General features: G+C 39.2%; 3 protein-coding genes and 1 long non-coding RNA gene across 10 annotated transcripts in view; 2 read left to right on the top strand and 2 right to left on the bottom strand.

Moving 5' to 3' along the window:
* ldb2a (LIM domain binding 2a) overlaps window positions 1-24614 on the bottom strand; it is a 79961-nt gene extending 55347 nt beyond the window's left edge. For all 4 annotated transcript variants that reach the window (XM_046407215.1, XM_046407216.1, XM_046407217.1 and 1 more), the window contains exons 1-2: window positions 24303-24614; window positions 4153-4255 (exon numbers count right to left, since the gene is read on the bottom strand). In XM_046407215.1, the coding sequence (XP_046263171.1) occupies window positions 4153-4255; window positions 24303-24434 (235 nt within the window). In that variant the 5' untranslated portion in view covers window positions 24435-24614. The remainder of the gene's footprint in view (window positions 1-4152; window positions 4256-24302) is intronic.
* Window positions 15264-18835, top strand: LOC124068752. Its single transcript, XR_006844968.1, has 3 exons — window positions 15264-15454; window positions 18455-18613; window positions 18724-18835. It is a non-coding gene; the product is annotated as an uncharacterized LOC124068752 (long non-coding RNA).
* A 26227-nt stretch (window positions 24615-50841) lies between the features above and the next one.
* qdpra (quinoid dihydropteridine reductase a) lies at window positions 50842-60981 on the bottom strand. Its single transcript, XM_046406769.1, has 7 exons — window positions 60814-60981; window positions 60622-60714; window positions 59887-59983; window positions 59393-59533; window positions 56657-56765; window positions 53959-54042; window positions 50842-51901 (listed from the first exon to the last, which is right to left on the bottom strand). Exons 1-7 carry the CDS (start codon window positions 60901-60903, stop codon window positions 51799-51801), a joined length of 717 nt encoding a protein of 238 aa, XP_046262725.1. The 5' UTR covers window positions 60904-60981; the 3' UTR covers window positions 50842-51798.
* A 20090-nt stretch (window positions 60982-81071) lies between these two features.
* On the top strand, window positions 81072-229660 carry fstl5 (follistatin-like 5). 4 transcript variants are annotated; one of them, XM_046406169.1, is made up of 17 exons: window positions 81072-81637; window positions 103558-103699; window positions 112065-112095; window positions 130710-130958; window positions 154625-154821; window positions 159149-159269; window positions 177291-177457; window positions 180911-180922; window positions 184843-184963; window positions 196781-196942; window positions 197518-197652; window positions 209558-209584; window positions 209810-209928; window positions 214139-214288; window positions 217183-217290; window positions 219427-219551; window positions 226834-229660. In XM_046406169.1, the coding sequence occupies exons 1-17, from the start codon at window positions 81615-81617 to the stop codon at window positions 227534-227536; spliced, it is 2592 nt and encodes an 863-aa protein (XP_046262125.1). In that variant the 5' UTR covers window positions 81072-81614; the 3' UTR covers window positions 227537-229660. The 4 variants fall into 4 exon arrangements, with proteins under 4 accessions (XP_046262125.1, XP_046262124.1, XP_046262127.1 ...); XM_046406168.1 differs by having other exon boundaries at window positions 112062-112095; XM_046406171.1 differs by lacking the exon at window positions 180911-180922 and having other exon boundaries at window positions 81073-81637; window positions 226834-229659.
* The last annotated feature ends 10523 nt before the right edge of the window (window positions 229661-240183 follow it).

Raw genomic sequence — 240183 nt, 5'->3', positions numbered from 1 at the left:
GATGTAGAACAGATACAGCTTGTTAAGATTTTAGTACACAAACTACTTGTTCAAGGCAAGGCAACTAACATTTGGCTACACACAGGACTCAAACCCTGGTCTCCTGCGGGAAACAGTGTTTGATCCATCCAATCGCATGCCAACCACCTCCCAAGGTGACCTTTTCTAACTCTCTACACTATAATAAAATAACTATATGAATTTTACACAAAATATAAAGACTTTTCAAATTTGCAAATATTTTTTCTTGAGTTTAAAAAAACAGTAGGCTCTGTAATAACAAGCACATATACTGCTGCACACCGAAAACATCTTTTAAAACATATTGTGCACCTCAGTCCAATTGTCTTGCTGCACTGAAAAATGTTACAACCTTTTGCTGTAACTCTTCCAACATGTATGGTTGGCCCTTTTAACCACTGGTAACCACTCTGTACCTCCTACACCCTCACATCTCCACTGGTCAGCGCTGCTCTGACCTGCTTGTCAATAACTACATATATCTGCACTGTTCACAGGGCTGCAAGCAAAGATTATTTCAGAGTGAGGCCACTGGTGGTCACATTTGCATTTTATATGTTAGGCAGTTATCTGATGCTCTTGTACAGAGTGACTAACAATCAGGGCAACAGCAGAGTGACTTTAAATTTCAGGACTGCCAAGAGTAAAATCAGAAAACAAAGGATGCAGGAGTCCAAAGCCCTGTGATAACACACAGGACAGAAATTTTTGTGCCACAAGAATAATTCTGTATAATAGAAAAGGTTAAGAAAAAAAAAGCTTTTCTGTGTTGCTGTTTTCCTGCTGAAAAACACATCCAAATGCTGCAAATGTCTAACGCTCTGTTGCAAAGTGAGTGAAGACAGTATGTTTATAGTTACATAAATTATTGAAGATTTATATGCATTTTGGTACCATTATGGTCAAAGTGGCCATAGTCATGCTACAAAAAAGCCTTTTAGTAATTTTTTTTTTACATCCCATTTGGTGCACAGAATTCACTTTAAATGTATTTACAAGTTCTAGTTTTCTCCACTTTTTCAAAATCCTGATACACGAATTTAGATATGAGTACACAGAGATATTCAGAACATTTCAATCCATTCCCCCTAATGAAGTGAAAAGTCACACTACATGTGGTTGTATTTCAGCAATCAATATCTCAAACCTAAACCAAACACTGTCAGAAATACTGAAAATTTAAACATGTATAAAGTTAAAGTGTACGGTTCTGGTGATATGAAAGTTTTCAGTATAGGCTGAGAAAGACTGGAAAATAACTATCAGACTAATCTATGAATTTGAAAAAAAATGCAGAGCCAGTTGGTAAACTGTGTCTAAAATGTGTAAGCAGGGATCACAAGAGCCTAAGAATTTCAGTGAGTGAATCTGTGGCTGTTATCATCGTTTATGGAATGTTAACGGGTTAACAGGACAAAACAGTTCATACAACCTTGAGCAACACACTGAAGTTCTCCTACCAGACAAATCACACTCAGTTGTTCAGTCACTATAGGCAGCAGTAGGCAAATAGCTAAATGGAACCTACATGACCATCACTCATTCACTCATTGCCGTTTTCTACATGTGATGATGCTAACGCAGTGGCTTGACAGACAACACCACTGCTTTCAGCGGGTGTCATTCTTAGTTTTTCTTGAGTCAGATCTGTAGCTGGGTATATGATGGTAGTGAATTTTTCCTGGATGATGTATTTGTGCAACTTAATGCACCTGAATGTGAATCAAGTAACGCTTGCGACTGGTGGTGAGTCATCATCGCCATGGTGTTAAGCCTCCCATTCCTGGGGGAACAGGGTTACCGGCTCTACACCACTGGGGATTTTTATTTTTACATCTGAAAAGCAAAGCAGGGCCTGTCTCACAACAATCCCGCACTCCCTCTCTCTCTCTCTCTCCCTCTCTCTCTCTCTCTCTCTCCTCTCTTCCTCCTCAATGACTGAGCTGAATCAGACACACACATATACACAATAAGACACACAAAAACCAGCAGATGCTACACACATCTGCTCATTTCAGAGCACCACGTCCTTATCTATGTCTGTGTGATATTCAATATGTTTCAGATATCAAAACATGAACCTATGCAGATGAGATGAAGGGGACAATATCACAAACTCAATAACAGCCTCACTGCTCTGTCATTTGCTGCTGAAGACCACATACTGTAGCTGCAGTCTTGGTGTAGCTAACTTGAGTTCTTGGTACATAGACTCAAGCGTTGAGAACATTTCCTGAAATTCTTCCTACCTGGAAATTTGACCAAAGGCAATATGTTAACAGCAACTATTTGTCTTATTTCTGAGAGTTAGGCAGTATGATCGATACCACTCGTGTCTCTGTGTTAAGAAGCTAGAGTTAGGATGCTCAGACTTTTAAGAGAAATTATTGGCTGTTCTTCTGTTCAGTGTTACTACTGATTGCCTAACTGATAACTGACCGCCTGGCTGCATCTTAGACTTCATACTAAAATGCAAATGAGTACTCTCAAACGAAATGTAAGATTTTTTTAAACGTCTGAAACCTTAGAATGAAACCAATATGATGTGAGATGAATACTATCTCTGGATATGATATTACAGTATGTAAGTTGAAGATACTACAAGTTTGTGTTCCCGCCATAGGTTTTAATTATTTAAATATTGTTTTTAAGAAAGCATGTTTCATCTGTTTGGTTTGTTTGGTAGTAACTGGATCTAAATACTACAGTACCAATGAGCCTCAGTCCCTGTTGCTATGGAGAGGAAGTCAGGTAGAGGTGCAAATCCGAGCTATAGAAAACCCTTTGTTGTTGCACTTGAGAACATTCGCCAAATTCATCCAAAATGACCCAAAATATGAAAATGAACAGATTACCTGCAAATGTTTTATCACATTATTATGAAATGCAAATCTTGATCTTCAGCTGACTATCAGTGCCGCAATGACAAAAGCTATTTGACTTAACTCTAAAACCCTAAAACCTCTCAATGGTATGTACAGTGTTTAGATTTAGTTTGTAGATTTGACATTTTTACCAAAGAGACGGATATACTGTAACACACCCACTCTTCCTAATGAGCCTAATAATTCAACAATTAGGGATTCATGTTTGTACAATCTTTGAAGTGCTCATCCTGCAGAAAATAAACAATATTTTTACATTTGGAACCCTGGAAGCCCAACTCCAACTTCTCAACACTATTGGAAATAAAATATTTACAGCATGATATCAGTTGGTCCTCTGCAGACTTTCAGATAAAAAGTGACAAGATAACAACACGCTGTCATGAAGTACTTCCATTATGAAACTGTACAAAAGGAAATGTTTTGTTAAGTGTCTTACTACACATATACCCAGTAATTTGCCTATTTTCAAGACTGTGGTTTACATTTGCATTTTTATTTAAAAAGCACAGACCACAATAGAGACTTGTGATGAAATTTTCATAGAGAGGTTACCAGAAGTTACATGTGGTGTTGCTGCAATGTTCAGCAATCACACACAGAGAGAAAACTATTGTTAGAAGATGGAGAGATACCAATTTTCTCAGTGACAGAGACTCAGTAGAGCACAATGCAGAAATGTTTGACTCAGTGTAGAGATCTTTTCTTTTCTTTTCAGGTTAGCTCTTCTTTCTTTCTTAGAGGCATTTTGAGAAATGTAGGAAATCAATAACTTAACTGGAAGTAAACAAAGTGAGTTGAAGTAAAGCGGAAATACATTATTTTTTTTTTTTACACCTATTTCTTCAAAAAATCAGTTTGAATGGACTGATTGAGCACCACAAACTGAGCTATGTGAGTATGAGTGATTTTTTTTCTTGATGGTTGCTCTGTAATACTCCATTCAAAGGTGAAGCAAGTGAGAAAGATAGCTGCTGAGTCTCAATGTCAGATCGTCAAATATTGAAGCTTTGAGCTGGCAAGCCATCAACCAAAAGCTGCAGTATTTAGTGACGTGTGAATGAAATACAACCAATGTTTCTCCGCATTCCCTATAGGTTTAAACTGAACTGATGGACTTTTCTTTCCAAAGAATAAAATTTTTTAGAATACATTCAGAATACATATGATTGTTGTAATATTACTAGTGGCTTCCTGAAATACAATAGGTAGGACTCTTACTGCAACAATACAATAGGACTCTTACTGTATCTCTTTGGTCCATCTTCGAGGCAGAAAGAGAGTGTGAGAGTGGCGTCCTCCTCAAAAAATTCTGTAGCGAAGGCGTCCCACCACAAACTGTCACTTTCCTGTTGAAAGGTAAAAAGAATACAACACTTAGACAGACGCAGGGTTCCCTCGGCATCAATCAACACTATGTTTTTCTTAAGAATCATTCTCTTTAGCTCACCTAAATCTTTAAAACACAGAATATGTAAAAGCATGTCTCTTTGCTACCCCTCTGTTCTTTAAAACAACCGCGGCTTGTTTCAGTATGAAACTCTTCATTTTGTTCTTTTCATTTAATAACCAACAAGTGAATTTCCCTTATCCAGGTTGTTGCTCTTGTGCTATTGCTTTTTTGTTGTTGTTTTTACATAAATTCAATATATTCATTCTGATAAGACAAAGATATTGTCACTATGCAGACTTTTCCATGAGACCAGATTAAAAAAAAAGAACATTGCTTTTTGACATACAAAGTCAGCAGTGTGGAGCAAGTTTTCCCCTTCACTGTCAATTGGCTTGTTGAGCTTTATTTGAATCACCAAGTTCACAAAGGGCGATCGAGTATGAAAGATAAAACAGTCAAATACATTATGTGCATAAAACAAATTACGACAAGGACATCACAGTGTGAAAGGATAGGAACAAATAGCTGATAGTTACAAAAAGAAACTGAAAGCATATAAAAATGAGTCTACGACTCATGTTTAAAGAAGTGATCTCAAAGAGGATGCTGGCTGCTGGCTGCTGGCATAAGCCTCCCCTGCAGGTCGATGTAAACCCAAAGCCTGGTAATATCCTTTACTTTTCTTAAGCCAGGACTATGGGAGAGCCCTGCCTGTGGCACCTACTAGTCTGAAATACTGACCAACAGCTTTATACCACCAGTAGATGTGGTTGTAATAACTGTAGATGTAGTGGAAGTTGTAGTAGTAGCAGAATTCTAATAGTTGCATTGGAAGAAGTGATAGTCAATAGTAAGATAGCAGTAGTAGTATGAACTGTGGTAAAAATACTTTTCTAATTTTCAGTAGTAGGTAACAGAAGTACTGAGGAGACTGTCAGTAGTTTTAGTAACAGTAACAGTAACACTAGTTGTAGTAGTAATTTTAGAGGTGGAAGGTGTAAGAAGTGGTATTATTTTAGTAGTAGTAGTAGTAGTGCTTGTAGTTGTAGTACAAAAGAAGTCATGTTCTCGCGGTAGGGTTAGCGACTTTGTGAGGAAACACTTTCCCGTAAATCTCTTTACCCTGAAATTACTCCCTTACAGCCTTTCACCCTCCCCCCCCCTCCTCATGAAAACCTCAGATAATGTTGGCGGTACAGCCCCCACTCCCCCCGCTCTCGCCCTTCCACCCACTGATGTTTGACTGATGCTAATTTCCTCTGACACATTATGACAGATCACTGCGTTTCATTCTGCACAGCGCTGAGGGATGGCAAGCACTTCCCAGATGTTGACAATTAGCATTGTCACCATCGAGCAGTGTCAAGCCCAATAAGCAGCGCCCGGAGCACCGGCAGGTCAACGTGTCTCACAATGAGTCTCATGCAAAGAGGAAGTGAGTGATGTGGCTAGGAAGACCTAGAACTGGACCTTCACCCAGCCTGTTCAATCAATAGGTCATCATGAGTTAGTGGGGAGGCCTGGCAGACCAATCGGATGAAGTGTGGACTGAAGAACAGTCCACAGTGGAGTTTTAACAAATACACTTTGGAAGGGTTAGATTTGTCCTTTGTGGCAAGATCAAGTACAGATAAATTAAACAAGTTTTCAAATCTAGTGGTGTGCAATTTGACAATTTTATATTCTAATGGATCTTGGAGGCGACCAGAATTGACTTTTCAGGCAAATCATAGAGATTGTGGTATTAATGTCCTTTTTGCCAGATTGCCCAATCACATCCAAATCTTATACTTCTAAAAACTCTAACAGGAAGAATTCTAACAGGAATCAGATTTTATGCTAGAAAATGCTGCAGTGCGTGCTCAGTTGGGAAAAAAAAAATCCATTTTGTTTAAATAAACATCATCTTCCCAAGACAAGGTTGGAAACTAAAAAGACCTCAGTATCATTTTAACATGGTTAAAAATGTCAGTTACAGTTTCCAAAAAATGCTTGTTTTCTGTATTACTGTCAATTAACAATGATGTGCTCAGAAAAACAGCAAATCCTCACATTTGACAAGCTGATGTTGGCTCTTTCGCTTCAGGTTTCAAAACAAGTTTCATCAAAACTGGACCAGCTGTGTCTAAAATATAAAATGTAATGTATGGCAAAATACAAATACTTACAGTGCTCCCATTAGGCAATTCAGTGTAACTGTTTAAATCAGCCACCTTCACAGTTCAACAAATGGATATGTGGATGCATGCCAGGATAGTCTGTGTGCATGTGGATGCACTACTGACTGGCTGTCCACTGGGAACCAAATGCATGAGCTGCCGTGTGTGTTTGTCTGAGTGTGTGTTTGACTGACTGTGTCATACTGCTAGACTCAGCAGGTGTGAACAACAAGCATGTGTGTGGTGTCTGTTTCATGCGCATACATCTATTTTAAAGAGACGGCTGGAGAAGAGTGACAGGACAGGACAAAACAGGCCGAACATGAGACAGACTGGTGTTACTCTGCATTCAGATTGAGTTCAGGCCATAATCCAGTACCATGAGGGTGGGAGCTCCTGGGATTGACCGTCAAAGCAAAGGGTCAACAAGACACACATACACACACACACACACCCTAAGTGTATGTGAATTAAGATGATCCTTCTCAGTGCAGTGAATTTCTACCCTTCTACTTGAACTAGTTTTAATGACACAAGAGGTTTAACATAACAGAAATCAATATCACTCCTGTGCCAAATACTGTCTGTACACAGGACAAGGCTGGCATTGTCCTATATTTTTCAGCAAATCTCATCAAAAGGCCTTTAAAATTTTAAAAACATCTAAACATGAACAGCTGCATATTTGGTATGCTAGTGACAGCAACAGGAGGGAGTATGTGGGATCGGCTCATAACAACCCATAGTGACCATGTTCATTTTAATGAAGTAACACACCACCCAGTGTAATGGTGTGGTTGATTTATGCTACAGCACCCCTAGCTGAATGATGCTCTAACTCTAACTGAAGGTTTTCAAAAGCATTAATGTGGAAAAAGTGCGGAAGCCAAATTCTGTCATTTCACGAGACACCACTAAGTGGCGCTACAGTGAGCATGTGCAGTGGCTTTGAATTTAGGCTTAGTCGCTATAGTATGTATTAAAATTACACAAAATTTGCTATGAAATGTAAAGTCTTCCTCGTCAAACGCTGGTTTATAGAAAAACAACAGCATCTATCACTAATGCTAACAACACCAGTTAACTGCTGCATCTATGCTGTTCAAATGGTTCAAATATACACAATGTTTTATGTCATCCTTATTGTTTACGTTATGTTCAATTTTGACTGTTATCTAAGTTTTTTCTTTGACTAGTCGGCTAGTGCGCGTTTAAACTTCAGCTCAAACGTATGGGAAATCAGTAGTTAGGAACGTCCCTGGTCTCTACGTCACACTGTCACCTCTCATTTGTCATTTGTCAATTGCTCGTCATTGAAAATACGCATCACAAAATTGTTAATGATAAGTTTATGGTTGGCTATGCTAGCTGAATGCTAACACAATGTCGGCTAAACCCACAAGATTAATGATGAGTGTTTTTATAGAGTGGTATTAGATTTACTAAAGGTAAAGGTTGTTCTTCCACCACTAAGCTGTATCATGCTTTGTTCCACAGGAAATACTTGTTAATGGGATACATTCATTGTGGGGAAAAAAAAATAAAAAATTTCTCTTTAACGTTCATCAGTCAATCACATTGCTGGTACCAAGCACAAAACAGTGTTTCACCTGATTGACTCTGTTGAACTTCCCCTGCTGCTAAAACAGGTTAGATTTCATAGAAAAGTATGACCCCCATTTTGACATAAACTGCCTGGATTTAGTGTTGGAGATAAATTTTTGAAGTGCTGTCATCCCGAGGGCTCCCATCTCTCTGTTTTATAGACTCTGGTATTCATTAAGCTTCCTCTTAGAGTTTTAATGAAAAGTGTTTTACTTCCCACTTCTCTGTTTTACAGAATATTGTCTTCCTTAAAATGCCTCTTATTCAGTTTTACAGAAGAGGTTTTGTCACCTTCCCCCTCATTCTGATTTAAAGTGAGTTTCAATCACAGTCCTCTGCTTTGCAATATATCTTAATTAGGCTCATTTTTACTATCATTTTCAATTTTTTTCCTCTCAGTGCCCTTCCCGCCCTGTTTTTGGGCATTTCCTGGAACTGAGCCTTTTTGCAGCATAATATTTTCTGTAGTTCATTTTGGCAGTCTACTGATATTTGCTCAGACCTACAACCACCTAAAAAGACCATGTATTTCACGGAGAGCAGAGTTGACAGCAGTGTCAGCAGGGTCCAAGCATAGATGTTATGGTTTAGTTTGAAAAAGCCTCCCACCCAGACAACAGAGAAATCTGAAAATAACAAGCACATTTCATGTGACACGAACAGCATTTATTTTCAACATTCGTGACAATAAAACAAACAGCAGTTTCAATGCTCTTCTCCAAATCACTCATTTCATAAGTTAAAAATGCACTGCTAACAAAGCTAAATGTTTTGTTCAAAAACCTGCCATTATATGCAGGAAACAGTATTTAGAATCAGTAACCATTAATCCTGCAAACTGGAGCTTTTGGGCAGCATCTCACCAAGTTGTACAACGTGGCTGGCTGAGCTATGGACTGGCCAGATATGAAGAAGGAGAAGCTGGACCTGGGCCAGATGGGTCTGGAGAACAGCTAAAGCCTGGCCAGTGGACAGAAGCCATATGAATTCTCTGGCTGAAGCCAAACAAGCCCCACCGGAGGCTCATGGTGCTGTAGATGTTGTCTTCAATTTCAGTCTCTGCAGAAAATGTTAGGAACTTTCCTTTTATTCTGTCTGTGGTAGAAGGTTATAAACTTGTAAGTGACATGAAAAAACTATGAAAATCTAAGGGTGCACTGTTCCATCCACCATCCATCCACCTTCCTCTCTGTGTCTGGGTAACCTCCTCTCTGCAATTGTTCGCTGACAGACAACGTCCTGCCTTCATTTACGCCTGCGGACTCTCTGACGAACCACGTGGCGTGACGATGTTTGTTGTCAGACGCTACAAATCAGGCCGACTCCAAGGGACCCGAGGTGAACCGACATGGTCGCAGCCGTGACGGCCGTCATCCGATAAGGCTCTATTGATTCAAACGGATCGCACCTCATCTGGGGGGGATTTATCAATGTGTCAATTGCCCACTAGCGACCCACAAATCACCAGCGCTGGCCAGGCCCTGGGAATTTACAGGAAATCCAGTGGATTGGAGGGACAACATAGGGAGGATCCTCAGTAAATAGCACCAGAGCTGAGGGTTAAGTCTATGTATACAGATGTCCATACAGGATGGACAGGCAGATGACACTATGTGGTACCAGAAAACACAAAGTTTTGCTGAACATAAAAGCACAAAAAGTATCCCTTTGTGCTGGAAATATGTATCTATCCTCAAATACACCCAAACATTTGGAATCATGCTCTGTGCACAAAATATATGTCTTTATTTACTGCATAGATATTCTGTGCATCCAAACAACCACATAAAAGAAAACCACAACTTTCTTCCCACACAATATCTTTCTAACAGTCCATAAACCACTAATGTCTCTATGTTTAACACAAACCATTTTGTTAGTCTGTGTTTTATTTTTTCATTTATTTATTTATTTTTTTTTTTTTTTCAGTTTTTCCAGCCTCTTGTGGCAGAAAAGCCTCCAAGAGTGTAGGCGTGTCTGGAGCCTGACCTTGGAGAAATACCAATGTCTGAAACCCCATTCAGCTCTTGAATAGCACGTAGCCTGGCTGGCTGGTGAACTAAAAAAAGTTTTACTGTTGTCAAAGATTCAAACAGCCTCAGGTTATTAGGGAGCATAACAACCTAACAGAAGGAAAGAGTCTCTACATGCTTTTGAAATCATCTTTAGCGAGGTAGATTTTCTTTGATCATATGGTAAGGGCCCATGACAGAGGAAACATCTTAAACAGAAAACCATATTTCTGTATTTCTGCCTGCACAAATGTGATCATATTGATTTTTGTGGCAGCAGGAGGACACATTCACCTACAGCAGATTTTTTTTAATGTCCGTGATGTAGGTGTTCGCATTTTTAAAGTAAATCTAAGCTAATTCAAATTTTAATACCAGTTAAAGACAAAAAGTGCATTGGTACTCATTTAAATTGTTGAAACAATTCAAATGAGTACCAATAATAAAAGTCATAATGACTAAATAAAGAACAATAAGGTAAAATGAAAATAGCTGTTAAAGCCCCACACCTAAATTTGGTCTGATAAAAGAACAGTCTGGGAAATTTCATGGTTTTCTTGCAGTGCAAATTCTGTGCATAACAAATCCCTGGAACAAAACATAACCACACAGGTACTGTTTCTGTTAAGGGGTCCTCGGGATGACAAAGTACACAAATCACCCCTTTGGACTACACAGACAACACCCCCTTCGTCTCATTTCTGAGAGCACACTAATGTTTGATATCAGCACTGTTTATCCTCTCGAGTCTTAGGTGTTTTATATGATGCAAATTTAACATGTTGCTGCGTTTGGCCACCTTACAGTCACCAGCAAACATTATGCAGATGAAGAGCAAATGAATACAGCAGAGGGGGGAAAAAAGTCATTGCCCTTGAACAGCCACTGCAAGTTCACCAGGAAGGAACTTTATCTTAATAAATGAAGTCCGTGAAGAAGTTTGCGTGTTTAATTGCATATCTGCCAGTTTACTTCGGTATCGTTCCCACTCTGTCTTTCATTATGCTGTCAGAAGTTACGAGTCACAGTCAAGGACCACTGATTGTTTCAACAGTATAGATTTAGGGTTGAGGTTAATACACAGAAGCTGTTTTAATCCAGAAACACTTCACTATACATCCAGAACTGGCTCTCACCCAGGAGGTTGCAGGACTGGTCAACATCACTAATAACATTGTCCAGTTACTGGACTAGTGACTGACTAACATGTGGGACATCAGCTAAATTCCTTAAAAAAGAAAAATTTGGCACAAAGCTTAATATTCAAAAGAGCAAATAATTAGAGCTGAAATGATTAATCATTGGTCAACAGAAAATATAATTTTTATAATTCGATTATTTATAATTAATATTTCAAAATGGCAAACGTTTACTCAGAAAGTGGTTCCAAACATGTTTGGTTGGTGACTATATCTTTGAGGTGTGAGCACTTGAAGCAATGAAGCAAAACTATGCAACGTTTTCCAAGCAAGAAGAAAAAAATACTCAATTCTATGGATCAAAAAAAATAAATAAATAAATAAAAAAATGCTGTGTTCTTCTTTCTTAGCTTCGTAATCATTTGGCGACCCCTCAGATTTATCTCATGACCCTGACCTCCAGCTTGGGTAACACTGGATTAGAGGATTTGCGGATTTTCTCTGTTTATACAATTGTAAATTCAATATCTTTGAGCTTTGGACTGTTGAACAGACAAAACTTTCTCCATTGAAGAGAAACCAAAATAAGCCAGTGTCAGCAGCAGAAACACCTGATTAGGGCATCAGGTTAAGTGACAACAAACACCATTAAAGATGAAAACAACAAAACAACAACAAAATGCATTAATGACAAAGCAAGGAAGTTAAATTATTTACTCACTACATGAGAGATTACGATCAAAAGGAAGAATCAGGTTCTAACTCGAACATGCTAACACTATGCCACCCGTCCAGCCTGTACTCACCACTGTTGCACTAATTAGACCAATAAACAATCAGCACATAACACACTTCCACCCACAGCCTAACAAGAAACTTGATCAATGCTGGATTTCATCACATCCTCAGATGTTGCTCACTGGAGGATGCAGTCATGACAGTAAAGTGCAGCAGCCAACACACCCTCACCTGTTGCTCATTAGGCTGATCTGCTGTCAGCTACCAGAAGCCAGGCAATCTGCAAATGCTACACATTTATAGGGGTATGTTTTTTTAAACGTTAACTAATTCATTTTAATCTTTTCAAATGAGCAAGATTAAGATAAATACAAGTTTAAATTGATTTTATCACCAGATTGCAGCATGGAGTCTTATATCCCCCATGGAAAGAAAATAATAAATATGAACATATATATTTTTTATCTATGCCACATATATTTTCCAACATATGTGCACATATTCGAAATCGGCTCCCTACATATGTCTTTCAACTATATGTACATATATATCCATATATGCACACATATATTGTAACGTATGTGTGCATATATGGATATATATGTAGTTACGAAGGCTACAGTATAAACTGTACATTCCACCACTGCTTAGGAAGCTGAAACTTTTAGCACAAATGTCGCAAATCTCACCTAATTTGAGGCTTTATTAGCCTCGCATCGCCATCTTCACCATAAAGAGGAGCATCTTGTGAATCCTGAAATCATAAAATACATGAGCAGTTTAACGCTAATTCCGAGGTCCTTGGCTTTGCTTCCACGTTGGAAATGAGAAAAAGCCCATCGTTTGCTTTTACCGAAGCGATCATGTGAACGACTGTGGCAGTTAACGACACAGCACGTTTGCATCATGTTTTAACTTGTTTAAACAAAACAACAGAACACAAGAGCAGCGTCACGCATGCTGCCGGCTTAAACACACTTTTCAGCTGCCCGCAAAGCCCACAATGCATTGCGGTTTTCCCACTCCACTACGTCACACTTTCGAGCCCTATAGCCTTCTCAGCCAGTCGGTAGTTCGCCCGTCGCCGTGATATGGATCGAGTTGATGATAGATGATAGAGAGTGAGGTCACTTTAAAAACTGCTGCATGCAATAAAGCAATCAAAAGCTATTGTCTTATACATTGACTTCTGCAAAGCTCAATCTGCATTGAATTAAAGTGAAAAAGTGAGATATAGGGATTATGTATGGCATATATGCAAAAAGTCTATCTGTGTGTGGATATATACAGGTCATATATGACACACATATCTCCTATATATCCACATACATGCACATATATGACCCTAAATATGGCATACATGCAACATGTATTCTGCATATATTCTGGGATATATTGAGATATATGTTCATATATTTCCTTTCCGTATGGGATTTCTTTTAACACTCAATGTTATTTTCTCAGCCAGCTGTATTAAGTTTATTTTTGGCTCATCTGACAAACTTTTGACAGAATTCTGTAGGCCCCATTATTTTTAATTATTACAATAAAAGCAACTTGATTAATAAAGTGTCATTTTAACTCTGGCAAAAAAACAAACAAACAAAAGAAAAACATTTAATTGTGTTAGCAGCTGTGGTTCCTTAAGCATAGGCACTGCAAAGCTACGAACTATCTACTGACTGAAGAACAAGATGTATGTATCAGGCTGAGCATGTTATATATAACCGTGAATGTGAAGCCACTGTAATAAAGATTTGTCTGCTGTTCTATGAATGGCAGCATTGCCTGTGATGTTCTATATACATGCTGTAACTTTTTTATTTTATTTGGAAGCAAGGATAAAAATTGTGATGAAGAATTTTTTTTATATGAAAATCTGGTTCTGTCTTGGGAGATCATAGGTCAAGGTCATTGAAATCCTCTCAGAGTTGTTGGACATTCAGCATATTGCTTGATGCCACTTCAGTAGAGCAGAAACTTGGCTAAGTGCAGGATGTTTTGGCAAAGGGCTTGCAACTGCCTGAAGGACTGTTAGTTCATATTCACGCCTGGAAGATATGGTTGCTTGTCCAGGCCAGTCATATTTATAGTCAGTTCATTATTTATTCAGAATAGTTCAGTTCATCTCACAGAAAAAACAGTAAACTACACCAAGAAGTCAAACAGCTGATCAGCAAAATGATGAAACACCCAGAAAGCAGCACAGAGCAGAGGCTGGCTCCTGGTGTAACTAATCTGAAGTACAGTGTGTCTCCCCTGTGTTCACTGTATCTCTCTCTGCTCAATGATGAAATATTCCAAGCTTTAACATAGTATACAGCACTAGTTACATGACTCTCTACAAGCTGTGTGTGTGTGGCATCAAAGTAAATCAATTTTAAAGGACTAAAATAAATGTCCTTCGGCCAGTAAAGCCTGTGAAGAAATGAAGTCCACCTCCTTCCGGTTTAAAGGGAGCAGAAGAGGGCAAAGGAAAAGTATGGGATGATGGACAATTAGGACAATGAATGAAAAGCATGAAACTCACCTAAAAATTATTGTTGAGATGAGAATGACAGGCATACAATCTTTCAACAATTATTTTAAATGCAACAGTAAAAAACAGTTAAGTGCTTTAAAATGAGGCTGTACTCCCAAAATCCATGACTCAAAATCAGCATGCATACACTTTCAAGTGATGTGGAACATGGATGGCTCATCATCATGCCCGGGAGTCAGAGGATTGGCAACAGCATTTACTGATGTCAGACCTCTGTCAGTCTTGGGGGCTGTGTTCAGTCCCAATCCGGACACGATCACGGGGAGGCTGATGAGTCCACTTCCACTGCCTGCTCACCTGTGCTAGCAGTGTAACCTAAACACTCTCCCATTGCTCTGAGCTCCTGCTCTAGACAGAGCCTGTTAATTTAGCTGCACGGCTAGCTGGGCTAACGAGCTAATGGCAGCAACAGCTAGCAGCAGTTAACAGTTACTCTGATGAAGGTCTTGGACAAAGCAGCAATATAACCCAAACCCCAGTGTTTCCCTAACATAGTTTTTGTGCGCAGCCTAACCAAACCACAACTTTGTCAGATCATAAAACAACTTTATTTTAACAAAGGAACATTGTATTAGTTTGTAGAGGGCAAGATAACTTGTCCTTTGTTCTAGGGCATGAACAAATGATTCATTCTGTCGTTTAATTTTCTCTGTGCCACAAGGAGCTTCAGTAAAATGTGAGAGTCTGTTTTAACCTGCAGTTTCTTGCATTGTGTATTACACCCGAGGATACATAGTTTTAAAAGCAATCATCAAGGCGGGTTTCAACATCTCACTCGAACACCCTTCAGCTGCAGGAGAGGATAGAACCTGTGACCTCTTCACTTTGGGACAAACTATCTAACCACATCGAAGAAAGAGAACAACAGGACATAGATGGACCCGCAGGCCTGGCTGTCTCCTCTGTTATCTGAGCGACAGTACAGCCTGGAAGGAACCATGGGAAAGGGCCAGGAAAAAGGTGGGTCTATTGTCCGAGCATCCTGCTGGATGTCACTGACGCTCATTGTTTGACTGGAAGCTTGTTTTTCTTGTTGTTTTTTGTTTTTTTTTTGATTTTCTGGGAACATCCTTCCAGAGCATCCCATTTACAGTGTGATTTTACTGGACCGGCACAACAGGTTCAACAGCTATGAAATCTCTGAATGACATGTAATATATGCTTGTTCCCTTAAATATGAGTTGTGTTTTTGACATAGTTTGCAAGGGTTACTTCACAAGTTCTTTCCACATTTAATGCCCGTTTATTGGGCCAGTATTGAGGTCTATCCCTAATGGTTGATTATTCACTTTTTTTTCTTTTTTGTATCACCTGGTGATGATATTGTATCATATCACCTGGTGAACAGTTGCTTATTTACACATTCAGCAGGTACAGGTCAGTATTATTTATTCATTTAGAGTTTTTGGTCTCCACCATCTACTGAGAGAAATATCTGACTCTTAAGATTCAGATGCTAATGCTCTGCAGGGTCATCACAATGAGTCACCATTTTCATGTTGTCACACTGTGCATGTGATTTGTTAAGCTACCAATTAATTCATTTATTTATCAATTTATCAAATATAGCCACTTTATAGATATTGTTTTTTTAATCTAGTGGCTAGACAGGCTCTGGAGCTACACCGTTACTCCGGAGCTATGTCCTCTCTGAATATGTGTTAGTGTCAGTGTTACTATTACTGTGACAGCATGTCATCCACATGTTGTGACATATCAGACTTGTGTTTCTTTCACTGTTTGCCATGAGTGGCAGGACTTGCTTCCCCTTTGGCGATTAATAAAGTTATCTAAATGTCTACCACTGTAATGACATTAGACATTACTTACTGTCACCCATGACTTGGAATGAGACTGGGTAGTGTTGAACTGTGCAGAATGTGCAGTTTTCTTAGACTGAATTTACCTCATAACTGCATTTAATGCATAATTTCGTCTTTTCTATTCTCTATTCAATGATTATACAGCAAAGAGTAACTTCATAAGCAATGAAATGGTAAACAGACAAAAGGTTTTCAGCTAAATTAACAGTAGCAACTGCAGTTTTTTAGGGATAAGGTTCCCTTTTCCCTTCTTTTCAAAACTATCAGCCTGTCTGCTTACCTTTTAGCAGTATTTTTATTCTAGTAATAATTCTAATTTGGCGAGGGGTTGCAGCTAATGCGGCTCAGTCCTTTCAGTGACTGGCAGCATTAGGAAAATATAAAATGTTTTTGTTTTTAAATGTAAAGGGTAACATTTTACGGTTCCACAAAAGCAGATGTCTGCTCATTTTCAGTAAGTCTGTGAATAATAATAACACATATTTGAGAAAGAGAAAGAAATAATCATTCTGTTTAGTCAGTTCTGGCCAAGAAAATAACAAATGCTATAGACTTATTCAGGCCCCATTTTTCAGTGTTTTATTTGTTTTCTTGTTTAGTGAGTGGGAGGGAGCAGAACTGATAATCATTCATTTAAATGTATTTAATAGTTTAATGGACTTTTTAAGGTCAACACGGTCCATTCAATGCTTGTATCTTGTTAACTAATTAATAATCAGCTGTAAAGATTTCCTGTGTCACTGAGGCTGGTTTTAAACATCTACTGTACAATACACGAAGAACCCTTTGACCACACCTACAATATACTTTACATTTATTTTTTTAATAGCAGAAAAGATTAAAACTCAGTTGCAACACATACGAAGCCTTTTCAGTGACACTGGCAGTGGCTTGTTTTCCCTGATGGTAGATAAATCCAACAGTAATGGTTCAGATAAGGCCACTGTGATGCTCAACACCTTTCTGGTAATTACTTTCAGCCAGTTTCACACACATGCACTGCAAAAAAATATCTGTGTGGCCAGGTATTGTCACATCTTAGTAAGTCCAATTGTTCTTGAAAAATGTGGAAATGTTTCTTATTTGGGTGGATGCTTTGTTTTATGCATGAAAGTTTTGAACAAATCACACAATGCTATAATGAGATAAATAAACTGCAGGCAGCACATTCCCATTCACTGTCCCAGCTGGACTTTGATGCTTTATACTGAAGATACGAGAAATTAAAAATATAGCCACATTTACTTAGTTTTGATTATTCGTTTGGTCTGTAAAATGTCAGAAAATACTAGAAAGTTATCTGAAGCCAAAGATGATGCCACTGAACTGGTTTTTGTCTGGACTCTTAAACCCAAAGATATTCAATTCACTATCACATAAAGCAAAGAAACTCATCTAATAACGTATAGTAATGTTGTCCTAATGATAACAATCTGTAATGAAATATCAAAATAGCTGCTTTTTATTTTTTAGTAATCGACTAACCGATTAAGTTTAAGTTTGAATAGTTTTCATAAACTTTATGGAAGGTTGTGTTTTTCACGATGGCATTAATGTTTTATTTAGACACCTTTTAATGTAGGGACTGTTTATGAAAGATTAGAAACTGCTGCGGCAGAAACAAGTATTAAAACATGCATTCAACACAATAGTCTTCTTTGTATCTGTTTGAGACTTGAGCTGAACAAATAAAATCTTTGTGTGTGTGTGTGTGCATTTTAAACATTGAATATGACTTGGGAATACTTATTAAGATGACTGACATGATAAATTAAAACAGTTATTGATTAATGGATTACTGAATCATCAATTAATCAGCAAAAATTTTGAACATTCATTCTTTAAATCACTTTTTTTCGCCCCAAAATGTGCTAGTTCCAGGATTCCAGATTGCTTGCCTTTTTTGGGATATCTGTTGACTATTGGTCACACAAAACAAACAACTGATAAACTGTGATTTTTTGTTTTGTTTTATTGGGAAAAGAATCTTCAGACTAATTGAATCAGTTATTATTTGAAGATCTAATGTCTGGTAAAGTGAAAACTTTTGAATGTAGACTGTCACAGAAATACATTTTATGCTGTGTTCTTGGTGTCTTGGTGGCTCATCTTTAATCCCTCTCTGTGAACCTTACAGCTCAGTGCAAACTTGACCTCTACATCATAAGCCTATTCATGTCAATATGACACGTAGTGCTGATGGGAACAGATCCACTTTGCCATTGACAGGAACAAGGGATTTTGCCATAATGAACACTCCAGTCCTTCCAGCTCTGCAGTCAAGCCAATGAGTCAGGTCTGTGGGCCCATTTGAATAATGAGAATGAGACTAACTATGTGCAATAGACACAAGAATCCAATGAATGGCCTGCCAATCACTGTTACTGATTGCATGTCTGTCCACAGAGGAAGAGTGTGACCATTAGACCCACCATCGGCAGCAGCAGTGGCAGAGAGGGTTTCTGAACGCAGCCCCTTGCCTATTATTATGGACCTCCATTAAAATGCTTTTGTTTTCCTTCTGTTTCACCCTCTGTGTTGTAGTTTTACTTACAGTGTTATTCTGTGTCCCCGCTCTCTTCTGCTGAATATTAATGTCCTCTATGCTAATGGCCTTACACCGGCTGAGGTCGACCAAGCTCCTCCTCTGAATGTTAATCCACTGCCCCATTTGCATACGCTTAAGTGTCAAATTCCCCCACAAATCATCGCAGCTGCCTCCGTACGCCGAGGCCAGTGCCCCCCGAGCGACAGCAGAGAAACAATGTGGTCACACCGTATGCATAGCATCAAATCCACATCAAAGCCTGTTTAGATTGCCAGGTCACAGCGGGTTCACATTGTGTAAAATGAAGGTAATGGGATAGCAGTCAGTCTGGTGCGGAAATACAGCCAGGTAGGTAATAAGTATGAATGGAGCAGGTAATAAGGTTGGGATAGAAACAGAACCAGTGTCATCAGAGGAGCAGGACGGTTAAAGCCGCAGCACAGTTATCAGTTCAAAGGTGAGCGCTGATCCCAGACAAACTCACAGGACTTATTGTGTCATTAGGTTTTATTCTTCCCTATTTCCATGTGCGCTTTGAGTGCAAGGCAGGTGAAAAGTAGTTACTGAGAAAGAACAAGACATAGTCCTTCAGCACGTTTGGAAGGAACAGTTTCACCTGTTTGTTCACCTGTATGAAATCCTATTACATATTTCTATCTACTATGGACTTTGAAAGCAGAAACCATATAAACTGAATATCTTGAGCTTATTAAAAACTGACCTTTCACACCAAAATATTTCATGGAAAAAATAATCTGCAGGTTAATTATTATTAACATTATTAAAATAAAAATTAGTTGCAGCGGTAATTTCATCATCACTATAGTAAAACTGATTTTCTGATGATTCAATCTTCAGAAAACTATACTACTACTACTAATCAACTAATCAAACATACTATTTTTCTTTTTAAGCAAAGCTTTTTTCTGTTTTATATGCTTTGAAATTATATTTGAGTTGGGCAAGAACATCGTGAATACAAAGAAACTGTGATGATTTTTAATTACTTTCTGAGATTTTACTGACCAACTGATTAATTGAAAAAGTAAGCAAAAGATTAATAGATAATGAAAACGATCATTAGTTGCAACCAAATACTTCACTGTAGCTTATTCCACGTGCAACTGTCCCTTATCCCTCGCCAAATGTAAAACCACGTAACACCTTAAACCACTCTCTCTGACACACCGAACATCACTAAACGTGTGAGAACGGAATAACGTGTCTCTGTCTAATTCTAACAACGAGTTATTTCACTCATGGCGGATTAACTGCATAAAGCTTTTGCTATAGATGTCACTTCCACTCATACAGAGTCAGACTTCCTCTGGGGGTAAGTCTCCTCTAAGTGTCAAGTCGTTGAGTCCTGTGCCTGCCAGCGTGAGCGGCAGTTGCACCACCAGCCAAGCAAATTCAAAGCACACATGAATAAGACAAATGGGAGACTTGCGAAGAGAGGAGCGACTTCATTCGACTCCTTCAACACTTTTGTAAAAGGTGGTGTCGTACTGGGGCTCAGTCGCTTCCCGTGTTAAGAAACTACTCAGAACAATCAGAATGCAAACCGTAGTGAGTCATTTTGCCATGATGGCCTGCCAGCAAGTGTGATGTTAAGTAAGCTCGGAGCTATTCCTGCCCTCAACAATGGCTGTCCTTTCACGATGTTAAGCATCTTTATTTGGGTGATAGTTCTGACAGCACTGCTATTTGCAAGCTTGAAATCGTTTTGACTTGATCAACAAAATACAGCAACAGATCCAGTCAGAGACTCGCTTTAATATGTCTCTTCACACTCAACTCCAACAAAAGAACGCCATCTTATTATGTTCTTTAGATCAGTTTGATATACTTATTGTCTTCTACAACAACAGTTGTGCTGTTTAACAGCACAAAAAACTCACTTAAGATTGTTTTATCATCTTTCAGATTTTTCCTGATGTCATGGGATTGACTTATTAGCATGAGTTTTGTTTTTGAAGGTGTCTAACAAGAAGTCGAACTGGCCAAAAACTTAATAAAACATAATGTCTCTGTGTAGGAAAACATGCAGCATATTTTTTGTATGAAAGGGTTTTAGGCAAACAAACTAATATATTTCTTCATACATAGCCCATATAAAATGGAAAACTTGAAATATGTTCTTATTTGTTGTAATAACATTTCATGCTCTTTTATGCTCAAATGTACAAACCAGGACATGCAGCAGTAGATTCTGATCCCAATCAAAGAGGAAGCAACGCCAATGTCAACAACTAAGGGTCAGCATTGTGCTATATATTCAAACCTGAGTTAGTCAAACTGATATTTCAAGCATCAGTTCAGTTTCAGCACTTTCCGTCAAACACAGATATGGATCTGCAACCGCTGCTAGCAGCAAAACCTTGATGAAATATTCAAGAAAATATCCAGCAGGACAATTCAGCTTTTTTCCTCTAATGGAATCCAGATTTGTTTTTTTTTTTCTTTTTCTATCCAAGAAACATCTCCAACTTCCTGTTTTGTAACAACATCATCCTGACCCTGCACTCGTACTGACATGGCCTCATTTCTAAATTATAAATTCATCTAACAGGAGATAGGCTTAGCAGCAGCTCGGTGATAAAAGAAGCAGCAGAATGACCCTTTAGGCACGCATGCTCATTAAGGGACTAGAAGCTAACCTCGCTTTCCAGGAAGTAAACTCCCTCAGTAAGACTGTTTCATGAAGCCTACACATTATTTTGTACACTTAGGACAATGGACTGGTTGCACAGCAGACATTTTGACATGTCATAGCAGGAAACCCACAGGTGTTTTAATGATTGCTGTATAACATTTAAAAAAAAGGCTGCTATTGTGTAAGCTGGTTCACTGTCACTCTTACTGGGGCGTTTAATGGAAGTGAGCCGCTGTTACTGTTATTAAGTCCACCTGTGTTTTTCCTGTTGTGACAAGCCTAACTGTCTGCAGCGCAACAAGTCCGCTGGACATTATAGACGAAGCTTGGTAAAGAGAGATTTGTATCACAATCTTTTTTCACTGCTTAACATATTTTCCCCACGCAATAGGTTTGTGTAAACTGATGGCTACACTTTGCATTCATGAAGATAATTGCTATATAATTTTGTTAAAAGGCTGAAATGAGCTGTATGGCACATCTGGATGCAAACAAATTGCAAAACTCGAGGCATTTATTTCCCGCTCTAAGACACTACTTCTCATTATATTCACCACCTGCATTTTAATCAAACAATAACTGCATTGGTAAAGAGAAGACATAATATACAGTCCAGCCAGTGAGGAGAGAAAGAAAAAGATGGAGGAGAAAAAGATGTTATGAACACCAAAGAGAACAAAAACCTAATTATATTATTATGCAATTATATAATTTAGTCTGAGGAGATGAAAGTAATGGATTAAACTGGTGTGTGTCTGCACACATCACGAGACTTGAGTATGTATATTACCAACTGCATTTTGTTTGTGCTGTGGACACTCCTGGTGGCACATTAACACACACGCAGGATGTGTTAGGTCTATGTGTGTGTATGTGCACGTGTGAGTGTGCACTGTGATTGCACTTGCTGTCTGGGTATGTGTGGTACGGGAGTTGAGGTCTACTGGGGCTTGGGCCACTCCATATGAATAATGCATCAGACTGGGCCGTTGCATCTCAGCAACATTGCCTTGGTCTGCTTAAAGTTGCAAGTTCCTCTTTGGGAAAGTCAGCATCATTCTGCAAGCTGCTGCAGTGACTCGGCTGGACTCTGGCTTCAACACATGATTTCCAAAATGACTAAGAAATTTCACATCAAATCATTTAATTATGACATATTTATGCAAAACACCTCAGTTTTTAACATCTCGCTGCAAATTCCAGCCTTAAATCCTCCAGCAGCAGTCACATCACTCAAAACAATTTGACATTGGAACACTTAGTTGATTAACTGATTGTTTGATAGGATTAGGGTAACAATCATCACCTATTTTGAAAAAAAAAACAACAAATTTAAATTAAATCAAAATTGCAAATTTCACTGTTTCCAACTGTTTTCCAGTTTTGAGCGTTTTCTGACTTTCTTCTTCATCTTCTATGATAGCAAATTCATTATCTTTTGGTCACACTGGACAAAACAAAACCATTTTTAGAGGTCACCATGGCCACTGGAAACTTATAATGAGCATTTTTTTGCTATTTGCTGGCATTCATGGTGAATTAATCAACTGAGAAACAATTGGTGGATGAATAGTTAATAATCCTAAATTGAAGCCTTAACAATTGTAAGTCAAAAAGTGAACAGTTAGATTTCCAAAAGATGCTTTTTACTGCATTTTGTTACTATCCATTCCCCCAAAGAAGCCTTGCACGGAGAAGCTGACATGTTCGATGAACTTTTTATCTGCAGATTTACACACTGGTGCTCGCATAGCAGATGCTGAAGACAGATGCTTGCTATATAATTCACAGTGGGATCATCAAAGGTTTAGTCTGAATGACACTGTATGCAACACTCGCTGCGCATCCAACTAGTTGAAGCATCAGGAAACTGACGTGGAATTAATTCACCCTGAAGCAGTTATATTACGATCATCTTTTTTGCAATTGGGGTCACTTTCATTGAGAATCTTCATTGACACAGCGATGAATTGTGAATCAAGGGACACATTATTTTACAGTTTTAATTCTACTCTGCTCTGCACTTTTGTTTAGCTTTGGCTTTTGCAGTTTGGAAACAACCAGGTATGCAAATATGCAAAATAACAGGCAGTTGGTAAATGTGTGCTAATTAATTAAATGCACGAGAAAAGGCAAAGGCTACTTTGCCTCAGTCCATGCAGCCTGGTTGGACCTGAGTGGTCTTTCAGACCACCCCCTGAGGCATGCTTTTCAGTTTCTTATTGAGTTTTGTTGATACTATATGTAACTTTCTGTACAGATATATCACAGTGCGAAAAAGTGCTAATTGAAATCTTTAATTTCATATGTGTTGCAGTGCAGTTTAACCTGATTTTGAAATTTTATCAAGACTGTAACAAGTAACGCCTACTTTATGTGGATCGTGAATCACTCAGCTCCTATCAAACTATGTGACAATTAAGCCTTGAATTTTAAACATACTAATTGGCCACGTGAAAGCATCACCTCCACCTATCGTCTTTCTTTCCCACTTACATTTAGCATTTTTAGACTCGTCACTAAAACAGATCACTTCAGGGGATGATAATTCTTGCAGCGTAGTCTACACACCGGAGCCTGCTTACTTTCACCTCAGGAATGTTTGGTACTTTGGCATCACATCCACACCTCCTTATTGACAGAGCTTTATGCCGTACCGAGCCCCTCTCTTGCGCTCTCTTTACGTCCCCTCCATCCTGCCCGCGCCGGACTTCCACAGCGCGCTACCCTCCCACCGGTACCGCAACCTAAACGGGACGTGGCTGTCTCCGCTCGGCTCACCTCTGTGCGCGCCTGCAGCCGCTTGTTCATCTCGTAGATCCGATACTCAGGCTGGACCATGTACGGCGAGTGTCTCCTGTAGAAGGGTCCGAACGGAGACGAGTAGAACGGGTCGTGGGCTGGGTTGGACATGGTGGCTCCTGGCGAGGCGCACTGCGCGATTTCAACATCCAACGAGCACGGCAGCGCACATGGGGAGTGCGATGCTCTCCGAAGACCCCCAGTGGGAAGCAGCCGCTGTCGAGGCTGAGCTGCACTCTGCAAGTTGGCCTGCCTAGTTCGCTGCTATAGCGTGGAGCTGGAAGAGGAGGCGGAGGAGGGAGGAGGAGGAGGAGAGCGGAGGAGGGGGGCAGAATTGAAAGGGGGGGGGGTCGTTTCCTGTTCCCTCGAGACCTACACTCGGTTTTGCTCTCGTGCAAAGTTCAAGTAAGAACAGTGTGTGTGTGCGCGCGCGCGAGTGTGTGTTTCTTTGCGCCTTTCATCATATTTTCAGCACATCAGACATTTTAATGATATGAAACACTAACTTGCCAATACTGGTTGAGCCCTATAATAAAGTGCAGGGTTCAGATGCATCAAACAGTTCATCAGTTACAATGCCTGATCTGAACATATCGGCTTAATATACACGCTGGAACAACAACACTTTTGTGCCAAATCAGCTGTGTTTTATATTCATCTAAACTAAACACTGAATATTCTTGCTTTTGGTCATGTTTCGACTCTTATTCCAAAGACAGTTAAATCCTGATTTAAAGGCTGAGAGCCTATTGCAGCTCGGGGTCAAAAATCTTCAGTGTTAATAACAAGACATCTCTTACAGCAAGCTGACTCTTGTACTGGAAACAAGAGGAAGTCACCAGGTCAGCAATTGCAAAAGAAATAACTTTATAGTCGTTTTCATGGTTTTGAATACTAAAAAATACATAAAACTTTAAAAAATAAACATTTCAGGAAATTTGTCTGGCAAAGGACAGAGGTTAAATCTGTGTATATTTAATGTCTGAAATTAAGAATAAAATGTCGCCTGACCTTGGCTGAATTTGAATGAAGACATGGTCTTAAAATAAGTTCAGTATTTTCCCTAGTGAGTGATGCTGCATTTAAAGGTGTAAATATTCACATTAAGAGATGATAGCACGCCGTCCAGCACACCTGATGAGGCTTCACTCGTAAACAGTTTATGTGTAGCATGACTTAATGATACTGTATCGATTGCGTTACCTGTGGTCAGTGCTGCTAATGACAGGATCTTAGTACCTGACTAGTTATGCACCAAGCGGCTTCATTTGGGATTAAGGGAACGCATAGGGTGAGTACTCATTGCCTTGTCTGCTACACACATCAGTTGTTTTTTTTCATCTGACCAATAATAAATGCACAGTCACTGATAGATCCACTAAACCTATTTCATAGACGCTATTTGTAACATTTGCAAAAACTGGCTCCAGAAAAGACTGGCACAGCAACAGTCTGTCAACTAAAATATGAGTATTTAAAAACAACTTTTGCATACGAACATACAGCAATTTAAAAAGTTAATTGTCGATTGTTTCAATAATCTATCTGTTACAGGACCAGGTCAACCTGTTAAGGGGCACAGGGGCAAAAGCTTGGTGCTGGGCCCCTATAACTCCCCTGTATAACCACCACCACCAAGTTCCAAATAAATCCAGTGTTCATATGTACCAGATGAGTGCAGTTTATACTGAAACATAAAATTAGCTTCTGACATAGGTATGATGCAGGACCAGCCTTAATTGGTATTTGACCCACAACCTACCTAACAAATTTGCAGTTAATTAAATTACCAAAAGCAGACACACAGCAGATCAGGGACCTGAGGCAGATGCCCACTTTGCCAATCCAGACCTACTCATCACCCACTCTTTAAAAGCTCTTTCTAGAATAAAAAGTGCTTTTTTCACAGTCAGTGAAGCATGTTCCACCAGCAGGGCAGTTTCAGAATACAGACTGGGCGGTTAGCAAGATCAGTTAGCCGCTATGGCTGATCACACAAAGTAAAGAGCGCCACCTACTGAAACTTCAACAGACAACCAAAGATGTCCCAGTTCTTTCCACACAGTTTGATTGACAGGTGATCTATGGGACGTGAAGAGAAATACACATTTCCAGAGAGATATAATCCCTTGCTATCATTGGACCAATCATCAAACGTTTCCCCCGACACCAGGTCTACTTTCTTCAGTTTGCATACATCATTGCCTGTAACTCACATCCCACAGTTCGCATATTATGACACATGAACATGCCTTCATGGTCATAACACTGTATGCGAGCCGCATGGCACAGACTGGTTCTAATTTATTTCGGCAATTTTACACCACATACCATGCAACACATGTCAATAACATCATTTACTGTGACAGCATGTGTCACTAACATGTTGAATTTCCAAACCAGACACACCAGAGTGAACTGAAAATCTTTTTTTTGGCACACCGATTAAGATTTCCTCCGTGTGCTCCTCCGTGACAGATTAGGCTTGGACTGCAAAGTAGCCACAAGAATCTAAAAATAAACAGACACTCAGACCAGCCGTAACATTACAACCGAGTCTCACATTAACTGCCTGCACTGGGAATTAATGAACAGCATTTATGAAGTCTGACTTTTAATCCAAAATGGCTGAATGGGGAGAGGCAGTCTGAATCGAGTGAGATAAAAGTTGTAATCCAAATGCCTCAGGCATCCGGTCGGGTAATTAAAAAAAAAAGTTTGAAAAATCTATTAATAAACCTTTAATTAAAAACTACATTTTTAATATCTCAAGACCTTTTCAATTGACATTTCTAACAGGATTTGGTTGCTCGCCTAAAGCGCTTACCACTCAAGTGTGGCTGCAACACAGTACATTGAAGTGAACAGCTCATTTAACAGATTTCAATATAAATTTGGTTGTATTGTACAGAAGACCGTAAACAGGACTTGTATGTGAGCTTAGGTTCCCCGCTCATTTGTGTGATGAACAGCAGAGCATCTCTCGGCGAACACGCTGGCAAAAATATTATCACTCATAGCCTGCAGTGGCTCTTCTCTTCATCAACCATGTTTAGAACTTGTATTTACAATCATACAAATTTAGATGAACTGCTTCACCAGGAAGGTCACAGGTCAAAATCATTGTCATGCGGCATATCATGCTGCATGTCATGCTGGTGATATTGAATGAATAAACCCCCAAAGCCCCCAAATAAATTGATCCTACTCACAGCTATTGTCTGTGTAGCCAAAGCCTAAACTTGGAGCATCCAAAAACTAGTAAAAGCATACGAGTGAGTCTCATTGTTGTACTGGCAAATATGTTCCCTTATTAACACGTACACTGTAGTTTATTTTGACTTAATCCTACATACACCGTCCTGCAGCCTTAAGCGCTCACTAGAGAACCCAATCCACAGCTAAAAATAGCCCTCAACAAATGCACCATTCTCTCTCATTTGAATAACATATTTTGAAACCTACAGAGCCTGTGAAATTATTAAATTACTCTTTAAAAATGAAAATACACATTTATATATAATATAGCATAACAGTAACCTTACATGCATGTTTGAAACTTGTGACAATATCATTTATTAATCAAAACTGTTTTGATTTTTTTTTCCTTTTTAGACAATTGTTTTTGGTTAGCAGAGGCAGACAGGAAATGAGGACGAGAGAGGGGTATGACATGCCACAAAGCAGTGTCGTTACCACGTGGCATCCACCCTAACCATTCGACTACAAAGGCAGTCTCGATGCTTCAAACTTTTAAAGCCCAGCATTCTTATTCCATTCAAGGCATTCTAGGAGAGATGAGGACATTCATCTTTTAGATCATGATAGATTGTGTTATTTAAATAGCGTCAATTACAATTTTATTTACAACAGACATGCATCAGGATGTGTTAATTTAATGTCTTGTGATAGGTAGCGTGCATGTTTTTACACTGTTGCCATGTAACTTAAGTGGACCCCAGGAAGAATAGCTGCTGCTGTGCAAAAGCTGATGGAGATCTGAATAAACAGACCAACTTCTCTGACTTAAGAATGCTGCTAAGCCAATTAAAGCTGTTTTATATGTTATCCACTGATCTTATACTGATCTGACCAGAATGATCACTTTGACTCTGGAGTGGGAGTGTCTCCTGTTCTGACCTTCATTGCCACATTTTTTTTTCTTTCTGCAGGAGGTTTAGTCCACTAAATAGCAAAATTTGTGTGGGAAACCAACCAGAAATTAATTATCTTTATTATGCGCTCTCTTTTTGGAGTAGGGCCTGTTTCAACGCAATTCAATGGATGAAAATGTCCCTGATTTATTTGTTCAGTATTTTCTACTTTGTTTTCCATACTTTGTGTGTTTATGTTTAATTCCCGTTCATGCCGGGCTATTTTGTCCTCAGGGACGACAAAGTTAATTGGATTGAATTTAAGTGAAAAGGAAACCAGATGTACCTTGACAGAATGCAGTGTTGTATCCTGCACGTGTTCTCTGAATGTTTCAAGCCTCGACCATTTGTTAAACGCAGAAAATGCATCAAGGATGAAGGAGAGGTGCTTTCAGCTGTTAACCAGCAAGGTGAGGGAGACAAAACACTTGTGGATGAGAATGGAAATGGGTCAGGACACATATAGACACTCTGCTTCTGCTGGGTTCCCTCTCGGTGTTACTATGGTAACATACCCTATCTCCCTACCTACCTACCTGCCTGCCTGCCTTTAGAGCACAAACTACACACCCTAGCAGCCGTGCTACAGGTTTTGCACCTGAACGCACCGGTGCGGCTCCTGTTCAGAAGAACCCAGAACATGTCTTATCCTGTTTCACAGAAGAGCATGAAAATACAAAGTTGTAGCTATGTTTGATGTTGCTGCTGCTGATGTAAACAATCACACTCATTTTTTTTTCTCTTTTTTTAAAACATGTGCCAACATGCAGATTGTTTGTGATATTTCATAAGCCAGAAGGAAGAGTTTGATTGTGATATTAACAAAAGGATTTTTGTTGTTGATTGACAAGCAGTGATGAAAGACACGAAGCGCTAAAAATAGCAGAATATCACAGTGCAACACCATGGTAAGACTGCAAATAAACCACTGTAGTCTGCTGTTTCACTGGCAGCTCAGTAAAACTAAGGAAAGCCTCCTCCTGTCTAACTCTGACCAGATTCCAGCTTATTGTGGACCCTGATAAAAGTAAAATCTAACTCGACTGTGAACACTGGGAAGTGTGTCCCCTTATTTTGAGCCCACAATTGTTTTCCAAATATGGATGAAATATACCCGGGATGCCGGAGCAGCAACTTCTATGGTGGAATCTCATTAGCATCGTAATAGCTTCCAGGCTCATTTGCATTTTGCCGTGAGTGATTTTTTTTTCTCTCTTTTTCCTCTTCACTGCTGGATGGAATAATAATAATAAAAAAAGAAGTAAAACTTTGAAGCACCATATTTTATTTCATTATTTAAGTTAAACAAATTGTAATTGAAAAGCACTTTTCAATTATACTATTTCCTCATACTAGTGACAAATGAGGCTCACAGTTGTGTCAATCAATTATACAAAGACACAAACTAATATTTGAACACGGGAATGACGAATTAGAGTAAATAGATTAATGCAGGAACTCGAGGCTTTTAGTTCTATTTCAGAAATAGTCTTTGTCTGCAAAGGTAGAGTTTTTAAAATCATATTTGCACATTCATGTGTGCATATCCTGAACTTTGGTGGTGAAGTGATGTGACATGAAGTCATTATGGTGCATATGGCCACCAAATACAGACAAAGAGGATGAGGAAAATGTTGTGGATAGCATATATAACTGTATTTTCAAGTTCAGTAAAAGGAAATCTACACATTTAATATGATAAAACAGGCTTTTGTGAAACCTGCAGTCCTTTTAAAAAGGGGATAACTTGCCCTTATGTTGAAAACAAGAATCAAAACAATGAAGAACACACATTGCAGCCTGTTAGACATCCACACTATTCTTTCCTTATGCTGAATTTTGCAGCTAAGCAGCACAGCGAGCAAAGAGTTAATATTTTCAACCAGTTCTGCCTGCAACACACACACAGGCACGCAAGCGCACGCGCGCACACACACACACACACACACACACACACACATGCTTATATCCCCACAACCCATCACCCCTGATCACACTCAGACTCGCGCACACTCCCACGCACATACACATGCACACACAAACCCATAATTCCCAACACCACCACCCCCCTCTCCCTCCTCACCCACCGCCTCCTCCTGCCTCCTTGGGCTCACCCTACCCCCCCTCCTCCTCCTCCTTTCTCTATCTCTGCCCCCCTCCCCTGCCTCCTTCCTCCTCCACCACCACCACCCCCCCTCAGGTCAGTTAATAAGCGAGCCTGAGCCTGTGCCTCAGCTTGGCTGTCTGGAGGACATGCAGAGCAGTGTCTCCTGGGAATTGGCTCATGCAGAATGCCGCTCCGCCGAGAGAATGGAATTTTACCCTCGCTAGGGCTCCCAGCCGCACCACGCAGCAGGAAACCTGACAGACACACACACACAACGCACACAAGTGCACAAGCATGCACGCCAACACGTGCTGCAAATCAGCTCCCAAACATCCTCTCGCACACACATATAAACACAGTGGTCCCAAGAGTGTGTTTGCTGAGACGTCTCCCCATCCCTTTAAGTAGAGTGACCACTACCTAAGAAAAACACTTATTTTCCCCCTGAATCATCAAGAAGCCATCATTAACTTAATGGTGACAGAGTCTTCGGGGACACATGGTGATAGTCTGTGCAACACAAAAGCTTCCATTTCACTCTGGCAAATGTAAACACACACGGTTGCGAACACAGGGACATCAGCGGGTACAGTGCTGCTAATGAGTTGCCTCGTAGATTTAGAGACAGTGGCTTTTCCACACTTCTGTCTCAACTTCAAGTGTTGAGAAAGTCACCCCCCACTTTCCCTACCTCCTCCTCCTCTTTTATTCCTCCTCAAACCCACAGCTCCATCTATCGGTGTCCCTGTGCCACAAGTCTTTAGGCGATGGAGAATAAACACCGAACCACTGGAAAGGATTCAGTTGGCTGCTGTAATCACCATTCCAGCGAGCAGGAAACTATTACATGTTTTATGTAAATTCAAGAGAGTGGCTGCAAACAAGTTCCGCTGCAAATGAAGAGAGTGGGTGAAAACATGTTCGTAATATTAGAAGAATAAACAGATATAATGGCAAGGAGTGAAAAGAAATAAATGTCTTCTTACGACCTTTAACCCTTAATTTGGTTTTGTAAATGTTCTTTTTGCTGTTCAAAATGTGAGCTATTTGGTTTTATAGACTGCAGTTTCAGGACAAAATGACAAAGGTCTGATGAATCACGTTGCCGAGCGATGCTGAGCATGATTCATGCCTCCAACAAGGTTGTATTTACCCAGGAAAAACAATACTCACTGCACTGAGTCTGCACATGTACACAGCATGAGAGGAAGCAGGGAAATATGTTTTTGCTGATGTGTTTTACAGATATTATCACAGTTGTGGAAGATCAATGGTAGTGATTATGGCATGCTTTTTCATGCTGTTTTTAGCTGACTAAAGAAAGGGATAGATTCCAATCCCATTTTTCTATGGTCTTGGCATGTGCACATGTGCATGAGTTCGGATGGAACTCCAGTCAGAGAGATCCCACCACCCACATATGTAGATTACCACCACTGTTCCAAAGGGATTAGCAGTCACACAGATTGTAAACCAGTGTCGCTTGGAGATTGAATTGTTCACAGACAAAACCTCGTCCTGTTTCCACAAAATGTAGGAGAGTTTGCAGCACCTTTCAGTAACAGTTAATTATAGGCTGTGTTCAGTGTAGTTTGGACCTAATCATAAACATGACAGCTCTTAATTTTTCTATCCCCCCATCTTGCCTCAACAGGAACTGTAATGCATAAAAATAATAATCATAAAGGAGGTGATATGGGTTGCAGTGTAAAAAGACACACCCTAATTGTAAATTAGATTGTTTTCAAACTAAATGTTATTCTCTACTCCCAAATACACCATGACAGTGGAAAAAATTGTGGAAATGGTGGAGGAAAAAAAAACAAAAAAAACCCACAGATACACACACAAACACACCCACACGCATGCACGCACACACACACACACACACACATACTTACACAAACACTCACGCACTGCAACCTTCAATGAGCCCTCTCCATGAAATGCTGAAGCCAAGGCAGCATTTACACCATGAAAACATCCCAAATAATAACACTGACGCTTTACATATGAAATATTCCTGCACTTTTTTTTTATTGTAAATATTTTCCATCTGCTACATTTGTCAGGTGTAACATACAGAGGTTATCATTGTAATTATTTGTTCTTGTCTCTCGTGGAGCACCTCCAGTGAAAAAGACCTGCCTGTCTCAGCTCTGGCTGTTTGTAGTGTAGCAAGCCGAGGCAGCAGCTCTCTCTTTGGGATTTAGCCTTTCAAAAGTCCTCGTCAGATTTGCAGCGCAGACGTACTTCTGCTGGCTGCCGCCCCCACATCTCTGCCCCCCCTACCCTCACCACATCTCCCCATCCCTCTAACCAGTCCCCTCTTCCTCCCCCATCCACCTCCCTCCCCTCTCCTCTCTCTGCTCACTCTGCTGCAGATGTTTTGGATATGTTTTCTTAGTGAAGAAGCTGCGCCAAGTGCCGACAAAATGCCCCTCGGTCGTCTCCAGCAGTCGCTGGTGCTGTGGCGGTGGTGCTGGCCAACGGTTGTTGAGCGAGATGTTAGCGTGAATGGCGGCCAACATTCCACAGACAGAGAGAGGTCGTGCAGAGGTTAGCCCCAGTGGCTGCCAATGTGCACATAGCAGGAGCCTAATTACCCAACATGCAAGAATTAGTGCACTAAAGTCAGGAGAATCTTTATTTATATATTTTTTTAATAAAGTGATTAGAAAGAGAAGCACACTAAATATAAATGAGCCTATCTCTGTGTCGATTTGCTGTGTTTGGACACACAGGACTCCAGTGTTTGTAGGATTTGCACCGTAATGTGGCAAACATTTGCCGAAGGGATTTCAGGTTCAGTCTGGGTTTTGGATGGACCAGCCAGCTCATTAGCTTGCCTGCTCTGTGGCATGGCATTGCAACAATTCAGGTGCAAAACTTTCCCCAGAAAAAAAAAACAGCAACATTGTGAGAAAGAAAACTGTTGTGCACAAATAAGGGATACACTTTCCGGTGTTCTGCTTACACACAACAAATTTCAAATCTCCCAGTTGTCAGAAGTGTTGATTGTGAGGTGACAATTATTCTGAGTGTTGATTATGCACTCAAAGTGCAGACATGGCTTGGGGACTGCTTAACATTAGTGTTAAATTAACTCTGATGGGCATGGAATAGCACAAAAGGTTGCTAATACTCACAATTCTGCTGTTTTCATTTAATTCAGTAATTCATGTCACAATAGAAGTTATTTACTTTCTTTTGCTTGGCATCATAATAGTGTCATAATAGGTTTGCTGCACTATTTTATCCATGCTCATTTATCCAAAACAAAGTTCTGATGTCGAAACCAATCACCATCTTGCATCAGTTTAACTGTCAATAAAGAAGAAGAAGAAGAAGAAGAAGAAGAAGAAGAAGAAGAAGAAGACGAAAATTAAAAATCAAACCTGAAAAGTTGAACCTAAGAGGTGCGTTCACCAGTTTAGCTTTATGTTACAAGCAGGTAGTTGAAGAAACTCACTGTGTAGCATTCCAGCAGACTAAGAACACACAAGAACTGCAAGAAGAACCAGAACGGTTTACAATGGGAAAGGGGCGAACAGGCAATTAGTGTCAGTCATTTCGTCCAATAAAAACCTGAAAGTCCAATAATTTACTTCGTCATGAAGCATCTGCATTTTTCTTTTTAAGAATTTCAACATTTGTTTTTTTCATATATGAACATATCAGCATATTCAGCAATTAAAAAGCAAGCATATTTTAGTCAAGACACCCTTCATCTGCAACTGGCATATCTTAGTCAGCTACATTCACATTAGTTGATAAGTAAACATCGGTATCTACCTCGTTGTAAGTAACAAATCGTTTTATCCACTACATTTCTTTTAATCGACGTGTGTTACGTTTTCATGGATCATTACACATCTGTACCATACTGAGTTAATCAGTAATCATCTTTCTAATATATTGATTTCTCAATAGATGTTCACACCACATCTTTAAGCAACAACCATTTTCTGTAGAGGACAAGGCTGATGGGAGACCAAACTTGATGTTCAGGAGAGAAAGAAAGAAAAATAGCTGGCTGTGCTGCTACCATCCCCCATCTCGTAGGCATGGCAGCAGCATCGCACACATGCGCCTGCACGCACGCACACACACACACACACACACACACACACACACACACACACACAAGCGGTTGGTCATGGACACACATACACACAAATACACGTGCATACAAAGCACACATACATCAACACACTCACAAACACACACGAACAGCCCATCTCTCTCTCTCTCTCTCTCTCTCTCTGCTACCTGATGTGAGGCAGACAGAATATTCCAGAAAACTAACACAATGAATATTCCTCTACTATTCATACAAAACAGAAAAACACCCAGAGATGATTCTAATTCAAATTAAATCTACACATGTATTCAAAGCTGTTCTATTTAGTCACACGTTAGTCTCAAGATGTCAATTTTAAACCACTGGAGACAAAAAGAGAGTGGGTTGGGAGAAAAAGTTTATGGCGTAGCTTCAGTGCTGAATAAATAAAGTGTTTTAAGAGCCAGACTTGAGTGTTTGAAGGTGGAGAGCAGCTGTGGTGGCCTGTGGTGATCTTGCTGCCCTCCCTTAATCTTAATAATACTCACAAAGCAGCTCAGATCTGATTCATTTTGGTTGATTCATTTTGGTTGCATACAGTTAGATCTTGATAATTTGAGAATTTTACACATATTTTAAGAATTTCAGTGTTCATTCATATGGATGTGGTTCTTTTCAGTGGCATAGTAGTGCTGTGAGGCAGATTCAGTCAATGCTTTGTTGTGCCAGTGTGTTTAGATGGGGCAAGGTCTGGTTCTGGAGTACTGAACTGCCTTTCAAGGGAAAATTATGCTGCATTCTTTGAACTTTTAATTTAAATTTGATTATGTTTTGCATTTAAATACTGATGTACCTTGTTGCCCATAAGTTTTGTTTGGGTGGTTTACCTCAAACAAGACAGTAGGCATTCAGGATGTTAAATGTTAATGAAAGGACGGTACCTTAATATTGCCATTACATGCTAATTAACATTATCTTTCAAGGGAAATATTGTAGTTTCTACTCCAGTGTATTTATTTGGCAGATATAGAGTCTTAGGAGAGTAAGGTTTTCTTTCATGTTTCCAGGTAGCAAAATATGATTCACTGGAAACCACCCAATGCTAAAATTGGTGTCACATTTACTGAATGTTATTAAAATGCTGTTTGGGTCACCAAACTGGGTTTACAAAGTGATGTAGGAGGTCTATGAAAAAAAACATCCATTTTTAAAGTCAAACAGTCTAATTACATTTTCAAACCAACCATAGATGCACAATCTTAAATCATAGAGTTAAAGAGTTAAAAAGCCATTTACAGAGAAATCAACTGCTACCACCAGCAGAAGGCCAACTAAAGAGGACACATCTGCTGGGGACAGTTACCCAGTTTGCTCTTCCAAGTTTACAGCAAATCAGGATGCTAGCAGCAGCACAGGCGTTGCCAACCAAGGTAACAGCATGGCCACTGAACATCATGAGTCAGATCTTAGGCCCCTTGATATGGGAATGCATGCTCCAAAGACAAAACTCCACCATCAAAACATCATCAAAAAGAAACAGATATGATGAGTACTACATTGCTTTGGGATTCACTTGTATTGGTACTGGTGCATTTCCTTGGCCACAGTGTGCTATGTGTGCAAAAATACTATCTCAAAAGTCAGTGAAAACCAAAGCTGTGGTAAAGGTTTGAAAGTCTGGTTAGATGACAACAGAAAGGTCTTCCTGTTCTTTCATAATTGTGTGCAAATCAGCTTGCTTTGACAGACACTGTCAAATGCGACATGACAATGAATTTTAGTGATCTGGCTGAACAACTGCATAGGTAGCTTTCTCTTCCAGTTACATGCATTCTCACAACTACACCCATTTCATTAACGTGTTTATAACATACAACACAACAGGAAGGCCTATTTCTACTTTGGATACTTTGGAGAAAATTCTTTATTACCTTTTAAATACAAGATTTTACTCAGAATTTCACAGATCACTGCTCAATTTACTCGTGACGTTCACCTTGCCATATTCAGCTACTGTCATATCATCTGCAATCCCTCACAATGTTTTTTTTTGCTTGTTTCTGTTTTGTTTTTTGTTTTTCATGTGTTTAGGCTTTGTGTGTTCGACATGCCAAAGACAATCAATAGTGCTGCAAAATTGCAGAGCTGGACCAGATGCTATCCCCAGACCTGATGATTATTGGACTTTGCATAGTGTTGAGTCGGTTTGCTGGGCTCTGGTCTTACCAGCAGCCAGGTGTAGCATGGGAATAGATACAGTATCTGTCTGAATAGAAGCCCAGTGCTTCTGGCAACTTCAATCCAAATCAATGCTCAGGCCAGGGTACCAAATAAATAGTTTCCCTCCAAATAAAGAGACAGTCTTTCTTATTTTTAAGTTTTACTGACTTCGATCACCTCAGTTTTTCTTCCCAAAAACAAAAGTCACAAAATGTGGAAACCTTGGAATTTCGTCTTTTCTGAAAGAGTGCATGAGGCTTTACCTCCCTCTTTACCACACTCTTTGTAGCTTTGTGGGGAAGGGGTGAGGAGGGTGAAGAGGAATGTTCCCTAATGAGCTTTATAGAACGGGTACAGCCACGTTAAAGTGAGAGGAAACAGACCTCCCTCCAAATATGAATATCAGAAAGATGCAAATGTACTCAACAGTGAATTTATTATTCTGAATATGTTCAGAAACAAAAGGCTCTGGAAGGCAGAGGGAGTGAAAGTGAACTGCTCCCCTCCAAATCTTACCACCTTAAAAAAAAAAAAAAAAAAAAAAAAAGACAGGGAGAAGAAGATCGGAGCAAGAGAGGAGGGAGAGAAAGGGATATGAAAAAAAATGTCAGAGATGGAGAGAGAGAGAGGAAAAATCCTGGGCCCTGTTTCTTCTATTTTTTTTAAAGCAATGGCATCCTGTGTTCTTGGATGTGTCGTTGCCATGGCAACTGTAACTTGGTGACCTCGTTATTTCTGCCTAATCCCGCACTGAAATTATGGTTGCTCCACCCTTTTGCCTGGCTGCCCTGATAACACAATCATTGCAAATGAGGCAAGGGAATGGAGAAGAAGAAGAAGAAGGAGTAGAAGAAGAAGAAGAAGGAGAAGAAGAAGAAGAAGAAGAAGGAGAAAAAGAAGAAGAAGAAGAAGAAGCAGAAGAAGCATTTGGCACACCTTTTTACCAGATCACCACAGGCAATAATTTATCATGCACAGTATATTCACCAATATCCATTTACTGCTTCTACTATCTGCTTTTAGTGTTTTGCCGTATTCTTTCAACAGCTGATTATGGGACTGAGTAATTAAAATAAGCACTTAGCAATAATCAGCCATTAGTGGTTGAGAAACTGTATTGATTTCAGATCAGTCATGAGTTTATTACAGTACAGTCTGTGCCAAGTCAACATATAGGCAGGCCTTGCACAAAGTTTGGAGACTGTATCTTGTAGAAAATCCACTGTACTTACACACAGACACAGATGCAGGCACACAGCAACACACAAACACTTGAATTATTGATTTCAGTGTGTGATTAGATTTACCTGTTGGATGGGGCACGAGAAGCACTCTGAAAAATTGATGGATCTTTTGAGATAAACATGCAAACTAATAAGAAAGGTTCATTCATGCCTTTTCAATAATTCACCAAATTTACATATTATTATTGGCATATCTCATTACTCCAGACCAAGACACACTTATATATTCAAAAATTTTATTAGCCGGGTATTCTGTTGCATAAATTAACATGAATAATGAAAGATAAGAGATCCTTTAATGTTATTCAAAGAAATCCTTCATTTGGGGACATAAGAGAAAAATGGTCAGTTGAGTTCTCAACAACTGAACTGTTAACACATAGTTACTGTAGTGGAAGTATACTCATTATATACAAAGCAGGCTAACATGTTTTATGTCTAGATAGGTAATGTGCTTATGCTCTCAAACTTTTTCCAGTGATTGTTGCTTTTGATTGTGGTTTATTATGTCTAATTTGAACATACAGAGAAATTAAGTCCAGTTGTAATATTTTCTTATATAAATTTACTCAGAATTAGAATTATTATTATAGTATTACTTTACACCTGTCCTTTGTTGTATATATTTGTAGAAATACAGTGTTGTGTTATGTGGTGTTGGAAAACAAACCTTCGAGCAGTAGGCTATAATGTAGACATGTAACGCAAGCTTAAAATTTTTCATGTTATGAGCAAAAATACATTTTTTAAGACAGATATTACCAACCAGGAACAAATCACAGATTGATCTTGATTTATGGATAAGTCTTGTACAATTTGTAAGATATGGCTAGAATTGATTAACTTGTATTATCGACAGAATGTGAAGAGCCAACCGTGTTTCCAGCAAGGTCAAAGACATCTATGTATTGTGTTGCAGAGATATCTATCAAAGTTAGCATGTTGAGCAGCTAGCCCTGGCCTGTACTGTCAAGTAATGCAACTGTGTACCTCTGGATACGACAGTCCAATAGTCCACCAGGGTTTCACCTGGGAGGCATATATGTCGGCATATTTTTCACAAGCTCTCAAGCTATTCCAGAGGCTGACTCAGCCTCAGTAGGCTATAGCTGAGCTAATGGTAGCTACAGCCACAATGAAAAATAACTACAGCATGAAACTAGTGAGTAGCAGTTGGTGGTTATTCTGGTGACATGCTGCCCTTGATATTTCTGGAGCTACCTTTGAATTCTGGACATATTTTATCAATTCATTATTTTTATCATGCTCCTTTAAGAGTAAGTCTGGTGATATTCTGTTTTTATTCTGAAAAATATTCTCCAAAATATGCAAATATGTAAATATGCTATTTACTCATGTTTAAGCACTGTTTGCTAAAAACTACAGTTCTTTGTTTTGTGATTACTGAGTTGTTGTTGTTGTTATGATTGCTTTTGAGTTACCTTTACAATGTAAAAAAAAAAAAAATGAGTAAATATAAATGGGACTGTCAAAGAGACTTGTCTGTCTTGATCATGTCAGGGATTGTCTCCTACTGTCTTCCTCTATTACAGATGGACTGTATTTGCGCTGTAACATTAGAATTGTGACTAACCAAAGTGCATTTGAAGATATCAGCCACATGTACCTAATAATGACATTACACAGAGACTTGCAGCTGTTCCCACCCTTTTCAGACCAGCCTGAACCTGACATGGTGGTCCTTATTATAGTTAACAAAGGCAGTAAAACTCATGCAGTCTGTGGCCGACAGCGACAGCAACGTCAGTTCAACCTGAACCTGAAAAGTTCTGCATCTGGAGATAATAAATGTCTTGAATGATTATTTATGATGTGGAGCTCTCATTCACCAAAAATATCAATGATTATGAATCACATTTCCCCAATGTTAGCTTTGCAGTCATTACCATATTTCCACTCAGAACCAACAACAAATGAAATCAAAGTCAAATGAAAAAAATCTAACATCCATGTAAATAGAGATCAAGAGCGTTTTTAAGACTCCTTCACCAATGGAATTTTTAATATGCCAACCAACAAGTCAACCTGCCATATTAAAAATGAAACCTTGGCATATTGTCGAGCTAATGTTAGCTTCGTCTGGTGGTACATGGTACCTAGCAACAGCTTACAATTTCGCCAGTATAGTGAACAGTTGCATGTTGAGATCAAACAACCATAGTTTAAAAAAATAGATATATTCAAAATACTAAGAATTTTGTGTGATGCATCATTATTATAGTAAAATAAACAAGGATAGCACACAGGGTTGGATTAAGTGAATGGTGAACTGAATTCTGCCAACTAAAATCTTAAAAAATATTTGTGTATCTTTGATTGAAATCATGAGCATTTACAGTGGAGGTACAAAGTGTAGGTATCTTAAATCTGCGTTATCAAATGATAATAACCAAAACTGTCAAGGTTCCAGCTTTGTCAACAAAGGTCTCACATTAGCTTTCACCTTTTAAAAGCCACACTCATTTGTTGTAAATCTATACTTTTCGTCATTTATAGCAGACGTCCATGTTTTTAAAATGTTGGACCTCACATATTGGAAACAAAATCTTTATTTATAGTGAAAGAAAAACATGTGGAAGACGTAAGATGTTTCTGACACCCCCCAACTTCCCCCTCTGTCTACTGAACTTAGACCCAGGATGTAAATGAGAAACAGATGTGCAGGAGGGTGGGGGGCACTAAGTAGACTATGTTTCCACAAAGACCTTAGGCTTAGAAGAAACAGAAAATCCCCAAACTTAGATCTTTTGGAGCTCTTTCTCTGTAAGAGGCGCCATCCTGGGAAGTCAACATAGGGAAAGAGAGGCAGAAACAGAGGCAGAGAGACCAACAGAGGGGCATATGGACAGATGTGTGTACAGTAGACAGATAAAGAAGTGTGTGTGTCTGCTTAATCCGCCCTGCAGAGAGGACTGCATGACTCCCAAGAGGCTTATCTTGGTCAGATCCTGTTGCTTGTATAGAAACTCTCAATTCGGTCACATCGTTTGTCCAGCGTATAGTCGAGCAGTGCCCCCCCCCCCCCCCCCCCCCAACACACACACGCACACACGCACACACAGACACACACACACACACTCCTACCCCCACCATCACCACTGACCTGGATTTGACTGACTGCTGCCTGTAGTATCCACCCACATAAACTTCAACAGGCCTACTGGCTGCTGGATGTTTTAGCTTAGAGGGAAATAACAATTTTTATAATATACTTTAAGAAACTCTGAATGAATGTCATCCATATCAAATGGAGGACAAGCCACTAAAAATATAAGGAGTGAAAAGTAGTGTGTGAAAGGAGTGTGAAAATAGCAGTCAAAATAGTCTGAACAGTAATGTGATGGTGGCATGAGAAATTACATAAGAAGTAACAGCAGTGACAGTGGAAGTTGTTATAGTACTAGTAGCAGTGCTAATACTAACAGTGATGATAACAGCTGCAGTAGTATCACTCACAGGAAAAGTGAGGCCCAGTAAAAACTGATTTGGTGAGTTGCAAAAAAGACATCATCTTGGTTAAATTTTGACAAAGCAATCTCATTTCAAGGTCCATTTAGTAGCTGTTTTGGAGCTTTCAATTGTATCACAAAATCCTCATCAGTAGACCAAGTACACCTAATCGACCAAGGAACTGTAGATGTTCAAAGCTTTTCATGTTACTGGGCACCAAAAGGACCTTTCATCTATGTCGAGTTAAGAAAATAACAACAAACAAGAAAATAAATTATATTTGGTTAAAGTTTTGTTATGCAATGTTGCAATTAAATGTTGTTGCACATCAGGATGGACCTAATTTTAACTACTTCATATATTGTTAGGTAGTTTAATCTGGGCAGACATACAATGCATTCTACAGCATTTTCAAATAAGATTATTTTCCAGTTGCTATGTATGTTTCTTTTTTTTCGATTAATTTGCACAACATGATAAAAAGTAAATACTCTCTCATGGTACATAAATGTTGTTCAAAGGTCCACCAAAAACAACTACAACCAAGTGTTTTTTCACTGTGTAGTAACAATATGTGCATGTGCATGTTTATTTCAGGATGTGTGTGTGTGTGTGTGCATGTGTTTGCTGACATCAACATTTTAGAGGAAATGGTGTAGACATCAAAAAAACTTTTTTCCTCTCTGACATACATTGAGGATGTCATGAAAGCTTACCATACGACACATATCATGTGCCACCATATTATCTACTGTAGGATTTTTTAGTTTCTTTCTTCTAGTGATTGCCTCTGGTCATCACATCACTGGTTCAAAAAAAAAAAAAAAAATCACATGGATCACACCCTCCACACCCTCACCCCCCGCTCCCACCGCAGGCCTAATAATGAGGCTGTTACCTTTAATGGCAGCCTGCTTTCATCCCGTCTGATGTTGCAGGTTGTCATCACCGAGTGCCCAGAGGCATTTATAGTGTATTTACATCTTGGGTGTATATCCACAGACATTCAAACTAAGAGCGACAGTACAAGAATTTTTCATTTCTATATCACCAGTGTTAGGAGCAGCCAACAACAGAACATGGGGGATCAGAGCAGTTGCATCAAACACACCACAGTTGTTAAAGCATGTGACAGAGAAGTACTCATTTGGAAAAATGAGCTGGTGAAAAAATATCCAGACAAGCAGAGTCAGTGTTGGCTCCTAAACCCTGAGGCCTTGGGTCCCAGACTCCAGGTCTGCTCCTCCTCCGTCTCCACCTCCCCTGATGACACAGTGGGGTGAGGGTGAGGAAGGAGAGACGAGGACAACAGATTTCTCTGATGACCATCTAGAGTTGCAAGTTGTTCTTTGTCTGTCCAGGTTTTTCCCCCATAATTGATTTGGTCAATTTGGCCAATGATTCCAAACTGTATATATTTGTACTCCTGCCAGTGTTTACACATGTGATAGAGGCTATATGTGGAAAAACTGAATAGATTTTTTTTTTCAAATTTCGAATGAAAATATAATTTCTGTTTTAAAAGAAACTATGAATAACATTATGAATATGATAACATTACTGTAATGTATCCATTCTTAAATCATCTACAGTATTAAATAACAGGTTATACAGGTTTTACAAATAACTGAATATGAACACATTTGGAATACGATGGGTGGTGTTGATGATGGAGAACGAACAGGATTTGTTCAGACAGTAAAGGTCAGAAAGTACATGTAAAAATGAGACGAGAAAAATCAAGACACGAAATCAACAACATCCAAGAAAAATGCGGGCTTTGCTTTTATATTTATTGTATATATATGTATGTATATATATATATATATATATATATATATGTATATACACACACATACACTAAACCTTTGACAACTTGTGCACATGACAGTACTAAATTCAGTCTGCACACAGCAGCAGGTTTTGGTTCTCGTGATCTCTCTTTTCTTCATCACATCACAGTCTTGATCACACAAGATCCATTAGAATGGACAATAAATTAGGTAAAAAATGTGCCAATGTGACTCACTGAGTACCTTCCTGTATATACCATGGAGCAGCACAGATGGAAAACAGTAATATATATAGTTTGGCAGAAACTACAGGCAAACTGAGCCATTGCTGCTTGTCGTTAGTGTCACGGTGATGTTCCTGTTATGTCACCCTGATGCCTTTTCCTACCACTAATTACAGAATAAATCAGCTGTGTTTGGACTGCACTCACAGGGGCACTGGTCATCCCTTTGGAGTTGGGAAAGATGGGAGTCATTTTATGCTATGCTCTGGTTTTCCCTAGGCCAGACATGACAGTTTCCCCATAACGTCAGAGTAATCACAAATCAAAACACTCTTAAGGCACTGAAGCTTCTGTTGTTCTTGCCCATGTGAGAGAGAGTGATTCAATTTCATGTGATGAGCAACAGACTCCTTTTCTTGCAGTTTTTTCATAAAGTTGAGAAATTTCAGAGATTTCATTATTGTGCACATTGAAAGAATATGTGGAGCAGGTCTTCATCAGCCCATCATTTATTCATTGACATGGATTTTTCAAACAGTGGCTCACCTCTCACTGAGCAGATGTTGAGTACCATCTCGAGCTGCCTTGATCTTATGAGACGCTGGGCCTAATGTTGCCTGTTTTTAAAAGAATTTCTCAATCCATGTCGACCTTGTGCTGTGAGTTACTGGCTTCAGGGGTATTTAATTAAATCAAAAACGTATCACTCTAATTTTAATTATGCTCCAATATACCTCACTTAGGTTCACTTATGACTTAGTGCCATCTAGAGACCAAGGTGGGTACAACCAAAAAGAAAACCACATAGGTCTTCATTACCACTATGTAGAGCATAACTTATTGTGGCTTGTGGTTTGAATGATCCTAATTTTCTTGACGCCTTAAGAGAAAGAGACTGATGCTTTGAAGGGCAAATGCAGTTTAGTAATGAAAATGTTAACTTAAATTTTTACTTGATTGATACAATTGTTGCCCTCTGTGGTATTCACTGAAGGAACAGTTCAGTATGTGTTTTGGCATCTTAACATATAATGAAAAATTTTACAATTGCAGCTACTGTAGGAATCAGCAATTCTTTTAATTGCATGTAAAATGTACATGTATCTAATGTTAGTATATAAGTTCAGTATAAAGGTCACAAATCGGCTGAAGGAGAGAAAGTTAGAATTTTGGGTTCAACGTGTGACCGTACAAGTATGATTTTGTGACATCAGATCTGGTTTCAAAGCCAATAATGGTCCAGTTTGAAACGTAAAACCCCCAGTTCTCGTACACTGAGAACGGCCAGCAGTTAAACTCCTATAATATTTAGATATTCATCATTTTAATTTTTCCATGAATTAGAAGGAGTGAATTTTTTGTTTTTTACACAGTTTCCCAACTTTATTTGGAATCAGGGCTGTATATCATTATTACAAGCAATATATTTTTATACATCCTCCATGTCTAGCAGGGCTCTTTAAGTAAAACTATTATTAGACAAATTATGCATTTATTTAAAAACAAAAATAATAACATATAAAAATATTACAATAATACAACTATATTTTTTTAATATTTTTATTTTGTTCAACTTCTTGAAACTTTTGATGCTACCACAGAGCCCTTGGAGCATCACTCACTGTAAATGAAGCTGAACACTAATTTTTCCTCAGACATCTGAAAGTAACAGCAATGAAGACTTAAGAGCACCAATCCAAGCAAAGCAGAGGTCAGTCAGTGTCCTTGTCTGGAGGAACACCAGATCTAAAATCAAATATTAACAATAGAAAATGTTATATAATTTAAACTGCTGCTCTCCTCTGCTCTCACCTGAAATGAAACACTCATTTGTCCTCGCACATCTCCAGTTGACCGACCGAGCTGGTTGCCTCTGCTTGCACAAACTTGTGAAAAGCTAACCCATGTCTGTCTGGAGAGAGAAATATATAGTATAAGAATGGTCCACTGATTCCATCAGCAAACATTTTGTACACATTTCATGAAACATTAACGCTAACAGATGTGGTTTTAAAGGCTATTTGAATGGTAACTTATGTTTACATTTGCGTCAACTAGCTCAATTTGCCTATTGGCAGATTGCCTGGATAACAGATTATAATCCACTCATAATTTTTCAGTACAAATTATGATCACTCTCTAGTTTCCAGCTTTTCACATTTGAAGATTTTGTGTTTATTTTATAACAACGTAAACTGTTTTTTTTTTACTGTATATTGTTGGCACGATTGGTCCACATTTTAAGCATAATAAATTGTGAAATCATGAATATAATTGCTGTCACAAGTGACCCATTTTCAGATAAGTTTTTAAAAAAATTAAAGTACACTACCATCGCGGCTTCTGAAGAGTCAAAAGATTTGTTCTATGTGGTTCCTATTCCTGGTGATGTTTGAGAGTTGTAAATTAGAGAATAAATTGGACTCACCGTGGAGTGAGTCCTGTGCCCCTCTTCCTAAACATTGTCAAAAGTTGTATAATTTGAACTGCTGCTCTTCTCTGCTGTCACCTGTAATGAAACACTCATTTGACCTCACACGTCTCCAACGGAAATGTGACTGACTGAGTTGGTTGCCTCTACTTGTAAAAACGTGTCACACAGAAGAAACAAAGCTACCCCATGTACTTTTGGAGAGAGAAATTGAATGCAAGGCTGATCCATGACCTCCAACATCATGAAACATTAATGCTAACAGATATGGTTTTAAATGCTATTTGATGGTTAATGCTGCCATGCCAGGCATGAACCTCAGCTAGCTCAAGTATCTCACAAACAAATAATTTGGTAAGAAAAATAGTTAAGAAACCACCCCTAACTTCACCTGATTTGATAAGTTTTAATTACTTTCACTGTGTAGAGAGCTCTGGGGGGGTCGGGGTCCATGACAAATCCTCTGACTTGGGAGACAAAATGATGCAGTTTTTAACAGTCCTCGGCTGTCGTGTCCCCAGGAGGCAGAACTTTCCATTTTAAACAACCAAGAACTCTTTTGAGTCATCTCAACATGACCAAGATTAGGGGACTTTACATCCCTAAAGATAAAAAAAAAAAAAAAAAAAAAAAATTCTGTGGGATTGAAACATACCTGTATATTTGTAAACTGAACAATCAGCCATCTCCCTTTGGGACTGTTTAGGAGAAATTTGTGTGTTTTAGTGTCCTCGCTCTGGCAGGATTTCACTTTTAATTCACTTGTATGCTAATACACAGGGTCTGTATAAATACATGTGAATGTGATCATGTACATATCATGTATTTTTTGTCAAAAATGTATTTGATTGACAAACAGATAAAAAAAAGTATCAAAAGTAAAATTAGGCACATAAACAGTCTCTGCTCTGACTGCAATGTTGCATTATATGGTATTATAGTTAGTGCTGCATTAATATGGAAGTAACATTTGACATTCATTAGTTGATCCACCTGGAGACAGAACTGCTCAGTAGTTTAATCTCTTACAATTTATATTGTTTTGTATAATGTTATATGTAAGTATTCTTTCAATTGTGTATATGGTCAATAAGAAATCATTTGAATTATTGTCCAAGCTGAACATATGCTTTGGATACAACATCTTAAACTGTAAAATAACTATAGATGTCAGATAAATGTAGTGGAGTGGAGTGGAGTAAAAGCACAGAAATGTAGAAGCATAAAGCAGCATAAAATGGAAATACTGAAGAGAAGTACAAGGATCTCAAAGTTATTCTGTATAAGAAGCTAATTCAGGATAACCACATGAATCTGACATTTAATAACACTTTTATCCGACCTGAGGATCCTCCATGATTCTGTCTCTGAACTGTTTCTGTCTGATCTCATTTCTGCTTTGTTGTTGTAGATCCTCGGTTAGAAAAACAGCCTCAGCTATGAGAACAGGCCGCCAGGAAGCCGGGAGGCGGTTCCTGGGTTTTGGGTGGCTTACTCTCACGCAACACATGTGGTGGCTGGTCCTCGGGAGGCAGAGGGGTTCTCCCCTGCAGGTCAGGTTACCCAGAGCAGCCAAGGGCTAACCACTACCATCTGGCCTCACCTTCCATGTTCACTGCTGCTCCAGGTCTCAATGGCTTCCACATGGCGCCCCGCTATCTCAGACATGACCTCTACAACACACAAACACACAGAAATACACTTCCATAATACTGATGCACACACACACACAAGTACATACACACATACACCCAATGATTCAGGCATGTACATGTGCATATATCTATATGCCCATATGGCAAAGTTTATTTAACACTTTTTAAGACTAAAAGTGTGTAAAACATACACTCATTTGTTTCTTTGAGTACATAAGATGCATGTGTAAATGCATATTGCACACATGCGAGCATGCACCCACAATCTGTCCACACATACATCGACCCAATGCCTATATACACTCCCATACACATAAACATAGCTGTTAATTCACAAATGCACACACAACCCATGTGCTCATACAAAGACACATGCATACCAGTTTATGCACACACACACACACACACACACACACACACACACACACACACACACACCCGCTCACACAACTGTAGGAGTTTCTGCCAGGTGGGGTGGAATGGGGGACTTTAATCAGGAAATTCACCTCCAGGGGTTTCATGTAAGCAGGACTGGACGCTGCTCCTCTCCCTGCTTCGCACAATGAATCACTGAGACAGCCTGTGCTCGAAAGCCTCAATCCACTGTCAATAAAACTAATGCCATCACAGGTTCTCTGTGTGCAATGTAATCTGTTCTATGGCTTTATATGCAGCATTTGGAAAAGCCATCAATATTTGAGATGAAAACTACCATCAGTAATTAGACAGAATCAACATAAAGAGCACAAATAGTGACTTGGAGTTAGCAGAAACCTTTTAATGTATTTATTTGGAAATAGCTTTAATTCAGTATATGGAAAAAAAACATATTCAGCACAGAGCAATGAAAAGCGCTGAGGAGAGGATGATGTGCAAGAGGTCATGAACTGATATGATCTCAAATCAAATTAGCACCAGTTTCACCTTGAATTTGCTGGTTTATTGATGTCAAAACCCTGTTTAGGCAATCAGTAAAGAGTTGGACACCACTGTGGGCCATGCTGCCTTCAGGTTTTACAGTTTTGATTTTGGAGACAAACTACAAAGCCAATTGCTTACTTTTGTTTTTGGATTTTCTGTCGATAAGTTAGGACCTATGAGGTCTAGAAGTTTTAGTCAGAGAAACTGCAAAGCCATTGTGACATTAGAGTCAAATTCACAACTCCCTCTGTTTTCAAGCGGTTGACCAGAAACACTCCTTCTTTAATGCTAATTATGGGTCGAAGAGAGAAATTCAAAGATTAGAGACATTTGTGACATCCTTAATTAAAGAAGGAGAAAAGGGCAGATTAGTCTACCTCATTATAGTACAATATATAGTGCAGTGTGGTGTGACAGTAAATATCAGCACTAAAGGGAGGGTTGAAATCAAACATGCCTGCTTTGGTTCATGAATTTATTCTTTTCATTTTTCATTGATCTGGCCTTTATTTAACCAGGATGATTAAATAAACAGATTGATTCCTTTTCAAGAGAGTCACAGTCACAGATAACTTAAATGTACTATAAGTTATATGTAAAGACAGTCATGGCTGCTGCCTGAAACGCTGCAGCCACCAGTGAAGGCTTTCTTTAATCCATTTGTTTGTTGTTTCGATGCAGCCAATGTGGAAGGAAAAGACAGCAAAACGGAAACATCTTTATAAGAAAACATTATAGATTGTTATCCTAATGTATTGGAAACTTGTGTAGAAACAAATTTATACACAATATCAGTGTGTGTTTATGTTTTTGTGTCTGTATTTCCAATACTTAGCAGCATTGTGCTAAATATCGACACTAAATGGCTTAGCTGACCTTATGTGACTTATGTTCTTTGCTCACCAGTGTGAATGAGACAACAGATTTGTAAATCACATCAGTCATCCTGCATTTACATACTCACTCAAAAAACATACTGCTGCAGCTGGAAAACAGAACATTCACTTTAGCGCACAGCTGCACCTGTGACATACAAATAATTTGCTACTCACAGATTTACACTGCAAAAAAAACCAAAAGCATCTGCGGCGTTGGGTGACAACTTATCGGCCCCAGCTGAAGCAGGAACAACATGCTCTGTCTCAGCGGTAATCTTTGATCAGCTGAAACGCTTTGTGTGATAAACATTGACTCGATCCTCACGGGCAATCACTGTATAGTGCTGGCATCGTGGGAGGTAATGTATGCATAGACGTGTTGAATTTGCCTCAGGGCCTCACACACACACACACGCACATTCACACACAGTGAGATGAATGGCTACGCCACCTAGAATAAATACATATCAGCTACAGTGAGCTGGGGCGCTTTGCTCTTTCCTATTAATCCTCAGCATGGTGATTTATTGCAGTGTGCTTGTCAACAGCCATATAGTCCCCAGGAACTGTGGCCAGCCGAGAGAAATAGTGGAGTTTAAGACTATAAGGCCCAGCAGCTGCCCTGCAGTCTATTTATGTGCATTTTGGTTCGCACTGAAGGTGAATATATGGGTTCACTGAACAACAACAACATTTTGTGCAGAGAGGAACAGGCCTGTAAAATAATCTATTCATCATAATCGAACTTTTAAATTGATGTCTTCCCGGATGGTGCCGCTGTAGAGATTTGCATTTGCCAAGGTGAGAGGCCTGGATGCTCAGCAGTCAGTTCAGTGCAGGAGAGGGGATGCTGAAGGGCCCCTCTATAAGTTGTTTCTATAAAGTGCTTGCACAGCAGTGCACATTCAGGTGAATATGCTGAAAGGTGGCTGAAAAACACTGGCAGCAGAGCAGTGGGACTCTTGTTAGAGAGCACCATCTAGTGTTTGTATACTGATAATGTTCATTTATTGTTTTTATTTTCAACATTGCATTTGTTGACTGTATATATCCAAAATTCAATATCCATGCACTTTATTTTTGTTTTTTACCTTACTTCTCAATCCCTTTACATTTTCTTGAACGTCAGTCACTGGCTGAATGGCCTTAAGCACAATCTGCATTTGTATTTTGTATTTTCATCTTCAATAAAAAATCGTTTTTTATTATTTTTCCTGTTTATGTTCTTTTTTTTGTAGGAATAAACTGTATGTATTTTATGTGAATTCTCCAGAATAGCTACTACATGAACTGAAAGGGAGGTCATTTTGTCAACTGCTGCTGTTTCCAAGGTCAAGAACAAACTTCGATTCTTTGGTTTGACTCATTTTATTGTGAATATGACACAGTTGCAGTACAGGACTTACAAAACCCACAACAGGAATGAAGCACCTTTTTCATAGCGCAGACACCAAGGACACTTTGACGTGATAGCTACAAACATAAAATAAGGCCACTCCACTTTAAAATCTATTGTCCGTTTGAAAGAAGACAGCGGCTTTCTTCGACTTTGAGGTCCTTCAGTGGCAGAGGACCTTCAGGGAAACTGAAAGGTCTGTAGCTCTCACATGTAACACTGGACCGACACAGTCGTGCGTTGAATTTCACAGATGTTTAATACGTATGTGCTGACATATATTTTGGACATCCTTCTAAGAGAGAAATAAAACTAAGACAGCTCAATCATTTTCAGCATATTTCTACAATATGATTATTGTAATAACACTTCTATGACACAGAATTACAGTGGTATGGTATGACATATATGCATCTTTTGTCCCCACAGTTCAGACTAAAAGTGAACCACACGCACACTTTAAAGTGAAACATTTCTCATCTGACATACTTCACCGATCTTTTTCGTCAGAAGTCCTTAAAAATTGTTGTGCAGGACTGGAGTGTGCACTTCTGAGTGTGTCACTAGTGTTTTACTGTTACTGGAGATTTAACTCAACCCGATTGACTCTTACAGTGGGATGATTGTATGAATTTACAGCTAGATGGCGCTGTGAGGCTGCATTTGCAATGAAAGCTCCCCTCCTCCCTCTGCTCCTTTTCCTCACCACCCCCAAAACAAACCCATCCACCCTTCTCCTCACCACCCCCCTCTGTCACCATCTCTCTTCTTCACCTCTACAGCCTCCATCTCTCCTCCTCCTCCTCTCTACCGGTCTGCATCTCTGTCCTTCTCCATCTCTTCATCTCTCCCTTCCTCTGTTTCTCCTGCTTTCCTCCCAACCCCCACCGCCGTCTCCACACAGCTCTACTCAGTCCTCTACTGCACAGTCACAGCCTGGGTTTCGCCTGCCGAGGTCAGGAGCTGTACCAGGCTTCCCGAAGCCGGCCGGTTCACCCCTGTGGCCCAGCTGAAGAACATTCTGGAGGAAAACAAAGAAATGAAAGCAATATTTATACATGTGTCTATTCTAGTCTGCACTGTCATATCTTATAGCCCTAAGCTGCCATTAGCTAGCAGCTTCTCACCACAAATGACACATTCTGGCCAGCATCTGTCCTGTCCTTCAATAAAACCAAAATTAAGATAACGCTCGACTTTGTTTCTTTGATACTGATGAAGCACCAGCAGTTCAGTGTGCTGTTTCTGGTGTTTCACGTTTCATTCATAAAATACTGACAAAGGAGGATCACAGAAGCTGAGAGGTCAGATTGTGGCTAAGAACACCAGACCAGACAGCCTTGCTTTGCCCTGTCGTCTTCGTCCCAGGTTGATAACTGATCTAATAATTTCAATGCGCACTGTACAGCACAGTACACAGACAGATCATATTTTCATGGATTTTATTTGTTTAGGTAAAGGTGTTGTACAGCTGCTCCTTCAACACTGGGTTAGGCTTCCTTTGGAAAAAAAACAAAGGGTAGGGGGTTGTGTGTCTGTCTTTTCAAAATAATGATGTGTATGAAGAGCTTCACTTAACAATCATGCACAGGTTTTATGAATGAAGTTTGTCATTCGAAGCCAAATGGTAAGTACAGACAAGAGTATGCAAAGGCAGCACAACGAAGCACTGCGTGCCATCTATCTTCATTTCCAGCCACGCAGATTATTTCTATTTCTGTCCTCAGACCCTCATCTGTTTCCCCAGGGATTATCAATCTGGATCAAATCCCATCTAATCTCCTCAGGCCTACAGAGAGGGCACACACACACACACACACAGAGTTTAGGACTCTGAAAACACACTGTTTCCAGTGTACTTCAAGAAATAAATTAATTACGTTGAATTAATTGAAATTTTACTTAAATCAAGTAATGTAGTCTAGCTACTGATGACTTCTTTACTTTTGCTGGAAAGCGTTTATAATGTGAATAAGGCATGAAATGAAAATTTTGTGGATTTTTATCAAATTTGCAATGACACTGTTAAAAAAATTCTTGAAACTTGTATAAATGCGAAATATTAATAATTTGTTCCGCCCTTTTTGTAAGCTGTATTAGATCTGTAAAAGATAATGGCATCGCTAAGCTAATCACTGCAGCGCAAACAATTGCTTCAAAAACAGACAAATGAATGAGCTACAGTGATGGGCAAATAAGAGAAACTCACACACACCTGTGCCAGATCAATGAAAATCTATTTTGCCAACTTGTGGCAAAATGTCACATGTACATTCTATGATACCATTTCCAAAAAAAAAAAGTTGAGTTAAAAAGTTGTTGAGGGCTGAAATTCCAGGGCTTTTTGGAATAACAAATTCAAAAAACAGGGTGAAATGTATCTGGCCACAGTAGCCTGAACAGGACAGCATGTACGTCAGATGCGTGAGGACATGTTTACCTGTCAGCAGGGGGCCTGACCTGATTAGAGGCACTTAGAAGACTAAGCCCTAGACCACCTCAACAATGCCTGTACTTGTATGGCACTAGCATAGAGAACAGACACATGCTATTAGTCATCAGACTCACTTCAGTGTAACTCAATTGATCTTAATTAACAGTTTCTGGGAAGACACAACAGAGTCGTGTTGCATCATAAAATTGCTGCAACATTTCAAATATCTTTTAAACCTAATTTGTGTATTTTATGTTTATGACTCTCTTCAACTATTGCATTTTCAAACCATGTACTGTACATTTCTTCATACTCACAGAGTTCACTGTTCTGAACTCTGTGTTATGCAATTACATTGGAAGGTGGAATTTTCCATAATGTAAAACTTTTAATGGTAACATCTTAATGTAGAGCCACAGCTCTCACATAGAGAGAGAATGATGCTAATATAAACAGCAAATGCAGCAGTATAAAATATGACTTGAGAGCCGAAGAAATACTGTAAGTCAGTCATTTGGGATAGTCATTTTGATGCAAACAGAGATGAGCATCCCATTCTAAAACAGTGCTTTTTTCAGAGCTCTCTACAGACTGTATATAAGAAAGAAAAATCACAATGACTCATTATTGGCCTCAGAACTCACTCAGCGATGTACTCCAGCGGCGTCCAGGAACTGAAATCTGCTTTAGGCATGAACTTCCTGTTCATTGGCGTATCCAAGGTAACCCTGTCAAATTAAGCCAGATGACAATCAGGATGAGCAGCAGTGTCTGCGTGGCAGAGAGAGAAAAGAGATGGCAGGCTGCAGCACCTCCACACATACAGACAGACAGACAGACAGATCACAAACAGAGCACAGGGTGAGCAAGTCATGTTGCTGCTTCATTATCATATCAATGAGTTCAAACCGCTGTGTTCAACAGGAAGGATCCTAAAGACTGGTTTCCCTGATGTTTAAACCTAGACTAGATGACTAGTAAAATAAGAAAACACTTCAAAATTGAGCACAATTTAATCTTTAAAGTTAAGTGTTGTCCAAAAAATATATAATGTCAAATATTTCCCCTGAGGGACCGCACAGACAGGCTAATAAAATGCTCACCCACTGCTTGTCTTTGATGAAATATTTATTGCTCACTGTGAATGTTCTTCAACATGCTGCATGCAAGAATCTATAACCAATGTCATTAGCTCTAGAAATGACTCCTACATGGACATTAATAGAACAATAATAATTAGTTTAATAATCAACTAGCATTCCTAGTGCCAGCCAGCTAACAAATGTAGCACTGTTTAAATACTAATCAACATTGCGCATCCTTGAATATTACCTTTAGTACAATCGTGCTAATATGCACACAAGCACAAGATGATATTTTTTGCTAAGTGCTGTTGAGCATTTCTATAATGACTTATTGTTCATGCTTTTAAAAAAAGTGTTATGTAGTGTTGGTATATGATCACAGAGCAGCACAAGCAGGCTGGGGGATGCAGGCTGGAACAGAAATCCAAGCCATTGGGCTAATGCTAAACACATGTGACAGCATGGTTAGAGAGGCAGACTCAGCCCGGCCTCATGCTGGTGGAACACACAATCAAAGAGAGAGTGGAAGCAAGATACACCGCCCACCCCTCCCCACCCCACCCCCTCACAACCTCCCACAAACCCCCCAACCCACCCCCCACCGCCAGAAGCCCCGTCTCGCTTCTCATGATGACAGTGCAAAAAGACCGGTTTTAAATTCAATAAGGGAACAGAGAAGGGGCTCACGCGCTGACTACAGTGTGCGTCATTCATCTAAAACAGATCATGTGCACAAACAGATCTGCCGGGTGAAATTGGCAGCCTTCTCCATCTTTTTTTTTTTTTTTTTTTTTCCATGCAGCTTACCTTCACCTAGCACTTATCCATCAAACATCACAAATGAGTACGAGGCCCGGCTAATTTTACAGCACAATGGCTTTCATCTTCTCTCATTTTACTGCCGTCTCGCATTATCGGTGTATTTAAAGCTGCACTGTGCAAGATAGCGGTGTTGAATATATATGTCTTCTTTCAACCGAGGTTGTTACAGGAAGGAGAGTCCCATCCATGCTAGCTGAGACCTGCATATTAGTCCTGTTTCCTTAATAAAAATGTGTCACCAACAATAACTAATAAAATGTAAGAGAAAAATAATAATAATAACATCCAAAGAGCAGTGAGTGAGCACTCCAACCAGGGGGAGAACATCTCTAGTCCCTTTGTCATAAAGCATCAAAATCCATCCATCCATTGGTAAATATGAAAGTGCTCTGTGCCGTTTACTAGCATCAGGTTACAACATCTCAGGATATTGAAGTTCAAGGAACTTTAATAGCATCGCTTTGTTGCTTTTACCAACAGCATAGAAGGTTGTCTGGTGGCTGGCTGGCTGGCTGGCTGGCATTACACTCTCCTCCTTACATTTTTTCCACATTTTACTGTCACCCTCGAGGCCTAAAACTTTTAACTGCACTTGCACTAAACACTAGGGCAGCAACTATTTAATCCGCCCATTATTTTCTCAATAAATCAAAGGCTTGTTTTGTTTATAAAAGGTCAGAAAAATGTGAAAATTCGGTCTTGTTTTATTCTTTTTTAGGCCATGCAAGCATGTGAATGCAAACGACAACACCTGACCTGGCTGAAACGAACCCGCATCCCCGGTGGACAGCAAACTCAATGTGAGCACCAGTGAATGTAAAAAACGTCACTTCTCAAGTGGACAAACGCAGTCCGAATCAGAGCGTTTCTGACCACAGTAGTAAACAAATATAGCGTTTGTGGAGAAATGTGTACTGCTGTACCTACAGCATAGAGGAAAGAAACTGAAGAAAAAAAGAAAGAGGTGAAGAGAGGAGAGCAGACATGACGATGTTTCATAAATCTTCCGACGAAGGCAGAGTTGGACACGTTTAAGTGGTCTCTTCATCTTGTATAAGATTTGTCCACTGAAAACGCCTTTTGAGTTTCAAATCCCCGGACCACCAGCAAGCATTGTGTATATTTATATTTATATTTATTATTGTTAGGCAATTGGGCTTATACTGGGACCGGGGAAACTAATTTCGTTCCACTCATGTTCTACGTGTGTGAAATGACAATAAAGCTCCTTGAATCCTTGAATCCTTGAAGCAAGTAAATTACGGCGCATTTTTATCAATGTTTCGAGACACTTTGGCATAATTTTTCCAGCGTCGTCAGTGAGCCACAGACTTTAGAGTGACCTCTCAGGCCTGCACGCAGAGTGTATTCACAGCAGAGCAATGGGTTTAAGGAAGAATGAACGTGCATTGTGACACTTCTCAGCAGTACTTACGGTAGTATAGCCAAAGCAGCAGCTTCTGAAGGCATCCCGCTGTTTTTTGCTGCAAGACTCTGACACAGCTGGTGGACGGCAGCTTTGGCCATGCCATAGCCTACCATTCCTGGGGAAATCACAGAAAGAACAGGTTGTTTAGTGTCCTGGAGGAAATGCAATATGCAAAATTCCAAGAAACACTAGTGGAGGACATTGATTTAGTAAAAAGAGAGGTCAAATGAAAAAAAAAAAAAAAAATTCTATCCAAAATCTACAGCAGCAACATTTTGGGTCTTTTAGAACAAAATCAGTAATGAGGTAAAATGCCACACAGTTCTTCACTGTGATGTACGTTTGTATTGTATTAAGGCTTAAACTGGAGGATGCAGACACACTCAGTGTGACTGACTACATATAAAACATTTCCAACTGCTTGTTCATTCTCTGTTTTTTGTTTTTTTTACACCCTGTTTCTACATGAACACAGCCTCCAATATTGTGAAGCTTCAGCATCTGGAAACATTATGTGTGGCCCCCATTACCACAGAAATTGTGTAGTAAAGAATGCAAAGCATCTGCACACCCCACTAAACCATCTCATGACAGGCTTACAAAAATCTGACCAATAGGAACAAGGGGTGGTGACATGGCTTTTATCACAAGCTGTTGTTTTACTTTTTTTCCCTCCAAGAATGAAATAAAAAGAAAGCACGAGTTAGGGACGCCAGTGAGGCAATAAACCCGTGAACTCAGCACTGCTTTGATTTGCCACATGACCACTGGGTTAGCCTGCTTCTTTTCACATCCTGTACCAAACACGTTACATGTTCACTCCCTGCTACGGCCATCAATTATATCTGCTCATTATCAAATTTGCCCTTGAAACCCAATCTGTACTCGCTGGGAGAAACAGTGTTTCAAGAGAAACAGCAGCAGCAAGACCAGCAGAAGTTCACACTCAGTAAGGTTATTAATTAATGTTATTCTCACTTGTCTGTGGATGCTGTGAAACAATTCAATGCTAAAAATTTGTTCCGATTTCCAAAGGATCTGCAACAGCCAGCCTGTGTCGGTTTGGTGCGTCTGAGGCTTTAGACTATAAATGAGCCTGATGTTAGCTCGTTATCAGAGGTTTTGTCGTGTGGGTCAGTTAGTGATGTAAAAATTATACCTTAAGTTGAGGGGGAAATATTTAGCAAGAACTGATCTCTGTGTCCCAAACAATTTGTGTGCTGTCATCTGTTTTAATTCAGTAAATCTCTACTCAGTAAATACTTAAGGTGAAAGCTAAGTTTGAATCAACAGCTGGTGCAACGCGTTCTCACTTTGGATCATTAAGAGTCCATTCTGAGAGACTAAATGAAGGATTTGCTTTAGCCAAAATGTTACAAATGATACCGCAGAGCTGCCAGATGCTCTCATCCACTCTGATCATTAAACCCCAGCCTGAGTTACTGGCTGATCTTTATCTACTGGATGTAAGAGTGAAAACTGGACTGGGATTCAGTATAGAGCTTAACAAGGCAACAAGCTGCTTCAATAGAGTGATTGTTTATGGTGCATCCAAACAGTGAAAGCTCTCTTTTACCCATTTGAAGAGGAGAATCAGATTGGGGATTATGGAAAACACAGAAAACACAAATCAAATGAGAACACTTGGACACTAATTCCCTCTGGGTTCATTAAATCCTAAATAGAAGATTCCTACAAGTCCTTCATGTGGTTTGACAACTGTCTCTTGGTCTGTCTCCTTTTTAGTTTGCTTTTTTCGTTGCTTTATTCTGATTGCTACTATTGAACATAATGCTCTTATCTCACATTTATACTACTCAAAGGAGAGCAACAGACCCTGTGGATAAAGTGTCAATGTGGATCCACAACTGCTGAGTCATTCTCTTCCTCAGGCAGCAGCAGCCAATGGGTTTGCAGGCTTTGAGCTGACTGCTGAGACAGGGCTTTATATTGTATTGTATAGCTGGATCTCAGCCCATCACATGGTTGGCTCAGACACAGTGAGGTGGTTGAAGATCACATGGCACCACACCAAAGCCTGTCTGACACGAGGCCAGCCCTTGTCATGTTAACAATGGTTAAATAGTGGAGTGGAAAGTCAATGGCAAAACACCCAAAATATAAGATACTTCACTATGTACTTTTTATATTTCTGCAATGAGGTTTTATGTATATATGGTGAGTAACACCAAACCAAGTCACAGGTGTTGGTCTGTCTGTGTCACTGTTATTCTGTGTCTTTGCTTGAGTATAATTCCTGCTTTATGGTGATGCACAATGCACAAGATTATTGTTTGATAAGGGAGTTAATGCTTATTTTTGTTACTGATTAACCTGCAGTTTATTTCAGCAGTCTGTAGATAAATGGACTGCTGATGGACAAACAGACTGATTTGTTGTTTATGAAACATTCACCCCCACTGCATCCACAGGGCTCATCAGCTATTCTATCTTTTTTTTCGTCTCATTTTGTATCTTGGATCCATTTTATTGACATGTTTTCCCCTTGCACTATTGTGAGCTATGCGAGATCCTGCACGCCTCTGATCGGTGGGTCAATTTCCTCTTCTACGCCCTGCAGCTTTTTCCATTACCTACATTACTTGCATTGGCAGGTTGGACAACAAAGACATCAGCACAATAAAGTCTCCATTATATCACAGTCTGCCTGCAAGCCTGACATGACACACGGCCAAACCAGGTCATCATGATGAGAGTGGTAAACACAAATGTGTGTCTTACCTCCAGTGCCTGACAGGGCTGCTTTGGCGCCGGCCAAAGTCAGCAGCCCGCCCTGCTTTAAATGCAGAGCGGCGAGGTGGCTGGAGATAGTAGAGGTCCATACACTCTGTTTCCACATCAGATCTGCATTCTTGTACAAATCTAAGAGAGATGTGGAAAATTATTAATAAACAAAAACCTTATGTCAATTCTCTGACACCTTACAGTTTATCCAATATCCATCACCTTATTAAATACTGGCCTTTAAAAAAGTAGTTCAATAATTTGCTTTCTGACAGAGAGCAACATGAGAGGAAGTTGTCCTTTGTGTTGAGATTAATTCCTCACATGCACTGTTCTCAACACAAGAATGAATTCACATCATCAAGTTACATTAATGCAAATGTTATTACCACAGTTTATTTAGGACAGTTTTTAAAATTGGACCATGAACTGCAGCGGGTAAATTGATGGCTGATGATTAATGTTACAGCAAACAAAGGTTCAGCTCTGACCTTTGGAACTACAGCTTCCTCCTGCCCATCCACCTGCCACACACAAAATGGCATCCACTTTCTGATCCCCGAGTAACTGCGCGACATCTGTCGTCACCTGCGCAAAAATGGGAGATAATGACTAACACTTTGTCATAAAGCCACAGGGTGGACAGCATTTAAATGGTTCTGCTCACACACCAGCTAGAAATACATGCCCTATGTTGCGTTCAAGATGACAAACAAAATCAGGATATTTGGAGAATCCATTCACAGCGGCCTGTAAGTGAACAGTTCTTTCTTAATAACCTTCACTGCAAAAAGTATAACCAACGACAGCAATATAACAGCACAGACAATTAATGAATCAGACAGACTGCAAAGACAATGCATAAATTTCAAAATGGAGAACCAAAATCCTTTTTGATTCATAAAAGGGCCAAAATATTCCTTTAGCATGTGTGAGTGAGTACTTGTTTCATTTACACAGCAACTTATCAGCACTTTTGATTCTTTCCATTTTTTTTCAAGTAACTTTCCAATGTTACTTGAACGCAGCATTAGCATTCAAATTTTCGAGCAAAGTAATATAGTACAATGCAAAAAAAAGACAATAAACAAATCATATTTATTTGCTACTGTATTCATACCACATATTTAATCGTTAGCTGCTGCTCGTGACATTTCCACTGGTCTGATACTAACGATATAGCAACATCAAACACGTAGCAGCTCATATTGTCAGCTGTTGCTCACCTGTGCTGCCTGCTCGGCGAAAGATTCACTCTGTTTCACGAGAACATTTTCGTTTGCCTCCTCGTTTGCAGCCATGTCGATGCTAGCAACCCACTGTTAATTTCACAAAGAGAGAAATGGAAAGACAGTTAGCTTGTCGTTTAGCAAAGCAGAGCGTTAGCATCCATAGTTTAAGGTTTGACTATCGCTCACCCATCCTTTAGATTTGAAATGCTGGACACACTTTGAGCCCAGGGCGCCTCTTCCTCCATAGACGATCACCCGGTTAGCGGCCATGTTCATGCTCTGGTAAACAGCAAGCAGTGAATGGACTCTGGCCGAGCTTCTGCTAAAATACACAGATAGTGACAGAGAAGGAGGAGGGGGCGTGTCCCTGGTGGTGCAACAAGTTGGCGGAACCAATGCTGCTTTCACAGACTGTCGGAAACACCACTTTATAATGTGAAACGTGCAGCTTTGGTCTGAATTAGTCACTAATACTGTATATTCTTAAATTATTACACTTACTACTATTACTATTTATTTATTAATATTATTACATTATTGTTGTTTCTGTCATTATTATTATTATTAAGGCAATTTTAATTTAATTTATTTTTTTTAATTTAAGTTACTTTATTAATCCCAAGCTGGGAAATTACTTCTCTGCATTTAACCCATCACTGATTGAAACACACGCACATGCAACATGCAACATGCAGTGAAACACACAGGAGCAGTGGGCTGCATCAAGCGCTCAGAGAGCATATATTGCTGTATTGGGGGTTAAGTGCTTTGCTCAAGGGCACATCAGCCGGCTAAGGAGGGTAGGTACATTATCACTCCACCACACTCAAATCTTTCCTGCCCATCTGGTGGGGGAATCGAACCAGCAACCTTCCGATCACAAGCCGCTTCTCCAACCTCTAGGCCACGGCTGCCCCAAAAGCAGGATTTCATTGTTGTAGCTCGTTAAAGTGGAGCTTGAAGACGTCTTCAAGCCAATCCTCACAAGTCCAGACGCCTTGCTTTAACTCTTTGAGTGAATATGACCTGGATGATTGAGAATCTCCACAGATAAGTGGAGCTAATGTTTAACTGCAACTTAGAACTGCAACTACTGATGGTTTGCATTATTGATTAATCTGCTGATCATCCCTCCATGAATCGATTGATCGAGCAAAGTTCAAATGTGTACTACATCAAGGTATATTTATTCTGAACAAATGAGATTATATGGATATGGGTAAAATGCAAATCTCAATTGGTAATCTTTTTATATTAATAGACTATACACTGATCAGCCACATCATTAGCACCACTGACAGGTGAAGTGAGTAACATTAATCATCTGTTTCCACTGCAGTGTTCTGCAGGGAAACCTTGGGTTCCTGCAATCATGTGAATGTTCTTTGACGCAGACCACCAACCTAAAACATTGCTGACTAAATACACCCCCACCTGGATTCACCATCCTCAATGCACAAGACCCAAATACCCCCAGACGTCCTGTGTTCCTTCCCCTGACAGGTCAGAGCTGTTTCAGCAGCACGAAGGGGACAAGCAGGTGGTTTTTTTTTAGCTGTGGCTGATGGGTGTACATTGTGAATTGTCTGATAAATAGATTGGGAAAGTATTTATAGCTAAAATAACCATATAGGAGTGTTTGTTTTTGACTAATCCAGCTAATTAAACCTGCTTATTTGTCCTGTTAGACAACACAGGCACTGAAGCCATACAGACAGAGACATACCCTACAGGCGGAATATGTACGGAGTACAGGGATAGACACTGTAGTTTTACTGGCTCGTGCTTTTTGACAGTGTTAACTAGAAGGTTTAGCTAATTTGTGAATCACTTGCTGGAGAGGTGAAATAAGTAATAAAACCTCAAGTCTATGTGTCAAATTTCTTTTGGTTGCAGAATTCAGAATTGTGGGACTATTGAAATGAAAACAATAATGACCAAGGACACATATTCTTTTTCAGCAATATATATATATATTATTTAAAGTACAGAAAGGGCACTTCTTCAAGTGGAGGACACCATTAATTACAGATTTGTATTTGAGAAGAAGGGCACAGTTCAGAAGAGGGGGAAAAACTAGCATAAACATGTGGTTGTGTTTCAAAATTCACTTGGTTTTCATACAGTGAGCACTAGGTGCTGCTGTAATGCTGTGATGCTGATGACACCACAGCAAGCTACAACATCCCATTATTTTGCTGCTGTGCTATCTGTGTGGTGCCAAAGCAGCGTGCCAACGAGACATCCCCGGCTCACATGAATAATACAAGCAAGATGGCCTTGGCTCCCCCTGTCACTGTAGTGAAGCACCAGGTGTGTCACACTCAGCTGAATATGACATGCACTTCTGCTACGGGGAATAAATGCTTGGTTTGTCTAGTCTGACATCCACACACTCATGCATATCCACACACGCACACACACACACACACACACACAAAAAGAGAGTGTGAGATAGAAAAATACACACCTTACAGTGTTGTAAACAAAAGTATTATGCCATTCCTTCCTGCCTGCTTTTTCTGTTTCCTAGATAAAACGCATGCACATGCACACACGCACACACACACACAAATGTGCACGCGCACGCACACACACATACACAGTGTGTGTGTTTCCTTCACTAGTGGGGACATTTCATAGACTTCCATTCATTTCCTCTAACCACAACAATAAACATTACCTGTCTAATCCTAACTTTATTGTAACCAAACCCTAACCTCAACCTAACCTTAAAGCAAGTCTTCACCCTAATATTTAATGATTTACACTGTGAGGACTTGCATTTTGTCCCCATAAGTAAGGCAGGTCCTCACAATGTGACTGTGTAAACAGATTTTTGATTTACAAGAATATACGTATACACACACACACACACACACACACACACACACAGATTTCTTTTAAAGTGTGAGATGAGTGGGAGCTGTATTGGCTGACGGAAGTCAGTGAAGCTGACTGAGCTCAGTTCTCCTCGAGAACTGGGTGACGTCGCAGGGAACACAATAATTATGTCCTGCTGTCTGGTTCAGACCTGGGAGAGACATCCTGCAGGGTTCTGACAGCTGACAAACACAAAATTATAAGTACTCCGTAGCAATCTGTGCCAGGTTGAGTATCTGTCAGCAGCTCAGCCTCTTCTAGCAGTGAAGTGGACACAATAATGACTTCAGCAGCAGCAGTTGTTGTAGGAGCTGAGAGAGAATGGGATGAGAAAGGTTTCTGATTTGAATGCAAGACCAGTAAGTGGGGAAATGAAATTAGGGAATGGTGCTCATAAATTGTTTACAATAGTAACTTAATAAATTCTTTTCAGTAGCTTAAGAGGCAGATTTCTGCCTTGAATGTTGCATTAAAGCTGTAACTGTTGTCAACTTTTAAAGCAAGTTTGAATGAAAACATAGTAGCTTGTGTTCCTAAGCAAAGTACTTAAGCTTTTTAGCTATGCTTGGCATTGCTCCAGGAACTGGATCACTCTAAATCTGAATTTCTTAAAAACTGTCTCCACCCCTTCAACAGATGCTGCAGAGAAGTTCTTAATCAAGATGAGTGATGCAAAGTTTTGGCTATGTAACTTTTGCAAAGTACCTAGGCAGTGAGGAAGGGAGTATTTTCTTTGTAATGTAAATATCTTTGGTCGCTGGCACCTTTTCCACATCTTCATCACATGCATTTCTGGTGCTTTTGAAGAGGGTAGGATTTAAATGTGGGATTTTCACTTTGACGGTACGTCTGAGTGACACTGGATTCCACATCCATGTTTGAATGATTGAGAAGAGGATATGAAAGTCCAGGTACTGAGAAAGTCAGACGTTTTTCTCTTGTGAGAATGTAAATGCAGTAAGTTTCGCTCCCACCTTCTTTTATCCTCAAGCTTCTCAGCTTGAGTAAGTTGGATTTAGATGTGAGGTGTGATATCTACACTTCTGATAACTGTCGGTATCATCACCCAGATTGACAATACCGCTACCGCTAGGTTACATATGAGTGTTGTTTCATCTTTAATGAGTATGGTGTAATTGCTCAGTGAAATGAAGTCATTGAAATCTTGAAGTTTTTCTCTTGTTAAGTTTGGAACTATATGCAAATGACTTCTCTGAGCTTCCATTTTTTTGACTTTTAGGGCAGCTGAGACATCACATTTTAACTTGATAAGGCAACACTGACATAACAAACAGTCGGCAATACACACAGCTGGCAGACTTAGATCAACAATAACATTAATTTGGAGGTGTGTTTGTTTCCACCTGGCCAATTTAATTCCAACATTCATTCTCCTTTAACTCGGTCTCTTCCAGCTCCTGAGGGAAATGCCTGGCTCTTCCACTGCAAAATGCTCCACTGTGTGAATCTAGCTGGCTGGCGGTCTGCCATTTCATGCTGGACAGATACCATGCAGCTGGTTCATCTGAGCGTTTTCAACAACAGCTGCCTGCTGCAGCCAAAATAACACTATGAGACTGGTAAGTGAACCAAAACAGTTAAATTGAAAGCCTTACAAAAACAATGAGCTAGAGTATTTCATAAGGCTAACAGTTGGGTGATAATTCCCTGTGGCTTCTTCACTATGAACAACACCTTTTGCGAACACGTGATCCATTTGAATGCCACATCTAGAACTGAACTTGCTATGCTGGACAAGGTCATCCTGTTTCTCTAATGTTGATACAAGAAGAAAAATCATTACTGCAGACTGAAACATCTATTTCACATCTACATTCTTAAGTCCATAACTCGTGTTTTCCTGATGTTCCTGAAGGTCATTTCAGATTGTGCTGCCTTGCAAACGTAAGCGTCCAAGTGACATTATTGTCATCTGACCAGGCAAAGAAAAATAGAGTCACCAAGTCCATCAGCACTTAACTGTTCCTAACATTTCTTATCTTTATGTCTGACCCCACAAAAGCATTTCAGTGCAAACCTGGGATCCCACAACAGGAGCCTCGAGTGAGGTAAATCCTCCAGAACCCTGCACTTAAGACCAGAAATTGAGCTTAACCTTTGAAGGCTCATTTTTAAAAAATACTATTCCAGCAGAGTGGAATATTTGTATCTAATTTATTTTAACCTTCTTCACCTCACCCATAGCCATAAATAGCACTCTTTTACCCACAACACTTTAAATGTTCTTGTCATTACTCTGCTGTCCTCTTGTTTTGTTGAATAATGTTGATTATGTGCATTTATCTTAGCTATGCAGCACATTATTTGTGTTCAAAATGACCCAGGAAAATACATAATCACACTCTGGCCCTGTTATCTTTTATAATGGTATTCTCTGCATGTTTGAACACACTGCTGTCTTCAGAGGGGATTTATGCTGTATATAAATTTTGTAGCTTTGTATAAAATCATCACTCATACATTTTAATGCATGCATTGCTGACTCCATCCACTTCAAGTGTTGTGGTGTTTCTAAAAATCAAATTGCTCTCCTTCAAAATGTTTTGTAAGCTCAAAGAAAATGTCAGGATATCATTTGTTTCAGGGATACTATTGCTTTTTTTTCATAAAATAAAAAAAATATTTACTTGATATCAGACTGAATTGTTGACTTGTTATTTCTTTTCCTTTTGCTGTCAGTAAAAGTGTAATCTAACTCAGCTGTAGAATGCGTGTACTTCCTGTTCATGGTGTATGAAGGTTTAGTAGATACAACAGAATACAATAGAATCGTGCAGGCACAAGCTGAATTCTGTGCTGACGACATTCTAGGAGCTTTGTTTCAAAATGTAAAAAAAGAAGGGGTTGCATACCCAAACAACCTACAGGATGCTCTTTTAGTTAAATGTATTACTTCCTATGTTCAGCACAGATGAGTAAAATGTTCCATCAGAATGTGGAGGTTGTTCAGTTTCAAGACTGATTCAACAAGTGTTAATCTGTTCATCACCCATGACTGTCTCAAGTGGCTACCTCTGCGTGGTTAAAAAGCTCTGAAAAAATCTTCTGAAATGTGAATTTCTGTCACAATGCCTCACTGATGCAAACGGCTGAACCCTGAAGCAGAGTCAAAAAACTCAAAATCACACTTAATGTGGCAATGGAATCAAGGAAAAACTGTGGCGACAAAAAACATGGCATGACAAGAAAAAAAAACAAATCCTGGCATGAAGCAAACCAGCACAAGTACAAAAGCAAATGCAACAAACCAACAAATGTGACTGGGAAGACAAGGACTAAATAGACAAGACAATAAGACACAGGTGCAACACATTAGGAGGGAGAAAGCAATCAGGATAAACTAAAGCACATGAAACAAGACATGAGGACTAGAAACCAAAAGACAAAACATAACCAAAACACAAGGCGTGGCACTTTCCAGCTTTGAAACAGGGGTATGCACGCTCATTACAGCTGTGATGGCAGCCAGTTGAAAATGGCCTTGTGGTTTTAAATAAAAATCAGATATATTTTGGTGGACAGAGCTTCAGGAAATAAATTATTCCTGGAAGATTTAGATTACTAATTGATAATAAAATGTCTTAAGTCTGACCACCAGAGCACCCTCAGTGCTCTTTGGTAAGCTGCCTTATACTCCCCTAAACTTTTAATCCTGTTCAGCAGCATCACGTTTTGATTTCTCTTAATTTTATGTGTTGTGGATTTTATCGTTGGACAACAGACTTTTGGCTGACATATTTATGGTGATGCTGTGAGCGCTGTCCTTGAAAATAAAGAAAGAAAGAAACAAAAATAAATACTCATCAGACAGTGAGCCACTGTAAGTAGATGAGTGAGTCAGTAAAACTTGCTGATGCAGCACCTCTTTACAACAAACAATACAAAACAACCACAAGACACAATGTAAAGGTGACAGAGTTTAAACAGGTGGGGTTTTAGTTTCTTTTTATAGGTCTCTGCAGTGTCCACATATTTTAAGTGAAAAACAGGGAAACAGGCACCTTGAGTGAGTGAAGGACCGTCAACAAGCCGTAGCTGTAGCAAAGCTGTATCTTTCTGCTGCCATTCGGAGATCTGAAGGTGATCTGAAAAACCCTACAGCAGATCCTGAAACAGAACACTCCAGTCAGGGTAAATGATTGGACAAAGGTGATCTCTCAATATAACTTTGTATTAATTTGCCACTTATCTTTCAGCTAGTGAACGGACCTAAAGTAGTGCATGTTTTTGGTATTGTGGGAGTACCTGGAGAAAACCCACGCAGGCACAGGGAGAACATGCAAACTCCACATTGAAGGGCCCAGACTGGGATTCGAACCTGGAACCCTCTTGCTATGAGGCCACAGTGCTAACCACTGCGCCACCATGCCGCCCAATTCTTCTTTCTCTTCACAGCATATTCCACATGCTGTATATACTTTCCTTTTGCTGAGAAGCCTTTTCTCATTTGACACACTGAGATCACCATGCCATTGTCTGGTACTGTTATCAGACAATAGCAGTTCCAAAGTGAATACAATTTATTGCATTTTCTTCCTGTCATTCCCTGCAGTTGTGGATAAAACCCTTGGAAATCAGTTAGCTGCAGTCCCCTCCTTTACCACTGACAAATGTTGCTGGTTGTTTTGGTCTCTGGCTGTAGCAGCCAGCATCACCCAGCCAAACTGTTTGGATCGCAATTTTGACAGAGGACATAGCTCCATTCCCTCCCCAGGGCCTCTCTATCATGGACTTTGATGCTTTAAATCCTCTGTAGCTTCTTCCATTCACCCCCCGAGCTGTGTCAAGCACCACTTTGTTGCCATTTGAATTCTCTGTGTCATTGTGGCAGTCTCCAAATGGGCACTTGGAGAGTTTTGGCCCTGTGCAAGTTTGTTGATTGCAATGCTTTATGACTTATAAATGTGCTGGGTAGCTGTGCAGCTTGGAGTGGATTCTTAATGGGAGCTAATCAAGGCAGAAGGGAAGCGGGGAGCTGTACGGGAGGAGGCAGGGAGATAACAGGAGCGAGATAGAGGGGGAGAATGAATGGACCCACTACTGAGATATACATGCATTCAGTTGCTAGTTTATTTGGCACACCTAGGTAAATCTAATGCAGTCTAATACAACAGTCCTGTAAAGAATCCTCCCTTTGTGCTGGATATAATACAATATATCTTTAAACTGTTTTATAGAGGTCTTGATTCAACTGCATGGCCATTTTTGAGGCTCCAGTTTGTGGTGCTGTTGAACTGGCAAGTTTTTCTATTATTTTGTCCATTCACTTTAGATCATTGAGTTAAGACTAAATAGTAGAAAGAAAAGTAGGAATCATAATATGATATACTGATATACCATAGGGCAGCACAGTGGTGCAGTGGTTAGCACTGTCGCCTCATAGCAAGAGGGTCCCAAGTTCGAATCCCGGTCTGGGCCCTTCTATGTGGAGTTTGCATGTTCTCCCTGTGCCTGCGTGGGTTTTCTCCGGGTACTCCGGCTTCCTCCCACAATAAACATGCACATTAGGTTAATGGCTACTTAAAGGCTACTCTAAATTGCCCCAAGGTGTGAGTGTGAGAGTGTGTGGTTGTCTGTCTTTGTGTGTTGGCCCTGCGATTGACTGGCGACCAGTCCAGGGTGAACCCCGCCTCTCGCCCGTAGTCAGCTGGGATAGGCTCCAGCCCCCCGCGACCCTGATGGATAAGCAGTATAGAAAATGGATGGATGGATGGATGGATGATATACCATAAAGGACAGCAGAGAATAAAATCAATTGAGATTTATACCTCATCCATCTTCAACACTGTACACAGCACCTGTATTTCTGTATTTCCCACTTTCAATATATAGAAGCAACAAACCATACTGTCTGTGTCTCTGGTTGCATACTTTTAGGAAAATTATCATTTTTTTCACCTTTTTTAAAATAAACTAAAATTACTGAATTTTGCTGTCCAGACTTTTCACCTCAGCTTGCCCAGAAAAATTTGTGCCCTGTTTCTTCTAGGTGAGGGTGTAGTACATCCACACTGGCATTAACTGGTTTAAAAGGTGAGTGTCGACTCATCAAGCATGGAAAATGATAAAAACATATCTTTTTCCTTTCCTTAGTGAACACTAGATGTCCCCATGAGCCTTTGATAAAACTGAAACATCTCAAGCTCCTGGCGTTTCACTCAGCCTGTGCAAAAGCACAGTTCAGATAATCAGAAACATGCATTTTCATTATGCATGAGGATATACTATAGATGCAAATGAAGAGATTACCCAGAGATTATGCAGAGAAGCATGTGTGCAGACATAACTAATGGGAGGTAAAATGCTAAACCTCCAGCTAAATGCAGGTCTGTAGACAGTGTGAGAGAAGCGTGAGCTCTGAAAACAAAACCTTGCGTATTGTGAGCCAGGTGATCTAAACAGAGAGGATTAGATGGAAAAGCTTGAGGGGTGTAATGTCTCAGATCTCAGAGCAGCTCGCCCTAAAGTGGATTATGAAACCAATATTGATGTCAGATGTTTACTGAGGGGCAGGAGATGGAAGGAAAAGAGAGGTCGGAGTAATCTGTCCGTAGACAGAGGCAGAGACGTCTGTGGCTGATGTAGGATAAAAGTGTAGCTTGCCTTGAGTAAGACTTAAGATCAGCATGGAGAAGGAGTGAAGTGATAGTGGGATACTGTAGCATATGGTGGGAGGGAGAGCTGGAAGAGAAGTTTCCCAGGAGGGTGAAGCTGTGATTAGAGAGAGATTGGAGGTAAAATCTCAGAGAATCACCACTGTGGGTGGAGGTGCTTATTGAAGCCTCACTTTCATGGGCACGAGGAAACAATCAAGATGGAGTATGGAAGAATCAAGAGCGGGACTGATACATCTGTTCCAGGGACTCTGGGCTTAAAGATGGAAAAGAACAGCAGAGAGTGGACTGTAAAAGTGCCAGCAGCTGTTACCTCTTGTCTACACTGTAGTTATGATTAATTGAGCCAAAAACAAAAATAAGAAAAATCACATCACTGCCAATTATTCTGCTCACCTGATTCTTCTGATTAACTTGTTACAGGAAGTAAAGCACAACCTCACAACATTTCAAGCCTTCTTTCCTAATGATGAGGTGATGAAAAAAATCCGCTTTTACTGAAGTTTACTCCTGGATAAACTTGTCTGAAATGTGTTAGTGGGTTGATTTTATACATCGGCAGTTAAGTAGGCACTGGAAAGTAAAACAGATAAATGTTTATTTTCTGTGTTGATATAGAGATATAATTAAAAAAAAGAAAACTATCAAGAAAAGCATAGGTTTCTGAGGCATAGCTCAGTAGACATTTCTTCAATATCACTATTTTTAATACTTCCAAACATCTCTGGAAAGTTAAAGTGCGGCATTCTTTTGTGCCATATTTTCAAAACCAAGGAGGCATTCATGACTGTTTCAAGGACAAAGAAGAAAAGACTTAAATACAGTGAAGACCTTGCTGGAGAAGCCACACACACAGCAACAAGAAAATAAACAGTGGTATGAATTTTACCAAGAAAAAAAAACTTATCTTGGAAAGGTTTACCAACTGATAGAACAAGATTTAATATGTGTTTTAGATGTTCTGTTCAGAGTCAGAAACAGGAAAAAAAGAAAGCTAATACTCTGGATTCTGGCCAAGGTTTGACATTTAGAGCCAAATATCACCAGAAATCAGCTTTGATGATTCAGGTGGGCTGGATACTGCACTTTCAAACTTATTTTAATTTGGATTTATAAAAAAAACAACAAACCAAAGAAAAAAACCTGAACAGATGCTGCGTTGATTAGAAATCCAACAGCAACAAATGCAGAGCAAATTGTGTCATCTTCATGACAGAAAACTAAGCTCTTTGTTTAAAACTGAACTGTTTTGTTTTTGTTTTTTTTTATCTTAACATGGACCAAAAGTACTGGTTAGATTTAGCATGCCTGGATTCATGGTGGACATCTTAATGAAAAGGATCAAAATTTACAGAGATAATATGTAATAGAGACAAAAATTATATAGATACAAATTTAAGTGAATTATATTCGTACAACTTATACAATTTGGTATCCTAATTGTGATGGAAATGCTGCATGCAACAGCACATGTTAAAAGCCACACATATGTAATGTGAATACAGTCTCTCTTAAATAATGAGCCAGTAGCTTTGTGGATCATTTCAGCATCTTTCAGCTCATTGTTTTGGTTTTATGGGCCCAACACTTCCTCACACAAAAATGACTGAACAGGTTGATTGCTGGTGATTCCCAAAACAACCCATAGGTGTACCAGCAGCAGTCATACCAGACCTTTATTGTTAGGCACCAAAATCTAAGCATTTAGCCAAAGATCCAGATATTTCCCTCAAAGGTTGGTGGGGACTGAAAACAGAGCAAAAGAAACAGTGAATATTGGACTTACATTCACCAGGTGGCCAGAAACATGATGCCAAATGAACACGAATGTTTTCCATGACTGCTGATTGTGGATCAGGCAACTGTCTACACTGGAACACATAACAAGACCACAAAAAACTCTTTAATAATGGGTCAATTTTAGCTTCATGGCGTGACTATTTGATTTAATCTTTATTTTAAAGTGATGTTTAATTTATGGGGTAAGGGACAAAGATAATCACTGCAAATTTGATTTAGAAGATGTTTAGTCAGCAGTTTTCTACTTTGTGTAAAAGGAGTGAATTATTCATTAGAGAAACTCCAGCAGGAAAACCATCAATTTATTAATCTCATTAACGCACGATCATACTAATCATCTCTATCAGATATCTCGGTTTACCTGTGAACATCTGTTTCAATCAACCAAATAATATTGATAAAAATTCCAGATGGATGTAACCATAATAAGATTAACGGCTTATTTTAAAAGCAAGCATTAATTAACAATGTTTTGCTGTACTTGTGAAAAGTCATGATGAAACAGATGGGCAGGACCAGTCATTTTTTGAGACAAGTGTACAGTTAGTGATTAGAGATGTTATATTTTGCAATATACTCCTTCAGTGTCAAATAAACTAAGAACAGAAATTATAGCTGCGATTTTAAGCTATTTATTCATAGCTGAAACTCAGCCAGAGCCAAATACCAGAAGCCGTATGTGGCAAATGAGAAAGTGTGCACGTTCTTCCACAGCTCTCACTCCCTTAAAAGACATGTTTGTGGTTCCTCATTACGAGGTTCTTTTCTGTGGATGTACTGAATTTATGTGTCTCCTGTTAATTAACTTAAGACGTTTTTCTTCTCGTGTCACACTTCCCCAGGTCGTGTTTGTCAAATTAATTATATAGTAGTTACTCCAGGTTGCTTAACTGCTCATGCTCGTTATTCAATCAGATTTTTCTGCGTGAAGATGACCCAGCGTGGAGGAATCAAAATTAACCACATATAACAAGACAGGGAGGAAACTGGTGACTTATTTGATGAGCTTTGAGGAGAAGAAAAGTGTTTTTTGAATACATGTTTAGGACTTTTAAACTATATTGTTGCCTGACAGTGTCAACGTGGACCTGAATGTAACACTGTGAGTCTTTGTGAGTTCATTTACTGACTTAATCACTTGTAGAGCACGAAGGCATTTTAATGTGGATATTTTTGTTATCATTTCTCTTTTTACTTTTTGAATTCAACAGTGGAGATTTGGCACAACTTTCCCTCCATGCAATTTATATGGTAATAAGCTTGGATATGTCAATATAGATATATTGGCTCCTGAACAATATTATAATTATATAATAGTGGATATTGTACATGGTAATATTACCAAACCATTATTAAACAACTCTTTAAGAAAGGGAAAGTAGGAAAGGTACAATATTTCCCTCTGAAAGACCCTCGTGTTTGCTTGCATTAGTTTTGATCGCAATACAGACAGAATGCAGACATGTATATTTATCATAGAATTGTGCACGTAGGATTTGATTGTTCATTAGTCACATTGTGAATCCAGACATATTGCACTTTGTGATGATATTCAGGCTTTCAGGTCATGATGCCATGTCAAATATGGTGATAAATTAGCTCCAGAAATTTGGATGAAAAAAATCTAAAAGGCTCAAATGTAGCTCAAAAAATGCTGTTGATAATTTAGCCACTGCCCTTGTTATAAAAAACCTCTTAAACTGTGCTGTACAAAACAAACTATTTTAAACACATCTCAAATGTATCTCTGCTGGCTGATTTTGGCACCAATTCACAATTTCTCACTCTCACTTTATGTGTGTGTTGTGTTGCTGTGTGTGTAGGTCCACTCTGTTACTAGTGCAGTATGATTATGTTATCTCGTGTTGAGGGGGTGTAGATGTTATTGCATTTTACATTGGCACAACTATAAAAGCATTGCAATCAAAGTCTGTTTTCCCATCCATATTATCACATATGTCCATGTGTGGGATTTCTGTCTTTGTGCAGAGGTACTGTGTTTCGGAAAAACCTGACTTGTCTGTTTCATCCTTTCTTCTGTTACCTTGGTTCTGATACAAATCTGCTACATCATTTCTTTAAACCTTTCTCTCTCTCTTTCCAGCTTTACAGTACAGTTATGCTCATGTACAGAAAAAGTTCTGTTAGTAATACTAACACTGAGTGCTTCCATTTGATTCTACCTTGTACTTCTACTTCTGAAGTTTTCAGATTAGTTTGTAGAGTTTAAAGTTTATGAAATACATCACATTGTTAACCACTGTTTTCCCCCTGAGAAGAAACACCATCTTACTGGTGCCTCTAGTTACACTACACAGATACTTGGATAGTGTCATGTAAATAACCCTGCAAATTAACCAATATCATCCAATATTCAAGATGTGAATATAAATTTGCTTAACAGAACTTTTGTTTTTTCTCATTTCCTCGCCCATTAATCACCTCATGACCTCATGACCACTTGACCTCATCATGGTCTGATCCCGAGTTTGGAGTCAGTGGTCTAAATTGAGTGCAGAACATACACTACATAGATTAAAGTATCCAGACACACCTCTTCCTGTTTTTCAAGGGTTTGGCTTGGCTTACCAGTGAAGGGAAATCTTAATGCTTCAGCATACCAAGACATTTTGCACAATGCTATGCTTCCAACTTTGTTGCAACAGTTTGTTGAAGGTCCTTTTCTATTCCAGTACGACTGTGTCCCAGTGCACAAAGCAAAGTCCATAAAGACATGGCTGGATGAGTTTGGTGTGGAAGAACTTGACTGGCCCACACAGAGCCCTGACCTCAACCCCATCCAACACCTTTGGGATGAACTGAAATGGAGATTGTGATCCTTGCCTTTTCATCCAACATCAGTATCTGACCTCACAAATGCTGTACTGCATAAATGGGCAAAACTTCCCACAGAAACACAAAAAATCTCGTAGAAAGCCTTCCCAGAGGAGTGGAAGCTCTTACAGCTGCAAAGCTGTCTAAGTATTTAGAATGCAATGTCATTAAAGTCCCTGTTGGTGTAATGATGAGGCATCCCAATACTTTTGTCTATATACTTTCTTTTACTTTGTTCACACTTTTATTAAAGGTTAGGTAAACTTCCACTATTGCTTTTTGGTATGCCATTATTCAACAACCTTGACAACCTGTCACCTGTTTGTTTTGCATGGTTTTGGATCTATATTTATTTTCATTTTTTTCTGCTGTCTATGTTGATTTTAGAGAATGTCATCGTGGCATTTGGCCACATTAAGAGCAAAGTGCAAATGCAGCATGTCTATAAAATCAACATAGACAGCAGAAAAAAATGAAAATAAGTATGGATGCAAAATGATGCAAAACAAACAGATGACAGGCTGTCAAGATTGTTGCATAATCCAAGGTTGTTTGAATGGCATCTTGTGTGCATCTATTTGTGTATTTCATGGGTTTAGTCTACGCTGTAGCTAAACACTCACTGGGGACACATGATTATGCTAAATCTTAAAAGGATCTACGAGGTTCCATTATGTCCTAAAGGCTGAAAATATCTTTTACAGAGTGTGTGTTTCCTGCAGTTGTATACATATTTATTGAAATCAGTGACTGCGCACTGCATTTATAGACTGTGCCTGTCCAGTTGCAATACAAGTGTTTTATCACTTCCACAAATGATTCTCTGGATCTTATTCCGTGTGATCATGTTGCTGAAACAGCACTGAGATGAAGCTAAGCATAAGTTGAATCAGGAAAGCCGTCTTATATGCTCATTCAGTCGCAATTCTCTCTCTCTCTCTCTTTCTGCTTCTTCTTAATCATCTGACTATTCGCCTTATACTATTTCAGTTAAACTAAGCACATTTTGGCCTGAGCTAACCCTGGTGTTGCTGTCAAACCTCCCGTCCCATTCACCTCCAGTTCATTGTATCCAGTGCCCAGGTTGAGCTCATCAGTCCACTACTCCTCACCACCACCACTCCCACCTGACTCCATCAGGGGTTTCATCTACTACTCACAGCCTCAACTGCCATTTTAAAATATGGCATCACAATGGGACTCCTAATTATGCACGTGATATTAAAAAAAAAACAATAAGTGTACACTGAGAATGCAGTCTCTCCTGATTAAAACATCAAAATTTGTCCACACTTTCTGAAATCCTGAGTTTTAAGTCCTGCCAATGATCTCCTTTTCAATCTGGCCTGTGTCTCTTTATGTCGAAGATGTGTTTCGTGTTTTTCTTCCAGCTGAGTCAGATTTTATTCCACATCCTCTGGGAAACACTGCTTAGCTTAGAAGCACCTCAAAAGGCTACAGCACTCAGTTATGGCAAGTACAAAAAGTTCTGATCAGCAGTGATCCACTTTTTTGGTGTGTCCTCTGGGAGAAATGTTTGGCTTCAGTAGTAGCTGATGTTCAGGAAACACTTTCAAATGTTTCATTGGGATCTCCAAAAATCTTAATTGCACGATGGCATTCAAACTCACAGCTTTTTTCCCATATATAGTACTTGCCTCTTAATTAAAATAAATGCTCAGTTTGTTGAGCACAGATTCATCTTTCCATGTAATTCTTGGCTTAAGCCTTTGGCATGATGCGATAATGTGAGTATAGCAAAAACTGGCTGCCAATAAAAGTCGAGGTGGTCTTGAAGCGGCGTGGTGGCTTCCTGTTATCCCGCTTTAGGGACTGTGGGACTGTTTGGGTTTTTATCTGATGATATTAGAACAATGTTGGACACTGACCTCTGAAAGCTTTCACTCAAGCTGCCGTGACTACTGATTTATGAATGTACTAGCAGAGTATTTCATCAGGACCGACTCGGCAAAGTATTCCACTCATTTTCGATGTATCACTTCAATGACTACAGAGAAACCGCTGTGCGTGAGGCCTGCTGAAAGCATTCTGATGCACTGAAACACATCACATGCCAGACACACAAAGAAGAAAGAAGAATGTATATTTTGAAAACAATCTGTCATTTTTCACAGTTAGCGTGTGAGTCTCCTACGAGGTACTCGTTGCAGTATTTTTATTCATCCAATATAGATAGTAGAATCTATCTGTAGAAATGCATCTAAAGCTCTTTGTAAAAAAAAAAAAAAAATTACATAGATTTAATGTAAGAAATGAAGTAATTTCTGACTCATCAATTAATCATTTATAGGGCATTTTTTTCTTGGTGTTCAGACAGAAAGAACATTTTTGTTTGAGTTGGTGTGAACACGTTGCAATGAGAAGATTAAATGAAGAATGCACAGTGATTTAGCATTTATAAATCTTGAAAGTTACCACAGCACGGTCATTTCATTCTCCTTTTTGACAATGGCAGGGTAAATTGTCGAATCATGACATGAATTTTTTTTCAAGCATTCTACAGGGAATGCGCTCTTGATTGATAATTCATTGATCTATGCAGACGATTAGCCAGATTCAACTTTGTCTGGTCAATCCTGCGTTTTGGGCGAATAACACATCAAGAAGCAAAGTCAGGGTCCTCGTTGGGTTGATGCAATGTCACAGGCAGGAATGAGATTGCTGCTTTAATTTGACAAAGTACTGATGTAGGTCCAAACACGACCTCAGTTATATATCAGAAAGTAGTGAACAACACACACACAATTTGCCAGAGCAAGAAAATTCCACCTTGAACTTTCTTTTTCAGTCTGACCAGACACCCAGCACTTGAAGGTATGTGCTGCAATGACAAAAAATAAGTTGAAATCTAAACCTGAACCTAATCTAAGTTTTGGCATTTTTGCTAGATAAATTATGAAAAAGATTATTAATTGATCAAATTTGCTGTTGATTAATGTTCTGTCTTTGTACCAATCTGTTAATTAATCAACAATTTCTGCATAAATTTAATCAGTATTTCCTTCAGCATCGTCACATACTGCTGCTTTCCAGAAGTGAAATCCTCTCTCCATTACTTGTTATAATTGGATTGGAACAATAGCCATCACTTTTTTTCAAACATCACCATCTCAATTTCAAACAGAGCTCTTGAAATTTCCTTTTCGCTCTCAGAAAGTGCGTGCAGGGGCGATTCTTCAGCTCAACTGCCGCATTAATTCACTGAGGTCAAATGGAAAGCCTCAGCTCGGGATCATAGATCCAAACTAATGTCACTCAGTTTGAGCAGGGAGCACGATGAGGAGAGTGGGAGCCATATGCTCAGCCCTGCACAGCAGTCATGGCGAGTGTACATTGAGGTGACATCGCAATCTGCAGCCGTGCACAACTCTGCGCAGTTTACTGGATAATAGGATGCGAGGCTGGTCACATATCACATCTGTGTGAGAGCGTTCCTGCTGACGCTCCCCATTCAGCGTGTCACAATCTATTACAGTCTCCACCACATACCGACACACACACACGAGCACACACACTGATTGTTCTCACTGTCATTCTTTTTGTGTTAATGCACACACACGCAGAGAACAGTCAACTCACACAATACATACAAACTGAATTCACACATACATGCCCATGTACACTTTCTACTGCCCCACTGTGCATGCACTCAAAACCAGTGCACACAACAAACACCCACAAACTATTGTTCTCTTCAACACAACAGCCTGCAAACACACACACACACACGCACACGCACAGACTTTAAATAACAACAATACAAAGCTGAAACTTGCCACGGAGACAATACCTTCCCCTTCTTCCTTATTTAAAATGCAGGTCATTAATCGTCCTCATGATGAATTACAGCACATCTTGGCAGGACCCATGTGACGTATTCACACGGGTTGTTTAGAAGCACAGATGTGGCAGCTTAATCTCTGGATTCACTGGGAGAATGTCAAGGGAGAGCATCTTCTTGCTTGGCTTAATGAATCATGCTATAACTTCATTTTGCAGGAGCAACAGCACATTTGGCACATGTGCTGAATGAGCGTCAGCACGTACATCATGTTTGATTATGGTGATGTGGCTCTGGCAGTGTATTTGCACATTAAACATGAACCTGACTTGTTTTCAATTTTTTTCATGAAAACATGTTAGATATTTAAGTAGTTTTTATTTCTTTTCAGCAATGTCCTTTGCACTAATTTGTTGATAGTTTCCTGTGCAGGGTAAAAATCCTTACTGTAATGATATAAAGGTCTTATAAAAAGTCAAAGACTGAGGCTGGACAGGGATGGATGGGGTCAGGAAGAAAGCGACCCGGGGGGGATTCACCTCAGGTCAGGGTCAGAGTGTACCACCTCAGACGGCTGTCCTCTGCAGAAAGCAATGTCAGTTGTTTGTTGAAAAGCTTAAAATGTCCTGTGTTTACATTTTCCTGACAAGTGACCTCTTGTGGTAAACAGTCCCCTCCTGCAAGGAAGAGGGGAAGGACAATGACACCACAAAACATCTGAAGAAGGGGGGTATCGGGACCTAAACAGTGAAGATTATGGTTTGCATCCAGTCTGCCGACAGTCAGCACTGTCCCTAACTAAGCATTTTTTTTACCTTGAAAATATCCCACAGGAGTTCAATTTAATCCCTTACTCTTCCGGAGGAGGATAAAAGGATAAAATCCTTAGTCAAAGGTCTCCTGGCAATGTTCCTGTGGTTGAAACACCTTAGTGCTGCTTTCTTTTAACCATTATTTGGTTTTCCAACCTTAACCAAGTAGGTTTAGTTTGTACTGAAAAAAGTAGGCTTTAATACACACAAGAACATAAATGGATATTTAAGTAGTGTAGTGGCAACATTCGGTACAGAAATGAGATATAATAAGAGCAGCCCACAGTACAGAACATAATTTAGTATATCTAGTAAATAATAAGAGTCTCAAAGCTTAAATAGAGAAAAAGGAATTGATATTCGCGAAAAAATAGAATAGAATAAAAAGTAAAATAAATAAATGAATAAATAATGCTAACAAACAGAAATAACTGCATTTGCACATAGGAAAAACAAAACTTTTGCTGTGCTGTAAATATAGCATACACGTATGCATCTTAAATAGAACTGAACTGATGCAAGTTATTTACAGACAGTCTTAAGGGGCTATAAATACATGTCAGAGATCTCTGTGGGCACAGTTACACACGGGGCTGTGAAAGCCCAGGAAGAGTCTGTGCAGTTTTCAAGTACTTGTGCTGTTTTATTCTTCTACTGCATTCCACAATATATTGTAAATAAATACAATAAATATTGTACTCCATTACATTTATTTAATAACTTTGATGACTTTTTCATTTTTTAAATTTATGTTTTATGTACAAAATATAATGTAATATACAAAACACAAGATGCATTTTCACAGATTGTTAGCGGAAATTAGCTCAAATATAACACTGTGATACTCTGATACTTTTACTAGAGTAAACTTTTCATTGTAGGACTTGTGGAGTGGAGTACATTTACACATTCATGTAGGCTATGTGACACAGTAAGCAACGGCTTCTACTGCATTTGTGGAAAAAGTACACAGATCTGAAAATAAAAGCAGTTGCAACACAATTACACTGTAACAAGTAACATTTAGAGATTTAAAATCCTTCATCAGCAAAATCAACTTAGTATCAAATGGATGTATTCACAAAACTTCATATAGTCTTTAAGCATTATTGAAGAATTAATAGTAAGTGCCATTTTAAGTTGAGCTGATTTTAACTGAATATATTGTCTTAGCTTATAACAGTGCATAATATTTTATGAACTGACTATTGCTGTAAGTAAAATACGAAAATGTAAACAGTTTCCTCTGAAATGTAGTGCAGCATAAATATAAAGTAACATAAAGTGGAAATACTCAAGTACAGTGTCTCAGAATTGTACTTAGGTATACTACTAGAGTAGATGTACTTATTTACTTCCACAGACTACTACTAACGTTGAAATTGTGAATTAAAAAAATGACCATAAAAACACATTTTGGAGGTCATTCATCCTTCGTGATGGTCAGCTGGACGTCGTACAGTAACAGTACAGTGCGGTGATGTTGTGTGAAATAAAATGGTGGATGCTGCACGTTTTTATTCGCCACTCCATCACTGGAGCACGCACGCATACGTGTGTGTGAGCGCGTGTGTGAGTGTGAGTGAGTGAGGGAGTGAGTGAGTGGGGCAGCCATAAAGAAACCCAACTCTCCCTCTCCCCTCTCTCCCCCCCCCCCTCCTCTTAGTCAAGGACAGTTTCGCTCGGCGCACAGCTTCACATTCCGCCTGTGCGTCTGTCCCCGTTTTGTTGCCCATACTGCCTACTACGGGATATTTGCGATTGGCTCGTCCCTCCTTCTCCTCCCTCCCTCCCGCGTGATTGTATGTAAATCCGGTCGGGACTGAGCCAGTAGGTGAGGTTGGGGCTGGTGGCTCCCGCCTCGGTGGCGCACAAGAGACCCGAGAGCGGCCGAGGTGAGATCGCTGCTGCCGACGGAGCTGTCCACTCTGCTGTGGTGCTGAACTCCACATCTCTCTCCTCTTTGTCCCTCCTCCTCCTTCTGCTCTTTCGGCTCTTCTGTACGTCCGTGATATTTTGGGAAAGGATTAACAACCTGCCCTTTGGCTGCTTATAGGTGCAAAGAACTTCTCCTGAGGACAACCCTCTCTCCGCACATCGGAAATTGCACTACACCGGCCGTGGATTTGACCGGAGCTCGAGATTATTTTTAATAGCACTTTGTTGAGAAGTGTTTCTTCCCTCCGTTCATCTGTAATCTCGCTTGGATTACCCTCCTGGATGATTCACGTCTGGACACAAAGGTAATAAAAATGCGATTCTGATGTGTGTGTAGTTTGCTGTGGACTAACTGTTAAAGCCTATCCGACCAGAGTGAGAAAAGTCTTCGTGACTCGCTATCAGACAGCGACTTCAACCCTCATCATCGCTGAGGCGCCACAACTCTTGTCCAATGATCCACCGGGTCACCGTTCTTGACTCAGTAAATATCTCCCAATCTACTGCCTTAAGGCTCTGCAGTTTCAATTCACTTGTTACCAGGTGCCCGAGGCTCAAAGCAACTGATAGGATGATATCTGAAGTTGAGATTATAGTTGCTGCTATTGTGCCAGGGCGCTCAGTCAAGCACAACACTTCCCCATTGTAACACAGTCAATGTTTCTGAAACGACTGGAGACACGCCACGTTGCCCGGAGCTTTTAATTCATCCACGTAGTACTTAGCGTGTTATTTTTTTCCCCCCCTTGGCACGCTAATCCATGAGTGACACCGTTAGCATCAGAGGGATTATACTTTTGTTTTTCATCCTCAGATTTGCGCCTGACTCATTTGGCACTGTAGTGCGGGCTCTTGCGTCGGGGGGAGGGGGGTTATGTTTGATGGCTTGAGAATGAATTTTCGGGTGTGTTTTTTTTTTTTTTAATCGCCGCTATGGTGCAGCAGATGGGGTTAACATAAAGCCAGATTAAGTTCTGCCATCGATACGACTCAGAATTACAGCCTGAAATCCTTCCAGGAGGGTTCCGCCTGCTGTAGGATGTAGTGATCTCATCGTTAGTTCTGGAAACTTGTAACTTATACAACACAATAAATGCAACAAAATAAGCGCATCTAAACAATTATGATATTGTAAATACTGCAAAAACCCAACAATACAAACCTGAAGCATCACCTGTTAGCTGTGGTGGAATGTAACTAAACACATTTACCTAAAGCACTGTACTTAACAGCTTTAGTTCATTTTAATTCAAAAAAAAAATCCAGAAGTATGTATAGTAGTTGGAATTAGCTTTACTTGAACAACTTCAACTGCTAACAGAACATTAGCGTTGGAATAATGTAATAATGTATCACTCATGAAGTCCATTATTCTGCACTGAGTACTTTTAATGTTCATTCAAATTACTTACTGTTGTTAAAACTTTTATCACATATTCAATGCAGGACTTTTACTTTGTTGAAAAATGTCGAAAACACATCCTTTATGGCTATATTTGTTGGAAAGGTGTGATGCTAAACCTGAATCCTGATTAGTCTGGTGACATTATGAATTCACAGGCAAAAGATACAAAACTTATGCTTTATTTCCTGCAATCATTTGGCATTCTTTGTGATTCAGGCAGACACAAGTGAACCCGACACATTCATCTAATTACAGCGGTAATTTAAATTCTTGTAGAGGAAATGTGAATGCTACAGAAAGCGTGCAGTTTGAATGTTCAGCCATCTGTATGCATTTATAATCCAACTTCAGTCTCTTTATTCCCACAATGCATTCTCTTTATCTGTGAGGGTTCTTTGAAACCACAAGATGTAGTGTATTTCCAGGGGCACATTAGATGAATGAGTGGATCTGGTTTTCAAGGCAGCACTCACTAACTGATTCTCTCTCTGGATATGAGCCAGCGACCAAGCAATGTATCATTTATACTGTATATTCTATATAATTTGTGTATATTATTATTATTATTATTATATTTAAGATACTTAATAAAAACTATAGAAGAATATGAAAAGAGAGATAATACAGTTCTCATTTTCAGATTGACTCCGGGGGTTTTCTACACCAAAATTATACTGACTAACATTTTGCTCCACTACACCAAAACTAGAAAAAGGCTTTCCACCTGTTTTTTTTCCAAGCTGAAATCCAATTAAGCCATTTAACAACAGGTAGGAGATGCTGCCAGCTGAGCAGGTAGTGGTTTTAATGGAGCTCCTCTGCTTTTCATTACAATGATTTTCTTCAAGCACTGCAGGGAGCCAACGACTTTTGAGTCAATAATGCTTTTCACCAGAAAGAAGGAAAAAAAATGCAAGGAAACTGATCAAAGCATTTCAGATTTGAGAGGAAAAGCACTCACTGTGGAGGTGTGGGCGACCAGTAATGGCAGCTAGTAGTAGGGGGCAGATTTATGATGATATGGCAATAAAGCTGTATGTTGAGGGGGAAAATTGTGCTAACACTGAAAATGGCACAGTCTTAGAGTCTTCACAATGTTCTCAGATGTCCTGGTGTTGCAGCAGGTTCAAAAATGTTTACCAATTACCCTCTGAGATGTCTTTACAAAGCAGATTTTAAGGAGCTTATTTTTTTTCTCAGTGTTTCTTTGGTGGCTTTTTACAGATGTCAGCAGATTACTTTTCAGTGTTAAGTGAGGTCTGAACGCCACATTACAACGCTAATGTTATGATCATAAGCTAGTCCTTTTATGGCTACTTTTATATGTTTTCTATTCTCACTGTGGTTTCTACTGGGACATGAAGGAACTCTACTGTGGTTCCCTTGGGATATATGCAGTCTCTTATGTTAAGACAACATGTATAGATGCCACCATCAAATACTGAACTAAAATATAAGCAAAATATAATGTGACAAGGTTTCAATCTTTGCTAGTACAGTATAGTATATCACAGTATTATTGTATTTATTCAGATACATAATAGCTGAATTGCAGATTGTATGCATATGAGCTCATTAGGAGGACAGGATGGTGAAAGCAAAGAACCTTTGAAACAAGACAATGCCAAAACATGATCTTTTTGTGGATTTCGATTCAATTCAGTTTATTTATACAACGCCAATTCACAACAAATGATGACACTTTCTCTCATGACACTTTCCAATTAGAGCAGGTCTAGACCAAACTCTTTAATTAAATTGTAATACAGAGAACCCACCATTCCCCCTTGAGCAAGCACTTGGCAACAGTGGCAAGGAAAAACTGCCTTTTAGAAGGCAGAAACCTCGGAGCAGACCCCGGCTCAAGATGGGCGGTCATCTGCCTTGACTGGTGGGGCGTGAGAGAAGGAGCACACAAGCAGAGATGCATAGCAGCAGTAATAATACCAGAAGTATTGGAACTGTAGATAATGATAATGACAATGAAGTATACAGAAGGTATTATGGTGATTATGAAAGCAATAGTAGTGACAATAATAATGGTATTAACTGTAGAGTAGTAAGAGAATTCAAATAGATTATGACTAAACAGTAGTAATCGCAGTAAGTTTCGAGCACGGCTGCAGCAGGAGGTCCAACCACGATCCATTGGAACCTGTGAGATGAGAAAGCAAAAGGACTCCAGGGAAAAGTTGAGTTAGTAATATGCATTAATGGGACATAGATGTGTGCAGAAGGAGAGGGAGAGGAAGAAAGAGCTCAGTGCATCATGGGAGGACCCCCGACAGTCTAAGTCTATAGCAGCAGAACTAGGGGGCCTAGGCCAGCCCTAACTATAAGCTTTATCACAAAGAAGTTTTAAGTCTGTTCTTAGACAATATAGAGAGGGCGTCTGCCTCCCGGACTGAAACCTGAAGATGAATACACAGTACAAGAGCTTGATAACTAAAGATTCTGGTTCCCAATCTACTTTGGAAGACTCTAGGAACCACAAGTAACCCTTCATCTTGGCAACGTAAAGCTCTGGTGGGATAATAGGACACTATCAACTCTTTAAGATGTGATGGTGTCTGGGCTTTATATGTGAGGAGAAGAATTTTAAACTGCGCTAACACTGTGCCTAAACCTAATCAGACCTAAACCAAATGAAACAAAAACTATCAACATGGCTGAATATCACTGCATCTGAAGGAAAAAAAGATGTTTTTTTAAAGTTTCCTTTAGAGCAGTGGTTCTTAACCTGAGTTCTGTCGAACCCTAGGGTCAAGACACACCCGACTCATCGTGTCAATTCGTGATGACACGCCCCGCTTGGCCATCACTGGCTGCAGATGATCACGTTACATTGCTTGGCCAATCAGTGCTGCGGGGAATTTAGCGCACTCAGTAGAAAAAATCATATGCCTATGTCTTGAATTTGAAAAAAAATCATTATTTTTCACTGAAGAAGGGTTCGGTGAATGCGCATATGAAACTGGTGGGGTTCGGTACCTCCACAAGGTTAAGAACCACTGCTTTAGTGGAATATTTCAGCCTTTGGGGAAATGTGATGATTTGTCTTTTTTTTTGGTTGATGAGATGAGAAGATCAATGTTAATTTCATGTTTGGGACCAGAGTTGGAAGGTGATTTGCCAAAGTTAGCAAGCAATACTTTGTCCATCCATTCACACTGTTTACTCGGCAAGTTTAAAGTGATGACAAGACTCCAAGAGGTCATAAGCATAGATTTTCATTTTTACATGGAGTGAAGTACTAAATTTTTAAGAACAGACAAATTGGTATCAGTTCTTTCATCTAACTCTCAGAAAGAAAGCGAAACAATGTATTTAGAAACATCTAAAACTATTAATATTCTAATATTTAATAATCCAAACAATCTCTAGTTTGAATCCTGTCTGTATGGACTCTCTGAGCAGATTTTCTAGGTGATGCCTGGTGTCACAATCGCAGTTACACACATTAACACCTGGGAGTTGCCCATTACAGCTACACTGACTCCACTGGAGCAATGTGGAGACTAAAGCACTTTTATAATGGGCCTATCAATACTGCCTGTATGGTATTTACGTCTTGAATCCTCCCCAAGCAATTCGAGCAACTCTGTGTATGGATGGTGATTGTCTTCCTTCACTGACCATCGGGCTACCATCCTTTGCAAAGCAGGGGCCACATTTCACAAGTTAACAGATAAAATAAAAACATAGTTAACATTTGTGAATATACAGTTTAGGCCATCAAAATCAGCTTAATTTCTTTTTCTGAGAATATAAATTTCAAAGAGTTTCAACATGTCTATGTCATGTTTCATCCCTCAGTAGCTCAGCCCCAACCCACCTCAACAATAACACTTCTAACATTGCTTTCCCCTTTTCCATCTCCCCTCTTCCCACTCGCAGCAAAGCTGTAACTGCTGCCAACTCCCATCTGTGTCTCTGTGTCTGCCTTTGTTGTTCCCCACTTCAATACGTGGAATCTTTATTGTGCAGTAGACCCACACACACTGAGATATGTTATCCTGCTGCCATATTTAAGAGGCACTACCTCCTGTCATTCTTATGTCTCCTGGCAAGGAGGGGGTTTATTTGATGATGTGAAAACCTGTTTTTTCTTTATTGTGCACAATGCACTTCTCTTTTATGTGAAACCAATGTTGCTGAAAGTATGCAAACAGCCAAAAAAAACATTTTTCATCACATGTAGCAGTTTCAGATGAGAACAGTTATAGCACTAACATTTCACTATGATAGTACTTTATATATACACATGTGACAAACTGGATTGATTTATGCAATTTAGATTATTAGCATGTGCTTAACTTGCTGCAGTGATGTATGAGAATGTCTTCTCTGCGTGCAGTCATTTCCACAGGATCACTTTTCTGTTTTTTTTTCTTTGCTTCGAGGATCAATCTAAGGCAACAGAATGAGGCTCTGTCTCCTGGCTTTTCAAACAGCTCTAGATTTCTAGAGCATGACCTCCTACACTCCATGTCTTGATTGAACTCCAAGTGGATTGTTAAATTGTTATTGTCATAACCCATTTCGTACAACACAGCAGAACAAGGCTTTTGTGGCTACTTGTAAAACTGAGGCTGGGTGAAACACTGAGACACTTCTTTCCCGTTCTCACTGCTCTTTTCGGCAGATGGTCACACCATAATAGAAGTCACACAAACCTTAAGGGCGAGGGTCAACAGGCTGCAGGTTTATGCGCTAATCCTGTCAGTGTGCTACTAGCAGGCGGATGGCAAGTGTGGCTTGAGGCTTTGTAAAATATGTTTCAGTTGACAGGGGTATTGGTGACCAAAGGCCTGATAAGAGACGCCATAGTCTGACTCTGAGATAATAATTCTGTTGTTTGCTGTTTGGTCGAAGCCCATAACACTTGGTAGGAGAGTGTTAGGGTGGTCTAGCCATGCGTTGCATTTTAATGGAATCGCAGGTCACAATTCACTGCTCGCTGCTGCTACGGCCAAGTGTGACGGCATTGTTCCGGGCACAGTACAGTAGATCAGATCTGTGTGATTATGTAATGATTGTTAACAGTAGGAGAGCCAATGAGCCTCTGCCAGGCTTTTTTGCTGCAGAGTTGTTGTACTTCACAACATTTGAAATGGTCTATAAATTAAATGGCTATAAAAGAAAAGTCAAGGTCTTTCTTGCCACAGCCTCGTATGTGTAGACTCCTGCGACTGTAAATGATTGTAATGTGGACCATATAATGCCAAAGACCCCACTGTCAGACCTTTGTCATACAGAACTTATGGGTGTCTGCAACAAAAGGTTGTGAACCGTCTGCTGTGCATAGTAACTGTGGAATATTTTGTGATGCTCTCTGCATAGTAACTGTGGAATATTTTGTGATGCTCACTCATACTCCATCCATCCATCCATCCATTTTCTATACTGTTTATCCCTCAGGGTCGCAGGTGGGCTGGAGCCTATCCCAGCTAACTACAGGCGAGAGGTGGGGTTCACCCTAGATTGGTCGCCGGTCAGTCGCAGGGCTGACAGACAAAGACCAGGGATTCGAACCTGGAACCCTCTTGCTGTGAGGCGACAGTGCTAACCACTGCACCATGCCACCCCACTCATGCTCAAGTGTTAATTATTATAAGTTCTGGATGAATTCATGGGTACAATCAGATTTGATAGTACACAGTAGGCTGTTTAAAGTTCTCAGATGTCATGCCAAGATAGACAGAAATCCTGTGCTAGATATATTAGAATCACTTCATTTTCTCACTTGGCGGTTATTCTGAGCTGTTATAAATAACGAGCTCATTCTCTGAGGAGGAATTAGTTCACATTTTTATTCACTCCTAACTAGCAGCCAGCTACTGGTCACAGTGTGCTAACTGGCACCTCTTAGAGGACTGCTTGGGAAGATCAAGGGTAAATTATATACCATGAGAAAACACGGACAGTTCATTAAAAGCCAGAAATTCACTTCCATGATTTGCATGCAGGTTTAAGTAGATGCTAATGTTTTGTGAGTTACTTTTTATTTACTTTAATCTGTTCATTTGAAAAATAGGAAAATATATGTACAGTTTGAATAAAATTTGTATTTATTTATTTTTATTTCAGAACATGTGGCTTCAATCATGATCATTCATGCTTGACAGTTGTCGCAATGTGAGCAAAGTTCAAAAACTAGTCAGTTCAGTAGAATTCATCATGTCCAGGGATAGCACAGGGAATCTGTCATACACACATCTGGGTATCCAGCTCACAAAGCACACATTCTCCCGTGTTGTATGCTGATGTCTTCAAATACAAAAATTGAGAAGTTAAAAAAGATAATAATGTGAAACTGACACTGTCCAATCTGCAAGTTCAGAGAATAATGTTGAAGTCCCTCACAATTCCTCAGCCAGTCACAGTCATCACTGAAAGCCAACAGTCCATAACACAAAGTATCTACGGTCCTGCTGAGAACAAAGCAGGCTGCTAAGTTAGAAACACATCAGGGGCTCATTAACGTTCCAATGATCGACCAGCTGAACTCTGGTTACCCTCATGACTTTCTTGGTGTTTTCGCTGCTTTAAATCCCTTCTCCTCTTCTCAATGTATGCAGTCTCATCACTAAGATCGAAGTAGAAGTTCTTTCATATCTCATATACAATATAAGAGTGATGCAAGACTTAAGAGATGCTGTGTTCTCAAGAAGGGAGATACCTGACTGGCTTTGTTTCTGTTACTGTTGTTGAATTCTGGTGAAGCGCCTACTTTTTGAGTGCAAGGATCATTGAAATTCTGCATTTGATTTCTAAAAGTTTCTCTGCCTAGATTTAGACTGCCTTGACAGGATTTATTGCAGATTAACTTTGAAAGTGATTTAGCTTTCGGCTTCTGAGGTTGCTACCAGTACAGAAAAATAACTTTATCTCATCCACGATTGTGATGCTTGCCGGCTCACATATTTCCCACATTCACTAAATATTTCAAACATGCAAAATATAATCTGTTTGTGTGAACCTAATAGTGGCAGTGGAGTATAAAAACTGAAAACTTATCTAGAGGTCAGGGTGTTAAAAGAGATGACTGACACTTATATAGGCATAAATATAGAGAAGATATATCACTAATCATACACATATACGACACGATAAGCACACTTCCAGGAAGCATTTGTGACATTCCTACTTCAGTGGTAAAATGTAAATGTGGTGTGTGGGGGATTTAGTGGGTAGTAGTGGCGGGTATAGTGCTGCCACAATATGCCAGCGTAAGTTCAAAGCTCAGTGTAATCACATTTTATGCGTTTGGATAGATATCTGAATGAAACAGATAACAGCCTCATAAAAAGCACGGGGGGTAATGAATTATGTCATCACAACAATGCAGCAAACAAATTTACACAAGGGCCTATCTCCTTCTTTATCTCTTATCTGGTGGCATTGGAATGCACTGCTGTTATCCTCTTGGCATTTGGAGCTGTACGCCCTGCCTAATGAATCGGTGATATCAGAGTGGTAGTATTATAAAGGCTTCCGGGGTTGTTGCTTCTGTGAAATCTGGTCTAAGTGAGGGTTCGCAAATCCCTAAGAAGTCTGAACTAATATGGTAACATGCCTCATAAATGTGAGGACTGAGATGTGATTGATAGGGTTTTGGATGATGAGAGAGCAGTTTTTTTTCTGAAGTTTGCTTCTGATGTTGTTCAGTGATATTAAAAGATCATTCTAATGTTTATGCATGTTTTAGCCAATTAACTATAAATCACCTACTTTGTATTACTGCTGACCATCTCAGTTCCTGTCGAAAATGTGATGAATAACAAGTTTCAGAGAAATTAGGATGTTAAGTTTTATGCTGTTACATTTTGGCTCTGTGTCAGTTTTAGATTTAATTTAAAAAGTTTGAACGTTATTGTGCACTTGTTTAACATCCATTACCAGTTGTCTTTGACAAGGTGATGACACACTTTGTATTACTGTATCAAATAGGTGGTTAAAACTATAGGTGACTATAGGTGGCTCACTACACAAATACTCTTTGCAGTGGGGTGCCAGGCTAACTCAGAAGGACTGCTGCGGTTCATTTTTACCCCTTGAATGTTTTTGAATTTGATCATTTGCTGACTTGCAAGTTTCTGTCATTATGTAAGCTAGGTTCACTGAGCAGAAGTGCAATTTTCAGCACCGCCATGCATCACAACGCACAGTCACACCAGAGAGCTGCCTTAAACAACCACTGTTTTCATCTGCTAGTCACTGAGCAGCCCCGGTGGAGCAGTTGGGGGTTAAGTGTACCTTACAGTGGCTGAAGAGGTAGTGAAAGTAGCGGAAAGTAGGTCACATTCAGATTTATCAGTTTAATTTTAGTAAAGTCTTGATTTCTTGAATTGAACTGACTTGTTATTGACTCATGCATGTTACAGCCTGAATCCAAACACTTGAACACATCAACTTGTAAGAGCTGTAAAAATATTCCCAGTTTTCAGCTGCATGGATGTGTATTTTCATATCCAACAGTAACATTATCAAGCATTTAAATTTGCGTATCTGACTACCTGGTGAGTCCAATATTCACTCTCTCTTTTTGCTTTGTTTTTGGTCTCTACCAACCCACGACTGAAATGTCCGGATCTTCAATAGCTAAATGCTCCAGGTGGTCACTAACTGAGTTTTACCTAACTAAAGTAAATTACTACAATAGACCAAAAAGTTGTAATGGTAGAAGTTTACCACTGTTCCTCATTGCCCCAAAAGACATTGTAGTTGTTTTATCCTACTTTGATATTTGAGTATTCTTCATGAAGACAGGAAGGATTAAATTATTAATTACATTATAACAGTTGTACTTTCAACGTTAAGTGTACATTTCTGCTAAGGACTTGAATATATTAATGTAGTGTGAAATACAATCCTTATGATAAGAGAATCAAAAATGTTCCTATCAGATTAGTAGTTTTAATCCTCTACTAGTCTCATAAGTGTTAAATCTTCATTGTTGGAGTATCTTAATATATTTGCATATCATTTTCTTAACATTAATTTAAGTCTTCTCAGTATCACAGAGCTGATATTAGTACCTACATGTTACATGATGACAAATACATTGCCAGAATATTCACAAATTAATGTGTATTTATTAAGATAATTCATTAATCAGGTTAATGAATTCACTCTTTAGCATAACTGGTCATATTTAATATTGTGGTGATTATGGAAGGACATTAGGCAGCTCAAGTGACTCTTATTTGGATGTGATCCAGAATATTTCTGAGATGATTAAGGCTGTGCCAGCTTTGGGCCTCAGCTTTCTGAGGCCTGTTCAGAATTGGCTCAACTGTTTGGACCCAATTTAATCTCCACAAAAAAAAAAAAAAAAAAAAAAATCTCCATCTGAAAATTGCTCTTCAGATAAAAAGAAAGGAACCACAGCTATACTTCTTTAAAAGAAGAGTCGCTTTCAACTCTTTTCCCATACCCCAGGAACTATTGCTTATTATCTTGCTGTGAATAGTACAAACCAGGATACAGTTAATGAAGTCTTAACATTTCCGTTGGCATTTTAACCATTTGAACAGTAGGCTGCTGTTGAAAAAGGTGTGTTAAAGGTGAGCTTGAGCTTGTCAGGCTATCAGAAAAACACTGATCTCTCTCTCTCTATTTTTGAAGTTAAAAGTAAAACAAATCCAATTAAGTTATTCCTCAGGCGACATTGACATGTTTCTCTCTTTAAGCTACAATGAATCCAAATCATTTCCTTATATATCAGCAGAGAATCTTTATTGTTGGAGCACAACCTCAAGGTCACATAGTGGTCTGTGAAGAAACATGAACCAAATATGTAAAATGTAAATGCGTTTTTCAAATATGGAGATCACAAGAAAATTAGAGGTTGCACACAAAGCAGAATCCACGCTAGCTGTCAGCAGATACAGCTGCCAGCACAGCTGGGCGTCTGCGGAGGAAGTGCTCTCGCAGCAAAATGACACTGTACATCCTCTCACCAAAACATCTGTCACCATGTCATTTTAGATGAATGGCCGGTGATTACACAATGATGGTTTTGTCAGGAGGTGGCTTCGAACCACCTAATTTTGGGTTGACGACAAGACTATTCATGTTGCCACATTCCTCAGAGAAAAAAGAAGTGCTGATGAGACATCTCATGTCAGAAAGCTCAACATTTAGTTCTGGTTCACTGCAAAAACATGTGTTTATTAAGGCTTTTACCAAAAAGTCCTTGGAGCTAAATTGAGGATCTAACTAAGAGGCTACACGTTATTGTGACACAGTGTTTTTGTGCTTCCTCAGCATTTCAAGAACAGTGAAAATTAAATGTGCAGAGGTAGAAAGAGACTTGGTACTCACCCACCATTAGAAAGGCAAGCATTGATTTCTTATTTTACTTTTCAGCTTTTTATGCAATCTGAAAGTTATTTAGTTAGTTAGTTTTTATAATTCTAAGTTAATTTTATAAAGCAAGACTACTTGGAGCTTTAATTTGCACATCTGTTTTAAGAAAAGAAATTCCCTCATATAAAAGCAGTGTGTGGATAAATCCTATACACACAAGTTGTAGTAGTGTCCAGACTTGAATTTCACCAATCAATGACCTTTGACCCTAAAAACTCAACTTTTTAGCGACTGAACCGTGAAGATATTATCTTGGGAGCAAAAACATTGTGGGATGGGAGGGGGGAGGGTAGGAGCTATGACCCAGCAATGGTTCCTGCAGTTGAAATAAAGGAAAAGATCTTGAGGTTTACATTGGATTGCCAAGTGATATCCCAGAATTGTGAATCAAAGAACATCCCGTTCATGTCAGCCTTCATATTTGAGGTTCTAAACACCTGGTTTGGAGAAGAGTTTTTTTTTTCTTTCTAGGAAATATCCTCTGGCACGCAGGAAATAATGAGAAATTAATGTATTTTATGTCTCCAGCTGCTACAACAGCCTGGAATAAACAGAAGGACTGGGGAGTCATCATCTGCAGTAGCACCATGTCTGAACAGACAAAACAGCACCATTTACAGGAACTCTGGGTTCATCAATAGAACCTTAAAGGAGAAAGGTGTGACAGTATTGGTCAGATTTAATACAGAAGTAATCTCTGGCAGTGCAGGCCTAAAACTCTACAATAAAGATTATGCAGATCCCAGTTGTTGCCAAAAAACAAAGAAGGCAGATCAGCACTGTAGTTATCCTTAACTGCACAGTGATAAAACACAGTGATAAAAGACATGGCTTAAAACTGGAAAGAAGATAAATGACTTTAAACCCGCTACCTTGACACTGCAAAAAGTGACCTGAAGACAAGTCTAATCTTCTGCATCAAAGTTTATTCTAGACATTGGAAAAAAGAATTTCACAGAGCAACTCTAACTCAATAAAGTCCACTTTTAGCTCTTTCAACTAATAGCCTACTAGACTTGATCCTTTCAATCCGCAGCCCTACATGTGAAACTAACTCAGATGAGAATTCTTAAACATGCTAAGGAGAAAATCATAACAGCCAACGAGATCGCATGCAGAGAAGTCCGTCTCTGTGACAGCTTTTCAAATTGCACACCTGAGGTGGGAAAAACTACTCAATGGACCTTGAGCTGGGGGTTTCTGGTTCTTTGGACCAGTTCTTGAGAAAATCTTGGACAGATGAGTGAGGTTTTGTTCCTAAAGAAATAAAAATGAGATGAAAAAGACCATTTCAAGCAAGTGACTGATTCACTGTGATAAAATAGTTAAAACTCACAACAAAAACAATGGAAATTACAGTGCCATCTTACAGTTTTGGTATCCATCTTACATACATGCAACAACACTCCCAAAGACTGGATCTTCAGCATGAAGCAGAGGGAAATAAATGAATGTGACTGTGTACTACATCTTTTGGAAATCACTCAACTGTTTTCTTTAGGGGAAGCGGAGACGCATGGGGAAACGAGATGCATTAGGCAGAAAACACTGAACATGTTGGCAGTTGTTCTGGCAATTAACAATAAAAAATCTTACATTTGTCCTGCCTTGTACGTTATCAGTGTTCTAATTAACAACCCATTTGCATGGTCTGGAAAAGGATCAAAGAGTTTTGGGAACATTGCCGCAAGTGAGCTGAAAAATGTTTTAAGCTTTTAATAATGGCTTCATTCTTAAAAGGCTGATAAAATCAGATCCCTTAAATGCCAATATACACTGCAATTTTGATTTAAAGTTTATGGCCTACACACTGTACCTGCACATTTTATAGTGTAAAATTTATGAGGCCTGTCTTTGGTAAGATGTGTGAAGTAAAAAATGTTATTGTGCCAGTACAAATCTCTACTCTCTATATATAATGAATAGATCAAATATCACATATTCTCTTTTCTGAAAATACAGAGAGAATGCTCATTCTCTTGGTTATGCTGTGAGCAGCTTTTAGTTTTATAAGAGATATTTGGGGTTGAGATTTTTTTGCCCTTGAAGAATCTCAGCAGTATCTTCTGAGGTAAAGGATTTTTACTCCTTTACTACTTGCAGTTTCTCTGAGTTTATATTGGCTATGTAAGCTTACACTCTTACATTCACCATCCAACCTCTAGGCAAGTGCTGCCCCTTTTAATGAACCCACTCTACCATTTATTAACTGACTCACTGACTGCAACTCTTGCAGAAAGAAATGTAGCATGGTCTGTTTGAATTGTTGAGTTTTGTTTTTTTTTTTCTTTTAGTTTTTACTGCTTCAGAACAACCAGGAAACTGCAGTGAAATGCTTTTTCTCACCCAATGCAAAACATTCTCAGCATATCCTTTTCAAACACAAAAGTGTTTCATTTTCATGCATATCATAAATGTGTGGAGTACAAAGGTAGCTGACGTTTACTTGATTCTTCACAGTAACTGCAAACCAGTTGGACGGTATAAAGAATTCAGAAAATGATTTATACAGACACCATGCAGGGACATAACATGACTACTGTACAGAATACTCATTAAGCCATGTATGACATTCAAAGTAATCCCTCTGTTGCTTTGTTGTAAGGAACTGCTCCTTCTGAGGGATAGGCACAGCATTTTCTGAGTTTGTAAGGGAGGAACAAGGACCAAATGGAAGTACTACCCTCAGGGGAAAGCGTGTCGCCTGTGGTTTTGGACGTGCTTTGAACTTGAAGGAGGCCTTTATCAGTGTACAGTGCTGCTGGGGATATATGACTATGAGAAGTGCCATGATAACTCTGCCAAATAAGACATGCTGCAGCAGGGTGCTTGGGTAGCAAACACACAGCAGATGCTTCAGTTTTCTCCAGATATCTCAGAGACAAATGAGTACTCCAAAGAAATTGATCTGTACAAAGAAATACCGCTGAGCGTGCTAAAAGAGATCTGCCCACAGGAGGTCAGGAACGTGTCGGGGGGGGGGGGGGGGGGGGGGGGCATTTATCTGCTGACTTAAAGTTCCCCTCCAGTGACCTTGCTCACAATTTGAATAATTTCAGACAAGCTTCTAGCTTCTGTAGGAAATCATTGGTTTACTGAGCAAACTGGGAGCACCAGTGCATCCCCGTAAGCTAAAACAGGCCCATGGGCCCCTACTGAAATCCAGTTTCTCAGCTGCGCAGGAGGACTTAATTTTGACTGGGAATGGGTCCACTGAAGATAGTATTTTTTTTTCCCTGTAGGGTATAACCAGAGGAGCTTGAAAACATGAATAATGTTTTAGTCTGGAGTTGATGTTGTTTATTCTGCAGTACTCAAATTCAGAACTTCTGAAGTCTCATCATGAACATGTTCCACTAAATCAATACAAAAAAAACCCTTTAGCTGTCTACAAACTTTTTATGTATGCAGACAAACAAACACTTAGTGGTTTATGTGTCAATAATCCTTTGCAGAAGAAATTGGGATGCAAAACACATGAACTTGTTGATGACAATGCAGAAAAAAAAACATTCAATTTTTTAGCAAAAAAGAAACAAACAAAGAAAAAAACCCCACAAAAAACACAAATTCCCTGCTCTAAACTTCACTCTTGTTTTAAATATCATTTCAAGTGCTGTCTTGTTTAACCCCACACCCCTAAAATGACACCAACATTGTAGGGAGTTGTGATTACAGGATGCACAATTTAATAGAAAGAATACAGAATGAAATTTAACAGAATGTGATAAAATTCTCAGATACGCAATACAAATATGAGATTATTGCATAAAAACAAGACAGGCGGGCCAACCAGCCTTGTCATATCACTTTAGCTTTTATATTTATTGACAAATATTCCATTTTCATAGCTACTCTAAAGTCAAGGTATGGTTGGTGTCAGTATTTTGGATATAAACCATATCAAATGTACGGCGACAGATCGTCTACAGCCTGGACGTTCACTCATTCTGTAAACCGAAAGTCACCTAACCTGACACCCCTGATGCTTTCTTACACAGTACCACTCAGCAGGAAGATTATCCTTACAATTTCTACTCCACCGGATCTTCATTAATACAAGAGAGAAAACAATTAAGATCAGATTTTCTAAATGGATAACTCAATTATTTTTCACACTTCAGTACATTATTTTTCCAAGTTTTTAATTTTGATACATTAACAATATTGTGAGGCTTATGATTTTTTGCTTTCATTTAAAGTTAATGTAAAAGAAAATTCAAAGATTTGTTTATTTCCGAATATTACTACTTTAAATTTTACTCAATAGATAGAAGTAAGTTCAAATTGAAACTCATCAGCCATACTTATGTAGAAAAGTTAACAACACCTTACTAAGAAAGGCACTAAAACTTTTTTAAACAGGTCAGCTGTGAAACACCTCTAATTGTCCTGGACTGCACCCTAGTGTAAATCTGCAAGACTGGCTGACCTTAAAGCATTGCAGTATAACTGCATGCATGCTCAGCAAAGTGGAGAAATAATCGCAAATTAATAAAAAAGTTATTTTTCCTCCTCTTACACTTTGCATTTTATGTAACAAACAAAAACAAAACAAACAAAACATGACAGATCTACCTGCTAAAGGACTGCCACAGGAAGATGATGATCATATGTCATTTCAACTCTTGACAGGTTCAAACACAGTTTGCAAAAATGGAATTCAAAGAGACTATTCAGAAAAATGCTGGGGCAAAGAAAACTGTCTATCTGGCAGAACAGGATTTGATTTTTAAATTATCTGCTAGGGAAACTCACAGTATTTTCTGCTGTGTTTCTATTCTAATGGTCATCACTTTCTGTTTTGTGGTAGAATAAGAATAAGATAATCTAAAGTAGCAGGAGTGTGACTTTATGTATTTCAGAAATGTGATATTTTCAATGATGTAACACCCAGAGGGAAAAGGGAAAAAAAATATTAAGTGGCCGACCTGTGTTTGACAGACAGTGAATGAAAACATCAGAAAATATATTGTTGTTTGAAATATAGGCTAACTTTTAACATATTGATTATTCCCAGTTTCGTCATTCAGATTGCCATCCTTGGCAAAACTGTTTCATTTTGTGTTGAAAGGAGGTCTGGTTCACTGTTCATGTAGCTAATGTGAATATTTCAAGTGGTACAGAAAGCTAGAAGAGGTCTCAGCCCTCACTTTGAGAGTATTTTAGTGCATGTACAACCATGGTGAGCTGCACTGTTGTGGTTGTACTGCTCGGGAGCTGAGCAGTACAACACCGTCGCAACACAGTTCTTTACTGCCTCTAAACAATTACTTGGGTACTTAAGGGAGATGAAAGGTGTAAAGCATGGCAGCCTTGCCTGTTTTCAATTTTGAATAGCAGTAAGAAATTCTGACCTGATTCAAGAAAAAGTTGAGTTGATGTGCTATGTGATAACATAAATAAATTAATTTGCAAATCCATTCTATTCGGTTGAATACAGTACAACATGGAAGTGACATCCTCAGAAGGCTCAAACAAGGATGGGGTGAGTTTCAACACTGAAAAACTGGGTGGCCAATTAATCAGACAGTTTAAGAACATTTTTCAGTGCACAGTTGCAAGGAATCAGAGTCCGAATCAGAATCAGCTTTATTTGCTAAGTGCTGCTTGGGATTTGAGAAGGAATTTAACAAATAATAATAATAAAAAATGAAGAATAAAAATCTAGAGATTTCACCATCTACAATCCATACTGCCATTACAAGACTCAGAGAATCCACAGAAATCTCTTCCATTAAGAGACGAGGCTAAAAACCAACACTGAGTGCTCGTGACCTTTGATCCCAGCGTCTGTGATGATGTGAGTTGTTGCAGGGTCACAAGCCAAAAAGGGTGGTAACCACTGGCTGAAGAGAGTTTCAGTTTCAGTGTTAATTCTCAGTTTGTCACATCCTGTGTGTACAAAAGTCAAGACACCCCACAGTCATATATGGGAAAAACGAAGTGAATTTAAACAGCCTTTTTTCTCTGTTGCTGCCTCACACTTTGATTTAGAGCTTTACGTGAAATGATTGAGATGATCTGAGTAGATATTGTCAAGAAAAGAATGAGATTGAAATTAACCTCTATCTTTGCAGAAACACCGTTTCATAATACTCTTAAAACTTATAAAATGACACTTCTGGTTTAGGCCTGTTTTTTCACGTTGTTCAGAAATAAGCAAAAATCTTGTGCTGTGAAACACCTTGCAGGGGGCATGGGAGCTATCACTCCAAAACACATGCTTGAGAGAAGAGTTGGCTGTGTGTTGTTGCTAAAAAACTTTGAACTCTCTGATAGAGGGTTTGGTGTCCTTTTGCAAAAGGGTGAAAGATCTAAACTAAGCTATATGTTGTTGTGATTGTTAAAGCCTTGTGAAGATTACACTGTTGCTCACACTGTACTGCCTGCTGGGAAAACACAGCTAAACCAGTGTTTCCAGTGGACCATCGGCCATATTCAAAGTTCCTTATTTCTCAATGGACTTGTTTAATTATGTCTGAGACAAGCTGACTGTAATTAGAAAGCTGTAAATTGTAGAGTTATCAACAATATGTCGGAATTAGTCTAAGCTGACTGGCATGTGGGAGATGAGTTTTTTCTGAATTGAGGCATTTCGGGAGGAAAATGTCAGGAAAATATATGGCATGTTTAGTGATGTATTCCTATTTTTAAGACTTATGACTGGTTTAAACATGCGTGACAGCTGATGACAATGACAGTGTGTGCAGTACATATACTATATATATATATTGTGTGTACAAAGGGCTGTGTGAATATTCCTTTTCTTATGTTTGCCCAGTATACTGAATGGCAAAAATCTGCTGAATGAGACGGGTGGGAGGGGTTAGAGCAGAGCGGCTGTGAGCTTGTCAAGACATGATGCATTGTGTACATAGTCTTCATTTGAAAGTCAATGCCAAAGCTTGGACGTGCTCCGGGGAATTTAAAACCACAAGCCAAAGTTATGATGGCACTTCCCAAGGGGGTCCAGGGAAAACTTCCAGTCTTTTGTGCTTTCAGGGCTCATAAATAAGACTCAGAGCATTTACACAAACATACTCTCACAAACAAACACATGTATATATAGTTGTATATGACATGCTCACACAAGAGTTGATGTCAAATTAAAGATCACATATATTAAAAAGACCTTACCTCTTCCACTACAAATATGCGTTTTTCTTTTCTTTTTAAGTAAGATTTCAGGTTTTATGTCCACAAGTTCTCTGTATATGAGAGGACATTTGCTAACACTAACACTAATGTAATCTGATAGAACAGCATTGCAATAAGTCCTGTTTTATGAATTTTATACTGCATGTTCACTTTATTTTCAGAAAGCTTCATTGTCATTTTTGAAGGTGTAGTTGGTCGTGATGTTGAACTGTTTTTCTTTATACTGGGAGATAAATTAATATAGAATATTAATCTATCTAATATAAATGGGAAGGAGAAAATATAAGAAACACAATTCAGTTAGACAGCACTAGCAAAAATCGAGTCTTTGCTGTTAATGACATTTGCAAAGAAAGTTTTGCTTTTGTCCAAATTTTCCTTGAGTTTGACTTCCTTCCCATTGATATGTATAGCTTGTTACCATTCTAAAGCTCTATTTACAGTAATGGTGCACAAGATGAAAAGAGAAATAGACTCAATGACAAGAAAATCAACTTGATGGCCAGAATAAAAAATAAATGTTTGTGCAGTCTCATGTGGCACAGGAGTAATTTAAATGTGCATTGTTGAATCCAATTATATTCTTTTAATAAAATGCAGGAAAATACTGAGCTCCCAGTGTGATTGCTAATTATTCATTAGTAAGCAAAGTAATACTTGAAAGTTATTTGTATGTGTTACAGTTTTGATTGATCATAATGAGTAAAACGCCTGTGAGAAACTGTGCTGTATGACGCATTTAAACTTCTAAAAAAACTCTGCATTTTTCTCAGTCTCTGACACGGCATCCTACAAAAGTTAGTCCATTAATATCCCATTTAACACTGGGATGCCGCAAAGAAGTTGATTGATTGTGCTTGCAGATATGGTAATCCACCTAGTGTGGCTGAAAGACTGTGTTAGCAGGGAAGTGGAGCAGCAGCTGCTGCAGGCAGGGTTCCTACCTGAATCTGGAGAGTTTAAAAATGCATGGAGAATGAATATACTTACATTAAACAGGCAATAAGTAAGATTTTTAGTGCCCCATAGCACAAAACGACCATAATATGTCTGCAGGGGGGGTGGTGTGGCTGTTGATCATTACCAGCAGTTTAACAATTACTTTGCCAGGTTCAGAAATCTTTTGAGTTTCAAGAGTCCTACTTTGGAATAAAAGCTCCATGCCCACTGGATTATCAAAGCCCTTTCAATGCCCCGTCATGACTACACTGACAGACAAAGGAGTAAGGGACTGGTGTGATGAGACACTTAATCTACAAAGGCTAAATGCTTTGAAAATGGGACCAAGACCAAGGCATAAAGCTTCAGCATCAAGCTAATATGTTGCATATAGCTTGTGCATTAGCTATCTGCTCTAATTAGCTGGTTTGTGAAAGTTTGTGACTTTAAGGTGTCTGTAAATTCTACAGGATGATCTTGATGTGTCGGTAGGTCTGCTGGTGGGGGGGTGTATTTTCTGTAGTGTCTATCAACATTATTTCAGAGTTTGCAGAAAAACTGATTTTTAAATGCCAGTGTCTCCAAAGGTTGGGGAAAGAGTCTGGAATTTGGGTGTTGAATCGTGCAGACAATTATATTGCCACAATCTGGCTCATGATCCATGACAAAAATGGCAGACACACAGATTTAACAGAAAAGATTGATAAACAACAACTAAAATACATAATTCGTAGAAATAAGGTGTGGAAGTCAGTATCATTAGTGTTGGTTGAGTGTTAGATGGTGAGTGAAAAATGTTAAGTACAAAACCTATAAGACTAACCAACCTGAAGCCAACCAAACAAAACCATGGTGCCAGAAGGTTGAGAGAGGGAGCTCGGCTGAGACAACCAGATCTTATACACCCCTGGGATACTGGCCAGGAGCTAACAGTTGCAGTAATTCCACTCCTCCCACAAAACCCTGCATGATAAAAGACAAACAAGACAGACAGAAAACAAAAGGGGGGAAAACACAGCAAGCTCTGCTAGAGCAGGAAAGCCATCACAGCATGCATACATGAAGAGGAACACATAGTTCCTCTTCAAATTAAAAGTTTCTATTTCCATGGGTATGAAGCAGACTGCACAAAGGTCGTCATATCTGTTCAAGAAAAGAAAGTTAAGTGAAACAGAAGAATGGAGTTTCAAAAAAATGCAGGGTGTCTGTAGGTGTCAAGCTGCTCATGAAGGCAATGAAAGTCACATAAAGTCACCAAAACAAAGTTTTAATGTTCCGTCTTCGTCCTGCACATCTCAGTGACATGCCGCTCTGCTGGCATGACCTTCTGACCTCCAGTGAATAGCGTGTAGGCCCACAGAGCTGCCTCAACACTGCTGTTGTTGTCTGACTCAGTGTCACTCCAGAAGAACAAGGAAGCAGGGTCACCATCCTGCTGTCAGTCATCTCCCTCCTCTGAACAGTGATGAGCAGGCACTGGTGGCTTGAGACGGCTTACAAAGCACAGCTCGGTGTTTGCCTGTGAAAATCAGCAAGTCAAGTCGAGTCAAATTTATTTTTAAAGCATTTCTAATAAAGGGGATTTTTGTGACGTGCTGCACAAAGAACTGAGGGCATAAACACAGATAAAGACAAGGGATAAAAATAAGAAGGAGCAAAGACGTTGCAGATTTTAACATAAAGCCTGTGTGCATGTGTGTGTGTGTGTGTGTTAAACCTTGTGTTAGGCATTGTGAGAGCATGGGCTAACACATATCCTCTTTTTTGTGTATTTGCTGTGATTTTCCTCTATTGAACATTACAGTTTCTGGTACGACTGGTATGTTTTCTCCAGCACAAACACTGTTTTGTTTAATTCATATGAAGCAAAGGTCAAACTTGTTTTTATACAGTGCAATGAATTTTTGAAAATGCCGTTATATTGGAGGTGAAAAGTGAATGTTCTCACTCCGTTAAACAAATACGTTTGGGTTGCATTGCTGCAGGGTTGTGAGGAAACTGTTTAAGATGTAATCTCTCTGCTACATCACAGTTGCTTGATTTAGGCACTCAGCCTAATTAATCCAAAGCCCTCACTTTAATTGCCTTAATATATTGGCTCTTTGTCTTCTTTATCTTGATTTTCTCATGACGTCTATTTCCCCTTAATTGATTCAAAAGGAGATCTAATCTCTTTGCCAAGTGTGAGGCACCTATTGATAGCTTTAGTTTAAACCAGCGACAGTTTTGCGGTTCCCATTGTCTGCACTAATTACGGTGGACTTGATGTATTGTCTTGGGCAACCGGTATCAAACCTCCAGCGTATTGGAGAAGAGCACTCACCATTCTTGTTTGCTTTTTGACAGGAAAAGACCAATGAAGACAACCAGATGGTGGTCGGTGGCAATTCTACTGTTGGGGCTCACTGTGCTCGGCGCCAATGGGAGACCCAACAAGGAGGGATTCAGGTCGCCGCCCTATCGACCAGTCGTGAGATTCCGACACAAGGTATTGATCAATGCCTTTTTCATTTGTTGTCCGTAACAAGAGGGACTATCCGCTTTTGCCAAGTATGAAACTAATTACAGTGGCACTTTCTTCCTGCATCAGATGACTCTCATGTGGTTGTTGTTTGTCTGCCTACCGAGAAAATGCCTGATGAATCATTAACCCTCCCTTTGTGCCAGGGGACTGTCTTTTCAAACACAACATCAGAATAATGCGAGGCACAGCTGAGCAAATATAAAGATGAGCTTTGAATGAAGTCAGGATGTTCACATATCATTTTAGCAGAATGTTTAAGTAAAAGATGTAATTTAATGCTCGGTAACTCAGCAGCACAAGACACTACAAGCAAAATCTGCCACTTTCATCAATGTCTTTCATTGTATCTCAAAGAACTGGTTGTATTTTCATCTCTCTAAACCAGTAGCATACTCTGTTTTTTGTCTGATTCTTTTCCAGAGCGGCAGAAGAGCAAAGATGGATCGATTAGAGCCAGACTGAAAAATAAATTGACTGTTTTGGCAGACTGGGACTTGAGGAAAGTGTTTAGTCAAGAGGCATTAGTCGGCTTGTGGTACTTCAGTACACATCTCCCATAAGCCCTCTCTCCAGTTCTGTTCACCAGTAAACACTTCTTTCCATCCAGTCCAAGAATAAAATTAGCAAAGACAATGAAGGCATAATTGATGTTTCCTTTTACTGCTAAATATTGTATTTAAGTTTTGTCTCAGTCAGTTTTGGTCAAGTTTGCCTGGGAACGAAAGTCAGACACACTGAGGTGGTTAGAAAAAGAAGGAGACAACTAGGGAGACAGAGGGAACAGATGGTCAGAGCGTCATTGGACTGTATCAGAGTTGAGTGAGGAGCTGGGAGCGATGCAAAGCTGTTGAATTCACACAATGGTCAAACACATTTTGACCTTCTGAACAAAATTTATTCAGACAGATGCTTTCTAAACACAAGAGCTTCGGATATCATCTATGCAGGAGTTCTCATTTCTAGCTGCAGCTACCTAGGAAACTGTGTTTGTGTTAAAGAAGTAAAGAGATTTAAACTTCAATACCCCAAAATCCTGTAATATGATCTCAGTAAACTGCAGCGATAGCACTTCTGCCAGGCTGGTATGCTTTATACCTAAAGGGAAGAGAGAGGCAAACGATCCAACGTTCACTCCTGCCTGAGAGGATTGTATTTCAGTCTTAAAGGACTAGATCACTGATTTTTTAAAGCCTTGTTTCTATGTACAGTGTGGCATTGCATCATTGTTTTGTCAATACAACAGCTCCAGAGCCTATACTTCAGTTTGATTCAGAGAATACTTTGAAATCTGGGAGATAAAATGTATCTTGCATTATCTACAGCAGGGGTGTCAAACTCAGTTGCACAGGGGGCCAAAACTCAAAGCACACCTTAGATCGCGGGCCGATCTAAAGTTAACACTTTAAACACATTTTTAAACATACAGAATCAAAAAAAGACAGGAATATCATTCCAAAATAAATAAAATAACTTAAAATCTCCTGTCAAAACAAGTAAAAATACGAACATGCTACAAAAAAAAACTTTCTCACAAGAATGTTTGTAATAAGCTGAAAAGACTTGCAAGACATTATTGCTTGAGTAAATGGCATGATCTCACAGAGGACTTATTATGGCTCAATTAAAGTAGTTGGAATATAGTTTTATATATTGCTAGTGAACTACAATATTTATTATCACCATCAGGCATAGTTTCATTAACTTTCTTTGTAAAGCGCAGGCCTGGTGTTTGTCACCATATGAGCAAGTAGCAGATCAGGAGATTTTGTGCCTGACTTATCAATGACATGTTACGGATAAACAGAAATAAGCAGAGGAAGAAAGCCAGCCATTCATTTTGTTTTCAGAAAAACACCACCAACACCAGTGTAAAAATGCCGTGAACACACCAACATGTGTCGGGTGATTGTACTGAAAGTGATGTTTGGTCGTCTCACGGCTGCTCTCCAGGCCATTCGGTGTCTCCTTGTTAGCTCACAGATCCGACGTCCTTGGGTTTGCGTGAACGTAGGAAATGAGAAAAAAAACTCACCCGATCGTTTATTTTACCGAAGCGATCATGTGAACGACTGTGGCAGTTAACGTCGGCACCATGTTTTAACTTGTTGAAACAAAACAACAGAACACAAGAGCAGTATCATGCAAGCAGCAGGCGTAAACACACTTTTCAGTTGCCTGAAAAGCCCACAATGCACTGCGGTTTTCCCACTCCGATACATCACTCTTTCGAGCCCGGGGCGGCACAGATGAGCGTGTCGTGACCGTTTTCCGACAGGAGGGAGCAGTGCGCTAATTGCGCAAGTAGAGACGTTGTTGTTGTGCTGAAAGTAATCGTAAAAGAGCAAGCTAGGCCAACAAAATCAACAGTCTCGCTTGTATAAGGCAACAGAGCTCGACTTGATTGACGCGGGAATGTTCCCAGGTAGCCAATAGTAAGGTAAGGCGGCAGTTGCGCTGCATTATGGGACCTGTAGTTCGTGTGTTATCAGCGCTTCATATTGGCGGGCCATAGGTCACAATAATAATAGATCTATATGAAATGAGCTCGCCGGGCCGGATGTGGCCTGCGGGCCTTGAGTTTGACACATGTGATCTACAGTGTCTAGGTTAGGAGGGATGCGTGCCCAGATAAAACTGGAGTTCTTTTACTTGTGAGGCTTGTTTAAACGCCAGTGTGAAAATCTTAGAACCACTTTGCAAACTGACCATGCTCAAATGGTTTTTTTTAAATGCCACTTTGCCCAAATTATGAAACAAACAGTACAAAAATAGCAATTTTTACTTAACTTTCTTACAATAGGTAGCAGGACTGGTTCATTGGGAGGTGCGTGGGGATGCGGGAGACACAGCTGCTGATCCTAAATCTGCATCTGTTTAGCCTGACACAAGGCATCAGGGGCAATGACAGTTGAAATAGTGTGAAAGTCGTGTTAATGTTCGCCTACCTTGTTTAAATATTGGCTAAAAGAGAAATGAAATGTAAACAGTTTGAATTTTCTGAGCGAATATTAAGTAAGAAATGATCAAGGAGCAAAAGTAGCCTATGAACTAAACTAACAGGTTAATTTCCTCCACTCACTACACCGCACCCACCTTTCTTAGTGAGAACCGGGTGACATGCTGTCTTTTCTCAAGAAAAGAAAAAGGAATGGTTACTTTTATTTGTACATTTAAATGAAACATTCTATTAATGATGAGAGCTCAATGATTTCCTGTTGAAAAAAAAAATGCTCTATTAATTTTTAAGGCCCCTGTCACTCACAGCGCCCCTTCCCCTGAGTGTATTATCTCTTGCTGAAACTAGCTAGTTTCGCTCTCTCTTTTTACTGCCCTGGTTTGGAACCAGAGTGACGTTAATAATTAAAGTAATGTATGTCCACATGTTGCGAGAATTTGACAAGACGCTACAAAAGTGATGTATGTGCTTTTCCACTGCAATGAAATTAATGTGCCAGGCGCTGTGATTACACTGCAGAGAAATGTCATTACAGCATCTGCATACCGTTACAATTCATCCTGTGAGAGGACAGAGGTAAACTCTGCTCATCTATCCGCCTGTCAAAAGAGGCCATGGAAAAGTACAGCCCTTTGGTGAAAAATGACCACATTGCAAGAACTTTTCCAAAATCTGTCAACAGCTTTTTTGTTGCTTAGAGAATTTTCTCTGCTGCAGCTGAATGAGCAGCATTAAAGAACAGTTGTTTCAAAATGAGATATGCACTGATTGTGGAAAAGCAGTAATAAGTTTCCGGATATCATTGACGCCTCACATGTTTAATTCTGTTTGTACTTTTTAAAGGACAGTAGGAAGTCAAAATCTCTAGCGTTTAAAAATGACAGCAATTGAATGTAAAAAAGAAATCTGGTTTGCATAACATTTTAATTAAATGCCTCCCACATTCATCATTAATAGAACGTGAAAGTACGAAAACAATTATAATTTTCCTGAACGACGTAATTGCATTAATTACCGCATTTGCACATTTTGAGAAATGTTCAGAACATCCTTTGAGCTTTCCGCCACACGCTGCGACACTCCAGTGGCCATGTTAATGCCATGCCTCCTTCTTTGCTTTGAAGGACAGTGTTTGACAAGGGTAACAGGATCGGATACGACCTTTATAAGCTTTCCTCACAAAGACTTCAATCACCAGGAGGCACTCGGCCATAAACAGCTGGTCACATGTTCCATAATTCCCTTGGTATTGTTTCAGAAATTCACTGTGAAATCCTCCACATGGGGTCAGGTATAGGACACAGAGCCTGGCCACCAGAATCTATCCTAATTATAATTGAGTATAATGGTAATAATACTCAAAGTCATTGTTAACTGTTGTCAAACTCATATTACAAAGAGAATATATCTTATGCAATTTTATTTGATTCAAGCACTTCCTTTTCACTGTAAGAGTGATTAAGAAATTCACTGTGCAATTTGTGAAATTTTTGGAATCTTGTTTTATTTGCTCTGACATCAAGCTGTTATGTCAGGACAAACAAAATGGAGGCAAGGACAACAGTGTGCAAAGCCACATTCATCCAGCACTGGCTTGGCCACATGGCAAATCTAGATTAACAGGGGATAAGCAGAGAAAGAGAGGGCGGGAGAGAGTGGGAGGGGGATGTGCAAATGAGACTGAGATAAAGATACAGGAAAAGGGAGAAATAGCAGAAATTAAACAAAATTAACAAGAAACAGCCTGATGTACTGTAGCTTCAGTCAGCAATGTTTGGCTCAGTGTTACAACTGTCAATGCTGTTTCCACCCTCCTCCTCCTCCTCAGCTGGTCAGTTTTAGCCCCAACCCCTGTCACTCATCTTGATGAGCTGCCTACTTTCAAATGGCAGCCAGCCTGAGGCTGAGGTAACCAGCTTGTGTGAAGTCTCCACAGGGGCTGAAAAAGCAGAAGCTGTATGGAGCCAATCTGCTATAACAATAACAAGATGTCAGTGTTCATGCCGGTGTTAACCTGGATTAGTCTATTCTGCTGCATGCTTATGTTTGCTGTGCTTTGGCTTGTTACTTATTTTACTACTTGTTACAGATATGGTGACTTTTTACAGTGTTAAAAAATATGTTGTTAAAAATATGAAAGGATCTGGACTGGTGTTGTCTTGTTGCCACGGGTAAAGAAGGTGGACAGTGTGCAATGTGCAACTACAGAATGAAAAACAGCATAGAAAGAAAAATGACTTTATATGAGCTACCAAAATATTTGTTTAGTTCATGCAGCATCCTGACTTCCATTCTGCCTCACGAAGACTTTGATGGGACATATTGCAAATGAATCCAGTTAGGACAAGATGTTCACGTTGTATGTTTTGCCAAACAGTCGATGTGTGTTTCATGTGAATCATATCAACATTTCTGCTTCATTTTACCATATTATGTTCAAACAAAGCCTTGGCAAGACAGCTGCTGAGCAAGAGACTGTTCAGTGCCACTTCAGCTGAGAAAATAGGTAATAATATTAGGTAATAAAACTGTAAAATAACCATTAGGACATTTGCAGCCCTCTTTGTGATAAAAAAGTGTCTTTTTACTTCAATTTAAAAAAAAATATATATATATATAGAGCCAGGTACAATGTTTTTCCAGAGACTTCTGCATCAGCACCTCTGCTTTCCCAAAGCCGCGGTCACTTTGAAGTGAATGAAGGAGCTGTGTTGTTTATCACCCAGCACTATCTGGCTGAACTAGGCCTGAAAGACAGATCCAGCCTTGCTGATAGGATGGTGTGCTGTGTATTCTACTCACTTGTCATACAGATATGTTGCAAATTGCAGTTATATGTTACAAACTGAAGTGTACTTGAAAGTTGACAATGTGGAGGAGTGAGGGATGAGAGATCTGAAGCAGGAAGGAGAGAGGAAAAGGAGGGTGGGGGCGGGGGGTGTTGAGAGATAAAACCAGAGAGGGAGATGTGGGCGGTCAACCAGCTAGCTGTGACTGGGGCAGATGAACCACAGGTTGTACAGCTGGGTGCTTCCTCGTCCCCAGAGTCTCAGAGCAGCAGAGACAGGCCTTCCAGTGGCCCTGGGGAAATCACTCTCTTCAAACAAATGAAGTGTGAACACTGTCTGCCATATGCAAATAAGGCTCATTTGATATCTTCCCTACCTGTAGTGCAATTCGAAATGTCACCTCCTCCAGAGAGTCGGGGGGATACGAAGAATGTCAGTGAGCCACAGGTGTTTTCAGTGATTTGGGCCTACTGGGTTGCTAGTCAACAATGTTTTTTAAAACATCAAGAGAGATGATGTGCAGGGACACCCTGCTACCAGGTCATATTGTTTAACTTAAATTTATTTTATAGTTTCATATCATCTCAAGTTTTAACTCAACACCATAAGCTGAGTAAGTATAACTAGTGCTTTTACACCTGAGGAGATATCACCAGGCATTAAAGTCATCCACTTATTTCGGAGCATATGCAACGACGACTGACCTTTGTACTCCAAAATGTAAAGTGGAAAAAATTACGAGCTGATAAAATAAAAAAACAATTCATGAATCGCTCAATTCATTTATCAATCAAAACTTCTAAGAATTAGCTTTTCGTCTTCTCATTTCTTTCTCTGTGCTGCATCTTTGTGTTTTGGACTGTCGATCAGAAAAATGTGCTTTAGGAAGACGGCACGTGGAGGTGTTTCACTATTTTCTGACATTTTATTGTCTGATCAATCAATTGATCGAAAAGGTTATTGAGAGTGTAATTAATTAAATAATTGTTAGTTGCAACCCATATTCTAAAAATGCTATTTATGATAAGTGTTTTTTGAGGCAGTTGTGTTTCTATGAGTATGAACTTTTGCTTGTGATGACTTAGTCTGAGTAATTATAACTGACATGGTAGTATTTTATTGTAAACATCAACAGTTGTATTAAACAGCAGCAGGAAGTCTCTAAGCCCAACTTAAGACTTGTTAAAAGTATGTTATTGCTTATGTGGGCACTCTGTCTTCTGGGTCTCATTAGCAGTAGCGGGAGTTATTAATGCAAGTGTGCAGACTCAGTGCAATATTACTGAAAGTATTGCAATGGCAATATAGAGAAAATGTCACAGATAATAGTGCACAATGACACAGAATGTAGTAATAAAAAATATAAGTTGAGCTGAAATATTCTTGCATTCAAATTAATTTTTAACTGGGGAGATCCCTTGGATACAATTATCCGTATAGCCTATATGTAAAATACTGTATTCAATAGTCTGCTAATTTAGTTAGATTCAATTGAACATATTCATCAACATAATGTACAACATTTTCACTGCAAGCTCAGGAGTTGGACAGTCTTCTATTTTCAGTTGGCCGTCAGGGACCACTGTTCATTATTGACTGTAGACCTGTTGCATAATGCATCTCCTTCATAACACCACAGAGCCCGAGCTGGTAGAAAGAGACTCTGGATTTTCTGTACAAGAACGAGAAGGATGAGCTATGCAGATTTCACTGTAGAGAAATCAAATATTTATGCCTTTCCTATTCATGGTTTTGTGGGGAGCAGCTGCACGCCGAGAATAGTAGTCCTGATAACAGCGTTTTCTACTGTGCATCCTCTAAATACAGCAGATTTTATAGTGCACCCTCTCAAGGGGTCACGATTATTTGCTCTTCTTTAAATTTATTTGAGCGACTCTCTTTCTTATTTATTTATTTATTTATTTTTGTCAAATACGGGGAAATATGGGGAAAATTTTGAACTGCTACTTTGCTCAAGTGATAAAGGGTTCAGGATATATTAATGAAACTGACCTGACTTAAAAAAAGTCCTGCAAGATTCCTGAAAGGAAAATACAGACATCTGATCTTAGAAAGAGAAGGATACAATTACTAATTTGAAAAGAAGGAGAAAAGTAAAAAATAATGATTATGACAGCATGCAGCTAAAATAACACAATATGAGCAAGAAGAAAAGAGAAGAAAAACTAGAATATTCTTAGAGGATGTGGCTATGGTAACCAGCTGAAAGGTTTATCGTTCTGCTTGAAGAGAGGCAAATGACCACTTCACTTAATGGCACATTAATGTCGGACTTATCAATGCATCATTAATTGCCACTCAAAAATCGTGTCTGGCAAGTTCTCACAGTCCGAGTGAAATCATACAGCTTCATGCGTGCACTGACTTATGATCTCAATTAAACACTCCATTTTCAAAGTGAGTTGATTACGAATCAGGTGTTCTACAGAATACAGTTTTGACAATACAAGGTTCAAGAACTTAACTTGTCCACCTAAATAAAAACAGGTTTCTGTACATGTCGTTGAAACTTTGATCTGGTGGTTTATTATAACTCTTCTCCTTTTTCTCTTTGTTCCAGCAGGATGGGATCCCTGAGAGTTTGAAGATAAAGGGTGAGTTTTCGTTTCTCATTCCTACCTTTTCCGTCCCCTCTCATGAAATGCAATGTACACAACCTGTCCGATGAAGGCCACAGTACGGCTCACGCACATCTGTTGTGGGATCTTTCGGACTGCTCATGGTGTAAAGGATTTATGTATTGTATTTTTTTAATAGAAAGAAACACCAGATTCAGAAGGAACACAGCACTCTATGGTCTGCTTTTTCAAGCAGTTGGTTTGACTCAACATGAAGATGCCGCGAGATAATTGCAACAGCCACGTTGTGGTGGAGACATTTGCTGTGGTGTTCTGCTCTGTTTTTCACTTGACCTGGTTCTTGTTTGGATAGCGGTGAGTTTCTCACTGTGAAAATCACCAGCCACTGATGCATGTGTCCAAAAGGTAGAAATACATATTGTTTCACACCAGAGTAAAGTGTTGTAGTGCTGTAACATCTATGAGTCATGAGCGAGCTTGAACAGACGTTGGGAAACAATGTTGTGGTTCGAGTCACCTAAAGCCTCATCATCAATATGGTATCTTACAGGAAAACGTTTCATCATTGTGTGTGTAAATAGCGGTAGAAGATGTGTCAGCTTCAGTGTGGGCAGTGGTCCACAGGGGTATGCAGTATGCACAGTATGCCCTCTTTTGCTATGTCATATTTTATATTATTTTATATTGGCTGCAGTTTTGGGCAACATCCCTTAGTGTGAAGTCTGAAATATAGATTTGAGTGTAGCCTTTGTGCTTTGGAGCATCCTTGTGAACGTCTCTGCCCCTGCATCAGTAGGTAGTTATTGTTCCGCTGCAATTTCATTTCCTGCAGCCTGGTTTGATGAAGTTTTGTGTAATGGACAAAATAACTGAAGGTGCTCACAAGGTGCTTAATGCATGAAAAGTGAATGAATTATATTTCCCCATACAAGCTATTTGAAAAGTTTAAGGTGGAATTCTGGATGATGGATTTACCTTTTAATACCAAAAAGAGCAGTTCAGCTCTCAGCCCTAACAAACACGTTTTGTACGCTTGTCAATGTTTTAAACATTTATTTGAGTTATGGTCGTGAGACTTTCTCTGGGCTTACATCCTCCTACCCTCCTCCACAGTGAGATACACAGCTTTTAAATAACCACCTTCTTCTATCAAATACAAACAAATGTGCTGAATTCCTTAAGTCCCAATAAATATGACTGGTGGATATAAGAAACCTAATTTTAAAATGACTAATGAAACTGCTGTTCAGTAAATCAGTGTTATGTTTTTTACAGATTCTATTCCTGTACTACTAATAAATTAATCTGCCAATTTGTTATCTTAATTAATTGGGTAGATATATTTAAGTTTAGTGTTATTATTTTGTTCAACTAACAGTCCAGATTTGAAAAGTTTACAATTATAGATGACCAAGATAACACTATCACATAATTTGAGACGAGGTAATCTGTGAACTCTTGCTTGAAAATGCATTTCCAACTTACATCTTCTGTAAATGTCTCTATCAATGCTGGTTCTTGTGGCTTTTCTCGATTTTATATCCTTGCAGTTGAACTTTCAACTTTGGATTGACAAATAATACAATTTCAAAATGCTGGGAAGTTGTGAGGAGTTTCACTATTTATTCAAATTTTATAATCATCACTTTAAAAATAATAACCTGTAGTTACAGCTGTATTAGGCACCATTATACCCAAGCATTTAGTGTGGCACAGGGCGATGTGGTTGCATTAATGCGCTATGGTCCTCTTGCTGTTTGATAGATGCATCTCCTCCGTCAACCTGTCACCTTTCTAATGTCTTCTCTGTCTCCTTTAAACAATGTCAATGTCAGGCAAAAGGTGGTCCTGCTGCCCAACATGTCTGCCACTAAGTGTTTGAAAGGGCCACTAAATGGACGTCTCCCCATTTTTCTTCACCGGGGAAGGTCGAAGCAGTAATTGTAGAGGGTGCATTACCATAAAGGGCGGCCCCAGCTGTCTGCTGTGATTCACTTTAATGCGCCATGTTCTGTAAGCCGAGAGGGGAGATCTCACTTTGGCTAGTTTTCAGCAAACTCATTTCCAGCCCTGATAACAAGAAGGCAAGTGAACTGTAGAGAAAATCATAAATAATTCAAGCATCACCCCGTACATTGGAGGCTTCTCATTATTACACAACTGAGGTCAATTTAGCCTTAAAACTTCAATTTTACAAGCTACGTCACCAGCTACGTTCTGAACGGACATCGAACAAACCGAAATGAGTGGAGACAGCAGCTGAACAGAGGACAGTGATCCAGTTAATATTCACAAAAAGGTGAAGTACTGGTAGAGAGCAGGCTGATTTAAAACTCCTGCAGCACACTCTCATTATTGTTCAGTTCCTAAAATTCGAAATCACCCGATTGTTTGTTTTATTTTAGATGGATGAATTCCCTCTCACTCTTGCTCTGTAGTCATACATATTGTACATACTTGAATGTGTTCAATTGCCTGAAGCTGTAATACGGCTTGCCCTGTGATAGACTGGGAATCTGTCCAGGGAGTACCCTCCCCAATCTGTGTCGCAACGCTGAACAGGATGAGCAGTTTAGAAAATGGATGTGTGCACATTATATTCTTACATTTAGTGTGGATGAGAAAACAAAAAAAATAAAAATGAATGAAATAAAATAAAATAAAAATAATTACAGATCGAGGGAATGCACTGCCCTATAAACTCTAACTGAATGTCAACACAGAAGAGACAAAGACAGAAAAATGCCAGCCATTTTCCAGGATGCTCTATAATTGGACTCCCAGAATGTGTTAGGGCCACACTACCCCAGCTTGTTATGCAGGCTGCAGCAAGTCCTTGGGCTGTCGGTGAAATGCAATTTTATGGAATAAATAGACTGATTTTGCCATATAAAATACCTGATGGAACTTTTATTTACTTATTTATTTGTCTTACATCTAATTTGTTGTGCAAGGTTTGTGTATATGTGTACAAGTATGACTTTTGTGATGTTGTGATGACATGCCTCATGATTGCACTGCACACCAGTTCCCTCACAGGGACAAATAAGTATCTTATCTATCAGTCTTACCTTCCTCATTACATGTAAAAAGCAGCAGTGGTGGCAGTGCTGTTATGAGTAATGACTTGTGGTAGCACAGTGTGCAAACGAGAGACTTTAACATTAATGCTGGTGCTAACAGACCTTGTCCCAAATTCCTGTTATTTCAACAATTGACACAATTTGTTCATGTACCAAGTTAAAGTAATAATCTCAGAGATTTTCATTCCATTTTCATTTTTTTGCAGAATTACAAATCAGGCAGTGACAGTCCCATAAAAAAAGCTCTATTAATTTACTGCTAATGCAAACCTACTGCTGCAGCTTCACACTAAAAGCTTTTACCTCGCATTGCTTAAGCTGTCTTTTATTATGAAATAGTCACAGGAAATGCTATGTGGGCTTGCCACTATATCAAAAGTGCATCTTCTCAATGAGACATCAGTCATTTTCTGCATTTTTTGACAGTGGATCTGTTTGAAATATGGTGGGGTTAATGGAACAAGAAAGGAGCAGCCACAGTGAGCTGTTGGATGAAGAGCTGCAGGCGACAGACTGCACACCTCCAACTCCTTTCATTGTGTCCTGCTGTTGGCAAGCTCATGCCGTGTGCAGCATAAAATCAGATCACGGCTGCTCACAGAACGATGAGAAAAGGACAATTTTAGTGTGACTTTTTATTAGCTTGACAGTAGTAGCAACTCCAGACAAGCTCAGATTCAAATTTTTGCTGTTGTTTTTTTAATAAATTAATGATTTTTACTGCGATCTTTTCAGGCATAGTGGGGGGAGTGGGGAAACACTAGAAACAGCACGATGTCCATATCATGAGACACTCTCCATCATCTTGGACAGATGGACCACACCTAAATACTACTTCACTTCCATAAATCATGTAATTGTGACAGAAAAGTGTAGCTGGGTGGTCAGTGAGATTTTCAGTGCATGGCAACAACAGTTACAAACAACCACACATGACACGTGTGAGTTATTCCTCTTCTTCCTTCTTCGTTTTCTTTTGCTTCACAACGAGAATAACAACATTGTTATGTTTTTAACATCAGTGGAAACTACTTATATGTTTCGTGAGAAAGGCTTGAATGCTTTAGTGCAATTATTTGTATTAACTTGACTTTAACAGCTTATAACAACTGTAGATTAATGATTTTAATTTATTATTTGACTTTAGTGACTCTGCAGGTGGTTTTTCTCGAGACTACCAGATGCACCAAATGCACAACTTGATGAAGTTTACAAAGCGAGAAAAGCCAAAGATTTGTGGAAGTCGTGGTTCATCGTAAAGTTTCTCTTTGCACAAGTTTGTCAACCAGTTTGTCAACCAGAATGTTCTGCTCTGATTTCTCTTTTTCTCATTTATACTTTCATGTTCCCCTGTCCTTTACATGTACAAATGCCCTGGAGGTATGATGAGAAAGTATTTAGCATTTAAATCAATTTTCTTATGACCGGAGGATGTGTGTTGACGTATGTAGGTGCACTGAGTAACTACGTGAAGAACAGACTTCTTCATGCACATGAATATGGCCACTGAAGAAAGATTTCCCCACAGATACAGTGTAATATCAGCCTATTTCCATTAGTATGGTGCAACCTTTCAGGTTTGAACTCTGCACAAGAGCAAACATCTTGTTTTGTTGCCTGGCACCAGTGTTTATGTTCCTCTAATCTGTTGTCTCCCATTCTTTCATATACTGACATAATATGTTAATTTGTATGCATAGCAGCTGCCTTACCCCCCCCCCCCCCCCCCCCCCAGACGCAAGCACATAGCAGAAGTACATCTGAATAATTCAGAAGCTGCAAACACCAAGCTCTAAATTGTATATTAATTCTAAAATTACACACCACCCCCTGGGCCTGGGTTACAGTTTTAATAACTCTTCACAGGCGTGTAGTGAGAAGCAGCAAATGCTGCCTTGCACTGCACTTTTCTCAGACAGAATTATTGGAAGAATCCCTGTTTTTCCATCTAACCTTTCACTGGTTTGCCTCAATTTAATTTGTAATACCTTTCATACAGTAAGTTTTAATCAAGTTAATGTAGTGTCATGGAATGTGTAGTCTTTTCCTGGGAAGGATGAGAAAAGATGGTTTTAGAGACTGTGGGACTACACTGCACCATCTGCTTATGGGCACCACTGACAGGCTTAGATGAGCCGCCATGTTAAAAACCAGAAGAAGAAGGAAAAAAAAAGATTTTTGTTTTGAATTCCCACAGAACTTTCTGGTTAGCTTTCTGGTTAGGATGTTTTGAACTACATGTTCTCATGTTCAGTTTTAATTTAATAGTTTCATATCTTTTTTTGCGAATCAGCTTAAAAAGGCTCACCCACATCATAAAACAAACAAACAAACACATTCAATAATTCAAAAGAAAACCCTGGTGTTTTGGATACTGGTTCAGTGGTTTGGCTTACTGACATATAGTATCTTAAAATTATTGATGATGTTATTAGATACACAGATGCATTTCTCCTGTGACAAAATACACCTGTCAAACTGTCCTAATTTCATGCCACGTAATGCTTTCTTCTGGGTTTTGAGGAAAGTCTCCTCGGAGTTGTCAGCTTGTATCTTAAATTAGCTTGATTTTTTGAATAGTGTGATGTAGTGCACAGTAGTTTTCCACTGTACCTGCTCATTAACTGCACTCACCTGGTGTCCCGCAGGTGTAAGTCAGTCCCTAATTAAATGACTAGAATCTAAACCAGCAGGACTCTGCATCTTGTGAACCATAATTTGAATGGCTCAAATGCTTCCTGCCTGAGCACAGATTTCTAATGAGCTACAATCTGTGAGAAATTATTGTTCAAATAGTGTTTTTTTAAATGCCGATTAAATTGGATGTTTCTGCTGCTCTCACCCCTGGATACACATTTTTAACAGCAAGTTAGTTGCCTTTGCTCTTTGGCTAAAAAAATAGAATAAAATCTTCTTCAGCAACAGAATGGTGCATCTGCTTGAGTAGTTTGGAGCTGCTCCCCTTAAGATTAATGGAAGACTGATTTTATGAACTCATGCAACATCTAAAACACTGCAGTCCCATTCTGTTGTAGGAAATTCACTGTTATCTCCAGTGCCTGCTTCATGAGGTGCCATCATTTCTTTTCATTCTCCTGGTTTTATTCTAGAGATTCAGAATCCCAATTATTCAAAAGCTTGAGATCACAGCAGTCTGGGTCCTAGCTTTGAGAGTGAGTTATCACTGGCTGGCTGATTGACTATCCTAAGCCTTAACAATAATGTTTGTGAGTCATGCAGTAGTAAACTCTTATGGCATGCAATTTATTTTCAGGCCTTTGAAATGCTTAATGAACTTGCAAAGAATGTTAAACTGCTTTTTTGAAAATAATAACACACACAAGGGTAAAAAAAAAGAGAGTGATAGGTGTCATGGTGACCATCAGTACTGCCAAAGGAAGCATAACGTGCTGCGCACTTAGTAAGATCAACAGTATTACCATCAACACTCATCTTCAGTGTATAATGACTCCCAGGATGTTGATACCCATAATTTTTGGCAAACCATCTCGTGAATATGTAGAATTAAATGGAGTGAGACGAATCTAATTGAGATTCATCAATAATTCTAAGTGATCTGCATGATCCCATGGTACTTACAGTGGATAATGATGAAGGCTTGGCAATAGAAGTGCTTTTTTTTTCCATCTGAAGGTCAACACAGTGATCATAGGAAGGAACATTATCTTGAAGAACAGTTTCTGCTCTCTGCCAGGATTAACTTTAATATACTTTTTATCTGAACGGCAGGGGTGCATCAATGTCCTAACATGAAAGAACTCTACACATGTGAGCGATCCACTCATTCCATTCACGTATAACTATTTCATTATTTCCTGCTGTCCAAAATGAAAGTTAAGTTTCATGGCTACAAGTGCAAGGATGAAAAAGATTTCTCAGAAGTCTTCATCCAACTTCCTCACAGAACTTGACATTAATCGCCTGACAGCAATGACAGTAGCTTTAATATCTAAGGCAGCATTTGGGGTAAATTTTGGAAGCATGAATGAGTGAAAACAACTAAGGTCTTAATGTCTCTACCTGAGACAGATTCCAGATTATCTTTCAAAGCTCCCTTTTTTTCCCATTGTTAGTATCACTGTTTGCATGTAGGGGTTCATCTTATCGCTGTAGTTTGAGGGGTGGCCGGTGGGACGGGGGAGACACAGTTGCAATTTTTCCGTTTTTGAGCTGAAATCTTAGATGATCTTTTGTCTGTTTCATGATGGTAAAATATATATATATATATATATATATATATATATATATATATATATATATTTACTGTTGTTTTTTGTCAACATGAGAAGAATGTGCTTTAACCCCTACTGCATTCAGTTTATCTCCTATTTTTTGTGACAATGGATCCCCTTTTTCCCTCTAAAAAATCCCCCTTTTGAGTTTAAACAGTATAACCCTCAGAAGGCTAACAAAAGCCTTGATCTCCCTCTTTAGCTTTTCAATCGGGGGAAAGCACCAGACAAAACACCATGACAGTTTCATTACAGAATCAAATATCTATCACTCTGAGGGAAAAAATGACTGTTACTCTTATTTGATAGCAGGGCAGAACAAAGTTGTGATTATGAAGTAGCTTTGATCTTATATTGTAAATTATTAGTTGTTTAGGAATGCCACTTGCAAAAAGCAAGCACATCAAGAATTAGATGATAGGTATAAATTTAGGGGCGTGCTAAATCGATTTATTTTCTGTTTACATTTCTGAGAGACTCTCTTCTGAAAATACCTTATCCTTGTGTGGTCCTTAACCATAGAAATATTTGATCCAGGGACGGAAAATCACAGCCATTATGAACAAAGATGTCATTAGAAAACTAAACCTATTCAATACGCACACAAAAGACACTATATAGACTAAAGTATCGGGACATACCTCTTTATTATTGAATTCAGATGTGATATGGGGCTGTTTTTTTCAGGGATTAGGCCCCTTACTTCCAGTGAAGGGAAATCTTAATGCTTCAGCATACCAAGACATTTTGGACAATGCTGTGCTTCCAACTTTGTGGCAACAGTTTGTAGAAGACCTTTATCTAATCCAGCATGACTGTGTTCCAGTGCACAAAGCAAAGCTCCATAAAGACATGGCTGGATGAGTTTGGTGTGGAAGATCTTGACTGGCCCACACAGAACCCTGATCTCAACCCCATCCAACACCTTTGGAATGAACTGGAACAGAGAGTGTGAGTCAGGCCTTTTGGTGCAACATCAGTGTCTGACCTCACAAATGCTTTACTGCATGGAATAGATGAATGGGCAAAAATCCTCAAAATCTTGTGGAAAGCCTTTCCAGAGGAGTGGAAGCTGCTACAGCTGCAAAGCTGTCTAGGTATTTAGAATGCAATGTCACAGAAGTCCTTGTTGGTGTAATAGTCACATGTCCAAATACTTTTGTCTATACAGTGTATGTATACAGAGCAGTTGGCTCCTTCCTGAAATAAATGTTGCCCTAAAGTCTACATCCTTGTTGTTAAATAACCTTAAACTCACACTTAGCTGAATTAGTGGAAAAAGATGAGGCGATTCACACCCAAAAGCATTTCATTGGTCCGCTATTTTTACTTGAATCTAATTCTGGTTTAAATCAAAGACCTACATTTTCTTATTCCTCCAAACCAACCTAAGAAAATCTTTATACCTATTATTGGTTAAAGTGTTCATGCTTTGTGAGTGATTCCTTATCTATGTATCTTAATATTTGATCCTTAAAAATACACACAGTGGTTCACATCCACACAGTCATCTCAAAACCACTGCCACAAAAGAGGAAGCCAACACAAAACATCAGATAAGGAAAGAACCAACCGGACAGCTCACTGTAATGTGAAGTAGTAATGGAGTAGTGTGGTGTGCTTACAATTAGTCTGCGATGTCTGATAGATGGGGTTGTTGGTGGAAGCGCTCTCAGTGCTGCATCCTGATGTGGACGGAATGAGAGAGGAGCAGAGCCCACGTTCAGTCATTAGGCGAGGGAATGAAATGGGACGGAAAGTTGCCAAGTGGATGCCAGGTGCTCTCATATTCACTCTGCAGCACATGCACTCAGCCAGGGACCAGCACATATGCAAACTGTAAAAGGGTGGAAGCAGCACATTTCTTTTAGTCTTTTTACTGCAGTTGAGTACATTTTTGTATTCTTTTTTTTTTTTGATAACGACTCAAGTATCTCACGTGACTGCGTTTCACATCATATCCATTACAGAGTAAGTAGTGTAACCTGTGTGTACCCACTGCAAAAACTGAATATGTGTAGATGTTATAGCATCTGCCGAGGCACATGTAAGTGGTGAGTTCACTTCCTTTATGACACTGTGTTGTAAAACCTGAAAGGAAAAAGTAACAAGTATAGTAACTCAGTAAAAAGCAGATACGGTAGAGCAATAGATATGCAGGGTAGATTTTATCCCATTAGCTGGTGTCTCGCCCACATTGTGTTTTCTACAGCTTAAAGGCAATAGAATATAGCTAAGCAAGTGGTTATACAGAATTAGAGGGTTGAGTGGTAACAGATTACATGTCATCGGACTACATAATCAGATTAGGAAAAATAAGCATCTATCTAAACAGCCCATATTATCCTTGAAAAAATGTGTAACATAGCAAACATTGCCGATAATTACTTGATTACATGTTTGATTAAATCTTTAAAATACGGTCACTTTAAAATTATGAAACTTGTTGTCATAAATATGAGTATGCGAAATATGCTTCACTGCATGTCAAAGTAAATTACTATTCCAAATTGCCAGTTTTGTTAATTGTGACTTTATATTTGTTTTTGTTTTGTAATGACAGCAGTTATATTGCTTTGTATTTACACTGTAGCTTTGTCCCATTTTGTCCCATTTTTCTGTAAGGGCGTAATCTCTGTTTGTTATACTAGGTCTACAGTAAGTTTTTGCATTGGGATAAGGAAAGCGAAAAACAGAGCAAAAATAACACTGCACATGCACACACCTTGCTCAGCACAGCTACAAATTTACATTTTCAGCATATTTCAACCAGACATGCAGTTAGTATAAATAGAAAAATACCATAATACAGCTTAAAAAATCACAGTTGAGAGAGTAATGGGCACATTGATGTTCCAGAAAAAAAGTGCTGACACATATAATAGACCCTTTTTTTATACATCCAAAACTGTGGGGAAAACAAGGATTTGATGTTTTTATTCATCTCCCTTGTGGATCAGTGTCATAGAAGCCTGATCACTCAACTGTGATTCATTGTATTACTACAAGAAAATATATAAAAAAGTCCATAGTGGGTAGGGGGTATTTTTAATAGGCACTGCAGAAGACAGCCAGAGTGTGGCTAATAATACCTTTGTGAACCACTGACAAGCTGGAGAATACCCCGCATGCAGTTTATTTATCTAGTTTTAATTTTTATTTACACTATGTTAATTTTATTAATAAAATGTTACCTTTTTACAACTCAGCTGTGTTTGTAGAAACCTACATGATGGATGTCCATTAGTAAACACCCCTTTGTCCTATCACACCTGCATGGAAAATGTTCTCGTCTTGTATAAACATCACAATTTTCCTCTTGCTGTACCTATCCTTTCTGTTGAGATGATCTGAAGAACACAGGAGAATGTTTTGCTGATACTCCTGTCAGCATGTTTAGACTTTGACCGTCTGATTTTTTTACAGTGGCCGCTTTAACTGAAATTGCATTTCACTGTTCAGTCATCTTGTCCACCAGTTAAACGTCTTAACTGTGAATGCAAATGCTGTCTCTCTACCATGAGTGTTACATTTTTTATAGTTAGAAAGCAAACTGGCAGTGTTTCAGATCGGCAGTTTGCAGAGGTCAGTTTTCGTTAAAAGAAATTGGCCTTTCCCTTTATTAATGATACTAAGACTTTGTCCTCTGTTCACGTGCAGTTAACTTCATGAAGAAAAACAAAAATGGCAGAATCAGCAGTGCTAGTCAACTTAGGAGAAAAACTGTGCAACCACATAATATGAAACCAGCTCTAAAATAGCACATGTTTATTGCATTGTGAGTTAATATTGATTAAAAACACATGAACTTACTAGATATCAAGCACGAAATGAAACTTTTATTTTTAGAACTCGTACTTTGCATTTCGAAGGAAGGACTATGGACTCATTGAGGTGGAAGGGAAGTCATAAATGTTTTAAACATAGTGGGTTCTTCAGCTCCAAGGGGGGTTGAAAAAGCTCTTATGCCTCAAATAGCTTCTCATAAAATGTTCACGAGTTGTTTATGCCACCAGGAGTAAAAGTGTTGCCACAGTGTGGCAATTAGCATACGTCGAAGGTAGGAGAGGGAGTACATTTCAGCAGGTGATAACACAGCACCTCTGTAACGCTGCTGATGGATGCAGGTCTTTCAGCAGGTCTACACCTTGGAGGCTAACAGAAGAGAGTGTTTGACTTGGCAAGGAGTTGAAAATAACTAAGCTAAAACTAACTGCCTCTCTGACACTCATTATCACCAGACAGCAGTTTTTAACCAAATGATCATTGCCAAAAATACTTCTAGTGCAGTTGTTGAATATATCTGCTCATTTCAAAACAGGGGGGGCTTTCTAAATTGACAGCTGAGTGTGAAAAAGTGATAATTATGCATATTTACACATGCATGTGTAATTAAGTGAAGCTGAACTTTCCATTAGACACAGGAACCGTATAGTTTTAAATGTGGGAGCTGAGTAAACTATCAAGTAGTTTCACAAAGTAAAATGTGGAAGTCAGAAAGATTTCTTCAAGCTTAATTTTACTTTCAGTGCGCATCCTTTTGGCGGTGCAGCTTTTTGGGTACGATATTGAATTGACAGCCGAAAGACAAATCATACAGTTAAAACATAACAAAATGTATTGTTGTATTTGGCATGGGCATCAATTACACCTGGTTGTCTCCTTATTCAAAATCCTCTCCTGGTTACAAGTTTACTCTTCAGGCAGTACTTTTTGTATTGTAATCTAAATCTAAAATTGTAATCTACATTTTTGTGCATAACTACCACTGAAGTTGGTTAAAAAAGCAGCCTGCTCCAGGCCATTAGACTGCTTTCTCCATAAATATGTCACAAGCAATTTATTGTCAACAAATTGGTGACATTCAGTAGCTTGCTGTTCCCGGAGTCACTGCTAATGTTTGCAGTTTAATTCAGTCATTGTTTGAGAGGCTTGAATGACGTCATATCTTTAGCTGTGAATACATTAAATTTTCTGTTTGCATGACAACAGGTTGGCTAAAAATACACTTGACTACTGCCGCCACTGTAAATACTTCCATGTTACAGTATGAGCGGCTCACCACACAGCCTTATGTACCTGCTCAGCATCTGCCGAGACTTTTTAAAAACCTTAATTGAGCAAAGTGTCAGCCGGTGTGAGGGAATGTGACATTGTTTATGTGCAATGCAAGGTTTTAGCATTGTTTTAGTCGTAGTTTATTCTGATTTGCATCGCCTTGTTCTCGTTCATGGGCCTTGAGGGCGAGCTTAACTCGGTGCACCGAGTAAGCTTTGAGCCTCTGACTGTTGTTTACCACACTTTGCTCTGTCCCTCAGGACTATGAGCTGCTGTAATGGAAAACATCAGATGGATACCCGACGAACATTCTTAGTTTAGGAAGTTAAGAAAAAGCCATGCCAGAAATAGAAAGGCTCACAGGATGTCTTGTTGCAAAACAGACGGATGTCCGAGAGTGAATGTGCTTCAAAACACTGGGACATTTTGCCTAAATGTTTGCAAACCTTCAGATTCAGCGTGAGATATCAGACGGAAGCTCTACTGGGTTTACAAAGAGAGCAGGTTGTAACAATAGAGGACAGTTTCAATTATACTGCTTTATTTTCCAGGCTTGTCTTTTTCTGTGATAGTGAGGCTTTGATCCATCTGCAATGACAATCTGATCATGTCGACCATGTCCAAGTACGTCTGTTATCCTTTTACACAGTGTTCACCTCATTATGCATGCATCGAAGGATGATGCCCTTCAAAAGATGCAGACTGGAGTCACATACGTCAGGACCCTGGTGTTGCAAACACGCTCTGACTAAAGGTCAACATTTTCTGCCTGCTTTGTTTTTAATGAGACAACTCAGACTAATTTTTTTTCACACATAAATCTCTTCTACATTCTACAAGTTTTTAATGATTTATTGTTATTACAGAACTTGGTCGACTAGGTTATCAGTTTGCAATTTGCTTAATGTAGGATTTTCTGTAGAAATGTAAATGTTAAATTAAAGATGTACAGTAATTATGGAGTTTTTGTCAGCAGTGTTTTTTTTTTTTGATTGCGATGATTATATTTAACTGTAATCGAGTAATGTGTAGTATGTTGCAGTTTTAATATTATGGTATAAAGCTTAATTAAAAAATAACAACCTCATAAACAACATAAATGTTGGATAGTCTGGATAACAAACCTTTCAAACAGTTTGCAGTCAGTGGTGAAAAATAAACTTCGCTCTTATATGCAACAGAAGAACGAAAGTGCCACTACACTCCAGCTCATCATACAGTTTCATCACACTGTGATATAGCATTCTCTTTTGTATGCTGTGCTGAAATATCCTTGAGCAATACACTAAATTACACGGCCTCCACTCGTACCATGATCATCTATGTTCCTAGCAGGTGTTTACAGTCACACACCACTACAGTTCAGAAATCTTCATAACAACCTTCAGGTTCACACTGAACACTGCGCATCATGTATTTTTGTCCATGCTCTGAAAAAGAGTAAGAGGTCGTCAATAAATGAATGGCTGTGCACAATCCCTCATTTGTCTCTGATGTCAGCTGATGACCGGACTGTTGGATGTGCATACTGATAACAAATGGCTGCGCCCTTCGCTGACCCCGCTGGTGGTAGAGGATGCCTGTCTGTGCGACACAAATACACCAAATAATCATTATGCCAGGACACCGCAGGGATTTAATAAACTAGCAAATTGACTGGCTCCAATCAGGTCACAGTGTGCACACTTGTATCTCGTCTAAATCCTCTGTGACAGCAAGAGGATAATGCATGACTGTGTGAGGGGAGATGTTAGGGATGCAACACTTTAAGTCACTTTGTATACCCTACCGTCCAACTGCCAACACTTTGCACAGATAGTCATGAACAAATTTAATTTTCAGGATTTAATATTTGGATTTGATTTCTCAGTGGTCTCTGCTCTCATGGCCTTTAAACATGTGATTATAGGCAGGTGGGTATACTAGCTTCATGTGAAATGTGAAATGCATTAGACATAAGCAGCTCTATGTCACTGCTGTATCCATTTGCTTGGCCGTTTGGTGTGAGTCGATATATCAGGCGAACATTCAGCTCAAAGCCAAATGCATCATAGAATGTAATTAATGCAGCAAAGTGACACTTCCTAGTCAATATTTATTGGTCAGTGGTGAAAAACAAATTGCGTGCAGTGTGGGAGTAAAGTTTGTGGATGCCAGTTTGTATGCTCCTCGGTTATTATTGTTTTTATTCTTTCCACAACAGTTTTAGAGTTGGTCACTCTTATGTTAAGTAAACCTAAACTGCAAAAATTACAATCATGTGTAACTGATTTGCATTGCTAATATTTTTTTGGGGAACCTATATGGCACCATTACATGCTGTTGTGACATTGTTCAGCAGTGAAGGAGGTTGATTTGTGTTGCTGTATATAGAATTAACATGACCTGAACACCAGAGGCTTGGGTTTCCGTCCCATCCAATGATTCATGCCAGGATTGACTTGATCAATGTTTCAGTCAAGTACCACATCATTTCCCAGCTGTACAGTGTTTTGGTTTTCCTAAACGTGACCACAGATGCTAGAATGTTGCCTTGCGCTGGAAATATGACAAAATTTGCTGATAAATGACAGTCTGCTGTTACAATGTTTATTATTCCATCTGGAGTTATCTGTCTGACCGCCTGATGAATGTTAGCACAAGCTCTGATTTTTTTTTCACATTTTAACAAAACTACTGATGAATAAAAATGTGAGGCAATGTATAGAATCCATAAAAAATGAACAAGATATTAATTTGATATAATAGTAAATGTGATCTATCTGCACTTTGGGAGTTCTGGAGTAAGACTTTGTCATGGTTGAATAATATTTTGGAAAAGCAGAAAACATAACCCAGAGTGGGTTTACGTCTTTGCTAGCCACAATAGTTTAGGCCAAATGTAAGACACCCTGATCTCATTTCCATTGTCAAACCAGAGGAGGCATGTCTCCTTTGTGTGATCCTGTCATAATTACAAAACATGAACAGTTTCTTACCGTATGTTTGAATTTCACTGTGTTCATTAAATAATAACAAAAATAATAATAATAAATCAGGATCTGTTTTCTTGAGTGAACGCTTTAAGCTTTGCGATCATTGAATAAAATGCTTTTCTTGGCGTGCTATTACAAAAAGGAAATGTTGAGATATATATTTTATATATAATCATATTACTTTTGTAAAGGACAGCAAGACTTGTGAATACAGTGACCTTTTCACAAATAGAACAAGCAGTAGAAAAAGCCGTCATCATTTTCTCTGTAGATACTGCCAGCAGTCCCTTATGCTCATAACTTTATGTAACAGTACAGCCTTGAGAAACATTTGCTCTGATGGTTACAAGTTTTTTTCTCTCTCTTTTTCTTTTTTCACTGCTCATTATACCCCTCCACCCCTTGAGTACTATTCCAAAGGGCAATCTAAGAGTAAGCCAGCTGCTGTTAGATAGCCGATACATTTGATGTGGTTCATCGGTTACTGTACACACCGATCTGTGGCCTGTCAAGACGTATTAGTGTTCATACAGGTTGAAATGGCAGGCTACAATAGAGTCCTGTCCTCGAGAAAATCATACTGATCATTTCTTAAAGGAAAATCTTGCTTTCATTAAACCTTTTGTTAACAGAGCACCCCTACAACCCTGCAGTCTATCAGAATGTTTAAGAATTCGTATAGTATTTCCCTTCCCAGCTGCTGTTGAAACACAAGACAAGCTGCAATGTTTGGCTCTGCTGTCACCTTTTTGTCCTGCTACTGCACTAATTCCCATTGAGAAATTTTCCTTTTCTTGCCTCCTACACACAGTGATCAGAGTTCAGGGTCTGCTGCAGAACCGCACCCCTGATGCAGGCTTTCACTAAATGTCTTGCTCAAGGACGCATTACCCACATTCCATTTAACCTTAACCTTTCATTTCAAACCCCCAACACTTCAGCCCTGGCATTGCTCTATAATGTGAAGGTCACTTTCAGAAGTTGTCAATAAAATGTTGGGTGAAGCCACTGTGATGTTACTTATTGGTTTGTTGGCTACCATTTAGGCACATGGAGCCAGGAGTGACCAGAAGTGAATGGAATACTACTTTTATGCTCCTCGCTGGAGTCAGTGTTAGGTGGTTGGGGTGAGGTCGACTCCAGACTCTGGTCTTTGATGGCGAGCAACAAAAGCACAAGTTAAGGATCAGGAAAGGTTGTGTTTTTTAGTTACACTTTTGGTTTACACTTTTGGTTAGACAAGATAGACTTAGATAACACAGACACTTTGGTTTAATGTAGGAAACGCTGAAATGTTCTGGAAAACAAATAAAATACATTTTCAGTGAATATTTCAATGATATATTCTGTATGAAGATGTTTAATGATGTCACTTTGTACTCTCTACATCTACTCATTGCTGCGCTTTTCTCTGTTTTCTGTTGAATTATGGACTATGCAATTAATATCTGAATCAACAAAATAATCTGCAAATTAATTAATAATGAAAGTTATTGTTAGATGTAGCACAGTGCAGAAATGATTCTTCCGTTTTTTGGGCATGTGTACATTTCTGTTGCACATTTGTTGTCATAAGTTTACCAAGTGTGCTCTACTCACTCTCAACTGTTTTGGAAAAGCTCTTGGAAGTCAAAGTCTCCATGAATAAACAATCAGAGGTAGAGCAGATATGGTGAGGGTTTCCTGTTCAACATGGGATGTAACCTGAGACAGCCCGAGATCTTCCCATTGACACTACATAACAGGTTACACATGCTCACACATGTTTCTCTCTGCTAGTTAATATAAAGTGATTCGATTAAGATGCACTTCATTCTCCTGGTCTTGCTTCCACATGCGCAAATATCAAACGACAAAATGCGACGTCTTGCTTGCATTGCATATTGAATGATATTAGGGTTGAAGTGAACAGACTTTTTAAAATCATTCCGACAGTGGGTGCTTTGTAGTGACCTTGTGGTGAATTTATGGATTTTACTGTCACTTTGTGAGTTGAGAAGAACACTATCCGGTATTGATGGGGACTCCCTGAGACACTGATGAGACTAAAACATCATGAATGAGATCCAACCTATAATTAAAGCTACAAGCAGCTTTAAATGGACCCCTCACACCTTTGTGCACACTGGGACGTGCAGCAGCTGTGTCTTCATAACTGGACACTGGCTGTTTAACACGATTTGAATCTGAATTGTGTTTATTTGACACTACATAATGGAGTTGAACATTGCTTCCACTACTTGTCCGAATAAGTCAAGTGTAAAACACACCATGAAAATTTAATGTAAATCAATGATTGTAACAGAAGGTTTGCTTTCTGGCTCGATTAGGTGTGACAATGACTATGACTCTTAATTGGCATGTAGATCTCCAACAGGTAAAAATTTCGGGCGGATTAAACAAAATGCACCCAAGGTTGAACAATTTCCTGTTTCAAAGCTTAACATCAATATTTGCCATGACTCCAGGGTAACCTTGTTCAATGAAAATTCTCACAATAGAGCATCACCAAGATCTTAAGGCTTTTCTGACCACATTTCAGGTGGATCTGGTCAACCCACTGGGTGTAGTACATCAAAGTGTAAAACGATGAATACCATGCACATGTCTCCAGGCCAGAACTCTTACAAAACATGTGAGGTTTGGGGCAGTTTTGACCCTGGACAGCTGATTTAAAAAAATCTCCTCTTGTTATTTGACAAAATATTGAATTTCATGCCATGGCCACACTCATCAATAGTTGAAATTTTCATTAACGTATCTTTAGATTTGAGTGATTTTGTTAATTCCGGAGAAAAAAATTGTTTAAAATTTAAAATTTGCTTAAATGCAGTACCTGTAAATTACGAAATCAGCACAAATATTCTATTCTAAATTGAAAATGGCTGAAATACTTTGGGTTTAGATCATAAAGCCAAGAGACTTTTGTTCTGAGTTTTAGGATTTCACTTGTGCATACCAAATTTTGTACATACAGATGACACATACCACCAAGGCTACTTCATGGAGATTTTGCAGAATCAGTCAACCAGCCAGAAGATCCATAAAATATACAATTTTTCACCACTTCTGATGACTTTGCAAACTTTCAAGAGTTTTTGGGCACTTTCAGCCCTTGCATGAATTCCTTGCATTACCATAGCACCTTTGCACTAATTTTTGCTGCAGCTTTAACATGAGCTCTTGATCTGTTCTGGCATCGACAGATCACCTGTTGTAGCCAGACAGAAATATAACATTTTTTTCTGTGTTTTCTGCAGGTTTAATGGCACACAGTGGCTTTCTGGGTCCATGTGAACACAAGTATTGTGGTTTGGGCCGTCACTGTGTGGTCAACCATGAGACTGACCAAGGGGAGTGTAAGTGTTTGGATCACTGTAAACCACACTATAAACCTGTGTGCGGTTCAGATGGGAAGCTGTACCAAAACCATTGTGAGCTGCACCGGGCCTCCTGTCTCAGAGGACACAGGATTACCATCATGCACAGTGAGGAGTGCTTCTACAAAGGTAAGCGCTCATGTGACCTTTCTCTCATGTAGAATGTATGTGGTTCAGAGAACACTGTATGCCTTGCACTGTACCCTTTGCATTGCAGGCGAGGTCCCGTTGGCCCTGTAACCTTTGTTCCCACAATGAAAATGTTTCAATAAAAGCACCATTTGCTGGTGGTATACTTCTTTGGAATGAAGGAAAATGACCCCCCCCACCCATGGAACGCAAATGCTTAGCCCTGGGCTTTGAGAGTGCCATGCCAAACCCACTGAGCCACACAGGACTTTATCTACTTTACTTATGACTTAAAGGAATAGGAAAATGAAAATGAATTAATGCAGAAGATGGGGAATGACTGAAATATCAATGAACATGAAACTTAAGCGGTGTAGGAAATTGCTGTCAACTGATAGCTGAATCATGTATGATGACAAGCTAGTTTGCTTCACCAGCCTCTTTGGAAGTTAATCAACCATCATTTGGAAGTTTTCTTGTATCTTCTGTTATTTGGTTGGTAAAATAATGAAAGCCTCAATTTTGGCTTGTAGAAATAAAACGTTCCCACCCAAGATCTAAATTATCTTACTGAAAAGATTTTGAAAATACAGCATTGCACCAATGAAAACAAATAATGAACTCACACAGAAACAGTGAATAGACTGAACAAAGAAACCCGTCAGTGTGTTTTGTAGGTTTTTTCTCATTTTGCAGAAATGAAACGCAAATTATTGAACTGCTTCTCAGATCTTGTTTAATTTACTCCAGAGACTGTGGACTTTGTAGTTGAGTTTCCCATCTTGAGAAATAAGAATCTCATATCTTTCCATTAAACGTGAAGCAACAGTCAGCAGCTGCTTAGCTTAGTTCAATACAAAGACTAGAAACAGGCAGTCCAAGTCTGAAGATAACAAAATTCACCAACTGGCAGAGACTCCAGGTAGCTACGGTTAGCAGTCAAGAAATAGTCTGCCATATAACCCACCGTCAGTTATTTTTACTCTTATGATTTGTACTTGTTTGTGTAACTTGTTAAATGTTAATTAGTGAGATTTTGAAGGTGCTGAGAGGTGGATTTTGTTCCCTTCTGACTGCAGAAGTGTGTTCGCCCTTCTCATCTCATCATCACACTGTTTGCCAGAATGCAAATAAGTGTATTTTCCAAAATGTCAACAACAAAACAAATAATGCAGCTTTTCTGTCTCCTGACATAAGATTGTGTTTGATTGCACATGGCTGTTGTTGGTGGAACTGGACAGAGTAAAAGGGGATCCACTCCAGCATCTACATTTTCATCTTGTCTTAGAGAAAATAATTATGTAAATCCATGGGGATGTTTCATACAGAGAAAACATTAAAAGCAGCATTGAGATCAGGAGGTGTCTCTGTGTACTGTAAAAATATAAGTACCCACAGTGCTTCAAAAGCTATACAAAAGCAGTCGTGTATAATGTTGCATCATGAATGTAGTGAACATAAGGAACAAAGGACACAGTCAGAATCCAGTCATATAACCCTGTGTGAAATGCACAGCTTGGTGTAGAGGCAGGAGCAGGTGGTAGTGCTGTAGTGTTCATATTTCCCCAGAGAAGAATAGCTGCTCTCAGCCATTGATTGTATAAACACAACAATTATTCTCAGTCCCTGCAAACAACTACTACTATCCTTCTGTAGAAGCAAGACATAAGTGAAGTAAGAGTTCCTGTCACTGCACCTTTGTTCCATTCAGAGTAAAGGGGAATAGTTGCAAACAGCTCGCAGACAACATATTTATAAAATTCATGAGAAACTGAGTCCCGGCATTGATTTGACAGGGTTTCTTAGCTTACCTGTTTACTTTGAAAAGTAACTTTGTACAACCCTGTGAATGTCTTTGGATCATTGTATGTGGTTTTGCTTGCTGAAACTCTCTCCAGTCCTCCTCACAGAGAGCACTGGGGGCAACAGTCTCAGACTGCAAAGCCAAAACACACCAAAACAAATACAAACTGCACATCCTTCTCACCGAGTGTGCATTCTTATACCTCCGAGATGTTCAATTTAGAGATGAACAATGAATCACTGTATGGAGAAAAATACACGAACAAGCTTTAACAATGATTCCCAATGCTGCACTAGAGTCAACATACAAACCACTTTAACACAGCAGCATCACGACTTGGAGTGCAGCCTGTGCAGCAAAGGTGTAGGTAAGCCAGTGTTAAAAGTCTAACTGGCTGTTTCATCACAATCACAGAAAAAGGCATTCACATCAGTCATACATGCCTGGTGGGTGACAGTCCTAATCAGCCTTTCTTATGTGTCCTGAAAGACTAACCCCACCCTAGCAGCCCCTCCACACACAATCAGCATCTATCCGCAATGCAGAGTGGGATATTTGACCAATGTCAGGCAATCAATATCAGATCAACAGGAGCCAAAAGAAAGAATAAAAAACACCAGCTCTTTTTTCTGTCATCTCATCCCCTGCTCAATCCAGATATTTTTCTCTTTACTGTGACTGATATGTAATCAATTTCTCATTGGATGAGAGCCCCAGGGAGAGGACACAGAAACCTGTTGGAGCTATTAGTAACCTCTGCTAAAGTGTTGTTTTCTTTGTGGCACTTTCACACATAAAATCATAAATTATAAAAAGAAAAAAGAAAAAGCTGAGAGTTTCAAATTGCTACATCTTGCTACTAACAGCAGCATTTCCTAAATGCTGCTCAGCTGTTCTTTGTTGCAAACTGCAGAAGGCACCGTGGCAATCAGAGGAAATGGATAATTGAGCAAATGTAATAGAGCTTACAACCAAATCTAGATGTAATTATGATTCTGGGGTTATTAGTGGGTAAAATGGAATGGGCCCTCATGTTAAATGTGTCACTTGATTATTTGTCCTCCAGGTAATAATTTCAATTTACCCAGCCAAATGGAGATATACTCATTATCACAGCGTAATAATGAATTTCTTGTAGTTCAATATTAGTTAGCTCTGTAAAGGAGGTTACATTTTGTATTAGCTGTGTCTCCATCTGTTAGTCTCTGTTATTATCTGGGATTTCTATTTAACAGATTTCAAAGAAAGTCAGCCCAGTAATTACTTTATAGCCATGCTATGACTGGCCCAAGGAATGGTAACGTCAGACAGTCAGTCAGCCAGTCAGTGGGTCAGTCCACAGTCTAGGTCCAGGCTGAAATATCTTCACAGTGATTAGATATCTCATCTGCACTGTGTTTATGCCTCCTTTTCAGAGGAGAGCACTGAAAGTTGCAAACAATATAACCTCACTAAAGTCAGTGTAATAGAAAACATCCTATTATTTGTGCGATCCTCCCTTAAATGGAAGGAGTTACCCCAGCATAGTGCATCTGTTTTGGAAAAATGTTACGGGTGTTTGGCCTAGAATGCTTCACATCTGAATGAACAGGAGCAAAACCCTCTGCTGCTGCCACAGGTACTCCGCGGAAAGCTTGTCATCACAGCAGCACGAGGCCTTCCTTCATTCCCCTCTATATATTAAACTTGTTGTTAAATGACCACAGGCTGTTAACTTCAAAACACAAGGCCATAAATGAACTGTCATAGTCACATGGATGACATCCTGGCTCCACTAATACATAATGACTGATAATTTCCTACTTAGTTTTAAGTACAAGACATGAAAGTCATCTCATTTTAGACTGACGTGTTCAGCAGATCTAAAATCCAGCCACAGTCATGCTGATTAAACACAGAACTTGCTCCGGTGCAAATATGTAGAAAACAATTTGTTCAAGATATGCCAAAGCACATTTCAATTAATATGCTTAAATAAGCATTTGCATTTTCAGATTTCTTTTTGGCACTGTATGATTTTGCTAGAAATTTAGAACTCTGAATATACATTTATGTGCAATGAGTATGCTGCATTCTGATGTTCCAGGACCACTGATTCATTCTGTTGCAGAAGCTATGAGATTGTATCATTATCTACTTTATTCAAATGTCTACATGACGTCTTAATGAGACCATGTATCATCTGCAGGCAAGTCCAGGGCGTCTCATGATCACTGAAAAGATTCTGCTTCATATTAATTTGATAGACAGACAATTTGTCCCTTGGGAAAGCTCAGACTTACTGTAGAGCTGCTGGAAATGAAATGATTGCTTTTGAACTGACACCCATATGCAAAGAAGTTGAGCCATTATTGGTCTTGGTCCCAGCTGGATGGGTCTATGTTGGAAATGGACAGGCCTTGTCAGCCATACCTTCTCTGCGACTCTCATCTGCTGTGGAAGACAGGATAAAAAATGACAGCCATGTGGTGACTGAAGCTTCTCATTAGCACTGGGGAAAGCATATGACCCACCATTTACCCCTCACATTGCATGGCAACTTAGCCTGGATCAGATCTGATTGAAAATTAAGTGGTGCACAAAAGCTTGTCCAATCTGTGGAGGGAAATGTGTGCATGAAGGCGAGCAATCTCTGCAGCAGGCAATTGCCATGAGCGACAATCAGGGCTAAGGTTGCAGCACATCAAGCGAGTAGTTTCTGTGCATTCTGCACATCCAATTATCTGGGAGCTCATATATTTAGGAAACCTTCAGACATTTGGCTCCCAATGAACCTTCTGTGCCAGAGGTTCTCAATTTTTTATTTACTACTTACTGTAAGGTTGTACTGCATTATTTACTTTGTGATTGCATCATGATGTTTGGGAACATGGATCAAAGTTTTACACAAGCTTTGTTTCATTTCAGATGAGATGAGTTGGTGTTGCTAGATTACATCATAACTGTATAAAGTAAAATGGCCTGCTGCAGACTTTATGCAGTCGCATAAAACCTTGTTTGGGAAAAAAGTCCTAATGCTACCAAACCCAAAACAGCATATCTCAGAAATACATTTTTTGCCATTACAAAAAAAAAAAACAAAAAAGAAAAAAAAAAACATGGCACATCCATGCAGTCTGCAGTCAGTTTTGAAAGATCATGTAGTACATTCAGGTAATTTCCAGTAGGGACTTTGGATTTATACACAAATACTGTTTATTGAAATACAATACTGTTTATTGAAATACATGCACAAATACTGTTTATTGAAATATATTAAAATGTGCTTTGGAAAAAATAAATAAATAAAAGTGAGTTTCTAGATTTTTCTTAATTTAGAAGGCCAAATGGCTATAATATGCAAAATTTGAAATATGCTAGCATGCAGCCTTCAACGGGATGTAATGAGATGCTTAATGCGCATGACAAGGGTGGGCTGGTGCAATAATGTGCTATTTTTAATTACAGTTAAGCTTTCAATCAGGAATGGGTTGCTGAATATACATTAGAATTACTGCCAAAATGTGATTAATGACAAATACCTCAGAACCTAGAATAGCACTTTTGCTTTTATAATTACAATGCCATTGCCGCTGCTTGACTACTTGTCCTTTATTAATGATCTCACCTGCATTCTTGCTCTTCGTGTCTTTGTGCCTTCAGTCTGAGCCTCCTCACATCATGTATTAGTCTGTATCAGGGGTGCAATTGACAGTTATTTTTATTATCAATTAATTTGTTATCCGTTTTTCTGCTGATTGAAATTTGAAATGCAACAATTTGTGAGGCTAAAACAAGAGGCTTTTGTCATTGTTGCTTCAAAGATGACTTCAGTGGTGATTCCTGGTATATTAAAAATCAAATTTCACACTGTAGCTCTGATATTAAAGCTATGTTAGGACTATGCTGTCTCATCTGAGAAAATGCTTTTGCACTCAATCTCAACATTTTCAGTAATTAACAACTTCAGTAATGAATGCCTAAAATAACAATTAGTTTCACTGAAGTAAGTCAAGGTTAGTATCCTACCTTTGACTGTGTAGGTTGTGCAGCTAAATCATCAGGGATGTGCTCAGCTAAAAGTGAGAAGGTGTGTAAAGCCTGTCTGTGAGTTCAAATTTGCTTAGATGTATAAATAAATATGATTTGGGCATTGTTTTAATTCGTAGTTTGGGTTTTTTGTTCTCTGCAAAACAAAATCAAATGAGAACAAATTTAGAAGCGACTTATATGAGTTTTTCTGTACTACAGCACAATTACATTTTACACTTTCCACCATGCACGCTTCACAACGATTATAAACATCTGTAATTAGGCTGTGTCTCTAAAAGTAGGGCTTGTTGAACTACAGTGCTTTTGTTGTTAGCTTCCCTGTTGTTAGTTTCCTTGGCATCTCAACAGAACAAACTCTCTGTGGACGACTCCCCTGGGCTTTGCCAAGAAAAACAAGCTCATGAAGCATCATAGCTGCTGGCCTCCAGAGACACTCTACCTTAGTGATGTGTCTGTGTCTTTCCCACGAGACAGGCACTCCAGTGAGACCAGCTTGTGTACAGTAAAGGGCTTCAGAACCTCCTGTGCACTCTTGCTGTCTTTTAACAACTCTGTGGCGCCATTAATGCTGCGACCTCTGTACAAGACCTGACAATGTCATTGACAGCAGCGCCAAAGAACACACTCCTCATTAAAATCTAGACCTGTGGATCATTAAGTTTGCAAGGACGTCCAAACCATTGCCAGCTGCAGGGTCGTGGTGCCAGCCGCCTCCGAAGTCTGCGCACATCATGATCATGATCATCATCATGAGACGGAACACAAAACACAAAAAAAATTAGACATGATTTTTAAAAAGTAGCTGACGTGATTATTCAAGTAAAAGAAGGTGGTGATTTTTAATACACTTTGTTGTTGTGACAATCTCAAGAGTTTGGCGAATAGCAAAATTTTTCCCAGTTGGATTCTGCAGCAGATCAGAAGAGATTAATGTTCCAGTTCAGCCTGACCAGATTATGTGCTCATCTGCTGTGTATCAGATCAGTTGATGCAGGATCAGATTGGATATTTATTAATTTATTTTTTAAGAACAGCCAGGCACATATGAGCACAGCAAACAATGTGTGACAATCTTTGGTGTGTGTATACTGACACCGTAAAAAAACTAGCTCATATGCTCTCACACATTTTTGGGTGTTTGTTTCTCTGAAAATGGATATTCTAGACAGCAGCCTTATCACAGTCAAGAAAAAGACAAAATAAGGGCAAACAAGCCATTACAGGAAAGATAAAGTTGCTAAAAGAGCAGCAGATCCACAGCCTTGAAAATCCCTGGCTTGCATTTGCTCAGTGTCAGTCATCATTCTGCACTTTTCAATGGTCAGTAAAAGAATTGATGTTTGACATAAAGCGGAGAATAGAGAAATACAAGGCCAAGTTCACAGCGTAATACTCAAACAAACACAATGAAATTACTTTTTGGACCACGAATGTATCTTGCCTGCATGGCTCACTTTGACATATTTTAAAGGTAGACCACTAAAATATGGCAAGTTTAATGTCTGGAGCAATCTAAATCAGCGCTGGCACATCACAGTGAAACAAAGATGTTGTCGCTTTTTTTCATTGATTTTTCCATCTTTTTTTTCCCTGACACGGGCATCTGCTAATGATAGTCATATCACTGAGTACATGGCACCGTTAGGCTCCCTTATTATAGCTGAATGAAGACAGATGCAGTAGAAAAACAGTGTAGATGTATGGCATGGCTGCAGGGAGTGGCAGAGGCCCATTTGTTGAAAACTGATATGGTCAGGGAAACTTCAACGCACAATGGTCTCATCACTCTTTGTCTCCTGGCTTGCAGGAACAGATTTTTTCATGCAATAGTCAGGTACTATGCATCACAGAAGAAGAGAAGAGAATAATATAATAACAATATACAAAACATTTGTGATTTAGTACAAAACAGTTGAATGGGAAAAATCAATTAATATTTGACATTGATGTCCCTACCATCCCTCCTTAGGCTTTTGCGTGTAGATCAGGTGTGGAGTGGGTCCCAACCCAGCCAACCATTGCATATTTGTTTAGAAATTAATGAAAGTAGATAAGTCAGCCAGTCACAGGCTCTAATTCATCTTTCATCTTTCCTGCAATCATACAAGCGTGTATTTTGAAAAATAATTATGTTTAAGGCTCATCATTTTGGGTCTCAGTTAGGAACTTATATGATATTACATATCAGTCTTTTTAGGGATGTTGTTCACATACTGAAGAATTTGAATCTTTGTTCTTATTGTTTTCTGAGTAAAGTTATTGTTTCACCTTGTGCTATATGACAAAATATTTCCTGTTTCCTGTCCAAGACTCCACAGTCACCAGTAGCACTCAGATGTATTTGTCTTGCTTGTGTTATTGATCAAAGATGACTGAAACCTGCAATCATGGGCTGCACAAGACATATGGGGACCTACTCTATAGTGGGGTTTCAAAGGGAAAATGAGGGTGAAAAGTCACTGTGGATGGTGAGGACAGTTAATATTTACTGAAGGACATGGCCTGGAGCAGCCATCTCTTGTGCTGTTTGACAAGGATGAGCAGCTACAGTGGTCTAATTTTAAAGGCTGCAGGTTCAGTTTGTTTATTCACAGCCCTGACTCCTGTCAAAGTGACAAAACACTGAACCCCCAGCATGTCACCTAAATTAGCTGGTAAGCCATTGGTTATAGGTTTATACGGCAGCTCCTGTCATAAGTGGGTTTTGTTACAGGCTGATACCGTCAGAAGCACCACTAAATTACAGCTTCCTGCTGCCCCCATCTTTATGCTGGAGGCATTTTTCCCAAGAGCATGTTCAAGCTGCCATGATACAAATGTGAAAGCACAGGCCTAACTCTAGAAAGACATCAGAAAGAAAGGTAAATTAACCACCGCCCTCTCATAAAACATTAAGAGCATAACAGTGCAAGAAAAGTATGGTTTTGTGAAACACAAGAGATGATTTGTAAATCTCCAAACATGAAAAAAACACCTGAAAAGCATTCTTAAAAGCAAACTTCAGTCTAATTAAAGGAAATTAGTGAAATAAAAATGAGGAAAAGATATTCTTCACCAACACCTTGTTATCCTGTCTTGTATTGGGTTGTTTCTAAAGGAGGGGGAAAAGCTGGCCTTTGTAATAATTGTGATTCCTACTTAATGGCTCCAGTAACCGTTTTTTTATTATGTTATGTTTCCCCCGCTATGATCACAGAACAAAAAAGGCAGAGCCGAGGTACCAGACCCGGTTCTACTACAGCATGGTATACCACATGATCATGCTGGAGTCAAGAAGCTTTCATTGCTAGGGACGGGGAACATTCGATGCAGTCAGCCCAGCAGTCAGCAGTCAGTGTGTGGGAGCATTGCAGATTTCACAGTCTCCTGGGGAAGAAGAAACTTGGCATGACTTATGCAATAAGTAAACTAATTACATCGACGAAAGTGAATTTTTTGGGGAACACTCCAAACATGAGAGCTCACGGCTTCCATCTTCCAGAGATGAATGTTAACTAAGCGGAACGCCCAACTCCAGCCGACCAAACGAAATCCAAAAACCAACACTGCATCACTTTATAAAATTTGCACTCGACTGTGTGGCCCACATCTTGTTACATTTCAAAACGTCTGCACACAATCTACACTCTTTCCTTCTTCTCCCCTAAGTGCTTCTTTTCTTCATCTTTGGTTTTCTGTGGTCTCTTTTCTTCAAGGGGTTCATTTTTCCCCTTTGTTGAATTCTGAATTTCTATTTGCACATGGAAATGTACACAGAAGGGTGTTGTTTGTCTGACAGAGAGATCACACCTGTATGAATTGTTCAGGGAGTTTCTTCGCGAGAAACTTAACAACCATCACTTTGAGTCTTGTTAATAATTTGTTTTTAATTGCAACATCTACTTCAAACAACAAGCAGGTTTATTAAGTCACACCATGTTATTCGCTGCTTGCTTTACCCACATAATGCTTTATGCAACAAGCAGCAGCACCATTATACAGTGTGATTATTCAAAGAAATTCATTTGATTCACTATTTGATTTTAAATTCTATTCCTTCTTCGCTGAGCACGTCTGTCTTTGTGTCTGTCAGCCGTAGCACATTATTAATTTTTCTCTGGTTAGTTTTCACAACAGTCACAGCTGTATGTCAAGTACATTGTAATGTCACAACAAACTTACAGAAATTTAAGAAAGCAGACGTTTACATTTGTTTCATTTGTTAGAAAAAAAATATAAAGGCTATGAAATATGCAGGGGATGAATGCACACAGGGCATATGAACATATAATCATCCCCATGATTATACAGGTTTGATTGAATTTGTCACAGTGCCCCTATCTCTCCATGTGCATCTAAAAATAAGAATGTGCAGAGTGTTTTTATAGCAAAGAAATAACCCTTGAGTATTTCCACACAATTTATTCAGTGTGCACTTATGGGTGGTGTTGCCTCCCTATTTTTCATTATCTGTGACAGTACACAGCCTTGACACCTGAGGCTTGATTTACCCTATTTTTAAGAAACAATTAGCGCCAGCTGTATTGTATTAAAAAAAAAAAAAACAGAAGCAATTCTTCGGGTGCGTCTGCTTTGCTATATGGTGTGTGAGATATTGGAAGTTTAACTTAGTCTGTTTACAGACTTTTATTTTAAGCGTGTCTCAGAGGAACTGGCGGAAATAAATGCCTAACGTCAAATGTAAGAAAAACATACTTTAGAAAAGTAGATCATGTAATCCATTCATTTCTAGATTCACAAAGCATGGAATGTCCCAAAAAAGTCCCACATGAGCTGTATAAATAAAGCCAAAGAGTGATGTCCATACAAGCTGGAGCTGTAAACATACCGCAGACAGTAACATTGATAATGGCAGGAAACTGAACATACACAGCAAGAACAAACATTTGAATAAAGATTCATTCTGAATGCAAATCAATCATTGCATTAATCATCAGATTGAAAATATATGCTGTATTTTTCAGCTGTGTTTAACTATATTCAAATGTTAGTTTTTAGTTTATCTTCATTTTTTTTTTATGTGTTTTCCAACATACACACAAAACATCATAAGTCTTACACAAAATGATGGCGCCGCATTGATTTGAAAAACAGCAATCTTGGCTTTGATATTAAAACTTGTTCCTTTTTGAAACAAATGTTTGAATCAAATATTTTTGATCTACAGTACCTCATACTGCCAGAGGAGAATCTGTTATTTCTTTAACTATTTTTATGGTATATTGCACCTCTGCACCTGTGGAAGAAGCACATGGGCAGGTTGAAACTAATTGGTGCTGATTAGTGTAGTCAGTGTTAGTAGTTTTGTGCACTCAAAGACAAGGAGCCGGTGTCTTTGATCGATGGGTTTATTTATAGCTTGCTCAGCTTCAAAGCATCCTATATTCATTTGCATGTTCATTATGTGCATAAAATGGCCAATTATTCCATCAGAGGTGTGTGCAGGGGACTGGGCCACTGATCCCAAACAATCATATGACAAATTAGGCAATTACACATGTTTGAAGTTTTTCCCCCTCGCTCAGTGCTGAATAAGAGGTTGATAGTGTGCAGAATCATTTCACTGATGTCCACAGGAGGAATGTCTGAAAAAGAGTTATGATTTAAATAAAATATATGAAGGTTAACTTGGTAAATACATGTGACACAACTGCACAGTTTTGACATTGGCAGTTTCACTGGAGCAGAGCGCCTGAATGTTTTACTGGAGGGGACCTTAATGGATGTTAACCTTCCTTTTTTTCTGTCTGTAGACTTATTTTTGACAAATATGTGGGTGTAAATGAAGAACTTATTCAGTTCACTGTTTGTTCTATCCTCTAAAAGTGTTCAGTAAGTATGTAAGTTTATAAAAAAAACTCTTTAGACTTGATGAACTGGCCAATTGAATCCTGCAAGATGTGTTTAGTTTGAGTGAATGGGCTCTGAAATCATTTTTGGGGTCTTCACAAGATGGCTTTCCATTAAAGCATTGGTTAAAAGCCCTTTCACTGTGCAAGTCATTATCCTGAATAAAAAAGAAAAAAAAAAGAACAAAATCATTGTGTTGCTCTCTGCCTCCTTTTGTTTCCACCCACTTTCTTCATACTGGAAATCACGCCTTTGAACAATTTGGTGAAAAAAAGGGAATAGCTGCCAACATCGCCTGAAGCAGTGTGTTTGTGAGTAAGTCACTGATACAGAGATGAAGAGAACAGTGTGAGTGTGTGTGTGTGTGTGTGTGTGTGTGTGTGTGTGTTGGGGGGGGACAACAACTGGGTTGCATTGTGGGCGTCTTCTAATATGAGCGTGTTGACTTCATTCTATGTATAACACAATCCATCTGACCCAGTGACGTGACAAATGTGTTGAGTTTTCAGGTGTTGGACAGTGCAATAAAGTAAGCACTTCCTCCTCTTTTGAGGAAGTAAAGGGACAAACTATGGGCAATACAGCTGTAGGTCATGTTTTTGAGAAAACATCCAAACATCTGGCATACACACGAGCAGCATGATATTCCAAAAAGTTGTGCTCCAGGCCTTGTATTATTGGTTGTTTACTTTTTGTAAAATTGTGGCAAAATGCAAAACATTAGTTTTGCATGTAAATATTTACATTGACATCCAACATAGTTAGGAGCATATATCTTATAAAGAGATTTTACATCTGAGAAACTGATCTTGACAGTTCATTCTTGACATAAAAAAACCCCATAAAAATAAAACAGCAGTTTCCGCTCAAGATCACCCAAGATCATCTTTAGTAGATAAGCTTTTCGAGTTGTCATGGAACTATCCTGTTCATTGAAACTTTTGATTTTATTACTTGATCTTATTAAACTTTAGATGTTTAAATCTGCAACAATATTTTTTCGATGGCAACAGAGGGCAGGTCATGAACTGAACATTGACATCACATCACCTTCCAAGTTGATATGGTGAACTCAAACAGCTGCCTGTTAACAAATCCAGCAGTGATGGAGCAACATTAACATTAATATGGAGACATGTTTCTGGCCTTCCAGTGAATCAAACTCCAGTATTCACTCTTTTAGTTCCGTGTTGGGTGTTTACCATCTCATGAGAGAAACTTTGGGCTCTTTAGCTGCTAAATGCTCCGCTATGTTCACCAGCTAGTTGCTAACAGTGTCTGTCTCTCTGCAGCTGTTTGCTGCAGGAGAATATTACACTATGAGACCAATGAGAGTGAAACACAACAGTTAATTTACAGGCTGGACAACTTAAACTCATTAAAAAGCTCTGTAAAGCTGAGAGGAGTTGCAGTTTTGGGTGATATAAGTCTATTATTCATTGTTCAGGTACATTAAAGATATCAATTATAACTTTCTGCTCTTCTGAACATTTTACCTGTGCAGATAAAAATTGCATGATATGGTCCACAGCTCCACGACAGGCAAGTAACTGGACCTCGACAAGGGAAACGCAGCCTAAAATTATTGGCAGTTTTTTGCCAGATAGTACGAGTTCATATCTAAATCACGAAGAAAAAATACGGTAATACATAATCTGAATTATGTTTTATTAAGGCTAATGCAGTCCAAAAGAAGACAGCATTGTTTTAGTGAAATAATATAGCTTTCTGCATCTACATCCAGTGCACATAAAGCCTCCTCTTTGATTTTTAGTTGGGGAACTTTTTTCCTCACAGCTATATCAGTTTGAATGAGAGTCTGTCAGATGCAGTATTGACTGAGCTGGCTGCCAATACAGCGGATTACTCCATACATCAGAAAACTTTGTGATTTCTGACAAACCATCAGCAAGAAAAATGTATTTTCGGACCAAAGAAGAAATGTTTCACAAGCCAGCTGACCTGAACATATTTGCTTCTCCATGCTGATGATCAAGTTGACCACAATGCACTTCAACAAAGACAACATACAAGATGACGTGTGAAAGTAATGTAACATATGTCTCGGACCAGAGGATGGTAGATCCTGCAAGGCTACAAGCCTCAGAAAATCCCAATCCCTGTTTGTGAAGCTGAATGTTTTATGATGCAATCAATAAAGGCTGTAGAGTTTGCGATATCTAGGGCAGCAGATCTATAGGAACTCTTGATGGTTCCCAGCTGTGAGTCGAGCAGCCAGATAGATGATAATGTAGTCCTTTGACCTAGTGTTGACCCCACAGCGGTATGAAAAGCAGGCCTCAGGAGGAATGGCAATAACTAGTGTTACTGCTGGTTACTATAAGGGTTACTTATACACTCTGGGTAGGGGATTTTGTGTTTGTGTTCATAATTTAATTCTTGCCCCAACATAAGACTAAATAAATTCTTGTGCTCCCAAACAGACTCATTGCAGACTGGAATGTTATTCATGCAATGAAAATGTTTCTTAGAGGCTGAGCTTCTCTGGAGACCAAAAGAAACTCATTAGTTTAGGTAAACACTGATATACTGTGTCAAAGAAGCAAACACTGTCTAAGTGCAAAGAAGGTACCTGTGTAAAATATTAATGTAATTAATGTCTTACAGTTAGCAGAACAGCTGAGTAATACTGCATGGACCCATTTCCACACTACAGTACAGCTGTAAGGGAACAGTTAATGCTTTAAACTCCTTGGCTTGGAAGTTGAGCTTGGCTCTTCCTGACTTTGGAAACAGCAGTTGACAAAACACTTTCAACCCAAAGTCCACTTACTGCCTTGTTTTGGGGGCTTTTAAATATCTCACTTGGTCTTCAAAACAGAAGCTGAGTTGTGGTGGGTTGTGGACATTTCAACCTTCATTGTGATTTGTTTGATTTTGCACTTGATTCATTGAAATACAGTATAACCATTAGGAAAATTAAGAGAGCAGTTCTTTACAGCAGCAAATTTCAGAAATGTGTAAAAAGAAACCACATGTGAACATCAGAGTGAAGCAAAATATAAAGTCAGCAATTGGGAGGGTTATTGAGGCAGTTCACATCCACTGATCCACTCAGGCTGGGTAGCTAACCTGCCAATACACCAGTGTCACATCACCTAGCTTTATCCATATGATTTATGATCATAAGATTGCATATTTTTTGTTAACAGCAAGAACAGTATGGCTTTTAATGCTGGACTCTTCTTGTTTTCCTTGCTTGTTCCACCGAGTTTCAGTCTAACATATTAAGTCTTTAAATCAACTTTATGCCACAGCACTACATCTGAAAAAAGCTTCAATTTCTACTGTAAAACCTCAGTCTGTCAACTTATGGCCCAGCTGTGGAAAAACAATGTTCCCCAATGTGTCTGCTATAGTCCGAATATAGACCTGCAGCAGTGTGATGATTTGAAGTCTCTGCCTAGGTGTGTTCAGCCCCTGGGTCACTGTCTTCCATCATGTCATCAACAAGACCTGCCACTGAAGGTGTAAGCACTGTGTAATCAACTCTACTGGGATCAGATATGAGAAGTGAACAAAGCCTCCCTTCTTGCTATCTCCTCCTTTTCTTTGGCTGCCTGACGTTCTTTCTCAGCCTCCCACCATCTCACTCTCTTCTGGGTGTGTGGCAACATAAAACCAGATGGAAAATAAGTTTAAATTCAATCTGAACCCTTGATAAAATCTGGATATTTTCCATGAAAATGACTTAAAAGCAAATAATTTAAACTTTTTAAAAAAAGTTTTTAATTTCATTTTTCTATCTACAGCCTCTTGCATAATGCATGCTTGTAGTAATTTAATATGCACTCCAGCTTCCAAAATTGCTATGCCATGCTGTAAATACAGCATGGGGGCCAAGATGAGTCATCAGTTAGAACAAAGGCCCAGTAAACTTGAAGTGGTCCGGTTTGGGGGTACTGTTCATGGTAGGAGATGGCACAGAGGCTGAGGTTCTTTAACAAAGACATTTGAAGGCTCCAAACTCCTCAGCTGTCTTCTGTCAGAGCCCAGTGGCGGACAGGTGGGAGGGGTGAGTTGAATGCATGTGCAGAGGTTCGAGTAAAGTCTCCTTGATGATAATGATCCCCTTCAAGGTGAGAGAGGAGGGGTGGAGCGTAATACATCAAAGATTAAGATGTGAGGAAGAGCAGTGGTCCTGATGAAAGATCGGAGGGAGAGAATTACACCTGCATCCAGGGGGAGGAAACAGTAGCGACAGAGGCTGAATGAAGGAAGGGAATCTATCTTGAGCTGTTACCAAGTGTCCTCAAACAATGTCAAGTTCCCACAAAAACTTGTGTGGAGACTGTATTCACTAGAAACCTGACAGAATTGTTTGCTTGTTTAAAAGCTGATGACTTTTCTGTATCTGTTCCATACTGATTACCCCTTGTGGCTATGTAAACAAGGATATTCTCTTTTAATTGTAAAGATGATTTGAGTTTAGGCGGCACAATGGTGTGGCAATTAGTTTGATACAAGAAACCATAGTTCACATAAGTTCCTGTCTTAAACCAACTAACAGACTCAAGCAGCCTAATTAATGTCAGCCCAGTTTGCACAGGTGCAACACATTAGCTCTGATTGCCTGCAAAGGTAAAAACGCAAGGAGCACAGACAGAGGCCATCACGGCACACAGTCAGCAGCATGGCAACCTATTGGAAGACATAACAAAAACAGTAAATGTGAAAAATGCAGCTTGGCAAAGTCCATGTACTGATGAAAATTATGCAATATGAGTGGAAGATCCACAACAGCTACTAGACGACATTGTAAGATTTTTTTGCCAAGGTCAGGAAAGAACTTTAAACATCAATTCTGTGTGTCTTTATAGAAGCGCAGCTCCCCAGCAAGACAACCCGAGAAAGTTTATCCTAAGCTCTGGAATATTAATAGAAGTTGGCTCTCTGTGCCTGGGGTCCGCAGTGAGTTTTTTTGCATTCGTATCATTCTGAGCAGAGCGGTTGTGAGGGGTTTGCGGCCTTACTGGCCAGACATCCATTTCAGATTCAGTCAGGTGTTGAGGCAGTGACACCTCTAGTTGCTCTTAAAGATTGCAATCAGTGACCTCTGATTTGGGTAACCCAGTTGTCACGCTGTGCTGTCTTGATGTATTGTGAGCCGTGGCAGTACCCAGGACCCTGGAGACAGAGATGGAAAGGCAGGCTCCACAGGGCAAAGATGGGGCCGTGAAGCTGACTCCAGCCATTCTGCTGAGCCACCTTTTTCCTGTATATAAATAAAACAGTATAGTGCTTTTAAAGGGGCAGGTGCAACAGGCGAGGGTGGTGGGTTCACCCATGGTTGTGGTAACAGTAAACAGCAGACAAGATGGAGTAGGTTTTCGTCTCTCGTCTCTGAGAATGATTAGTGTGTTTTTATGTCTCTACATTTGAACAAAACCAGATGAACTCTGCTATGACACAAACGGGAATGTGCATGTTTCAGACCTGTTCTGGTTAGTTTTCTGACTGGTTCTTAATTCGCAAAGCAACTTGTGATTCTCTTGAGCGCCACCTGGATGTAGAGTGATTGTTCTCTGTCCCTGTGCAGCTCGGCAGAGTGTGCATCAATAGCTGAGCAGTGGTGCTCCTCCTTGAACAAAGAAAAAAAAAAAGCTGTGTAACAACAAATGTTTTAAAGCAAACATTGTTGTTAACCTTTATTCATCTAGCAGGGTATTATAGTACTCAGGAGAAAGCCATTGCATTCTGGTTTGTCTGCTCAGTTTTGTTGTTCCTCTTTTGGAACTTTGTTGGTGCCACATAGTCGAGAGTGATGGATTTTATCTTGTGATGGGATTGTAATTGTAGGTGAAGATAAACATGACAAATGTAAAGACAAACCAGAGACTTATAGTACAAGGTACAGATTATCAGTCAACACGTTGGATTTAAGTTAACCTAAGAATTTTATATATTTATAAATGATACAGTTTTCAAGCTATTATACATGCCATAACTTATACTTAATATTTCTTGTAACACTAAACTATGCAGTACATGACACACAAAACAAATAGCCAGATAAAGCATAAAATAGTATGTGTTCTGTATGAAAGTGGTATAAGATATAAAATACACAAATGTTTCAATTCAATAATTATAAAATGAGTGACAAATTGGCTCAGTGGCTGTGTAGAGAGAGAGAGTAACACATCAGCAGATGTCTGTTTAGAACAGGGGTTCTCAAAGATGTGATGATGACTGAGGGTCGCAAAGGAAAACCCATGAACTTGTGAGTTATCTCTTGATGGAATTAAAAATTAAATCCGCTGAACATTCACCTGTTTGCAGATAAGGCAGAACGCTTTATTATGTCAAAAGTTGATCCATTTTTCCTAAAACCTCCTTTTCTCCTCAACCACAGCAATTTGTGTCTGTGGTTTTTCCATTTTACTGCCAAGTCTCTCCATGGAAATACACCACTAGCATTGGTCATTTAAAATAATCTCTGCAATGGCTGTGAGGTTCCATTAGTTGCCATGCACCAGGAAGCCCTTTACAAGTTGCTATTCCTAACCTGAAAGACATTTGTTATTGGGAGGCCAGTTGGAATCAGTAGCAGAGCCATGTACTGAACGTATAGTAGACTCAAAGTGAAAATATTGAAAAGAAATATATAATGCATGAATTTCCTGTCATGTTCAGGGACACCATTTTAAAAACTTGTGACCTGCAAGTGTGTGTTTGTAAAATTGTCAGATTCATGATGAACAGAACAAAGAATCAAAATTGATGCAACAGAAGCAAAGTTATCTTCTTTTTTAATTCCACTTATTTTTCTTTCTTTGTGAAAACCTGGCTCCTACATTACAATGTGACTCTGCCACTGATGCTGATGGTTTGCTGGAGATTTGGGTATCTTTTGCAAGTAGTGGCTAATGCAGCCTTGAGCCAGTAGCCTCAAGCAGAGGTACAGATTAGGTTACAGAGATTTGGTGAGCTCCATGTCTGACTCCAGTTTTTGTTTTTCATTTCAAACTTGCAGTCTTGAGCCCCAAACTACACCAGCTCGGCTTCTGTCATGCAGCTCTGGGGGCAGCTCCCTCTGGAGCTACCAAAGTCTTCATACAGCTCTATTTTTTCCACATAGGCAGTATTACTCCCAAAAATCCATAAACAGGCATTGATGTGTAAAATCTCTTTTCCTTAAAAAATGCTAGTCTATCAACATGCTATTTTATTTTCTTGCCAAAGCGAGGTCTTCTGTAGCATTCTTCAAACACTATTTATCAGTCACAACTCCCTAAACAGTTCGTTCAACACGCTACACACATTGAATTGCAATTTCCTGTGACTTGAAAAGGTTGAGAAAGAAAGAATAAAGATTGCTTTTTCCGGTGTAGCAGTAATTAAACAAGTATATTAATTAAAGTGAGCATAAGCGACAGTGCTACAGCTAAAAACTCTTTGCTTTGCATTTTAATAACAAAGCTCTTTACCCACAAGAGAGCAGCTTCCTGCTACTGTGTTGCTCTTTTTGACAAATAGTTTTATTAAAATAAAAAATTCGCCCCCGATCGATATAGTGCATATGAGTCCTCTCACTCTGACATGTACTGGGGACTTGACCTCCACATTATATGAACAGCTCAAGGCAATTAATATGAGGCAATGGCTTTACATGGCGGAACCTGGCCGACATATGGAGCCCATGTGACCAGGACGTTTGTCACAAGCAAGGTCACCGCTCAGTCAGACCCAAACAGTAAAGCAACGACTAAGTAACAACTTTGCACCCTCCCTGTGCTGCTGTATTACCAAGTAGTGTTAAAATAAAAAAAATTAGCATCACCTACTATAAAGATACCACCGTGATGTGACTAAAAGCCTCTTTGACAGAATAACAGCCGTTATGAAATGAAACTATACCAGAGATTTTTAAAATCTCACAAAAGTGTAGAAGGGATAGTGAAATATTGAGTGTAAAAGCTCCAGTGAGTGGATGAAACGGCCTGACTCCACTCCACCCAGTTCAGCTAATTTCTACAGAACCTTCTGGCCCTGGGAAATGTTATGTGTTCCGTCTATGAATAATACTGAAAGCAACATTACACTAAAGCCTTCCAGTGAAAGAGTTGATGGTATTATGACAACACTGTTACCCTTGGACAGTGCTTACTGAGCTTGTAATTGGATGCTGCAAAAAAGGGTCATGTTGTCATTAGTTTGTTTTAGAAATTAGCAGACTTCAAATGGAAAATAAAGGAAGAATTTAATATTGTGCTCAAAACACACTAATGGGAGACATTAGGATGCAAGTCCATATCTCATCTTTCTTACCTCAGGGAAAATGACCATCAAACACAATTTCAAATTTTAGCCATCCTTCTTGAGGTTGTATGTCACCGTAGATCTTCTTGCATCTTGCATGAAGGTCATATTGTGTGCAGTGTTGAGAGTGTGAACAAAAACAGATGGGGGGCATGTAAGATTTTTTTTTTTCACTTTTTTCACTGTCACACTTTCTTATCATGTGTGTTAAATGCATGTGCATATATAGCCAGAAGTTATTAAGTGTTGCGACATGCAAACAGTAGGCGATGCCCAGAGGGTAGAGGGGTTATTTTGCTCTGTGTGTTACTCTAGTCAGCCTGACTCATAGATCTTTTATCTGACTGAGGTTTGTGCGACACAGAATCTATGCCCTAACGTTGGCTCTGAAATATCATTAGCCTAACATGCTGTGTATTGACAAGTCCATGGTGCTGTCCATGGTGCTGAAGAAGCAGCTGGGTTCTTGTGCTTTCTGTCAGTTTCATTTTAGATCTATATTATAGTTGAATTATTATTATTATTATTATTATTAATGATAATTTTGATTGCACTTTGATTAAGAGAAAAAAAAAATCATTATTCTCCTTTTTGTTGGGGAGCTCCTGGAATGCATTCAAGGACACCTGGGGACCCCCTGATCTCGACTTTGAGAAGCACTGATTAACATGATTAAAATTGAACAAATCACAGAGCACATGCAAGAGAAATCACACAAAGTAAGGAACTGCCATTTCATGTTCTGCTTTGCTTTTCACAGTTGAAATAACAAACATGCAAAGCATCCATTGCATGAGTTAGATTATTAGAATAAGATGGGGTGTGGTTTTTCCTTGCTTTGCAAATTTCCCAGTCAAAACCCAGCTTATTATATTTTGTTCTTTTGCTATTTTTTATTTTCTACATATATATCCAACTGTTGATGCTGCAGTTTATATTTGTTATCTTAACCCCTAAGCCAAGGTGGAGATTTGAAAAATTTATAGCCTGCCAGCATGTTTGTCTGGTTGCTCTGTGACTTAACCGGGGGGGGGGGGGGGGGGGGGATGTTTTGACTGACAACATGAGGTTTAAAGCTGGGCTTCCTGACTGATGATTTGAGTCATCGACATTGAGGGGGCAGCCCTCATGTGTCAGAAAGCATCATGGATAAAATCACTGATTTGTTTTTTCTAGTTGACTGATTGCGTTCTAATGTGTCCCGCACAGCTTGAAAGCATTTTGGCTGGCTGAGACACCTACTGAACCCAATGCAGGGAAACAGATTACTGTAGCTGTTGTCTAATTAATGCTAACCCCTCCCTGTGCAGACAAGTACTGTCAGGATCCTCAGGGGTAGGGAGACTGTATGCAGGAGCATGTGTGTGCACTGCAGCAGGCATGTTTGTCTATCTACATATTTGTATGTGCCAGTGCACGTGCCGGTGCATGTGCCTTAGACGTCACTGACCTTCATATCCCCTGGTTATGCCAGCAGCCATTTATCTTTTATTCATTCTGCCATTTGTGACTAAGGCGGCTCCTCTGGAACAGACCTTGTCCCGTGATATGCAGCATGCTGCAGCCTGATCATCATGTTCTCCAACAGCTGATTTCCAGAGCAAGAATTAAACCTGCTGGTTCCATTCCCAAGAACTCACCAACCACTCTCACTGCTTTAACAGCCAAAGCAAATTCAGTTGGCTTGTTATCTGCACTGGCCGAAAAGACAAGCTTACCAGCCACCAGCGCTGTTGTTGTTGTGGTTGTTGTTGTGGTTCACACACCATGCTAGCTGAATCTTCAGACTAAGCATACAGCTTCAACATCTGTCAACAACTCTGCATGTCTCTCACTGACAGCTGTACCTGCTAAAACAAACTGAAGCATTGTTCCAGAGCTCCTCTCTCATGTTTAATTCTCTCCACCTGGTTATGTGAGCTTTTAATTATTTAGGTCTCTAAGCACACCTGAACTCTAAAACACCTGAGACCTTGTAAAAACACAACAAATACAGATTAGTGACAAAAGAAAAACCAGCATAAAATTTCTTAGTGAGATGTTGGGTCTCCTAACCAGCTTTGGTACTCTTCTCTGCAGAAGAATAACCACCACACTTCCAAAAGATATTCCCCTATCTTCCATATTGATAAAATAAATGAATGAATAAGAAACAATAAAAGGTACCATATGTGTACAACTGAATTGAAAGTTGCTTTTTGCCAAGGTCATAGCATAAGATTCATATCATTCACTCATCAAACCATTTAGTGACCTTTCTTGCTCTGTGTGGAGGTATTTTCATTTATGGTACCTGGTGGAATGTAAAAAGATCTAACTGTTTCATCGTACATCATCATCTCTTGCCACAATACAAAATATTCCAATGCCAGAAAATAAAGTTTTTACATTGGTGGACTGTGACAAGGTCACACAGAAGTGAGATGAAAATGAAAATGACTCGACAGCCTCTGTGGAAGCCCACTGGTCTCACTGACAGAGTGTTAGGAGAGCTTATCTCAGCCTCTTATACCCACGTGACAGTTAGCGTCAGGATTACACCGAGCGTCTCATTTAAATGTTCCCTGATTGCTCAAGTTGTTTCTCTGAAGGAATGCTGGAAGAGATTTTGAGCCAAAAATGAGATCCAACACATCTGATAATGACATGTCATTGGTCCCTGGGGTTGCTCTGATTCCGCTTAACTAGTCATCAGCTCTCAGCGAGCACCGAGTTCTACTGAGTGGAGATCTCATTACCGCACTCACTAAATCATTCTCGCCTGATCATCCCCAACAAAAGTTCATTTGTCTCACAGAAGGCTCCATGCAGTAGCTATTATTTTATATTTTCCCCGAGCAGGTGATCACACCTTTTGATATGGCAGAGGTGGCACCTTGCTCCCCTGAGATTTTAAAAGCATCTCAGTGAACAACAAAGTTTTGGTTTTTTTTTTGTCTTGTAGGTTTGTTGACATCAGCTAATATAACTGTTATTAGAGGAGAAGCACTTTCAGAGCTAACAATAAGAAGCTGATATGACATATGTCATCCGCTAGTTCTAGTCATTAGTTTCTCTTTGCCTTGAGTCTTACTCTGCTGAACCTTTCATGTCGTTGACTTCTTTGATCTAGAGCGTTTGATGGCAGATTGTAAATACAACACCATCATGTTCTCTGCTGCTGTCAGGGTTAGCTCTTGACACCTGTGTGATGGATTTGCTCCTCAGTATTTTCATGTGTGTGTGTGTGTGTTGACGGGGTTGCTGCTTTGTTAGTTTGAGGCAGTGAATTGCTGCACGACTGTCACTATTTGTGCTCATCTCGGGAAAATAATCCTTAGCATTTGTTACTGTGATGCAGACAATCACAGACATGCTCCGATTTATTGCTGAATGTAAACCGCAGCTTATTGTTTAATAATGTGAGTCTTCAGTGAGGTTTTGGCAGGTGTTAATTGGCTGAGATTTGAAACACTGTATACAATTACAGAATCACAAGTTCTGTTATTTTGATCATTTTCAGCACTTGGGAATCGTTGAAGTATTTATGAAACTGATTTTTAGACATTCTCTTAACATTGTATTGTATTTAGTTTTCAAGACAAAGCAATAACATATTCTTCTCCCAGGCCTTACAGTAGTAATTGGTACAACTTCATGATAAATATTCTGTCCCTCCTCTAACAATTCTGCTTCTCCTTTTTCCTTTCTGTGCCAGATGATAACTGCAGGCTGAGCGACTACCGCCGACTGAAAACCAAGATTATGGATTTGCATGACAAGCGATACACGGGGTCTAACATCCATGGCGCCCACAAGGACAACATGGCTGCCAGGAAGCAACTGGTTGATATGATGTTCAAACGATTTGATGCAGACAACAGTGGTCAGATAGATGCTAGTGAACTGTCACAGGTAAGAATACTGAACAAAATATGATCTTTAATACACATTACATGCTTCACTCAGTCAGTTCAGCACAAAGTTATAATACCATACTTAACCTTGACCAAAACTAACACCAACAAAGTTTTGAAAATGTATTTTGATACATGAGACCTTTTAATTGGCAGTTTTTCTCCCCTAAAAAGAAGCTGCTTAGCATTTTGTAATTACACTTCAAGGCACCCCACAGCACCTCTTAAGTCTGTCAAAACCGCAGAGTCATTTTTATGCAAATATCCATCCAAAAGGAGACTACAAATGAACAAACCATCTGTGTGCTCAGGTGTTTAAACGAGCTGCTTTGATGTCTGCCATAATTGTGTCCATTTTCCTCCTCTTGCCCTTCCCTCTCATAGCTGTGGTGTGTGGCTTCAGGTAAATCTTTTGAAAAGCAATGTGGGTCAAAGGAACCTTTTGCTCATGGGGGGCTGCAGCCTCTGACCGGTGCTGCTGAGAGGGATGGTTGTTATAAAAAAGAGCTTTCTTTAGCTGTCATGAGAAGAGAAGATATTCTTTGAATAACAAATAAAGTTTCTGAGTGACTGGGGATTGATTTAATACAGAAAGCATTTGAATATTTGAAACAGTAAGCAACCTATGGTAGTTTTCAGAACCATAAAATCAGTTGTTATTTTTAGGTCAGTTTCCCGCTGATCCAGTAGGCTAACCCATATCTACAGGGTCACTTTGTTTAGCTTTGTCAGTGCCCTCTTGTCTGATATGGGAGGTCTTATTCGGTTAATTGGAATATATTTTGGTATTCTGAGTTCAAAGCATCTAAACTGCCTCAAAAATAGAGATTTCTTTTGCCATATTTTCATATTATTTACATATTTTTACATGTTTTTACATCTACATGCCAGCATAGAGATAAATGCTCAGTGAGTGAAAGCACTGTCAACAAAACCATGTTTTGCTGTGTTTTATGGAATAATATTGTTAGTGTGCTCTAAATCTGAATTTGAATAAATCATTTAGACCTACTGAATATTACTTTGGACAGATTTTTAAATCTCTTGGGCATGCCATTATTCTATTCCAGGACAAGCAGTACCACCCCACATCTCTGCAGGTGTTTGAATGACACAAACTACTGAGCAATAATTAACAGCCAGATGGAGAAGCTCTTTTCAGGTGTTCATCAAGGGCTTTTTTTAGCCTTATTCCCCTTTTTATCCTTGACACATACAGTATGGGTATTTTATGGCAGAATTTAAACAGTGTCAATTACATTAGATGGAAAATTAGAGTTTTGCTTTTCTGGAATAGTTAGAAATTAAAATTCCAGTGGATTACAGATGGCCCTCATGGATGTATCGACTAAACCCAAAGGAGCTTTCCCATACATGCAGGGATGCATATGTACATTTATAATCCTGTCTAACTTTGAGGTATGCATAGCTGACTATTTATCTTCTCTAGCTTCAAAATCAAGATTATGGATAAGTTTTTTGTATACCGATTTATGCAGATCTACAGCCTAAGAAGTTTCAGAAAACTTTTAAGCATCTGCACACTGTCGCTCCACATCAAAATTAATACATAAGTCATTTCATGGTAAATATCAGAGCAAAATAGCTTCATCAGTCTGATGAATCACTTAATAAACTAAGTTGTGGGTTGACAGTGCCTCAACATAAGGGCGCCTGAATATAATTATGGATTGGGTCTTTAATGAGTTTTTATGTTGCTGTATTAAATGTTGTCTCAGAGAGTAATTTCAGTTTAATTAATGGCTTGGAAAATACAGTTTTATTTTCTCTCCAAAGGATGGGAGATTTGAATATCATACACAATACATAAAGGTTCAGATGCACTTGGTTTGCATTTTCAGGGCAATTTGCATGTTTTTCTCAGTTGCCTGAGCTACTGAGTTTTGCCTTACTGACAAAAGATGTATATGAAGGAAGACAAGAGTTTTATGCAAATCACATTTTGGTGTGAACGAGCCCTCAAAAGGAGCACTGCACAAGCAAATCACACTCTTATCAGTGGTTGAAATTACCCAAACCACAGCTGCCACCCTTGTGCCCTATAGCACTTTTCGTAATTGGAGCATTCTCTGATCTCATTTAAATTTCTAGGGTAGAAGTCCCTCACCCTGACTTACTTGACTTGTTTGAGTGTGCACGTGAAGGAGCACAGGGAGCAAACTGTCTCTGGACCTTTAAATCATGTGTGTCCTTTTAAAAATGTGAAATCAAAACCTCTCTTTTTTCCCTCTATCATCTTTATCTATCTTTTGACCAAAGACAGCATGACTGAGAATATACCTTCAGTAAAAGAGATGAGAGTACCTTGTGCTTTGTTCACCATGGACAAAAAAATGGATGAACAAATTTCAAGGTCATAGCTTTAGGAAAGATTGTTTTTTTTTTAATTGTCAAATAAGTCTGAAAATGTGTGACCCCTGCTCATGATTTCAATATTTTCAGATTCGGACCAGAGCAAATTAAGATTCCATTTGCCAGAAATGATATAATGAATGTGCACATCTTTATTTTACTCTTTTAAAGATCAGCACTATTAAAAATCTGTCTGACAGGACCTACACACAAGTTCTGCAATTAAAAGCCTTCAGCATCCTTTTATCAATAAATAGGATTTCGGTCCTTGCAGCTTAGGTACATAATGTCGGGGCCATCACACCAGTAATGATAACTGTCTGTCTGTAGCTGCTAATTGTGAGATAGGTGTTTTATCTGACTAGCCAGCCAATGTTCCACTGACTGTGTAGATTAAGCTTCGATTTCAAACAGGCAGAGGCTCTATTCTCAATAAACATTACAGCTGGTTATCCTGTCAGTGATGTGTCTCAGTTCATTTAGCTCACAGGGTCCGCTGAAAGGCAGTGAACATGATTGTGGTCCTGTTTTACTGTGGTTGAATGGTGACTCGCTACAGATAAGTGACTGCAAAAATCTGAAGTAACTAGATTACTCAAAGGTTTGTGAGTGGCTCTACTAAAAGTCCAGACACATCTTTTTGTAATTCTGTTTATCAGGGGTTGGGCTTGGCCCCTTACTTCCAGGGAAGGGAAATCTTAATGCTTCAGCATACCAAGACATTTTGGAGAATGCTATGCTTCCAACAGTTTGGGGAAGTCAGTGCCTGACCTCACTAATGCTCTACTGCATGAATGGGCAAAAATTCCCACAGAAACGCTTCAAAATCTTGTGGAAAGCCTTCCGAGAAGAGTGGAAGCTGTTATAGCTGCAAAACTGTTTATACATTTACACTGCATTGTCATTAAAGTCACTGTTGGTGTAATGGTCAGGTAACCCAGTCTATATCGTGTATATTGTGTGATTTAACTTGGAAGTCACAAGAAGCTTTTTTATTTTGAGTATTTTTGAGAAGCACTAAGAGTATGCCATTACAGGTGACTCCTAAATTTTGGTCAAGTCATCTGAAGGGAAATGCACTGATCCGATGGTCAGGGTATGATGTATAAAGCTGTCCATTGTGATCAGCTTTTTGACAGCTGATCTAGTATGATGGATGTTTTACTGCCAGAGCCATGCAGAGGGCATTGAATAAAAACATGCTTTAGCAGGATGATGAGGAGGCCTTTGCTCCATCTACTGTCACAAAACTTCAGTGAGTCTATAAAGCTAATAGTTGAGACTGGACACGTAATGTTGACTCTTTACAGAGATTATATAAAAACTTTTTAAAGTAGACATTAGATCAATTAAGTACACAATGTAAGCAGATTTGCTAAGTGCTGGGCTTGAATACAATTTTGAGATACTTGTGCACTCTGTGTATTTCCATTTAATGCTACTTTATGGCTTTTTAGAGGATAATATTTAAAATTTTAGCACTTACCCGCATAAAAGCAACAGTGCAACGAAGCTGTCTTTGCTAGGGTTCAGACACTACAATGCAATCATTATACATACATAACTGTTGAAGATGATTAAATTAAACTCTGAGTTTTATCCCAATAACAGATAAGATTTATTTGAGTTGAGTTTGACTGAAGTGTGTTTTAAGTTGACCAGTAAGGGAAAATATCTGGAGTCTGTGGGCTTTGAGAGGAACAATCTAACAGTTGTTTCTGTTTATGCTGGAGGTGTGGCTCACTGGTTTTTGTTTTGGTACGAGAGACGGATGCTCTAGTGCAACATAATCCAGGGAGCATTATGATTGTGTCCTTTAAAACATATTTGTTTTTGCAAAGGAGCTGTATATGTGTAAATGTAATTTCTAGGAAACAGGATGGGAAAAATGAAGGCAAACAAAAAGTATTGTCACAGTATTCTAACTGAACATCAATGCATTCTCATTTAAGGTGATCAAGCACGAAGGCCTGTCCAAGGATGTCTCAGAGTGCACATTGTTTGACCTGCTGAAGTACAACGACTTCAATGACGACGAGCACCTGACAAAAGAGGAGTTTTACACAGCTTTTGGTGAGCTCAGTAAAATGTTTTGTGTCAACAGAGAGAGAAGAAAACATTTTTGATTTTCTCTGTCTGAAAAAGGCTTAACATTGTCCCTGAAATTGAAATGAGGATTTAGGCAGCATCTGACATTTTTAGCGCTGACATTTAAATATTCTGAGAAAACATGAATAAGATGTTCCAATGTCAGACAACACTTGATAACAATATTAATATCCTCTGATATGTTTATCGCATGTGAAGCTGATTGCTTGTCATCACATTCTCTCAGCATATAAACATTGTAACAAAGTTGTCTGAATCTTTTACCAGTTAATGCAATAATTAAACTGAAAGGGTAAACAAAGGAAATTAGAATTAATGTCAATGCATTCATTTTAAACATTATTGATAAGTGTGGTTCTTTTGCCTTATATTTATTAGTGTAACATCTAAGTCTGTCTGCCCTAAATTTACAAACTTTTGGGCTTCATAAAAGAACACTAACCAATTAAGATTTAATAGTGTTTTACTTTGAAATCTGACAGTTGTTGTTGTTAACATCTGAACTGTCAGTCTGGTGCATTTTGTTTGACACATGGGTCATTACAAAGTTGCGATGATGTTAAACCTGGAATAGCGTTTGATATCCGGCCGAAGATTTACTTAATGTGAACTCCAGACAGCTGCTGTATTGTCGGGCTTCAAACGTTTGGTCCCCCTGAGTAGCTGAATCAAAAGGAACAACAGAGAGTTGGTGCCAAAGCAAGCAGGTCAAGGCTACTGCAAAACAAGAGTTCAAACTAAATCCCCTCTCATTAGGCAACATTATGATGACAGGTACCCTGCCATATCTGAGTCACACCAACATTTGTGCACTAGATTCCTCCTTCTCCCTTTATTTCCTTCTTGTGCTCTCTTTCACAGTTCCTCCCTGTCTGACATTTTCAGTCAGCTCAATATCCTCTGATGGAATATCCTCTGACATTTGGCTGGCTTGACACATTTAGTGGTGGGAGAGAATTCATAATCAACCTTCATGTCATCAGCCCTTTGTCTTTAAAGTATTTCTTAGAGGCAATAAACTCACGAGAACAAATGGCAAAGACAAGAAGTCTCATCTCTTCTGCTGTTCTCCACATCATATGTGGATGTGGGAGTAAACCCCTTCTGGCAAATCTCGAAAAGAAAGTAACCTCAGCCAATATAGAGTGCTGTGGTTCCTTGAAGACTTGAGTTTCTCTAACTCCAACTATTTCCTCTTCAGTTTTCAGATCATTTTTGCAGCCTTCAAGCTTAACTCCTCACAAGGAAATGAGATATTTAACAGTAGTAAATCTCCCCCTCTGTGGTAGAGTTTCTTTAAATCTGTATTGCTCCTCTCCTTTACTTCTTCTTTTCTATTCTTTATCCTTATGTGCCACTTAATGTTGTTATTTGTCAGTGGATAGTTGGCAAATGTATAAATGACTGACTCCATATCTCATTATATTAAATTAAATATATTAAAGATTCAACCCAGCAGTAATGTGCTCAGGAGTAATTTATTATAATGTCTTTGTCAACAACTCAACTTCAATCAAGAATTTAATGCCCTCTACTGAACCTCGGTTCACACAGTCCTGAATGCATATTTGAGGTCAGCTGGTGTCTTTCTCCCTTCATTGTGAAACCTACATCATTCTGCAAAATGCTTAGGTGCTTCAGAGACAGGCCCTCAGTATGCTTCTAAGGAAGCTGTTAATAAGGTCACAAATCCACCTCCTCTAGATACTAATAACTGCACTGAACATTTCGGTTCTCCTTGTTTCAATAGAGCTCTATTCATCAATTAAAAGGACATATCACAGACTCCATGCAAAGGAGCTGAAGCCTTTAAAAACTCACAAAGACCTGGATTTGTCAGTATATTCACCTATCATGTGGTCCTGAGAATAAAGTGGGTAGATTGTAGATCCTGGCCAGTGAAGCAAACCAAAAAAACGTATCAGAAATTGTATGAAAGCTGTATTGAGTTTCATACTCTGGTGCAGTTCTCAGTGGGCTGAGCAGGACTGCACTTTTGCATTATTGGGGGCACTGCAACTGTTTAGTTAATTATCTGTTTATTTTGTTTAAGTTAATATCTTCATTAGCTTGCATCAAGAAGGTCAGCTGAAGGACTGTTCACCATGCAGGTACACACCATAATGGGGTTCAGCATCTTGCTCACCAAGGTAGATGGTCACCAACAAGGGGTTTAATCTCATCTCCTGCAGTCGAAAAACCACCTGTATCACCACCATCACAGTGCTGCACTGTGCACACTTCTCTGATGCCCGTAATCATCTAACAACATTGATAAGATTCACATTAGGCAATAAATGCTAATGTAGAAAGCATTACTTTTTATTATGTTATTGGACTGACTAAAGAAACGTGAGTCAATCAGATTTACTGAGCATGGCCAATCTATTTTATTACTGTTGATGTTCTTCCACACGCAGATATAAAACAGCTATATCTTGCAACAAGGTTAGAGGTACATATTATATATCTATATATAATGGACCATGTTTGAACCAGCCTTTGATATAATATAGTTGCAGGCATCTTGTAATAATAACTTGAGTTGGAGCCTTGAACATGTAATTCAGTGACATATGATCCAGATGTAACTAGGAGACCCGCAGTGCAGTGGAGTGAAATGGTCAGAAATCTGTGGATTGATTTGACCTCGCAGACCATGGTCACTGTGCCTGAGGCAAAAATGCATTGCAAAGTTATAGTTTTTCAGTTCATTGCCGACATAATCCGTGAGTGGCAGCTGTAAAAATCTATGTAAATACCTTAAGCACTGTCGTAAACTGAGCACCGTCATAAAGTAAATCAGTTGATCCAGTGTGTCCAGAATTATGGTGCCGCTTGGAAAAGAACAGCAGTAAATTCAGAATGGCTCCCCATGAAAACGGCACCTGTCTGACTACTCTGCTAATAAGGACCCTTTGCACACCTTTGTGCAATATTCAAAGCGTGGCAACGTTGTTTGTCAGGACAGAAGATAAGACTTTAATGTCCATGCATTATTCATTCCTCTTTTGCATGGACTAGAAGGGGGTTGAGAATCAATTTGCTACAGCGAGCAGTAAGGAAACTGTCTGGCAGAAGTGATGTCTTTTAATTAGATGATGTTGCAGATATGAATGATGTCTGCCACACTGCTGATAGTCAGCCCCTTGTCATCATTGAATAATTTGGTGAATGATGGCCTCGTGCATCATGGGTAAACAGATAAGGTGTCATCTATCACAAAGTGTCATTAACTTTTGGTAGGAGAGTGTCAATGTATTGATGCATTGGCTGTCACACATTAACATCAGCTATATGCATTAACAAGGCAGAAATTACTCTACATGGAATGTATATGAGGAAAACTTTCTGTAATGCTGTATAAAAGGCACAGCAGTGACCTTGTGAATATGTCGTCATCATCATCAGCTTTATTTAAACAGGGAAGGCAATTAAGAGCATAATCTATTTTGCATGGCACCCTGATAAAAAACACATATTAAAACAATACATATACAGTATAACTGCTATACATATAGAACAATAAAATAAAATCACCATACTTAACACCAGTTCAAATTAAAGACCTTCACCTTCTCTGTCTATTAAAAAGGATTTAAACTGATGAAAAAGGATCATCTCGTCTAGTTTTAAAAGGTTCTCTCCTCCTCTTCTAGTTGTGTGGTGCATGGTATTTTAAAGCCATTTTCCCAGTCTCAGTACTGACATAGTGATTTTCAGTAACCAAACAGTCTTGGGACCCAAATGTGATCTTGCTTTATATTTAAGAAGACATTCGAGATACTCAAGTAGTTTGTCAAGAAGTGCTTTGTAGATAAACAGAATGCAGTGCAATTCTCCTCTGACTGCCAATGACAGTCCAGCTTTCTCAAATTATAAACACTGATGCATTCTAAAGCTATCTCCAGTAATGAAGGGCAGTATGATAGACTGAGATTTGAGAGTGGAGACAGGAGAATGCATATAAATTACATCACAATAGTCCATAACAGATACAAAGGTTGACTGGACAACCTGCGTTCTGCACTTTTGACTAATACATGTATTACTTCGATAATTAAAAGAGCAAATTTTAGTTTTAAGGATTTAGTCAGTTCAGTAATGTTTTTGAAGCATAACTTGTCACCAATCAGAAACTAGAGTATTATTAAGATGATGCTCTTTCAATTCCTACTTAGAGCAGTAATATGGATTTTGTTTTATATCATGAATTTACAATCATTTAAAGTTTGCCATATGGTACAGAAATCAAAATGCAAATTTTGAATCAACTGGACAACAGAGGACCCGGTTGTATATAAAATTTGTAATGTTGTAGTGTGCAGATGGATTGTGTTTTCCAACCTTTATGCCCATATTCATTCATTCATTTTCTATACCGCTTATCTGTCAGGGTCGCGGGGGAGCTGGAGCCTATCCCAGCTGTCTACGGGCGAGAGGCGGGGTTCACCCTGGACTGGTTACCAGTCAATCGCAGGGCTGACACACACAAAGACAGACAACCACACACACTCTCACACACACCTAAGGGCGATGTAGAATAGCCAGTTAACCTAATGTGCATGTTTTTGGGACTGTGGGAGGAAGAAAACCCATGCAGGCACAGAGAGAACATGCAAACTCCACATAGAAGGGCCCAGACCGGGATTCCAACCTGGAACCCTCTTGCTATGAGGCGACACTGCACCACCATGCTGCTCTATGCCCATATGAAAACTGTCAATATGAGCAGTCCTAACACAGAACCCTGAGGCACACCTTTTTAACATTCCTAAAACTGGACTGATAGCCATCAGCCACAACAGCATCTGCCACTAAAGATAATTTGTAAACCAATTTCATGGTTTTTCATCAAACCCTCATCAAAAGCCTTTGATAAATCAATTAAATCATTTTTTTCCCATCAACTAAATCATCAATTTGTGTCAAAAGTGGGGACATCAAACTATGTACAAGTTTTTAAATGTTGTAATATGTCAAGTAAAACCCAAGTTATGATAAACAATATACACAATGCTTTTTCCTGAACATTGTTGTCACATTTGCTCCGTGTTTGGTGCAAGCTATAGAAATAATATAAATAAGTTTTATAAATAATTTGTGGTGCATTTTATTGTGACACCTGATTTTGTTGTAAATAGTTGTAAATAGCTGTACAAAAAACACCTGAGGCATTTACTGCATTTTAAGGTAAATAGTTGTAAATAACTTGTTGTTTGCTAAATTTGTACATAATTTTTTTTTAATTTTTTTTAATTTACAAATTATAGAAATTACAGAAATATTTCTGTTAGATGCAGAAATATAAAATGATAATTTGGCTTTTTGAGTGGCAGTGAGCCACCTACTATGCTGTTGACAAAAATATTGCCTATCAGCAGGTGATTTAGTCATGCTGTTTGCGTCAGGCAGCATCCCTTCCATGTAACATATCAGCAATTTGAAAGCAGAACCTGAATTTCTTGAAACATGCATGTTTTTCTGCAATCTAATTAAATGTTCTCTTGAAGAACTCTTCTCTCTGTTCAGAAAAGTGTCTTAAATTTCTTTTGACAATGATACATGGTTTAGATCTTTGTAAGTCCTTGTCATGAATGTATAGTATTGGGCAGAGGCCACTGAAGTCAAGAGGAATACACCCATAGATTTATAACGCTGTGGTCGGTTGGTAAGATAATATCGAAGAGTAAGTTACACTAAAATAAAATATCAGGGTTAGTTTAACGCAGCCCATTTTGGTCTAATACTGCATACATTCATATGGACAGTGCCAGAGTCTTTGCTATGTGGGAATTTTTGCATGCTGAAATCAGCATTTTGAGGGAGACTGTCACAGGGGTGGACTGGGCACAGAAACAGACTGAAAGAGAAGTGTAGCGTTAATCCAGAAGTGATATAGGTATACTCAAACTACACATTTTGCAAGTTTATGCTGCTTTCCTTGGTTTTCTCTGGAGCTGTGCACTCTGCCAGAACAAGATAGCGGAAACCATTTTTGTGCAGTCAGTACTTAGAGGGGGGCCTATCATCTGCAGCAGACCAGTCAGCATCTGTGATCACTGCGAAATGAACATAGGAAAAGGTCACGCTCACAGTTTGCCATGAGTAATAGCTCAACCTGAATATAAAAAGGGAATCTAAAATGTTGTACTGTAGAGTTACCAGCAAATATATTTGATTTCAGGTACCATATTCAGGCACTGTAAGCAATGAGTAGTGTTTGAAAGTTAGCTTAACATGAACTAGGTTGTGTAACAATCAGACAGAGGGTTTTAAAAGCTGCTACACACGAGCCAGACTGTGACTGCATCCTTGTGCCAGTGTGCTTTTTAAGCCCTTTGAAGTTGGCTGGACAATCACAGGGTGCTTTGACTGTGAACTGCACAGTTTAATGTTATTAGTTTGGGTACACCTACCAAATGCATTCTCTAAGCGTCTAGACATGCTGCTTCACAGACGACAATGAAAATGAATGTGCAAGTGCTTGGAAAGAATCCTCTGCCTGAATGCTCCCTCAGGCCAGTTCGTTGGCTTGAATCTCATCCCCAACAAAACCTCTTCTTCAGGGACATACACTACAGACTTGCAGTGCAACTTGGTTTTTTAACACATGTGAAAAGGCCTCATGCCTTAAAGCAGCTACTTTTAAACACACTGGTTGTAGAATTAGTGTTGTCCTACCTTATGTAGGAGTATCTGTCAATGTATTTTGGATGTGGAGTTTATTTATTCAGGACACATTTAGATGACTGTAACTATATTTTCCATCAAGTAGAGTGGTCACGCTATTTGTTCTGCGCTGTTGGACATTTCTCACTCCTGCTTGTTGTTTCTTGGGTGCCAAGATATTGATCTGAACCCAGACAGAATACACAGCCAGGAGACACAGCTCTTTGATTTCCTCTGAGGGTAGATGTCTTGTTATGTGCCTGTTATTTTTTCTGAGGGACTACTGGGAAACCTAGATGGACTGTAATGTGATCCATCATATTGTAATTCTGATGTAGACCTCACACAGTTTGTGCAATTTGAAGGTGGGTACTTTTTAAGGACAGCATCAGAAACCACTATCTGCTTGCAGCTAAAGAAACATGAGATTTTGGTTTTATTTTGGCAACTTCACAGACAAAGTAAGTTGTTTTTAAGAAAAATGGGCATCTATATAGTATCAAATGTAGGGTTCAGGTTCATCCATTTAGGAGCACTCATGACCCTTTTCATCATATCACCATGGTGCTAATCAGCAGATAACATATGTCCAATTGTTAGGGTTCAATATGTCTACTAAGTGGACCTTTTAGTGAGATTATTTCGACAACTGCTACTTCCAAGGTCAAAGTGGTCAAAGTTGTTAGAAGATCAGTGTCATGGGCCCGTGATAGGTTCTTGGCTTAAGAAAACTGACATTAACATTGTTGAGTGTGTGTAATTTTTTTTTTTGGGGGGGGACATATCAGCACTGGCTATATGGTTTTGTTTCTCTTCCCACTTTTCTGCCGCTTTTTGGCTTTATTTATTTTATTCATGTTTTCCCTTTGTCTGTTTTTCATCTGATTTTACTCTGTTTATCCTTCTTCTCATTGTCTTTTGTATTAATGCGAGACAGCTCTGTTCTTGTGCGTCTCCAAGTTTGGTGTAATCCCTACATTTGCCAAAAGACCACCGAACTCAGAAATTAGTTGACTTACACTCTCTGTGATGAATATAATTAGACATCCAAACTAACAGCCAGGCCTCCTCCAGGGAAGGCTCCTTCCATTAAAACAAGTTTGCTGTTATCCAGGACCCATGGCACAGTGACAATTAATGGATACTCAGGCTTTTACTTGTCAAAAATCCTGCTGAGCTTTCCATTCACAGGCTGTGAGAAGTGGTGTTAAAATGGTTTTATAATTCATGGTTCATTTTCCAACATGTGACTCTCTATCTCCAGAATTTATTAGGGGGATTTAAAAGAAGTTGAATTACCTTTTTTTGTGATCCTCAACTGAAGTACATGGGCTAATTTTCTGAACAACTTTCAAAAAGAGGATTATTCTATCTTCTGTGATGATTTTGTGTATTTCCAACAATAGTATATGTATTAATACATGAAGACAGAGCTGTTTATTTTCTTGGAATAGAATACATTATTTTGCTACTATTGGGTAAATTAATCAAGGTACTAATAGATGAAACTGAATGGACTCAGCTAACTTTAAGCTCCTCATTTATGCTGGAGTAATTAGTTAGATGTTAGAGATTAATTCACAAGTCAGCACAGTATAGCTACGATAAAATAATTAAAATTGTAGTTAGAACTAGAAAGGCAATGTGAGAACGCATACCTCAGCAAAGGCCAATATTCCACCCTTCTGTGTTAGTGGTTTTCAAACTTTTTCATGTCATACACAGACCCCCATTTGATAACAATTTTGCATTTAGATGTTTTATTTGGACGTGTATAAAACCCATGACTAAAATCGTCACACATTCCGTCATTGTGGATGATATTATAGAGAAAATAAATTATTCCCCTTTTGCTGGACACACCCTGGAACCTCCTCAAAGACCCATTGGGGTCCCTGGACCTCACTTTGAGTACCACTGTTCTGTGATATGCAGATCTCCAAACACCTTTGTTACATGTTTGGCTGTATTTCCAAAAAGTCTAAAGTTTAAATTATGTTTGTGCATAGTGTTTGGGCATTGGCCTTGACCCAGGCTTGTCTTTCACCAAGTTTTCATGAAAATCAGTCAGTTGTTTTCTCATAATCCTGTTGACAAACGGACAAAAACACCAGACTGGAAATATGAAAAAGAATGTAAATGATAAGGTTTGGATTGCTTGAAAATATTGACAAGGTTTAAGGTATACCTTTGATGAAACACTAAAAGACAACACAAAGTTTGAACTGAGGATCTGGCTAGACTAGACTAGACATTTAGTATTTAACATGTGGAGTTTTTTGATGTCTCTGACTGGTCACTGATTGGAGGAAATTATGTATATTGTCACTGCCCTGTGGAAAAACAAAACGTATCTCCAAAATTCGTCTCATTTTTATGCCCCACCAAACATGATTGCAGGCTATTCTACATCTCCACTTAACACATTACACGAACAAAAGCTTTTGGTTCACATTTTATCTTGAAATCAAGATAAATCACGGGCAAAAGGTAATCTGATATTGATGTGCACACATCAGTTTGACTGGTGGTCGTATAAATACCCAACACATCAGTTGTTAGGGAGGAATGCGGACATGCTGTACAATGTAAAATGTCAAAAACGTAGAAAGTGGAGATACGTTTTATTTTCGTCGGACAGCGACGATATGGTAAAACCATGAAAACGAGTGGGAGAAACATATCCCATCACTTTAATCATCCTTGTGTGGCTAAAAAAAATTCCTAATCTATATAGTGATGTGCACTTTAGGATCAGCAAAAGAACAAAAATACAACTGCTGGAACTGCAAATGGTGTGACAGAAAAATAAATTCAAATAAAGGGCAATCCACACTAGCAGCCTTTCCAACAATCCACATCCTCTCCCAAGAGAAGTGCATCACAGTGCATCACCCCATGCATTTTTTAAACCAAGTTTGGCCTTTTTTTTGCTGCCATGCTTTGTGATGTGGTGTTTCTGTAGGCAGACAAATCCCTATTCCGTTTTCTACATGGAGTAAACTTGTTAACTAAGCTGATAATGACCAGTTATGACCATTTTCAGCCTGAGCTTTGCAGCTCAACTATGGAGATGCATTGTGTGTGGAGTTTACTTGAAAACTATTTTTGTCCATTCTCGAGCTGTTAAAGACAGTTCGTCCATCCACCGCTCTGCTGTCAGCCGAGCTAGTGCTGAGGACATTGGTGCTGTTACAGGGGCCTGAGTTTTTGTGGATTCAATGAATGAATGCTTCAGTAGTGCTCACACAGCACAGACAGGGTTTAAATTTACAGTCAGAATACCCCCCCCCCCCCCCCCATCTCTCTCTCTTTCTCAGAATATATTTTAATCCCCCCCCCCAACTGAGAGAGGCTCAATGTGCTTTTCTGGCTGTCAGGACTGTTTAGCAGTTCAGTGTAAACTGATTGCTGCATTCATCCTCTTTCTCAACATTTACCAGCTCCTGTCATCCAGCTGAAGGTGTTGGCATGCACCATTTGCAGTTGTGCAACTATTCAAGCGTGCTGCAGTGCTGATGCTGGTGTAAAAGTTGTGAGTGGAAGCATACTGTACCTCTCTCTGAGTTAGTAATGGGCGAAGTTAACAGGCACAAACATGAAAATAGGCTTCTGATATTACAGCAGGCATTGCTCAACTTTAGAACCTCAATAAAATGAAAAACAATACAGTTTGATAGTGTTTAAAGTCACACAATTGTATATGGATAAAATATGATGGAGACATTAAATTATGGCCTCTCTTGTGTGATAGCTTGAGTGCTCTATGATTTACTTATTGCTGTAAGATAGGGGATTTTTCATTAGTTGTTTTTCACAAGGTAGCTATGATAAAATTAATCCAATTAGAGCTCCTTTTAGGCTCTGTTGCATACTAATGCAGCGGTCCCTCAGGATCTCTCCCAACAGCTGCTTTGGAAACAGACTGGCTGATCAGCCAGAGGTAATGCACTCACTAAAGCCGTTTGTTAATTTTTACAGCCATCTTGATGTTTATAATGTTTGTGGGAGGAGAGAGGAAGAGGGTAATAAGTATCCTCATGCCTTTAACACCTGTAATCTTTTGCATTTTTAAATGTGTTATAACAATAATGCTGCAAACACGATTATTTCTTCTGGTTCTCAAGGTGCGAATGGATGAGACAGGAGATGCTAATAAATTCTGAAGAACTGGTCATTGCCAGTCGTGCTTCATTTATTTTTCTTGACTGTTCCGACTGAGCATTATAAAACAATCTCATTTAAGCAGTAAGCAGTAAGCTCAGCGTCCGCATCAAAGGTAGTTACAGCCTCAAAATGATGCCAGAGTTCTTAAGCGCATCCTAAAGATGAGCTGTAGAATACTCCATGTAAGCAACCGTGAATTTATTTGCATTGATCCATTCAGTTGGCAGATGTGGAGTGTGACTGTCTCAGAAGATGTTGACTGAAGTTATTACCTTCAGAGATGCTCAGATGAAGTTAATTCTGTAATGTTGCGATATCAAGCCTCAGACGTTTACATCTGTTTATTTGCCTGTTTTCTTTTCTAGTTTATTTTGCACACTTAATAAAACACATAATACGACACACACAAGAGAAGTGCTGGTTTGATTGAAAAAATGGTGTAAGGCATTTCAAGAGAAAACAAGACAAGGTCAAACTATAAGATGTGATTACAGTTGAAATTAAACTGAATCAGTATTAAAACATAAGGCGTTTGGGATATTTTCTAGTTTCTCTTTCACTTGGTTGTTTACTTTAAAGCACTTGGTTATTGTTATTTGAAATATTACTATATATAAAGTTCATCATTGTGATCAAATCAATTTCAGTGCAGTATTTGGAAAGGAAGCCCTTACTTAATTTTACACATGTTTTGTGACAATATGACATAATTAATGTAGACAAAGCAAGCCGATATAACATGCATTTACAATGGAATGCTTCCAACAAAGGACGTTGATCATGTGTACATCCAACTCCAGGAAACATGAGGTGACCAAACATAAGGTTGTCCACAGCTTGAATATTGCAACTCCAACATGCAAATGACTCACGTGACAATGACAAACATGTATGAAAGGAAAGCAGCTGTCATGTTGCATAAATTATCTCAAAAAATGTTCCTTTATGCATAAAACCACCTAACTGCCAAACAGGCCCTAGCCTATACAAGATATTCATCATAATGTTGTACACGTAGTTATAATTATGGTTCTGTATGGGCTGCTTTTCTTTCTCATGGGAGCTCAGAACATTCAGTATCCAGACAACTTCTCTTTCTTCCTCTGAATACAAAACAGTCATCACAGTCAGGTTAAATGTGCCTCCATTTGGACTTGCCTTCCTATGTTTTCTCACTCAACATCACAGTGAGATTGTTTGTCAGGTTATATTTTTTATTCTTCTGATCTGAGTTGTGTCTCTGTTAGTGGCTGAGAAGAAATGCAGCCTGGAACAGTGCAAAGGTGTGATCTTTCCCAGCTGACACGTATCTTTCTGGGCACTGAAAAACACCAGATTAGTCTTTTGTTGTTGTTGCCTTATTGTGCCGGGATCCACTTTGTTTAGGAGTGCGACTTGAGGCAACAATTCTACATTAAAAAGTATTTTCTTTGGGAAAACAAAAGGAATGTGTGTGTTTCGGGTGTTAAAACTATTTTCTTCCTCTGTCAAACATTCAAGTCCACAGAGTCACTCATCTTTCAGTATCAAAAACACAAACTCAATTCTTCTCACTTTGGGAGAGAGATTGCACAAATCAACTCAACCATCCAAGATCACAGAGTGTTCACCAGAATGTGTATTCTGTTTTTCAGCCCCCTCCCCCCCATGCCCCCCTTTGAGTCTTTGGATATGGGCTATGAATACTTTGCATCAGGGAAAATACTTTTATCTCCACTTCAAAATGTCAAGCTCAAAGCAATTGGGGTACACAACCATTCAGCCCTAGTTATGCTGAACATCACTGAGAGGGAGAAAGAGAGAGGGGGAGTACGTTAGAGGAATGAGAGACTTGGTGAAGAGAGACAGGGCGAGCAAGCATGTGTTTGAGAAAGAGAGTGACAGAACTTGATAGAGGATGGAGTAAGGGGGTTGGCTAAGCAACCTTGATGCAATTTGTCTTCATGCAGCCAGCCCCTTGCAATGTCCTGCAGGCCCAAGCTATTTTCCCTGACAAGCTTGTTGCCTCCAGTGCAATAGGTGATTTACCTCTCGCTGTGGCACTGACCAACATCCCATTCTGGAAGCAGAGCAGAGTAAATCAAAAGTCTGGACTTCACCGTTAATCACTCATTACAGGTTGGACGTTGAAGGTTGATCCTTCCCAGGAGGCTGAGTCCCCTCAGGCCTCAAATCAGACCAAAAAAAGAGGCGCCAAGGCCACTTCCTCCTCTGATAAATCTCTCACAGAGGAGATGCTGGACTCGTGTTTGAGTCGGCTCCAGCAGCCCAGACTCCCATCTCTCTGAGGAGTTTCCCATTCAGGTCGGATACTAGCCTTCGCTTCCTTCCCTTCCTCCCTCCCCTCATTCCTCCATCCACAAGCTAAAGCTCTGATGGAGCCTGCCTGGCCATCTGTTTGCCCACTTTCTTCTTTAAATTCTCGCTATAACCTCACACATTTCTATTCCCCAAGGGATCAGTGGCAAATCGACTTTGTTGCTTGCAGCGTATTTCACAAGCATTAAGATACAAGGGGGCTGTAATTGAATGGTTAGGAAGGACATTATTGAAGGAGATTTCTGTCAGCGTATCCACCCACTGCCATGTCAACACCAAGATGAGCATCAAGTGGCTGCATGGTGTGTTGATATGCTGGCTATAATGTTATTAGTGTCTGGGGAGGAGGAGGATCCGGGATTAGCCATATGTGACTGAAAGATCCACTTTCTGTGATTCTTCCCTTTCTGCATCAGGGCTGATTTAATGTGTTTCAGTTTGTTTTAAGGCTGATTCATATGGCATTTAAATAAGATCTCAATACTTTCAGGCTATGCCACAATATACAATATTGTGATATTTTCAATTCAATTCAATTCAATTTATTCATATAGCGCCAAATCACAACAACAGTTGTCTCATGACACTTTCCAATTAGAGCAGGTCCAAAGTCTTTAATTTGATTTTTAGAGAAACCCAACAAAACCCCCCATGAACAAGCACTTGGCGACAGTGGTGAGGAAAAACTTCCTTATAGAAGGCAGAAACCTCAGAGCAGACCCCAACTCTAGGTGGGCGGCCATCTGCCTTGACCGGTTAGGTTGTGAGACAGAGAGAGAGAGAAAGAGAGCGAGAGAGAGAGAGAGAGCGAGGGAGAGGGAGAGGGAGGGAGAAAGAGAGAGAGAGGGAGGGGAGGGGGGGGAGGGCGAGATGCATAACAACAGTGATAACAACAGAGTATTGGAATGACAATGACAGTATTAATAATAATGATTTTGACAGTAGTGGTAGTAATAGTAGTAATAATAATAATGCAGAAATATAACAGGTGGTAATAACAGTCGTTGGTGTCAAGCAGGACCACAGCAGGAGGTCCAGACACGATACATAGGAACCTGAGAGACAAGAAAGCACAAAGACTCTGGGGAAGAAGTCAAGTTAGTGAAATGCAATGATGGGACATGAAAATGTGTGGAAGGAGAGTGCGAAATAACATACTGTATGTGGCATTATTCTATTTCCATTTAACTTTAAGTCAAATTTGCCATAGAACTTTGCTGTAGAAGAGAAAGATACTGCCACAGAAACCCCCACCAAAAAAATCAACCCTATTTATATGACATTATTTAAGCCATCTTGTACTCTTCACAGCAATTTTGGTTAAGTCTAAATCAAGTCCAGACCCCTGCTATTCAGGCTAACGTCAATATTAGCTGTGACACCAGAAGAAGACAGTTTTCAGCAAGGGGGGCACAGGGTTTACATCGTCTGAAATCTAAGTTGTTTTTTTTGGTTGTTTTTTTTTGTTTTTTCCAGTGTAAAGTACATACTTTTCGGTTTGAAACTGAAAAGTATGTTTTCGGGGAGGAAGTTAACCACAAGAACTATGGAATCACAAATATTTTATCTTATACACCCAGTGTGACAGAAAGGATATACTGACAGCCATTTGAATGTTTCAGTCTGTTACTGGACATCATGAGCTGCTTTTTGCGACTTTGAGTACACCTTATCTGATAGAAGTGATAGCCAAAGCTACAAGATTGAAACCCGAGTTGTAACAAACCATTTTTTATCCCAGCGTGTCTGTGATGTTATACCTCAGAAACAACAGAGTCAAAAGGTCTGATGCTGTTTACTTCAGCTTTCTCTGGAAGGAGCACTTACTCGCCTCAGTTTTGAACAAATTGTGCTTTAGCTCTTAAGTTTCAATTTGTTCCATCCTGCCAAATGAGACAGTCCAGAGAAATGTATTATGTCTAGGATGACTCTACAATGTCTAAGTCAGGGTGACGTGTTGTAATTTTCTGCTGCAGGTCCTCTTTGTCAAGACGTTATTACTGTACAAGCACAGCCAAAGACAAAAGTGTATCTGTAACTCTGACCATTCCATTCAGTTAAAACTACTGTTCTGCTGAACTTGAGACAGTCTTGTTCCACTGTCCTCACTGGATAAAATATGAGTTTAATGAGGCAAAGTTTTTGTTCCTTGACATTTTTCATTTCTACCCAGTCATTTCGTTCCTCTCAGGCCATTTTGGCTCTTGTATTATCCCTGAAGACTGCTGTTGCCGTATCTTCACTACATACAAACAGCTCTTAACTGATGTAATGTGTTTCATCAAATGATTTGCCACATAATGATGTGCACAGGGGAAATGTTTCAGTCACTTTATGAAGATGGTTATTGCTTTTCATGTACCATTTCAACTTTCCTTTTCTAGTGCAATATAAGAAGTTGTGTTCAAGATGAAGCTCCCTCTGTGCAGGCCATCACAAGACATTTTTATCATCAACCAAAGGAAAAGATTGACTAATGAATGAATATTTTCATGTTTGCTTTTTAGAAATGAAAGACTGATTGACTCAGTAATGAATGCTTAAACTGTTTACTCATTTCTTCACTGTGTGTGTGTGTGTGTGTGTGTGTGTGTGTGCGTGTGTGTGTGATTTGGTTTGTAGATAATGAAATACTTTATTTTGAAATTGCCATCTCAGAGTGTCTCACAGTAAAAAACAAAATAAAATGCATCCAAACACAACAAGAATTATTTAAAAGAAGAGTTTAAAATGACTAAAACTCTAAAGATAACATACATGGCAGTGGACAGCACAGTAACACCTGTCATATAATATTACAGTCTGATGCAATGACCTGGCAATATACACTGGCTTCATTGAACTTATAATGTTCAATTTTTTGTCACCCTGTCGACCTGATTTTTGAGTTTTTGAGGTCAACATTAGTGGTGTTTGCATTGATTTACAGTATATTATAGGATATGTCTCTAATTTTGTCCACAAAGCAGTAAGCAAAGTTATGCAGAAACAGTTTTTTTTAACTATATTTGAAAAGCCTCTGGGGAAGAAGTGATTTTTCACCTTGACTTTTGACCCCAAACAGCCAGAGTTTTCCTGCAGAAAGAGCAAATTGGTAACCTGCAGTAATGATTCTATCGATGCAAGGTGAAAACAGAAAATAGGGAAATGCAAAAGGCAAAGAGGCTTCTGGTTAGATGCCCCATTTAAGTGAAAAAAACAAAAAATCAGTAAATGGTTAAAGTACTGTGTGTCCTGCAAATAGCATTTTTAAAACAGAGTTTCACCTTGTTTAAAATCAGTTAATACGACAGAAAAGCAGGAAAAAGCAGGCAGCTCTGTCACTGACTTAGATCCACCGACAGCATAACGGTCTAAACTTAAGAGTTATACTCCACTCAACAAGAAATGGTTGTTATTAATCCGCTAATGTTAAATTAATCCTACTTTCCCAGTCTTAAGCAGGGTTTCATCAGGCCAAATGATAGTTTAACTTGGAGCTTCCCACTGAAAAGAGTTATGAGTTGTCTCATGGCTCCAGATCTAACAGGCTGGCTGAGTTCACAGTTCAAAGACACAACAAGTGGACCAAACACAGCAAATAAGTGAGAAGGTTAAAAAAAGAATTCAGAAGCCGTTGGTACGGGGCCACTGGAGTCATGCTGTAATTGAAGGTGCTCTCATCCTTATTCTCTGAGCTGTGGCAATTGAACATTGTCTGCTGGACCTGCTCTGTCATTAGGTTTTGTATTTCATGCCCTCAGGAGCAGAACAAATTGAGTCTGTTTTCTTTTGCTTCGTTGCTCATTACCCAAGAGAAAGATTAAAAAGCATTCTCTCACAGGCCATGTTACATAATAAGACCAAAGAACGGATGAGTGTACACCATGCTCATTGTCTCATCGAAATACTGGACACACAAAAGGCGTTAACCAACCATAGCCATGCTGACCTCTCCCCACCCTTGCTTTCCTTTGTGGCTGTGCTCTCAGTAATGGGTAAAAACTAAATCAGCCACAGAGAACACAACCACATCATCACCGGAAACGTGGTTTAAAAACTTTTTTCAGGAACACTGAATGAATTTAAGCAACAACTTTGGTAGAGGTCCACTTCTGTGTTATAATGGGAGATGTCTGTGGCAATGCAGGCTTTTTTTTCCCAGCATGTTATTTTCATCAGAAAAACGATTCACTCTATGATTTTAACAACAATGTGTGGAGTCCAGCTTGTTTGAACACTGAGCATGTTTAAAAATGCTTCAAATACAACACAGCACTCCACTCTTGTACTAGCAACGCTAGTGCCTTTTTTGTGTCAATTTTGTGCCACCAGCTAAAAAAAGAGGCACAAAGTGGTTAACCCAGGTTCCTTAGAGAGCCTAAGAGGGAAAGTAGAACTTCCATAAATTATGCAAAGTATTTACAGAACGTTTAACTTAATTCCTTCCCATTATTTTTGCAAATTGCAATGATTGTGCTGCCTCAGTGCATCTTTCACTAAAACAAACATCTGCCTCTGTAGCACAACAGCAGCTAATTGAGACACTCTTGTTTTTTGTATTGTTGTTTTCAGGACTCATTAAGAGACAATGTGGGAAAAACATGAATCTCTGTATTGTGAAGTATCTCAGTGAGTTTATTCATCTGAATTATGAGCTGTCCCAAGACAGAGAGGTCCATCAAATTTGAGCTACATAAAGTATAGATGTATTCTTCCTTCATTGTTTAAGTTTACTCAATTCAAGTTTCACAAATAACTGAAACTGTGGCCAAAATTTAAAGTCTCAAATCTTTCAGTCTCCGCTTCATCTAAAATTGTATGATTTTTTTTCCTTTTTGCCAACAGATGTGTACCTGCTCACCCTCCCAGATGACCAGAAAGTGAGCGTCACCACTGTGACAGTTGGCCAGAGTGCCGTGTTGACTTGTGCCATCACGGGGGAGCGGAGGCCTCCTATATTGTGGAAGAGAAATCACAAATATCTGAACTCCTTGAACCTGGAAGACATCAATGTAAGAGCTCACTGTCATCATGCTCTCTGATTTACTGTTTATAGAGGGGTGGATAAATTATTACATAAGAGTGGTAGATAGATTGGTGGACAGATAGATACATAGCTGACACACTGATACAGTACATTGATAGGTCTATAGATATATAATGGGATTTGCAGTGCACAGACCTGATTACCTCGTTTTCAGGTTGTGAAGCATCATCAATTCTTAACGACTGTTTCAAGGCTGTCACCATGTTCGTAAGAGCTGTAAATTTCAGATAATTTCATCCTATATTTCTTTCTCATCATATATCAACGTTATTTATTTATTTATTTATTTTTTGCCAAGAGCTCAGTTTGTCAGCACATTTTATTTGACTGTTGGCACTGCCTTTGTATTGTACGTCTGACAGTAATCCAGGATGTCAGTTTGTTTTCAGGGTGTCTGTGTTTAGAGACTGCTGGAAGGGACAGGGATTTCAGACAAAGAAAGAAGATGAAGGGAGATACCAAAGGGGTTCAGCCCTAGAGGAAGGACCTACTTTTACAATTCAGTGAAAGACTACATGTGTGCATGTGTCTGTGTGTGTGTGTGTGTTAATCCTCAACTACGGCCCCAGACAGCCCTCTGTGTCACTTTCATCCACATCAAAAGGAGCAGGGACACTTATGTGGGGAGGTACAGAAAAGGCAGACCTCCATCGCCTCCTACCCTTTTCCTCTCTGTGCGTCAGGGCTGACCAAGATCAGTGTGACACTGCTGTGCATAATTAAGTCAACACTGTCGCAGTAGATAAAGGGAGACCCAGCGAAGCCACTAATGTAACATTAAATGTTGATGACCCTTAAAATGAGTAAGAGGCACCCAGCTGTCGCCAGTCATCCTTGGCACCATCAACTGGCTCTAAACTAGAGAGCTGGTTCTGCTTGTTGGTGATGTGTGATTCCCATAAAGAGAGGCGCCAACACCATGTGGTGATTTTTAGGCAGCGCGTATGAGAGTAACAGCTCTTCCACCGTTTGCCTTTTTTAGTCATTTTTCATAATGTATGAATACTTTTAAGCAATGCTGAAAAAGATGGATGCAAGTGTAGGTGTTACAAAAAAAGAAATGTCAAGTCAGATTATTTTTTGGAAAATGCTCTTCATCTTTTTGGAGGATTTATGGGAGAAAATATAAAGGTGTGAGGTCGTGTAAGGTCGGAACAGGCTTTGATCTATCTATCAAATGCTTTTTTTTCTTTTTTTTGGCAGATTCAATAGAAGTAGTATTTTTTCATCTCCTAATATTGCCTCAAGACACATAGCAGAGTTCATTGTCCCAGCTAGGGTTGCTCTTTGTCTGCACTTCACACACAGTCACTGGTTTCCCGGTAACTAATATCAGATCTTGCACAGGTGTATTTCAATTCAAATTTCAGTTCAGGTATGAAAGCTGTCTGCCAAATGCTTTGCAGTGCATCATTATGGCAAAAACAGTTTTGTGTGAATTTCATCAATAGCTGGAATAATGACTTGAACTTGAATAAACTTAATATGACTTATTATCCTTTCAAATTGTTAGGCATTGCAATCATTTTGCATCAATAAATTTTCCTTTTCTCCCTTCACTGAGATGGTGGAAAGGAGAACAAAATGTGTTGGTAATCAATCAAAGCTTGGCCTTTTGTAGTTTGCAACCATCACACTCTGGAGAAAATATCAAAGTTGATTTTAGTACACAGAAATCATAGCCTGTGTGATAAAACAGAGCACAACAAAGTATGCAACCAACACTTTGCATTTTAATGTTCTTGCATAAAATCACACTTGCTCTGTCTCCATGGTGTTGTTGGGTTGATGCCAGTGCAGCTTCATGAAGTGAGACGGAGTTGAACTTTTCCAGGAACTAATCTGTCTCTTCAGACTCAGAGAACTCGTCGTACTTTGACCCTGGAGGTATGCGGATGTCAGATATGATTTTTTGTTGGTGTTTAACAAAGCCTGAGTTTACAACCTCTGCTAGTGCACACATTACCTCCAGAGCAGCTGCACTAACACAGAACACCAGCAGCAAGTGAATCAGCATGAGTGTCTCTTGTGGCTCATCAGAAAACCGTGCAAACCACGCAGCACCGGGAGAAACCACCAATGGAATTCGAGCAGCACACCAACGACGGCTTAATCCAGATTTATTTTTGGCTCTCAGACATCCAGTCAATCATTGTTGTTGCTTCCAGAGGGGAGAATGGATTTCGTCGGCACCTGGCATCCACAGACAAATTCTAAATTGCCTCAGACAATTTCTGTATAATTGCTGGCTGTTAATATTTGTGAGTATCCACTGCCAGCCTTAATTAGAGTCATATTCCTGTACGTACATATGGGAGGTTTATGCATTCTAATCTCGCAGGCCTTCCCAGTTCAGAACGTGGTTATTTTTGAAATTTTGTCGACATTCAGATTTAGTGAATCACACATTAATCCCAGTGGTGCGTTTGTATCCCGGAGTTCAATAGAGCCTCTCTAAATTTTGACAAAGCAGCTTACTGTAATTCCATGAAGTTGACAGTTGCTGGCTATTGCATCATCATCCAAGGCTGTCAGTATTTCAATCCTCCCCGAGTGGCCGAGCCAAAGACACAGTCGTGTTGTGTATTATGTGTGTGTGTGTGTGTGTGTGTATACTGATGTCTGCGTCTGGGGGATGCCGATTACGTGGTCTCGGAAACAGCATGCATTTGAGATTTTATAACTCTTAAAAAGTTTGAAAATCCAACAAAGTTCGGTTTGGAGAAATATTGTGAAGTCTTTATCACAGTCATCTCTGACTTTTTTGGGGTAATATGTCCTAGTTGGTAAGCCAACCTGCGTGGTCACTATAAAAACCTGAGTGAGCACAAAAATTTTTGAATTAATTCACGAGGAAATCTGTTTTGAAGCCTGCAGCTCTAGCAGGAATAGCTGCAATGTAAAAAATTCTTACAATCTGAGCTGATTTTTTTTGTCTTGTCCACTGAATAGGTGGTTTTAGTTTCCATAATGCTCTCATAGCTTTCACATTATCTCTGCATTGAGGAGATGTACCATATATAGCATTAATACATGTGATCATTTATGTCTGAACTCAGTTTTGATAAGAGCATACCGCCTGGGGAGATGCAGTTTCTGTTCTTCCTGTGTTGCATCCAGAGGATGAACAAAGAAGCTGTGCATTACTATACAGCTAGATACACAGTTTTTTTCTATTAAGTTATTCATATGATCTGTGAGGCCCGAATTACACTCGTGGTCATGTGTACTGATACTATATTATCCAAACGCTGTCTCTACTTGGAGGTATATACAGGACTTTGTAACATCATATGATCTATTTCTGTCCACCACATCAGCAGTGCTGTGACCCGTCTGCTTTCAGATCTGTTTCTCATGCCTTAATGCCTTGTTGAACTAAACTTCTGAATGTTTGACCTGTTTTCCCCTCCAACAGATCCCATCTCAGGTAGGCTGGTTTTTTTTCCGTCAACAGATTGACATTCATTCACCTTTTTTTTTGATTCCATTCACAAAAAGCCCACAAAGCTTCTGAGATGAATGTCTGTAACAGATGCGATGGGTATTGTTGTTATTTTCCTGCAAATTAATTCTACAGCAACTGTGTTATGCAAAACACTGTTGCCTGAAAAAGGCTGGTGATATTATCTGTTTTGTTTTGTTTTTTAAATGACAACAAAATATGTGTTTATCCATGATTTGACTTCTAGGTCTGTGTCTTTATGAATTTTTAAAATCTTTTAGACAACGATAGAGGTTTCTGACACAAATAAATAAAATATCAGGCTTTGGGTGCACAGACGCTGGGTCGACTTGTTAGTAAATCACAGAACTTATCCTTTAAGGTTTACAATTGCTAACTGAAAGAGTTCAGAAATGTCTGTGCCAGTCAGACCCATAGTCTCCCCACTATTATAAAGGGTTAGATGGCTTAAATTACAAAAAAAAACCCCAAAAAACATGGATACAAACAAACAAACCAAAAAAAAAAAAACATATTTCATCACCAACTTCTGGTGGTAACAAAACCATGCAGGTTTTTGCTTAGTGTGAAAATATTTAGTGATATCAGTCTCTGAGATTTTCTCCTCAACCTCAATAAAATGGACGTAGACAGAATTTTTCAGCATTTCTCTGCGGCGATAGGTTCCAGCCCCCCTGCAACCCTGATGGATAAGCTGTATAGAAAATGGATGGGTGGATTTCTCTCCAGAAACTTCTTTGGTTAAAAGTAGTCCCAGTGGAGGCTGTTGACAGTGGACTGCAGATGATGCAGTGCAATTGGTAACCCTGTCAGGGGAAAAAAAAGGGCTGCTAAATCATTTTTAAATGCCATTTCTCATTCATTACTGTGAAGACTAAAAATAAGTTTCCCTCATCGTTGGTACACACCGCAGGGCATTTTATCTCAACGTATTGTGTTCCTCCGACAAACATTCTTAAATCCTGCCTGGAAACATCTTCAGAGGCCATTTTCTCAAATGCCCCGTCACTACCCGAGGTTAGGTATCCAATGAGGTGGCTCTTTAGTGTCCTTTCAGAGGTGACCTGGCCCTGACAGCTTTATTAATTATAGTTTCTTGAGGGCTATGGCCTATTTGTAAATCCACCTCTACCTGCCCTTGTCTCCCTTCCATCTCGAGTAGTCGTACACTCGCCTGCTTTGTCTGCTGAGAGCTGGGTGCTGGGTGCTGCTGATAGCTGAGGGTGGTGAGGTGAGGTGGAGGAATCATGTCGACAGCCTCCGCCGTGGCTCGTTCCACCCCTCCGAGTTTCATTTCTCCCCCCATTCATTTTTCATTTAAGAAGGTGACACAATATGCTCTCAGCCCAAGGGGCCAAAACGCACCATCGATTTCCCCTCACACTGTGAAGCTCTGATGCTTCACTCAGCTCGAGCAGTTACCGAGCTCATAGGTTAGATCGGAGCAAACCAGGACAAAGTGATAAACATACTGTATGCCTGGAAACACGAGGGCTGATGCTTCTCGCTTGTCTGTAGATATTTAAGGTGTAGCAGAATGCCAAGATGCAAAACAGCCAGCAGAGATGTGACCGAAATGTTAAAAGCTATTTAATGAGAAAAGGCACTTTTCTTCTGAAAGATGACTGGTAATTAGGACTGAGTCTTTTGTTGAATAAAAGAATGCTGTGTGCAGTTATAAGAAATGAGGAGCACAGGGGGCAGACTCATGAACAGCCTGAAAAGAAAAAGTTCACTCCACCAAAATATATGTGAATGATTTTTTTTAATGCATGGCAGCAATCAGGAATGAACAAGGTTTGGCACAGGGCCTCCAAAAGGAAAAACCCTAATAAAGGCTGAGTGCGCATGGGGAAGTGGTGAATTATGATAATCACAAGTCTTCTGTTTCTAAGTACTCCCTGAAGATTTGCAATATAATGATGATTTAGTTAAAATTTGAATATGACTGCTGTTATACAATGTTGATTTGAAGGGAAATATTAATGTCCAATCAGTGTTCATGGTAAATGTGGTCAATTGAAGCACTGTATACCTTAGTGTGTGCTATACTGAGTTCTCCTGTGCCAGTAGTATGTACCAGGATGGATTGAGTGTGACAGCCACGTTTCCAAGTATCAAAACCTTACCCTATTGCATTATTTTGTTCGCCAAAATACAGTATTGAGTGACAAAAAATACTGACTCAGTGTTCACCTGCCCTTCTGGTCATCTGGGAGGGTGAGCAGGCACACATCTTATGGTGAAAAGGAAAAGAACCACACATCTGCCCTCATCTGCTGATGGCCTTGGTTGGATCTTCCAGCTTATCTGCAGGTTGAACCACTTGGCCATATCCTCCTGCACAGCAACTGCAGACTCTGCCTCTCTTTGCTGCATTTTTCTGTCTACTCTACCTCGAATACAATAAATACATTTGGCTACCCAGAGGCAGAGAGTGGAAATTTAAGCTGAAATAGACCATAGCTCTTCCTTAACACTATTTACGTCACATGACAGTAGTACCAGAAGAACAACAGAGTCTGAAAGATGAGAACTCAGCTTTCAGTGTCAGTATAAACACAGTCAGGAATTCTTCGCTTTACTTGACTGCATTAATCGTCAGTACTGACTGGACACATAAAATGTGGCGAATTTTTTTCTTGTAATTAAAAAATAAAAAGGATAATAGTTTCTATTGTTATTATTATTTTTTTTTTATTCAAAGTGGTATATTGATGTATTGAGCAGGAATAAACCTAGCAAGACCTTATTCTTCAAATTTAAAAAGTAAAAGCAAAGTAAAAGATAAAGATTTTCACTTTTTCAGTTTTAAATCCAAACTGAACTCAGTTTTGAAAAATATGAACCCAGAGCAGGAAGACATTTTGACACTGTTTTGGAAACAATCCAAACTCCCCTCAAACCATGCAGTTCAATCACTGTTTAAGAATATGATACCACCTTGAGACTCTAAAGAAAAAAGAAAGAAACAAACAAAACCAAACTCACTGCTTTGACTTGTCAAGATGAATTTTTACTGCAGCATGATCTTGATGGCAGACATTTGCTTTCTGCCCGGCAGAGTCATCACACTGGCACACCATCAACGAGCTCATTAGCTTTGGGGGCTTCTTTCTGGACTGCAGCTACAGAGTCATCTCTTGTTTGCTCTCTTTCCTTGGCCAGCACCATTTTTTGTGTGTGTTCACTGACTTAACAATCACAACATAGCATGAATAACTTATGTTTAACTCCATAAGCTATCATTGTGGACAGATTTTGGTTTAATTACATCTTTTCTTTTTTCTTTGAATAGGCCACGTGAGAAAGTAAAATGTTTTGTCTACTTGTGGGGCAGAATCAGAGGGTAACAACTGGCACTTTGGTTTGTTCAGGGACCTTGATATTTGAAATGAGCAACAGAAGTTATTTTGATCGACTGTGTGTCTGCACCACTGGAGTTCCTTGTTTTCCTTTTGAAAGAAGCTAACACTGTGTAATTTCTACACTAATCAATTATAGTCTCAGTCCCTTTCCATCAGATCACTTTCCTCTAATTGGAAAAATGACATGTACCAGAAAACAATTTTTCTTAAATGCGATTTTGACAGTTATTTTCCTCAGTTGTTTTCTGTAGCACCAAATGGCTTTAACTTTTGACTTAGATTGATGGACATTGCTCTACAATGTGCCTTTTTAGATTATTGTTATATTTTTCATTTCCTGTGCCGTGAAACACGTTTGTCTTCTCATCTGCACAGTGCAGGCTTGTTGCATTCCCATTAAAATTGTTCATTTTCAGCTTAAAACACCTTCAACCATCACTGCTGCACTGTAGCAACACAATCACCAGCACTTCCTCAAAGTCATTAACAGTTTTTTTTTTTTTCTCCCTCTGGTAGGACTTTGGGGATGACGGCTCGCTGTACATCACCAAGGTGACTACGACACACATGGGAAACTACACCTGTCATGCCGATGGTTATGAGAAACTTTTTCAGACCCACACTCTTCAAGTGAATGGTAAGAAGCTGTCAGGACAGCAGAATACACACAAAGTCTCTTTTACTCCTAAAGTCTGACTGAAATGGACTGCATTTTTGATTTTTTTTGACTGCTCCAACATACATATCCACTGTGTAAACCATGTGCACAGTGTTATCCCTTGTTTTTTGGCCTTATTATGGTGCCCACTGGTTTATACCATTACCGCTGTTGCACAGAGGAATATCTTGAACAATCAAATCTTGCATAAAGCAATAACGTCACCATTCTGTCATTAGCAGAGCAGGCTATCTCGCTGACCCAGACAGCAGCCTGCAACACAAGATAAACTCTTCTTCTTATCTAACTTCCAGACACACACACAGTGTCCTGCACTGTCGAATGAGAGACCAAACAAACATATGCTGAGAAAAAGACCACTACTAATGTCAGCTTGCAGGCTAGACAGCTAATTAACTGCTCAGCTGCAGCAAATTGAAGAGAATGTAAACGTACCTGCAAAATGCCACTTCTTTCCAGTAAGATGCTGATGTGGTCTTTACTCTTCAATACCACTAACAACATGCTGGTTAGCCACGACATGTATGCAACAGTGCAAGTTTGTTTACTTTAAGTATTTATTTCTGGGACAGATAAAGTGCTTTCCAAAAGTGTCCCTCCCCAGCAGCTTCTCACTGTCTCTGGGAATAGCTGTGCATGTGACTATGCTGCTATCGGGAAGCTGTGCACAAAATTGCACACTTTGTTCTGTGTGCTGTTTTGTTTTGTTTTTTATTCACAACTATGCCTACAATGTTTAACAGACAGCTAGACAGAATTCAATTTTTGTGACATCTTAACTGCATATATACTTCTGTTCTGGAGTGGTGAAGTACTGGTTCCAGGGGATTTAATTACCATTGAGCTTTATGGTTGAAAGGCCTTGGCTGTCAATACAAGAAGGGATGCATGCCTAACTTGAAAGTCAGGAGACTTGCTGCCATCACTCCACTCATTCACCAGGACATTGCGCACATTTGACTGTGCGGTTGCCAGCTCCAGCTCCATTCTCATATCAATAGACCTGCACACAACTTGACACTGACTTCACTTCATTTAGGTTAGCAAACAGACAAAAAAGACAATTGAAATAATTTCAGGATCAGGATCATCAATCAGTTATTGTCTTAGTTTCCCAAGAAAGAGCTGAATAAAGTTTTGCTGCAGCACGCCACTCTTTTTTACTCTCACTTCCTTTGGTATGTGCCTTCTGGCAGGCTCATGTTATGCAAGACCAGCCCTCCTGAGACTGACAACCAGTCAAAAAAAAAAATGAACCTGTGGTTATGTTACAAGCAGCAGTGTTTGTTAATTTATTGTTCTCTTTATTTTAAGCCCAAGACCAAGCTCCAATAGATGCATAAACCATTGGAGAACCAACAGATCAGCCTTGATGGCTATTTTCTATGGCAAGTTTTATACTCCACTTCACGCTAATTGGTTTGGGATCATCTTCAGTACGGTGGCCATGCCATTTGAATGCTGAAGCAAAGATTGCATTAGAGGGCAAAGGTGTAGTGGCTAGACTGAAATTGAGTTTGTGTGAATGACCCTGTTTTCTCTCATACTGAATCTAACAAGTTGAATGTGAACATGCTCCACATCTTCATTACATTTGACAGACAGTTGGTTCATTATCATTTTTACTCCAAGGTTAATTGCAATAATATACAGACCTTATTATACCAAGTTTTGTGTTTATGGAAACAGAGTGAATCTAATGAGGCCGATTACTTTTAGTCGTAATTGTTACTGAAACTTCCAGATGACCTTTTTACCGCAGACTATGAATTTCACATTCTTGTTCTCGTTGAATTCTCCTAGGACCAGCTATTGCCAAACCACTACTACTGAGATTTTCTAAAAGTCAATTAATAAGTAGCTGAAAACAGAGAGTAATTCGGAGAAACTGGATTCAGAATGCTCATCACTCCGAGGGCAGGTTATGCAGAGAGGCTGCTGTATTGTGAGCTTGTGTGGGGGATCGTTCAGCAGTTTGGAGCTTTGATCCTGACTTTTCTTACTTTCACACACAAACATCAACAAGCTCAATATCCATCATTGATTTTACACATGCATTTTGTCCTCTATTGTCTGCTCTGTTTTGATGAGGACACTGTAACGCTATCTTCATTTCCCACTTTATTCTTTAAGATGTTCATGTGTTTGTGATTATTTATCTTCAGTGTGTTGTGTCAGCTCTTGTTTTTTTATCTATAGCTCTTTCTTTGTTGCACTGAGGCCACTTTACCCGCACAAATCAATGAAGTTGCATCTAATTTGTACCATGGCTGCAAAGTTTGTCGACTGTCCCAGCCACTTTAGCAGAAAACAAATTGTTGTTTGGGGTAAATTAATGAAAGTCTTGGTTGAATCGTCAAATACACCAACCGCCTGTGCTGCTGGGAAAATAAATTTCTTCTCTAGCCTGGAAAGCAACATTCATTTTGAAAATATAATTTGAAATCTAAGTTTTTCTGATGAGTACGATGTAACAATATGGGCTCTAGTGTTGTGTTCACTTCTGCCTGGCAGCATCATTTTTCAAAAGGTAGCTCTGGCTGTTTGTAGTCATTAATGATACATAAAACAAACATTATTTATACAGTATACATGCATAGTTCTTTGTCAGTGTCATCTCATTATTGCTCTGTCTCTGTTTTTGGAATGATCTAACCATCTTACTGGGCTCTTATGTGCCCCTGTGATCCTGGCAGTGGTGTGGTCCTGTTAGGGTTAATGGCACTTGGGAGGGACTCCCAAGTTATGGGAAGGGACGTACTGAATGTTATTCAAAGGCTTGATGCACCCAGCTCCCGGGCTTACACCCCTGGGGTCTTGTTAGGAAGTAATATAAGACTGCCATCATATAAACCTGCTGGGTTAGCTGCAGATGGCAGCCAAAGGATGTAGTGTGCTGATCCCTGGCTGCAAAACTGGCCCTTGGGACATTGGGATGTCATATTTTTTGGTTGGAAGGGGCCAGGGCTAGAGGTGGAGCCATTACGACTAAGTGGATAAATAGTATTTGAGCTCACCTCGATACACAGCAGCAGCTCTGGAACCAGAATTGAATGGGTCTGGACTGTCTCTTTTTCTGGAGTTACTGGAATTTTCCCTGGAGAGAGGAGGGTTGCCCATAAGAGATTACAACTCTGACTGTTGCTGTGCCTGTAGATGCTAAAAAGGAGTTCTGATTATACTGACTTAGAGTCCGGTTGCATTTCTGCAGAAAGTAGGGTGTGCCCAGGGATTAAAAGTAAAGATGAAATAACATTCAAATATGTCTTCAGCCCCTTATCTATGAAGTGCCACTTCTCATTACATTATTTTTCAATTGTACTTTCACTGTGTCTTTATTTTTTCTTGTTTAAGCTTGATTGAGACATAACAAAAAGAGCTCAATTAACTTGTGTTGTGGTGATGAGAATTTTGTAGAGAAGCAGATATATTCCAGCTGACTTCATTTATTTTATTTCACCAGATTTTTCATTTTGGACCCTGCGTGTGTCCCCCAGGGTCATCACAGTTTTGTTCAAGTGTTGGGTAACAACAACAAAACTGGACAACAGAACAAAGAGTGATCAGGAGGAACTAGAGCTGAAAATGTTATTTGATTAATATATATATTATCTGACCTCAACTTCTCAAATGTAACTACATGCTGTTTGTATTTGTCATATATGACAGTAAATTCAGTACATTAAGATTTAATATTTTACAAAACAAGAAAATTTCAGATATAACCATGGTTTCTGAAATATTGGAAATGACATGATATTTCACAATTTTTAAATAATTCACAGACTAAACGGTAAAATAATAATTGAAAAAAAAATCAATTACGAAATTGATCAACAGTGATAACAGCTGTTTAGTTGCAGCCTTATTAAAGGAAGGGCTAATATAAACCACAGTGTGTTCTTCTTACTCAACATTGGCTGACTTCGCTGACTGACTGTAAGTATGAAGTGGTTCTTAAGTCTACCTAGGGACAGAAGAGCCAGTGTTCAGTGTGGTCATAATTTGGACTCCAGTCACATGATTCAGAATCAATTGAAGAGTTAAAGGCTTTCAAGTGCTCACCACTGGAACGCTGAGGCAGAGCAAAGGGCATACACATATACCTGTGTGTCTGTATATGTACTGTGTATATGCAGTTCCCTAAAGACGTCTGTTTTTATTAAACACATTGCTATATTTAGGATTAAATGGACAATTTTATTTACATTTATTTATTTATTTACTACACATTTGTGGTTAGAAATAATAATTCATCTAAAGATGTATAATATGAAATTGGTTTTTGCTGCTTTGCTGTTTTCACTGCTCTTCTTAATAAAAAAAAAAGAGCTAAAGTAGAATAAATTGGCTTAATTTTCATTTTATTCTTTTGACTCCTTGCACTGAATAATGAAATGTATAATGAGCCCTGAGCCGTACCTGGGCACACACAAAATGACGCTTCTTTCGAGGTAGAAAAGTGAGAGCATGCAAACACGGCAGAGTGGCGTTCCTTGGAGATCTATTATGCCTTTTAATTTCTGTCCCAGAACTTTTTAACAACATTACTGGTATTATTTTTATTTTTATGTTTTTACTTTTGTTTTACCATTGAAAAGTTCTTTTCCACCAACTATGTGATGTACATGTAATGCATTGGATTCAGGCTTTGGACAAAATTGTTGTCTGAGCTGGATTACTCCCACATCTCCCTTGGAGGCATGAAGCTCAGGTGAAAGAGTAATCACAACTGAGAGAGGAGGCTTTCATCATGGTGTCTGTTTATTTGTGATGGTGTGTATGTGTGTGAATGTCAGTGTATATGTACAGTATATGTCAGCGTGTATGTATACATGTGATAGAGAGGACACAGGATCACGTGTGACATTTTGAGCGTTAGTTGCCCAAAGGTACTCAGTCACTTCTCCAAATCCAACGGTTATGACCACCTTGTTTTGTAGCAACAGCCACAAGTTGAATTTGATTGAAGAGTTGTAACAAGTCTGCCAGGCTTACTTGGAAATCTCCCAGTAGTGTGATGGTGAAGTGGTCTCCTGCTGTGGTGTTTGTGTGTTCCTTGCTCTCACATGAATGTGTGTGTGTGTCTGCACGCTTGCTCATCTTCTAGTGCGCCATGGCCGACAGGAGCCTTGCTGAGTGATTGACGACTGGCTGGGGAGCTTTATGATGGAGCTGTCAGCCCTGCTGTGTCGCATTCTCCTGGCAGTGGCTCTCCTGACACTCTGAGAAACACATCTGAATGCAACTTCTCTCTCATCTTGTCTGAATTGAGTTTTGAGTGGAAAAATCCCACTGACCGGCTCTCTCCATTCATTTTCACGAATGTCCAGGCAAAGGAAGTGATGATTTGCTCTCTGGACATGAGTTTGCCCATGCATTTTGGTAGAGTGTGTAAGTGAGGTATTTTTAAGAGGCAGAGAACACACTTTTTCTGTTTAGGAGGAAAAGAAGAATTGCATCACCCTCAGTGGCTGATAAGGCTTTTAGGGCGCTGGCAGAAGATGCTGTTTTAGCAGATCTTTGACAGCAGGAAAAACATTTATTGATGTCTTCAAGAAAAATTCTGGATGCTACCAAAGATATTTAAAATGTTTTCAATAATTTCTTCAATACATTTAATTTTAATGTCAGGAAACAGCCTACAAATAGCAGGTGTACCGGGTGAGTATTCAGTTGCGTCAGCAGGGCTGATGATGTCACAGGCCTGAACTGTAAGACTGAATGCACCTAATGCTCTCAGTGTCAAGTGAACAACTTCAGCTTCACAAATGTAGTCATGTAGTAATTACTGCCACTCGGGGGCTCTCAGTCAAAACAATGAGAACAACATATAGCGAAGTAAACTGGGATCATGGGAATTGTTAGACAACCGCCATCACCAAAGAAAAGCTGATGTGAAAAGCTGATGCAGAAATGTCCATGTGCGAGGTAAAATTCTTTTATTCATCATGGATAATGAGCATAGCAACATAAGTGAGAACAGCTCTGAAGGACACTTCCTGGTCCTGGAGTAATTGACTCTATGTTTATATAAGGCCATTCTGTGCATCTATTTAAATGTAAGCAATGTGTATTGATAAAGTTATACTTACCTAACTGGTTCTCACTCTGTGTACTGCCCCTCTCTTGGGTGTGGGGCAAAGTTGGATGTCTGGTAACCTTGGTTACCTAGGAAACAAGACTGCCTTATCAGTGTAGCTGTATTCATAGATGGTGAATGAATTACTGTTAGACAAACACGCTTTTAGTTCTACACTTTAAGGGATGAACTGTGCCACATTACCCCTACATACAGACATTCCTTCACAGTGGGTTGTTGTAGCATGGCATGAGATCTGTGTGTGTGTGTGTGTGAGAGAGAGAGAGGTGTCAATATTAACTAAACTCTGCCACTGTACATAAGTTAACCCAATGGCCTATTCCATAGCACTCATGGACCTATGTCATTGCTGAAGATGCTCTGACTTCTGTTTCACTGTAACAAATGTAAACATCTGACTGCTGATATCACAAAAACAGATGAAGCCAATGATTGATACAGCTGAGCAATCAACTGACACATCTGGTATTTATTTATTAGCTGTTGTTTTGTAGCTCCCCACACCTGCTACTGATGTTCAAGTAAATATGGATCTCCCAGTTTCAAATATCACTCTGCACTCACATTAGTCACAATGTATTGCACTTTATCTATGATTATATTCATTTTAGTTTAACCGTTCCAGGGAGCTCACAGTAAACACTCGCTGCATCATTGTCAGTGTTTATCCTAAACTAACAACTAACAATTATCCAAATTCGCCTGATAATATCCCCTTTTGTTTTGTTTTCATCTTAACTACATACATTAAGTTTTGCTTTCAGCTAATTCTAATGCAAAATGCACACATTTGCAGTCATCTAAACAGTTTTCTAATTGAACATATTTTTCACTATTGGCTCACTACGTTTTATGCTTTCATTATAGGGGTGGAATAAAAGAATTTACCACACCTTATTAACCTCTATCAGTGACTACCTGGAACTGCAATAGCATTAATAGATGTCTACAGCAGCGCAGGATGTGCTTTCTCTCCCACACAGGCACAGTGGGAAATTCACTGACATGAGCTTTCTCTCAAATAATGGGCCTTTGACTAAGGAATGACCTTTATTTAGCTCTATGGGTAGCCAATGGGGGACTGCAGCAACATGGATAGAACTTGGCTCCTCCTACACAAGGAGCCCCCCCCAAACAGACACACACACACACACATACACACATCCCTGCTTTTCCCATGAGTGACGTGATGGACAGCAGTCACATTTTCACAGCTGAGATGAGAAACTTAGATATTCAGAGCGGATTCCTGACACAAAAATCTATACGAGCTAATACAATGCAAACTGTGGTGTCACAGCTTTTTAAATAACTTCTCGGCTTAAGAATGACGTGAAAATTGATGAGCTCCTTTGTTAAACAGGAGTTGTGGAGGGCAGAAATTCAGCACTTCAGCACTTAGTGAAGATAACATTCATTCGGTGATGTTTATCAATAATGATATTCTCCTCCCACCAGAACTAATTAGCGTTCCCACATCATGCTGTGAGGTCTCTTATTGTGTCTTTAATGAATCGGCCTTTTCAAAGTCAATTTAAACACCACTCTATTTATTCAATGCATTTTATAATTTTTAGACATTGATGGAATAATCAACACAAGGTCAAGGTCAAGAGTAAACTTTAACTCTCAACTTTTAAGCCAATTAGAGGTTCAAAAAAAAGAAAGAACTTTGAAAATCTACAGTTTTGTTCACCTGATCATCTCGATGACTAAATCAGACCAATTAAAAGTCAGTGCCATTTCAGGCAACAGATAATAACCTTTGCAGCTGTGTTCATCTCCTCCACAGTTATCCCTTTTCTGTAAGACTTTTCTTATTAATCTAGTGACATATACAATATGATGCCTTCATTCCTAATCCTGCCAGTTTAGATATAATTTGTGAATAAGCAACAGAACAAATACTGGTCTGGAAGCAGGCTAACTATAGTCCACATCTGTCCAAATCCAAACCAAAACATCATTTAATTTTGTTTGTTTAAGATTAAATATGAATTTATTCAATTCAATTTATTCGATTCTATGATACTAAAAAATATTACTTTTTCATAGAATCTTTTTAAAAAGTCCATTTAGACACTCCTTAGCTTACTCTATATTTTATCGTTCATGCAAATATTTAAACAAAGTTTCTATGTTTCCTCATGTAGATATTTATGTAACTATGCCATGCTGAACTGGGGTGAGTACCTGTGTAGAAACGTGGCTGTTTGAGGAAACTAGGCTGAGTTAATGAAGTTTTGGCAGACACTGGGCCACTCCCATCACAGATGTTGGGTTGAATTAGGTCCATGAAACCTACAGAGGACTGAGCCTCAACTTCTACGTTGCCTCAGCCAACCTTTGTGTACCCATTCATGACACTAATCATACTTGCACTTACACCTCTGCAATTACACCTGTACCCACTGCACTATTTGTGGAACCCATCTGACTCCTGTCGTGGTGTCACCAGCTGGAATTGATTCGTGGGCTGACGTCTTCAACACAAAGTACCTTCCAGTTCCATCTTCTCAAATCACACACACACACACAATTTACCCAAAAGGTTTTGTGAGATGAGAAGCGAGCTTGCCATCGTGCTATCTATTTTCTACCAGTCTCAATAGCATCAGAAGGTATTTCTATTTACTGTATTGGATCTAACAAAAGAGCACTTTGTCTCCCCTTCAAGGTAAAAATAATAAAAAAGAGATGTTTTTGTAGCTATTTTAAATCACAAATATACTATACATTAAAAAACCACTTTTAATAATTATTTAATTCTAGTAATCTGTAGGGACTTCTAATTCCATTTTAATATTTCAAGGAGAATCTATTGACTTTAGGATTAATGTATTAATCCATCAAAGACCCTCTGGGAAACAGCTGGTGAGGCTACGTCCAGATAATTTTTTTTCTGTTCTCACTCACTATTGAAAAACTGTTGAAATAGTAAAGATTTATGTCAAGCCCATGAAGTTTTTATTGTATATATAATAACCTTCTTCAACTGCAGTTTCTGCAAAACCGTCACGTCAGAATTTGATCAGTAGGACGCATACAGCAAGAAAGAAAACATTTTATGTATTTTTATGCCATGCTCAAATAGTGTCTGTTCTTGAAAAAACTAACATGGATTTCGCTATTATGACCATTGCAGCTTTAATGGTGTTTTTGAATTAAAAAAAGGAAAAAAAAATGTGGATCTATTTTGATTTAATTCCAACACAGTAACTAAGACAGCTTTGTGAGATTGCCTGAGAGGTTTAATTAATAAGGTGCTCAAGGGAAACCGGTCGACCCATGCTCACACTATAAGGCTGTTGATGAATAAGCTGTTGTGGTTTTGGGCTACATGAACAAAAGTCTATGCCACGTGTGCCAAGACCACAAAATATCCCCTCAATTGCTGCCAAACACCCACATCCACACTTTTGACCTTTCAGTCTCAGAGAGATGACAAAGTGGATGAATTTGCTAACAAAGCCTAAACTTTACATTTTAGTCCTCAGTATGTAGTATTTATCTCTTTGATGTACCTTGTTTTTTATTACTGATAATGGCTTAAATGCATGCAAACTTGCCATAAATCTACAATACTAGGATCATTTCAATTTATTCAAAACTAGCATAAGTCTGAAGTGTTGGCTGCTTGCCCTACCTTCATAATTAGTGTGTTTACACGCATTCCAGTGTGCTCGTTGTGATTATCATCAGGATATTAAATGTACTTGGAGCATATAGGTGGTTATTTAGCTGCCTTCATACATGATTCTAAATATCCAGGTCTCTGTCTGCGTCAATGCAGTTTGGTCTTTAACTCCTCCACATCCTGCAAGTCTGTCATTTCTATTCTGACCTCAGCAGTTACCTCAGTTTGGTTTCTGATTGCGTGGACTTGACTGCATTTAACACTATGCCTCAGCTCCTCTTAAGGAATAGAACAAAGATACAGACACTTGGGTACACGGATAAATTGATAACTTTTCATTGTTTTTCACAGTGAGAACCACATTTTAGGCCATAACACAACAATCCCTGTGCTTATTATGACAAAGTCTCACACACGTCTAACAGGATGAAATGATGCAGTAGTATTTTATGTTCACAGGATCAAAGGTCACCCTTGCTGTGGCATCATATTCAAGGATACAGGTCAGGAATCCGAAGGGAGATTGTGTAGGTATCGATTCAAACAACCTTCATTTGCTGAGTGGTTTAAACAAACACAGCTGCCACAATAAACACATGGCTAATAAATCTAGAGAAAGAACATGACCCATGCACACACAAAGAAAGGGCACCAGGGCTTTTGTATGCTTGTGCATGTGAGCAAATTAAGTACAAAATAGTTTGTATCCATGGGTTCTATTCAGTCAGGCGTTTGATTGGGCTGAGAGGCATTGACGTACTTGGAGCTTCTCTGTGACTTTAATTGGTGAAGTAACCTGGGTGCCATGAGGACCCTGTGCGGATTGCATATTGGCACTTGGGTCTACGTGAGCTCCAAAGCCCGGGAGTGCCGTGGTGACCAGATGGCCGTGGCAACCATCTTCAGTCCTTTCACTCACCTGGCTGAGTAAAGACTTCCTCTAACCCAGTGCCCACAGGAAATGGTCTCTACAGCACGTCTGCTTTCTATGCTTCTGCCAAGACTCTTGCTTCCATCCTCCGCTCTCTGTGTCTCTGAAGTCTGTTTCAGAAAGAGGACACTGATTTGGGCCACAGAGGCTATGAGGGACTGCTCAAAACAAGATGGCAAGATAGCAAAATTTGATGTCCCTACTTAAACTGCTGCCAGGTTGTCATCCATATATGTGACGGGCTGTTGCGAAATGAGTCATGCTGCTTTTTTATGGTCGCTCTGTAAACAGTTCACTGCCACTGTCCAATTCTCCTCCGTTATACTGCCATCTTCTTGAAATGTTTTATCATTGTTATGCTACTGAGAGAAGACCTCTTCCTTTTAAAGGATTATTTAAATTCATTCTTTTGATATTCTCCATGTTTTGTGGAGCAAAACTCTAACAAGTTAGCCCGCGGGTGTAGGGCAAAATGTGGGGCATATTCTCAGCCAATGCATAAATGCATATTTTTAATGTATTTGTGTGTTCTATTGATTTATGTTGATTTATGGTTCTTGGAAGTGCAGTATGCAGGACAGTTTTTTTCTTTGTTTGTTTTTGCTTCAGGGTAAAGCAGTGAAACTCAAGCATGACACTAGCACAATATGCAGCAAGTCAGCCTGTGGAACATTTTTGCAGATGAAAGCAACATTTAGTTTGTACCTTTTCTTTCTTAACATAATTTGTTTTCTTTGCTTCTATCCCTTTCATCTCCTTCCTGACCAAAGGTTAAATAAAATCAATGGCAACCAAGTGAAATCAATAGCATCTGAGCAGAGATCTTCTCCCTTATTTATCTATCTGATTTGTTTGGCTTCACAGAGCACATTAACCTTATCTAAAGGCATTCAGCAATGCTGAAAATACACTTTATCCTATTGATATTGTATGCTAATGCAAAACCATAAGTTCAGGACTTGGCATCCACTCCAAAACTTCTCGTTCAGTAAGGGTGCCTCACTCCTCAAGTGGTACAAATGTAAAAAGTAGTGTGGGATGTACTGTATTCATTAATTTTCCCATCTCATCTGTCTCCCTGTCCTTTCTTTCACCTTATTCCAGTTCCTCCTGTCATCCGAGTGTACCCAGAGAGCCAAGCCAGGGAGCCGGGTGTTACTGCCAGCCTGCGCTGCCATGCTGAGGGCATTCCCAGCCCCCAGCTGGCCTGGCTGAAGAATGGCATGGACATCACTACCAAGCTGTCCAAACAGCTCACCTTGCAAGGTACAGAGGAGTCAAGAGTAGTTTGGCATGTACACCTGTGCACACGTTCTTACTAATACTAATGCTAATACTAATTCTAATAACTGCCAATAATTACCTTTATATGTGTTATACATCAATGTATGCATTTCCTTTCTCATGCTGTCTGATTTCCAATTATTTTTGTCCTGCGTAATTACTTCATGAACAGTGATAGAAGCCCAATGACTGTTTGAACTCCTGGTTATCCAGTCCCATATCATATGAGGGTTATGAAGTTTTTTTCTCGTTCTTTCAATAAACTTGAAAGCCAAATGCATTTCTTTTGAGGTTGTACACAAAAAACACTAAATCAGAAACCTTTCCCTGTGCTCACACAAACAGATCATGTAGCAGACATGTGCCACATTCTCACTTTGAACTCTACTTTTTCTACTTTCTACTTTTTAATTCTCCTTGAAACAAACCTCTCACCTTCCTTCATATCCAACACAGTAATGTTGGCAGAGGATGGTAGCACAAAAGTCGCCTTATATCTCTTTCTCGCAGGCAAACTGTCCTTTTTTTGTGTCTGTTCTCTCTGTTGTTCCTCAAAGCTAATGGAAGCGAAGTGCACATCAGCAACGTGCACTTTGAAGACACCGGTGCCTACACCTGCATCGCTAAAAATGAGGCTGGAGTGGACGAGGACATCTCTTCACTATTTGTGGAGGACTCAGCACGCAAAACTTGTATGTATAAGTCATGTTGGCCTCTCTTTTTATTCAGCAGATAATGGAGCCATGCAGATTGGAGCTCTCAATAATTTACCCTCTTGGGTCTCAATAGTTTTTTTGCTGTTATGCAATAATAGAGCCGTTGCAAGGAAAGTAATGCTGATACTATCTATACTCTACATGTCTCCTGGTTTGGAAGCAAGAACAGTTAATAATGCACCCCACCATCCACTCAGGAAGTCACTTTTGACTGGTATTTTTTTCTCCATTATAGTTGGTTACACCACAGGGCACAACTTAGTATTATTTTCATTAGTGCTGAAAAGATTAATTACATGATCAACAGTAAATAAATGCAATCTCAAAAGTGCCAAACATTGACCGTTTCTTGCCTCCTAAATGTGAAGGTTTGCTGCTTTTCTTTTCACAGTAAATGTGATGTCTGTTGGTTTTGGCCTATTAGTCAAACAAAAAAAGGCATTTGAAGATGCCACCTTGGGCTCTGGCAATTTGTGATAGGCAGTTTTTACAATTTTCAGAATGCTTGTTTTGTCAGTCCAAAACACTTTTAGCTTTGCTGCTACAGTGAAGATTTTGGCTTTAAAAAGATGTAAATAACATAATTTAAAATCAATTTGGGATCTTGGGGTTTCTACAGATGTGGATTGCACCAGATAAGCAGTATCATTTCTGGGGAGGGGGTTTGCGGTTGGGGTTTCTTCATTGGTTTCGGAGGATGCTGCAATGCTGTTTAGCTGTGAAGCTCCACAAATGTTTTGAAAGAGACTTACCTTTACCTTTCCATTGGCACGTGAGGGGAGTAGATAACTATATTTAATTTTAGGCACAGATTCAAATTGATTAAGGTGGTATTTCACGTTAGTCGTCAACTGTCAGTACGTAACCATGTATAGTTGTGACACGAGTAACCTTATTTGTCAAATTTGGAAGCATTTTTCAGCACAAACAATCCCCTCTTGTTCCCACCCCATGAATAGAGTCTCGCATGGTAATTAACTTTGACCTTCTCGGAAATGTCAGACTCTTTCTTAGGGGTTCAAGAACAGTTGTTAGCTTGTCGTACTTTCCCATGGCTAATTACCTTTCCCAAACAACACACATAGCAACTCTGCAGTCAAGTCACACATCTATATCACCACATCTGCTGGACCTGACACGTTTAGATTCCCGTGGTACAACACGTCGTCCACCCAGCCTGTCACACATCAGAGGATCATGTTCGGCGAGGTCAGAAGTTGCTCATGTTCTCTGAAGCTTTTGATGCCCTACCTGCAGGCCAAAATGGTACTCAGAGTTGGATATTGCAGACCCTTTTAGAGAGAGCAACCCCAGAGGACAGCAGTTCAAAGGGACATCAGCAGGCAGCAAGACGTGGCTTCACTACTGTGTTATGAAAAGCAGACAGGAAAAAAAACAGACTTTACTGCCCTATGTAGTTTGGCATGAATATACTTGACCCATTCTAGTTTTCCTGTGAGAATTATTCTGAAACTTACAAGTGAGAAAATTGAAGTCGATTATATATCTTCCCTGTATTGGCTGTCTCTGTGAGCCTGAGGCTAATGGTCTGCTCCTCTGGTTCTAAAAATATACACCCTGACAAGTCAGCTTCTTAAAATATTACATTACATTATCTTGATATCATAGGAATTTCAACATAGATACTTTAAAAAGTGGATATTATGCCCCAGAAAGCCCTTTAAGGATATTGCTCAAAATATTCTCGTAGCCTCAACAATTTCAATGTAAGTTTGTTTTAATTATTAATTGCTTTACTGATTATTTCCTCAACATATGAATTGTTTTGGCATTTAAAAAAATGCTCTAAAATGTGAGACAGTAGACAATACTTGTAAGAGTACTTCTAAGTGGACTGTTTGGATATCTGTTAGTGGTGCCATTTTGCTTTAACATCTTACATATCAGAGGAAGAATAGACTTATTTTTAAGTTCCTTTCAACAGCTGAAAGATAGTGTTAATTGGCAGTGAGTTTCATACAGCTCACCCCATAGCAGTGTTTGTACCTACGAATCATTTCCAGGAAGTTCCTCATTGCCTATCTCAAGTGATTACGTTAAGTATAGAACACTGGGATGATAAGTTAACAATAACAAAGGATGACCCAGAACATAGTACATTCAGTACAGTCAAAACCAGTCAAGTATTCACAGCACTCTGCCAACTTTGCCTTCACATTGTCATCACAAGAGCTCTTGGAAAATAGAGAAGAGAACACCAGAAGCATCAGATTGTTCAACTTTACAAATGTAATTAGTTTAATAGTCACAAAATGTTGAGTCAAGTCAAATTTATTTCTAAAGTGCTACAGTAATCTAAAGTGCTCTTAACATGGGTCTATCACAAAATACTTTACAGCTAGAGCTAGGATGTGTGTATGTGTGTGTGTAAGTTGATTTTGTATTTTGCTTCCACTCGGTCTGAAGAGTTTTCAGCTTGAAGAAAAATGCTTACAAATGTCCAGTGTTTAAAAATCTTAATTTTGACTTTCGGTACGTGAAACAGCAATAACATTTATGAATCGATAACTGTGAGGTGAGGTGTGAGACATTTGATCGAATTAACTTGAGTTGTATGAAAGTATAAATAATAATAAACTGGATGTTTTTTTCTTCCTTAATGTGGGTGTTCAGTGGAGAAACTGTATAATATATGAGTGCAGCCTTGTTTATGGCTGCACCACTACTCATATAAGAAGGTGAAACAAACAAACACAGAACTCATTAAATCTGTGAGAAGGTTGCAGGTTTGAGTTTTGACCCTCTCTTGTCATTTGCATCATCTTGGCATTTGATTAGCCACTAGACATGGACAGATATTTTTATTGGGCTCTCCAATAAGAGGGGGATGGGTAATATTTTCTTAGAAAGCTGCCAGCTGTCATCTGTACATCAAGGCTTAAGGCCAGAACAGAGCAACAGGGAATGCCTGAGAAGCTGATGTGTGTTGTTATGCTTAAGTGTTAACACAGCGAACTTTATCAGACTTTGAGTGTTATTGTACGCTGCAGCTGTTTTTACCTGAGAGATCCTTTCCTTTTTAGAGGATATTAATAGGTTTAACAAACAGATGTTATCATAAAATTAGCAATTAGACTCAAATTCATCAGTAATAACAAATAAAAACACACTAATCAGAACAGGAGGCAGACATGTTAAAGTTCATTATTACAAATAAATACAGATAAGACGTTGATATAAATGAAAGAAAAGAGACAATAATGAAAAGATGACAGGCTTCTTCCATATTTTTTAAGATCAGTTCCAAATAGCTCTTAAAAAAACATCAAATGAAAGTTTTGCTTATGTAAGTGAATTTTTTGTTAGGTTGACCTGACCAAACATTGAACAAGGAAGAATAATTATGTTTGTGATCACTCATTCAGAATCTCTGCCTTTTTCTTCGAGCACTGTGTAATGCAGTCTATTCAGAATCAACACTCACTTTTGTTTTTTTCTTTGTTTGTTTTGTTTTTTCCCCCAGTAACAACAGTTGTAAGATCACACAGCAACTTTATGTATGCTTTCATTTTGTTCTTCTGAAATTTTTGTCTATTTTTATTCCCATCTCTCTATCACTCAAACACAAACAGTCCACTTCAAATAACATAAGTATCATCTGTTAGTCATGTCATTCACTGACAGATTTAAGCAGCAGTTAGGCAAGCTGGATATCATCCTTTTCTCTCATTATCATATACCCTATAGTTCAGATGGTGTTGTTCCTTCAGATGGATCAAAAAATCAAAACTGCTAAAGTGGGCCACTAAATATACTTTGGCTGTTATTATACCTGGATGGCCCACCCAATTACAGTCAAGGAAACACTATAAAGTTAGAGGAAATTAATACCATAATGCCTGAAAGGAAGACTGAGGGGGCCTTGAAGATCAATCATAATCTAAAATCATCAGACTGTCAGACCCACTTGAGACCCCAAACATTCATACATTTAATTACATCATATGAAAAATGTACACAACCAATAAAATTGTTAAAATCAAAGTACAAGTACGTGTCAAATGAATTACAGCTACGTCAGAATCCTCATTCAAGCCCAGAGGCTGGAGTACAACCAGTGTGAAACCAGATTTGCTCCATATGGCATCGTGGTCTGGCCAGACAGGCTCTCCAAAGTCACTGGCCTAGTTCTCACCCTTGTATAGATCAGCATCTGGCTGATCTATCCTGGCTTCAGGAAAAGACTACAGGGACAAATATGATGGAAGTCATGTAATCTGGGCATATCTGACCTTAAGCACACCAAACCCAACTGTAACTAAACGTAATCATGTTGAACATAACGCCTGTCAGATGATTTTCAACATTTCTGTAACTATTTTGTCCCCTAGTTTGTTTTTAAGCATTCATTCTTTTGGATTTTCAGCTTCTGCAGAAGGCATTTGATGTTTGCAAGAACTGACTTGATTGTCTTGAGGCTCAGGGCAGAGATATGCACATTATTAAAATGGGTGGCATTTGTAGCAGAAATAAGGACTTTTTTCCAACCAAGAGTTCTGCACAGTTGTGGAATTGAGATGCTGGTGGGCATGTTGTGGCACCAGACTACCCTTGATCTAATACAACTGATCTGAAACAGACACAGATTCAAATGACACACTGTGATTATACTTGGAAATGTTTTAGAAATCTGACTTGGGGAAGAGTAATGATCTCATTCTATGAAAGCATTGTGTTTATGACCTGCCTTAGGCTTCTCATTCAGACAATAGAATAAGAGGGAGAGCTGAATAACTAACTAAGCCAGTTGTCAAAGGGCTGAAAAAGGTATTAAGCAGGAGATGAACTGAAAAACATGATTTTATGAGCAAGGCATGAATGATCTTCTTTAGATGAATATACCACAGAGCATCTTGAAGGTCAAAACCTTCTCTTCGGCAGACGCAGCTACAAAGTGAATTGTTTTTCTCTCAAATTTACCCAAGCGCTTCGTTGTTTGGGAAAACCTGAGCAGTCACTATTCTGAGATCTCTTTACCACAGAGTCTGTCACCAGCAGGCAGAGCACCATCCATCTCTGACAGTCTGCTGCTAAACTGGCATAAATATCTGCCCTTCACAATGTGCCAATTATTTCTGCAATGTCAGAGGATCTGTGAGGCTCAGAACGAGCATTTGTTGCTTTAGTCTCTTCACTTTATGTCTCTACATTACGCTGCACTTCATGCTTCATCTCAGGAACTGGCAGAGTACTGTATAGTGGATACACTGGCTCAAGCAGGTGTCCCTTTGCCACGTTTTGCTGAAGTGGATCAAAGTGCCAATTTCAGCTTGTGTGCTTTTCATGTCTATTTTTTTTATTTCTTATTGTCTTTGCACATGAATTATGTTGATATACGTTATTCTAGTGTCATTGTAGAACTGATGCAGTGGACATTTTGGGTCAGTTTGTAGGTTGTCTAAGACTAAAGTTTCACTGTATGGACATTTCACTCTTAATTGGTTTCAATTAGAAAGCTAATTAGCACACAGGACACAACATGGCAGGAGTACCAGCATTTTACTTGTTACAGCTGAACCCTTGCAAATCATTAAGACTTTAATAAGATTTTTAGATGTGTTCATTGTTTATTGCTAATTAATGATTTCATCGCCTGGCATTAGCCATTTCTGGACTCACAGCTGCTGACATTTTAATAAGCTGATAGTTAACTGTTAACTAAAATCAATTTTACTTAAAAATAAAGTTTATCGTTGGATACACATTTCTTACAGTGATGACGCCCTCTGAAAAGAAATAGCAATGGCAATGAGACAAAAAGCTGTGGGGGGAAGTGAAAGGATGAGACTGTACTGCAAACATGGTCTCAGAGAAGCAGCTGGCCGACAGGAAAATAATTATGACTGAAATTTTTAAGCCAAGTTTCCACCCACAGCACCAGGAATTTTCAGTTCCAGGAACTTCTTTCGGGGGGGCACGGTGGTGCAGTGGTTAGTACTGTCGCCTCATAGCAAGAGGGTTCCAGGTTCGAATCCCGGTCTGGGCCCTTCTATGTGGAGTTTGCATGTTCTCCCTGTGCCTGCGTGGGTTTTCTCCGGGTACTCTGGCTTCCTCCCACAATACCAAAAACATGCACATTAGGTTAATTGGCTACTCTACATTGCCCCTAGGTGTGAGTGTGAGAGTGTGGTTGTTTGTCTTTGTGTGTTGGCCCTGCGATTGGCTGGCAACCAGTCTAGGGTGAACCCCGCCTCTCGCCCGTAGTCAGCTGGGATAGGCTCCAGCTCCCCCATGACCCTGACAGATAAGTGGTATAGAAGATGGATAGAACTTCTTTTGTGTGTTCATGCTTTCTTATGGTGTAATTGGCATCAGGTAGAAGGTGGTAGATCAGTACTGGACATCCCTGCCTCATAACCGTGTCTGGTCTCTAGTCACGACTCCAGCATGCACACTTCACTGAACTTCACTCCATATCCTGTTGTCTATACTCACTGCTATGTGACTCACTGTAAAGACCTGTTAAGTAATGTATGACCACATACCTTAGCAGGAACAGAAAGTCTAGTAGGCTGCAAAGTGAGTTTGAATGTTGCACTTAAAAATATCTCCACTCAGTCACGAGTCAGTTGCTAAGTCTTAAAACCTCACTTTTGTGACAAATCAGCAGAAGGCGTGAGATTGTTTCAACTGTTTCCAAAACTACAGAAGCCAAGAATGGTGTATTAGTATTTTAATGCTCAAGATCTCAAGTTAATTTTTGCATAATTTTGAAATAACAAAGCTTATTTTCTCATGATAAAAGGTTAACTCTTTGTTGTGTTATGTTATCTGAAGATTCCGAAAAAATTAACCCATTATCACAAGAAAAGAAAAGCTCGGTTCCTTGTTATACTTAAAATGTTTATCAGAGATCAGCAGTACTGTGCCAGTTTGCATAGAAGGCGTACTGACAAATATAGGAAAATGTCAGCTCAAGAAGTACCCATGACTAATCAACAAATCACGCTATATTTCAGTCTTATTTATTTGTGTACTTTAATATACCATTCAAACACCCACCAGTATAAGTAGTTTATTTGACAATTGTCTCTCACAAATGTCTCACTCTAAAAAGTCCCTGTGGAAACAAATGCTGCATAACAATACTAATATTACATGTATCTCTTACAATAAGTAGCCATATCGTAAATACTCCCATATCAAATCAGGTAAAAGATTCTTAATGCAAGGATCAAATGTTGATAAGAAGTTTATACGATTTGCTTTGAAACTCCCAAACCCACCCCACAGAGCAGTGTGTGTATGCCATGGTCCACTATTATTAATCTTTCAAAGTCATTCAATCCTGATAAATTATTTGTTTTTAAAAATTTAAAGCATTATTTTCTTGATACATCCAGATGTGGTTGTTGTCTCTTGTGTGAAAATACTGAGACTACTTTTTCAACATTTCCTGTAACCAGGAAAATGGCTTGAGGTTATTTCATCCAGTTATTGGATCATTGTCGTTGATGGGTAAACCTTTCACTTCCCCCCAGGACAAATCATGGCATTCATCCTAATACACCTTCGATTTCCAACCTTATATCCTCTCTATCTTTGCTCTATACCATTTCTTTGCTCACAATACTTCAACTAGTGTCATCTTCCATATACTGTACTGTCTATATTCCATACTTTTTCAGAGAGACAAGGAGCTCCAATCAGTGAGATTCACTGGTGAAGTGACTGGTTGAAACAAAGCTCTGCAATCTCCCAGGCCTTGATAGTACATGGATGAGAACCACCAAAGTCTTAACAATTCTGCAGTCTGCATCAACTCATGCCAAAATTGCATCCATGCTTCCATCAGTGGTGCCCCCCCCCATCACAGTGGGCTTTCATACAGTGTTGGACACGCTGTCAGCACCAAGGAGCTCTAGCCACGCGGTGACACTATCCTCAGTGTCAGCAGCCTACAGCCTGTCGACTGTGTTTCATGCTAAAGGCTTTCTGAAATGAATATTGTAAATCCAGTGGAAAGTTAAAGCGCCTTTAAGCCCTGGTTATAGCATGACAGCTCATGAATATTTCTGATGGTGCATTCTGTAAAAGAGTTGATGTAATAAAAATAATAATGAATCAGTACACTGATCTTTTCCCATTGCAGTTTTGTTTGTGATGAGCACAAATGAAGTTTTGAAGTATTAAAGCCTTCACGAGTAACTTTTGGGTTTTTTATTTCAAATCTCTCATGGATTTTTCTCTAAGGATTAAGTGTTTTGAATACTTTTCCTCTTAAAAAAAAGATGATACAGCCTTCAGTCCTCCACAGACTTTTGGCTTTAATTCTAGCGCAGTTGGTTCTGCTATTTTGAAACCTTTTTTCTATACCTGACTTTCAGTTGTACTGCTGAGGACTTGCTGTTGAAGTTAGCCCTTTTCCTTTAGGCGCCCTTTCATTTTGTGCAGCATAGAGTTGCTAAAAGCAATGAAAAAAGTTGTTAAAAATCTGGCTGAAGAATGAAGGAGTAAAATATAGAAGCTGAAAGCTGTCTTGTCAGCTCCAAGTATTCACTTGAAAGACCAAGTCACCATCAGTTTGTGACCACTTTGAATTAGACATGAAGATTCTCAGCATTTAAAATGACCTATCATAACTTTTCCTGACTCGAAGCCTTTTTTTTTTTCACTTTGTAAATCACACAAGAAAAATGTGCCCTGTAATGGAACTTACCTAGATACAGTTTTGACTTATTGTTTGACCTCCTAAAACTTTTCTGCTTTACAGTCGAGACAAAGAAGGCTTTGAGTGGTTTAAGATTCTTAACTCTGAGCAGTGGATGCCAAACTGGCAAAAGACAGTTTTTGTTTTGCTTTTTTTAAATTTTACTTTAACATATCACTATTAAGTAAATGTTGATTGCACAATATAATGGCTACAGAACAATGAGGCCATCAGCATTTAGACTGGTTCCCTATATAACTCGCTTTCAATTTTGTCTCCCACTGGACAGAAATCTCCTGGGAAAATGAAGGCAGACTGGTGATCCAGTCAGGCTGGCAGCCTGGCATCATTTCCAACCGTGTTCATGTGTCCATTATAGGCTAAATGAATGAATAAACTCATGCCTTTGTCCTGTGCTGCTGGCAGTTGCTACTGTGAGGAAAATGGAAAGCGATCTGGTTGTCTCTGTGGCAGGAGAGAGAGAAAAAAACAAAGAAAAAGACCGTTTGCAAACACAAGGAGGGGAGAAGTTTCCTGTTTTCACTTTCAGTTTCCACTTTCTTTTGTAAAGTATTTACAATAAGGCAGTTAGTTTCTCTATATGTTTATTATCCACACATCCAAAAAGACCAAAAGCAACAAGGAGTTGATCCTCATAGGAATGGCCTGTGTAACCTGGCAACCCTTTCAAAGTCTTCTGTGTTTCATTCCTCTGTGGCACACAGCTCCATGCTTGTCCAAAACTCATTAAAACATATCGATGAGACACAACATTGCAATCGGTGATATTTCCCTGAACGTGGGCACTTTTTGACTTGATTCCTCATTCATAAAGTTGGTAAAAATTCAGGAGATGGAAACACAAAAATATTTATATATCTTACATGAAATTACAAGAACTCTTCAAACTACATTGTCAGCCAAATGGTAATATAGTCGCTCATAGTGCAAAGCTAATTACGAAAACTGGTTTTAAATCAGTCAAGTACTCTCTGAATCTGAAGAAAAGAAAAACTAAAATATGCCACTGTTGTACACTGTTCTTTCTGAGAAACAATAGCGAGGATAATAAAAGACAAAGAAGACATTCAAGATAACAAAATTAAAAAAGGAAGATTTGAATTGATAAAAACAAATTGCTGATGGTCTGCTTCTCTGGCTGAGACCAAAATCAAGGGGTCCTGACGGATCTTTATTCAGGCCTGGGTGTACTTTAAGTGAGTGAGTGGCAGGTGTATGCATAATCTGTTTGGCACAGCTGCAGTAATGGATATGTGGTGTACCAGCCCTGCAGATTATGAATCATTGCACTGAAAGGACATTTGTTTTGTGTCAATGTAGATGAAGGGGAAAAAAAATCAAGAAGAGGGTTTGTTTTTGTTTTTTTGTTTTTTTGGTTGCATTCCTTCCTCATTGTCACTGCCTACAGCAGTTGAGTGAGCACTCAGCTTTTCACGACACATGCAGTTTGATAGTAATACAGTATTAGAGCATTGCTTATAATTAAAGCAGAGCTTACTGCAGGGGTCAGTGTTTTGTAAGACACCTCTGGGACAATCTCTGGAAGAGGCAGCAAAACCCTATACACCCAAGGCAGAGTTAAATTTTGCATTTCCATCTACTGTGACCCAATTACTCTACGTATATTATGCATTTGCTGTCTTTTGCCATGCTGCTGTGGTGAACACCACAGGCTGTTTGGCCCACTGTGGCAGCAACGTGCTCTTGAAAACAAATTGAATTTATGTAACCTTGCTGACGGGAAGGAACTGCTGGAGTCCATGCTGGCTGGTGAGCGTGGCATTCCCAATGTTTGGGGCCCTGTGGAAACACAGTTATCACCAGCAGAAAGAGTGAACTCACCGCCTACAGTGGCAGCCAGCTTGTTTTGCTATATGGATGATGAAGTTGATGTATGGGCCCCTTGTATGCGTAGAACAGCCCCAGTCTTTCTGCCAAGTGATGAATAGCATCAATACAGTGGACTATTGGAAAAGACCAGGGCACACAAGATCTCATCTCAACTCCTCTTTTCAATTTTCTCCATTTTCCATTTTTGGCACATCTCAAATAAATTGCATTGTTTTTCTTTTTGTTTCGTCCTTCCTTTTCTTGTGCCTTGATCTATAGACCTCCACTTCCTTTGTGCAACTTTTAATGAGCTAAAAGGTATGCAAGAGTGCACAGGAAACACTTGACAAAGCACTTTTGAAAGATTAAGGCTGACTAACAGCACTGTGGTGTCTACTTGGCTTTGTCTCCCCCCTTTTTCTTTCTCTGTGTCTGTCCACCCAAGCAAGAGGCTGCGGGAATGAGCATTGCAATAGAGGCAAGATTAGAATCGGATGTGAATTGGGTTGGAGATTGGTTTGTAGACTGAAAATGCCTGAAAATGGAAGATGGGCTGAAAGCAGGGGGAACACCAGGGGACAGAAGAACAATGAAAGAGAAGGTCACAAATAAAAAGCCAGTGTGAGAGCACAGTGTTGCTTCTTGTAGGTTGGAAAATAAGAATGATTGCGCAACAGAATTTGCTCTGATATTTGCATGGAAAATAACTTTATAATGGCTCTAGATTTTCTCCACAACACGTCATTCTTTAGTTATGTAATTTCACGTAATTGCATCTTTCCGCTCACCCGGAGGCTGCTCTGAAAGCCAACAGCTGGTCTGTGTTTTAGGTCACCCATTAAAGCACTCAGGGTGTTTCGTGGCTTTTATTCCACATTTCATGTCATTAGTTGCTGCTAAGTGAATTTAATGAGAAATTACCTGTTATAGGAACAGCCCAAACTGTTTTTTGCCACTGAACAAAGAGCACACCAATCCCTCATAATGTCTCATGATTATCATCTGAGCCCAAAACCTGTGGGCTACTCAAGGGTGTCTAAGACTGCTTATCCATAGAACTCATACACATGGATGACGATCTGATTTCTAAGATTTTGTTCTTTAAACTTTTGTAGACAGTATTTTGTTGACTACACTCCATTTTCCAGTGTTTGGTATCAAATTATTTCCAAGCAGAGGGCTCTATCGATTATTTGTTGCACTGGGTGTAAGAGTGATAGTTTCCATAAAACTTTCATGTGGTCTGCTTTCCTGTTTACCTGAATAGGAGTTAGTGTTTGGGTGTTAACTCTCACAAAGGGACACTATTGATTCTAACATTGATTTCCAACCATCCTTTCCTCTTTTTCTCCCTCACAGTGGCAAACATCTTGTGGAGAGAAGAAGGTATGTCTAGACTGCTTCTGCTTCACAATAGCGTTCATTAAACTGAGTTAATTGAATTTTTGTAATAGGGTTACTGAACTGTGATGAGAAGGATTAAATGATTTGATGGTTTGAAAGTAGATAGCAATGCTGTAAGCTTATTTCCACTGCAAATGCTTATGCTGTGCAATCTCACAAGCTATTTTAGGTATGTACTGTAAAAGGGAATTTTTTTTGCTTCTTCAGGTCTCGGTATTGGCAACATGTTCTATGTGTTCTATGAAGATGGTATTAAAGTCATTCAGCCTGTGGCATGTGAGATACAGCGACACATTAAACCCAGTGAGAAGCTGCTGGCACTGCAGGTAAGGGGTCAGAAAAAGAAACATTCAGCTTTTTTTTTTCGTTTTTTTTTTCAGTGACTCGCTTTTACAGTGATTCACTGTGAACTGCATTGCACGGGACCATCCCAGCCATCTGTCTGAGTTTAAACACTTGGGTCTGACTGTTGGAAGAGATCACCTTTGACTACGTATAGTATAGAGCTGAAAGTTACAAAGACTGCCAATTTTCAAGATATTTTCACCAGAGTTAAATAGGTGTTTGACAGTGTTTTTCAGCTCACTGTTTTGGTTTTATGGTCCACAGAACCTCTCATCAACCTTGTTTTCAACTGCAGCGGAGAGCAGAAAAAAAATGCACCGTGCAGCATTCTGTTGCCTGACCCAATAACAGCCACTGAAATCAATCATAAGCAGTGAACAATCCTATAGTTTGTGCTGCGATTTAGATGAGATTTGTAATCCTGTGCAGACAAGCACATAAAGGCTCAGTGTTGTGCTTAAGAAAAGGCTTTGCTGTTGAACCTCCAACCACCATGCCATCTTAGATATGGTTTGCAGGTGCAGGTTCAACAGGAACAGTGCGGCTTTCCCCTGTTCAGTCCTCATCAAATGAATAGACAAACGGCTGTAAATTTGTTATGTTTTTTTTATGGAAATCCCAGAACTGGAGGTTTAGACTAGAATAGATGGTTAGGATGAATAACGGCTCACCAAGACACTAAACAGAAACCATGTAACACATAGAAGGAACATAACATATGGTCACTTTAATGGGAACTACATACCTCTATATTTTGTAAGTTAAATGTTCCTTTGTAGATTAGGGACATACAAATGCTATTTTTCGTCTTTGGTGAGAACATTTTGGATATTAATGGTTTTGACCAAATGACACTGAAGAATATAAATGATGAAGAAAACTAAATTATGGTTAAAAAAAAAGCAAAAAACATAAACACCAACATCAAAAATGGGACATGATAAATTTAGAATGTGTGAAATAAATGAAAAGTTGCTAAAATGTTTAGTGCATTTCAGGTTTAAGAAAAGGAAGGTTGTACTTATTCATCATCTTTAGTTTAGTTTTTTTGTTTGTTTGTTTGTTTTTTTACCACAGACCAGTGCAGCTAAGTACACAGAGTATATGTATCAGATTATAAAGATGTTATGGCATGTATATTAGCAAATACTTGCCTATTTACACGTCCAGCAGACACTGAGCAACATTAGCATTCATTTGGTGTCATGTTTATGTCCTGTAGTCCAATATTCACTGTCCTTTTTTGTTTTAACTCTTTTTTGTCTCCTGAGGGAAATATCTGTTTGCACAGTGGGTTTAACAGACCATTTTTTTTGCTGAAAAACAGCTATTACTGCTGCTGCAAACTGTGCCGATGAGAGGGGTCAGATGGAACCAAAACAGTAAAGCTGTTGTTAAAACTGATCTAAAAGATGTTAAAATACCATGTAGAGCTGAGGTCAGAGTTGGATGACCCTTTCCATTTTACATGTAATAAATCTTGCTATTGTGGACAGATACAACGTATCAGTGCCATAGTGCATGGATTAATGCACCTTGAAAGTGGTTACTAACAGTCAAACATGTTCTTCAAGCCAGTATTGCTTGAAAACAGCAACACACATTGGACATAGGTGCTACCTTAATTTAGTCCAGTGACGGACCACATGCAGTCAGAGCAGGTTTCACCTCTCAGTGGACTTTTTACACCCAGCCACCACTGACTCACTGTTTATCACTAAAGCTTTCAAGGAGAAAAATATTCAAAGCAGGTTGCTGATAGATTCCTGTTAGATTTACATGTGTTCTCGATTGGACGCTATCCTCTGAGCTGCATTTCATCCAGGAAGCCTGCGCTTATTGGATGGCAGTTATACAAAAGCGATGCAATGAATGCACAGCAATCAGCCAAGCATTCCTCTGAGAGGTGTGTTTGTATTAGGATATCAATCCAGTGCTGTCACTGAGGATTGCTGTGTGAACACATGTGAGGCAGCTCTCGGCACTGCACTCACGTTTTCTCCATCACAGAGGAGCACTGATTGATTTGTTTATGGTAATCGCACAGCCTATCCATTCTCTTTAACCACCACATAGAGTGTTTTACTGTGATACAGGGAAAACACTGAGACGTCCAATTGTAGAGGAGTCAGTCCACGAAGTATCTTTATTTTGCCTCCCTTAACTTAGAAGAATCTCCAAAGGTGCATGCAAGTTTTTCTTGCTGTCACAGAATTATGTTGTACACTGTTGTGTTGTCAAATGGGTATATGTTAGCAATAAGCTATGGATACAAGGCTCTTTAATACCACACACCCAATAATTTTTTTAATTTGTTTATTTTCATCATGAAAAAACAAGTAAGCTTGATTATAATATATAATAATTGATTTTCTGAATAATATTTGCAAGGGGAAAATCAGTTTATATCAGAGGTTGTCGATATATGGCCCTCAGACATATTTTGTATGACCCCCAATTCGGCATGCAGGCTTGAATTGAGTTTACCATGTGAGAGACTGCTGTAAATGTATAGCAGTTTGGATTGAAACCTTGAGAGAAACATCTTGAGAGAATACAAGTGAGCTTGCTGCTATACTCTGCTGTGAAATGTCTCTTTTTGACACTCAACTGGATGTTGCCGCTTCACTGTTCTCTGCAGTTTTCCTCCCCACAGACAGCTGATGTTGTGTCACAAATATATTAGCTCCGCAAAACATCTATTGGCTTAACTGGGGAATATCAGAACCCTCATATTTCTCGACATAGCTCTTTAAATGTCATCCTTCACATTCACAAGTGAAAAGAGTAGAAATGGCTTTAAAACATTTTTGCAGTAGTATCTTTTTTACAGTCTCTGGTTAAGAGATACAGTCCAGTATTGTATTGTATTGTTTCTGGAATGGTTCCAATGCTGCAATGTTCTACGCAGTAAGGATTTTAGTGAATCCATGAAAAATATACAGTGTTCTGTATCTAGAGAGTGTATGCATTTACATAATAAAGGGGAAAAAAACATATCTGCAGTTTAAGAAGCTGTCAGCTACTAAATAAATCGGATGCATGCTATGCACCCACACGCATACTGACATATGCAACACACATAAACACAGGGAGGATTACAGCCGCCTCCATTCACACCTTCGGCTGCGCATCAGATGTTCGATTTCTCACCTCTTAAAGGTGCTATAAGTAAGATATTTACAGCCCTGTAGCACAAAATGACCACGGTGTGCGTCTGAGGGGGTTTCACAGGGTTCAATACCAGTGAGTCAACGATTGCAATTCAGCAAATGACTGGCTTTAAAAAAAAAAAGACTTTCCACACCTCTTTCAGACGGAATAGAATGACGGATGAAAGTGGACACTGACAGACATTACAGTTACAAAGAACTGAAAACCTCATTATAAAGCTCAAATATCCAAAGTGCTGTTGCTGTTTTAGTATTCTGCATCATGAAATGACCTCTTTACTACATTTTATTATTACACGTCAGCCCAAATTAACCTGCTTTTCTACAGATAAAATACAAGGGACAGGATGGGTGGAGGGCTCAAGTAGAGATGAGATAAATTTAGCAGTGATGCCACAGCTCCCCCTCATCCCTGATAGAGTTCACTGAAGTTCATGTATTATCTAATGCCCCTCTAATTCAGAGAAGTTGGCCTACGGGAAGGCAGCTGTCACAGACTGCCTCTGCGGTTGTAAATATGGGAGAAGAGTTCATCCCACCATGCCGGAGCCCTTCATTCATCCTTGCTGGCCAGCAGCTCCCTAAATCGTCATGCACTCTGGAACAGATGACTGGGCAGAGCCTGGAGGCTTGGAGGGCTGGGGAGGGGGTGAAGGAGAGGAAGACTCCAGAGACAAAAGGCTAGTTAATGCTCCTATCGGCCAAGAAGGGGAAAGCTGCCAGGACTGGAAGCAGAGCTAAGATCGGCTGCAGGCTTTGTCCGCCGAATTATGTATGGACAAATGAGAGCGATTACAGAGATTTTTCAGGAGCTTGCAAAGCTCGTTTATCTAAGTTGCCAAGATAACGAGACTCACATCAGCATAGGTGATACGACTGCGAGCAGTAAACAACACAGAATAACGACTGGAAGAAGATAATTGGGTTTTAATGAGACATATTTCCCTGTGATATGGAAAAAACCCCCCAAAAACAATTAGTTAACAGTGAATGAGTGTGCTTTTGTTTCCTTCTGCAGGAGGAGGTGTGCCCAACCACACCAGGAGAGGAGGTTCAGAGATGTGTGTGGTCATCAGCAGCCAACATCAAGGACAAGTTTATTTATGTGACACAGCCAACCTTGGATCGAGTGCTCATAGTTGACATCCAGTCTCAGAAGGCTGTCCAGGTAGGTTTCAGGCTAAAACTGGGTTCGTGTCTATTTTGCAGCACGGTAATAGCTTACAGTGTTAGAAGGGTTAACAAGTTTACATAGAGCTGCTGAAAAAAATGAAATCTGCTCGTGCCTTTGTAACAGGAAAGATTTTTTCTAACAGCGGTTTAAAATCTGCTTCCATGTGTGCCAAACAGCCTCAAGGTTGCAAGGGAAAAGAGTTTTTTTCTCCTTTTTGTCCAAGAGTTACCAGAAAAGAAATCCAAATTCAATCACTGATTGAATGCGATATAGGTCACAAGAACCTTAAGTAAATCATTACTTCTTTGAGTGACTTTACTGAGTGAATGACACATGTTTTCTTCAGGTTGTTTGTTTCAAAAACAGGAGTCATCTTCATTCAGAAAGACCAGTATTTGCGTGCCTTGGATTATATGCTCTAACTTTCACCAAAAACGCAAGTGACATTTGTTCACGGCTTGTTCATTAAATATGCCTGGACTTAAAATATTCTGCTTGAGTAATAATTTAATAGTATTTTAATACACAAGAGAGTAAGCTGGTGTGTGGATGCTGGCCCTGATGAGCTTGCGTGTTTGACAGGCAGTTGGCTTTGACTTGTGGTTCATGATCATGTCGATGATGTAAACAGAGATGTTCAGGAAGAAAACACAGTCAGTTCAACACCAGTAAGCTGTTCAACAGTAACACAGAAAGTCCCTTGTTCTGTTTAGGTAAGGAGTGTTAGCCTGTACTAATAAGGCTAGCTTGTTTGGAATTTTTTAAAATGTAGTAAATGGCTAAATAGTACAAATTTTGTACATTGTTGACTATGATACAGCAACAGTAATTTTCAAAGTCATTAAATTACTGTACTCTAAGTTGTGATTTGCATATTGCAAGTGATACTGACAGGAACTATATACAAAGACGTATCAGGACCACCACTGTTTGGCCCAGGTAGATTGTACAAAAATAAGGTGTCAAATTAAGCTGGTTACACCTGTTATTCTGATGTGTCAGATTACTGATTACACATTGAATAAACATTTCATTTTTTTCTGCCGCTTATCTCATTTTCAGGTTGTAGCTACAGGCTGTAAAAAAATCAGGTTGACAAAAGTTTAGCTATTTGCAAATGTAGCTAAATTATTATAACATAACACTGGAATTCATCATCACCTTGGAGCCTCAGCTGTATATCACTGCATCACTAGATCTCTGTTCCAATTGCAAAGACAGTCCAAAGAGCTGCCTTTTCACCTTTAAGATCAGTTTTCCCACTTGACTTCAAATGTTAACCCCCAGTGTGACCCATTTCATACATACTGCAGCAAGTCAAAGCTTGCACTGAACTGATACATTGATGTGGTGACCAAGTTACCCTGAGCCCTACCTCTTCATGGATACTGTAACCTGGCAACCCTTCATAGATGTTATAACATGACAACCCTGCAGTTTTCCTAGCAGACTGAGTAAGAAGCAATCCCTCAAACACTCTGCCACCCTACAGCACTACCTCTTTTCCTCAGAGAATTTTATTTTGGTGAGGCAGGCTAAGGAAGTAGCACAATTCCTTCCTGACAACATTTGTATCGTACCTTTCTCATGCATAGCTTTGAGTTAAATTATCAGTGTCAGTGGGTTTTTGGGTGTGTCAGTTAACCCAGGGTTGCTCAAATCCCTGCAGATGTTTCTGACACCATGATGGCTGTTTACAGCTCAGGAGCCTCTCGGGGTCCTGCCAGCAAGCAGGTTGGTGTCCCAGAGACTGTCACAAGCTCATTATTCAGTCGCCTGGAGGTTTAGCTTCATTGCATTATATTAGCAGTTGTTAATTAACCACCTGAACCCGTCACGAATAGTAAGAGATGATTTTTGGTTTCCCTGTTGTCCATTTTCTTATTGAATCATTAATATGATTTATATAATATTCATTGAAGGCTTTTTAATGAGCACATTGGATTTGCCGTGTTATAGCCAATTAATTGCAAAGTGCACACGGATAAACGTTTGAAGTGGCTGTGATGTTTTCCGTGCTTCATCTCTGACAGATCCGCAGTCAGCGCCGGAGTTACACAAGCATATTGGCTGAGGATCTTGATAATCTTCCTCAGCCAGAAAGAAGTTGTTAGTCAAGAGAAAAAGAACAACATGAACACCTGTTTTCTCCGGTGACTACATGCTCAGAGATTAGTTAGGATTCAACAGATATTCTCATCTTATTTGCAATAACCCTCTCAGGAGCTGTTTGCTCTCTCACTGAAACAATATACATTTTGCCTAGATAAACAATACTATTAAGGCTCCATGGCAAAACAAATATCGTAGAACATAAGCTGCAGTCAAAAGGGATTGTGGGAATACAGGACTGCAATCATTTTCTGGAGATGATTGCTTTTTCTTGTTGCTGTTGATGGTGGCGCTACTGCATGCATTCTTCTCCCCAGTGCATTCTTTGTTCCCTTTGAGCCGGCTGTCTATCCGCACTCAGGTGGACATAACGCATGAGGAGCGCTTTTCCATCACATACGACTCATCTATTGTTCTGACTTGGAATATTGCCGCAGAGCGTCAAGGAACGGATAAAGACTGAAAGCAATTACTTCAGTGTGGTAAAGCAATTGTGTCTGTCACCACTTGATTTGAAATACAGCTCAACACCTAAAACACCTCATACATAAAAAAGCACACCTTCAGTCCGCCTTGTTAAAAGAAGACTTGCTCCTGTCAACCACCGATGCATTAGTCTGCAGGAAAACTTTTTCAAAAGCATTACCACTGCACATCAAAGAGGAATCTGTTCAAAAGCAAAACTGATTGCCTTGAATTGTTATTCTGTGGCCCTGCTCTCTATAAAGGCTCTGTTTGGTTTAGTTGTATGTGTGTGTGCACTTGTGTCCCTGCAGACGGTCAGCACCGACCCTTATCCTGTGAAGCTTCACTATGACAAATCTCATGACCAGGTGTGGCTGCTCAGCTGGGGAGACATGGAGATGAACTTCCCTACTCTCCAAGTAAGTCCACAATTCACTCAAATGTTCATTCCTCTGCAGAGATTTGTCCTTGCAAAATGGTAGAGAAGCACAGAATGAGACACACAAGCAGAGATTAGACCTAAAATGGAAATGGGGTTTAGAACATTTGATGAAGACTGAGGAAACTGTTGGCAGACAGATAAAGAGCTGTTACCTTGTCAGCTCCCACCTCAGATGTATAGAAATTATGCATCCCTGTAGTAATTCAACATTGTCTGAATTTGAGCCAGGGTTAGCAAAGAGCAGTGCATGTGTTTGTGTTGCATATGTAGGTGTGTCTTGCTGATGTTTGTGTGGCTCCTCTTGATTGATGAAGTGCCAAAAAAAAAAAAAGAAAGTTTAATATGCACAGTCAAAAGCAAAGAAAAAAGACATCATATCTAGAATGATTTAAAACAGGTAACGGCAGAACATACTAATGTTTAAGAAGCTTTTTTTTTTTTTGGCATTTTCATTTAAAAGTGATTCAAACCACTAATTGATTTACCAATTGTTTCAGCTTTAGATCTGATTACAATAAATATGAGCCATCTCCCAGTGCTGATTTCAATAAATATCATGTATGAAAAGTTTATCAGATATGATATATAGGTTGTAAAGGCACACAAACACACAAGTATATTGCAGATTTCCTTATAATAATGATCTTGGAAAAAACATTACAGCTAATTAAATGTTCTTACTTTTTTTTCCAGTATGACATTGTGGCATTAATCATTACAGCCTCTCTGGGAATTTTTAAATGCTGATTTGTTTGTCTTGTGTGATGAGGGGAAATTAATAGTCACTTCCAACACAGTGTGTAAACATTTGAACAGCTACACGTTTTCAAATGTTTTGGCTCAGAACTGCAGCACGTTGAATCTGAAATAAAAGCAATCATAATGAGGACAAAGTGCTGATTATCTGAAGACCAGCAAACATCTGAGAGTTCCAAAAACATATCTTAATACATCAACCAATAATAAAAGTTTTGAAGTTTATTATTGAAAGATTTATGGCTATGATAGTCACTCAGGTATTTCTTAAATATCTCACTGTGGCTTTTGTGTATAGCAATTTAGCCAGTATTCAAATAATGGCTATATCTTGAATATATGTCCATTTTATATTGCTAGCTGGCTTTTTAAAACATTTTTGGAACTGATAGTTGGCAAAGATGGTTGTGGTACATAAAAAATAATATTGTATAAACATGTATTTACCCAACAGATAGATGGATAGATAGTACTTCAAGTTGTCTTTTTCTTTGCCATATTTATGATGGATGTAAAGGAATAGTGCAACATTTTAAATGTGAAAAGAAGAGTTGAGTTTCATTCATTAAAATTGATATTGTGCAGGGAAAAAGCCAAACTCCTCATGTGAGTTACTTACAGAAGTAAATAAAGTAGGATTTACAGTATGTGCAATAGCTATCATTGGCAGGGCAGCTGAATTCGTCCAGCTCTAGTCAAGTCCATAACCCTTTCATTGTCACAAGGACACTAAATGGTTAGAACTTATGCAAACATCCTCCAATGTAAAATCAATGCTGTCCAAATTTTTAAAGATGATTTTTAAAGAGAGAAGTTTTGTTTCCACTCAGAGTCCTTCTCATTCAGCTCAAGCATTTTTTCCAGTTTTAATTCATTTGACAGTCCTTCTTGTCATCGCCCGCACAACAATTCATAACGCAGAGTTTTGTTCCGTGGCAATTTGCTTTGTGCATTGCGGCACAATGAAAGCAAACACTGCCTACACACAAGCACACATCTGCACGCTCCCATACATGCACAAATATTATTTAGACACAGTGACAACAGCACACATCACCTCCTGCTGTGAAGCTCCAACATCTCAGCAATAAGGAAAGAAGCTGAAGAAGAGTTGTATGCCAAATCAGTGCAGACAAGCAAAGATAAAAATGGCCGCAAAATATTATGTTATTATTCAAGTGGCTTTTAAGGGATGAAGCCCCATAAAAAATGAAATACAACATGTCTTTTACAAGTATTTTGGTTGCAAGCTACAAATACGTATTAAGAGATTCAAATAAATTGAAGCCAGCAGCACTAAGTGTATTTATCAGGCTCGTGTTTAACACCCACCACCTTCTCCACTGATGCTCACCAGGTGATCAATCAGGCTAGTGGAAGAGTCTCCCACCACACTGTGCACACACAGCCAGTCGGCAGACGCTTCGACAGGGTGGATGATTTCTTCATTCCCGCCTCCAGCCTCATCATTAACCACATCAGGTATGTCCAGTATGATCCAAGAGCACTCCTAATGCAAACTTCTTTGCAATTTAAATTCATCCCATTGGTATTTTATTCACTTTTTTTTTTTCCTGCACTCGATACGGCGATAATGATTTGGATGAGTGCTTTGTGTGCGCGTGTGTGCTCCTCTGTTAATGTGGTAATGGAGGTTTTTGGAGAAAGGCCCAGTTGTTAGCTGTGCTGCAGGGAGCGTGGCAGATCACATGAAATTGTTCTAAAAATAAAGCCTTGTTAGATCAGCTGTGGAATTAACTTTACATATCTGAATTACTAAATTATTAAAAGATCAGTTTTATAATTTTGGGACAGGAACACTAATCCTGATAAGTCAGATCAAACTATGAAACTAGGTGGTGCTGATAAAATTTTAACCATTATCCTGTTTTTGTTGCCTATTTTAACTGTAATGTAAAATCTTTGTTATCAGATGACGCAGCTAGGCTACTTAACGTCTTAAAACACTTAAACAGATTGGTGTTTGTATATTGTTAACTGACAAGCCCTGAAACAACAAAGGCTTTAATTACCTCTATGAAGCATCCTCAACCAATAAGCACAAACAAACTGTGTCAAACACAAACAGTGACGTTATTATCCCTAATCTTCAACAAGGGAATTTGAGCTCTATGGAAGCTCAACAGAAATAGTGACTTAATGTATATTGTGATATGGGCCTACCAAGTAATAAAAAGAAAAAAAAACCTGATAAAATCTTTTGATATATCATGCAGCCTTACCTGGATCAGTTAATCTGAAGCTGCTTAGAAACCTGAAGTGGTGTTAAGCGATGTGCTCAGTAATTAAGCACATTGCTTTCACCAGCTATGTCACTGAAGCAAGGGAAGGCAGCCTAATTATTCTGCAAAGCATTCAGAATGTTAAGTCAATGCTGATGGCTTCACTTCAAATGCCATGCAGGTGGTGTGCGCTCTTTTCCAAAAAACAAAACAAACAAACAAATAAAGATTCTTTAAAGCCACATTCTTAGGAGTCCACATGAACTGAAGAGCAGGATAAGATAAGGTAAGATAAGATTTTTTATTGTTGCTGTACAGAACACACAACGGGATTCAGGTGCACTCATGAATTGTGCGCAGTATAAAAAAAGTCCTATAAAATAAATTAATAAATGCTCTCAATTTATTCACACAAAAACTGCATTTGTCATTCACACAACCCACATTTCTTGCCATATGCTATTTAAGGTTAAGGACCAAATTGTTTGTCAGCAGACTTTGACAATATCAGAGAAAGAAATCAGAAAAACAAAGATTCAATCACAACAGCTGCTTCCTCAGTACTGTCTGTCTGTTCAGGCTCTGGGTCTCTGTAAAGCATCTAGAGACAATTTTGACTGTATAAGGTGCTATATAAATAAATAAATTGAATTGAATTGAATTGATAATCCCTCAAACTCTTTGTGCCAAATGGTCAAAGAGGCTGCTTCTTCTCAAATAATACTAATTATATAAGTCACTTATCGTATTAGTGCACCTGAACTAGGATTACTTATTATTTATGTGTTTTCATCAAGATAAAGTAAAAATCTACATAAACCTACAGAGCCAGTAGCCAGGCAGAGACAGTCCTCACCCACTCTTTGACACTTCCATTAATCAACAGCAAAGCACACATGTGTGGAACGCAGAGGTGGTTTTTATAAGACATGATTGCTGTCGAGCTTAGGCTTAACGTGGACAGAGAAATGCTGGTTCCAAACGCCTGACTAATGCCACAAAGAGGCCAAAAACAAGCAGGAGGTCTGGAGGATTTCAGCACGTTAACGGTCTCCTGGAGAGGAGGAGCGGTCCAGTGTGTGTGTGTGTGTGTGTGTTGTGGGTGGGTTTTGCTGGCACAGCTGTAATTAGATCCACAGAGACCTGCAGGGAAGATTGCAGGGAAAGTGTGGCCGCATTTTCTTTTCCCAATCATGTGTTGGAAAATTGCCATCATTACCAACTGGTTGCTCAACCATTCTGGTGCTCTTTTTTTTTTTTTTTTTTTTTTTAAAAAAAAGCTTACTGTAGGTTATTTCTACTGCCAGGTCCTTTTATTATGAATGCTGTTTACATGGTCAAAATGTGAAGCACAAGACCTGATCAGTTAATGTCACATACATGTTACGCAGGTTAGTACACGAAATGCTTCCTCTTTATAAAGCTGCAATTCTGCAGACAGGATGCTGAACAGAGCGGAGGGCAGTGTGGACAAAATTCCCACAGAGCACAGCACTTTTTGTCACTTTAAGGGTTAGGATTATTTCGACCTTTTCACTTAAGATTATCCATCCCTCCATCCATCCATTTTCTATACCGTTTCATCTGTCATAGGGAGCTGGAGCCTATCCCAGCTGACTATGGGTGCGAGGCAGGGTACACCCTGGACTGGTCGCCAGTCAAACACAGGGTGATGGTGATCACACACGCAATCACACCCAAGGCAGAGTGGCCAATTAACCTAATGTACATGTTTTTGGGATTGTGGTAAGAAGCTAGAATACCCGGAGAAAACGTAAACAAAGTTGTCTTTTAAACAATCTATTTTCAAGACTGTTGCTGGTTATTTTTCTGTCAATCAGTGTTGGGGTAGTTACTCAAGAAAAGTAATGCATTACACATTACTAGTTACTTTAAAAAAGTAATCCCTTACCTTACTTAATTACCCACTGCTGAAAGTAATTAGTTACATTATTAGTTACATTACTTTTGGATTACTCTAAAAAAAAATGACCATAACTAAGATGCACCATAACTCGACCAACAATTAACAACATAGAGTGAAACCGTATATCTCCCCAGATCAGCACAAATCTGTATTCTGATGAAAAGGACATACACATAACACGAGATCTATCTTTTATGAATTTTAAGACAAGAAGCTGTGAAATCACTTTGCCAAAACAAGGCATGCAAAATGTCTCAAAATAAAATTAAGACTAAGCTTTCACTCTTAGCTTAATTCAATCATTAAATGCCTGTTTATCTTTCAGTGAGGTAAGCATTAGCAATGCAATCCTTTGCAATACAACAAACAATACACATAACATTAAATAAGTTTCTGGCTTAGGCACAGTTTACACTTTACTGTCATATTTTCGTTCTTCCGCTCAACAAACTCAAAGTAGTGTGCGTATTTCCACCCATCCGAAGACGTCTTGAGCGGCGTTCCCACTTAATCAAACACTAAATCAACACGCATGAAAGGGGACGCTTGATTAATTTTTCTGTCCTCCCGCTCTGCAGATAAGCACTTAAAGTAACGAATTAACGACATGACTTTTAGCTGAGTAACTGTAATGTAATTACATAAGTCACAACAGTAACGCGTTACACTACTGTGTTACTGATAAAAGTAATGTGCATTACACCCAACACTGCTAATCATTACAGCCCAAACTTTTGTTATCATGTTGGGATGTTTTCATATTTTTCTTTTTGTTCAGCCAACAGTTCAAAAGTGCAAAACATTCAGTTTACAGTCACACAAGACAGAAAAGCAACAAAGAATGTCCACATGCATGGTGAATGTTTTAGTATTCAGACCAAGTACACAAAGAGCTTTAGGTCTATACATGTGCATCAGTGTTTTTTATTCGGACAGATGTTTTTAGCAGAGTTATAAAGAAAGTTTAAATTAACTGCTGCCTTGTGGCTCTGAGTTATTAATTTATTTCCGATTTAGTTCCCATGCAGCCATTTGTCCACTGGCAGGAAAGCAGCATTGATTAGTTGATTTAGCAACATGAGCAGACATACATTCAGCAACTTGTTTTGTTGGATTGTTTAATGACTGGGGATTCCTTCAGAAGCTACCATAAAGTGAGCAGGAACTTCTGGAGGCTGTCATTCATTAAATCCATCGACTTACAGTCAGGCAACTCTGCATGTGAGCAAAGAAAAAAGCAAAAGAGAGCTGTTATTTTTTTATTTTATTCACTTCAGTACCCTGCCAGACTGCTTTTGGCCAAACAAGTCAAGCGAGATGTTGATTCGATGTATTTGCGCTGGAGGATGGGTGAACAAGAATTGCTGTGTTATAGACATCTTTTACTGTGCAGCAGTCATTGGTATGTTGCCCTCAGGATCTTCAGCTGAGCTGCAAAGTGTTGAGGCACAGTCATTTCTAAACTGAAAATATCGACATGAAGAAAAGCTGATATAATGTGTAGAAGTTGAACATAATCCTGTTGTGCGGAACAAGGGAGAATCTTTAATGCATTAATCACTGGTACAAATGACAGCAGCTGTCAGTTTGGCTGAGAGAAATCTGGGTCTGCTGATGAAACAACCCAGCTGTTTTCACATTCGAGCGGGGTCCAATAACGTCCGATTATAAATTTATCATGCATGAAAAAAAAAACTTTGGTGCTGATGTAAATGATATTTTTATTGCAGGATAAATGCACCATTGACCTTTAGCTTCCAAACATGTTACCAGTATATTACAGTATGTGTGTGCTACCCATTGATATGTCACAACACCGTCAATACTGAATACAGTCCAGAGCAAACAGCAGTGTTTGACAGGTAATGTTGGTTTGTAAATCATCAGCTCTGTCTACCAGTGGATGAGGACAGGTTTAAAGTGCTCGGTACGTTTTTTTAAATGCTTTTCTCACAAATCAGTTTTCGAGCTTATTTCTTTAATACAGATGGGGATGCCGTAGAATCAGAATACATTTATACTTAATGTCAGAGCACTTTACTTTTAATCTTACAAATTTAGCTTGGTTGGTGTGGTGTAAGATTGGAGACCTGTAATCTCCCTACTGTTTTATTCCATTATATTAGAAGATGGAAAAAAATCTGCCTTTAGTCATTCACATAGATACACTATGTAAACAAATGTATCCAGACAGACATTATGAGCTGTTTTTCAGGGGATTGACTGGGCTCCTTACTTCCAGTGAAGGGAAATCTTATGCTTTTGCTTCAGCATACCAAGACATTTTGGACAATGCGATGCTTCCAACTTTGTGGCAACAGTTTGGGGAAGGACCTTTTCAATGACTATGCCCCAGTGCACAAAGCAAAGCCCATAAAGACATGGTTGGATGAGTTTGGTGTGGAAGAATTTGAGTGGCCCTAACAGAGTCCTGACCTCCAACACCTTTGGGATGAACTGGAATGGAGATTGTGAGCCTGGCATTTTTGTCCAACATGAGTGCCTGACCTCACCAATGCTCTTCTGTATAAATGGGTAAAAATGCCCACAGAAACACTCCTAATTGTGGGAAGCCTTCAAAGAAGAGTGGAAGCTATTATGGCTGCAAAGCTATGTATTTAGAATGTCATTAAAATCTCTGTTGGTCTAATGGTCAGATGTCTCAATACTTTTGTCTAAATAGTGTATGTACAAGTTGGTGAAAGTGAAAATATGCAGTTACTTGTCTCTAAAGAGGCAACAGATTGGCAAACAACATTAAATGGTTGGCACCATTAAGTGGGATTAACTAAATTATTATACACTCTCTAAAACTGTGGAAACAGAAATACAGTTCGCCCATGACAAAGCAGTAACACACAGACACACAGAAAAAAGGTGCCCATCAAAACCTGCTCATACGTCTCCCCTCACAGCACAATTGTATGACATCTCAGAGCAGCTTGTAATGTGGAATACAAGAACAGCATAGCAAATAAACACAAATTAGCATTCTCAAATACACTGCAAATACTAATGCCGATAGTTAAAGTTCCCTGTTTTTTAAATTAAAACCCAATGATAATATAAGTCTGTCGCTTGGCAAGGGTCTGCACAGTCCCGGGTGCCAGATACATTTCAAGCTTCATGTGGAAGGTCATTATGAGACATTGATTGGCGACAGCCAGGTTATTCAAATTAAAGCTCAATTGTTATTAATTGTTAAAGACTTTTCTTCATAAGGTCCATCGTGTTTTCTCTGCATAACTCCATTTCAAAAAACAAAAAAATCCTGACATGTCTGGACTGTTATGGACCCAGTATCCAAAATGATCTCAGGATCAATGATTCCCTCCACAGGGATGATAATGTGCTCCGTGGCTTTCAAACAGCCATCTTCTGTTCTCAGGTACAGACAGCTTGGTGTTCAAATGGCATAAAAGATGATGAATGATGGCAAGACTGAAGTGCCTGTCAGCATCGATCAGCTGGTATTCACATTTAATTGAGGCCTGTCAGCTCCTTGCATATTCACTCTCTACTATGTTCAGCTGTTAAAATGTAATGTGCCATTAACAGATTCTTTGGGTTTTTATAATGACTAGCATTTTCACTGATCAATGCCCAGCATATAAAACTGCTATAATTCTATTAAGGGGAAATGTGTAGTTGATGTTGTACAGCCAATATGAAGATTGTCAGGCACCAGAATTGGGATGTTGAAGTGGTTAAATGAACCTCCGAGCTGCTTTGATTTTTTTTCCTCCTTAAACATAATGCTGGTTCAACTTTCGTAATTACCCAGCACAAATCATTTTGCATTTCTTCATTCAGTTTGACATCTTCTTGCTATGTGACTCGTGCTGCTTTATTTTAAGAAGTAACCACTATGCGCTAGAAAATTCATAAGGCTTAGGAACACGAGGAATCAACACTCTTTACAGCCACAATCCTTATTTAAAGTCTGACACAATTCATTATAGCATTACCTTTTTAAAATTACTTTTACTCACTAATTAAGGGTTCTTGTTGCCTTAACCATATAGTTGGATTGCCTTTGCAGACCACCCCAAAAACGTATAATAAATACTACTTCTCACTTGTTTAATAATTTTGGTTGTCAGGTTGAGTGTACTACTTATTATGAACACTGTGCCAATCCAAACATGCTGATGTTCAGTGGGTTTAATTTAGTGGGTATAACTCCAAAATGTGACTTGATGATGTCACTAGAAGATTTAAGAGCCACGGGAAATAAAATGGCAGTTCCTCCAACAGCTGTCCAAACATTTCACCAAAAACCGATAGTGATCAAGCCTGCCTATGATAACTATGTACTAGTCTATCTTCTGGATGATATATCTCACAGGATAAGTAAAACCTTTCTCTCTCTGGTGATAAATTAAAGTTGGGTGATCACCATGCTCAGTAGGCATCATATTCATATTTATATCATATTCAGTCATATATATCTACTCAAAATTTTATGGAAATCCATTCAGATATTTCAGTCTGGATCAAAGTGGTGGACCTTCTGTCATAATTTGAGCTTTGCAGAAAGACAAAATGCGTTATTGATTAAATCTTTTTGTTTTCATCTTCAAATCATCTACAGATTCGGACTCATCCTTCATCGAAATGAGCCTGTTCTCTACAAGATCGACCTGGAGACAACATCATATGTGAAAAACATCAGCTTACGAGAATATAACTGCATCCCCAAGTCTGTAGCCTACACCCATCTCGGAGGCTACTACTTTGTCAACTGCAGGCCTGACTCGACTGGTGCCACGCAGCCCCAAATCATCTTGGACAGTGTAACAGACAGTGTGATCGGTCAAAACCGCGACGTCACTGGCACTCCCTATGTGTCTCCGGACGGCCACTACATGGTCACTGTTGACGATGGTGATGGCCTGATGAGGATCCAGATGATCTCAGAGCGGGGAGAGATCCAGGAGCCCTTTGACATTCACACCAACCTTCACCTGTCTGATTTGGCCTTCCAGCGCTCCTTCACAGAAGTCCACCAGTACAATGTGTTCGGCAGCTCCGGTCGTCAAACTGATGCTCTGTTTGTGGAGCTGAGCACTGGAAAAGTAAAGATGATCAAGAGCTTGAAAGAGGCCACCAAGTCATTCGAATGGCCATGGAGCAGTAGGAACAGGGTAATGGTAGGCAGCGGACTGTTTGGACAGTATCTGATGACCCCATCCAGAGAGGCTCTCTTCATCCTGGATGGACGGCTCAACAAGCTCAACTGTGAGATCACTGATGTTCTCAAGGGCAATGTGGTGGTGTGGGTTGGGGAGTCTTAGGTCACAACATTGAGACCCAATGAGCTTTCTTTTCCTCAAAGGTACTGTTGCACTGAATTCTGTTGCAATTCTTTTTATTTTGTGGGAAGCGCGATGAATACCACAGATTCTGAAACCAAATTGAAAATTTGTGAAACTAATGGATGAAGGACTGTCACCCAAAAAAGAAGAAAAAATACAAGTGATGGAGTAATTGATTGATACTGTCTTAATGCCAAGTTAAAATCATTGTTTCTGCTGGGTGGTTCAAGTTAAAGTCAATATAAAGTTGCTTGCTGGTAACATTTTCAGGAAAATTGGTATGAATCAATAAATGTGTACAACTTTGTTATTATTGGTTTTATTCGGTGTGTGGGAATGCTGTAGATATTCTCTGAACAAAAACTAATATCTAAGTGAATTGGCAGAAATTTATATATATATATATATATATATATATATATATATATATATATATATATATAAATACACTGTATATGTCCAGATTAATTCTTGTAATTTAAGTTTATCCATCCTCAACTTTTTTCCTGTGCCTTGAAGGAAAATTCCCCTCCATCAGAGGAATTAGCTTAATTATTCCCAGTGTGACTGCAGACTACACCTCTTCCTTTGACCTCTCCATTCATGGTGAGCGTGGTTCCACACAAATCGGCTCTTGTCTATCTGTTCGTCCGCCGCAACCGACTCAGTCTAATTAAAGTGAGCCCTTGCTGTGATCCTATCCTGTTTGAAGTGCAGACTGAGAGACTGAGTGGTTCATTACGGTATTGCGATCTGTAACCTTTGATCCGAAATTATAACCAGCGTTGGAGGGTGTTGAAAAATATAAATGTATTTTTTTTTTTACCCTTTTTAGTCCAAAGCTGAAAAATGAAAGTCAGTGGCAATGTGAGTTAAATTGTATCAGCTTTATACACTACACTTTGTGAAATTTAAAATGTTCCTTAGCAAAGAATCAATAGTGCACTTGTGCAAAATCCTATCATAGCTTGATCCCAACGATATCCGTGGACCAAAAGAAAAGCATCATAGAGAATGATAGAATGAACTGTGAAAAACATGCTGTGTCTGCTCTATTTGACATCATGTTTCAAGTGGATGTTTTAATGTGAAGTAGTGATGAGCTAGCACAGTACGGAGTGGGGTAGTAGTGGTTGTATTGTGTAGTGGGTCTTTGAGGAAAAGCCTTGAATAGAGGAAACAAATTTTTCTGAATGCTCCTGCAGTAGATACATAGTTGGCAATCAATGAAACCTAGCTGGACACATTTCTATGCATTTTCACCCTGGCACTCTATGACTCTGTGAATCACATCGGGCAACTGTATCAAATCTAGTATGGACTTTTGACGTGTACAGATTATATAAAGTCATCGTATCTTTCCTGTTAAATCTTAGTTGGTCACATTCTGATAATAATTTCATTTGATCCTTTTATTCCCCAGCTACATGTTGTTTTCCAGCTTTTAAACCTGACTGTACTGCTGATAATGACCTCTGACCTTTCTTTCTATTTATGTTCTGTACATAGCAGCTGACTGTGAGTCCTTTAGTTATCCATTGCTGTATAGATTCACACAGGTTCTGTTCACTTTCCGAGCTAATAATCACACTCCTTTTTAATAAATGAAAACAAACATCCTGTACTAAGCACATTGTGATCACAAACACTGCTTTCACCTCCATACAGCCATGACTTGTATGTTCCTTCATGTGATTGTTATTTATATAGCAAGAACACGCTTGTCATTTTACTCAACAATAAAAAATAGACCATGAAAAAGAAGTGTAATATTGTCTTTTTTCCTCATTAAAACAACCAGTTAAGCAGTAGATGCTGCTGCATCAAAATCACGTAAAAGTTTCCTTTAGGAGTTAAAGCAGCCTGTTACCAATTATTATGCTCAAAGAACAAGGCCAAGACTCTGTTGTCCCCTTTGGGTAATTTTATCCTAAAAAAGTATCATTATATTTAGCAAAGAAAGAATATACAATTGTAGGACAAGAGATCTGTGACTGAGAGAAAAGCAGACTGAGTTTGGTTGAGGTAACTTGTCATGTATTTAATGTCAGATACTCTAAGATAATTTCAGAAGGAGCACACAAACAGAGATGCATAGCAACCACAATAATACCAGAAGTATTGGAACTGTAGATAATAATAATGATGTAGTATACAGAAAGTGTATATCACTATGGTGATTATAAAAACAATAGCAGTAACAATAATAATGGTAGTAGCTGCAACAGAGTAGTAATAGAATTAAAATAGATTATGACTAAACAGTAGTAAGCGCAGTAAGTTTCAAGCAGGACCGCAGCAGGAGGTCCAACCACGATCCATTGGAACCTGTGAGATGAGAAAGCAAAAGGACTCCAGGGAAGAAGTTGAGTTGGTAACATGTATTAATGGGACATAAATGTGTGCAGAAGGAGAGGGAGAGGAAGAGAAAGCTGTGCACAGTGGGTGATCCCTAGGGGGATAGCCTAGGCCAGCCCTAACTATAAGCTTTATCAAAAAGGAAAGTTTTAAGTCTACTCTTAAACGTAGAGAAGGTGTCCGCCTCCTGAAAGTGGAAGATGGTTCCACAGTCGAGGAGCTTGATAACTAAAGGCTCTGGTTCCTGATCTACTTTTGAAGACTCTAGGAACCACAAGTAACCCTACGTCCTGGGAACATAAAGGTCTGATGGGATAATAGGGTACTATCAACTCCTTAAGATGTGATGATACCTGACCGTTCAGGACTTTACATGTTTGTATATGTGTGAGGAGAAGAATTTTAAAATCCATCCTGGATTTTACAGGCAGCCAATGTAGAGAAGCCATCACAGGAGAAATATGATCTCTCATGCTGGTTCTTGTGAGTAATCATGCAGGAGCCTTCTGGATTAGCTGGAGAGTCTTTAGAGATTTATTGGGGCAACCTGATAAAAGGGAGGTACAACCAACAATCCAGCCAGGAAGTAATAAATGCATGGACTAATTTTTCTGCATCTTTCTGACTCAGAATGTGCCTAATTTCTTGCAATATCGCAGTGGTGAAAGAATGCAGTCTTTGAAATGTGTGTCATGTATGGGTGAAAGGACATGTCCTGGTCAAAAATAACTCCTAGATTCCTTACAGTGGAGCTTGGCTAAGGCTAAGCCATCTAGAGTTGCTATATCATTGGATAATTTGTTTCTAAGGTGTTCAGGGCCCAGAGAAATAACTTCAGTCTTGTCCAAATTTAGAAGCAGAAAATTGTAGGTCATCCAGGTTTTTATGTTGTATGCCTGAAGTTGGGGTAGCTGATTTGTTTCATCTGGTTTCATTGACAAGAAAAATTGTGTGTCATCTGCTTAACAGTGAAAATGTATGAATGTATGAGTGTTTCCTAATAATATCACTGATGGGGAACATATGGGTGAATAGTATTGGCCTGAATACAGAACCTTGGGGAACCCCGTGACTAACTTTTGTGAGTCTGGACGATGCATCATTAACATGAACAAACTGAGATCGATCTGGTAAAGACTGAAACCAGCTCAGTGCAGTTCCTTTAATGCCAATTAGGTGTTGCAGTCTGTGTAATAAGATAGAATAGTCAGCGATGTCAAACGCGGGATTAAGGTCTAACAGTACAAGGACAGAGATAAGTCCCTTGTCTGATGCAAGTAGAAGGTCAATTGTGACTTTGACCAATGTCGTTTCTGTGCAATGATGAGCTCTAAAGCCAGATTGAAAATCTTTAAATAAACTATTACTTTGCAGAAAGTCATGTAGCTGATTGGCGACCATTCTCTCAAGGTTCTCGGAGAGAAATCGAAGATTAGATATTGGTTGCTTAGTTGCTTAACCCTAGAACACTAACGTTAAAATTAGTAACACCATCACTAACGTTGGGTATATTTTACCCGATATAATATCTCGGATAAAATACAGTTTATCACACCAGCGTTCATCATGCCATATAGGACACACAGTGGCCACCTCTTGGTTTTTCTTTCACAGCTGTACTGAGCACACATTTGGTCGAAAGTATCAACACATCCCTTCATTTGGTTGTAAAATTCAATCACTTCAAAATCGTGTGGGTGAAAATCACCCGACGTTAGTGTTCTAGGGTTAAAACCTCTGGGTCAAGTGTGCTTTTTGAGGAGAGGTTTGACTGCGGCTACTTTAAAGGTAAAGCTACTTTAAAATGTGACTGATATGCCCATGGCTGAAGTGCCTGAAGGCTAAATAAAAAATGTCCACCATAGTGGAAGATAATGACTGACATCACTAATTAAAAATAGGTATTTTCTGGGGACATAACGTATTTCTCCATAATCTTTGTTTCCATAAGCTTTGGTGAGGATTTGTTTTCTTTTGTTTTGTCTGGGGTACTTGGGAACCGCTCAATTTTTCTCTCTTCAAAAAAGAGCTAACTTGTGAGTTTGCTTTTCATTCCTTCAGGGCCATGTGCGAACATGAACTGTTTTGAAATCAATTTATTTATAAAATAAAACAAAATCAGAAATCTCCCTTCCTTTGAAGCCAGTTTTGTTCCCTGAATTTTTATCAAATGCATTTCCCTGAACAACAAAAGTATTCATTGGTCTATTGTTGAGATCTGGTTTACTTCTCAGTGATGTGTAGTCAGACAAGATGGCTTCTCTAAACATAAACTGTATTCAAAATGTATGTATTTCAAAACAGCTAACACTTTCAAGTGGTGTATTATTTTCCCATCTCTGGGCAATTCCTCTTTAAAATGTATGGCTGCAAATTCTGTCTGGTGTTTTGGATAAAAGGATCTTCCAAATTGCATGAAGCTGTTCACATATCTTTGAAATTTTGAAATGCAGAGAGGTACTTCCATCTGAAAAATCCCTAAATCAGATTAGAGCTTTCCACTGATAATGAAAATATACCACATTCAGCCATATCTATGACATGGAGAACAGGTTCTCAGGTTCTCCACTTCTGCACTGTACTGTAGGTGCTTCGCTCGTAGCAATTACACCTGCAACTACAAGTAATCTTTCAGAATAGTTTTCACATTATTTGATCAATCATTAATTAAAACACAAATCACAATTAACCAAAGTCAAAAGACCTCTTCTAGTCAGAACAACAGTGTAAATATTTGATAGCAGAAACATAGTAGAAACATTCAAAATATACAGATCATCACATTTGAAAGCAGGAATTTGTAGAAATTACAGCTATAATCAATAAATAGTCCAGCTTGTAATATTGTTTGCTGTTAATTAATCCCTATCAAAACTGTTTGTTATGAGGTATTGTATTGTTTGTATTGTCATTATCGGTTATTTTTCATATGATTGTTTTGTCATTTGTAGTACAGAAACACGATGCAATGTACAGTTTATAGACACTGTACACACTATGGAGGAAAAAATAGAAAAATGTTAAAGTACTTACGATGCAGATAAGGCACTTTTGTATTATTATTATCATTATTATTATTATTATTACATATTACACCGATATATTATCATGACTGGTTAATGATGGATCAGATTAAATAAATTTTTATATTTTATCTTAACCTGTAAAGTAACTACAGCCATCAGAAAAGTAAATGGAGTAAAAAGTAGTCTATTTTTCTACAACATGTATGGGAGTAAAGAGCCAGAGAAGCATTAAATGGACAGCAGTGTAGCATTATAAAATGCGTGCTCACATTTACACAACAGTATACATGTGTATACACGAAAGTTTTTTCTTGCTTTCGGTTATTCACCACAGATCAACAGAGCAGAAGCTTCAGTGCAAAAGTGTGCAGCCCGTTATAGCGATCACTATGCCCCTGCTCCTGATAAACGCCCCCTAATGCATTTCTCACCCACAGGTCCCAATTTATATTCATCTCTGAGTCACACAGGCTGGTAGTTTATATTAATATTCTTCCTTACAGAATCCCCTCTAATAAAACAGCCATGTGTGTAGAAAAGAGGTCCTGGCAGTTCCTTAATTATCTATCGTCAGTCCTTTATCTTCTCCTGGTCACGTGGGAGGGCCTTGGACTCCCCCGCTGCACACTTGTGTCTTGCCTCCATCAGGAGAATTTAACACCAGGCTCTGACTCTCTCTATTATTCCATTCACAAGATGAGCAGCGTAATCATGCTGCTGGCTCCTTAATCATGATGCCGGGGCCTGCCAACAGCCCAGCCTCTCTGCTCCATCCATACCGAGGAACCTGATGACTGATTGAGGCCACTGGTGGAGCTGCACCTCCTGTTGGTTGTAGGTCCTCATTTTGCATTCTCCTGGCTGCTCTCTCTCTCTCTCTCTCTCTCTCTCACTCTCTCCCAATCTCCCTATCATAAAATCAGTGTAGTTCTGTGTGGCGGTTGACGGCAGCAGTTAGAAAATGGATTTTCTCTCAGGAAAAGAGACATTCCTAAACTGTAAAATTGAATCACCGCATGAACCTAAAAAGATTTTAATTTCACTAAAATAATAAAAAAAAAATTCATCTTAACTTAGTGTGTTAGCATGCTAACATTTGCTAAATAGCACTAAACACAAAGTACATGTCAGTATAATTAAATCAAATACTGGATAAAATAAAATTTTGGTCTGATGAATGCCAGAAAAGTCAATGAGTCATCAAAGTCCTGACTAGGGCCATGAATATCTTCGCAAAATTCAATCAAAGTCGGGAGGATTTACACTCTGGGAACCATAAATATACAAATGAATATACAATGAATCCATTAAGTAGCTACTTCACAGGAATGGTTAAAAAAATGACCTTCTGGCATAACTTCAAGAAAAGTTTAAGGATAAACAAAATCGTTCTGAGCCATTCTCTGGGGACCATGAGTGTCTACCAGATTTCATGGAAATCCATTCAATAAGTGTTTCAGTCAAGGCCAAAGCAGTGTGATATCCAACTCACATTCACATTTAACACCTTTGTTTTCTGTCGAAACTAATCATCAAAGAGAAAATCAAACATTTAGTTCCCTTAAAGATGTCAAGATGAAGCCACTTAATATTGTGGTGGATTTATTTTCTGTCAAATGACTGCACATTTAATTTATTAATTGCATTTTCTGTTAATAAACTAATCACTTAAACAACTTCAATCTTGTACTGTATTCCATTTTTCAAAATTGAGAAATAATATGTTCTTTTTTTAACTGGATTCATTAGTCCTGGGTAGAATTTTGAAAGTCTCTTTTGACCAGATGGGAGTTTCAGGGTTGTCACTTATTAAGCCAGTGTGTGGATGCCAGCAAATGAAAATAACACAACTTTTTAGAAGGTCATCATGTAAATCTTCTCAAATCCCTTGATAACGCTGACTGGAGATGATTCTTGTTTCTATCGTTTCTTTAAACATTTTCATATCAATTTGAAGGTGAGCTTTTCATGCACAAAGTCTTGGACATATGGTGATGGCATTAGCCCAGGATGTGGTTTAAGATGCTGACAGCAGATGTCCCATCCCCTTTAGCTGTCCTATTGTCATGCTGAGCTCTCAGCCATGACACTGGGACCGAAGGACGCCTGTGGACACTCAGCAGTGGCGGAGACGCAAGTCCTGTCATGCAGACACAGCCGACTGATCCCATCCTGATAGCGCCCGGGTTGACCATGACAGGAGCCACCACCTCCACTTAGCATGCACCTTGTCTGTCCTTTTGCTGTTCAGTGTGCTGCGAAAAGGCAGCAGAGGGACAGCTCCTCAAGGTCAACCTGAAAAACAAGTAGGAAAAAAATCTCAAACTGTTGGACATTTTTACACCTTTCCTGACACATTTTGCACGACCAGGGAGTATAACACCAGTGCTGTCAGAACAAAAATTCCAAACACATCAGGCTGTTTGTGTCAAGCTATACATGTTTCAACACATTAGGGATAGCAAGCTATAGTGTTTTGATTCTCAACCATATAATGTAACCTGGGCACTGTGAGAATAACCAACTCACATAAACCAGAAGGGTTTAACTTGAGAATGATCGCAGACATACAGTTATTAATTTGTTTTGCCAAATGTCTGTTCAGACTCCTTTAAACATTGAGCCTTTGAACAGGCCCTGCAGTTCTCAACTTTTACCCAAATTTTAAGTGAAAAGGGTTGTGGTTCTTGAGCAATTACGGGGCATGAAATAACCATCACACCTCTCTAGACAAGCTTATTAAAAATGGATTTGTGGCCATATGACTGCATTGTGCTTCTGTATCTCATCACTGCAGACAGCAGTAGTGAGAGCATTATGTAACACTGTCAGTGATATCCAACTGTGATGTTTGCAGGGTTGATACACTGTATATTAGCTGTACATACAATTGTGTGCTGCTAAGGATCTGTTTGATTTGTCTGCTTGGCTGATTTTAGGCAATGTCTTTGATGTTAGATTTTCTTATGAGGGTAATTACAGTCCAACCGTTTATTCTGTTATTAATCTGTTTTTATGTGGTTGATAGATGGATAGATAGATAGAAAACAAGATGGTACGAGATAGCAAGGATATTGCTGCTCATGTACTTTATCAAACTCTTTAATTTTTATTTTACAAAACAAGAATATGTTGCTGTCGCAGTTAATAAAAAAAAAAATCCTGTGTCCTGTTCCAAAGGATATTTTTAAGAAAAGTATTTCATGATGCACTTTTTTAGAAATAGGAATCTTGTAGTTTAGTTTAGAACTGGTCCCAAATTGGAAATTGAAAACTAGTTATCTTAACTTGGTAACATTAGCACTAATTACTACTAAGTGTTACATTTCATTCATATTATGTCATATTCACACAGATGCTGCACCAGTTAAATTGCACCAGCAGCATCATCAGTGTCGTCCATCCTTCTAGTCGTTATTGGACACTTCATGCACAAATGTCATATCTTCAAAAACAGTATATACCCACATGAACTGGCTGTGAGGGAAATTCTCCTTGCCTTGTATTAATCATAAATGGAATTTGGACATTTAGTGACTGTCATCTATCTGGCTGACTGTCCATCTGGACACAACAGCTTTCACACCACACTGCTGATTGTTTGTTCCAAGGTCACGCAGAGTGGAATATTAGACGATGCAGTGAAACGTGCAGCAAAGTGTTTCGTTTAAAGCCTTACTTATTTCCTTTCAGGCACCAAGCAAAACTGCAACCGTTTCACAAATCATGGGAGGTCCCATCTTTAGATTTCTCTCTCCACTAGAGCAGGAGGCCGGCTTTACACCCAGGCCACCACAGATCGGGCCATCGGCCAGCCAGTCGTCATTAGGAGAATTTCCTTCTCGCTGCCTGCCGCCACTGAGTAGAGGACCAGATGTGATGCTCGTCTCCTGGGTTGCCAAACACAGTGAGACGCATCCTGCAGCAAGGGAAACTGTTCTAGAGAGCAGCTCTGTCACTGCCGTGAGGAAACATCACACAGCTCTCTCCAGTTCGGCGGCTCTTAGCCAAAGAGCCAGCTGTTAAGAGACGAAGTTTGAGTGCACAGAGAAGAAGTCCTGTGGTTTTTAGACCAACTGGGACTTCTCCAATATGTGAAGCTCTCGAGTGAGGAGCAAGACTGCAGAACCAAATGATGACGTTCACTGGAATTTGCCTTCGGTTTATCTGTCTGTCTATCTTCACATCAATCTTTATTTCACTTGGACATTTATCTGAGTTACTTATTTGTGTTCTTGTGAGGTGAATAAAGCTGCATAGATGTGAAAGTTATCAAGCATATGATCAAAAACAAAACATAAAGCCTCCAGTACTAATGTGTTTGTCTCACTAATCTCGCATCCTAATGTGAATGCAAGCCTCCAAGAGACAAAAGCTTTTGTTTTGTAAAGCATTTTAAGCTGTTTCTGTATAAATAAATCATATACATAATATAATATAAAGCTAAGGCAAGTGATGATACAGTATCTTTTGGAAAAAAAAATCTAAATATTTAGATTGTTATAGTATGCTGTAAACTACTAATACAACAATGTAATAGTTCTAAACCTGTGTACAAAATTTACTTAAAGTAAATGTACTGTAATATGAAGAACGTATGCAAGTTATGAACTATACTCAAGAATTGTGTTGGTTAAATTGTTGGTAGATAGATAGATACATTTTACAAAACAAAAAATTAAATTGGCTAAATATATAAAGACACTTTGGTAAGTAAATATATGTATGCCTGCTGTAGCACACTGAAAATACATAGAAAGAAAAAATTTTAATGTGATCCATCCTCGGTCATGTCCCTTTAGTCTCAGTGACTAACTGTCATGTAGATATTTACCACACTGACAGTAAATATTTAGGTGTCTCACATGCCTCAAATTCCAGTATGAAAGCTTTGGTTCTAATCTATTATTTGACATAATTTGAATGACAAAAATCATGTTCTTTCTTTCAATATTAAGGATTAGGGCAAGGGTTAGGGTTAGGCAAGCAAAGTGGTGTGAAAGTGCCTGAACTAAGCACTAGAGTATTACATGTTTTGCTATTTCTTTTTAATTGCAGCTGCTCTGTAAGTGGTAGCACATCATGCTGCTGCCAGTGTCTCTTTGGAACAGTTTTGGTTGACTGCATTTTAGGCCTGGTGTAATTATCATCAGGCCTATTCAGATCAGGTCTCTTTTTATTGAAAATTGATATCCCTTGCGTTTGAGTATATTAAAAAACAATCTCTTTTTGATTAAGTCCAAACATCTGGTTTGTCATGTAGATGCTGACTTTTGAACTTAAATTTTAATTCTCTCAAAGGGGTTTTGTAAAATTAATGATGAGTTAATGATGATTGTGGCCTTTGGTCCTTTTGAGAGAAGCCTGTGGTGAAGCAGTTACTTCCCACTACTTCCACCACACCAGTTGCACATTTTTCAGAAATTTCTGTGAAAGTTGATAGAAAATGATTACGATAACTGATTATGACTGATTATGAATTAGTAGTCAGGCTTAGTAATTTATTCAATTTTGTCCAAGGAGTCTTTGTCTAGGCAGATTGTCTTTTGAAAGCCTTTTGAGAAAAGCCTGTGATGAAAGCTGAACAAATAAATTACATATAATGTGAATGACAGTGAAGATGTCTGACTGCTTTTGTCTTTTGGTTCAGCTCCTCGGTGCTCTGCAGCTAAATACATGAGCATACTTGGGGTTCTGATTGTGAGTGGGGGGGCATTTTCAGTAGGATCAGTCAGACCCATGAGGTAATATATGCAGCTGGCCGCAACACCTGATGCTGAATGATCTCTTTGTCGCAGTAATAAGGTGGGAATTAGATGCACTTCTCATTTGCCTCGGAAAATACCTTTAAGGGATGCTTCATATAATGCTGCCTGGGGCACAGAATATGTCTGGACTGCCACTGACCAAAACACTCTCCAATTGAAAATATTACCTACAGCTACAGACAGAGCTCAAATCTGTAATGAGCAACTGATCAATCCATTCAGGCTCACAAACATTCTGTTCTGATCTTGTTGGGCTGCTTTCTGATCTGTGGAATATCAAATACTGTATGTCTACAGGAAGTGCTTTAATGAAGTCTGAAAAGTCAGACTGAATAAAGGCATTAACAACAATTCCAGTAACCTATTATTTGTATTCTGTTGGTATTTTGCTTGCTTTTAGAAGTGGCACTGTCTAGCAGAGATGTGATTTGAGACCAAGGACTTTGCTCTATTGACTTCACCCCGTAAAGATATTTTAATGTGGAAAGAAGGGCTGGCAGAGAAACTACACTGTTTACAGCACTTAATGAACTCTAGACAACTATTCTCATTCTCTCTCAAGCCTGGAATGTATGGAAAATGTATTTTGCATGACTATAATGGAAAAAGAAAGTGAGGATGAGGGTAAACAAAAGAACAAGAATCACAGAATCAAAGATGACACAAACGCAGAGTAAGATATTGAAATGCAGGCAAACGGAAAGAGAGAGAGAGAGAAGCAGGCAAGGCTGAGGGCCAGGCAGACTGACGGGGCAGCTGGGAGCTTCTGGATCAGGACAGTTCTGACCGGAGTAGAGCAGCATGGGAAGCCAGCTGTTGTTCACCACCTGCCACCTTCCACAAAGGACCCAAAGACTACAATGCATGGCATGTGCCTTTTTGCCTCTCTGTGCCCTAACAAATGTAAGCTAATAATCCAATTACAGCACTAATTTGTGAATGCAGCGATATTAAACTGTGGTAACTCTTAACTGTGTCTGAAAAATATAAAATGACAGAGAGTGAAAGTGGGAATACTTTGTGGGTGTGAGATAAGAAAGACCACCAGGTAAGGATTTTTTCGGTTTTTTGATTTCCCTCAGAAATTTTCTCATGTTTAGTTATCTGCAGATTCTTATTTAAACAGAACTGTTTATTCATTAAGTGGCATGGTGGTGCAGCACTGGTGTTAGCACCGTCGCCTCATAGCAAGAAGGTTCCAGGTTCGAATCTTGGTCTGTGGAGTTTGCATGTTCTCCCTGTGCCTGCATGGTTTTTCTGTGGGTACTCCAGCTTCCTCCCACAATCCCTAAGACATGCATATTAGGTTAATTGGCTACTCTACATTGCCCCAAAGTGTGAATGTGTGCGTGTGGGGTCGTATGTCTTTGTGTGTCAGCCCTGCGATTGACTGGCGACCAGTCCAGGGTGAACCCCGCCTCTTGCCGTAGTCAGCTGTGATAGGCTCCAGCCTCCCTGCAACTCTGACGGATAA

Source organism: Scatophagus argus, chromosome 12, assembly GCF_020382885.2.
Source record: "Scatophagus argus isolate fScaArg1 chromosome 12, fScaArg1.pri, whole genome shotgun sequence".
Taxonomy (NCBI): domain Eukaryota; kingdom Metazoa; phylum Chordata; class Actinopteri; family Scatophagidae; genus Scatophagus; species Scatophagus argus.
The sequence above is the reverse complement of the archived record's forward strand: the minus strand, read 5'-3'. Positions and strand labels throughout refer to the sequence as shown.

Excerpts from the sequence above, each read along its gene's own strand:
- qdpra (XM_046406769.1), bottom strand. The coding sequence starts at position 60,903 with ATGAACATGGCCGCTAACCGGGTGATCGTCTATGGAGGAAGAGGCGCC. Across the intron at positions 59,534-59,886 it reads AGGAAGCTGTAGTTCCAAAG|ATTTGTACAAGAATGCAGAT; the intron begins GTCAGAGCTGAA and ends CATCTCTCTTAG. Across the intron at positions 56,766-59,392 it reads AGCCCTGTCAGGCACTGGAG|GAATGGTAGGCTATGGCATG; the intron begins GTAAGACACACA and ends TGATTTCCCCAG.
- fstl5 (XM_046406168.1), top strand. The coding sequence starts at position 81,615 with ATGATTCACGTCTGGACACAAAG. Across the intron at positions 130,959-154,624 it reads TGAGGAGTGCTTCTACAAAG|ATGATAACTGCAGGCTGAGC; the intron begins GTAAGCGCTCAT and ends TTTCTGTGCCAG. Across the intron at positions 217,291-219,426 it reads TGAACTTCCCTACTCTCCAA|GTGATCAATCAGGCTAGTGG; the intron begins GTAAGTCCACAA and ends GATGCTCACCAG.